A 288358-nucleotide genomic window follows, 5' to 3' on the forward strand; every position below is an offset into this window, starting at 1 on the left:
TCCCAAACGCTATAGGCGTTTTAGTTTCTTCTTCCCCCCACCTTTTTTTTCTGGGTACACTGATACTTTAGTGACCCACTTTCTACTTTTCTGCCTTTTCTTTCTGCTTTTTTCTACTTACCTTTTCCAACCCCCTCCCCCCCCCCCCTTTTTTCCCCTTTTTCCCCTTTTTTTCTTTTTTTTTTTTTTAATTTGTACCCCTTCCCTAAGCCTAGCCTGCATCATGGACTCCAGGGATACTCTCCGATTAATGTCTATCAACGTCAAGGGACTTAATACCCCTGAGAAAAGATCTATGGTCTTAGCTAATTTGAAACAAGCGAAGGCCCATATATGCTTTTTACAGGAAACTAATTTTCGAGCCGATGCAATGCCAAGACTTCAAGATCGCTTTTTCCCAACCGCATACCATGGGTGCTCGTCCGAATCTAAGTCAAAGGGGGTTAGCATTTTAATACGTGCCGCAACGCCGTGGACACTGAAAGACCAGTGGAATGACAATGAGGGACGGGCATTACTGGTGAAGGGAACCTTGGGCAGCTCCCTGGTAACTCTAGTGAATTTGTACCTCCCCAACACTGGTCAGATTAGATTCCTTGAGTCTATCCTGACGAAACTACAAGATTTTGCTGAGGGGGCGGTGGTGTTGGGGGGAGACCTCAACTTCACTATGGACCCATACCTAGACGCGTCGAAGCAAACTTCCCAAATTTCTTATGCAGCACTCAAGCGCTTAAAAAGGAATTTTCATGCCTTTCACTTGGTCGACGTGTGGAGGGTGCTGAACCCGACACAGAGGGACTACACCTTCTATTCTCACCCTCATGATTCCTATACGAGAATCGATCTTTTTATGCTACCCCAATCCATGCTATCTAGGGTAAGATCGGCATCTATAGGGTCCATCACTTTCTCAGACCACGCTCCAGTCTTTGTTGACATAGACCTCATACCACATGTGCCTAGACAATGGCAATGGAAGCTTAATGACTCATTACTTCAAGAGCCTGAGGTGGTGGAGGAGGTGGCGAGGGAACTTAGAAACTTTTTTTCAGATAATATAGGCCCGGATAGTACACCTCAGATGATCTGGGAGGCACACAAGTGCACTATCAGAGGAATTCTAATAAAAATTGGTACTCGCCTCAAGAAGGCGAGGTCTCAGCAAATCCTTGACCTCTTAGATAAAATTAGGGTACTGGAATCCATACACAAACAATCCCTTGCACCTCAAACGCTTTTGGAGCTTACAACTCTGAGAAATCAATTGAGATCCCTGGCGATGTTCAAAGCTAAGGCAGTGATCGCGAAATGCAAACGCACTTTCTACGAGCACAGCAACAAATGTGGTAAATTGCTAGCAAGGGCCTTGAGAGCCCAGAGGGCACAAACGTTCATACCTGAGCTCATGGGAGAACAGGGCCACAAAGTACATACTACGGAGGACATTGCGGAACAATTCCGCAAATATTATACCTCTTTATATAACCTTCCACAACAATTGTCGGCTAATGATAAAATAAGAGAAAGGGAGGCTATACGACAATATATCCAGAAGTTGGGTCTCCCTCGGCTGCCTGATGAGGCATTAGCAACTATGGAGGAACCAATATCGGAGGAGGAGGTAGCATTGGCCATCACCCGTATGCAAAAAGGTAAAGCCCCGGGCCCAGACGGATACTCGCTGACATACTATAAGACATTCGGGGGTATCCTGACACCACACTTTCTTGCGGCCTATAATGACACTGGGGAGGGGACGAGTCTACCTCAGGATTCATTACGGGCGTTCATTTCGGTGATTCCAAAGGAGGAGAAAGATCCATTGCATTGCCAGAATTATAGGCCTATATCCCTCCTTAATGTGGATCTAAAGATCTTTACCAAAATTCTATCCATGAGATTATCGGAATGGATCCCGTCAATTATCCATTCAGACCAGGTCGGATTTGTGCCCTCCAGAGAGGCGAGGGATAACACCACGAAAGCAATCAACCTTATTCACGCAGCACGAACGAAGGGAATCCCGATGCTACTTCTCTCTACCGATGCCGAAAAGGCGTTCGATAGGGTGAACTGGCCCTTCTTGACCGAGACAATATATCACATAGGATTGGGACAGAGGATGATGAACTGGATGTTAGCTATATATTCTAGACCATCGGCTCAGGTGAAAGTAAACGGACTGCTGTCCTCCCCTTTTGATATTGCCAACGGGACAAGGCAGGGGTGTCCCTTATCCCCTTTAATATTTATCTTAGCATTGGAGCCCTTTCTCCGTACGGTGAGAGACAATCCTAATATATCAGGGATACACTTGAAGGACTCCTTGTCTCCCAAAATAGCGGCCTTCGCGGACGACCTGCTCTTCTTTATATCTAATCCCCTAGTCTCCACACCTAACTTGATGTCAGAGCTCAGGGCATACGGTAAATTATCTAATTTTAAAGTTAACTTCCAAAAATCGGAAGCCCTAAACATATCCATGCCGAGTTCATTGGCTAAACTGTTGCAAGCAGACTTTCCCTTCAAGTGGGCGGATTCCTGTATCAAATACTTGGGCATCCGTCTACCAAAGAAGGTGGAAGACGTATTCACTTTTAATTCCCCCCCCCATGCTGAGAGACATTAAAAAAGATCTGCAGAAGTGGCAATCGGGTTTGTTCTCCTGGTTTGGAAGATGTAGCATAGTAAAAATGAATGTTATGCCCCACATTTTATACTATCTCCAGACTCTACCCGTTAGGATTCCAAAGGCTTTCCTAAGAGCAGCAAATAGGGAGTTGACCATGTTTATTTGGGCCAGAAAGCCCCCACGGCTCGCCCAATCAATCCTACGGTTACCAAAAATGCTCGGTGGAATTGCTCTTCCAGATGTGGCTCTCTATCATTCAGCTTGCCATTTGACAAGAATAATTGACTGGTGTCGCCATGGGACACTAAAACAATGGATTCAAATAGAAAAGTGCTTGACGGGTATGGAGCTAGAGGGACTGCCGTGGTGTCAGCAGAATCTACCAGTCCGCATAACGGACCATCCTACAGTGGGTGAGACGTGGCGAATGGCCCAAAAAATATTTAGAGAACACTCGATTATGCCCGCTCCCTCACCACTAACCCCAGTAACGGATAACCCTGCCTTTAGCCCAGGAGTGAACGAACCCAGATTCCAAGCTCTTAAGGGGTGTAACAGGTCGCAGCTCCGTCACTTCATTGGGAATGGGAAATGGATGACCAGGGAGGAACTAATGGATGATCCCCTCCTGGCGAGCCTTTCTTTTTGGCAAAAGGTCCAATTAGCGCATTTTCTTAGAGCACAGCCCTCACCGGCACCTTTCTTGCGAGCATTGACAGCATTCGAACTTCTTTGTTCGGAGCAGGAGCCGTTGCGCCATGCCATTTCAATAACTTACCAGCTCCTCATCTCACCCCCCGAGGGATTTAGACCTCCTTATCTAGCTAAGTGGGAACGAGTCTTGGGAATAAAGCTAAACGAGAGACAGGCAGAGAGAATATTTCTCTTTACCTATAAAACTTCGATCTGTGCGGCCCAACAGGAAGCGGGGTTCAAGGTCCTATCACATTGGTATTTCACACCAGACAGAGTGCATCGGATGTTTCCTCAGAGCACGGATATTTGCTGGAGGTGTGGGGAGGAAGAGGGCTCTCTTCTTCACATATTCTGGTCTTGTAGGCTTCTTGCACCTTTCTGGTCAGAAGTACACCGGATCACACAGAAGTTTACAGATAGGGAGCTGCCCAAGACCCCCGAATTCTTTTTATTACACCATCATGAAATACCAAGCAAGGCTTACAGGAAATCAATCCTGCCCTCATTGATTACGGCGGCGAAAAGTTGTATTCCCCTATTCTGGAAAAGGGCAGAGCCCCCGGGTATTGCGGTATGGTTGAAAAAGATAATTGATATTCACAAAATGGAGGACCTCGTGGCCATTGACCAGGGACGTAGAGAACAGTTCTCTAAGAAGTGGTATTATTGGCTCCAATTTTTCTACTCAGAAGAGTATGCAGGGCTGGCGGCCTAGATATTTAGTAAGTTGGAGAAATTGAATGTGGAGACACTGCAGGTGTGGCTGGAGAGGGGTGGTTCCCCCACTTCCCCCTCCCCCCCCCCCTTTTTTTTTTTTTTTCTCTCTCCCTCTCGCTCTCTCATCTCTCTTTCTCATCCCTCTTCCCCTCGCTCTCTATACTTTCCTTGTCTCCTCCTCCTTCCGTTCTTAGTTTATCTTTGTTCGCATACTACGGTATACAGATAAGGGAAAAGGAGGGAGAACACAGAAAATTAAGAAAAGAAAATACAACAAGAGGTAATACATAATAGTAAACCTGGCACAGCAGGCCTCCTTGAATTGTAAACCAGTTAACTAGGGTGAAACTGTATAGGAGTATACACGTTATCAGGTTGTATTGCCAGTCAGTAAGGATTAATCAGTAGAACTGTACGTAAAATGTGGAAAATTGATGTGCCCGTTCTATTGATGTTTGTATATTGCTGTTTGCGTGCCTCTTTGCAAATAAAGAATTAAAAAAAAAAAAATTTTTGTGTTATCTGACGTTGGAATTGATTCAGGCAGTCCTTTTATACGAATGTTTTGTCTTCTGTCCCTATTTTTGTACTCATCCAGCTGGTCCCTATAAGAATTTAGTACCTCCTCATACTTTTTAATGGTGTCCTGAACATCCGCCACTGCATGTACTATGGTCTCCTGTTCGTTTTCCACTTTCTCTACTCTATACCCCAAGTCCCTGATGTCCTCCTTTAAACTTTCCACAACTTGCAAGCATGACTGTTCCACCACGCTAATTAGTTGTTGAATGTCATTTTTGGTAGGGAGGGCCCTCAATAGTTCCCAGATGTCCCTCTCTGAGTCCGCCATCTGTCCATCCGGTCCCTGAAACCTTCTATCCCCATTTTGGGGGCACGTCTGGTCAAACATTAAAGTCTGGTTATATTCAAGCAAGCGCTGACCTGGGACCGTTTCTGTTGCTGTTTGGGAACTCTGTATAGGAACTTGATCTGTATTAGAAATTGGGGCTTCCCCTCCTATCGCCAACACAGTCTCTGCACCTTGTATAGCCTTTAATGTCCCCCCATTAGCCTCCAAATGGTTTGGTGCACCTTGGTCCTGTGCTATAGAACCCTGTTTGTCAATGTCCGCTAATGGGTATCCCACACCAGGGTTTAATTGCCCCTGTTCCTCGGCCCCCACTTCCTGCCCATTCTTCCTGGGGCTCCATCCACCACCTGGGGAGCTTTGTTCAGGGGTTTTCCTCCCCCTGCTGCCTGCTGTAGGTGATCTCTTACCGTGCACAGCAGGACCTTCTCCTATCGCCTGGGCGTCCGGTTTCTACGTTGGGACTCCCCGCTCCATTCTTTCTATGCCGCCAGTGGCGTTGGCTTCCTTGCGTCCTGTCTCCCCATTTGTCATCCCTCTCCATACTCGGCGGCACGGGGTGACAAGTAGGCTCGGATGCCATCCATTGAGCTCCGTCCCCTTCCCGCTGGCTGTAGAGCGGCTTGTCTGCGAGTTGTCATCTTCAGCTGGGCAGCTGCTCAGCTGGGTGCTTGTAGAGTCAGCTTGTGGAGTCCGCCCCAGAGATGGGGGGAAGGTGGAGTACTCGATTGAACACGCTAGTTCAACTAGTTGCTTGTCAAATCAGCTGTGAATTCAGCCTAGGAGCTGGGAGGGGGATAGAGCGTTCTCTCACACACACTAATCCGCAGCTCAGATGGTTGCTTGTGGGATCAGCCCAGGAACACGGAGAGGGGTGGAGCACTCACACACGCTCACTCATCTGCCATCACATTATAAGTGACATTTTTTTTACAAAAGGTTTTATTGATAACCATAGCAATTACACAGTTTAACAGTGTAGAGAATGCATCATGAATGAACATAACATAAAATTTAGCATCTTATAAATAAAATAAGTATGCTAGTAAATCAAAGAAAAACAAAAGAATAAAAATATAACAGAGGCTGAAAACAGTTGTACATTGGAAACATGAAAGTGGTTGGACACACTAAGGTTTCAGGAATGCCCATAGGACCGCGTCCGATGTTTAACAAATACTTGAAGAGTTTGTCTCAACAGGGACCTAACTGTAAATAGTCCTGAGTATCTATCCATGTAACCATCTCATCCAAGCCTATGCCCTGTGTCCAGATGGATTCTTAGGTGCAACTGAGGAGTAAGAGTATTGAGAGGGAGGTTAACCACTTGACGACCGCCTCACGCCGATTTACGTCGGCAAGGTGGCACGGACAGGCAAAATCACGTACATATACGTGATTTGCCTTCCGCGGGTGGGGGGTCCGATCGGACCCCCCCCCCGGTGCTCGAGGCGGTCGTCTTTTGTCCCACGGCGATCGGAGATGAGGGGGAGGCCATCCGTTCGTGGCCCCCCCCTCGCGATCGCCGCCGGCCAATGAGAACATTCCTTTGCTGCTGTATGCTAAACAGCAGCAAAGGAAATGATGTCATCTCTCCTCGGCTCGGTAATTTCCGTTCCGGCCTGAGGAGAGAAGACAGGTATGTGAGTGCACAACACACACACACACAGTAGAACATGCCAGGCACACAAAACACCCCGATCCCCCCCCCGATCGCCCCCCGATCCCCCCCCAATCACCCCCCCCCCGTCACAAACTGACACCAGCAGTTTTTTTTTTTTTTTTTCCTGATTACTGCATTGGTGTCAGTTTGTGACAGTTACAGTGTTGGGACAGTTAGTATTACCCCCCTGTAGGTCTAGGATACCCCCCTAACCCCCCCTAATAAAGTTTTAACCCCTTGATCACCCCCTGTCACCAGTGTCACTAAGCGATCATTTTTCTGATCGCTGTATTAGTGTCGCTGGTGACGCTAGTTAGTGAGGTAAATATTTAGGTTCGCCGTCAGCGTTTTATAGCGTCAGGGACCCCCATATACTATCTAATAAATGTTTTAACCCCTTGATTGCCCCCTAGTTAACCCTTTCACCACTGATCACCGTATAACTGTTACGGGTGACGCTGGTTAGTTTGTTTATTTTTTATAGTGTCAGGGCACCCGCCGTTTATTACCGAATAAAGGTTTAGCCCCCTGATCGCCCGGCGGTGATATGCGTCGCCCCAGGCAGCGTCAGATTAGCGCCAGTACCGCTAACACCCACGCACGCAGCATACGCCTCCCTTAGTGGTATAGTATCTGATCGGATCAATATCTGATCCGATCAGATCTATACTAGCGTCCCCAGCAGTTTAGGGTTCCCAAAAACACAGTGTTAGCGGGATCAGCCCAGATACCTGCTAGCACCTGCGTTTTTCCCCTCCGCCCGGCCCAGCCCAAGTGCAGTATCGATCGATCACTGTCACTTACAAAACACTAAACGCATAACTGCAGCGTTCGCAGAGTCAGGCCTGATCCCTGCGATCGCTAACAGTTTTTTTGGTAGCATTTTGGTGAACTGGCAAGCACCAGCCCCAGGCAGTGTCAGGTTAGCGCCAGTAGCGCTAACACCCACGCACGCACCGTACAGCTCCCTTAGTGGTATAGTATCTGATCGGATCAATATCTGATCCGATCAGATCTATACTAGCGTCCCCAGCAGTTTAGGGTTCCCAAAAACGCAGTGTTAGCGGGATCAGCCCAGATACCTGCTAGCACCTGCGTTTTGCCCCTCCGCCCGGCCCAGCCCAGCCCACCCAAGTGCAGTATCGATCGATCACTGACACTTACAAAACACTAAACGCATACCTGCAGCGTTCGCAGAGTCAGGCCTGATCCCTGCGATCGCTAACTGTTTTTTTGGTAGTATTTTGGTGAACTGGCAAGCACCAGCCCCAAGCAGCGTCAGATTAGCGCCAGTACCGCTAACACCCACGCACGCACCGTACACCTCCCTTAGTGGTATAGTATCTGAACAGATCAATATCTGATCCGATCAGATTTATACTGGCGTCCCTAGCAGTTTAGGGTTCCCAAAAACGCAGTGTTAGCGGGATCAGCCCAGATACCTGCTAGCACTTGCATTTTGCCCCTCCGCCCGGCCCAGCCCACCCAAGTGCAGTATCGATCGATCACTGTCACTTACAAAACACTTAACGCATAACTGCAGCGTTCGCAGAGTCAGGCCTGATCCCTGCGATCGCTAACAGTTTTTTTGGTAGCTTTTTATTGAACTGGCAAGCGCCAGCGGCCTAGTACACCCCGGTCGTAGTCAAACCAGCACTGCAGTAACACTTGGTGACGTGGCGAGTCCCATAACTGCAGTTCAAGCTGGTGAGGTGGCAAGCACAAGTAGTGTCCCGCTGCCACCAAGAAGACAAACACAGGCCCGTCGTGCCCATAGTGCCCTTCCTGCTGCATTCGCCAATCCTAATTGGGAACCCACCGCTTCTGCAGCGCCCGTACTTCCCCCATTCACATCCCCAACCAAATGCAGTCGGCTGCATGAGAGGCATTTTCTTTATGTCCTCCCGAGTACCCTACCTAACGAACCCCCAAAAAAGATGTCGTGTCTGCAGCAAGCGCGAATATAGGCGTGACACCCGCTATTATTGTCCCTCCTGTCCTGACAATCCTGGTCTTTGCATTGGTGAATGTTTTGAACGCTACCATACACAAGTTGAGTATTAGCGTAGGGTACAGCATTGCACAGACTAGGCACACTTTCACAGGGTCTCCCAAGATGCCATCGCATTTTGAGAGACCCGAACCTGGAACCGGTTACCGTTATAAAAGTTAGTTACAAAAAAAGTGTAAAAAAAAAAAAAAAATATATAAAATAAAAAAAAATAGTTGTCGTTTTATTGTTCTCTCTCTCTCTATTCTCTCTCTCTTGTTCTGCCTTTTTTTTTTTACTGTATTCTATTCTGCAATGTTTTATTGTTATTATGTTTTATCATGTTTGCTTTTCAGGTATGCAATTTTTTATACTTTACCGTTTACTGTGCTTTATTGTTAACCATTTTTTTGTCTTCAGGTACGCCATTCACGACTTTGAATGGTTATACCAGAATGATGCCTGCAGGTTTAGGTATCATCTTGGTATCATTCTTTTCAGCCAGCGGTCGGCTTTCATGTAAAAGCAATCCTAGTGGCTAATTAGCCTCTAGACTGCTTTTACAAGCCGTGGGAGAGAATGCCCCCCCCCCACCGTCTTCCGTGTTTTTCTCTGGCTCTCCTGTCTCAACAGGGAACCTGAGAATGCAGCCGGTGATTCAGCCAGCTGACCATAGAGCTGATAAGAGACCAGAGTGGCTCCAAACATCTCTATGGCCTAAGAAACCGGAAGCTACGAGCATTTTATGACTTAGATTTCGCCGGATGTAAATAGCGCCATTGGGAAATTGGGGAAGCATTTTATCACACCGATCTTGGTGTCATCAGATGCTTTGAGGGCAGAGGAGAGATCTAGGGTCTAATAGACCCCAATTTTTTCAAAAAAGAGTACCTGTCACTACCTATTGCTATCATAGGGGATATTTACATTCCCCGAGATAACAATAAAAATGATTGAAAAAAAAAAATGAAAGGAACAGTTTAAAAATAAGATAAAAAAGCAAAAAAATAATAAAGAAAAAAAAAAAAAAAAAAAAAAAAGCACCCCTGTCGCCCCCTGCTCTCGCGCTAAGGCGAACGCAAACGGCGGTCTGTCGTCAAACGTAAACAGCAATTGCACCATGCATGTGAGGTATCGCCGTGAAGGTCAGATCGAGGGCAGTAATTTTTGCAGTAGCACTTCTCTGTAAATCTAAAGTGGTAACCTGTAAAGGCTTTTAAAGGCTTTTAAAAATGCATTTATTTTGTTGCCACTGCACGTTTGTGCGCAATTTTAAAGCATGTCATGTTTGGTATCCATGTACTCGGCCTAAGATCATCTTTTTTATTTCATCAAACATTTGGGCAATATAGTGTGTTTTAGTGCATTCAAATTTAAAAAAGTGTGTTTTTTCCCCAAAAAATGCGTTTGAAAAATCGCTGCGCAAATACTGTGTGAAAAAAAAAAATGAAACACCCACCATTTTAATCTGTAGGGCATTTGCTTTAAAGAAATATATAATGCTTGGGGGTTCAAAGTAATTTTTTTGCAAAAAAAAAAAACTTTTTCATGTAAACAATGAGTGTCAGAAAGGGCTTTGTCTTCAAGTGGTTAGAAGAGTTGGTGATGTGTGACATAAGCTTCTAAATGTTGTGCATAAAATGCCAGGATAGTTCAAAACCCCCCCAAATGACCCCATTTTGGAAAGTAGACACCCCAAGCTATTTGCTGAGAGGCATGTCGAGTCCATGGAATATTTTATATTGCGACACAAGTTGTGGGTAAGAGACAAATTTTTTTTTTTTTTTTTTTTGCACAAAGTTGTCACTAAATGATATATTGCTCAAACATGCCATGGGAATATGTGAAATTACACCCCAAAATACATTCTGCTGCTTCTCCTGAGTACGGGGATACCACATGTGTGAGACTTTTTGGGAGCCTAGCCGCGTACGGGACCCCGAAAACCAAGCACCGCCTTCAGGCTTTCTAAGGGCGTGAATTTTTGATTTCACTCTTCACTGCCTATCACAGTTTCGGAGGCCATGGAAAGCCCAGGTGGCACAAAACCCCCCCAAATGACCCCATTTTGGAAAGTAGACACCCAAAGCTATTTGCTGAGAGGTATAGTGAGTATTTTGCAGACCTCACTTTTTGTCACAAAGTTTTGAAAATTGAAAAAAGAAAAAAAAAAAAGTTTTTTCTTGTCTTTCTTCATTTTCAAAAACAAATGAGAGCTGCAAAATACTCACCATGCCTCTCAGCAAATAGCTTGGGGTGTCTACTTTCCAAAATGGGGTCATTTGGGGGGGTTTTGTGCCACCTGGGCATTCCATGGCCTCCGAAACTGTGATAGGCAGTGAAGAGTGAAATCAAAAATTTACACCCTTAGAAATCCTGAAGGCAGTGCTTGGTTTTCGGGGGCCCCGTACGCGGCTAAGCTCCCAAAAAGTCCCACACATGTGGTATCCCCATACTCAGGAGAAGCAGCTGAATGTATTTTGGGGTGCAATTCCACATAGGCCCATGGCCTGTGTGAGCAATATATCCCCCCCCCCTCAATCACTTGGGACAAAAAAAATAAATATTCAATGGGTTCAACATGCCTCTCAGCAATTTCCTTGGGGTGTCTACTTTCCAAAATGGGGTCATTTGGGGGGGTTTTGTACTGCCCTGCCATTTTAGCACCTCAAGAAATGACATAGGCAGTCATAAACTAAAAGCTGTGTAAATTACAGAAAATGTACCCTAGTTTGTAGACGCTATAACTTTTGCGCAAACCAATAAATATATGCTTATTGACATTTTTTTTACCAAAGACATGTGGCCGAATACATTTTGGCCTAAATGTATGACTAAAATTTAGTTTATTGGATTTTTTTATAACAAAAAGTAGAAAATATCATTTTTTTTTTAAATTTTCGGTCTTTTTCCGTTTATATCGCAAAAAATAAAAACTGCAGAGGTGATCAAATACCATCAAAAGAAAGCTCTATTTGTGGGAAGAAAAGGACGCAAATTTCGTTTGGGTACAGCATTGCATGACCGCGCAATTAGCAGTTAAAGCGACGCAGTGCCAAATTGGAAAAAGACCTCTGGTCCTTAGGAAGCATAATGGTCCGGGGCTCAAGTGGTTAAAGAAGAAATAGGGGTTGAGATTAGCTAAAAAAGGGAAGAGTAAAGAAGAGGGTGGGAGGAAAGAAGAGGAAAAAAAGAGGGGGTGGGTCCTCGCAGTGGGGAGCAAGAGTGCATTAAATCTGAAGAAGGGTGGTTTCAAATCTGGTGGGTTTAATATATTCAACCCATGGCCTCCATACCTTCAGGAACTTATCATGAGTGTCCGAAAGGACAGCAGTCAGCTTTTCGTTAACCATTATATCGTCCATGCGGTTCTTAATCGCCTCAAAACTTAGTACCTGTGTCTTCCATGCCCTAGCTATCGTTAGTTTGGTTGCAGTAAAGAGATACAGAGCCAGTTGGCGCTCCAGGTGAAGCAGTTCTGCAATTGGGTTGCAGAGAATTGCTTCGTATGGATCTTTTTTGAGGTCGCCATGGAGTATGTTTCGAAGGAGGGAGTAAACTCTGATCCATAACCTGCGTACCCTCGGACAGGTCCACCAAATGTGCGTCATTGTGCCCTCCTGGTAGCACCCTCGGAAACACAGGGGGGAGTAGGCTGGAATGAAACGGGCCAGTCTAGTCGGTGTGTAGTACCACCTGCAAAGTACCTTATAGGCATTTTCTAAAAAGAGGACGTTCTTTGAGCATTTGGATATCGTTATGACCTGCCAGTCCTCTGGATCTTGCTATTTTGCTAGTTCCATTTCCCATTGAAGGTGATAGGGCCGTGTCGTTGGTTTTTTAGAGGTAATAATAGAGGAATAGATCAGTGATATTAAACCCGAAGTTTGGGGTCTAGCTCTGCAAAGTTCTCAAAGGGGGTCAAAGTATAAGGGGTCGAAATTTTATAAGCCCCTGGAGAAAATGGCGAATCTGTAGGTAGCTGTAGTGTTTGCGTAATGGGATATCGTGAGAGGAGCGTAGAGCCTCAAATGATAATATCCTAGTGGGGGTAAAAAAAGAGTGGATGTCCGTGAAACCGTTTGCCTTCCACCAGGAGAACTGCCGGGGATTTTCACAGTCTGGTGGGAGCAATGGGCACTGGAGAAGTTGAAGTAAGGGTAGATGAGGAGAAATCAGGCCGGCCGAGTACTTGACCGAGTCCCATATGCGAAGGGAATGGGCCAGACATAGAGTTGGGATAATGGGGCTATGTTTGCATATACTATATATATATAGTAGGTTTGTAGGTTAGGGACTGAGAGTCCTCCATTGATTCTGCGGGCATATAGTATTTGCTTATTGATCCTAGGATGGGTAGAACCCCAGACAAATTTCAGGATTTTACGCTGATGTATTCGTAGGATATGCGCCGGAATCGCAAGTGACCATTTTTAACAATAAACAAACGATACTACACTATATCTGCCTTCCCTGGCTCTTTTTGGTGGAGCTTGATTTTCAAATGTGAGAGATTGGAGCAGAGGATAGATAACAAAGATTTGATCTGGCTGTTCCCGGGCTCATTCGACCAAGTTCACCATATATGTGAACGATCGACTGGAAAAAGATCGTTAAATGGTTTCCAGTATTCGAAGAGGTACTTCATGTCTTATGGTCACTTGCTGGCCAGGGCCATCTGGTGAGCACAATTTGTTGTCACTTTGGGTGAAAAGTCACGAATATTATTTGGAACATGGATTTTATTTCTCACATAGTGTTGGAGTAGAACCATCTAGAAAGAATTTTGGAGCTGTTTTGAACTTTTCATGATATATTTGTTTGAGCAATCATAAATATATTAATTATTTTTTTCTGAGACATTTGTGCACATGTATAAAGTGAAGCCATTCACTAATACACGTTTATACACGGTTTTGAATGTATACATACTATTTGTAAAAATCACTTTTTGCATTCTAATGATTGCATTGTGAATACCCTTTACCACAGCATTCATTCGTAGAACTTAAGTTGTTAGAAAAGAGGTGTCATCAGTTTTAAGAACATCAGATAATGGCAATGGGGGAGATTTACTAAAGTTGGAGCACACAAAATTTGGCGCAGCAGTACATAGTAACTAATCAAATACTAGGTGTTATTGTCAAAGCTTCATTGAACAAGCTCAATTTAGAAGCTGATTGGTTACTATGAACAGCTGTACCAGATTCTCTCGGCTCCAGTTTTAGTAACTCTCCCCGAATGGCTGTTCTTTAGCAAGACAAAACAGACATGTCCAAAGGTATAGCAATGAATTTGCCAAATATCACAGCTAAAATAAGTAGTGACGGGTTAGAACCCCCATTTTTTTTGCCATCTATGTCCCTATGTCCCATAGTGTTCCAATGTCAACCCAAAACATTTTCTTTCCCTTTCACTCTCAATGACAAGGAGAAACAGCAGAAATAGAGAGAGAATCTCTCTAACAGATACACAGACAGCAATAAAAATCCGACAGGTGTTCTAATCCCTCTCCACTGTATCCATCCCAGTGGATATGATGTCATGAGCTAAAATACAAATTGGTTTAATGAGATATATACTGCAAAGTTTAATAAAATAATGCATGCCTTTTTTTTGAGTGTTTTTTTAGTGAATTGCTAAATTTTTGGGGAAAAACACTATGAGGTATTTTGCAGCTGATCTTAAATCGGTAGATACCGCTTTATGGTTAGTTTTATATACAAGCATGCAAGTCTGCTTCACAAAGTCATGTCTTAAGAGAGCACCCAGAGGGCAAAGATGAATAATCATACTTAGAAACGATTATAAACTTTGCTCCAGAGGATCATGACACAGAAGAACAATCTACTTTGCTCTTGTAATAATCGCAATCTTAAATAGCCTTTTATTGGGCTAATGAAACAACGCTTACACTGCATTTTTTGATTTGAGTTAGAGAAAATGTTAACCCTCGATACTTGTATTATTGTAAGCTTATTTTATAGTTGCCAACTATTTGAGCACTTTTACAGGTAGGTCACATTGCTATGTGATCACAAAACTAATGTGCTGCACAATTGCTTATCTGAAACTTTTCCGCATCAGTTAAAGCAGAACTTCACCAAAAAAGGGTGTTCCACATTTCCTTCTCATCCCTCCCCCCTACCACTTTTGGACTTTATTTCCCTGGAAGTGGGTATCTATTTCTGTCTGGTATCTGCTCCCACGTCTGCTAGCAAGCAGAGTAGAAGTTCTTCCCTCCACCCTCATCCTCCTGGGACACGTCACATGTCCCAGGAGGCTGCAGGTCTATTCATAAAGTGCAGTGTGACACAAAAACACGCAGTGGGGAGCCTGGCTTTGAAGCCGCAGGAAGTCACAGCTGGCTTCCCACAAGCAAGATGGCAGCACTGGGGACTCAAAGATCGGCGAAGAACTGGCCCAGGTGATGAGAGTACTGGATCTTCAGGCTGGTAAGTGTCTTTTTAATAAAAGCAGCTACAGTATTTGTAGCTGCTGACTTTTATTTTTTTTTTTACCGACCAGAGCTCCTCTCAAAGTTCATGAATATGTTGTCTGTGTGTCCATGAGTTTTTATTCGCCATGACCCATTATAACTTGGGGCACCGCTCTAAGTGCTGGACATTACTGCTTCGGAGATCCACTACTCAAAAGGGTGCTGGCATTCAGGATGCTCATCCAGAAAGCATACAGTCTATGTAGTGTGAGGACGTCTCACACCCACAGCTCAATGTGAAATAATAGTGAGAAATATCCTCACACTCGGTTTTTATTATGTAAAAACAAATTTTTACTCGAAGGATGGTTTATGGTTTATGAAGTAAAAACCTATGTTTAGTTCTCAGATGGAAGTTGACAAAAATGTAGGATGTTCTTGGTCAGGCAAGCTGCTTGCCTTGATATGAAATAATGCCAAAGGTTAATAGCACTTTGTTGTAAATTTTTTCTGATGGGTATTTTGCTTCTCCATGTGTTGGTCAGTAAATGACAAGTTATTCATTATTTTGATGTTAAAGAGGAATTCCAGTCAAAAAAAAAAAATTAAAAGTCAGCAGCTACAAATACTGCAGCTGCTGACTTTTAATTGGACACTTACCTGTCCTAGGGACCAGTGATGCGGGGGATCGAAGCCCCGCTCGTCTCCCCCTCCGTTCAGCAGCGCCAGCACTGCAACTGTGGGCGCCGGGCTGTGGCTTCACAGTCTGGCACCCACTGCGCATGCGCGAGCGGCACCACGCGCCGTGATTGGCCGCTCAGTCACCTGGGACCTGTAATGGGTCCCAGATGATTGACAGGAGGGAGGGAGCAGAGCCGAGCCCTTCCTGTGCCAAGGGGGAAGTGATGTCACCAGCCCAGGCACTGGAAGAGGCAGACTACGAGGGACCCCCTAGCAACAGGCATTTAGAGGTAAGTAAAGAAAAAAAAAATATCCAAATTTTTGTATTTTTATTTAGGATTTTTCATGTAGATTTGTTTTTTTGGGTGGAACCCCACTTTAAATACACATATAAGAAAAATTGACCAATAAGAGTATATTGAGTGAGTTGTGTGTTCTCACAAATGTTGTAAAACTTTTTGAAGAAGGAAAGAATTATCTTTGTCTTCTATTTCAACTTTCAATACGGAAAGTGTAACAAACTTTTTGGAACAAGGAACACAAACACTTTCACAAGATCTGAGAAAAAGGACAAAAAATGTTATAAACACATTGAGCCAGATTCATGTCAGTTGGTACAAAGGTGTTTTAACTGTGGGAATGTTAGAAGAAATGCAAGTCAGATTGGCACGATGTATAAATGTGTAGAAGGATACATTCATGTATAAATGTTTTTAGAGGGAGCAAGTGATTTTTCAAAGGAAATAGTAAAATTCCTACAAGGGCAGATGTATAAGTGGTGGATGTTCAGAAAGGAAGGGTAAATGTGGGAGAAAAAGGAGACAAGACGAGATTGGTAGTTATAGCAGGTATGCACGCTATGTAGGTACAGTATATACAGTATATTTAGTGGAAAGACCAACCATGGGTTGCAGGAAAGAAATTTGCATGATTCCCCCATCAACACATACAGTGACAGATTCCTGCTGAACCAGCCGAGATTTGAACCGTGCATGGCCAGCCTTACTCCCTTTTTTTTTCTCCTATCCATCTATCCATCACTTGATTTGTAGCTGTTAAAATAGAAAATAAAACTTTTTTTTTTTAAATACAGTGGGAAAGACTTAGAACAGTGGTGGTTAACCTAAGAAGACCGCACAATATCAGCACATTTTTGTATCTCAACACCCAAAAATATAAGTCCCACTGTATTTTTGCAACATATCGCAATGTCTGTTGTCTGTGATATCAAAATGTGCACTAAAGAAGATGGAATACAATAATCCTCAGCACTGGTGTCAGTGAAGTGAACAGTAACCAACATCATTGGTGTCAGGGGAAGCAATAGTAACCACCTATCTATGATGTCACTGGATGCAATAATAACCCTCAGCATTGTTGTCAGTGACTGCAATAATAACCCCCAATATTGGTGTCAGCGAATGCACTATTATCTACTAGCATTGGTTTCAGTAACTGCAAAAATAACCCCTAACAATGATGTGAGAGAAAGCAATAATAACCCTCAACATTGGTTTTAATTAATGCAATAATAGCCCCCAGCCCAGCATTGTTGCCAGTGACTGCAATAATACCCCCAACATTGGTGTCAGCAAATGCAATATTAGCCCCCAGCCCTTGTATCAGTAGCACCCTCACATTGGTGCTCAGTAACAGTGAAAGTAAACCCCCACCTCCCCTGCATTGGTGGTCATTGGCAGTGAAAGTTAATCTCCTCCCCATTGCAGAGCATGGCAATGAAAATGCAACTTCTCATAATGTAATGGATGTGAATAAGGTGTTACCGGGTGAGGTATATTAAAATGCATTAGATGTTTTGAATGTTAAAGAGCCTTAAGAATTTCCAGATATTTTGCTACTTCCTCTTTTTCAGTCTGAAGCCAAACCGCACTGTTATCAATAGACTGTAGCTTCCTGTTGCTTCCTCATCCATCTCCCAGAAGTTGCACCAAGACCAGACATGACGTCAACATATAATAATAGCTTTGATTAATTGTTAAATTTATTGAAATTATTGCTAAATTTGCTGAAACTGCTAAAAACTGCTGACACTGTTATGCCCCGTACACACGGTCGGATTTTCCGATGGAAAATGTCCGATCGGAGCGTGTTGTCGGAAATTCCGACCGTGTGTGGGTTCCATCTGACATTTTCCATCGGATTTTCCGACACACAAAGTTGGAGAGCAGAAGATAAAATTTTCCGACAACAAAATCCGATCGCGTCAATTCCGACTGTGTGTGGCTTGTTCCGACGCACAAAGTGCCACGCATGCTCAGAAGAAATTTCGACACGGAACAGCTCAGTCAGGTAAAATTAGCGTTCGCAATGGATACAGCACTTTCGTCACGCTGCAATGTTAAAAATGGTTTAATACAGCGCACTCTCTTCTTCTTTATAATGTGACAAGAATTAAGTAGTTTTGCTGCTCATATTCACACACACTTCTCACAAACTTATTTTTTTGTTTTTTTCTTGGGATTCCCTGAATATATTGTTATTTGTCACATCTGACAGAATTTTTTTTTTTTTTTTTTTTTTTTTTTTTATTTAAAGCCATTTTTGTTTTAGATTTTATGTTTGTATTTTTTCCAAGGCTGATCTTTGTTTAATGTTATTTTTAGTTTTACTCCAGACTATTTTTGTGTGTGTTTTGTGTGTCAAGTTACCACAACACCATTGATATCTTTTATTATTTAATCTCAAGGAGATTGCTTGGTGTTGGTGTCCCTTGTTAATTTCATATTGTATTTTTGAAATGTACCTGAATCCTCACAAACCAACTGTCCTTTTTGAAGTAAAACACACATAGGCAAGTATAATTCAAAACAAAATTCCTTTATTGAGGGCTCTGAACCAAACAAAGAGGGAGGCAATGCTGGATAAACAGGAGAAATTATCGAAGCCTGGGACCCCCAGGGCAGACATCAATTCTTGAACATCAAAATTGGTGGCCTGAGGAGTCCATATGTAAAGGAGGGCAGTCTGGTCCAGAAGTCCCAGAGATCCGGAAAGCAGCAGATGACATCTGTGTCCCCAGGCTGTGGTACCACAAGAGGCTGCATCTTTTGGCCGACCTGACTGGATCCAGGGTCCTCACTTTCTGGTCTTCCTTCCACGCTTAATTCCGGGCTGTGGCTGTGCTGTTGGAGATGTGGCAGGAGGAGGAGTAGGACCTGGAGAAGGAGGAGGACTGGGAGGACCTGGAGGAGAAGGAGGAGGAGGACCTGCAGGAGGAGGAGGAGGACCATCTGTGAGTTCGCAAATGTATGTCTGAGATGTAATTTGGGCCCTCATACCTTTATTAAGAGCCTCCAATATGAGCGACTCACACATGAGTTGTTGTCCCTCCTCCATCCTCTGCATTTTAGAGGCAATGATGGCAGCGAAGTCCTCCTCCACGGTGTGTGGTGCTCCCAGGGCCTCTGTAGCCCTCCAAAAGAGGCCTATGGCAGCCTCCTGTAGGGCACTCCTCCTCCTGCCACTTTCTCTTTCCAGGGGGAGTGGAGGGACCTGCAGATCAGGCAGCCGGCTCAGCCCGGCCACCTCCTGGCTGCGACTTCCCTGTGTATGAAAAAGGGACATGGTTTTATTTTTTGCATCATCAATCACAATCCTAAAGTAGTACTCCAAACTAACAGCTAGTTAACATCATTGATTGGACAAGCAGAAATATTGAGAGGAATGCTATACCTGGCTCAAGCTGGGCTCCTCCACATGTTGCTGCCTGGAAGGCCCAGGTTGGGCGTCAGAAGCCTCAGCTGGGGGGGGAAGGAAGCGTGGAAGGAAGACTGGAGAGGGATGACCTGGATTCAGTCTGGCCTGCCAGAAAATGCAGCCTGTCATAGTACCACATCCTGTGGACATAGATGTCATCTGCTGCTCCAGATCTCTGCGAAACCTGGACTTTCTGGTGCTCCCTTACATATGTGCTCCTCAGGCCACCAATTAAGATCTTCAAATATGTGATGTCTGCCGTGGGGATCACCGGCTTCACAATTTCCAACAATTCATCCAGCGCTGCCTTCCTCTTTGTTTGGTTCCTGTAATGTGGGTGGTTGATCTCCCACAAACAGGGCAGCTCCCTGAACATGTCAATGAATATTGACATGAAGTTATTATCTTGTAATAAGATATCCATGTTCACTGCAAGACACAACACAAGACAAAGCCTAATGTCAGACAAAACTCTCCTAATCTTGTTACAATATAGGCCTCAATCTAGAAGCAGTATAGGCACAAGTATGTCTCTTACCTTCGTTCTTGCGATCGGCACGTCCAATGCTCCTTCCTCCGCTCACAGATCGTACGTAATACGCACGTGTGTTACGCTTTATACACACTGCGCATGCGTGTAACTCCGCCTGCCCCTGACGTTCTTTCTAGTCTATTCCCCTCCCCTTTTTGTTCGGCGCAGTGGGTGAAGAGCACATGGCGGAGTCACAGCAGGTGCGTGCTAATTATAGCAATGAGGAGGAGGAGGAGGAAAGCCCGGAGACAGAAACGTCCCGATCCAGAAGGAGAAGATTTAAGGCCACAAATATGTCCTTTGGGGAGATGTTGGAGATGGTGGACATCCTGAAGAAGGCCGGCTATGATGGAAAGTATGGGCCTTACCCCAACCCCAATATCAGAAAGGCCAAGATCATGGCGAAAGTGGTCAAAAGTCTGCAACGGAATTTCGGGGTACGACGATCGAAAGATCAGCTCAGGAAGCGGTGGTCGGACCTGAAATTAAGAGAGCCCGAGCAGTATCGAAAGATCCGGAGAGTGCTGCAAAAAAGTAAGTAATTGTGCTGTGTTCCTATTCTTTTTGTCTTTATTACGTTCGTGCTGCTCCATATGCTTTTCTTAATTGTACAGTTTAAAATGTCAATTTTAATGTTCATGGGCCCATTATTCGTTCGTATCAAACATTTTTTTTTCGCCCTCTAAAACACCATTGTTTAGGCCATATGCATTTTCCTACATTTTTTAGGGCCTACTTGGATGCAAAATATTTGGTTGTGTAGATGGGTTTGTTACTAGAATGAAATGCAAACTAGATTCTGTGTAAGGAGAGGACACTCAGCAGCTGTTTTCACATCTGGACACTGGAGCACTAGTGTGGGACACCAGAACACCCTTTTTATTAGGAGGCCACACAGGTGCTCCAGTGTATACTATAGGGGGGTCTCCATCTGTGAAGCTTGGACAAAACAGGTAAAGTATTGCAGGTTGACAAAGGACAATAAAAAAGCGACATCTTGGAATTCTGCTAAAATTGACAATTGTACCCCACTTCCAAGCAATGTTTCCTATTTATAGTTCTGCCATCAAATATCTGTGTGCTAATTATACCATTTTTGTTTTACATAGGGGAGAAAAGACTTGGAGGACACCCCTCATCCGAGGAGACCAGAGACCCCACACCTCTGGAAGAAGGTGAAATACCCCCAACCCAAGCGGAGCAGGAGGAGGAAGAAGATGTGGTGGAAATTGGCACCACAACAGGTGAGTGTCTGCGACCACAGGCTCAGGTAAGAGATGGATGCTGGCAGATTTTTGATACCTGTTTTTGTTTGGTTTCTCTCTTTTTAGGTGATTGTGATGTTAGGGATCGAGATCCTTTCACATCAGAAAGTGCCCAGATCCTGATCGGGGAGATAATGGGGTGTAATTTATAATTGGAAAACATCAAGAAAAAAATCAATGATGTGATTCAAAAAAATAATAACATCATTGATGTTTTGGGGCGAATTTAAAACCCCACAAAATCACTTTTTTTTTGTGTGGTACAATGTTTTAAATTTTTTAGCAATGTTTCCAAAAGCCAAATTTGGATGATGCACACAGTGTGCCAACATGTGCTATCTGCCATCACGGGAGATCAATGGACGCGTTTTGGGGGTGCAACCCCTTCCTCAATAATAAAGTAGCTGTGAGGAAGGGGTTGCTCCCACAAAACACGTCCCTTGACCCCTCGTGATGGCAGCTAGCACATGTTGACATTCGTAAATTGGTGTGCATCTTCAAATTTGGCTTTTCAAGGGGTGACTTCACCCCATCTGAACGCAATATCAAACACAGTTCCTAAATACTCATGTCTGATATTGCCTTCAAGTTTTACCATATGTGAACTTTGTAAGTTCAAGTTTTTTGTCTTTCTTGTTGGTTTTACACAGGCCTGTTTTATCGTAAATGGACATTTCTATTTTTGATAATGCCACCCCAAAAATTGTCATACAACAAACATGTTGGTTTGTTTTAAAAACTGTTTCTAAATGCACATGTGATTGTGCATGTATTAAAAAGTTTGTTAATCAAGAATATGTGGATTATTGTCTCAACGCTACAACACTTTTGTGGTGATGTAATTGCTGTTTTCTGAGAAAATGGCGGTTATTTCCTAAGGGCACATGCTCTTTGCACTACAAGAGCATTTTCATTGCAGTTTCAAGAGCACTTGTAGTATAAAAAGTGTATACGCCTTTAGTAAGTAACAGTCAACAGTGCTTTGTATAAGGTTACACAATCACGCCATTTTCTGGACTCAACACATTTCTGTCAGGGTCAGCTAAAACAAACACAAGCAGTAAATGTCCACAAAAAATTTCTTTTTTTTTGCTTTTTTATTTGAAAAAGGCTTCACAAATTTGCAGGCATATTGATGGCCCCCCTACCCGCAAAGAGCTCCAGGTATCGTAACCGGACATCATGGGCACTCAGGTAGGCCAGGCCAGGACGGCCGCTTTCAAGCGCCGTCAGTGTTGTTTCAGGTATCACTCCGGCCTCAGGCCCAATTGAGCCAGCATAGTTGGCCGAATGTTTCCGTAAAAAGTTATGGAGAATACAGCACGCCATGATTATATGATTAAGTTTATACTCCGCCATATGGATAGGTGTCAGAAATAGGCGGAACCGGCTGGCCAGGATTCCAAATGTGTTCTCCACCACTCTTCGGGCTCTGGCCAGCCGGTAATTAAAAACCCTCTGTTCCGGGGTGAGGGTTCTCATAGGGAATGGCCGCATAAGATGGTCCCCCAGCGCAAACGCTTCATCAGCAACGAACACGAATGGGAGACCTTCCACATTGTCCTCTGGAGCTGGCAAGTCCAAGCTGCCATTCTGGAGACGCCTGTAGAACTCCGTCTGGGCGATGACTCCACCATCGGACATCCAGCCATTCTTCCCCCTGTCCACATACAAGAAGTCTTAATTAGCCGACACCACCGCCAACACCACAATACTATTAAACCCCTTATAGTTGAAATAGTACGACCCCGAGTTGGGTGGTGGGATGATGTGGATGTATTTCCCATCAATTGCCCCTCTGCACTTAGGAAAGTCCCACTGCTGGGCAAAGTGGGAGGCCACAGTCTGCCATTCCTGTGGCGTGGAAGGAAACTGTTGAGGAAAAAAAAAAAAAATTAATATTTTTGCTCAGAAACATGGCAAGCAGATTAGGCACAAACATTCTGGGGCAACCTCCAGATAGCATTTATTAAGGGGAATTTAACAACACCAAAGTATAAGGTACACCTATCATATTCCCCCTCCCCCCCTCTCATGGGCCATTTCTAACATTATGGGGGCTGTGGAAATCTTGGACAGGTAACCCTCTCCACTTCATTGAGAGATGAATGCCTGAATACAGGGTATTACTTGGAACAGCCCCTCCTTAGTTACACTATTGGCAGACCACTGGACAGGTAAGAAGTGTCATAATACAAAGATATAAATACACACTGTACACATTTGAGCACATTTGAACATTCTGCTATTACCTGTCTCAAGATAATAATAGGATCTAAAAACTTCAGACTGTACCATTTGAAAGTATACAGGCAGGTCCTTGCACTACATGCTTTGGGGAATTCATCCATACATCTGAGCACAAAAGAGATGGGTATAGTGTGTATGGGTTTGGCAAAGTCATCAGATAGATGATTGAGGATAGATAGAGAATTGGGATCAGCTGACTTAGCAGTTGGGGGAAGGGAAGGTTAAGAAAAATGATTTGGGGACACCACAAAAAAAGCCTCTGGCACTCTGCCTGAATTTAAAGCACAAATCACATTTCAAAACAGTTTAGGGGGTGTTTGGGGTAAAGCACTACTATGGAGATGATAAAATACATTGTTAAGTGAGTACATTAGGTGAATATAGGGCATGAGAACATGCTGGGGAGGTTATTGAAGGACAATCTATATGAAGGACTAAAAAATTAATTACATACAAATCATGCATGAGGACAAAGGGGACATTCACAGCATATTACAATCATGGTAATTAGGGAATGAGGAAAGAAATATAATATATTATCAATCATTCAATACAATAAAATGTGATATTAAAGGATAAATCTTACCTTCATATACTCCTTCTGCAGGACCTGTATGATGGCAGAACAGGTCTCTGGGATAATGATTCCCAGAGCCTGGGGGGGAGATGCCTGTCGAGAACTTCAAGTCCTGCAGACTTCTCCCTGTCGCCAAGTACCGCAGGGTAGTGATGAGCCTTTGCTCCGGAGTGATGCCTTGCCTCATGCAGGTATCCTGCCTGCTGATATAGGGGTCAGCGAAGCCAACAGATGGTGAAATACGGGGTCCGTCATCCTGAGAAAGTTCCTGAAATCATCAGGATTATTCTCACGGATCTCACGGAGCAAAGGCATATGAGAGAACTGGTCACGCTGAAGCAACCAATTCTTGGTCCATGAACTCCTCCCCACCCTGTTCATGGACTGGACTTGTGTCAAGGTCAGGACCCCAACACCAAGCCCCCTCACAGCACGAACTCTACGAGGAGTACGCATACGCAACATGGCTAGAAAACGGTCGGCTGCTCAGAACGAAGTAACAGAACGCACTGAAGAACAGCAAGGCCTGTGAAGAGCGACCTGAAAAACAGTAACGAACGCACAAGAACACAATGACTACTTAAAGTCACGCGGAACTTGCTTGTACGCACTGAAGAGCAGATACAAACCCACAAGCACAAACTGAACGGCAGAAAACGAGCTGAAAACCACGAGTCTGAAAAAGCACGAATCGTCTCTCACCAAACTTTTACTAACATGAGATTAGCAAAAGGAGCCCAAAGGGTGCCGCGCTTGGTTCTGAACTGGCCTTTTCTAGTCTCGTCGTACGTGGTGTACATGACCGCGTGGTTGGCGATCGGAAATTCCGACAACTTTGTGTGTACGCAAAATAAGTTTGAGCCAACATCCGTCGGAAAAAATCCTAGGATTTTGTTGTCGGAATGTCCGAACAAACTCCGTCCGTGTGTACGGGGCATTAGAATCTTATGAATTGTCATAACAACATGTTTTGCATATACTGTATTCTTCTGCAAGGGTATAAAACCAACTATAAAAGTGGAAATAAACTAGAAGTTTTTCATTCTGAACTAAGCGTCAGAGCGTGATCACTTCATCATGGCATGCTTGCTTTAATTTGATAAAGGGGTAGATATAATAATTTCAGAACTTTTATTCTGAATCCAAAACAATAATCTCCCCCACATTGCAGGGCATGGCAGTGAAAGTTAACCCCTCCATAATATTGCTCCACATTGCTGGGCATGGCAGTGAAAGTTTAACCCCTCCTTCCATCCACCCACATTGCTGGCCATGGATTTGAAAGTTTAAACCCTCCATTTGCCCACTTTGCTGGGTATGACAGTGAAAGTTCAACCTCCCTCCCCATCCTCCTTGCCTGATCACACTCTCCTGCACAGAAATTTCTGTATTACTTACTGGTAACCCCTTTACTTTGTGTGTTACTTACACTTGACTTATGTACTTGGTGCGTTACTTACGCTTGACCCCTGCTCATTGTACATTACTTATGCATGACCCCGTACTCTGTTCATTATGCACTCCTGGACCCTGTGCTCTGTTTGTTAATTACTGTTGACCCTGTGCTTTATATGCTACTTATTCCTGACCCCTGTGCTCTATTCACTCTGCATGCCTGGTCCCTATGCTTTGTTCATTACTTACTGTTAACCCCTGTGCTTTGAGCATTACCTACTCTTGACCCCTGCTCTTTTTGTCTTACTCTTGACCCCTGCGCTTTGCATGTTACTTACTCTTGACCCCTGTACTTTGTGTGCTTCTTATTTCTGGCCCCTGCTGTCTTCTGATTATACATTCCTGGCCCCTGCCCTCTGTGCATTATTTCCCCTTGACTTCTGCACTCTGTGCATTATTTATTTTTAACCCCTGTGCTTTGTGCATTACTTATGCCTGACCCATTTGCTTTGTATGTTACTTACATATTCTTTATAAATTGGGAACAATATAACAATACTGCTGCTTAAAAAGAAGAATAAGAACTCTAGGAAGATTCACTGTTTACAGAAAATCATCTCTGTCCCTTTTTGCTTTGCGGACAGCCATCACATCTATGAAATCTGTCCCTATGAATGGTTTTGTGATTGGGTCAAACAAATGATAACACAATTTGCATCTGCATTCGTGTACCCTGGGTAAATTGTAACGTGTTCTAATTTTTGACAATCAAAAAATAAAGCCTTCATTTTCAAACAGGCAGACTTGTTGCTTTGTAGGGATTTATATCATAATTATAAAACAAATTGCAGATGCTTCTATATAATTAGTGCCTTCTGTTTCATAAATGACTTACATGTAATGTCATCTCCACCAGTTCTTTTGGGTTGCTAGTGTGGTTAATAGAGATAAATAAATCTGCAGGGGCTCAGTTTTCAGCATCATTTGTGATATTGTGCCAATAGGACTACTTTTTGGCAAGTAATTTAATAAACCTTGTGCTATGCATCAGAAAAAAATGTTAAAAAGACATTTTACAGTTAGAACAAAGATGTATGCTTAATTCAAAGCTAAAAAGAGATGACTGTCATATTTGGGAATATCAATTATGTAGACATGCCAGTACCTTTAAAATCTACATTGATAAATTCTTGACATGTCACAATTATGCACAGTGACAGAAAAACTAAGAAAACTAAAGAAAACAAAAACAAAGCCACACCTTTTTATTGAAAATTAATTGTCCATTGTCAGTATGGATGAGGTTCAGGTTTGCCACTCCTATGGGTTTGAGGCTGGTTATGCCAGGAAAATATTTTAAATGCATCACATGGTCTTCTAATGATAGCCAGTAGTCTTAGAGGGGCCATTAATAGATAAATGTCACTATCCGTGTAATAAAGGGGGGGGGGGCACAGAGCAGCTACAGTGTCAGTGTATTGGAAGCTGCTGTAGAAAATTCTTATGGAAAACTGACAAAAAGCACAGGGAGAGATTAGGGTCAGCCAGGAATGTATACTTAATTCTGAGTGTAAGCTCTTGGGGAAATTGGGAAATGTTGGCTTTAATTTTGTTTTATAGTAGAATTGAGGTAAACCACACTTTAACTGCTGTCTCATACAGAGCAAGAATTTTTTCATTTTAAATTCTTTATTTGTATTGTATTGTAAATGACAACAGTTAGTTTACATTGTACATTTTGGTATAGTTAAATGTATCAGAAACTGCACATGAAATTCACGAGGAGATCTATGCAAGTATAGGCAATGGCATTGTTCACATATACAGTATGCATTTTCCTCCAATGTTTTAAAGGAAGTACATGAAAAACAATACTATTTATGAGCAACATTTTCAAAACAAACTTGACAAACTCACATGTTCAGTTCAAGATGCATTGAACACATTTCTGATGGTCACTTTTGGGCCTTTGGAGAGCAGCTAAATAAGCTTTTGACACTCAAATGACTTTGAGGAACCAATGCAAAAACAACAAAAAGGAGAAACAAACAAGCAAACAACAGATATGTACAATGGGAGGAGAAGCATTTTCATATAGCTTAGAGGGTGGCATAGGAAGTACACATATACATTAAATTATAGGTGTGAGTAGCTGTATGTGGTTAATATATATACAGTGGGGACGGAAAGTATTCAGATCCCCTTACATTTTTCACTCTTTATTATATTGCAGACATTTGCTAAAATTATTTAAGTTCATTTTTTTCCCTCATTAATGTACACACAGCACCCCATATTGACAGAAAAACACAGAATTGTTGACATTTTTGCAGATTTATTAAAAAAGAAAAACTGAAATATCACATGGTCCTAAGTATTCAGACCCTTTGCTGTGACCACTATATTTAACTCAGATGCTGTCCATTTCTTCTGATCATCCTTGAGGTTCTACACCTTCATTTGAGTCCAGCTGTGTTTGATTATACTGATTGGACTTGATTAGGAAAGCCACACACCTGCCTATATAAGACCTTACAGCTCACAGTGCATGTCAGAGCAAATGAGAATCATGAGGTCAAAGGAACTGCCTGAAGAGCTCAGAGACAAAATTGTGGCAAGGCACAGATCTGGCCAAGGTTACAAAAAAATTTATGCTGCACTTAAGGTTCCTAAGAGCACAGTGTCCTCCATAATCCTTAAATGGAAGATGTTTGGGATGACCAGAACCCTTCCTAGAGCTGGTCGTCCGGCCAAACTGAGCTATCGGGGGAGAAGAGCCTTGGTGAGAGAGGTAAAGAAGAACCCAAAGATCACTGTGGCTGAGCTCCAGAGATGCAGTCGGGAGATGGGAGAAAGTTGTAGAAAGTCAACCATCACTGCAGCCCTCCACCAGTCGGGGCTTTATGGCAGAATGGTCCGACGGAAGCCTCTCCTCAGTGCAAGACACATGAAAGCCTGCATGGAGTTTGCTAAAAAAAAAAACACCTGAAGGACTCCAAGATGGTGAGAAATAAGATTCTTTGGTCTGATGAGACCAAGATAGAACTTTTTGGCCTTAATTCTAAGCTGTATGTGTGGAGAAAACCAGGCACTGCTCATCACCCGTCCAATGCAGTCCCAACAGTGAAGCATGGTGGTGGCAGCATCATGCTGTGGGGAGTTTTTCAGCTGCAGGGACAGGATGACTGGTTGCAATCGAGGGAAAGATGAATGTGGCCAAGTACAGGGATATCCTGGACGAAAACCTTCTCCAGAGTGCTCAGGACCTCAGACTGGGCCGAAGGTTTACCTTCCAACAAGACAATGACCCTAAGCACACAGCTAAAATAATGAAGGAGTGGCTTCACAACAACTCCGTGGCTGTTCTTGAATGGCCCAGCCAGAGCCCTGATTTAAACCCAATTGAGCATCTCTGGAGGGACCTAAAAATGGCTGTCCACCAACGTTTACCTTCCAACCTGACAGAACTGGACAGGATCTGCAAGGAGGAATGGCAGAGGATCCCCAAATCCAGGTGTGAAAAACTTGTTGCATCTTTCCCAAAAAGACTCATGGCTGTATTAGCTCAAAAGGGTGCTTCTACTAAATACTGAATACTTAGGACCATGTGATATTTCAGTTTTTCTTTTTTAACAAATCTGCAAAAATGCCAACAATTCTGTGTTTTTTTGTTAATATGGGGCGCTGTGTGTACATTAATGAGGAAACAAAATGAACTTAAATGATTTTAGCAAATGGCTGCAATATAACAAAGAGTGAAAAATGTAAGGGGGTCTGAATACTTTCCGTCCCCACTGTATGCCTTACAGAACCACTATGATTTTCAGGGACAGCCTTGTGTGCCTTAGCAGTGCATATAAGGCTGTGGAGTTGACATTTTTTTTTTTACAATTAGTTTTACAGCAGCAAATTTACATTTTTTTTTTCCTAGTAGTTTCAGCACTGACGTATGTGATCTGTTTTCATCCGCAAAATAGTAGCCTCAAATTCTTTCACTTTTTTACTGTTAAAAAAATGCTCTTTTTACAAAGAAACATAGAAATGTGATGGTAGAAAAAAGACTGAGTAATCCATCTAGTCTGCCCATTTGTTGTTTTTTTTTATACATGTTTTGTATTTTTTGTTTTGTTTTTTGTGGGTTTTTTTTTTTCGTTAACTTTTTTGTCTGAGTATAGATCTAGGCTTTTGCGAGGGTAACTTCTCTTTCTGAAAATCATAAAATACACTTGAAAGTGTCAAAGGTTACCTATGCTTACACAGGTACATATGGCCTGAAAGACAAATTCTTTGTTGTGCACGGTTGCCAGTCCAAAAGAGACCACAGTTTTGTAATCACATTTTTTGTTCACATAAATTATTTTCTGGCAAAAGAGTATTGATGTGTAAAAATGTGTGAGAAAGGTATTACCTTTTTATTCTTTTTCTGTTTTTCTTCTCAAATACTGCTCAGGGATCATAATGTGTGCTTATACAAGCTGTACAAGTATTAGAGAACAACATTGTTAAGGACCACTACATTGTAAATTTCATTATTCTCCTGCCATGCTGTAAAATATCAAATAAGTTAGAAAGTTGGAGTGGTGTTTTTCTTAACGAACTCTTAGGAGCCTATTTATAAAGAATGGTAGACATGTACACATTTACCTTATGCTGTGCTTTCTGTTATGTTAAAGTCATTCTACACCTGCCGTGTTCCAAATATATAAAGTGGGAACAAGTGAATTGGTAATTTGAAAAAATGATGAATTGGGTTTCAAAATGCCAGTCTGAGGTACTGTAATTATTCTATAATAATTCTATAATTATTCTATAAGTGGTAAACAGAAATGGCAAACTATCTGAAAAAAGTGGTAAATCTAGCCCTAAAGGGCACACATAAAAGACAATAGCATTCAACATTTACCATATTTTCATTATGACTTTATTATTATATAACTGTGGACTGCAAAAGTGGCAAATCATTTATGTTACAAACAGAACACTGCTTAGAAAAAAGCAGTATTCTAAAGGTCTCATACATGTACAGTATGTCAATGAAGTATGTTGGAAAAAGTGGTGAAATAGCATCAAAATTAGCTATTTAATCTTTATAGAAAAAGTCCTTACATTGCTAATTTTCTAATATGGCTTCTTTATACTTACAGAAATAATACTGCCAAATACCTACCAGAGCAACACCTAATACTTCCCTTGCTGGTGTTTTTGCCTGCCTCCAAGCCAGTGGAGCTTATTGGAAACTAGGAACAAACTGAAATGGAAGCTTAATATGAGTGACATTATAGCAAGCTGGATATGACAGTGTGATAGTGTTAATGGTTTTACAGCACTGTGAACCAATTACTGTAAATAATCTATATTTTTCCCTAGCATTCTATTTCTGCTATCAAATCAATAAATAATCACAAGTATACTGCAATAAAAGCAACCATGTAATACTGAGAAGACAATAAAATCTTTTCCTGTGTCCACTCCATAAAACACAAAGGCTAAGCTTTTCTTACTTTCATTTAAATAAAGGTTGAGGCTGCTAAAGTACAGAACACTCTGCATTGTGACATCGCACAGGGAACATAGAGGGAGAGACACCTGGCTCATGTGAATTTTATGAGAGACGGAGAGGCATGTCACCTCTGTTGATGGATGGACATAAGAAGTAAAGGAATTTGATTTTTTACCATTTTTCACTTGGCAGTGCGTGGAACTTGGAAGCAGAAAAGTGAGGATAACAGCTTCTCTCCCAAATGTATTCTGAGTGTCTGCTGCTGTTATGTGAACATTAAGCTATGGAGATGACTGGCCTTGTTTATATCAAATGATCTACTAGAAAATACTCTTTTTATAAAACCTACATAAAGGTTTAGGGCTATTATTTTCCATACTTGCTTGATTTTCAGCTTATATTCTTACTTACCTTACAAAACCAATAGCACAGGCAATTACTGGGAAACGTCTTATCTACAGAAAGAAGGACTCATCTACTGTGTGATCTGTGAGTTGTGCATGTTGGAGAATCATGTGTTGATAAAGATGCTGTAGGAAATTTTTTAACTACATTCCCTATACCAGTGGGAAATGTGGTGCTATAGAAATGAATGATTAACTTTGTGTCACCCGGAGAAGTGCTAGCACACACTTATGTGACAGGATCATGAAACATACAATAGTAAAGTACCACTGAAATCAGTTTTTTTTTTTTTTTATTTAATTGTAATGCCGCGTACACACGGTCGGACTTTTCGTCTACAAAAGTCCAACGGACGCTGACGGACTAAAGCTGGCTGGTAATCCGATCGTGTGTGGGCTTCTCCGGACTTTCAACTGACTTTTTTAGCCTCAAATCCGACGGACTTTAGATTTGAAGCATGCTTCAAATCTTTACGTCGTAACTACGACGGACCCCGAAGTCCGCTCGTCTGTATGCTAGTCCGACGGACAAAAAAACGACGCATGCTCATAAGCAAAAACTAAACGGAAGCACTCGGTCTAGTAAAACTAGTGTTCGTATTGTAGGTAGCACATTCATCACGCTGCAAAATCTGTGATCGTTGAATGCAGCGCATTTTATTTCTTCTTTACGAAGGCTCTAAAGAACGAAGGTGTTTTGCTGTTCATAATCAGAGTTCTCCCAAACTGATTTCTGGATTCTTTTTCTCTTTGATCTCATGAATGATATAGTATGCATTTTAAAAACAATGTTTCCATACTAATAATACTTTTTCCCCTTTTTTTTTTTTTTTTTTTAGGTTTGTAAAGTTAACACAAAGAACCCATTATTATTTTTTTTTTTTATAGTGATTATTTTTTAGTTTTTAGATAAAGTTAACCCAAAGCACCGTTTTTGGTTACGTAAATTTTTGGATTTTCAAGACTTACCACTTGAACATTATTAACATTAGTAATGTATTTTTGGTGTGTTTTTTTTCAAACTCAATGAGATTGTTGTCCCTTGTTAATTTAACATTGTGTGTAAAATCAATGATTTCAAAGAAAACACATAAAGTCTTTTGCTAAACTCAAAAAAGATCCATTTATTCATGGTCAAAATAAAATAAAGAGGAAGTCAACGCTGGAAAAAGTCGGTGTACCAGAAAATTGGGATCTTGCGGAGTCCATATAAGAGGGAGCACAATCTGGTCCAAGAATCCCAGAGATCAACAGCACCAGCAGATGATCTAGATGTCCCCAGACTGTGGTCCTACAACAGCCTGCGTCTTCTGTCAGACCAGACTGAACCCAGGTCATCATTTTCTTCTCTTCCCTGCAGCCTTTCCTCCACGCTGCCCTGCAGCCTTCCCTGTAGCCTTCTTTTGAGGCTGTGGCTCTGGTGTTTCAGTTGTGGCAGGAGGAGGAGGAGGAGGAGGAGGAGGAGGAGGAGGGGGGGCTGCCTCATGTAGTTGGGTGTTTTGTGTTAGCGTGCCCTGCAGCCCCTTATGGATTGTTTCCCCAAATAGGCGCTCACAAATGAGGCGCTGCTCCCAATCCATCTGAAGAAGCCTGCTGGCTAAGTAGCAGCCATAGGATTCTTCCGCTTCGGGGGGGCTCGTTAAAAAACGGGTGGCCTCTTGCATGAGGCGCAGGGATGCGTCCTGTGTGACCATCCCCTTCCTGGCCCTTTTTTTGGGAAGGTGGAGGGGAGGCACTTGGGATTCGGTCAGGCTCCTACTGGGCCCAGCCACCTCACTTGGCCCAGCCACCTCACTTGGCCCAGCCACCTCACTGGGAGCAGCCACCTCACTGGGAGCAGCCACCTCCTGCCTGACACTGGGCCCAGCCTCCTCCAGGATGATGGTGAATCCGGCCTCCTCCAGGCTGTCCATGGGCCTGGTCTCCTCCTGCCTGCCACTTTCCCCACATTCCTCCTGGATGGACTCATCCTGTGTATAAAAAAAGGACAATAGTTTGAGTATATTTTTTTGGGTTCATCAATGACACACAGTTTGCTTCTCATGAATAGCAAATTCAATGTGAATACTTCTCTTTAATAAAAGAGTCTAATCAGACACCATAATTATTTCAAGCAGGTGCCAAACATATTTAGCCACTACTGTCAATTGATATGTATACACAATTTTGAGTGCCAAATTATTTTAGACAATTATAACATCCAGTTAACATCATTAATATTAGTACAGTAAATATTTGTTAAAATAATTTACCTGACTCCAGATGGTCATATCTGGTTCATCCAGGATGGAAGACCCAGCTTGCTCCTCATCAGCCTCTGCTGGGGGAAGGGTGGAGGGAAGGGTTGAAAGTGATGGCCTGGCTTCATTCTGGTCATCCAGAAAACGGAGTTGATTATAGTACCACAGCCTGGGTACATAAACATCATCTGCTGATGCTCCTGATCTCCTTGATTCCTGGATCTTCTTATGCTCCCTCTTATACATGTTCCTCAAGACCCCAATTTTCTTGAGCAATGTCTCCATTGTTGCTTCCGGGATGGTCGCCTGGACAAAGGCCAGAAGTCTCTCCAGCGTTGACTTCCTCACATGCTTAGCATAATACTGAGGGTGTTTCACCTCCCACAAATTCCTCATCTCTCGATATTTGGAAATAAAAGATGTAAGGAACTCTGGATCCTTAAATAGGGGATTCATTATATCTGGAAAAGATGAAGTCACAAGACAAAAAACACTTTTATTATAGGTTTCGGCTAACCCCTCATCATCTTCTCCCTATGTAGGCCTCATCAATCTATCAAGCCATATAGGCCGCTTGCTACAAAGTCATGACCATAAAAACCAAAAAAAAAAATATATATCTAAAATTACCTTCGTTTTGTAACGTCCAAGTCCACTATCACCTACCACAGAACGTACGTACGACACGTGCGCAAGGCTCTTTATACACTACGCATGTGTGAAACTCCGCCTGCGTCGCCCGCCCCTGACGTTCGAAATTAACTCATGTTCTCCGCCCCCTAATTCGACGCACAGAACGTACGTACAACACGTGCGCAAGGCCCCTCTTTATACACTACGCATGTGTGAAACTCCGCCTGCGTCGCCCGCCCCTGACGTTCGATTTTAACTCATGTTCTCCGCCCATTTTTTGTTACGGCGCGTAGTGGAGTTAAAGAATGGCGGAGACACCTGAAATGTTGACGACCTCAGGTAGTGGAGACAGCCCGGAGGCTGGAACGTCAGCGAAATCTATGAGGCCTAGATTTAAGGCCTCTAATATGAGTTTTAAAGAGATGGTGGAGATGGTGGCCATTCTTCACAAAGACGACTATGATGGCAATTATGGGCCGTACGCACGGCCAAATTTGCGCAAGGCCAAAATAATGGCGAAGGTCGTGGAGACTTTGCAGGCATCTTTTGGGGTCCAGCGCTCCAAAGATCAACTGAGAAAAAGATGGTCTGACCTGAAACTCAGGGAGCCGGATCAATACCGACGTATCCGGAAAGTTCTTAAAAAAAGTAAGTACTTGTCGTGTTTTTCTCTTGTGTTTATTACCTTGTATACTGCTCCATGTGCTTTTCCTTCCTATCCGATTTTTTGTTCATCGTTTTAAATGATCTTTTAATAAACCTCGTTACATATCTATAGATAGATCGATATATATATATCTAGAGATATATCTCTAGATATATATATATATATATATATATATATATATATATATATATATATATATATATACATATATATATATATATATATATATATATAACTATATATATATATAACTATATATATATATAACTATAGAGAGAGAGATATATATATATATATATATATATTGAGAGATATATATAGATATAGATATAGAGATATAGAGAGAGAGAGAGAGAGAAATATATATAGAGAGAGAAATATAGAGATAGGTAGATAGATAGATATAGAAATGTAAAACATTCTTTTTGAAGATTTGAAGTTATCTTAATTTTTTGGCTTTACATTTAGTTAGATATTTAGAGATTTTGTTCCAGATATAGAGAGAGATCAAAAGATTATTAACTATATTTTGAGATATTGATATCTATCTATCCGATATGTCTTTCTAATTTTAAATATTGAGGTAAAATAGGAACTCTACACAAACCACTTCATTACAAATGTTGGAAAATTACTATGTACTAAAATATCTGTGTGCTAATTAGATTAATAATTTTTTGTTTCACATAGGGGAAAAATCACTCAGCCAACAACCAGAAGACAGTCCACCCCAAGCAAAACATGATTGGGAAATAAGCCCAAGTCCCATTGAGGATGTGGAGGAAGGAGAGGTGGGCGACATGGGCACCCCACCAGGTGAGTGTCTGACACACCAGCTTACGTTAATCTATGCATGGCTGCCTTTTGTTTAATGTAATTTGTCTACTCTATTTTAGGGGATCTGGTTGTGCTTCATTCAAGCAATAGTGCCACCCCCGAGGATGTGGAGGAATTAGGCTACATGGGCACCCCACCAGGTCAGTGTCTGAGACAACAGCTTTATTTATGGTAAGGTAAACTATGTATGTGTGCATATTTCTAAAGACATTTTTTGGTTTCATTCCACTTTAGGTACAACAACAAGAAGTGACTATTTCACCTCTGAAAGTGCCCAACGGCTAATTGGTCAAATAATGGCCTGGAATAAGGACATCGATGAAATGCGGAATCGGCTGGATCGTATGCAGCAGGAAATGAAGGACATGATTGATGTTTTGGGTCGAATCTAAATGCCCTTTTTTAAACCCCAAAACATCAATCATGTCCTTCATTTCCTGTTTTGCTGACCCCATTCTGGGCCTTCTCTTTTTTTTTTTTGGCAGAACATAAATGGCTGTTTAACCTAATGTAAAAAAGGAGGGCTGTTTCTCGTAAATACCTCAAAAATCCACAAAAAAATAAAACTTGATTTTCAAAAAAACACAAAAAAAAAAAAAAAAAATTGATTTTAAAAAACCAAAAAAATCAAAAAATTGATTTTAAAAAACAAAAAAATTAAAAAACTTGATTTTAAAAAACCAAAAAAATTAAAAAACTTGATTTTAAAAAACCAAAAAAAATTAAAAAACTTGATGTTAAAAAACCAAAAAAATTAAAAAACTTGATTTTAAAAAACCAAAAAAAATTAAAAAACTTGATTTTAAAAAACCAAAAAAAATTAAAAAACTTGATTTTAAAAAACCAAAAAAAATTAAAAAACTTGATTTTAAAAAACCAAAAAAAATTAAAAAACTTGATTTAAAAAAACCAAAAAAAAATAAAAAACTTGATTTTAAAAAACCAAAAAAAATTAAAAAACTTGATGTTAAAAAACCAAAAAAATTAAAAAACTTGATTTTAAAAAACCAAAAAAAATTAAAAAACTTGATTTTAAAAAACCAAAAAAAATAATATACAAACTTTATTAAAAAAAAATAATAAAAACAAAAATAACTTGATAAAAAAAAAAACATAAACAAAAAAATTGCTTTAAAAAAAAAAAAAACAAAACAAAACTTGATTTTCCCAAAACAAAAAAATAAGCCTGTTTGTGAAAATCAAAAAGCCAAAAATATTTTTTTGTGGATTAGGTATAAATATTTAGATATAATTATATTTTGCTACATTATTAAGATATCATTCTATTTTTGTCTATGAACATTTTATACTAAATGCAGAACTGAATGCATAACAACCATTAATAAAAACATCTCCTTATAGGAATTAAATAAATGTGTGGTTTGTTATTTCAAGGCTCAGTATCATTTTAGTTATAATTGTAAAAAAGTTGTTTACAGTGGCAATGGAGCTTATTTAGACATTTAAAATTACAATACAGTTGGCACTACAACTGCTCGACCATAACCTAGGAGACAGCCCAAAAGAAAGGCAAGCAATAAATATAATGCAAGATTTCATCAATAATTTTTTTATTGTCAAAAATTATATATCCTGGCCCATTGCAATGGCCCCCCTACCCATAAAATAATTAACATATTGCTGTCTAACTTGACGGGCACTTTGGGGGGCCAAGCCAGTACGGACAGTATCCAGGCCTGTAAGGTTGGCTTCTATTTGTCCGGCCTCAGGCCCAACTGTGCCTATATAATTTGGAGAATGCTTATTTAAAAAGTTGTGCAGAATGCAGCACGATAAAATGATAAAATTAAGTTTGTATTCCGCCAAATTAATGGCTGTTTGAAACAGGCGGAACCGGCTGGCCAGAATTCCAAACGCATTCTCAACCACTCTTCTAGCTCTGGCCAGCCGGTAATTAAAAACCCTCCTCTCCGGGGTGAGGGTTCTTTGGGGGAATGGCCTCATGAGGTGCTTGCTGAGAGCAAAGGCTTCATCGGCAATGAAGACAAAGGGGAGTCCTTCCACGTTATCCTCATCAGGTGGCAATCCCAGGCCACCACTCTGGAGACGCTGGCAGAACTCCGTCTGGGCAAATACTCCTCCATCCGACATCCGGACATTCTTCCCCACGTCCACATATAAAAAATCATAGTGTGCCGACACCACCGCCATTAAAACAATACTGTGGAACCCCTTATAATTAAAATAATATGACCCCGAATGGGGTGGTGGCACAATGTGGACATGTTTCCCATCTATAGCCCCTCCACAATTGGGAAAGTCCCAACGGCTGGCAAAATGGGATGCCACAGTCTGCCATTCCTGTGGCGTTGAAGGAAACTGGGAAATCAAACAAGAAAACCAAAATCAATTAATTTGGAAGCTAACATTGCAAGAAAATTAGACAATTAAAAACATTATTCCCCAGCATCAGTATAACATTCAATAATTTAATTGTTCTGGAATAACTAATATGGAAAGGCACACTTATCAGATTGCTCACCCCCTCTGATGGAACATTGATTACATTTTAGGGGGTTGTGAAATCCCTAAAAAAAATTACTTTTAGGACACGCAGGAATTTAGGGACTAAAAAGGCTACAAGACTGCAGTTGTCACACTCTGCAGGTGCAGTTGCTAACCAGCTTACAGTAAATGAGGTAATGTAAAAAGGCATTCATGTTGCAAGGAGTACACAATCACATGCAAGGGCAATTAATGAAAACACTTTGAGGCTTGCATATGATTTGATGATGGAAATCAGCAGAGCTTCTGCTCATTTACTAAAGCACTGGAACAAATGCACTTGTAGAGTGCACATGCACAGAGTGATGGCTTGCCTCATGCAGGTATCCTGCCTGCTGATATAGGGGGTCAGCAAAGCCAACAAACGGTCAAAAACGGGGTCCGTCATCCGGAGAAAGTTCCTGAAATCCTCAGGATTATTCTCACGGATCTCACGGAGCAAAGGCATGTGACAGAACTGGTCACGCTGAAGCAACCAATTCTTGGTCCATGAACTCCTCCTCGCCCTGTTCATGGACTGGACTTGGGCTGAAGAATAAACTACAGCACCAAGCACATACAATGCACGAGCTCGACGACGAGTACGTACAGGTAACATGGCTTCAAAACGGTCGGCTGGTCAGAACGCACTAAACAGAACGCACTGAAGAACAGCAAGGCCTGTGAAAAACGACCTGAAAATCAGGAACGAGCGGGCAATAAAACAAAGATTTCTCAATGCCAACTGACCAAACGCACTGAAAAGCAGATACAAACCTCACAAGCACAGACTGAACAACAGTTAAAACGAACTGAAAAATACGAGTCTCACAAGCGCGAATCGTCTCTCACCAAACTTCTACTAACACGAGATAAACACGAGATTAGCAGAAGGAGCCCAAAGGGTGTCGTACGGGCTATTGAACTTCCGTTTTATAGTCTCGTCGGACTTGGTGTACGTCACCGCGTACTAGGCTGTCGTACTTTTGTGTGGTCGTGTGTGTGTAAGTCCGTTCGTAAGAAAGTCTGCCGCAAGTCCGCCGAAGGTACGTCGGAAGTATGTCGGACAGGCTGTCGGACTTTTGTAGAGGAAAAGTCCGACCGTGTGTACGCGGCATAAGGCATGGCACACAAAGTAAAGATTTGACATTTAACTAAATTATGGCTCTCCGCTACCGTGTCATTTAACCTATAAGTGCTTATTGTTTTCCTAATTATTAATCACAGAAGATTGCACAATCATCAATAAACCCAATCCCTTGTTTTATTAAGATCATAAAAGTCAGTTTTACAATAAAACCAGCCTTTTTAAATTCCTTAGACCAGCAGTTGGTCTTATATGCTCCTGCACCTAACTGGACTCGGATATCTTTGGGGTTTATCAGCCGATCCTTAGGTTTTTATCAAATTATCCATTTTTTTTTCAGTCATTTCTTATTTATTTCTATTTTGATACCAGCCTGTGTATGATTTAGAAAAAGTGGTGCCTAGCTGCTGTTGTCAGCACCTGCTGACTGCTGTTACTTTAACTGCTTCAGCTCCAGAAGGTTTAGCCCCTTTCATGACCAGGCCATTTTTTTGCTATACGGCACAGCGTTATTTTAACTGACAATTGCGCAGTTGTGCAACGCTGTTCCCAAATAAAATGTATGCCTTTTTTTCCCACAAATAGAGCTTTCTTGTGGTGGTATTTGATCCCATCTGCAATTTTTATCTTTTGCGCTATAAACAAAAAAAGACCAAACAATTTTGAAAAAAAAAAAAAACAATATTTCTTACTTTCTGACATAACACATACCCAATTAAAAAAATGTAAAATAAAAACTTATTTTCTTCATCAATTTGAGCCAATATGTATTCTGCTACATGTTTTTGGTAGAAAAAGCCCAATAAGCATATATTGATTGGTTAGCACAAAAGTTATAGCATCTACAAACTATGGGATATTTTTATGGAATAATTTTTTTTTTTTACTAGTAATGGTGGTGATCAGTGACTTATAGTGGGACTGCGACATCGCAGCGGACAAATCGGACACTAAGTGACATTTGTGATACTCTTTTGGGGACCAGTGACACTAATATAGGGATCAGTGCTAAATAAAATATGCACTGTCACTGTACTAATGACACTAGCAGGGAAGGGTTTAACATCAGGGCTATCAAAGGTTAAATGTGTCCCTAGGGGGTGCTTGCTAACACTGGGTGTCAGGGATGCCATATACAGGCATCCAGCGTGGGTGATCAGATCGGTAGGCTGCACCATACAGGAATCAGGAAACAGATGGATAAGTGAAATAAATGTATTTATTAGGGATAAAGACACACTAAACAATCAACACTAATAAATCATTAACAATAAGTGAAAAAGCACAAGACATCAGAAACCCTAAACACACCTCTCGGCTCACCTGCTGGTGGCCACTAGAACTACACCCCTTGGTGCAGAACTCAACAGTGCCACCAGCAGGTGAACCATGTAATGACACCTGATAGTCCCCCCCCTTAAGGAGTGGCCTCCGGACGCTCCATTCTGCCCTTGGCTTGACAGTCCAAGTGGGTGTTGAAAAGCCCTGAAAATTTTCCCCACTGAGTCTGCGGACTTCTTCGCACTTTTCAGGCCAAAGTCTTTAAATTCACTAGGAGGCATGCCACCCGAGTCTGAAAATAGGACATGCACCCCACCACCAGGGTCAGGAAGTTTGGATCCGGAAATGAAAATTAGCAGGGCAACGGGCATGAACCCATTGGAGGCAGACCACACAGGGGCATTACAGTCAGGCTGGGAATCAAGCAGGAGAGAAACAGCGGCAAGCTGGGCATCTGGCTGGGAAGCATCAGCCGCAGGCTGGGCATTAGGTGGAGAGAAAACAGCGGCAAGCTGGGCATCAGGAACTGGTTTAGCAGGCACTGTGTCAGCAGGCTGGGTAACAGCACCTTGTCAGAAAGCTGGGTAACGGGCACCATGTCAGCAGGCTGGGCAACGGGCACCGGCTGATCAAGCTGGGCAGTGGGCAGAGGCACATCAAGCTGGGCAGCAGGCAGAGGCAAATCAAGCTGGGCCGCGGACAGAGGCACATTAAGCTTGGCAGCGGGCAGAGGCGCATCAAGCTGGGTAGCGGGCAGAGGTGCATCAAGCTGGGCAGCGGGCAGAAGCACGTCAAACTGGGCAGTTTGCAGAGGCACATCAAACTAGGCAGCAGGCAGAGGCACATCAGGTTGGGCAGTGGGAATGGAACCACCAGGCAGGGCATCAGGAACAGGATCACCAGGAACTGGATCATCAAGCTGATCATCAGGCATCGGATCATCAAGCTGGACATCGGGCACCAGAACATCAGACTGGAAAGCGGGCACCCAAACATCAGACTGGAAGGCGGACACTAGATCATGAGACTGGACAGCGGGCACTGGAACATCAGGCTGGACAGCAGGCACGTAACATCAGACTGGAAAGCAGGCACCGTAACATCAGACTGGAAATGGGCACCCAAACATCAGACTGGAAGGCGGACACTAGATCATCAGACTGGACAGCGGGCACTGGAACATCAGGCTGGAAAATGGGCATTGGAACATCAGACTTGAAAGTGGGGACTGAAACATCAGGTTGGAAAGCGGGCACCAGATCAGGCTGGACAGCAGGCAGAGGTACCAGAACATCAGGCTGGAAAACAGGCACCAGAACATCAGACTGGGAGGCGGGCATTGGAACATCAGGCAGGTTAGCAGGCAGAGGCACTGAAACAAAAGGCTGGACAGCGGGCAATGGAACATCAGACTGGACAGCGGGCATGGGAACATCAGACTGGACAGTTGGCACCGGAACATCAGACTGGACAGCGGGCACCAAATCATCAGGCTGGACAGCAGGCACTGGAAAAGCAGGCTGGACAGGGGACAGAGGCACTGAAACAGCAGGCTGGGCAGCGGGCACTGGAACATTAGGCTGGACAGCAGGCACCAAAACATCGGACTGGACAGCGGGCACTGGAACATCAGACTGGACAGCGGGCACTGGAACATCAAGCTGGAAAATGGGCATTGGAGCATCAGACTGGACAGCGGGCACCAAATCATCAGGCTGGACAGCAGGCACTGGGACAGCAGGCTGGACAGGGGACAGAGGCACTGAAACGGCAGGCTGGGCAGCGGGCACTGGAACATTAGACTGGACAGCAGGCACTGGAACGTCGGACTGGACAGCGGGCACCAGAACATCAGACTGGACAGCGGGAACTGGAACATCAGACTGGACAGCGGGCACCGGAATATAAGACTGGACAGCAGGCACTGGAACAGCAGGCTGGACAGCGGGCAGAGGCACTGAAACAGCAGGCTGGAGCAGATCGACTGGTGTGATGGCAGGATTGGATAATGCCAGGATTGTATGGGTTGGGAAAACCATTTCTTTTTGGGTTTAGATACTAAAGTCTTGTATGTGGATACAGGGCTATAGGTAGTGGGTGCAGCTGATGGAAGCGAAGAGCGGAAGGGTGGTAAAACAGAGGGAACAGTTGTTGAGGAGAGATTTAGTGGAATTGTTGCAGGGAGCAGAGAAGTAGAAGTCTTAAAGGCAGGGTAGAAGCAGCAGGTGGAAACAGGGTACTGGTACTTAGTTGGTAGCAGGGTATAATGGGTGGCAACTGTGGTTACTGTGGGTGGAGAGGAAGACATCCAAGCAGGCTAGTATCTAGTCACAAAAATGGGTGGTTGGGAGCTGACAGAGGGTGAGTACAACAAACTTGACCAGGCCTGTAACAGTGGTTGCACAACATCTGATTTGCACACTGCTTGTCTGCCTTGAATCAATACATTCCACAAGCACCTGTTGAGGACAAGCTGAGTATTGCTCAAAGTAAAAGGTTGAGTCATCCTCCAATAACCAAACCAAAGACTCTACCTGAGCTTCACTTAAAGGGGGCGTATAATCATCACCTCCACTAGAGGCATTAGACAGGGCCAACTCTGCACAAATCGAAATAAGTGGCTGAACGTTCTCAAACAGAAAACTGCCCTGATCAATGGAAACGTGAGCCAGACGGATACATTTCAACAACTGCTCTGTATTGTGCTCTCTCAAAGTCTGATAGCAAAAATATCTGTCATCTGTTGCCAAGAATGAAAAATACAAAATCTCTTCCAGATGCATCTTGCAGTAACTGAGCCCTAATTCCCAGGTGCAGCCAATCTGATTGTATGGCTTCAGAATTCTGTCAGAGGTGCCATATACAGGCATCCAGCATGGGTGATCGGATCGGTAGGCTGCACCATAAAGGAATCAGGAAACAGATGGATAAGTGAAATGAATGTATTTATTAAGGATAAAGACACACTAAACAATCAACACTAATAAATCATCAACAATAAGTGAAAAAGCACAAGACAAAAGAAACCCTAAACACACCTCTTGGCTGGGAGACACCCCCTGGTGGCCACTAGAACTACACCCCTTGTAGTTCTAGTGGCCGCTGTCAAGTCTTATGTTTCGGTGCCCACTAATTGAGCAAGTGCTCAGACCTAATTCCCAGGTGCAGCCGATCTGATTGTATGGCTTCAGAATTCTGTCAGGGGTGCCATATATAGGCATCCAGCATGGATGATCAGATCGGTAGGCTGCACCATAAAGGAATCAGGAAACAGATGGATAAGTGAAATAAATGTATTTATTAAGGATAAAGACACACTAAACAACCAACACCAATAAACCATCAACAATAAGTGAAAAAGCACAAGAACCCGGAAACCCTAAACAAACCTAACCAAACAGCTAACTAAGTATACACAAATGCAAGGAACAAACAGGGATAACGGATAAAGGGGGACTGGAAACAGGTACCAGGGGACAGGTCTTAGGGTCAAGATTCGGGATACAGGGTGCAGGACAGAAGACAGGTACGGGTCAGGCTCAGGCAGAAATCAGGCTTGCAGGGGGAATTCTGATACAATGGGCCTTGGTGAAGGGCGGGCTTATATACTCCAGCAGTCCCACATAAGGTGTAGCTTGATTGTCAGTTAGTATTTCGGCTGGAAGACACCTACTAGTGGCCACCAGAACTACACCCTTTGGTGCTGAATGCAACACTGCCACCAGCAGGTGAACAAATTAATGACACCGTTCCTGACAGTGGGGGATGTGCTTTAACTGTGGAAAGACAGAAATCCGTGTTCCTGCTTAACAGAAACACAGGATCTCTGTCTTCCCTACTAAGAACGGCAATCTCCCTTGTTTACATAGGCAGACCGTCATTCTGTCTCTATCGGGAATGATTGTCGGGTCCCGACTGCAATCGCATCGGATCCGCTGATTGGCTCTTGCTGTGTTCAATCACAGTGGGAGTGGGTCACCAGTGACCTGTATGTGATTCTGCGGGGGGGGGGGGGGGGGCAGTCAGCAAGAGACTAAAGTGCATGACTGAAATAATTGAGTACTGGTGATCATACTTTTTTAATAGTACTAATATTCAGATTTTCAGGACAAGCTTTCAGGGTGTACCCCTTTTTCCAAGGTCCATGCAGTACTATTACACAAAGTTTTAGCAAAAAAAGAAAAAAAAAACGTACACATACACACAAGGAAAGGAGCAGGCTAGACAATGGTGAGGGGTGAGTTACAGAGGTGAGAGTGGACTTAAAACTTTTGGATAGTGGGGGCAGGAGGCGGAGCCTAGCGGAGCAGACATGCATTGTTAGAGCTCCACACCGCTGAGGAGAGAAGAGAAGGACAAAGCGGAGCCTGCAGGCTCAAAAGGTATCCATTTTAACCTTTTTGCCCCAGGGAACAAACTGTGAAAATTTGGGCAGGAAATATGGTACTGGGAGGAAACCGTGGCAGAAATAAAAATCACCTCACAAAGAGCTCACAGGCACTCACTGCAGCTGAAGCAGCTCCAGTCACCTCACAAGATACAGCATCAGGGCGCTCTCACAGACAAAAAATGTCACAGCAAGACTCTCCATTTGAGTCAGATACAGAACAAATCCTTTCACAAACTTCTCCACAAGCCTCCTCAGTATCCCCAGTAATATTATTACAATTTGAAAAGATGCTTCATAAGGCTTTAAAACAAACCTCAGACCAAATAACAAAAAGCCTAACCAAAGAAATAAGAGAGCTGGGAAACCGCACCGCAGCCTTAGAAATAAAAATGGATGAAATTGAAATTACAACCCAAGAAAATATAACAGAATTGGAACAATTAAAAAAATAGAATTTAATACTTCAAACTAAGCTCGAAGATTACGAAAATAGAGCCAGACGTTCAAACTTGCGCATAAGGGGAATACCTGGAGCTGTGACAGACCTGCAATCTACTATTACTGCTCTATTACAAGAACTAAATCCAGATATCCCTATTGAACGTTTAGAACTGGACAGAGTACACAGAGCCCTCACAGCCAAAAAGAAAGATGGACCCCCACGTGATATAATCACAAAATGTCATTATTACAGAATGAAAGAACAAATACTAATTGCTGCAAGAGAAAAAAAGGAACTTAATTTTCAAGGACACAATTATCAAATTTTTGCTGACCTATCCCAACTTACTATTACTAAAAGACGATCCATGAAACCCCAACTAATGGAACTGCAACGCCACAACATTAGGTATCAATGGGGCTTCCCCTTTTCAGTCAGATTTAACTACCAAGGTACAATTTACAGAAGCAGATCAGCAGATGAACTACAACAAACCCTTTTAAAATTAAATCTGACAGAACCCACAAGCAGCAACACTCCCACACGCAGAAGAATGGCATCATCTTCACCTTCAGGCAGCACCCAGAAATTTTCAGAACAAAATGGGAATCATCATTCTCACAAAAGAGGCCGTTATGCCACATCATCCATGGGCCAAGAAGATTCAATGGACTGACATCCTAATTCCTGATATCTCTTCATTTATTATACTAAGAGATGGTTCTCTATAAAAAACCTGTATTTATAACTGAATGTAACTGCATTCTGATAGTCACACACTGTGTGGGATCATGTTACATTCCAGTTATATTTCTTATTACTTCTGATTCATATAGCCTTAGAATATATAAGTGAAATAAGGAAATTCTTGTTCAGTTATATATTATCAGGTAATAACAATAGATTTATTACTTTTTAGGACAAATATGTTCAATAATCCAGAAGTAATGGAAGCTTTTTCTTTCTTTTCTTAAAACAAATATATTATTACCTAACTAGTTCCTAGAATTATGTTTTTGTTTATTCTAATCTGAAGCAATACAACCTCAATTTTATGAGTTAACATATCTAAACAGTTACATATGAATAAAATATGTAATTGTTTACTCTAAAAGGGTTAAAATCCCAAAATAATTCAAACTATCTTCATCAATACCAAAGTTATTAACAGTATCTTTCTAACTGAATTATTTAGCCTAGGGCAAGACTACAACCACCCTGGAATAAATAATTTCAACAAAAACTATATTCTGCACTCCAATTAATGAAACATCATTTTGATGTCTTTTGACATAGCACTTCTCTCCTGTAAGCGGAAGATCCGTGTACCCCCATTAGCCCTCCTCATTCTCCCAACCATATTATGTGGGAGTGTGACGAAGGCACTTATTCCCCTGAGAGAGATATTTATTCTCTTTCACGGGTAAATTGTGATTACTTGCAAAAAATAATTTATACAATGTATCATCTAATCTCATATGTTTTTTGTTTACTCTTTACTCCAGAATTCACTGGTTTCTTTTCTATCTATTCATCTCTTCAGTCCACACAGGTTGATCTGCGCAGTCAGCTCTGCATAACAAAAAGTAAGTCAAAACTATTTGATCTATTGCCATGGCACCACTGAATATACTTTCCCTGAATGTTCAGGGAATAAATGTCCCTCAAAAAAGGACCAAAGCCTTCCGTACTTTCCATAACAAGAAGGCTCACATAGTATGCCTCCAAGAAACACACTTCACCAAAGATTCTACTCCAAAATATATTTCTCCTTTTTATCAACAAATTTACACGGCTTCTGCCTGTACCAAGCAAAGGGGAACTCTAATTGCATTTCACCGATCCACACCATTCACCTTATCATCAGAAATTAAAGACCCAGAAGGTAGATACCTGATACTCATGGGTTATATAATGGATACAGCAATCACGGTGATTTCCTACTACGCTCCTAACAAACAACCTACACCATTCCTCTCTCTCTTCACCAGAATAGATCATATTTTTCTAACAATAGGAATGATACCAGAAATTATTGCATCAGATATAATTCCGATTCCGTGGTCTGACCATAATGCAGTATACACTACTATGGCCTCAGCCATACCAAAAGCGCATGACCCAACGTGGTACTTACCGGACATAATGCTCAAACACCCACTACATCAGATGGCCATTGAACAAGCTTTAAAGGAATACATATCAATTAATAATACAACAGACATCTCCCCAATAACACTGTGGGAAGCTCATAAGCCTGTCTTGCGTGGTACAATACAAAGACAAATGGCACTATTTAAACGGGAACGCAAAAATCTAGCAAAAAAACTAGAACTCAATTTTAATGCAGCCTACATATCATTTCAAGATAATCCATCTCAGAGTACAAAATCTCATCTGGAAAAATCTAGATTGGAATACGATCTATTTCTCACTGAGTCAGTTGATAAATCCCTCAAACGCTCCAAACACAATTTCTACATGAATACAAACAAACCAGGTACATATTTGGCTCGGGCATTAAATTCAACTAACAAATCTTTCAAACCAATACGTTTGAAATTATCAAAAAATGTTTACACTTGTAATCCAGTTAAAATAGTCCATAAATTTCACTCACATCTCGCAACTTTATACAAGACAAACAATGAATTTAATCCTACAGAGGCTGAATCCTTCTTCTCAAAAATAACCTTACCTGAGTTATCTCAGAATCAAAAAAGCAGTTTGGATGAGCCTATAACTATAGATGAAGTTGCTAACGCCATAAAAGACCTAAAACTTAACAAAAAACCAGGCCCAGACGGCTACTCGGCTTTATACTATAAAACATTCTCAGAAATACTCTCTCCCATTCTCACTGAAACTTTTAACAAACTTCTAGATGGACATTCTTTTCGGCAAGAAACATTAATGGCAATTGTTTGTATGATCCCAAAACCCCTTTCTGATGATACTTCCTGTGTGAATTATCGGCCTATCTCTCTGTTAAACCTCGATATTAAATTATTAGCAAAAATAATAGCAAAACGCCTCAATAGCATTATAGGAAAATTAATACATAGAGATCAAGTAGGCTTCATGCCAAATAGACAGGCAGGCGATAATATACGCAGAGCAGTGTTATTGGCACATATTGCTAAAAAACGGAAAATCCCTTTATGTTTTCTATCTCTCGATATTAAGAGGGCATTTGACACAGTATCCTGGCAATATATGCAATATTCATTACAAAAATGGGGTTTTGGACCCCACTTTTTAACATGGATCAAAGCATTATATAATAAACCCAAAGCCTATATAAAATATGCTGGATACAAATCTGAAGCCTTTAATATCGAAAGAGGTACCCGACAGGGTTGCCCATTATCTCCCTTATTATTTGCCCTTATACTCGAACCCATGGCCAAATACATCAGAACAACCCAAACTATAACTGGCATTGAAGTAGGAGGTATTACACACAAATTATGTATATTTGCAGACGATATATTACTTTTTCTATCATCACCACAGGTCTCTGGTCCTAACTTAATACCAGCTCTTGATGGATTTGCAGCCCTATCCGGCCCTATGATTAATCCTAAGAAATGCCTAGTGCTTAATATTTCACTCACAAACATGGAATTGATCCCGGCTAGGGCTGCACTCCCATTCACATGGGCAATAAAATCAATCCCATATCTTGGAATTCATTTAACAGCATCTCATTCTGACTTATTCTCAACCAATTATCCTCCTGTATTAAGACAGATCACAAATCTAATAAAACAATGGTCGCAACTTCCTTTATCCTGGATAGGGAAGATTAATGCAATCAAAATGACTATTCTACCCAAATTGCTTTATCTATTCAGAGTCCTCCCTATTCCAATTCCTTCCTATTTTTTGAGACTAGTACAAAAAAGAGCAACTTCGTTTATATGGGGCTCTTCTAAACCACGTATACCTATACACACACTACATCTTCCCAAAAATAAAGGAGGCCTGGGATACCCTAATTTTACTAACTACTACAGAGCAGCACATTTGGCCAGTCTGTCCAAATACCATGCAAAACAGGAAATCCCATTATGGGTATTTATAGAGGCTTCAGAAAATGACCCTCTATTAATATCAAATTTATTATGGCTTGATCCTAAAGACCGCTTTAAAATTCATAATCCCATAACTAACCACTTCTTATCTCTCTGGGATAAACTAAAAACCAAATATCAGTTACAATCTCCACACAATCCTCTCCTTTCTTTTATCAGAAATCCGGCCTTTTATCCGGCATGGATCTACCCAAATTCTTTTAAAGCTTGGACAACATCAGGCATTCAGACACTAAATGACTTCATAGCATCTAAATCATTCCTTTCATTCCCATCGCTTAGAGAAAAATATGATCTACCAAACTCTGAGATATTTAGATATCTCCAAATCAAAAATTTCTATACACCATTCCTAAAGGGGGATACACCATTATCCCAATTATCCATTTTTGAATCAATCTGTACAAAAGATCCATTTGCTAAAGGTACAATTTCATCACTTTATAATCAATTATATGGAGTAGCAAATCTTAATAGACCCTCTTATGTTCAGAGGTGGGAGGAGGACCTGGGACGAACTTTAGAAGACACGGACTGGTCTAACATATGGCTCACATCTAAGTCATCTTCACCCAACATCTTAGCACTGGAGACAAATTATAAAGTCCTAACTCGCTGGTACCTTGTACCCGCTAGAGTGGCAAAATATTCAGCTAATACCTCAGCTCTTTGTTTTCGAGGATGCCCAGAAATAGGCACATATTTACACATATGGTGGACGTGCCCAGTAATCCAAACCTTCTGGAAGGAAGTCTTCGTGATTGCATCTAAAATATTTAAAAAAATAATACAACCAGATCCATATTTAACTTTACTTAATCTAAAACCGGAATGGTTAACACTCTCTCAATTCAAACTTATGATCCAACTAATAACGGCTGCAAAACAAACAGTGGCCAAGGCATGGAAATCTCCTACATTGGTACTAGCAGAAACAATTCACAGAATGAATAATACAATGTCCCATGCTAAGATGGTAGCCATCGATCAAAATCAAATTCCAAAATTTGAAAAACTTTGGCATCCTTGGATAAAACAACAGTTCCTGTCAAACTTCAATGACTCTGTCCTGTTGCCATGGTAACAGATTAAATGACTTACAAAGAGACCCATTCTAATGCCGCGTACACACGGTCGGACTTTCTATCCTACTTGGTCCGGCACACTTTCCGACGGACTTTGTCCGCCAGGTGCGCCGGACTTTAAAACGGACGGACTTGCCCACACACGACCGGACTTTCCGGCGGGCTAAGTCCGCCCGTCTTTCCGACGGACTTTCGCCGGAGTTACGGCGGACTTTCAGAATGAACGGACTTGCCCACACACGGACAAGTCCGTTCATTTTGAACGTGACTCAGGTCGCGGGGCATACCAGGCCCTTAGGTCTGGTATGGATTATAAAGGGAACCCCCTACGCCGAAAAAACGGCGTGGGGTCCCCCCTAAAATCCATACCAGACCCCGATCCGAGCACGCAGCCTGGCCGGTCAGGAAAGTGGGTGGGGACGAGCGAGCGCCCCCCCCCCCCTCCTGAACCGTACCAGGCCGCATGCCCTCAACATGGGGGGTGGGTGCTTTGGGGGAGGGGGGCGCCCTGCGGGGCCCCCCACCCCAAAGCACCTTGTCCCCATGTTGATGAGGACAAGGGCCTCTTCCCGACAACCCTGGCCGTTGGTTGTCGGGGTCTGCGGGTGGGGGCTTATCGGAATCTGGGAGCCCCCCACCCTATGTGAATGAGGGGCCCCCCACCCTATGTGAATGAGTATGGGGTACATGGTACCCCTACCCATTCACCTAGGGAAAAAGTGTAAGTAATAAAACACACTACACAGGTTTTTAAAATATTTTATTAAACAGCTCCGGGGGGGGATCTTCCTCCGGCTTCGGGGGTCCCTCCGCTTCATCTTCTCCCGGCGTCCGGTTGGTTCTTCTCCCGGTGTTCCAGTTCTTCGGCCGGCTCCTCTGCTGTCTTCAGGTAGCTCTCTTGCCAGCAGAGGTCCGGACTCCTGGGCTTCTGGGCTTCTGGGCTTCTGGGCTTCTGGGCTTCTTCTCTTCTCTTCTCTTCTCCAGATGTTGACACGACGCTCTCTCCGGCTGGACTGCTCTCCGAGGGCTGCGTTGTGACTTATATAGGCGGAGACCCCGCCCCCTTTTGATGTCACAGTCCCTGGGCATGCTGGGACTGTGACGTTTTAGGGGGCGTGGTCACTGGGTGATGTTGACCACGCCCCCTAAAACGTCACAGTCCCAGCATGCCCAGGGACTGTGACATCAAAAGGGGGCGGGGTCTCCGCCTATATAAGTCACAACGCAGCCCTCGGAGAGCAGTCCAGCCGGAGAGAGCGTTGTGTCAACATCTGGAGAAGAGAAGAGAAGAAGCCCAGAAGCCCAGAAGCCCAGAAGCCCAGGAGTCCGGACCTCTGCTGGCAAGAGAGCTACCTGAAGACAGCAGAGGAGCCGGCCGAAGAACTGGAACACCGGGAGAAGAACCAACCGGACGCCGGGAGAAGATGAAGCGGAGGGACCCCCGAAGCCGGAGGAAGATCCCCCCCGGAGCTGTTTAATAAAATATTTTAAAAACCTGTGTAGTGTGTTTTATTACTTACACTTTTTCCCTAGGTGAATGGGTAGGGGTACCATGTACCCCATACTCATTCACATAGGGTGGGGGGCCGGGATCTGGGGGCCCCCTTATTAAAGGGGCTCCCAGATTCCGATAAGCCGATAAGCCCCCGCCCGCAGACCCCGACAACCAACGGCCAGGGTTGTCGGGAAGAGGCCCTTGTCCTCATCAACATGGGGACAAGGTGCTTTGGGGTGGGGGGCCCCGCAGGGCGCCCCCCTCCCCCAAAGCACCCACCCCCCATGTTGAGGGCATGCGGCCTGGTACGGTTCAGGAGGGGGGGGGCGCTCGCTCGTCCCCACCCCCTTTCCTGACCGGCCAGGCTGCGTGCTCGGATCGGGGTCTGGTATGGATGTTAGGGGGGACCCCACGCCGTTTTTTCGGCGTAGGGGGTTCCCTTTATAATCCAGACCTAAGGGCCTGGTATGCCCCGCGCTCGCCGCAATAGGAAAATGTGTTTTTCCTATTGCAGCGAGCGCGAGATGCAATACCCTGCCCTCGTGTCGTATCTGGTCCGTCGGACCAGCATACACACGAGCGGGCTTTCCGTCGGACCAGCACACACACGAGCGGACTTTCCGCCCGAAACTGAGTCCGGCGGAAAGATTTAAAACTTTCTTCAAATCTAGGTCCGGCGGGCTTTTGGGAAAAAGTCCGCCGGAAAAGTCCGCCGGCGCCTACACACAGGCGGATTGTCCGGCACACTCTGGTCCGCCGGACCAAGTATGCCGGAAAGTCCGACCGTGTGTACGCGGCATAAGGCTTCAAAGAGAACTAAAAAGAATAATAAACTGACGAGCGGGACAACCTTGTGGACCATACCTCTACCTTTCAACCCTTTTTCTTCTTTCTCTTTCCTTTTCTCCACCTTACGATTAAAGCTCATTATCAGAATTTATTTGACCTATATACACTCTACTTGTAAACAATATGTATAGTAGGTATAAATCATTTAAATACCTACAAAAGTAACTAAGGAAATGATATATATCTTTAATTTAGGTTTACGTGAACCCAATGTTTAATATTTGAAATTTCATGATATTTACCTATATAAACCCTACTGTAAAACAATGAGCTTACTTTATAGATCCTTGTAAACTTACTTTATGTATCTTTATAACATTGTATACTCAATAAACTTCTTTTGACAAGAAAAAAAAAAACTTTTGGATAGTGATTTAGAAAACTGGGGTACTCAAAAAGCTAACTTTTTGGAGCATTTTTTAGCTTAGTCAAAAAAATGTAAACTAAACCTTTTTCAACCTTGTCTCCAAGCCTGGTCAGAGATAATATCCCCATATTCAGCCAAATCGCACCAATTCAGTCCTGCCTCTAGAAACCAAGAATCTTCTCTGTCATTACCCTTACTAACCACAGCTGCCTCTAAGTACCCCACATTTCCAATTGTATATCAGTATCATGCTCCCACTCACTGCACCTTCCCTGCATTTAATCCCCTCTACCACTCCGTTGCCCCTAGTAACCCCTCAGAAATATTCCTCTGCTGCTGCTACCTTTTCTACTCCACTTCCCAGTACTGTCATTTCTCTTCCACCAGCACACAATCTGCTCAGAGACCTGCAATCACTTGCAGGATTCCAGAGTTCAAACTTAAAAAGAAACAAAAGTCTTTCCCAACCCATGCAATTCTGCCACTGTCTACTCCTGCCACAACTATTGTGCAGCCAGGTTCTGTGACAGTCCCTGGTTCTTTGTCTGCTTCCCCAGTCAAGCCAGATCTATTCTGATCCATTGCCTTCTACTCTGGTCTAGACTGATCCAGTGCCTGCTACTCTGGTCCAGACTGATCCAGTGCCTGCTACTCCGGTCGGTCTAGTCTGATCCAGTGCCTGCTACTCCGGTCAGTCTAGTCTGATCCAGTGCCTGCTGCTCCAGTCTTGCCTGTCTCTGTACCATCTCCCTCAGTTTGACTTGTCACTGTACCAACTATAGCAATACCATCTGCTCCAGCCTTTTTAATTAGCTCAATTTATCCTTGGGACAGACTGATACTCTGTTAAGTGGGGTCCTCAACCACTGCCTAAAGCCACTATGCACCATATCCATGATCAAAATAAGATTATTACTAAAAACCATGTGAAGCTCACTAGTGGCAATTCTTACCTTTATTTTAGAAGTTGTCATCACCCCACATGGAAAAGTAATATTCCTAGTGATCAATTTAATAGACTGAGACGAAACTGTTCGAGGGTGGAGGACTATATAGAACAAGGGGCCTTGGTGACGAAAAAGTTTAAAGATACAGAATATCCAAGTGAGTTAATGAAGCTTTTTTGTCTAATATGAGTCCTCTCCCCAGAAAGAAAGTCTCTATAGTGGAATCAAACAAAAACCATACGTTGAGGTTCGTTTCAACCTTTAATGATACATTTAATTCTGTTTTCAAAATAATAAAAAAAACTACAATATTTTGTTGTTAGATCAACGCCTAGCTCCGGAATTACCAGAGGTTCCTCAAGTTACCTTCGGGAGAGCTTGAACCTTAAAAAATTTACTGGCACCCAGTAAAATATTAAATAAGCCAACCAGATCTTCTTTGGATATCAGATATTGGATACCTATTTTAATGACAGGAAAGGCATTTTCCAGTGCAAAAAAAGAGGATGCCTGACCTGCCAATTCATTACCCACGGGACAAAGATAATTACCACCAATCTAGGGAAAAAATTATGAAATCAGGCAGTTCATAAAATGTTCTTCTGATTTTGTGATTTATGCCCTACGGTGCCCGTGTAGCCTTTCCTATGTGTATCGTACCATTCGTGCATTACGTGCAAGAATAGGCGACCACCGTAGATTATGTAAAAGGGAAGTGTTCTTGATATACATGTTTGACTCACTTGCCTCTAAAGGGTTAAACGAAGAAATAGAAACATGATTTTTACGATTTATTATATTATTGTATATAGATTAATTAAACATTTCTGTATATATATATATTTTTTTCCCGTAAATTATATATATATATATATATATATATATATATATATATATATATATAAAAAAAATTATACTTTTTAACTTTTTAGCAGGCATGGGATGAGTATGAGATTTGCATTGCTTATTTGTATATCCTCTGAGCAATGAGGGGTTAATGTTAGTGGCTAGTTTTATCCCGCCCCCTAGCCCGGCCAAATTTTCCCTGCCCATTTAGATTATTTATATTATTTAAACCCCCTTAGTTGCCTTTTTCCTTGACTATGACAAAGCGCTTGTGCGCGAAACGCGTCGTCAAGGCAATTTTAATTTCTGGAGTATTTTTTATTAGTCACCATTACCATCAATTTTGGGACTTCTACCTCCTGGCAATCTCTGACAGCTTTGTATAGCTTTGTGCAGCCTTTCCAGCCTGTCAGCACAGACTCTCCAGCAGGCTAGACATTTTCACAGTATATGTCACCATATCGGAATGCATTGCATCTGAAGGAGTGATCATCAGCTGTTTCACCAGCATGGGTGCAGCATCAGTTTGCACTGCATGAAGTTGCGTTCCTACAGCTGATCCATTCTAGCAACATCAGGCTTTTCCCCTCCCTTGAGTCAGTGTCTCAGCTGGTCTGACGTCACTGACCCTCATGAGACAGAGCTCCTCTCTAGCGTCCCGCAGTGTGCGGCTGCAGCGTCCATCCCTCTGCATGCTGGATTATTGTCTGTATACTGGTGAGCAGACTCCCCTGAGATTACATCTGAACCCAGCAGGAACAAAGATGGCTATTTTATATTCCATCTACTGATCTCTCCCTCCCTCCCTCCGTTGTGGGTGAATAGCTCTTGAGAGGATTCAGTACAGCTCCTCATTGCTCAGTGGACTGCCGGAGACTATGTAAGCCCCACCCCCCCTTTTGTTTTATTCTACTACAAATGAACAGGACTGTGGTTTTTATTATCAGCTGCTTTTTTGGAATAAACTTTTTCATTGTTTATATAATTTTTTATTCATTGCAGGACTGCTTTCTTAACCCTTTGAGCACTGGTGTCTTTTGTTTTTACTGTTGATCCATTTCTATCAGGGATGGTTTTTTCTAGCTGCACGGGCTACAGACCCTGATCTATTGATTTTTATTCCCTTACTTTTGACTGTTCCACAGGTCTCCACGATTTAGCGCTGGTATTCTGTTGTTTTTTCTGCCTTTGCCTTGGTCACATCTTTAGAGACGCTCTCCCGTGTTCCTGTTGAAGACTTGCTTGGCTGACATTCCTTCTGGATCCAGATCCTGCTTGCTGTTCTACTACGCTCATCTTTGACTCCCTGACATTTTGGCTTGTCTGACTATCCGTTCCTGTTCCTGAACTCTGACTATGTTTTGACTACATTTACTCTGTTTACCTTTTTTATTATTGTTAAACAAGTGAGATTTACCTGTACTGTCTTAGTCTGTTCATGGTTTCTGATAGTAGGCAAAGGCCATGATTTCAGAAGATGCAGTCAATCCACTTGTTGGCAATATTTTTTCCAGATTGGATGAGCAGGATCTCCACATGGATCAGTTTGCCATGGTGTTACAAACGCTCCTGAGTCACACAGTTCACCTGGAATCTCCCACTGTGGCTGCTTCAGTACAACCTGTGTTGCAGGCTGTCCCTGCTACTGCTCCAGTCTCTGTGCAAGGACCCGCTTTGAGTATTACTTCTATAAGGAGATATGTCTGGTTCCGCTCCGCTTCCCCAGCAATTTGGGGGCGATTCAGTCCAATGCAGAGGGTTTCTCAACCAGGTTGAGATGTACTTTGAGATGCTGCCCCAGGCATTTCCCACAGAAAGAAGCAACGTAGGTTTTGTGTTATCTTTGCTTTCTGAGAGAGCCTTGGCCTGGGCAAACCTTCTATGGGAGACTCAAAGACCTGTTGTCTTGAGTTACCCTGAGTTTGTGGCTTCCTTTAAAACGGTATTTGACCCTTCTGCTGCCAAGTGCCTCATGTCCATGAAACAGAGTACAAGAACCGTTGCCAATTACGCCATTGTGACTGCTTTTTCTCATGGTCTCTCAGCTACCATCAAGGATGAGATAGCAGACTGAGATATACCCACTAAGCTGGAGAAGTTTATCAGGTTTGCCATCCTCATTGACTCCAGACTCAGAGAAAGACTCTCTTTTAAGGAGCGCTTGTGGAAGCCTCCTGTATATTTGTCTCCGAGCTTTGCAGTCCCACCCTTGCCTCCCTCACCTCCCATGTCTCCTGGTACCGAGTCGGTCAATGAAGATGAACCCATGCACTTGGGCTTCACGCGTCTCTCTGCGGATGAGAGAACCCTTAGGAGGAGGGAGAGACTGTGCCTTTATTGTGGCCAGGCAGGTCACTTTTTGAAGTCTTGTCCTACCCATCCAAGGAATGCCTAAACCTTGAGGTCCTGTCACGGACAGACCTTAGGTAGAGTTGTTTCATCCCCAGTTATCCAGAACAATAAACCCCTGGTTTCAGTTACCCTTCCTTGGGCTGAGTCGTCCGTCGAGATACAGGCTCTAATCAACTCTGGGGCTGCAGGCCTGTTTTTGATGCTGCCTTTGTATCGAAGCACTTGATTCCGCTGCAGCTGCGTGACACTCCACTTGCCATTGAGGCGCTTGATGGGAGACCTCTACAGCCTGTCCATGGATGTAGGGGCTTTTCACATGAGATAATCCAATTCCAAGTTATTTCCTCACCTACGTTTCTGCTGGTTATTGGTTATCCTTGGTTACAGAGGCACAATCCCTCTTTTGATTGGCTCCATGCTGAGGTTCTCTCCTGGTCGCCACAATGCAGTAAGACATGCTTCCGGAAGGTAGCCAAGGTCCTCTGCACTTCTTTTCTCTCCTCCCTGCCGGAGAGTACTGCGATTTTAGCAATGTCTTTGACAAAGGTCAAGCCGGTAGTTTGCCGCCACACTGGTCCTATGATTGCACAATTGACCTTCAACCTGGTGCCATACCCCCTCATGGCCGGGTTAACCCTTTGTCGGTCTTGGAGGATAAGGCCATGGAGGAGTATGTTGCAGACGCACTTTCTCGAGGTTTCATCCGCAAATCCTCGTCTACTGCTAGTGATGGTTTGGTTTATTCTCACCATGAATCCACTGTATGGTATTATATTGATGTTTTCATTTATATGTTTATATCTACATCTACACCAATTTTTGGGACAACTGTACAGATCTTTTGTTTGTTGAATTGTCTCCAACATTCAGGTGTGTTTCATGGTTACGAATTTAACTTTAATCATGCAGCATGTGTGTCCATTTAAGTGTCTGCTGATGGGGATTGGGTGTTACACCCTGTCCCACCCTTCCTTTTCTTTTATATGCACTTTTGTTGTTTGATCAAGATGCTATGAGTAAGCATCTTTGAATGTGAAACGCGTTAGCTATTTTACACTTGCTGTGTCCACCTTTTGTTTTGTTTGCTATTTTGGATGTTATCGTATTTTTTCAATAAAGATGTTTTTGCATGGAGTGCGGCAGTCCAGGATTTTTCTCCTTCCACAGATCTGAGCGCAGCCAGCACCCAGCACTGTGTGGTAGAGCAGGAGCTCTTCAAGAAATTACAGAGGTTTATCAGAGCGACTTTTTCCTTTTGCATACTGCTGGTGATGGTTTATTCTTTGTGAAGAAGAAGAGTGGTGAACTGAGACCTTGTATTGATTATAGGGGTCTCAATCGTTTCACGATTAGGAATGCCTATCCGATTCCGTTGATTACAAAGTTATTTGACTGCCTCAAGGGAGCAGCGGTTTTCATGAAGCTTGATTTGAGAGGGGCATACAATCTCATGAGGATTAAGGAGGGTGACGAGTGGAAAACTGTGTTTAATACCAGAACAGGCCATTATAAGTACCTTGTAATGCCTTTTGGCATTTGTAACGTCCCGGCAGTTGTCCAGGAATTTATTAACCATGTCCTCCGAGATTTGTTGCAGTTATGTGTGGTGGTTTATCTGGACGATATCCTAATATTTTTCAAGTCCCTGGAGAGCCACCTCACAGATGTATGTCGTGTGCTTCAGAAATTAAGAGAGAACAATCTCTATTGTAAATTGAAGAAGTGTGAATTTCACACCTTCCATGTTGCCTGACTTATTTGTTCCACAGTGTATTCCTGCGTTAGGGGAGCATCTCTGTGGTCTTCGTTCCACTTGGGCACAAGTCCAGGAGGCTCTCCTGCTACTGAACTCTGGCCATGTTTTGATTATGTTTACCTTATTTTTATTATTATTAAACAAGTGAGATTTAACTGTAATACTGTCTTAGTCTGATTCATGGTTTCTGACACTCCCTCCCCTGTCCAAGCTGGGGAGTGCCGGATGGCTGATCCCCTGTGGGTGATGGTCAGAGTGGCAGCTGGTGGATCGGTGGGGTCCTCTCCTCCGGCCATGCTCTCCTCCCTCCTCCTCCTAGGCGTCCAATAGGATAGCCTGGCATTTTGGCCAATCGGGAAACAGGGCTCATGCCCCGATTCCTGATTGGCGGGGAGGCGATTCAGTGTGAAAATAGAGAATATTCATTTGCTATTGTCACACAACTGGGTGGGCTCGAAGCGCAGTGTTCTGTGCCCCGAGACCACCCTCTTTTGAAGCCCATTAGAGCCTCTAGCTCTAATCACGTGCTTTAAAAAAAAACACCTTCATTGGAATCCATGCATCAGGCACCATGTATGTAGGTTAGAGGGCAGGACACATGGATGGGGGGGCGGTGTCTGTGTGCCCCTAACCGACGGGCCGCCACTGCTCAGCATCCCTTACATATAGCATATTTTAGACCCAGTAATGTAATTACTCTGTAAGACATTGCAGCCATAAAGAGAATATTGTGTTAGACTGGGCATTCCAAAGTGGACAGCATTTATATGTGGAATGCCGTAGGTAAAAAACATGTCTGACTTCGGGCTACAATAACAGACACCACTGCTGTCCAAATAACTGAATGTGGCAGGCCTGCTGACAGGCAGGCTGTGGATGAAGGCGGTGGGATGTCGCTAAAGGCTATCCACCCTAGAAGTGCATGAGCTATTGGGGAATAGACTGGATTCTTATCAGGAGAAGAAGCTCTACATTAAAGTGGATGTAAACCTGATTCATGAAATTTGACCTAAACACATATATCTGTAGTGTTTTCTTATCTCTCTCCAAAGTCCCGTGTGTTTCTCTTGTTTCATTGCTCTGTTATCAGCATGATAACTTCTGACAAGACATACGTCAACCAAGATAAAACCAGCCTGAAATTTGTGTCGAGGGAGGTTGCTATAAATAGATTAGCAGAGAGCTTGACTTGTCACAGCACAGCTCTGCAAGTCTCTGCCTATGAGGAGAGGGGGTGTGTGCCTTTCCTTCAATCAGCTGTCTTGGCTGTATGCCAAGAATCCACTCCCAGTGCTGAACAGGAAGAGAAAATCTCTAACATGATGTGCACTTTCTAAAGAATATATAAAGATGAAGACAGCCGATATACATGTAAAACGTATGTAGGGAGATTTGTTTCATCTCTGTGTATCATCTGAGGCTGTTCACTCCACTGGGTGTATGGAGCGTTTACATCCACTTTAAGTAAGAATTATATGTGCAAGGTTGGAATTCAGCTTTAACTATTTGGGTAAAGGTGAAGATTTAAAGCCCAACTCCAGGAATTAGTAAAAATCTATCACAGAAGTATCCACTGCAAGATTCAAATGCTTGTTATGTTTAGGTGGTAGAAGAACATGCATGTACCCTGTCCCCCTGCCTTGTCCAGTTGTGGCACTGTCTTCTTTTCCCCAAAGCTCCAGTCTGTGGGTGGTTCCTCTGCATCATAAACCCTGCATTTTATGTGGTGGAGGTCAGTTTGCAACTGTGGCTGTGAGTGGGAGATGGGTTGCACTGCTGAAGGCCTCTGCTTGAGCGAGGAATTGTAAACATTCAGGCACCTCAAAGCATAACTAGTACTCAAACCTTGCAGTGCAGGGGGGGGTCAGAGGGACACTGCAAGGGTGGATTTTTTTTCTATTTCCTGGAGTTAGGCTTTAAGATTTAGATTAACCACTTGCCGACCAGCCGCCGCAGTTATACTGCAGCAGAATAGCACGGCTGGGCGAAACAACGTTATGTAACGTCACTTCGCCCTGTGGGCCCCCCAAGCCGATGCTAGTGCCCGGTGGTCATGATCACCACTGGGCTCCCGCGATCGCCACTGACACACGGAGAACTGGGATCTGTGTGTGTAAACACACAGTTTCCGGTTCTCTGAGGGGAGAACAAACAGATCGTCTGTTCATACAGAGTATGAACAGTGATCTGTCACCCCCCCGCACAGTCCCATCCCCCCTTCATCGCCCCTAGTGTTAACCCCTTCACTGCCAGTGACATTTTTACAGTAATCAATGCATTTTTATTGCATTGATCGCTGTATTAATGCCAATGGTCCCAAAAATGTCTAAAAATTGTCCGATGTGTCCGCCATAATGTTGCAGTCTCGATAAAAATTACAGATCGCTGCCATTACTAGTAAAAAAAAAAGAATAATAAAAATGTTATAAAACTATCCCCTATATTATAGACAGTATAACTTTTGCGCAAACCAATAAATATACGCTTATTGCGATTTTTTTTTTACCAAAAATATGTAGAAGAATACATATCAGCCTAAACTGAGGAAACAAAGATTTTTTTAACATATTTTTGTGGGATATTTATTATAGCAAAAAATAAAAAATAATGCATTTTTTTCAAAATTGTCGCTCTTTTTTTGTTTATAGCGCAAAAAATAAAAGCCACAGAGGTGATCAAATACCACCAAAAGAAAGCTCTATTTGTGGGAAAAAAAGGACGTCAATTTTGTTTGGGTGCAACGTGGCATGACTGCGCAATTGTCAGTTAAAGTGACGCAGTGCTGAATCACAAAAAGTGCTCTAGTCAGGAAGGGGGTAAAATCGTCCGGGGCTGAAGGGGTTAAAGAGGATCTGAACTCTGTGCCAAAAATGTCCGCAGAGGGCAACGGATCAGTGATCAGGCAAAGAAGGAGTGACTTCGTAAGAATCATTTCAAGGTCCTGGAGTGGCCTAGCCAGTCTCCAGATCTCAACCCCATAGAAAACCTTTGGAGGGAGTTGAAAGTCCGTGTTGCCCAGCGACAGCCCCAAAACATCACTGCTCTAGAGGAGATCTGCATGGAGGAATGGGCCAACATACCAGCAACAGTGTGTGACAACCTTGTGAAGACTTACAGAAAACGTTTGACCTCTGTCATTGCCAACAAAGGATATATAACAAAGTATTGAGATGAACTTGTGATATTGACAAAATACCTATTTTCCACCATAATTTGCAAATAAATTCTTTCCAAATCAGACAATGTGATTGTCTGGATTTGTTTCCACATTTTGTCTCTCATAGTTGAGGTATACCTATGATGACAATTACAGGCCTTTCTCATCTTTTTAAGTGGGAGAACTTGCACAATTGGTGGCTGACTAAATACTTTTTTGCCCCACTGTACCCACCACATGTAGTCCCATCTCATGTATTCTAGGCTGAAAATTTATCAATGTTTTCACCCAAGATTCACACAACATTCACTGAAGATTCACAGATTTTTCATTCAATAACAAAAATGTGTGAATCTTGATTGAACATTGTGGAAATCTTGGGTGAAAACTGTGATAAATAGACCCATTAAAATCAAATATTTGCTGCGCTACTCAAAGTGCAAATAAATACTTGCTTAGTGTTCCAAAGTAATCAATTTATAGAAAGTGCTATAAAATATATCCAATAGTGTTATAGATAAATAAATCAATTCATATAACATAAAGTGTTGAAGTGTCCATCCAAATTCATATAACATAAAGTGGTGAAGTATCCATCCAAATTAGTCCACATATACGTATCAAATTATGTAACCGAATCCCTTGTGCTTAAAAGTGCACTGTGCTGTTAAATTCAAATACATTCAGAGTTTTGTGTGCAGGTCACCACTCTGTGCTCCCCTCCTTTGCCTCCACACTCACCAGACCAAGATGTTATGCTTACTTTGTATATACCCACAGCCTCCAATCTGGTTGTCTCAACTGTTTTTTCTTTTTTTTATGCAGAGCTGTGCTGTGACAAGTCAAGTTCTCTGCTAATCTATTTATAGCAACCTCCCTATATTAATTGATTACTTTGGAACACTAAGCAAGTATTTATTTGCAGTTTGAGTTGCCTTGCACATATTTGATTTTGATATTTGGGTCACTCTTGTGATTGTGCAGGCAGCCACACCAAGAATTTAACCCCTAGAGCAGAGTATTTTGCATGTACTAAATAAACCCATTAGTGTCACTAGACTGGAGGGCTAGGCAAAAATTAATAGAGATAAGAGTAACCAGTTCTAATTAGAAAATGTATTTTAATAATATGCATTTTATTTTACATTTTATAAGAAACAGATTTATGCATTTAAATTGAGTTAGATTGCTAATATTGAAAAAGCAAATGTTTGAACATTTGGGGTTTTTTTACAGTAATTTTTTTCTCATAGTTAAAGACTTTTCATTTGATTGTATTGCATCTGCAAATTCTCGTCTCTTTTAAGCCTTCCAGCTTCTTCCGGGATGTTCCATATCCTTTCCCTCCTTTACTGAACAGAGGAGAGTTTAACATCTTATTTGGCTTTAAATATCATCTTCATAGAGATAAGAACCATTAAGAGGCTGCATAAAAAGTAACGCCACATATTCTTCATCCCCCAGTAGTCGTTATCAAAGCTGTATCAGCCTTACTGCTCTGCAGGGTTCCCAGCATTCTCCAGGGAATGGTTTTTATTCAAATCCACAAGTTCTTGCCTTTTGAAAATGGTTTTTAAAAGCTCACTACAATAATTTTAAATATTATTTGTAAAATAAATACCCACTAGCTGAATTAGAAATGAAAGGCTGAAGGTCAGTCTTGTAATAATCATTTAACCTGCCCTTACACATAATGCTTTATAGCCCAAGCCAAAGCCTTGGAAGGTTCAGAACCTTTATAAGCAATAAAGATATCCAATAAAATAGATTTGTTTCACTACAGCAAAGAAGTGCTAGAACCTATGTCTGGTTATTATTACTGGTCAAAACAATGTGAGCCAGCACTTTTTGTTGTCCAGATCAGGGAGCATGTAAACACTAACACAAAAGAATAGAATGTTCCCTGAAACAAATGGCAGCATGACTATAAAATAATTTTCAATACAAAACACCAATCGTATTTTGTCAATGGTACCCAGGCTTTCTGAGAGCTTGTTTATGTAACGCTTACCTCCGCCAGGGGCTGCTGGTGATGATAGGTATTCTGTTCTGCTACAGCTGCTGAATCCCCTCTGACATACTTGGTCGTAGACTAACTACCTTTTACTCCAATGTGACTTAAAGTGGAAGTCCATGCAAGATTTAAAATCCCTGCATCTATAGACACCAGGGATCTAACACTAACCTTTCTATTCCTGTAAAAAAAAAAAGAGTATACATACCTTTTTGGAAGCCGATCTGACCCACTCCCACACTGAGCTGTCAGACGCCGCTTCTCTATGTAGATGGGTGCAGAGGAGACGGAGGACAACGGAAGCCCCATAGTAACTTTATGGGTGACGTCACTTCCCATACATTTCACAGTCGTTGTCCTCCGTGTCCTCTGCAGAGCTTCCGGCTCTGGAGGTCGGGTCAGAGTGGGTCAGATCAGCTTCCAAAAAGGTATGTATACTGTAGCAGGACGTCCCAGAGAGAGCCAGGAAAAGTCCTGTTCGGGGTTTATGTGTCTCCCAGGCTCCTCTCATACATGTTCAGGGATCTCTGATCCACGATCCAGTTCGGATCTTGGTCCTCTCCCCCAGGCCAATTTAAACTCACCTGTGACAGACAGCCTTCGCTCTCTGCCTGGGAAACACAGACAACACTGGTCTGTGAGAGCAAAATGTTGTTAAGCTGTATTTGTGCAAGTTGACAAGTTGTAGGCTTGCTCAGCCTGGTAGTTAGGGCCTGTATACATTGTGTAGTTAGTGCTGAGACATGGCTAGGTTTTTGTTTGACTATTTTTGTTCTGTTTGTTTTCTGAAACACTGTACAATACCTGTATATAGACTTGTGTATATCACCAATAAACACCGCACTGTTTGTCACTACCGCACTGGATTTGGTATCTGTGCCTGAAAGACTGCTTATCCCAGAGAGCTTTGTACCACCTATTGGTCCCCCAGGTTACAATACTACTCTTTTCTTTACAGGTATAGAGAGCTTAGCATTAGATCCCTGGTGTCTATATATGCAGGGATTTTAGATTTTGCATTGACTTCTACTTTAAGAGTTAGTAAGCTACTACTCAATAATAATGTGAAGGAATTAAGCCACAACCACTTGGAGGTAAATTATTTAAATGTATCAAAGGAATGGTTAATTTAACAAACAGATACATGCATAGACATAAGAGCACTGTAATATAAAAGTGATCACTGTCTTGCAAAAGACTATGAAAGTCAAAGCAAACTATAATAGATACAGCTAGGGTTTCTGTAAAGGCATCAAACGAGTCCATGGTCTATGTGTGAACCCTTTGAATATATCCTCCACAGCAGGAGTGGTTATGTGTTCCTAATGTATGGGGTACCCCTTTAAGAGTGTAGATGGTGAATGTATATAAACAGCTGGGTAAGAGCGGTCTCTACAGAATTTAATGTGTATGGCAAGAGCTAAAGATGTGTAGTTCAGCTCACCATTCCTGGCAGGAAACTAGTTCGTCCCAATGGCTTGGTGATCAGCAGGTTCTAGACATCAGGTCCCAGATCCTCATGCAGGGCACAGTCTCTCGGCTCCAATCCTGGAGGCACAGTCATTTTCTGCCTCAAGGCCAGTTTAGGGACAGCTTGGCAGACTCGGAAGCAGGTTTGTCCGTTTCGAAACACGTTTTCCCCATAGACAGATCCTAAGGTCAGGAAAGACACTATCTTGGATGGTTAATCTTAATATATTTGTGATATTTTCAATAAAAATGTTATATTTTTATATATAACTAGTTTGTCTCTGCCTATATTATACCCAAAGAGGTACATTCAAAGTCCCACATAAATTCTTTTTATCTTGATATGCAGTAAGAGAGGAGAGAGAAGCTGGCTGCAGCACCAGCTACATTTCCAATTTTAACCATTTCCACACCGGGCCATTGTCATATGAAGTCCGCAGGAACACTTCGTCCCTCCGGGCGGGCATCATGTGACGTCCTTGGCTTCTCGCTGCTCCTGCAGGCCCGGGGATGAGGATGAGGTGTGTCCCTCGAGACACAGTCCAACCTAAATCAGTGTAAAGAGCCAATAAAAATCATCTCTTTACCACGTGACTGGCTGTGTCCAATCAGAGCCGGTCACATGCATTGTCCTTGTGCACAGCGCTCGTGCGTGCCCCTAGGGGTGCGCAGAGTGGCGATCAGGGACGAGGCTTGTCTCACTGACACAGCCCATCCCCGATTGTGGTATAGAGCCAATGAAATTGGCTCTTTGCCACGTGACCGGCTGTGTTTAATCACAGCAGGTCACAGAATGTCAACAAACCACGGTAACCAGCTGTTAACAAGCTCTCCTCCTCACACACTGATTGTGTGTGAGGAGGAGATTGCGATAACAGCTTGTTACCACCTACAGTATACACCAAACACACTGATTGCCCCCTAATAAAGATGACCTGTCACCACCCATCAAAGCACCTGTCACAGCCCAACAAAGTACCTGCCACAGCCCATCTGAGTACCCAAGTACCTGTCACCAGCCCATCAGAGTACCTGAGAACCTGTCACCAACCCATCAGAGTATATGAGTACCTGTCACCAGCCAATCAGATTACCTGAGTACCTGTCACCAGCCCATCAGAGTACCGGAGTACCTGTCACCAGCCCATTAGAGTACCCAAGTACCTATCTGCAGCCCATGCCTCGTTGAATATACAATGGGGTTTTTGCTTTCCAAAATTGGGTCATTTTGTCAGTAATTCCACTGTCCTTGTGCTCCAGGACCTTCAAAAGTTTGATAGGAAGGAATGAAATTATATGTGTAATTTATGCTTCTATAATGCCTGAAGGTACTACTTCAATGGTGGACCTCTCTATGTGGCTAGGCTGTGTAAAAGTCTCACACATGTGGTATTGCCATACTCAGGAGGAGTAGCAGAATGTATTTTGGGGTGTCATTTTTGCTATGTACATGCTATGTGTTAGAAATATAGCATAGGGGGGAGGGTTTGAATGTAATAATATTTCACACTGAACACATGGGAAGGTCACTTTAGTAGGCCCCAATATAAACCTAGAGAGGAGGAGAGTGAGATACAAGAGAGAATTGGATAGTATGATTGGTATGAAAGGTATTTGAAAGGGTGCATGAAGAATAAACACAATTTGATACAAGAATGACTTAGTCACAAAAATGTCACAGAAAAAGCACATTAAGAAAAATAGATATTGGTTAATAAATAAAGATTGCACAATGTTTATAGAAAGTACACAATCAGTTTTTGGGAGAGTGAATAATATATAAATATATTTGGAATACTAAATGGTTAACTGTACACAGAAAAAAAAGTTGGTTATATGCTCCTGGAACGCCCGGGATTTGGGAGACCCAGGAAAAAAAGCAGCAGTTCACTCTATGACAAAAATGTATGGGGTTGGGTTGCTCTGCCTGCAGGAGACATACCTTACTAATATCTCTATACCCCAACTGGGTTGGGTCGAATGCAGTATCATTCTGTTCATACCTTCTATTCTAGGGGGGTGAGCATTTTGATCAGATCTGGGATGATGTTCACCTGCATACAGACCAAGATTGATGAACTGTGGCGGTATATTTTTTGTTCTGTAAGATAGAGAACAGAACCTATGTGCTGGTTAACATATAAGTACCTCCCCTATTTAATACGCTGATTTAATGTAAATTAATGGAGCTTGTGCTGGAGAAGCCAGGTGTGCCGGTGTTAGTTATGAGGGACTTTTACAACTTCAATACAAGGCATTTATACACCTTTCCTGCCCAGACCAATTTTTAGCTTTCAGTGCTCTCACATTTTGAATGCCAATTACTCAGTCATACAACACTGTACCCAAACAAAATTTTTATAATTTTTTTCATACAAATAGAGCTTTCTGTTGGTGATATTTAATCACCACTGTTTTTTTTTTTTTTTTTTACAAAATTGCAAATAAGTCATTTTTGTTCATAAATTTGGGCCAACATTTATACTGCTACATCTCTTTGGTAAAAATAACCCAAGTTAGTGTATATTTTTTAGTCTCTATTATAGAGTCTACAAGCTATGGTGCAAATCATTGAAAATTGATCACACCTGATCACACCTGATGCACTGACTATCTATCTCATTTCTTGAGGCTCTGAAATGTCAGGAAACTACAAATCCCCCCCCCAAATGACCCCTTTTTGAAAAGTAGACAGTCAAAGGTATTTAGTAAGAGGCATGGTGAGTTTTTTAAAGTTGTATTTTTTTCCCACAATTCTTGGGAAAATGAAGAATTTTTTTCACAAAATTGTCATAACAAGTTATTTTTCACACACAGTATATGCATACTTCAAATTACACCCCAAAATACATTCTGCTACTCCTCCCGAGTATGGCGATACAACATGTGTGTGAATTTTACACAGCCTGGCCACACAGAGAGGTCCAACACGCAGGAAGCACCATCAGGGGTTCTAGGAGCATAAATTACACCTCTAATTTCCTAACAACACATTACATTTGTGAAGACACTGGAGCACAAGGACAATGGAATTACCCACAAAGTTACCCAATTTTGGAAAGCAAACACCCCAACGTTTATTCTATGAGGCATAATGAGTCTTTTGAACTATTCATTTTTTTCCACAAGTCTTCGGAAAACATGGAAAGAAAACTAAAATGTATTTTTTTTACATAAAGTGGTCAGTTTATAAGATATTTCTAACTCAAAGCATGTATATAGCAAAAATGACACCCCAAAATACATTCTGCTACTTCTCCTGAGTATGGCGATACCACATGTGTGTGACTTTTACACAGCCTGGCCACATACAGAGGCCCAACATACAGGGAGCACCGTCAGGCATTCTAGGAGCACAAATTACACCTCTAATTTCCTAACGACCTATTACACTTTTGAAGGCCCTGAAGCACCAGGATAATGGAATTACCCACAAAATTACCCCATTTTGGAAAACAAACACCCCAACATATGATTGGACACAGCTGGTCACGTGATAAAGAGACAATTTGATTGTCTCTTTACTGTGATCGGGGTTGGGTTGTGTCATGGTGACAAGCCTCGTCCCCGATCGCCACTCTGCACGCACTCTAGGGGCATGCACGTGGACAGTACATGTGACCGGCTGTGATTGGACACAGACGGTCAAATGGTAAAGAGCCATTTTTTATTGGCTCTTTACATTGATCTGGGATAGGCTGTGTCCGAGGGACACACCTCATCCCCGATCACCACGCTGAGGGCCCCCGGGGGCCCGCAGGAGCGGCGAGAAGTCGAGGACATCATATGACTATGGCCCGGTATTGAAGTGGTTAATATGGTCATGGACCGAAAAACTGATAGGTTCCCCCCCGAGGACACAATCAGGCACCGCTGTGGATGACTGTCTGTCCCAATTTATTGGGGAGGCTGGACTGAAGGATATATGGAGAGTACGGAATCCAGAATCCCGGAAATACTAGTGATTTTCCAGGACATACTCCACACTCTCCAGAATCGATCTGGTTTTGGGGAACGAGGAGGCATTATTTATGGTAAAGAATGTAAGCTACATGCCAAGAGGCCTTTCGGTTAACTCGCCGGTGACAGTATCAGTAGAACTAGGGGAGAATAAACACCCCAGGGAGTGGAAAATAAGCCCTTTCTGTGTGGAAATGATGGGTGAGCTGGATGAGGTATTACCGGCTTCAAGAGAATTTTTTGATTTACATAGAGGCACCACCTCAGAGGGGGGTATGGGATACATTGAAAGCTTTCCTCCGAGGTATAATGATACAAGTGTCAAATATCAAAAAAGGGACTAAGGACTGGGAAAAGGTGGCTGGGGAGAGGGCGGCAATAATGGAAGAACAATATGTTAATGATCCAACACCTGCTAGACTCAGGACCTGGTCAAATGAACAACGGTTAATGATGTTTAGGAGGGTGGAGAATAAACAACTTTTTCATAGGCAACTCACCTTTGGGGAGTAGGAAAGTGTAGGGAGAATGCTGGCCCATCTAGTTAAGACAAACTCACCCCTTCTGTGGTTCCCACGATCAGTATCATACGCCAGAAATAGTGGATACGTTTAGAAAATACTATGAGGATTTGTATAGCTCCTGGCAGGAGGAAATGAGGGAGGAAATGGATGTCTTTTTCAGGGGCCTAGCGATCCCTGTTTTCTCTGAGACAGACAGGGAGGAATTGGACCTACCCATAACAATAGAGGAATTATAACGGGCCACACGGGTGATGGCGGGCCAGAAATCCCCAGGACCTGATGGCCTCCCGGCCAAGATATATCGGTGCTATGGGAAGGTGCTGCCCCCTGAGCTGTTGTGGGTCTTGAACTGGTCGGTGATGGAGGGAGAGCTCCCCTCATCTATGATGGAAGCCACTATAGTAGTGATACACAAGGAGGGTAAAGACCCACTTAATACATCTTCATACAGACCTATCTCTTTATTGAGTACAGATATAACAATTCTCGCAAAAGTCTTGGCAGCTAGTTTGAATAAAATTATACAGTAACTTTTCCACCCCGATCAGTCGGGATTCATACCTGGTAGATCTACTAGTACAAACATAAGGCGGGTATATCTGAATCTTCAGGTCCCGACATATGGGGATGGAGACAGGGCTATTTTGTCCAAGGCCTTTGATAGTCTTGTATGGCAATATCTGTAGAGGGCCCTTGAAGGATTTCAATTTGGTCTGACTTTCATCAATTGGGTAAAAATGCTGTATAAAATGCCAGTAGCAAAAGCAAAGGTGAACAATGAATATTCAGATAAATTTTGATTGACGAGGGGGACGAGGCAGGGATGCCTCGAACCTCTGGCAATAGCCCTTTGGTCTTCCCCTGATGTAGGTGGATTCAGAAGGGGAGTAGTGGAAGAAAAAGTTGCATTATATGCAGACGATCTCCTACTATTCTTTGTCGATATGCAGACCCCCCTATCAAAGGCAATGGATATTATTAAAAATTTTGGTCATCTTTCCGGGCTAACTATAAACTGGGAAAACTCTGTATTGCTACCTATGGATCACAGAATGCCCTTTACCAAAGGAGGCTGCCCAGATCCACATAGTGAATAAAATGAAATATCTAGCAATAAATATTACAAAAGACCCCAAACATTATATTATGGATAACATTGTCCCGCTCCTTGCTAAATTTAGGGGAAAAATTTAAATATGGAAGAGGCTCCCACTATCTGTAGCAGAACGATATAATCTAATTAAAATGCTATGGATGCCGCAGCTTCTGTATGCATTGCATAACTCCCCAGTATGGGTGTATAAAAAGTGGTTCCAAAAGATAGATACTATTTTTAGAGAATTGATTTGGAAGAAAGGTCCGGCAAGAATCAGTCTGCGTACTTTACAATTGCAAAGACAGGAGGGAGGAGAAGCACTACCACATCCTTGGAGCTACTTTTTAGCGTCACAACTCCAGTATCCAAGATTATAGCTGCCCCGCCTCTCCAGTACCTTTTCAGTGTGTGTATGTGTATTCTGTGTGTATATACTCTGTGTGTATATTGTGTGTCTGTGTGTGTATACTGTATGCGTGTGTATACTGTGTGGTCCCATAATCTATTGCCTGGGGGCCCCATAATCTCCTATTGCCTGGGGGCCCCATAATCTCCTATTGCCCGGGGCCCCATAATCTCCTATTGCCCGGGGGCCCCATAATCTTCTATTGCTCGGGGGCCCCATAATCTCCTATTGCCCGGGGGCCCCATGAGTTGTCAGTCTGCCCTATATATATATATATATATATATATATATATATATATATATATATATATATATAGGGAGCCTGGGGGGACAGAATGCACACCATGTATTTTGGGGTGTAATTGAAAGTATGCATATGCTGTGTGTGAGAAATAACTTGTTATTATGATAATTTTGTGTAAAAAAAAAAAAAAAAAATTTCTTAATTTTCCCAAGAATCAATTACAACTTCAAAAAACTCACTGTGCCTCTTACTAAATACCTTGGACTGTCTACTTTCCAAAAAGCGGTAATTTGGGGGGTATTTGTGCTTTCCTGACATTCTAGGGCCTCAAGAGATCAGATAGGTCATCGGTGCATCAGGTGTGATCAGTTTTCAATAATTTGCACCATAGCTTGTAGACTCTATAACTTTCACACAGACCAAATAATATACACGTATCTGGGTTATCTTTTACCAAAGATATTTAGCAGTATACATTTTGGTCCAAATTATTAAACACAAATAACCTATTTGCAAAATGTTATAGAAACTAAAAAAAAGTGTTTTTTTTTAATTTTCGCACTTTTTTCACTTATGTCGCAAAAAAATTAAAAACCCAATGGTGATTAAATACCACCAAAAGTAAGCTCTATTTGTATGAAAAAAATGTTTTTGTTTGGGTACAGTGTTGCATGACTGAGTAATTGGCATTCAAAGTGCGAGAGCACTGAAAGCTGAAAATTGGTCTGGCCAGGAAGGGTGCCCTGTATTGAAGTGGTTAAAAAAAAGCTGGTGGTTGGGTGTCAGGAAAAGGGTGTCATTTAGTTGTTATAGTTATATTGCTACTAAATTATTGACTCCTGGTTGCAGCAGCCTGAGGTTTGGGAAGGCGAATGAACTGGGAAAATCTGGAAATTAGTTTGCCCATTCAGCAAACTACCATCAGCTGAGGTTTGGGTTAAACTGATGCTCAACCTAAATCTGGGAAAGATTTTATCTCTCAATTTCCAATGTTTTTTTGGAACTGAAAATCTCCCCAATGGGACACCCCGACAGACAAAGGTTTTACCTATCCCCTAATCAAACACTGAGTAAAAAACTTTAGGTTTCAGCTACACACTATGACTTTAATATACGTTATTAATAAGCTTACAAACCTGGTTTCTGTAGTTGCTTTGGCTTTTATCCTAAAATGTTCTTTGTTGAAAACATACATTTGCAATCACATGGAAGAGTTACTTAGTTACACAAAAATATACCGTACAAGGTTAAAAAAAGGTGGTCTCTTGCCTGCCTAGTCCTTTATAGTCAACTATTTAACTTCTGACATAAGCTAAAGTGGCAAAGTAGTAGTAAATCACAGCTTGATTTGAGCATTTAATCAAAAATCCTATTGTGTACAGCATCCCTGGCTGGTAATAATAAGTTTGCCTGACCTTTGTAAAAGCTATCTTTGGATTTGTTCTGCGACAGATGCTCATTGCTCCCTTTTACATGGAGTAAAGGGAATGACATGTTAGCACATCTGCCAAAACATACAGAAGGATCATGGTGAGTCCCAGCAGGTTCGAAGACAGACACTGCTGGGTGTATACAGTTAGACATCTGCCAGTTTATGGACTGCCTTATGAGTGCATTATCAAACTTTGTTTTGTAAAGAACATGAATCTGATGCTAATGTAGCAGTGATCTCTACTGATTTAAATTAATAATAAACCTTTTCTGAAGAAATATCAATGATAGCATTGCTGGCTTTCTTTCAGAAAATGCTGCCTGGTTGTCATACTGAGCATTTTTCTTACAAACAATAAGTCACAAACCCAGAACAAGTATGAAGGTAAAGACTTTCTGCACTCTTTCTGGGTCAGTGACTCAAAGGATTTTTTTTTATTAAAGGCATATGGGCTGTTCACTTTGCAGGACTGAAGTTGCACTTTGCAAGGGAATTCGCCCCAGAGCTTAGTGAAGCTCTGCTGACTTTCATCTGCCATTATCCAATCATGGGCAAGGTAAAATGCTGTTTTTTTTTTTTCCCTGCTCATGATTGGATATTCTTTGCTAAGTGAAACTTCAATAGGTTCACTAAGCTCTGGGACAATTTCCCTTGAAAATTACAACTTCCCTTGCAAAGTGAACAGCCCATATGCCTTCAAAAATAGTTTTTCTTTAATTTTTTAATTTTTTTTATTAATGGACCTGTAAGCTAGAAACTGTGTTAAAAAGGCAGGGAGATACAAAGGATCAGTCACTTGGAGGCCATCTTGATAGAGGAGTAGGGATTTGCTTAATCATATCAGAGCTTCTCCACCCTGATTACCTGATGGCTGGTGGGGGAATATTTTTAAGAAGTAGGAGAGGTGCATAAAATATGAGGTGCATAAAAACATAATGAATGAAGCAGAGGCAGGAAGATCCTTGCACTGCAGTTGTCCGTGTTCAGCTTCCTTTCCTCACTCCAGCAAGGAGAACAGTGATCAAAACAGAAGTGACATTACCAAATTACACAAGACTAGCTTTCAGAGGTAGCAGTACCTTACATGATCTAACAAGACAGTGATTAGGCATAGTGCGAGTACTACTATTTTCCAGCATACTGTTTAGGCATAATTACTCTTGCTATATGTTCTTCATATAATGTATGTATAAATGAATCTGCACTTGGAATAATTGACATCCAGAGCTGCTGACACTCTACTTCGATATCAAGTATTAATAAATGTAGGGCTAATGCAGACAAATAAACAGTGCAAAAATGGTCACAGTGATAATCTTTAGAATAAACATATATAAATAAATTGTAATATTCTCACAATATACAAATAAATATTGTGAAAAACATGTGTACACCAACCACCCAAACAATATTAGGTTAAATATTATGGTTCAAATAAGTGCAAACATTCAAATTTCCAGGAGAAGAATCCAGCAAAGGTATAATAGGATTTCATGAGAGAAAAAAGTTTTCCAGATAGTATTTATGCAGCACGAAAGAGCGTTTGACTACAAACAGGAAAATGCCATCCAGTGCTGTACACCCACTTTAAAAAACTATGCAGCTTACCAGAGCATGTTGACTCGCACGCTATGAGTGGTCAATTGTGCTTGATAGATAAGGAAAACATCCACCCAGGTCAAGCCAAACAATCAGCCCAGTTCTCCAAATGAGATATCCTCCACTTTCCAGGGACAGTGTGCCAGGTGTATGGATATAAAACACAGAAACAAACGCCTTCAAACAGTGTAGTAAAATATTGTCAGTTTTACTCAAAAAGGTTTGAAAACACTTACGTAATAATATGAATAAAAGAGTGCTCTGTATAACAAAAAAGAATCATGTTCCATACAACTCTTTTGCCCCTGATGATGTCATGTATGATGAAACATGTGGGGAGGAGCACAGGAGCCATCTTGGTTACTTGCCGGTACTAAGAATTTTTTTTTGGAGCAGGAAGTATTAGCTTTAGAAACTGCAGCTTGGCATGGCATGCTATTATTAAGTCTATGATCTACCAAAACACCCAGATCCTTCTCCTCTATTGATTCCCCCGACTCCTTCTAGAATGTATCATACATGCATGTTTTTAGCCCCCCAGTGTATAGCCTTACATTTATCAACATTAAACCTAATTTTCCACATAGTTTCTCAATTCAATAGTACATTGAGGTCGGCTTGTAAATTTAATGTCGCATACACACGATCAGATTTTCCAACGGGAAATGTTGGATGTGAGCTTGTTGGCTGAAAGTCCAACTGTGTGTATGCTCCATCGAACATTTGCTGTCGAACTTTCCGCCAACAAAGGTTGGCTAGCAGGTTCTCAAGTTTTCCACCAACAAAACTTTGCTGTTGGAAAGTCTGATCGTGAGTACACAAGTCCGCGCACAAAAGTTCACGCATGCTCAGAATCAAGTATGAGCCGGAAGCGCTCGGTCTCGCAAAACTAGCATTCGTAATGGAGATATCACAGCGCAATCTCTTCTTCTTTATAATGCTATAATAATGGAGTTGCTTTGCTGCTGATATTCACAGAGTTCTGACAAACTGTTTTTTTTATTCTTTATAGTGATCTCCTGAATAATATTTGTTTTTGTTGTTTTTTTCTCATGATCTCCAGAATGATCTTTTTTACTTTTTCTCATGATTTTCAGAATAATCTTTTTTTTTCTCATGATCTCCAAAATAATCTTTTTTTTTTTTTTTTCTCGTGATCTCCATAATAATCATTTTTTTTCTTTTTTTTTTTCTAGTGATCTCCATATTTTTTTTTTTTCGTCTTGGGGTCAAGTTATCACAACACTATTATTATCTTGTATTTTTTAACCTCAAACTATGTTGGTGTCCCTTGTTAATTTGACATTGTATTTTTGAAATGTACCTGCCTACTCACAAACAAACTGTCCTTTTGAAATAAAATACAAGTATTTGTCAAAAACTAAATTTAAAATTTAATAGGGAGCACAAGGTCAGAACGAAATAAAGAGGAAGGTAACGCTGGAGAAAAAGTTGGAATTGGTGAAGTCTTTGTACCCCAGGGCAGACATCAATTATTTGACTGTCAAAATTGGTAACCTGAGGAGTCCATTTAATAGGGAGCACAATACTGTCTGGGACTCCGAGAGATCGGGAGCAGCAGCAGACGACATATATGTCCCGAGGCTGTGGTCTTACAACAGCCTGTATTTTTTGCCAGACCACACCAAACACAGGCCATCACTCACAACACTTCCTTCCACACTTCCTTCCATGCTGCTGTGGTGGGTTGGGTGGCTGTGGTGTTGGTGGTGTTGCTGAAGGTGGTGGAGGAGTATGGTCTAACTCACACGGGTGGGTTTGAGTTGTTAGTTTGCCCCTGGTCCCCTTGTTTAGGGCTTTCCAAATTAGTTCTTCACAGATTGTGCGTTGGGCCTCCTCCATGTTTTCTAGTTTGCTTGCAGTGACAAGTCCAAATGCCTCGTGTACACCAGGGGTCATGTTAAGTGCTGCAGTAGCCTGTTTGAGGAAAACAGCCGCGGACTCCTCAAGATTCCTTGCCTTCCTAGTCCTTTTGGTTGGAGGGCAGAGGGCAGGAACCTGGGATTCCATCAGGCTGCTTGCCACAGCCTCCTCCTGGCTGAGACTTTCCTGTGTATGAAAATGGTATATAGTTTTTGGTTTATGGTCATCAATCACACGCAATTTTGAGCTCATGACTGTTGCAAATTGAATGTTAACAAATAGAAAAGACTATCATTCTGACCCCAGCATTTTTCATTCTTGTCCCAATCATTTTTTGGCTACTACTGTCTATTGATATGTAAACCACTTTGTTAAATCAGAAGTTAGTGATCAATAAGATCTAGTTAACATCATTCAATTTTTGACAATAAATATGTTCAACAATGCTATACCTGGGCCAAGATGGGCTCCTCTGCATCTTTTTCCTGGGTGGAAAGCCCAGATTGCACTTCAGGAGCCTCACCTGATGTGGAAGGAAGTGTTGAAGGAAGTGTTGATAGTGATGGCCTGGGTTCTGTCTGGTCGGACAAAAAACTTAGTCTGTCGTAGTACCACAGCCTGGGGACATATACGTCATCTGCTGCTGCTCCGGATTTCTGGGAATCCTGGACCTTCTTGCACTCCCTATTATATGTGCTCCTCAGGCTACCAATTTTGGTCTTCAAATAGTTGATGTCTGCCGTGGGATACACAGACTTCACCAATTCCAACAGTTTATCCAACGCTGCCTTCCTCTTTTGCTTGTTTTAATAGTTCCTGCATTGGACTTGCCAGAGATATGGCAGCTCCCTGTATTTATCAATGAAGTTGGGCAGGAAGTCAGAGTCTGTGAATTTATCCACCATTTTGTTTGCAAGACACAACACAAGACAAACCCTAATGTCAGGCTAAACTCTCCTAATCTTGTCGCAATATAGGCCTCAATCTCTAAGCAGTATAGGCCACTAACCACTGATGCCCCGAGTTACAATTTTACCTTAGTTTGAACAATCGGCGCTTACGATCCTTCGTCCTCCACTCACAGATCGTATGTACATCGCACGCGTGTTATGCTTTATATACACTGCGCATGCACCAAACTTTGCTCCTGTCCTTTTTTCTAGTGTATTCCCCGCCTCTTCTCTTTCGGGGCAGAGGGAGAGCACATGGTGGAGACAAATAAATATATCAATCAATAAAGTGAATAAATGCAAATAAATGCATCAAAAAACATATAAGGGAACACACATCCCTAGATATATGTAGATAAAAAAAAACAAAACAATAAATAGTGTCTGTGTTAATCCAGCTGAGGTCTAAATGTCCGATCAATTGCCTTTGATGAACTTGCTTGTATTTCAATTATCACAGATCACAGTTTCATGATGAATTACATTTGCAAGGTGATGATTCACATAAAGATAAAAGAAAAACCATCATTGCGCAGTGTTTTTAAATGCTACAAAACTGGGCAATCAATGTAATCCACTCAAACATTTGCAGTAGCTGAATCGCTTTTGTTATAATAGTCAGACAGCTTCACCGCTCATACAGCTATCGCTGTGTTTGCCGAACACTATGCGAAGACGCATCTGGGAGAAGGAGTCAGTGAAGTCTTCGCATAGTGTCAGTCCTGCCTACTTAAAGCCATCCAGCTCACTTGATCTCTGCCTTCGCCTTGGTCACATCACAAGAAACCATCTCCTGTGTTCCTGTTTAAAGACTGGCTTTGCTGACATTCCTTCTGGCTCTTTATCCTGCTTGTTGTTGCTCTACTTGGATCCCTGACTTCTGGCCTGGCTGATTACCCGATCTGGTTACTGAACTCTGGATTGGCTGATTACTCGATCTGGTTACTGAACTCTGGCTTGGCTCACTACCTGATCTGGTTACTGGACTCTGGCTATGCTTTGACTACGCTTACTCTATTTACGTTTTTGTTTTTATTATTAAACAAGTGTAATTTTACTGTACTTCTGTCTCAGTCTGGTTCATGATTTCTGACAGTTTCACATCCAGGAGGAGATATAAGGCCTCAAATATGTTCTTTGAAGAGATGGTGGGGATGGTGAACATATTGAAGAAGACCGACTATGATGGGAATCATGGACTGTACAGAAACCCAAATGTGAGAAAGGCCAAGATCATGAGTAAAGTTGTGAGAAGTCTGCACAAGAGTTTAGGAGTACGACGATCCAAGGAGCAATTGAGGAAATGCTGGTCAGACCTGAAATTGAGGGAGCAGGATCAGTATAGAAGGATCAAAAAAGCACTGCAAAAAAGTATTTGTCGCATGCTCCTATTATTATTAGTACTTTTGTGCTGGTACATGTGCTTTTCTTTACTGATGTACAGTTTAAAATGCCAAGTTTGAGGTTCGTGGGCATAGTATAATTGTTCGTATTAAACATAATTAGTTCGACCAAGAATACAATGTTTTTGGCAGATGCAGGTCAACTACATTTGTTCATGCCTATTTTGATTAAAAGAAGTTTATTACATTGTTGTCTAGATGTTTTTGAAACTAGAATGAAATAACAACTTGATTCAGTGTAAGGAGAGGACACTCAGCAGCTGTTTACACATCTGGACGCAGGAGCACTAGTGTGGGACACCATAACAACCTTTTTATGGTGTTCCACGCAGGTGCTCCAGTGGATACTAGGGGTCTCTCCAATGACGGCCAGTTTCAAGTGCCGTCATTGTTTCTGTGGGTAAAAAGTCGGCCCCAGTCGCAACTGAGGCCAGATAGTTGGCTGCATTCTTCTGCAGGAAATTGTGAAGAATGCAGCAGCTCAGGATGATGTGATTTAGTTTGTATTTGGCCATGTTTATGACCATTTGGAAAAGCCAGAACTGGATGGCCATTATGCCAAAGGCACTCTCGACCACTCTTCTCGCTCTGACCAGTCGGTAGTTAAAAACCCTCTGCTCCAGGGTCAGGGTCCTCATGGGGAACGGCCTCATCAAATGCTCCCCCAGCTCAAAGGCCTCATCCACAGCAAAAACAAACGGGAGGCCCACTACGTTATCCGCTAGAGGTGGCAACCCCAAGCTGCCATTCCGGAGATGCCTGTAAAATTCTGTCTGTGCGATGACTCCTCTATCAGCCATTCTTCCCCACGCCCAGATAGAGGAACTCATACGTTGCCGACACCACCGCCAACATCACAATACTACTGTACCCCTTATAGTTGTATAGTATGACCCTGAGTTGGGGGGGTGGGATGATCCGGACTTGCTTCCCATCTATCGCACCACTGCAGTTGGGAAAGTCCCACTGCTGGTCGAATTGGGAGGCCACAGTCTGCCATTCCTGTGGATTGGAAGGAAACTGTGGAGTCAAAAAAGAAAAAAACGATTTGCACATAACATTGCAAGCAGATTAGATACAAACATTCTTGGCCAACATAAGTATAACATTTATTGAAATGAGTGTTTAAAGACAAAAGTATAAGGTCCACTTATCAGATTCTTCACCCCCTCTGATGGCCCACTGTAAAAATTTTGGGGTGGGGGGGTGTTTTGGACAGGTAACCGTCTCCACTTCATTGAGAGCTGAATGCATAAATAAAAGTTTTACTTTGGCCAGACCCTCCTTACTTACACTATTGGCAGCCCACTGGACAGGTAAGAAGTGTCATAATCCAAAAATAGGAATACACACTGCCCAAATTGAAGCACATTTTTACATTCTGCAATTACCTATCAAGATAATAGGAGAACAAAACTTTAAACAGTACTGTTTGAAAGTATTCAGGCAGGCACTTGCACTACATGCTTTGGTGAATTCATCCATAAATATATTTGTAAAAATACAAAAGAGGTAGGTATAATGTGTATGGGTTTGGCAAAGTCAGCAGATAGAGTATTGGTATCGGTTGGGTTCAAAATGAGTTTTGGCCCCCCCAAAAAAGCCTCTTGCATTCTGCCTGAATTTAAGGACAACAATAACATTTGGACACTTTTTATGGGGTCTTTAGGGTAAGCACTACAATGGAGCTGACAAAATCCCAGTCGTCAACTTGATATCCTGGAGACTTCTCCCCGTCGCCAAGTACCACAAGGTGGCGACGAGCCTTTGCTTGGGAGTGATGGCTTGCCGTATGCAGGTGTCCAGCTTGGTAATATAGGGGGACAGCAAAGCCAACAGATGGTGAAAGACGGGGCCCGTCATCCAGAGATAATTCCTGAAATCATCAGGATTATTCTCCTGGAGCTCCCGCAACAAAGGCATATGAGAGAATTGGTCACGATTAAGTAACCAATTCTTGGTCCATGAACTCCTCCTCCCCCTGTTCATGGACTGAACTTGGGTAATATCAATAACTCTAACACCAAGCCCAACAACAAAACAAACTCTACGACGAGTACATAACCGCAACATGGCTAGAAAACAGTCGGCTGCTCAGAACGAACTGACAGAACGCACTGAAAATCAGAAAGGACCTGAGAAAAACGAGCTGAAAATCAGAAATGAGCGGACAAGAACGCACTGAAAAACAGAAGCGAACTATAAATAGAACGCACTGAAAGAAAGGAACGAACTGACAACACGCACTGAAGAACAGATATGAACCGACAAGCACAAACTGAAAAGCAGAAACAAACTGAAAAGCTTGAGGCTGAAAAGTGCAAATTTTCTCTCACCAAACTTCTACTAACATGAGATAAACACGAGATTAGCAGAAGAAGCCCAGAGGGTGGCGCACTGGCTATTGAACTTCCTTTTTATTGGCTCGTCATACGCGTTGTACGTCACCAGATTTGTGTGACTGTGTGTATGCAAGACAAGTTTGAGCCAACAACCCTCGCACAAAAATCCATGGTTTTGTTGTTGGAAAAGTCTGATCAAGTGTACACGGCATAAGACTTCCTGTAAGGACATAATTCCACTGCATAGCTTAGTGTCATCTGCAAACACTACAATGATACTTTAAAAGACCTCAATACAGGGCACTTTCAACCCCTTCCTGCCCAGGCCATTTTTCAGCTTTCAGCGCTGTCGCACTTTGAACTGCACGGTCATGCAACACTGTACCCAAATTACATTTTTAATCATTGTCTTCACACAAATAGTTCTTATGGTGGTACTTAATTACTGCTGGGATTTTTCTTTTTTTTTAAATTGTGAAAAAAGTTTTTCTTAGTTTCTGTCAGTAAATTTTGTAAATAAGTAATTTTTCTCCTTCATTGATGTGCGCTGATGAGGCGGCACTGATAGGCACTAATAGGCTGCTCTGATGGGCACTGATGAGGTGGCACTTATGGGCACTGATGAGGTGGCACTTATGGGCACTGATGAGGCGTCAGTAAAGGGCACTGATTAGGCGGCATGATGAGGAGGCACTATTATGCCGCACTGATGGGCACTGATAGGTGACATTGGTGGGCATTGATAGGCGGCACTGGAGGGCACTGATAGGCAGCATGGATAGTCAGCACTGATGGGCTTTGATGGGCGGCACTGATGGGCACTGATGTGTGGCACTAATGGGCACTGATGGGTGGCACTGATGGGCAGCACTGATAGGAATTGATGGGCAGCATTGATGAGCAGGCACTGATGAGCACTAAAAGGCAGCACAGAGTGGCACCAGTAATGGGCATTGATTTGTGTCACTGATGGGCACTGATTTGTGTCACTGATAGGCACTCATGGGCACTGATTGGTGGCACTCATTGGCACTGATTGGTGGCACTGCTGCAGCTTTTCTGTAATCAGGGCACTGATGATCAGTGCCCTGATTACCTTCCCTTTTCTCCCCTGCAAGGAGATGCTGATCGTCTCTCCTTGCCACACACTCTGTCAGTGTGAAGTGAGGAGAGATGATTTACGACACTTCCGCATTTACATGTGACCGGCTGTGATTGGTCACAGTCGATCACATGGTTAAAGAGCCATTTCAGTGGCAGTTACAGAGATCGGGGATGTGTCCTAGCAAGAGCAGGCGTTCTGATGCGCCGTCATATAATGTCCACCCAGAACAAGAGCCGCATCGCCCCTCCGTCATTTGACTCAGAGCGAGCGGCAAGAGGTTAATCCAAGACCCAATATCATTTATAAATATATTAAAAAGTAAGGGTGCCAACACTGAACTTTGGGGTACATGACTTATAACCTTAGACCATTAAAAGTAGGAATCTAAGCCAGTTTTCTATCCATTTACAAACTGAGTTTTCCTAGCCTGTAGACTTAATTTACACATTAGCCACATGTAGTGACAAAATCCAAGTATACTACGACCACAGCCACTCCTTTGTCTATGTTTTTGCTTACATTCTCATAAAAAGAAATTAGATTTGTTTCACAATTCGGTCTTTCATGAATCCATGCTGTCTATTGCTTAAGGTATTTCTTTCTAGTAAAAATGCTTCTATTTGCTCTTTTTTTTTTAAACTCTCCAGTATCTTCCTGACTATAGAGGTTAAATTAACCGGTCTGTATTAACTTGGTAAAGACTCTGATCCCTTTTGAACTGCTTCCTGCCCACCCTATTGTAAAATGAAGGCTGAGTGGGAGCTCTCCCATCCTTGTTCCTCGCTCTATCACCCACTGTGTCCTGTGGATAGATCAGTATACTGGGCCGCTGCCAGTACCTTGTGATCGCTGTGACCAATCACAGCAGATCACATGACAATTGTACACAATGGATGGCTTCCATTCATAGCCATTCATTGTGTACTATTGTGCTGATCTCTGTGATTGGTCACAGTGATCACATGGTGCAGACAGGGCTAATCACAGCCTATCTGTACCATGTAATTAGCTGTGGCCAATCACAGCCAATCACAATAGCACACACTGAATGAACAGATTTCATTCAGAAATGATGGTTGCTTTTAACAGTGTGTAATTAAAAAAAAAATCATGATCGCCTCTCCAGAGTAGTACAATGTTATTATGGTAACACTTTACTTCTCCGGTCACAGGATGTAAAAAGAAATGTGAAAAGATAAAAACAGTAATAAAAAATAAAAATAAATAAAAAAATCTAACTATATATTTTTACTTTTTACATACTGTCACCAGTCAGTGTCCCTGATCACCACCACCTCAGTTATATGTTAATGCTGTACTGCCCTGGTGACAGTATGTAAAAAAATGTGAAAAAAAACATTTTTTTTAAATGTCTTCATTTTCCAAAAAAATTGTGCAACTTCAAAAAACTTGCCATGCCTCCTACTAAATACCTTGGACTGTCTACTTTGCAAAAAGGGGTCATTTGGGGGATTTTTGTACTGTCCTGGTATTTTCGGGCCTTAAGAAATAAGATGTGTCAATACATCAGGACTGATCAATTTTCACAAATAAACCATAGTTTGTGGATTCTATAACTTTCCTACAGACTAAATAATATACACTGATTTAGGTTATTTTCACAGAAATGTAACATTATACATTTTTGTCTAAATTTATGAAGAAAGATTATTTATTTGCAAAGTTTTATAACAGAAACAAAAAAATTTTTTTCGTTTATCTAACAAAAAAAACAGTGGTGATTAAATGCCATCAAAAGAAAGCTCTATTTGTGTGGAAACAATGCAATTGTCATTCAAAGTGGGACAGTGCTGAAAGCTTAAAATTGGCCTGGGCAAGAAGGGGTGAAAGTGCTCGGTATTGAAGTAGCTAAATATAAGCACCATGTTGGTCTTGTGGCAATCCAGTGGTACCATGCCAGTCATTAAAGAGTCTCTAAAAATGAGAAAAAATGGCTTAGGTAATGGTTCAGCTCTTTGATGACCCTTGGCTGTAAGTTTTCTGGTCTAGGTGTTCTATTCACCTTTATTTTGTCTAAATTTTTATGGACCATGTACATTTTAAGCCATTGTGGATCACTTGGGGCTATGTCAGTACTATCCCCATTAAGTTCTTGAACTTCCCCATTTTATTTTGTATACATAGAGCCAAAGAAGGTATTTAATAAATGTGCTTTCTCTATATCCCAAGTAACCAACTCAAAATTATGGTAAAGGGCCCATATGCTCAGACCTTACCTTTTTGCTGTTAATATTTGAACAATTTTCATACTCTCTTTTGTAACCTGACATCAATTTACAGTTTTTTCAGCCTTAGTTACCTTTTTACATATTCTTTTTAACTTTTAAATAATGATAGTGTTCCTTTGTTTTTATATTTTTTGTTCTTTATTTATTACTTATAGCTAGTTTAACCTCAAATGTGAGACACATAGGTTTTACTGTATTTTTAGCCTTTTTACACTTTTGCTGCCCGGTATGTACAGTATACTGACCTACAGCACTGCTTCCAGCTGGCCAGGTCTGTTGAATTTATAGCAAAACTGCGTAGCAGACTCTACTGAACAAACCAATAGCTCTGATTAGTGGCTAACAAGTTGTTGATCAGGGCTATTTACCTAAAATATGACCCCCCACCTGCCACCACTTCTCTGCCCTCTCTCCCACTGCTTCCTGCTGCCCCTCCACATACCTGCTGCACTGGGTGCTAAAAAGCCCCCCCTTTACTATCCCCCTCCTCCAATGCACTTAATGCCCCAGCACTGATTCCACCCCCCCCCCCCAGCACTGACACCCCCCACCAATGCCGATCACCTGGGGCTCCCATGCAATTGCCAGCCAGCTCTGCCTCTCCCCTCCTCTCCTTGCAGCCTTTTCTATTTGTGCAAAGACTGAGTCTCCCCCTCCTCATTAACACTGGGTGGCCTATAACAAACCCCAATAATTAACTTTGAAATACGCACACCCAGGGCTTTTTTTCTGGCGGAACGCACCGGAACTGCGTTCCGCCACCTATTGTCAGGCATTCTGTCTCTAAACAAACTTCCTAATCTCTGTATAGCCTGCACTCCGCCTCCTGACGAGGAAACACAGATAAACCTCTGTACAGCTGAGCTGTGTTGTGCCGTCTCCTCCGTCCCTCCGCCCCTCCCTGCAGATGATCCATGCTCTTTGCTTCCCTGCTGAGACAAGTGTGACAGTGGTGATAGGTTAGTAATGTGATCTCAGGGAGGGGGTGTGGCCAGCCTCGTCAGTGCTGTGCATGCCATGCAGACCTGGTAAGTCACTAAAGTCGATGTGTGTGCTGCATTGTGCTGCTGTAGATAGATTTAGAATCTAGATTGGTTTGTGGAGTGACTGTATTTAATATCCCAGATGGGACATCATACACCTGACCCTGTCAAGCTAACATAATGGAGTTACATTATGGAGAGGGAGGAGGATGTTTTTGGGTGAAGATGAGATACATTGTGGAGAGCCTCTTCACAATGTAACTGTCATCTCTACCCAGAATCATCCTTATCCCTCATCCTCATCCCCACCCCAGATCATCCATCCCTCTCCATCATCCTCATCCTCACCCCAGATCATCCATCCATCCCTCTCCCTCATCCCCACCCCGGATCATCCATCCCTCTCCCTCATCCCCACCCCGGATCATCCATCCATCCCTCTCCATCATCCCCACCTCGGATCATCCATCCATCCATCCCTCTCCCTCATCCCCACCCCAGATCATCCATCCATCCCTCTCCATCATCCCCACCCCGGATCATCCATCCATCCCTCTCCCTCATCCCCACCCCCGATCATCCATCCATCCCTCTCCCTCATCCCCACCCCGGATCATCCATCCATCCCTCTCCCTCATCCCCACCCCGGATCATCCATCCATCCCTCTCCCTCATCCCCACCCCGGATCATCCATCCATCCCTCTCCATCATCCCGACCCCGGATCGTCCATCCCTCTCCATCATCCTCATCCCCACCCTGGATCGTCCATCCCTCTCCATCATCCCCACCCCGGATTGTCCATCCCTGTCCATCATCCCCACCCCGGATCGTCCATCCCTCTCCATCATCCCCACCCCGGATCGTCCATCCCTCTCCATCATCCCCACCCCGGATTGTCCATCCCTCTCCATCATCCTCATCCCCACCCCGGATGATCCATCCCTCTCCATCATCCCCACCCCGGATCATCCATCCCTCTCCCTCATCCCCACCACGGATGATTCATCCCTCTCCCTCATCCCCACCCCGGATGATCCATCCCTCTCCATCATCCTCATCCCCACCCCGGATCATCCATTCCTCTCCATCATCCCCACCCTGGATCATCCATCCCTCTCCATCATCCTCATCCCCACCCCGGATCATCCATCCCTCTCCATCATCCCCACCCCGGATCGTCCATCCCTCTCCATCATCCTCATCCCCACCCCGTATTGTCCATCCCTCTCCATCATCCTCATCCCCACACCGGATCATCCATCCCTCTCCCTCATCCCCACCCCGGATCATCCATCCCTCTCCCTCATCCCCACACCGGATCATCCATCCCTCTCCATCATCCTCATCCCCAACCTGGATCATCCATCCCTCTCCATCATCCCCACCCCGAATCATCCATCCCTCTCCCTCATCCCCACCCCGGATCATCCATCCCATCTGTTTGCTGGGCAGTCTCTTTCCTGGGCACTCTTTACTGGGCAGTCTTTTTGCTGGACTAATCTAGGCGGTCTCTTTGCTGGATTAATCTAGGCGGTCTCTTTGCTGGACTAATCTGGGCAGTCTCTTTGCTGGACTAATCTGGACGGTCTTTTTGCTGACAGTCTCTTTCCTGGGCTGAGCGGTCTCTTTGCTGGACTATTCTGGGTGGCCTTTTTGCTGGTGGTCTCTTTGCTGGGAATGTCTCTCTGCTGCACATTTGGGAATGTCTCTTTGCTCAATATATGGGGATGCATGCTTTGGTCCATGTGAGTCGTAGGCCTAAGCTGGGCAGTCTTTTTGCTGGACTAAGTTGGGCGGTCTCTTTGCTAGACAGTCTCTTTGCTGGACTGGATGGTCTCTTTGCTGGGTAGTCTCTTTGCTGGACTGGGCAGTCTCTTTGCTGGACTAAGCTGGGTGGTCTCTTTGCTGGGCTGGACGGTCTCTTTGCTGGATAGTCTCTTTGCTGGACTGGATGGTCTCTTTGCTGGGTAGTCTCTTTGCTGGACTGGGCAGTCTCTTTGCTGGACTAAGCTGGGTGATCTCTTTGCTGGGCTGGATGATCTCTTTGCTGGACTATGGCTGTCTCTAATGCACTAGGAATGTCTCTGTGCCGCACATTTGGGAATGTCTCTGTGCCGCACACTTGGGAATGTCTCTGTGCTGCACATTTGTGAATGTCTATTTGCTTCACATTTGGGAATGTCTCTTTGCTTCACGCTTGGGAATGTCTCTGTGCTGCACATTTTACTTGCATCACTGTTCTCTAAAGGGGCGGTTCTAGGGGGCGGTCCTAGGGGTGGGTAGGGGCGTGAGTTCCACCACCTTTTCTCTGAGAAAAAAAGCCCTGCGCACACCCATGTGCAGATCCACACATAATGCTTCAGCAACATCACACTCTTCATCAACAAGGTCCTCTTTCACCTTTCCTTTTTACCGTGTCCCCCTGAAAGAGAGCATAGCCAGAAATATTAATAGGCCACTCATGTGAATAATGAAGCCAAGATTTAGCAATACCAGTTGAATCATCGTTCTCTTCAGAGCTTCTTACTCTCCTGTTTTGCTTGGCAAATTCATTAATTGTTTCATTGTCACATTTTGCACTTGTGTTTTGCATATCTTTTTAGTAGTACAAACAATACTATAATAGCCAATGGTTCTGTGTAACATGCTTATCATCTGCAATATCGTCCCTCATTCCACCCTCCCTTAACGTCTGAACCCTGACTGACTTGTCTGCCCCATTATATTCTAATCCTTCCTCCCCCCTCAATCCTAGTTTAAATACTCCTCCAGGTTTCCCATAAACCCTCCCCCAGCATAGCAGACCCCCTTCCATTCATGTGCAAACCATATTTAGCATATAAATTGCACCCCAATAAAATGTCAGCCCAGTATTCTAGAAACTCAGATCCTTCCCTCCTACACCAGGTTTTTAACCATGCATTCAGTTCTCTAATCTCCACCTGTCTTTCCTGTGTTGCGCACGGCACAGCCCATATTCCGGAAAATATAACCTTGGGGGTCCTTCCCCTCAACTTGCTGCCTGGTTCTTTAAATTGATTCTTAAGGATCCTCCATCTTCCATATGTTCTGTCATTGGTTCCAACATGGACCAAGACAGCCCCTCCCAGTAATTTATCAACTTTATCCACAACATACTGAACCCTGGCAACAGGGAGACAGCAAACCAGTTGAGGCGATCCTGGTGACAAATTTACAGTTCTTCTGATTACAGTATCCCATAATACCACCAACTATCTAGGCCTACCCTCACCACCCCTACTAGATTGGCTACTGTCCCGGCTATTAGGGGTAGCAATGACTTCTAGGGCTGTCACCTCTGAGCTTCCCATCTCCACATCTCCTCCTAACTTGACAAATTTGTTTTGGCGCTCAAACACAGGAGTGGCCTTGCTTTTCTGTGAGCCCTCTAACTACATTAACCCATCTTTCTATCTGAACATCCAGACTTACCCCTCCACCCTCCATATCAACCCCATTAACTACCTGCTCAGTGAGCAGAACACTCATAATTTGCTCCACAACAACCTTTAATGTCAAGTTCCAGAAAGGCAATGTGTTCACATCTGTGACAGGAATATTCATTCTCTCATTATCCCAGTATTTAATGTTCTATTGTCTGGGTGGTTGGTGCCCATATGTTTTTCACGTTATTACTTTGCATATTGTGAGAATATTTCGATGTATGTTTATGTTGCAGATTATCACTACATTAAATGTATTACAATTTTTTGCACTGTTTAATTGTCTGCATTACGCTACACTTTTGTACACAGAGATTGATTTACTAAAATTGAAGAGTGCAAAATATGGTGCAGCTGTGCATGGTAGCCAATCAGCTTCTAAATTCAGCGCTTTGACAAAAAAAGCCTGGAAACTGATTGGCTTCTTTGCAGAGCTGCACCAGGTTTTGCACTCTCCACTTTTTGTAAATCAACCCCCATACTGTATATGTTCTCCATAATATAGCAAACCTTCACTTTTCAAGTTCAGGTCCAGTTTAAGCAAAGGTTTTCTATATGTACATGCACAAGAACAATTTTTGTGGCATAATATATGTTTTTAATAAGTACTTTACCAAACAATATTATTTATGCTTTTGTAAAGTAGTGCAAAGTTATTATTAATAATTATTACTTTTCATTTTAAAAGTACAAGATTAAGATAGGTTAATGAAAATTACAGTGCTCGTTTTCACTCATGGTAATTATACATTCTAAGCCTAATTAATGTACAGTAATTTAAGATCAAATTATCCATCCTTTCAACCACAATAAAACATAAAAAAACAATGAATACATTTAAAACCCTGTGCCTGCCCGCATCTGTAAGTTTAGATGTGCTCACAGAAACTGTCTGCTATGTAGGGATGAGCCGAACACCCCCCTGTTCGGCTCGCCCCAGAACATGCGAACAGGCAAAAAATTTGTTTGAACGCGCGAACACCGTTAAAGTCTATGGGACGCGAACATGAATAATCAAAAGTGCTAATTATAAAGGCTTATATGCAAGCTATTGTCATAAAAAGTGTTTGGGGACCTAGGTCCTTCCCCAGGGGACATGGATCAATGCAAAAAAAAGTTTTTAAAACGGCCCTTTTTTCAGGAGCAGTGATTTCTATAGTATGCCTGTAAAGGGGCGCATGTTTCCCGCATTTAGAACAGTCTGACAGCAAAATGACATTTCAAAGGAAAAAAAAGTCATTTAAAACTACTCGTGGCTATTAATGAATTGTCGGTCCGACAATACACATAAAAGTTCATTGATAAAAACGGCATGGGATTTCCCCATAGGGGAACCCTGAACCAAAATTTAAAAAAAAAAAATGACATGGGGGTCCCCCTAAATTCGATACCAGGCCCTTCAGGTCTGGTATGAATATTAAGGTGAGCCCCGCGCCAAATTTTTTTTTAAAAATGCCGTAGGGTCCCCCCAAAAATCCATACCAGACCCTTATCCGAGCACGCAACCTGGCAGGCCGCAGGAAAAGAGGGGGAACGAGAGAGCGCCCCCCCGAACCGTACCAGGCCACATGCCCTCAACATTGGGAGGGTGCTTTGGGGTCCCCTCCAAAGCACCTTGTCCCCATGTTGATGGGGGCAAGGGCCTCATCCCCACAACCTTTACACGGTGTTTGTGGGGGTTTGCGAACGGGGGGGCTTATCAGAATCTGGAAGCCCCCTTTAACAAGGGGACCCCCAGATCCCACCCCCCCTGTGTGAAATGGTCCTACCATTTCACAAAAAAGTGTCAAAGATGTTAAAAATGACAAGAAACAGTTTTTGAAAAATTCTTTTTTTAAAGTCTTCTTCTTTCCATCTTCTTTCGTCTATCTTCTTTCTTCTATTTTCCTTCGGTTTCTTCCTCTATCTTCTTCTTCCTCTGGTTCTTCCTCCAATCCTCTGCTTCTTGCTTCGGTGTTCTCGTCCAGCATCTTCCACCGCAGCGTCTTCTTCCCTTCTTCATTCTCGGGCTGCTCCGCATCCATGATGGGAGGCTCCCACTGTGTGACGATTCTCGTCTTCTGACACTTCTCCAATAACGGAGGGCGGGGCCACCCGGTGACCCCGCCCCCTCTGACGCACGGGGACTTCCCTATGGGTTTCCCCGTGATGTCAGAGGGGGCGGGGTCACCTGGTTACCTTTACAGGCATACTATAGACACCCCCCAGGTACGAAATTTAAAGGAATGTTCCACTTTTATTGTTTCATTTTAAGCATTATTAAAATCACTGCTCCCAAAAAAAGCCCATTTTTAAAACTTTTTTTTGCATTGATCCATGTCCCCTGGGGCAGGACCCAGGTCCCCAAAGACTTTTTATGACAATACTATGCATATAAGCCTTTAAAATTAGCACTTTTGATTTCTCCCATAGACTTTTAAAGGGTGTTGCGCGGCTTTCGAATTTGCCGCGAACACCCCAAATTGTTCGCTGTTCGGCGAACTGCCGAACAGTCGATGTTTGAGTCGAACATGAGTTCGACTCGAACTCAAAGCTCATCCCTACTGCTATGTCAATTTAAAAGTGTGCTTCACTTTCAAGAATTATGGTTACACTTGCAATTAAATCTTTCTGCTAGCACGTAGTTATATACAGTATCTCACAAAAGTGAGTACACCCCTCACATTTTTGTAGTATTTTATTATATCTTTTCATGTGACAACACTGAAGAAATGACACTTTGCTACAATGTAAAGTAGTGAGTGTACAGCTTGTATAACAGTGTACATTTGCTGTCCCCTCAAAATAACTCAACACACAGTCATTAATGTCTAAACCGCTGGCAACAAAAGTGAGTACACCCCTAAGTGAAAATATCCAAAGTGGGCCCAATTAGCCATTTTTCCTCCCCGGTGTCATGTGACTCGTTAGTGTTACAAGTTCTCAGGTGTGAATGGGGAGCAGGTGCGTTCAATTTGGTGTTATCGCTCACTCTCTCATACTGGTCACTGGAAGTTCAACATGGCACATCATGGCAAAGAACTCTCTGAGGATCTGAAAAAAAATATTGTTGCTCTACATAAAGATGGCCTAGGCTATAAGAAAATTGCCAAGACCCTGAAACTGAGCTGCAGCACAGTGGCCAAGACCATACAGTGGTTTAATAGGACAGGTTCCACTCAGAACAGGCCTCACCATGGTCGACCAAAGAAGTTGAGTGCATGTGCTCAGAGTCATATCCAGAGGTTGTCTTTGGGAAATAGACGTATGAGTGAAAATGTCCAAACTGGGCCCAATTAGCCATTTTCCCACCCCGGTGTCATGTGACTCGTTAGTGTTACAAGGTTTCAGGTGTGAATGGGGAGCACGTGTGTTAAATTTGGTGTTATCGCTTTCACGCTCTCATCCTGGTCACTGGAAGTTCAACATGGCACCCATTAATGTCTAAACTGCTGGCAACAAAAGTGAGTACACCCCTTAGTGAAAATGTCTCAATTGGGCCCAAAGTGTCAATATTTTGTGTGGCCACCATTATTTTCCAACACTGCCTTAACCCTCTTGGGCATGGAGTTCACCAGAGTTTCACAAGCTGCCACTGGAGTCCTCTTCCACTCCTCCATGATGACATCACGGAGCTGATGGAGGTTAGTGACCTTGAGCTCCTCCACCTTCCATTTGAGGATTCCCCACAGATGCTCAATAGGGATTAGGTCTGGAGACATGCTTGGCCAGTCCATCACCTTTACCCTCAACTTCTTTAGCAAGGCAGTGGTTGTCTTGGAGGTGTGTTTGGGGTCCTTATAATGTTGGAACACTGTCCTATGGCCCAGTCTCTGAAGGGAAGGGATCATGTTCTGCTTCAGAATGTCACAGTACATGTTGGCATTCATGGTTCCCTCAATGAACTATAGCTCCCCAGTGCCGCACTCATGCAGCCCCAGATCATGACACTCCCACCACCTTGCTTGACTGTAGGCAAGACACACTTGTCTTTGTACTCCTCACTAGGGATGAGCCAAACACCCCCCTGTTCGGTTCGCACCAGAACTTGCAAACAGGCAAAAAATTTGTTCGAACACGCGAACACCGTTAAAGTCTATGGGACAGGAACATGAATAATCAAAAGTGCTAATTTTAAAGGCTTATATGCAAGTTATTGTCATAAAAAGTGTTTGGGGACCTGGGTCCTGCCCCAGAGGACATGGATCAATGCAAAAAAAAAGGTTTAAAACCGTCCGTTTTTTCGGGAGCAGTGATTTTAATAATGCTTAAAGTGAAACAATAAAAGTGTAATATCCCTTTAAATTTTGTACCTGGGGGGTGTCTATATTATGCCTGTAAAGGGGCGCATGTTTCCCATATTTAGAACAGTCTGACAGCAAAATGACAAAAATCCCCCCAAAAATCCATACCAGACCGTTATCCAAGCACACAACCTGGCAGGCCGCAGGAAAAGAGGCCCTCAACATTGGGAGGGTGCTTTGGGATAGCCCCCCAAAACACCTTGTCCCCATGTTGATGGGGACAAGGGCCTCATCCCCACAACCCTTGCCCGGTGGTTGTGGGGGTCTGCGGGCGGGGGGCTTATCAGAATCTGGAAGCCCCCTTTAACAAGGGGACCCCCAGATCCCGGCCCTCCCCCTGTGTGAAATGGTAAGGGGGTACAAAAGTACCCCTACCATTTCGCAAAAAAACTGTCAAAAATGTTAAAAATGACAAGAGACAGTTTTTGACAATTCCTTTATTTAAATGCTTCTTCTTTCTTCTATCCTCTTTCTTCTATCTTCTATCTTCCTTCGGTTTCTTCCTCCATTTTCTTCTTCTTCTGGTTTTTCTGGTTCTTCCTCCGGTGTTCTCGTCCGGCATCTTCCTCTGCGGCGTCTTCTTATCATCTTCTCCTCGGGCCGCCCTGCATTCATGATGGCATGGAGGGAGGCTCCTGCTGTGTGATGCTTCTCTTCTTCTGACGATTCTTAAATAACTGGAGGGCGGGGCCACCCGGTGACCCCGCCCCCCTCTGGTGCACAGGGACTTGATGGGGACTTTCCTGTGGCATTCCCCGTGACGTCAGAAGGGGGCGGGGTTACATAACGGGTGACCCCGCCCCCTCTGACATCACAGGGAATGCCACAGGGAAGTTCCTGTCAAGTCCCCGTGCGTCAGAGGGGGGCGGGGTCACCGGGTGGCCCCACCCCCCGTTATTTAAGAACCGTCAGAAGAGGAGAAGCGTCACACAGCGGGACCCTCCCTCCATGTCATCATGGATGCGGAGCGGCCCGATGAGAAGAAGATAAGAAGATGCTGCGGAGGAAGATGCCGGACGAGAACACCGGAGGAAGAACCAGAAGAAGAAGAAGATGGAGGAAGAAACCGAAGGAAGATAGAAGATAGAAGAAAGAAGAAGCATTTAAATAAAGGAATTGTCAAAAACTGTCTCTTGTCATTTTTAACGTTTGTGACAGTTTTTTTTCACACAGGGGGGAGGGCCGGGATCTGGGGTCCCCTTGTTAAAGGGGGCTTCCAGATTCCGATAAGCCGCCTGCCCGCATACCCCCACAACCACCGGGCAAGGGTTGTGAGGATGAGGCCCTTGTCCCCATCAACATGGGGACAAGGTGTTTTGGGGGGCTACCCCAAAGAGGGCATATGGCCTGGTACGGTTCAGGAGGGGGGTGCTCTCTCGTCCCCCCGCTTTTCCTGCGGCCTGCCAAGTTGCGTGCTCGGATAAGGGTCTGGTATGGATTTTTGGGGGGACCCCATGCCGTTTTTTTTAAAATTTTGGCGCAGGGTTCCCCTTAAAATCCATACCAGACCTGAAGGGTCTGGTATAGATTTTGAGGGGGACCCCACGCCATTTTTTTTTTTTAAATTTTGGCCAGGGTTCCCCTTAATATCCATACCAGACCTGAAGGGCCTGGTATGGAATTTAGGGGGACCCCCACGTCATTTTTTTTTTAAATTTTGGTTCGGGGTTTCCCTGTGGGGAATTCCCATGCCGATTTTATCAATGAACTTTTATGTGTATTGTCGGACCGGCAATTCATTAATAGCCGAGAGTAGTTTTAAATGACTTTTTTTTCTTTGAAATGTCATTTTGTTGTCAGACTGTTCTAAACACGGGAAACATGTGCCCCTTTACAGCCATACTATAGACACCCCCCAGGTACAAAATTTAAAGGGATATTACACTTTTACTTTCAATAGTTTTTTATTGAAGTTTCAACAAAATATATCAATATTGTGGTACAGCGAGAAAAAATTATTATTATTATTTTTTTTTCCCAAACAGGTACACTATAAATAGTGTATTGTAATATATAAGGACAACAGAGTCATAGCATATATGTTTCTGGATACATAGTAGCAGCCACTAGACATCATTATCTTTGTCTGGAGGGGGAAAAACCGCTCAGCCCCAACACCCCAATGGGAACTATCTGTGTTGGGGACCGAGGGGAGACCCGCCCCCACAGAGGCAGATTACTCGTACACTGCGTGGTTACTGGCAGTCTAAAATCGGTCGCTCGTTTGGGGAGAGCCCGTTTCATGAGATCCAAAACATAGTTTCGGGTTAATCCCCCGAGGTTCGTCTACTGCTCTGTTGCCTTATGCAACTTCCGATACATCTAGAACTATATTGTACCAAATTGGCACTCAAATACCATGAAGGGATAGAGAGAACAGACAAGAAAATAGGGAGGAAATAGAAAGAGAGAGAGAGAGAAAGAGAGAGAAAGAGGCGTTGCTGCTGTGACTTTTGACGGTTTGGTACTCGCTCCTCCGTGCGTTAATCAGATGGGGGGCATGGGCCGGAGCTCCGGAAATGTATTTGACCCAGGGTTCCCATACGGCATCATTTCTGTTTACTGTGTCCATGAGGATGCTGACTATTTTTTCCTGCGCCATAATCCAGGATATCTTTCTTTTAACTGCCAGAAATGAGACCGTGGGATGTTTCCAAGCTCGGGCTATTGTTAATTTAGTTCCGATGAGGATGAACCTAATAAGGTTTTGGGCTAATTTCGGTACCCCCGGGAAGGAGAAGTTCAATAAAGCGTACTGTGGGGTTTTAGGGACAGGTGCGTTCGTAATCTTCCTAATAATATGGAATATTTTGTTCCATAAGTCTCGGATTTTGGGGCAGTCCCACCAGATATGGAGCATGGAACCAATATGTCCACAGTTTCGGTAGCATAATGGGATGCATTCGGCTAGCTATCCGCAAGGGAACCATATACCATCTCATTAAAATTTTTAAGTTAGCTTCAACTAACGCTATATTGAGGATGCCCTTTGAGGCATCGACAGAAGCTCTGTGCCACTCAGCGGTGGTCCACTGTTGTTGGAGATCATTCTCCCATTCTCGCATAAAAAGCGTCTTAGAGTCAGCCCTAGCAAGTGCCCGGTAAATCACCGAAATCCCCCCCCTCTGCTCCATGGCCTGACCGCACCACAGTTCATATTCCGTGAGAGATAGAGGTTTGTGTAGTGAGGGCCCTAGGGATCTGATAAAGTGGAATATTTGTTGAAGTCTAAACCTCTCCGACCCTGGCATATCTAGTTTGTTAGTACAGTGGGCAAAGGAAAGAGGCCCCATTGGGTTTACAAAGTGACCGATCCTATACATACCCTTATCTAACCACCATCGAAAGGCCTTAATGTCCTGTCCAGGTGGGAACAAGGGATTTCTGAAAATGTGGGCCAGAGGGCGCCAGTGGGAGACCAAGTGTGGATTGTTTTAAAGGGAGTCCCAATGTGTTAAGGAGTGAGAGAGGGTGGGTGCAAGAATGGCTGGTCTGGTCTTGGTTGGGCACCATAGCAAAAAGTCAAGCGTGTAGTGGGGGATGGCCTGTCTTTCCATATGCACCCAGTCCGGGTGAGCTAGTTTAGAGTATATAGTGGATAATTGAGATAGTTGTGCTGCGTGGTAATACCAAAGTATGTTTGGTACTCCCAACCCGCCCTGATCCCTGCTGCGGTAGAGAGTCCCCTTAGCTTTTCTATGCCCTTTGGCTCCCCAGATAAATTTTATGATTTTCGACTGGAAAGTCCGGATACGGTCCTTCGGGATGGGGATCGGTAATGATCTGAAGAGATAAAGGATGCAAGGCAGTAGGGTCATTTTCACAGAGGACACCCTGCCTAGCCAGGAGAGGCCCAATTTGTCCCAAGTTAAGAGATCTTCCTCCAGTTTGCGAAAGATTACCGGGTAATTAGCTGAGTAGAGTTTGTCTATAGTGGCGGTCAAGTTGATCCCTAGGTAGGGGAGTGCTGTCTCGGTCCACCCGAATTTAAAATTGTTTTGAAGTTGAGCAACCTGGTGAGCTGGCAGGTTAATATTGAGAGCTAAGGATTTCGAATAATTCACGCGAGACCCGAGAATTTGCCAAAATCATCCAGCGCCCTGCATATAATAGGAAAAGGGAGATGGTAGGGGACGTTATAAAGAGCAAGACGTCATCAGCGAACAAGGCACATTTGTGGATTTGTGATCCGCATTGTATTCCATGTATGTCCGGATTATCCCTGATGGAGATGGCTAGGGTCTCGATAATCATGGCAAAGATTAATGGGGAAAGGGGACACCCCTGTCTAGTGCCTCAGCGAATTGGGAAAGAGTTTGAATGATATCCTTGCATCTTAATTGTAGCCTCCGGAGTAGAATAGAGAGCTCTTAATATGTTCATAAAGGATGCACCAAAACCCAATTTTTGAAGGGTAGGGACCAGAAAAGACCAGGAGACGGAATCAAACGCCTTCATAAGGTCTAACGAAAGCAGGAAACCCGTTTGTTGGGGTCCTCCATCCCATCCAGAGCCTAAGAGCGAAATTACGTCGATTGCCCTCCTGATCTGGTCCGGCCCCTGACGCCCGGGAATGAAGCCCACTTGGTCCCTATGAATATAAAGGCCTATGAAGTTGGAAATCCTATCGGCCAAAATTTTTGTTAGAATCTTAAGATCATTGTTAATCAAGGATATGGGCCTATAATTGGAAATGCAACTGGGGTCTTTACCCGGCTTGGGGATTACTGTAATAAACGCCGTATTTGCTACCTTATCGAGGGGCTCTACGGACCTGAGATGATTAAAAAATCGGGCTAGATATGGGGAGAGTGTCGAGATGAAATGCTTATAATATGGGACGGAGAAGCCGTCAGGGCCAGGGGCGGAGTTGTTTTTGAGGTTCTTGATGGTCTGTGCTACGTCTGCCGCTGAAATCGGGGCTTCTAACTCGTCCCTGTGTTGTCCACTAATATTCGGGATGTTTACTGATCCCAGAAAGGCATCTATGATGTCTGGAGAGGGTTTTATTCCCACCTTGTTATATAGCGAGCAATAGAAGTCATGAAAGGCTTCCATAATTTTTTGGGGATTCTGTGTGAGGGACCCGTCACTTAATTTAATTTTGGGTAGTGCATGGGATCTTAATTTAGGGGTTAGTCGTTTCGCCAGCAAAGAGCCTTGTTTATCTCTTTGGTGGTAATACCGTCCCCCTTCCCATCTGATATCCTTTTCCGCTATCGCAGTGAGCGCTAGGTTCAGAGCAGTGCGTGCTGAGTCCAGCCTCTTAGCAGAGTCTGAAGTAGGTTTAGACTTGTGTAGTTTGCTGAGGGAGGAGAACTCCAACTCCAATCTGTCAATGTCCAGCTTGCGAGCTTTGCGCAATCTAGAGGAAATTTGAATCAGGATACCCCTAATAGCGGCCTTGTGAGCTGCCCATAGAGTGCACGGGGAGATGTCATCAATGTCATTCAGACGAAAGTATTCCTTAATGTGTTGTTCTATTTCGCATACATGAGTTGGGTTGCTAAGAATGGAGGCGTTCAGTCTCCAGTGAAAACCCGGATGGTGGGTCAGTCCCCTGTTCAATGTCAGAAGTAGAAGGGAATGGTCCGACCAGGCAGAGTCTCTAATATCCGACTTATTCACCAGTGGGACATGTTGTTGTAGAAGAAAGAAATGGTCTATTCTAGAAAAGGATTGATGCGGATTTGAGAAGTGCGTGTAGTCCCTTGCCCTCGGGTTCATTTCCATCCAGACGTCCACCAAACCTTGGTGGAATATCTGTCTGGCCACATTAAGACTCTGCCTGGTAGGACGGACCCTGTTTTTGCCCGGAAGACGAGTTTTATCTATGCCCGCGTCAAAGGCTAGGTTGGAGTCCCCTCCGTAAATGACTAGACCCTCAGTCAAAGGTGCCAAGGTGTGGAAAAGGGATCTAAAGAACTTCGCTTGTCCCTTGTTAGGTGCGTAATAAGAAATGAGGGAGTAGAGTTGTTCTTCTATGAGAACCTTAACTAGCAAAGATCTGCCCTCCGGGTCCTTAAATTCAGAAACCAGGGAGAACTGAGTGTTGCGGGAAAAAAACAAACCCACACCTTTGGTCTTATTGTCAGAGTTTGCTAAATAGAATTTGGGGAATTTGGCGTGAATGAATGAAGGGGTATATGATTTAGGAAAATGTGTTTCCTGTAAAAACAGTATATCTATTTTTTGGGCATGATAATGTTGAAAGATTTTTCTTCTTTTCACCGGGGAATTGAGTCCCTGAACGTTGTGGGTGGCAATGCGTAGGGCCGGTCTGTGTGTGGGTCAGCCATGGAGCAGTAAAGAGGAGAAAGCGGGCGATCCCCGACCACCTACCTTCGTCGCAGAGGCTGGTTCCATTGCAGATGCTGTGGGAAGGTGCACCCTGTCCTCCGTCGGGATCCTGACAGGAAGCGAGACCTCGTCCATCACTGAAAGGAGAATTAGAGACATGAGAGATAGGAGAGAGAAAGAAGAGACAGTATGAAGAAGTAGTGGAGGTGAGCTCCGGGGTAGCGACGGTAGCAAGACCGCCTTACCCGAAGATATACTCATGTTATCCCCCAACTAGTGAGGGAGTTCCCGACCGGGAGCAGCAAAACAGCTACGTTTGGCAACTCCGAGTACGAGAGTAGGCGCATTGGACCGTCCTCCGCACCACTAAGTATCAGATTGTAACAAAAATTTAATACATTTTTTTTTTTTTTTTTAAACTTTAACACAGGTAATATGTTCCCTATAAGCTGCAAAAACAGAAGTAACCAGGACCGGGGATGTGGTAGAATCTGGGTAGAAGGAGAGGGGAGTACAAAAAGAGGACGTGGGACCGTATATGGTCTATCCTATGCATACATCGCTTCGGGGAAGCAGTTTTGAGGAGGAAATTGCTTGCTAAGGGTGGGGAGAAGGGAGAGGGGAGTGGGGGGAGATGAGCCTAATGGGTCTGAGCCAGCTTCGGTCTTGTGTTGGGGAAAGGATCCAGGACAGTTCCCTCTGTGAGTTCAAAAGCAACTCCAACAGACCTCAGGCCAGAGAGTCAATATCCATAAATTGAGAGAAGGGGCCTCTAGGCCAGGCTCCGGCTGCGGTGTAGAAAGAAGGCATCCGAGTGATCAGTTCCATCCGGGAGATCAGTTCTGTGAGTTGTGCCGGAAGTCTGTGGAGACCTGCCGGTGATCCTGGCAAAAAAAAAAAGGGGGGAAGGAATAGCTACAAACGCAAACGGAGGTCATAGCAAAAACTAACTGGGTCATGGGAGTCCCGTAACAATAGACACATTGGTGATAGGTCTCGGTTGGGCATAAGTGCCAGGGGTCTAGGAGGTTTCCGACCCAGAAAATAAAATTCTGCCTAAAGAGGGCGAGGGGTCCCTGCAACTCAGGGGGGGAGTCCTTCTTTAGCTTTCTTGTTTCTGGGTGTTAGCCAGAGGGAAGTGATGGGGCTAGAGGGAGGTGGGCGTTTGGTCATGCCGGAGTTGGAGGACTGCATGGGGGATGGTGGATCTTTAGGTAGTAGGCCCAGTTTTTGCATCAGTCGTTCTCCTTCCTGGAGCGAGGAGAATCGAAAGGATTTGCCATGGAGATCAAATTTCAGACTGAAAGGGAAAAGCCACCAGTACTTGACATTTTTTTGTTGCAGAACCGTCAGAAGGGGCTTCATCTCCCGCCTTTTCTGAATAGTGAAGGGCGAGATGTCCGCGTAAATTTGAATTTGATGTCCCAGTAGCTGGAGCTGTGAGATGTTGCGTGCTTTCCTCATGACCTCTTCCTTGACACTATAGTAGTGTGGTTTAACTACAATGTCACGTGGCAGGCCGTCCTGGCGGGGGGGTCCCAGTGCTCTATGGGCACGGTCAAGCTCCAGTTTATGGGCCCGGATGTCTGGGATGAGGTTTTTGATCAGAGACTGTACTGCGTCTGTGACATCTGTTACTGACTCAGGCAGGCCCCTAATTCTGAAATTAAGCCTTCTGGACCTGTTCTCGAGGTCATCGATTTTTGCTATAGCCCCCTCTAGTTGGTCATGCATTTCCTGAAAGCGATCAGTGTTTTGATTAACGCGGTCGATCATTGCATCAACTTTGTGTTCAATGCTTTCAATGCGGGATCCTAGGATCTGGAGATCCGCTTTAATATCAGATGTGATCCGGGATGCAGTCTGAGCTAAGCCTCTGTCCAGCATTTCTGCAAATTTTGCAAACATAAGTGTAATGTCCTGGGGCTGATGTGTGTGCTGGGATGTCTCCTGGTACGCTATATTAGGCTTAGGAGTGCGGGCTCCTGAGGGGGCATTAAGCATTTCTTCCAGAGTCTGATCCAGAAGGGATACAGTGGTAGCTGGTGAGAGTGGGCCTCCGCTTGTAGTGGGTGATGGGACCCCTCCACATACCTCCTCCTGCAGTGAGTCCCTCCATGGAGACGTGCCTGGGACCCCTGTATGAGCCTCGTGGGGCTGCCGTTCCGCCGCCATCTTGAAAAATGCCGTTGTCCGAGTCGAACATGAGTTCGACTCAAACTCGAAGCTCATCCCTACTCCTCACCTGGTTGCTGCCACACACGCTTGACACCATCTGAACCAAATAAGTTTATTTTAGTCTCATCAGACCACAGGACATGGTTCCAGTAATCCATGTCCTTAGTCTGCTTGTCTTCAGCAAACTGTTTGTGGGCTTTCTTGTGTATCATCTTTAGAAGAGTCTTCCTTCTGGGATGACAGCCATGCAGACCATTTGATGCAGTGTGTGGCGTATGGTCTGAGCACTGACAGGCTGACCCCCCACCCCTTCCACCTCTGCAGCAATGCTGGCAGCACTCATATGTCTATTTCCCAAAGACAACCTCTGGATATGACTCTGAGCACATGCACTTAACCTCTTTGGTCGACCATGGTGAGGCCTGTTCTGAGTGGAACCTGTCCTATTAAACCGCTGTATGGTCTTGGCCACTGTGCTGCAGCTCAGTTTCAGGGTCTTGGCAATTTTCTTATAGCCTAGGCCATCTTTATGTAGAGCAACAATATTTTTTTTTTCAGATCCTCAGAGAGTTCTTTGCCATGAGGTGCCATGTTGAACTTCCAGTGACCAGTATGAGAGAGTGAGCGATAACACCAAATTGAACACACCTGCTCCCCATTCACACCTGAGAACTTGTAACACTAATGAGACACATGACACCAGGGAGGAAAAATGGCTAATTGGGCCTACTTTGGACATTTTCACTTAGGGGTGTACTCACTTTTGTTGCCAGCGGTTTGGACATTAATGACTGTGTGTTGAGTTATTTTGAGGGGAAAGAAAATGTACACTGTTATACAAGCTGTACACTTACTACTTTATAGTGTAGCAAAGTGTCATTTCTTCAGTGTTGTCACATGAAAAGATATAATAAAATATTTATATAAAATGTGAGGGGTGTACTCACTTTTGTGAGATACTGTCGTTTAAAGGGTTAAAAAAAGACACAGGGGGGCGTGGCCTAATACCAGAGCTTGATGGCAGCATAGAGAGAGAGCTCCGTCATCCAGATCTCCAGAAAGCCCTATCTTAAGCAAGTAAGCCTCTACAGAAAGCTGGGAAGATGGCTGGGAGAAGTCAGTCCGCATCATGGTCCCAGCAGGAGCCTTCCACCCAGCTCAGTAGAAACATCCCGGCGATGTTTCGCACACAACATGCTGAGTCACAGGCCGCATCTCGAGTCGCGGACCAGAGTGGGAGTATTACTGCATGCACAGGGCACTCAGACAGCGCAAACACCTCTCCACAAGGTATGAGTCACACATACTCCTCTCCTCTCCTGTGTTTGGCCAACCTACAGCAAGTCACCGCTGATATTAAAAGCTCCTTATTTGCGGCAGTGTCGGATCTAAAAACTGAGATATGGACAACAGGGGCCGCAGGCGCAATCTGTGTGTCAGGGGGATTCCAGAGACAGTGGAGGGCCCACAGCTACAAGCAGCAGTCTGGGCAATCTTCAATACACTGCTGGGCAGACCACCAGATGCCCTAGTTGAAATGGAGAGATGCCACAGAGCGCTCAGACCCAGAGGCTGCTTGGTTAATTATATCCAGAAGGAGGAAATATTGCGACTTGCACGCAACCATGCTAATATGGAACATGAAGGAGTGCGTATACAGATCTTTCAAGATCTCTCCTCTATCACCCTTCAACACAGGAGAGATTTACGTCCGCTCCTTCAGGTTCTTAGAGAACGCCATATTCCGTACCATTGGAAATATCCCTTTTTCCTCCAAGGGACATCCGGAAATTGCATGGCCTCACTAAGAACGCCAGCAGATCTCCAACAATTCTATGACACCCTCAACATTCCAGCAACTAAGGTGCCTGACTAGTATGGTGCTTTTTTACAGCCAGATCCCTGGATCTCTACCCAACCTGATGACACCCCCAGAGCTCAAAGAAGCAGACGAAGGCGCCGTAGAACCTCAGCAGCTACTTCACCGAGAAGAAGAGGAGACATGGAGACAGACAAAGGCCCCTGAGTCTCGCCATCTTCAGTACGCCGTAGAACCGACCATCCTTAACGTGGAACTAGGTGCGGTAAGCAGGTCCCTGGACTGTTTCACATGAACCATTTCTTTTTTCTCTTGAAGTTATCCCGGTTTTGTTCACTTGAAGTTCTTGATCAGGGGTACACAAGGAGCCCAGTTTTTGGCCTATACTGATATTGAGTAGTGGTCTCCCTGTCTATGTTTGTCTTATCCTGCCCCAAACCCCTACGGATCATTTTACCTGGTTCAAGGCAACCACAAGGGCAAGCTCGAAACTCTAACTATACATATGGACAGAAGGGGCCTATTCGTATGACCCTCCTTATATAGGGGTTGGAAATAAGCTTGTATTTCTCAGGATTTCACACTTTACAGGCCGCAGGTTCGATACTCAAATCCTCTCAAATCTCTTACGCAGGGACATAAAACCATAAAGTTGGGGAGAGCTTTTCTCCCTGCCCCATTATCGCAGGGTCGCCCCATATCACTGGATAGTGATGGAGTATGCATAGAACAATGGTTTTGCTCCCCTCCCTTGAATCCAAGAAGTAAAGACTTCACGTTCTATTCATCCCCACATGGCCGATATTCACTGCTAGACTATCTGTTTATACCCCAGAAAGACTTGGCTTACCTTCATAACGCAACGATAGAAAACATGGTGCTTTGGACCATCATCCGATCACCATGACTTTACGATTCCCCCAGAGGGAGACATTCACCAAGATCTGGAGATTGGATTCAGCCCTCCTCACAGATCTTGGTGACTTGGCCACCATTAAACAGACTATTAGTGAATATTTTCGCCACAATGACACGCCTGACGTATCCCCCATGGTACAGTGGGAAGCCCACAAGTGTGTGGTACGGGGACACCTGATGGCTATAGCTTCGAAGAAAAAGAAACAACACCAGAATTTGATTCGGGAACTGACAGCCAAAATTTCTAAACTGGAAGCGCTACATAAATGCTCATTAGCCGTTAGAGTGGCAGACACACGAACACTACTACTAGCGGAATTGTTCAAAAGAGCCCGGAAACGACTGTTACTTTTGCAGAAATTATTCTATGAAAAAGGTAATAAACCTGGGAGACTTCTGGCTAAATTTACACAAAATCGCACCCTCGCAAATACTGTACATCACATAGTAGACAGTTCAGGGGTGAGGCATTCTAAGAATGAAGAGATAGCACGTCAATTCCATAATTACTACAAGGGCCTGTACAATATCCAGTCGACTGAACACAACCCAACCTCAGCAGAGGAAAGGTCAAATATGATAAGTAATTTTCTCCGCAAGTACAGCTCTAGCCCTCTAACGGCTGAAGACCAACAAGCTCTTGATGCTCTTTTGTCATAAGAGGAATGGAAAGTAGCCTTAAAGGCCACAAAACCAGGCAAGAGTCCAGAGCCGGACGGCCTTACGGCACAGTATTATAAGAGCTTCGCAGAACTCCTAGGCCCGGGCTTTCTAAAAGCTTTCAACTCTTTGGCATCTACCCCTGGCACCCCCAGTAGTCTGCTAGAGGCATATATCACGGTGATACCAAAAGAGAATAAGGATCCAACTAGCGTAGCGAACTATCGCCCGATATCACTTCTAAATGTGGACGTAAAACTTTTCTCCAAGATTCTAGTGACAAGGCTCTCCTATCATGTGCCTGCCTGGGTGGGTCTTGATCAGGCTGGTTTTGTCCCTGGCAAAGAAGCCAGGGACAATACCGTCAAAGCTCTAAACCTACACCACTGTCTGACTTCCACTCATCGTAAAGGCTTTTTCTTATCCATGGACGCTGAGAAGGCCTTTGACCGAGTTGCCTGGAACTATATCGACGCAGTGCTGGAGAAACTGGACTTGGGAGGCCGTCTCCGAGCATTTATTAAAGCACTATATGTTAACCCAAGCGCTAGGGTCCGGGTCAATGGCCACTTGTCAGAGGCCTTCTCCATCCATAATGGGACCAGACAGGGCTATCCACTTTCCCCCCTATTATATATTTTTACTCTGGAACCACTCTTACGCTGTATTCGCATGAACTCGAACATAAAGGGCATCGAGGTCCATGGGAGAGAATATAAAATTGCAGCTTTCGCGGACGATGTCCTGCTTTTTCTCTCATCTCCCTTGACGTCCTTACCAAATTTGTTGCAGATATTAGAACAATTTCACCTTATTTCCAATCTGAAAATCAACTTTTCAAAATCATTCGCATTGAATATCACTCTAGCTCCCCAAATAGTGCAACAACGCCAGATGAACTTCCTTTTTCATGGAAAACAGAGGCCATCACTTATCTGGGCATTCAACTACCCAGTAGGCTTTCAGACCTATATGATAAAAATTTTAAGTCAGAACTGAGAAATCTACAACTAGACCTAAATAGGTGGAACATGCCCACTATCTCCTGGTTTGGTCGTGCATCCATTATAAAAATGACAGTACTCCCTCAAATTTTATATAAAATGCGGACGATCCCAATCTGTTTGCCACCCTCTTTCTTTACGGCTTACAAAAAGATTTGTAGGACCTTCCTTTGGGGTACCAGGGGGGCGAGAATTAAGTGGTCGAAACTGGTTCTACCAAAATCGGGAGGGGGTATAGGCCTTCCTGACCTGCAGAGATATTATTGGGCTACCCATTTATCCCAGATAGTGGACTGGAAGGTCCACTCTCGGTGTAAGGGATGGGTACTACTAGAGCAGTTAATTGCTGGAGCCGAGCTTGGTTCAGTACCTTGGTTGGCTACAAAATATATACCATCTAACATACGCTCCCACCCTCTCATTAGCACAACGTTGTACGCCTTTGATAGAGCCTGTAAGGTACATGCGATATCTGCCAAAGAGTGTGCTCTTACTTAAAGGGTAATCCGGACTTTGTCCCAGGGCTGACCAAGACCTTCTTGTCGGCGGAATGGCCATATGTAGAAATGCAAGCCAAACATTTTTTTGCCAGGGGTAGGTTCCGCAGTCAGAAAGAGCTTGCAGCCATTTCCCTGATCAAGTCTTTCCCGTTCTGGGCATATCTGCAGCTCAAACACTATCTAGATAACTCAACGTCGAGGGAAAAATTTACAAAAACTTCTACTGCTTTCGAGTCGCTGTGTTCAGGTCCTACGGCACGTGATCTCTATAATTTATGCCTCCATGTTTCAGGATTCAAGTACTGCCCTACAAACAGAACACAATTTCTGGGAGACACACTTAAATATCGAAATTCCGTAAGCCAGTTGGGAGCGCATTAATCTATATATTCACAAGGGTTCGCTAAATGCCCATACCCAGGAAAATGGCTATAAGATCAAAACACGGTGGTATAAAACACCGGACCTTTTCGATAAGTTCATACTCTCGGTCTCCGACCGATATTGGAGATGTGGTCAAGAGAGGGGTACCTTCATGCATATATGGTGGGAGTGCCCTCAGATTCAGGCATACTGGCGAAAGCTACACGATGCAACGACTGTGGTCTCTTGACTCCCCCTGGATTTTACACCAACACAATACCTCCTTCACCACTCCAAAATATCCAAAAAAAGATACTATAAGTCGGTGGCTCTGCATATGATAAACGCGGCTAGGCTATGCCTACCGGTTCACTGGAAATCCTCCTTGATTGCATCTATGAAAGAATGGGCAACATGCATTAATCACATTGCTGAGATAGAGGAGCTGATATATATCACCCAACACAGGATCAACAGATACACAGCGATCTGGGAATCGTGGTTTACATTTTGTAAATCTCAGGAATATCAAAATCTAGTGAGCAATATAGGATAAGACCCTAACTATGATCAAGTTATATCATAAATATACGTAGATGATATTAGAGATGTAGACATACTATAAGCGTGCTGAGAAGAGTAGATGGAGAGGGTAGTTGGTGGACTCCCCACCCACTCTCCTTACTCTCTTTCATCCTTTATTTCACCCCTCTGTCTGTATCTCTCTCCCCCTTTCTCTTCTTTACCTCCTCCCTTTTATACTCACCTTCCCCTTCCCCCCTCCCCTTTACCTTCCCCTTCCCATCATATGGGGGGTTTGGAGTGGAGGACCGATTGTAAAGGGGGTAGGCTATGATTAGAATATAAAGACTCCAACTTGTTACGCTATAGAGGAGTGGACAGGTAACAACCTTCTTGTAATAAGAATTATAATCAGGAATGTGTTCAGGTGATCCATACACTGGGTATTATTATTATTATTATACGAGATTTATATAGCGCCAACAGTTTACGCAGCGCTTTACAATGTATAAATGAGAATGTAGACAATACGTGAATGCATGCTTTGTGTAAACATCCTTGTTGGAGTTTTATTCCATGTATCATTAACTCTGTTATGTATTGCATTATTCTTAATAAAAAAAAAAAAGTTTAATGGAAAAAAAAAGACACAGGTCAATCTTGTTCAACCTATGTGTGAGAGAAAACTTGGTGCTGCTAGTTTGGGGAGTTTACAACAATATTTACTCTCCTGAACTGGGAAAAATGTAAAGCTGAATAGGGATGGGCGAACGGTTGTTCTGCAGAACACTGAACAATATGCGGTGTTCGGGTGAAAATTCGAAAGCCACCAGAACACCGTTAAAGTCTATGGGACATTAACATGAAAAATCAAAAGTGTTAATTTTAAAGGCTTATATGCAAGTTATTGTCATAAAAAGTGTTTGGGGACCCGAGTCCTGCCCCATGAGACATGTATCAATGCAAAAAAAGTTTTAAAAAGGCTGTTTTTTCGGGAACAGTGATTTTAGTGAAGTGAAATATTCATTTAAATTGCGTACCTGGGGGGTGTCTATAGTATGACTGTAAAGTGGCGCATTTTTCCCATGTTTAGAACAGTCCCTGCACAAAATTACATTTCTAAAGGAAAAAAGTCATTTAAAAGTACTTGCGTCTATAATGGATTGTCGGTCCGGCAATACAGATAAAAGAAGTCATTGAAAAAAATGGCATGGGATCCCCCCAGTCCATTACAGGCCCTTTGGGTCTGGTATGAATATTAAGGGGAACCCCAAACTAAAATTAAAAAAAAAAATTGAGTGGGGTCCCCCCAAATTCCATACCAGGCCCTTCAGGTCTGGTATGAATATTAAGGGAAACCCCACGCCAAAATTTTTAAAAAAATGGCGTGGGGGTCCCCCTCAAAATCCATACCAGACCCTTATCTGAGCACGCCTTTTTTTTCTTTTTTAATTTAGGCGCGGGGTTCCCCTTAAAAACCATACCAGACCCTTTTGAGGGGGACCCCCACGCCATTTTTTTTTAAATTTTGGTGCGGGGTTCCCCTTAATATCCATACCAGACCTAAAGGGCCTGGTATGAAATTTGGGGGGACCCCCATGCAATTTTAAAAAAAAATTGGTGACTTTTTTTCGTTTAGAAATGTCATTTTGTGCAGGGACTGTTCTAAACGTGGGGAAAATGCGCCACTTTACAGGCATACTATAGACACCCCCCAGGTACGAAATTTAAAGGAATATTTCACTTTTATTGTTTCACTTTAAGCATTATTAAAATCACTGCTCCCAAAAATATGGCCGTTTTTGAAACTTTTTTTTGGATTGATACATGTCCAGGTCCCCAAACAATTGTTATGACAATAACTTGCATATAAGCCTTTAAAATGAACCAAATTTTTTGCCTGTTCGGTATGTTCTGGTGCGAACCGAATTGGGAGGGTGTTCAGCCCATCCCTAAAGTTGAACCCCATCCTTACCTTTATTTCCTTCATTTGCAAAACTTCATATTCTTTCTGAATGTCTTCAGTCATTCATCAATTACCTCTCTTACCCCCCTAGCATGCAGATCTAAATGAATCCCGGTGTTCCTTGAGATATAATGATAATGAGAAAAGGTCCAAGGCAAAATGCTGTGATATTTAGGAGGACATAAGGAGTCTATTGGCTCATCCCAAAAACATAGAGAGGTATTTCTTGAAAAACAAAATGATTTGTGTGATAGACTCACCAGGGACAGAGGCCTTTGGAGGGGACTGAATGCTAGCCTCTTGCCTGCTGACTATGGGCCTTGGCATTTGAGGGAGCTACAGGCATTTAGGAAGATGTCCTGTTATGTAATGCAAAAGGACATTATTACGGAGGCCATGATGGTCTCTGCCAGCTTGGGACTCAGTGATCAGATGTATGTGAAAATAAAGCTAGTTAATGAGATCTGGAAATCCCAGGGTTTCCTGTTGTCTACTAGACAGCTCTGTCTTGGAATTAGATCTCTGAGTGTCCAGGTGGCTAGTTTAATTAACTTAATGTTTATAGTGTTAAGTATATTTCTGTAGACAGTTGTGTTTACATATGATAATGTGATCAGCCTCACCTGAGTGTGTAGTGTATAAAAAGCCTGTTTTCTTGTTCAATAAAGAGTTCCAGTTTTGCAGCTAAACTAGTCCTGCCTAGTTCTTGGTTGCAATATGCAGCTATAATATCAGATTGGAGGAAGCGGTATACTGACGGTAGCACTCAAGAGGAGTGTGGGATGGTTCCGTCACATTGGTGGCAAGCAATGGGATGCTTCCTGAAGTCTGGGACAACCAAACCTGTACTGGGATCCAAGTTTGGGATAGCAGACTTCGGTCACCCCCAGCGGAGATATGGACCTGGCATCAGAGTTCCCAGGGCTGCTGCAGATCTTCCCTTCAGCATACTCCAGGACTGTATCTGCGGATGAATATCTGGAGCTCAGGTATTCATATTCGGGTAGGGCTCTGGATTGGAGACCTCGAGGTTGCTGGTATGCACCAGGACAAGTGCTTTCCAACCCCAGAGCAACGGGCCAGTGACCAACGAGAGTAGTGGATGGCATTCCTGGGAGAGTGGCCCCGGGGAGCAATGGATGACTGAGTTGGACAGGCTGGTCCAGCAGGAGATAGAGCTTCACAATTGATATTGGGCTCTGCAATGGCACGCAGAGCAGGAATATTTAGGGGAGAGAGCAGAATGCTCGCCGGAGGGATATGACTTTTGCGGCCCTAGATTGCTGTGGGAGAACCTAACAAATTTTTTTGTGTTTGACGATGAAGGGGAACCTACCCTTGAGGACCTGTAAGAATACATAAAGGCTATGCTCGGTCTTGTAGGGGTCTCAGAGCTTAAACCTTATCTGGAATACTTGCTAAGGAAACATCAGCACCTGGAAAGGGACATTATTAAGGAGGACATGATGGTTCCTGCCAGCTTGGGACTCACCTGACAGATGTATGTAAAAATAAAGCTGGTTAATGAGATCTGGAAAGCCCTTGGTCTCCTGTTGTCTACTAGTCTGGGGGGGGGGGAGATCACTGTTTGTATTGTTAATTGTGCTAATTAACTCACCTATTGTCTGCTAGCAAACCATTGGGGGATGTGTTTATACTTGTAACAATGTGTATTGTACATTGTGAGCTTGATTATTTTATTATATTATTATACAGGATTTATATAGCGCCAACAGTTTACGAGCGCTTTACAACATTATTGCAGACAGTACAAGTACAATACAATTCAATACAGGAGGAATCAGGAGGGCCCTGCTCATTAGAGCTTACAATCTAGGAGGGAGGGTCACGTTATACAAATAGGTAATAGCTGTGGGGGATGAGCTAGTGGAGAAAATAGTGCAGTTGTTAGATGGAGGCAGGATAGGCTTCTCTGAAGAGGAAAGTTTTCAGGGATCGCCTAAAAGTGGATAAATTTGGAGACAGTCTGACAGATTGGGGTAAGGAATTCCAGAGGATGGGCGAGGCTCGGGAGAAGTCCTGGAGGCAGATATGGGAGGAGGTGATGAGAGAGCTAGAGAGCAGGAGGTCTTGGGAGGAACGGAGAGGGTGATTAGGTTGCTATTTTGAGACTAGGCTAGTGATGTAGCTGGGGGCAGTGTTGTGGATGGCTTTGTAACTAATTGTTAGTATTTTGAATTGAATTTGTTGGGCGAATGGCAACCAATGGAGGGATTGGCAGAGAGGGGTAGCAGACACTGAGTGGTTTGTAAGGTGGATGAGTCTGGCAGCAGCATTCATGATGGACTGAAGGGGGGATAGTCTATTTAAAGGTAAACCAATGAGGAGGGAGTTGCAGTAGTCGAGGCGAGAGATAAACAGGGAGTGAATCAGGAGCTTTGTGGTTTCATTGGTTAGAAAGGGACGTCGTTTAGAGATGTTGTGGAGGTTGAGGCGGCAAGCTTTGGAAAGTGATTGGATGTGGGGCCGAAAGGAGAGTTCAGAGTTCAGACAAGTCAGGGGAAGAGGCACGTGGGGGAGGAAATATTACAAGCTCGGTTTTGGACAAGTTGAGTTTGAGGAAGTGGTGTGACATCCATACAGATATGTCGGTTAGTAAGTTAGTGATGCGTGAGGAGACTGATAGAGTGAGTTGAGGGGTGGAGAGATAGATTTGTGTGTCATCAGCGTAGAAATGAAATTGAAAGCCGTGAGAGGCTATCAGCTGACCCAGGGAAGAGGTGTAGATTGAAAATAAAAGAGGTCCAAGAACAGAACCTTGGGGGACCCCAACAGAGAAGGTAAGTGACACTGAAGGTGTGTTGGGATAGGTAGGATGAGAGCCACTGAAGAGCACAGTCATGGAGACCGAGGGAGTTTTTTGAGGAGGAGGGGGTGGTTAACCGTGTCAAAGGCAGCTGAAAGATCCAGAAGTAGGAGTACAGAATAGTGTCCGTTGGTTTTTGCAGCTAGTAGGTCATTTGTGAGTTTTAAAAGAGCAGTTTCTGTGGAGTGTTGAGGGCGAAATCCAGATTGAAGGGGATCAAGAAGTTTGTTTTTAATGAGGTGGTCACTCAGTTGGTTGTAAACCAGGTGTTCAAGGAGTTTAGAGGAAAAAGGGAGCAAGGAGATAGGGCGTAGGTTGTTAAGATTAGTAGGGTCCAAGGAGGGCTTTTTAAGTATGGGGGTTACCAGTGCATGTTTTAGAGCACTGGGAAAGATGCCAGAGGTGAGGGAGAGATTGAAGACGTGGGTTAGAGAGTGTAGAATGGAGTCAGAGGGCGACCGTAGCATATTAGAGGGAATAGGGTCCAGGGGACAGGTGGTTAGGTGGGCGATAGAAAGGAGTTTAGCAACTTCGTCTGTAGTAGCAGATTTGAATAAGGGGAGTGTCAGTTGAACCTGTTGACATGGGGTCTTAGCTGGGGGAGATACCTGTAGAGTGGAGATTTCATCACGGATTGTATCAATCTTGTTTTTGAAGTGATTAGCAATCTCCTGGGCAGTGAGTGAGTCAGTGGGTGGAGGCGGTGGAGGACAAAGTAGAGAGTTGAAGGTAGAGAAGAGTTTACGGGGACTGGATGAAAAGGTGTTATTAAGAGCTGTAAAATAGGTTTGCTTGGCAGTGTGGAGGAAAGAATAATATTTTGGAGGGCAGATTTGTATTGGTTGAAGTCTTTGAGAGACTTAGTCTTGTGCCACAGATGCTCAAGAGCTCGACTACGTTTTTTGAGAATTTTAGTGTCATCTGTTTGCCAGGGTTGTAGGAGTCGAGGCCTGATTCTGCGTGTAGTGAGGGAAGCGAGATTGTCCAGGGTGGAGGACAGGGATTTATTGTAGATGGACGTGGCTTGGTTGGGGCAGGACAGGGGAGAGATTTTGTCATAGAGGTGGTCAGTAGCAGAATAGAGGAGAGAGGAGTTGAAGTTGTGAAAATTTCTACAGGTAATGGTTAGGCAATTGGAGGGAAAGGTGGTAGAAGACAGGGGGAGAGAGAAACTAATAAGGTGATGGTCGGAGAGAGAGGAAAAGGATTGTTTGAGAAGTTGCATGGAGTGCATAGGTAGGAGAATACAAGGTCAAGGGTGTTGCCATCAGAGTAAGTAGAAGCCTGTACCCATTGCTTCAGGTTAAATGAAGAGGTTAGACTAAGAAGTTTAGAAGTAGCAGGAGTGTTTGTATTAGCAGGGTTGTTGAAATCACCAAGAAGGATTGTGGGAATTTCCGAAAAGAGAAAGTAGGGTAGCCAGGCAGAAAACTCGTCAAGGAAAGTCAAAAATGGTCCAGGGGGCAGGTAGATCACAGCAATTCTTAGGGAAGTAGGAGAGAATAGACGTATACAGTGGGCTTCGAATGATGAGAGGGAAGAAGAGGGAGGAGAGTGAATAACCTGGAAGGTGCTCTGGGGGGATAGGAGGAATCCCACTCCACCTCCCTTGCGTCCATTAGGCCTAGGGGAGTGAGTCCAGTGAAGGCCACCTTGGGATAGGGAAGCAGGAGAAGGGGTGTCATATTCGTGGAGCCAGGTTTTGGTGAGAGCAAGTAGATTAAAGGAATTAGTGACAAAGAGGTCATGAACAGCAGTGAGCTTGTTGTAGACAGAGCGGGCGTTCCAGAGGGCGCAGGAGAGAGGGAGACTGGCGTTGGGAAGAAGGGGAATGGAGACTAAATTGCGTAGATTGCGACTACAGCCAGAGGGTGTAGGGTGATGATGATGGGTGTGTTGGGCACAGTTAAATAAGGGAGGCCCAGGGTTTGGGGAAATATCTCCAACGGTTAGGAGAAGCAGAAGAGTAAGGGAGGTAATATGAGAATATGATTTGTATGAGGGGACATGCTTCAGTATCCTGGGGGGTTTGTTAGCAAGTGGGCATAGAGTTAGAAAGAGGTGATAGGTGCAGTAATAGGGTGAGGGGAGAAGTGAGGGTGATATGTACAGATTGTGGGGTGGAGCAGAGGGGTGAAGAAGAGACAGTTTGAGGAGAGAGGCTGCAATTGTGAAGAGGAGGAGAGGTAAAGAGTGCATGTTTCAGAGAGGAAGGTGAGCTAATTTGGAATTGAGGTCATCTGCAGTCTGTTGTAGTTTGCTTTGTGCAAATCGCTGAAGTGCAAGAGCAGAAGTGCCACTTATTTAAAGAACCCCACTTCTTTGCAAGAACCCCTGTAAGTGCACCCCCTGTATGTGTTCCCCCGTAAAGAAGGCCTTGTATTTATATTGGGTTGGGTGTGGATAGAATCTGGCAATTAATCAATTAGGAGGGGATATTAAGAACACAGCTAGCAAAGTAAAACTTTCACACCACAATCAAACTGCAAGGGGACTAAAAGGCCAAAATTGTAAAGATAAGGGAACCCATAATTTAGGTAAGACTTAATAGCTAAATAAACATTGAAATAATGTGAGCATGGCTACAGATGGAGTTGAAACAGTGGTGACAAACAGATTTACCAAATAAGCATGTGAGCAGTCAGTCAATATTCAGTTTATGCTGGCAAGTCTGACCTGGAATGAGATTGCATTGATGAGTGTCCAGGTGGCTAGTTTAATTAACTTAATATTTATAGTGTTAATTGTATTTCTGTATACAGTTGCGTTTGCATATGATAATGTGATCAGCCTCACCTGAGTGTGTAGTGTATATAAAGCCTGCATTCTCATTCAATAAAGAGTTCTAGTTTTGCAGCTAAATTAGTCCTGCCTAGTTCTTGTTTGCAATATGCGACTATAATATCTGATATCTATGTTCAGACTGGAGGAAGCGGTATACTGACGGAAGCACTCAAGCGGAGTTGATTGTAAGCTTTTGATGGCATCTTGATCAATTTATATAGGAAAGATATATGCATACACTACACTGCATGCTGACAGTTACCTAGACCAGGGATCTCCAAACTACGGCCCTCCAGCTGTTGTGGAACTACATATCCCATGAGGCATTGTAAAACTCTGCCATTCACAGACATGACTAGGCATGATGGGAATTATAGTTCCTGAACAACTGGAGGGCCAAAGTTTGAAGACCCCTGATCTAGACCTTCAGTCTAGTGAAATGACTGCCAACAAACAGTTCATTTCTTGGTAGCAAGGAGATGCTTAGTGTACAGATAGACCAAAGCCGGGTTAGGTGTGTTGATATATGTTGTATTTTTCCACATCACCCAGGCAGTGACACAGGAACTGGGACCTTACCACTCTATAGTTGAGAAGAAGGAAGGCTTGAACCTGACATGTGACCACAGATTTAGAAAAGTAAAAGAGGTATTTATTTTATTTTTTATCATTGATGCAGCAACAATTAGTTGTAGGTGAAGGTATTATTTGTGATTTTGGTGGTGGTGGTGGGAATCCCTGGCTGGACTGCAAAATTTACTTAGTAGTAAAAAGGTTAAAGTGGATCCTCACAGCTCTCTCTTTTCTGTACAGTTTACATGTGTCACTTCTGACACCAGACAATCCATGATGACAGCTATACCCCTCCACCCCTAGCACACAGCAGGTGATTAACAGCTTCAGATGTGCATGCGAGATTGTATAGGGAGGGTGTACATTCTCTCCACTCAGATGTCATATTGCACTAAGCTCTCTGCTGTGCAGTTTTTGACATCAAATCCCCACCCCTGCCTCCTGGAAGCTGGGAAATGCCATCTGATATGTGTACTTTGGAGGGCTTTAGAGGAGAGAGGGCTGTAGAAAAAGAGGTACAGCTTACGTTGGAAGATTTGTTCCATTATGGTTTATCAGCTGAGGCTAGTCATTTAAGTCGGCTTATGTAAAGGTTTATTACCACATTAAACCATCAGTTTAGCCCATTCCTAAATAAAAGTTACGGTGTACTTGCTGGATTGCCTGAGCACACCTGTTTCTGATACAACCTTTGTAAATTAGGACCTCTATGAAGTACATATTTATAGAAGTCCAGTGATTGCAGAATGTGATTGCTTTCTTCATTTTTTCAATTAACATAATATTGTTTATTTTTTTATAATATAGTTTACATTTTTAATCTTGCATCCTAATAAGTCTACTAATATGTTTTTTTAAATGTACAAAAACCACACAAATTATGCTTTTATTAGACGTGCGAAGTACAATTTATGTAAAGGGAAACACAATCAAATTACTCCTCTTGATGTGTGAATCGACCAACAATGAATAAATGATTATAACATGACCCCAGAGCAGGGATATTGAACTGACACAATTCCACAGACACATCTCATTAGCTAATCTCATTAAACAAGCATCTCTCACTCTAACAGAAAGAACTTTGACTTCAGTGACTGAATAAGTCCAAATAATGCAAGCACTATAAGAAAAATATCGGGATTAAACTCCATGTCCTGCATTTGTCATGCTTGAAAAAAAAACATCTCATTGCCGACCTAGTGTCAATTTATCAAATCTTATAAACCATCTTTTGATCACTTCCATCCTAGTATTGTGCATTTAAAAAAATGATACACGTATATATTTAAAGAGGAACACCAGCCAACACTGTTTTGTATATTTGGATAGAGTATAGAGTTGAAAGACAACTAAAATGTTTAGTTTTTTGTTTTTTTTTTGCTTTCTGTGTCATTTGGAAGCAGCATTCCCACACTCGCTGCATGCTTAAAGGCTAAGTTCACCTTTTTTTTCTAAAATCCAGCTCCCCTATGTACCATTATACCATTAATGTGCTTCAGTTGCAAAAAAAATACAAGCTTTCTTTGATTTTAAGAACAAGGTCTTGCCTTAGTAATAAAAGGTAGTGCTGCACAGCACCTGACTTTTTATTACTAATTGCTTTCTACCATTGGCTACAGATTTAGCTTATCGGTGATTGCGACTGTTATTGTTGTACTGGTACACAGTGATAGCACGAGAGCATCCCTTTTACACTTTTTTAAGGTCTTGCCTTAGCCCTTGGTATATTTCTTAGAAAGCCTCAGAGACTCCCTCGTATAGATTTGAGACAGAGAAACCAGTAAGACACAGGAAAGAGTTTACCAGCTGACCTCATAAGCACACACCCTTCACCCATCCACTATATTTTCACAGCATCCCCAGCATTTCTCCACGCATGCCTTTGCTTGGCTTCCTCAGTGTCCCTTCAGATGGGTTCCTGCTGCATGCTAAACTCCCTGGGGCCACGTGCAGCCCACAGGACACCCCTGATGTAGTGCAGGAGCCTGCCTGATTGGATACAAAATGATTGGATAGATGGTGTGTCTCCTATTATATAGTTAGTTGGTAAATCTAAAGGAGATCTTACAGAGATTGTACAATCAGGTTGTATAGTGTATGGTCATTAATTGTTAATGGCATACCAAACATAGAAGCAAGCCCACATTTTTTCACATGAAAAAATGGGTGACAAACGCAGCAGTAAAAAAACGTGCAACTCGCACCACACCGAAAAGAAAACATGCACTCCCACTACTCTAGGCTTAAATGGGGCCTGAAAGTGAAATTGATGCATGTACACAAGAACAGTCAGGCTCCATTCACATCTGTGTGTTTCCAAACGCATGGCAAACTGCACAGAAAATGTGCGCTTTGCTAATGTGCATCGTGTTTGTGTTGTCATTACATGTTAAAGGCATCCCAAGTGAGGCAAACTCACCAAAAGCTCTAGAAACGCACCATGCTCTGCTCCAAAAAAATTTGGAGCTTCTTTGGGGCAATTGTTGCGTGTAGGGCAGCCCACTCAAGTGAATGGGCTGCCCTATGCGTGACGAGTGAAAACTCTCCAAAACACCCAAAACAAACGCATGCAGGAATGTGAGTTTTTGCAACGTGGCAATGTAAACAGGGCCTGACAACTGAGTGTCTCAGTCCACTCCCACCTATGTACTATGGCCATACACTATGCAATCTGATTGTATATTCTCTGTGCAGTCTCCTTCAGATTTACCACAACTATGGAACAGAGGAGACACCTGAACAATTCATTCAATTTGCATGAAGTTAGACAGGTCCTTGTACTACATAGCTGATAGGAGATCTAAAGGAGATTGTACAATCAGATAGTATAGAAAGTGGATGGAAGGTAGTATTGTAATGAGGGAGGTGTGGTCCAGAGTGATGAACACACCCTATTACACCCTCTTCTGTGATGCAACAAGGAAGTGAAGGCTTCTGGGAGATGACCTACAGGAAGTGAATGCTCAGCAACAATCTACAGGAAGTGACGAAATCTGAAAAAATTCACATAAACTGACAAGATTTTAAACTGCCTGTGGATAAGATAGTGAAAGAATAGCACATTGGGATGGCTGGGCCATAAATGGCATTGGAAAAGGCTTCTATTTACTATGAAATGTGAAATTCTGCCCGAAAAGGTGAACTTATCCTTTAATGGGATAAACTAAAAGGGTTTAAAGGGAAGTAAAGGGGTTTGCCATGAAAAGTAAAAAGTGGTCTCCTGCCTTTATTTTCTAGGTGTAGCAACATGAATGTTTGCTGCCCCCTTCATTTCCATTGCTGAACACTGGTAAAGCAAAGAAGAAATTTCCAACGATAGCAGAGCATTTCTTAAACTGCAGAGGTAAAACCTATCATCACAAAAATGTTGGGCCTGTCATTGCTAGCCTTCTTAGAAAAATTCTAGTTTACTGGATGTTATGACCCTCTAGTCACTAAGGAGGAACAGTTTTGCAGATCAGGAAAGTCAGAAAAATTAAAGAAATCCTTACCTTCCTATCTGTTCTTGATTAATGATTCAGAATTTTGATGGAGGAGTGTCAGTATGGTATTCAGGCAAGTAGCATTTTCATAAAGGTGAGCTTATCATTGGAGACCTCCATGTTGCTCTCTTAACAGGTTTCCATTTAAGTGTCATCACACGTCCCAATTATTGTGTAGAGTTGTTAATAGACCAAAAGATATCCAATTTGTTTGATGTAGTCATTTGAAGGCAGTGCCATTCTGTGTTAGATTCCTATATGACTTCTGATATGGCTTGAATCAGTCATATTCTCACTCTGTGCCAGCGTTCATATACCAAGTATATGGAAATATGGGAAACCTCCCCCCGCTTGCATCAACCAAGCATAGCCCTCTTTTGAGGGTTTATGAGAAATCGCCCTCGGGAGACAGGATATTGTCCTAAAGCTTAAAACAGAAGCAGTGAGGCAAATCCAGGTTGGTTACTTCACAAAAAAGTCCACACAATAATAATGTCCACAAAATGTTCTGTTCTGTCAAACCACAGGTGAAACTTTAATATCCTCTTTTCTCATTACATATCACCCATGCATAGGGTTGCCACCTCATCCCTTTAAACCCAAACACATATGAATTACACAGGTTCTGAGGCTAATTTAATTTAATGCAGATAAGACATCAAGTGAGTTCAATTACCACCCTAATCAGCCACAGAACCTGTGTAATTAATATGTGTTTGGTTTAAAGGGATGAGTCAGAGACTCTTTACCTAGATCGGTGTTGTGGTGTGTCAGACTGACACACCGCAACAACAATTGCCGTGATGCACGCCCCGTTCAGGATGACATCCGGTCAGGATATTGAAGCCCCTTTGTTACCGTCATTTTGCTATATGGCGGGCAGCAAGTGGTTAATGGGACACAGACAGCAATAAACACTGACAGGTGTTCTAATCCCTCTTCACTCTATCCAAAGCTAAAAAAAAATGTCTTGCCTTTAGTTCAGCTTTAAGTCATGTACTGATTTTATGTTGTTTTGATATGATAACTAACTAGCACAATGACTGTGTGATGGGGATTTTGTTACACATATTCATAGTTCATATTTACAGTATGTGCTTTGGGGTTATTTTGTGATTATTGGCACAAGTTTATAGTGGGTAGTGCTGCACTATAGGGTTATTGTTATATTTTCAGCATTATTTAATTTTTAAAAATGTAAGTTAAATCTTGTCAGGCTGCTAGTGCTTTGTGGGTGGTGTGACCTCGATCCAAGTCCCCTTTTGAAATTTACCCGTTTAACTATTTAGCAGAAAACAATGTATATATAGGGCAATGTAATCGGTTCTCTTTATAATCCCTCCTCTACTATAATGTGTCTTATCTCACCACCAATAGAACTAGTATCGTATACAGTGTGGAGGTACCATCATCTAAATGACAGTAATAGAATGTATGTAAAAGGACTATTCCTCCATGAGTTTCCAAAGAAAGGAGGGGGATGGACTAACTCGGTACCTAGATTTGCCTAGATTATGCATTCATTGTAGGACAAGAGGGATTTTACATTGTACACTGTTGAGTTGTGACTTCAGTAACTGATATTTTGACACTCCACTTCATATGTAGCAATATATATCTACACATGACTTATGGATGTTTCCTGCGCCTCCTTTTTTCCCTTTCTCAGTGAGCATGTGATCCTCCTGGCTGGGGAGATTCATTTGACACCTTCCCCTGCCTGCACTTGTTTGCGGCTTGGGCCCTTTGATCTTTTAAGTGTGAACTGTGCGCACATGCGCGATTTTCATGCATGCGCAATGTGGGGGATCAGACCCAGGCGACCTCACGCTGATGGCGTTTGGCGTTTGCTACGGTCACCAGGTTGGGGACTATTTAAGCAGGCTGATGCCTGCCTATCTTTGTGGTGGATATTGATAGAGGGGAGACGGTAACCAGTCTGCACCCAGGTGAGTTGAGGCATGTTCACAGGACCTTGTGTGTTACTCACTACAGGGCCCTTTTTGCTACTATCTGCTACCTGCTGCTCTTGGATAGTGATTTTTGAGTAGTCATTCCCCATTATTGCAACAGGTTCAACTTTCCCTACTTTAGCTTAACTGAGGCCTATCTGTTCCAGGTCTTTAGGCTGCTTGTAGAATACCGTCAGGAACTGTCAAGGCTGGGATCTCAGCCCTTCTTTCTCTGTGCTCAAGTTGCTCAGCTGTCGGTTAATTGCCAGTGCTCATCGTTCCACAGTGGCTCACCTGTTGATCATCTCCTGCTTGTCAGTCAAGCCCACAGCCAGCCCCTTCTGGCTATTTAAACTGCCTGGTTCATTTCTTCAATGCCTTTGCCTTGGTCAATATATATAGAGACTCTCTGCTGTGTTCCTGTTGAAGACTTGCCTGGCTGACGTCTCTTCTGGTTCCTGATCTTGTCTGCTGCCTCTGACTATGCTTATCTCTGGATTCTTGATTTCCTGGCTTGTTCTGACTACCTGATATGGCTACCGAACCCTGGCTATGTTTTGACTATGTTTACAAGTTGTACCATTTTTACCATTTTATTAAAAGGTGTGATTTTTACTGCATTTTCTGTCTCCGTATGTTTCATGGTTCTTGACAGGAACAAGTGTACTGTGCACTATCATCTGCTCAAGTTTTACCTGCTGTATCCAGCTTTGGCCACTATCTTTTTATTCTGAAGTGCACGTGGGGGAACTGTACCCCATTTTGTGTCTTTTATCCCCCCCCCCTGCACTACACAGACTTTTCTTGTCATCTCAGGTTAGAGATTTAAATAGTTTTAGGTCTTATTTGCATTTTCCCTTTGTCTATGTTTTTTTCCCATTATTCCCTTTTTTCTCCTCTCCCACCTCCCCTCCCCTCTCCTTTTTCCCCTTTTCTCTTCCTTTTCCCCTCTTTTTCCTCCACCTCCCCCCTTTCTTTTGCTTCTCAGCCCCCACCAGTTCCCTCGTTACCTCTTTTTCCCCTCTTCCCCCTTTCTTTTTTCCCCAACCTTTTTCCTCCCCCTCCTGTCTCCCCCTCCCCCCCGCCTTGTGATTTATTTCCTTTTAACTGTAAGCAAGTAAAGGCGCAAAGAACTGGATATCTCTATATTACCATCTAGTTAATGACAAAGGGTAATTATGACTATTAAAGTCCATAATAAGTCTATCTGAGCAAAGCAAGTTCAATAAAGAGTTAAAAGTCCACACAGATGGCTGCCTTCCAAAAAGAGCTGAAACCAAGCCCCAAAGATCTGCAGAAAAAAACGAGGAAGAGAGTGCAGTATGTAAACTGAATTTAATAAAAACACTGTACAAAAACACTCACATTTGGTGGATTAAAATAAAACATATCATGTGATTGAATTCCTGGAGGAGGGGAGTCCGTCAGATCAGTCACTGCATCGCTGTCTCCTGCTGTGCGTACGGCTGTGCTTGAGCCACCGCTGAAGCCGGCCGCGGTGATGAGATACTCCAAAGCGAGGCCTGGAACGCTGATGGAAAGCAGGCGCGGGGCTGTGACGTCACCGGGATGCGACGCGTTTCACGAGCGTACGGGCTACGATGTCACGGTAGCCGCGCTCCTTCATCAAGCTGCCTGTGAATCGTGGGGATGGTTTAAAAAGAGCATGGGGGCGGGAACAAGTGGACAAGAAGGAGGAAGGGGGATGGGGGAGGGGGGGAAGGACGGAATGGGAAACGAAAAAGATAGAGAAAGGGAGGGGAGGGACGAAGAAAAAGGAGGGGAGGGGTGGCCATGTGTATAAATTACAAATTGCAAACAAACTCTTAGCAGGTGATAAGGTGCATATCAAAAATTAGTCTCAGTAAATAATGGGAAGAATTTGATAATGATAATAATAAATGTATGTTATTAAAAAAGAAAAAGAAAAGAAAATTAATAATGATAATAAAATAAGTAAAATGGATAATTAAATGAATAAAAAGTAATAATAAATGATAATTAAATAATAATAAATGAATAATGAAAAATAAATAAATAATAAATAAATGGATAAATAACAATTGATCGTATGAATATAGGTGTATACATACATAAGAATTATGCCTAATTAAGAGGGCGAAATAAGAGGGGTATAGGTGAGGACACGTCAGGATGCTTATAAAAGTACGATTGAAATAATGATAATAAGAACTTGGAGAAATTGGTTGTTGATGATCAATCATAAGATAATACATACGGGGAAAAAAAGGGAGGGGGGGTTGAGACCAGCGACTACTCACGGTCATTGAAAACTAATAGGTGACCCGAAAAAATGGTAATTAAATAGAATGATTAGGTTGAAGAGTAGTTAGATGGTGTAAAGATTGAACCTTACTAGAGTGATCGAAACTATTGATACATCTACTTACATTACCTATATGTGCACAAATATGCATCTGGTCATGAGCATACGCACACATGGGAAAATAGAAAAACCTCTACTACATGGCCCCTGTGCATGTATATGACTCATAAAGTTAAAATAAGTAAAATTAAAAATAAAAATAAATATAAAAATAAAGATAATAGAAATAATGAATAATAAATAGTAACAGTCAAGGAAAATTAGATATGTTATATGTTTTTTTAAAAACAAAACATATAGGGCCATAAACTCATTATACCTTTGAAGGTCAATATGTATCATTAGGACAGCTCATTTATTTGATTATAAAAGAGGGGGAAATGATGGTAAACAGATATGAAAGGGTATATAGAAATGTATACAATGTGTTTTACAGGATAGTTGCAATCTCGATACTTTCATTGATTCCACCTGGCGAGAGTACGTCTAGAGTATAGATCCAAAAGGTCTCACGTGCACAGAGCCTCTTGAATCTTTCGGCCGCTGGGACGGACCTTGGGATCTGTTCTATAACCCACACCTTTAGGCCCTCCGTAGAACCTTGATGGACTGAGGCAAAATGTCTTGGAACACTATGGGGATCTGTTCCGCCCTCTATAAGCCTTCTGTGTTCCCCAAATCTTCGTCTTAATGCTCTAATTGTCCGGCCCACGTACATTAGGCCACATGGACACCTTAGGCCATAGATGACGAAGTCGGACGAACAATTAAAGAATTCTTTTAGCACATAGGTCTTGCCTTTGGTGGTGAAGGATTTTTGTCCATGCTGGACAAAGTTGCAGGTTTTGCATAAGGCCTTACGGCATTGGTACATGCCTACCAGGGGAATCAATGTGGGTACAGGTGGTATTGTTGAGGTGGATTTGAACTTACTGGGTGCAATCTTATTTTTTAGATTGGGGGCCCTGCGATAGATGACTTTAGGATGAGATGGAAGTATTGTTTTTAAGTGGGGATCTTGGTGTAATATACTCCAATGTTTTTCCAAAATCTTCTCCATCCCTTTGTATTTATTATGAAAAGTAGTTATAAACTTACTAGAACCATCATAAGTATGTGGATTGGTTTTTGGTTTTGATGGTTTACCATGCAGGTAATATTTGAAGGCGTCTTCCACCAGGGGTTCGGGATATTTTTTGTCGTAGAACTTTCTTTTACGGGTTTCACTTAGTTCGACATAGTCCGAATCCTTAGTGCAGTTTTGCCGAAGACGGCAGAACTGTCCTTTTGGAATATTTGTAATCCATTTGGGAAGATGACAGCTTTCAAAATGTAAGTACGAATTACCTGCTGTAGGCTTAGTGTAGTTTCTTGAAGTGATGGTGGAACCATCATGTCCTAGTTCTAGATCAAGAAAAGCAATGGTAACTGAGTCAGTGGCTGACGTGAACGACAGCCCATAGGGGTTGGTATTGCAGTGTTGGACAAAGGAGGTTATTAAGTCAGTATCACCGTCCCAGATGATGATAAGGTCATCAATATACCTCCCGAAGAATATGATATTGGCCGCAAAGGGGTTATTTTTGTAAATAAAATTATTTTCCCATAGGCCCATTGCAAGATTAGCATAAGATGGTGCAAAGTTTGCCCCCATTGCTGTGCCTTGTATCTGCTGGTAATATTCTTCATTAAAGGAGAAGTAATTGTGCGTCAAGCAAAACCTTGCTGCCTTCACAACAAACTCTGCTTGGCGCATATTGATCAACGGATCTGTGGATAGGAAATGTTCCAATGCCATTAGTTCCGAAGTCATGTGGGATGGAGGTATACAAAGAACATACGTCCAGTGAGAGCCAGGTGTAGGTAGGCTCCCACTTGTATGGAGATAGCATTTCCATGAGATGGGTGCCATCCCGAATATATGATTGTAATTGAGCAACTATGGGTTGTAACAGTTGATCAATATATAGACTAAAGCCCGTGGTGACACTGTCCATGGCTGCCACGATGGGTCTACCTGGGGGATCCTCTAAGTTTTATGTATCTTAGGCAGGTGGTAGAAGTAAGGTACTTGGTAAAAAGTCTTTTGCAAGAAAGACTTCTCGATTTTTGTACTGATACCTTCTTGAAGGGCAGTGGAGATCAACAGGTCAGCTTCTATAGCATATTCGGTTGTAGGGTCCTTGGGAAGTTTAACGTATGTCCTATTGTCCGAGAGTAGCCTATGTGATTCTTTAAGATAATCAGTTTTATTTTGTAAAACAATACCTCCTCCTTTGTCAGCAGATTTTATTACCAAATCATCTCTATGAATGATTCGGTCAAGTGCTCTAATTTCTGAAGGTGATAGGTTATTGAGTTTGGAGGCCGAAGAGGATTCACATAGTTTCTTTAAATCTGAAAAGACAACTCTATAGAATGCTTCTATGTATGGGCCCTTGTAATCCACGATCTCTGACTTCATCCGCTCCCCCTGTTTCCAGTGCTTCAGTTGCTCCGACTGAGGTCTCGAATACACCTACCGTTTCCCCCCCTATCCTCAATTTAATCAATTTATCTATCCCTACCAAGGTGTCTCCTGCCCTGAATAATCTGGTTTCCTGTGATCCCCTATCTGCATCCTCTTCTGGAGCCATACCATCTTCCCCTGTCTCTTTTTTAGTGCTCAGTCCTCCTCTTGCACAAACTTCCCGAAAAAGAAAGCTCACAGAAGAGGATGCAGAGGGGGACGAAACAGGAGATCGGACAAACATGTTAAAATACCCCAAACTATAAAAATATTTAATCTATCTTCACATATACTATCTCATGCAGATCTATCTCTACTTGGCCGTGGACTCAATTTCGCACCAACTAATAAACCGAATCCTTTTGTTCTTTTTAAAGACCTCAATGGTTATGTACGTAACCTTACCCTCAAAAGGCACTTCCATATCCAATCAGAGAAATCTATCAACACCCTACATAATCCCGATTCCCAGACTAGTTCCACTACAGTGCCACAGGAACTTAGCTATGAATCCTCTTTAGATATTGTTGATTCTAATGCATCTGATAGTGATGACATATTGCTTCACAGGTTAACCCAGCATCTTGCAACATCCCCCCCAATTGTTCATACCACACTAAAACCCAAATCAATATTTTTTCCCACACAATCCAAGGGCCCATACATAGAAGCATTCTATAGAGTTGTCTTTTCAGATTTAAAGAAACTATGTGAATCCTCTTCGGCCTCCAAACTCAATAACCTATCACCTTCAGAAATTAGAGCACTTGACCGAATCATTCATAGAGATGATTTGGTAATAAAATCTGCTGACAAAGGAGGAGGTATTGTTTTACAAAATAAAACTGATTATCTTAAAGAATCACATAGGCTACTCTCGGACAATAGGACATACGTTAAACTTCCCAAGGACCCTACAACCGAATATGCTATAGAAGCTGACCTGTTGATCTCCACTGCCCTTCAAGAAGGTATCATTACAAAAATCGAGAAGTCTTTCTTGCAAAAGACTTTTTACCAAGTACCTTACTTCTACCACCTGCCTAAGATACATAAAAGCTTAGAGGATCCCCCAGGTAGACCCATCGTGGCAGCCATGGACAGTGTCACCACGGGCTTTAGTCTATATATTGATCAACTGTTACAACCCATAGTTGCTCAATTACAATCATATATTCGGGATGGCACCCATCTCATGGAAATGCTATCTCCATACAAGTGGGAGCCTACCTACACCTGGCTCTCACTGGACGTATGTTCTTTGTATACCTCCATCCCACATGACTTCGGACTAATGGCATTGGAACATTTCCTATCCACAGATCCGTTGATCAATATGCGCCAAGCAGAGTTTGTTGTGAAGGCAGCAAGGTTTTGCTTGACGCACAATTACTTCTCCTTTAATGAAGAATATTACCAGCAGATACAAGGCACAGCAATGGGGGCAAACTTTGCACCATCTTATGCTAATCTTGCAATGGGCCTATGGGAAAATAATTTTATTTACAAAAATAACCCCTTTGCGGCCAATATCATATTCTTCGGGAGGTATATTGATGACCTTATCATCATCTGGGACGGTGATACTGACTTAATAACCTCCTTTGTCCAACACTGCAATACCAACCCCTATGGGCTGTCGTTCACATCAGCCACTGACTCAGTTACCATTGCTTTTCTTGATCTAGAACTAGGACATGATGGTTCCACCATCACTTCAAGAAACTACACTAAGCCTACAGCAGGTAATTCGTACTTACATTTTGAAAGCTGTCATCTTCCCAAATGGATTACAAATATTCCAAAAGGACAGTTCTGCCGTCTTCGGCAAAACTGCACTAAGGATTCGGACTATGTCGAACTAAGTGAAACCCTTAAAAGAAAGTTCTACGACAAAAAATATCCCGAACCCCTGGTGGAAGACGCCTTCAAATATTACCTGCATGGTAAACCATCAAAACCAAAAACCAATCCACATACTTATGATGGTTCTAGTAAGTTTATAACTACTTTTCATAATAAATACAAAGGGATGGAGAAGATTTTGGAAAAACATTGGAGTATATTACACCAAGATCCCCACTTAAAAACAATACTTCCATCTCGTCCTAAAGTCATCTATCGCAGGGCCCCCAATCTAAAAAATAAGATTGCACCCAGTAAGTTCAAATCCATCTCAACAATACCACCTGTACCCACATTGATTCCCCTGGTAGGCATGTACCAATGCCGTAAGGCCTTATGCAAAACCTGCAACTTTGTCCAGCATGGACAAAAATCCTTCACCACCAAAGGCAAGACCTATGTGCTAAAAGAATTCTTTAATTGTTCGTCCGACTTCGTCATCTATGGCCTAAGGTGTCCATGTGGCCTAATGTACGTGGGCCGGACAATTAGAGCATTAAGACGAAGATTTGGGGAACACAGAAGGCTTATAGAGGGCGGAACAGATCCCCATAGTGTTCCAAGACATTTTGCCTCAGTCCATCAAGGTTCTACGGAGGGCCTAAAGGTGTGGGTTATAGAACAGATCCCAAGGTCCGTCCCAGCGGCCGAAAGATTCAAGAGGCTCTGTGCACGTGAGACCTTTTGGATCTATACTCTAGACGTACTCTCGCCAGGTGGAATCAATGAAAGTATCGAGATTGCAACTATCCTGTAAAACACATTGTATACATTTCTATATACCCTTTCATATCTGTTTACCATCATTTCCCCCTCTTTTATAATCAAATAAATGAGCTGTCCTAATGATACATATTGACCTTCAAAGGTATAATGAGTTTATGGCCCTATATGTTTTGTTTTTAAAAAACATATAACATATCTAATTTTCCTTGACTGTTACTGTTTATTATTGATTATTTCTATTATCTTTATTTTTATATTTATTTTTATTTTTAATTTGACTTATTTTAACCTTATGAGTCATATACATGCACAGGGGCCATGTAGTAGAGGTTTTTCTATTTTCCCATGTGTGCGTATGCTCATGACCAGATGCATATTTGTGCACATATAGGTAATGTAAGTAGATGTATCAATAGTTTCGATCACTCTAGTAAGGTTCAATCTTTACACCATCTAACTACTCTTCAACCTAATCATTCTATTTAATTACCATTTTTTCGGGTCACCTATTAGTTTTCAATGACCGTGAGTAGTCGCTGGTCTCAACCCCCCCCCCCTTTTTTTCCCCGTATGTATTATCTTATGATTGATCATCAACAACCAATTTCTCCAAGTTCTTATTATCATTATTTCAATCGTACTTCTATAAGCATCCTGACGTGTCCTCACCTATACCCCTCTTATTTCGCCCTCTTAATTAGGCATAATTCTTATGTATGTATACACCTATATTCATACGATCAATTGTTATTTATCCATTTATTTATTATTTATTTATTTTTCATTATTCATTTATTATTATTTAATTATCATTTATTATTACTTTTTATTCATTTAATTATCCATTTTACTTATTTTATTATCATTATTAATTTTCTTTTCTTTTTCTTTTTTACTAACATACATTTATTATTATCATTATCAAATTCTTCCCATTATTTACTGAGACTAATTTTTGATATGCACCTTATCACCTGCTAAGAGTTTGTTTGCAATTTGTAATTTATACACATGGCCACCCCTCCCCTCCTTTTTCTTCGTCCCTCCCCTCCCTTTCTCTATCTTTTTCGTTTCCCATTCCGTCCTTCCCCCCCTCCCCCATCCCCCTTCCTCCTTCTTGTCCACTTGTTCCCGCCCCCATGCTCTTTTTAAACCATCCCCACGATTCACAGGCAGCTTGATGAAGGAGCGCGGCTACCGTGACATCGTAGCCCGTACGCTCGTGAAACGCGTCGCATCCCGGTGACGTCACAGCCCCGCGCCTGCTTTCCATCAGCGTTCCAGGCCTCGCTTTGGAGTATCTCATCACCGCGGCCGGCTTCAGCGGTGGCTCAAGCACAGCCGTACGCACAGCAGGAGACAGCGATGCAGTGACTGATCTGACGGACTCCCCTCCTCCAGGAATTCAATCACATGATATGTTTTATTTTAATCCACCAAATGTGAGTGTTTTTGTACAGTGTTTTTATTAAATTCAGTTTACATACTGCACTTAGAGGCGCCTCTCTTCCTCGTTTTTTTCTGCTGATTTATTTCCTTTCCCTCCCCCTTTCCTTTTCTTTTGTCTGTTTTCCTCTGTATTTCTACCCATTTTCTGCACTCTTTCCTCCCCCCTTTTTCCCTCTTTTGTCTCTTTATTCCCCCCCACCACCTTTTTCTCCCCCCTCCATTTTGATTTTGTTCCCTTTATCATGAGTGCTTTTCTCTATATATTTTTGCAATTATATATATATTGTAAGATTGGGATAATCAGACTCTAGCGGTCGGTGCGTTTTCAATGAGTGCATCAGTCCAAAACTATATTTTTTAAGGGCATGGTAGCCCACTTTTATTTAAAAGCATGGAAAAGTTCACAAAGACATCAGTAGCCCACGCAGGGGGTTCCACCATTACTGTATCCTACACAATCAGGATATTTCAGCCTTATGGCCTACTCTTTACCACACGGCTGCTTCAGGCCCCCAGCTTAGACTGTCTGGTCTGTGGCAGAGACCGTTTAGACCGTTTAAATCATCCACAATTTGTTCACCCAGAATCGTAAGGTCTGTGGCAGAGACCGTGTTTGAGCATTGCATCGGCTGCTAGGTCAGTGAGAGGGGCCTATCCGGTGATTGGACACTGGAAGTAAGGTAACGGTAGGCCTGAAAGAAAATAATTAGCAATTGTTTTCGGGTGAAGGGATTAAAGTAATAATCTGATACTTTGATATGCACCGGAGAAAGCGAGGAAAGGAGTAAAATGCCTTTTTGCTATATATATATATATATATATATATATATATATATATATATATATATATATATATTTATCTTCACTTAGGGAAGAACTTGGGTTTGGTCTGGACAAAGACATTGAACTAACAAGGTTATGTTCCCATATTAGGTCAATGATTTAACAAGTATCCTCATTTCTTTATATGTAGCGGCTGCAGGGTGGGGAATCTCTGCTCCACATTTTATTGGCCCAGCAATGACAGATTGTACGAACTTGAGTGCAGATCAAACCCAAGCTTATCATTAATCCTTCTGTATGTCGAGTGTAACTCTTAGTATCTATTCTTTTTCTGTATGTACAGATGTTGCACAGTATTACTTCTCATAATCTGTATGCTGTGTAGTTCTCTTAGAAGCCGCACTTCTGACAAAATTTAGACATATTTTTTTCTTTAGCACTTGCCATTTCCCTATCTCTCTATGAATGGTTGTCCCAGGTTGACATTTCTACTTTACCCCTGCCCCATATAATAGTATTTGGGCCTGGCAATTGGCTTCTCGGGCATTGTTGACCGCATAATGGCAGAAGGAGAATGTCACATGTACCAAGTATTTTTGAAGGCTCTATATGACAAATGGGGTATTGTAGGAGGTAAATATTACCAGCAATGGGGATGAGCTGTTAATTCGGGTGCTAAAGGCTTGGCTCCATTACTTTGGAACCATACATTATGAACAAGCAACACTTAACAAAGAAGATCAGTGCACATATACATTACTTTTTCCTAGCATAGCCATTGATAGCATTGCTTTGGTTCAATCCCCTATTCTTTTTCAATTGATTAGCTGCATGAAAGGGGCTACCCAGAAAAGCTGTTAATGCATTTGTGTTCAAAAAAATTACAGTTATTGTGCATTTGACCTTGGTATGTAGTCTGTATTTGCCATTATTCCCACAGAGCCATCTATAGCTTTGAGATCTTTATTTTATATATAAAAAACAGGTAATTTAACTGACATAGCACCAGGCTGCATTCAGTTGCTGTGTCTTTTTTTCTGATTATGAGCTAAAGCAGTTTCTTCACATTGAAGGTTACTCCTAGCAAATTAGTTCCCATCAGCTGAAAGCAAGCATCTGTTAATGTGGATATTTCACTGCCAGGTAAAACTGCAGTGTCTATAATGGCTAGCATTTGTCTGGAACATTGTCTGAGACAGGTTTTATTTTCTGCTGCTCCATGTGCCATCCTCATACACCAAAAAAATATGGAACATAATATTTTTCTGCCAAACTGTGCCATAAACAGAAAAATTGGACATGGGTGAATAATGGTTCACATTGTATATTTGATACTGAATTTCATGTTTTGTTTCAAGTTCTTGTAATTTGGTCCCACTGGATGACCTTGGTCATGAAGCACAGGTTTTCTGTTTGCGGAGCCCACTGATGTGCTCCACACAGTAAACTAACTTGTAAGCATTCATTTGGACATTCTTTTTAGATCATTGAGTAACTCAGGTTTACTATCTGTTAGGAATATTCTTCTTCTGTGATCAGTCAAACTCCAGATGTATTGAAAAGCAGACAATTTATTTCAGATGTGTCGACACAAAAGGGTGAGCTCTTACAGCAAGCATTTCAAATGCAGAGTCACACAGAATACAGGATGTGTGACTTCCTTATATATGTTCATAAACTAATACTTCTATTGGCTAAAACCCACCGGTGGCTTATTGTGTGACAATGACTTTATTGCCAATCAAAGCGGGTTTTTATAAACTTTACCAAATAAGGGCATGGCACTAAGCTGTTCCTAGTTTTGATACTTTAAGCAAGTTTTCTGCATACCTAGATAAGCAAATAGCATATACAGGTCACCAGCGCGTGGTTGTTCCTCCCAGCGCCATTTTTTTCAACAGTCTAACACATTAGTAAATATGGATAACAACACATTTGTGTATAGATAATAAAAAAAATATATAAATACCATTTTTTCCCTTTTATATAAGTGATTGCATTTCCTCTGTTCTCAGCTGCATAAGAGCTAGATGTGGGGAAACTGCAACACACTGAACTTCCCAGTGAAAGGCTGTGTAGGAGGGACGTGTCAGGCCAAGTTTGATTATTGATGGACAAGAGACTTATGCTGGCCATACACTATACGAAAAATCGGCCGAAAAATCGTTCGTATAGACACTTCGTTCGTTTTTCGGCAAGTTAGTGGGTACAAATCGATAATCGTTTGTGACGTTTTTGTGGAAAAAAAACGAACGGCATGTTTGGAAAATTTCTGCCGAACGTACGATAAATTGCAAGGTTAATGTGTTTCCCGTCCGAACTGCCTGCACTAGGTATATGTAAAAAAACGAACACAAAATTATTTATTCATGTCCACTGAACAGATTATCGGTCATTATATGATGGCACGATCGTTTGCGGTCACGGTCGAATGTTCGTTTTTCGAAAATGGGTTCGGCCGATTTTCTGTATAGTGTATGGCCAGCATAAGCATAGCTTGAGAACTGACCACGGTGTGTTCTCCTGCTTAGTGTGATCAGTTTTCATTAGGAAAGCAGAGGGACTGGCAAGAACACCAGGGATTTCACACAATTGAAGCAAAACAAAGAGAAGCGGATATTTTTTCATATAAGTACATGGTACAGCAGGCACATAACAGGAATATGAAATGCTGGGTTTACAAATGCTTTAATGGCTGCTTCCCTGGGGAGAAGGCCCTGGATTTGTTGCACATCCTGACTAGATATTTTGCTTTTCCCCAATTGTAACACACCAATTCCCCAGGTCACTTTAAGAGCTCCTTACACATAAATGTATGCATACCCCTTACCCACCATTACCCTCAATGCTCAGGCCTGTCAATTGCTATTCAGACACCATGTTCTAACTTTTAGGAAGAAGTGTATCAGTTTTACTTTTGTAAACCAAGCTTCTAATAGGGAATTCTCCCAAAGATAAAGGCAAACTAAAATCATACGACCACTTTATGGGTGTTGACATTTGGACTGTAATGCCCTTATGACTGAAAATGGACTCAACTTTGGAAATAAGGACTTAGAGCTGTACCATTTAATGCCCTTTGATTATTCAAATTCCCTTCTATGGACCTATCTACTGCCTGAACTATGGGATGAGTGCTAAGGCAACATTTTAGCAGTTAACATTTACTGAACTGATAAAAAAAGATCAGATCTTGTCAGTAGAATTCACCTTTACTGGATAAAGAACACATTATATATTCCCATCAGCAATGCAGGAGCTTATAGTCTATTGGAAGAATCAGGAAGATTCAGATTCGCAGCAGTGATAAGGAAGCCAATATCTGGGGGACTGAAAGACCAATAAGACACTGAGCAAACTGTAAAGGAGAAACTCACAGGCTCAGTTAACACAAAATGTGCAGATGAAAATGCTTATTACTGACTCTAGGCCATAGAACAACATCATGCCATTATCAGGACATATGGTCTAATTGCTGTCACTGCAAATAAAGTGATCTCTGGTTGTTTTGTTATTCAGCTGGCTGAAAGAAAGTTTCTTGTTCTGGTGCTGGATGTGGCTTCTGTCTTACACAAGGAAGCTATTTTTTCCATAAGTAATTGAAAATGTTTTTGTTTCCGGCTTTATATGGAAAACAGCTGCCATCAAGTCACGCATGCAGATATATGAATGCAATGTTAAAAAGACATATTCTTGGCTCCCAAAAATACAGATTTTGAAAACAATTAAGCATAATTTCAAAGCAATAATTCAGTCAATGAACAGAAACAATAAAAAAAAAGCACAGTGCAAAAGAATACTTTTTGTAATGCGCAATTGCTTTTGCACGCTCTATGACAAGTTTTGTGGCACCTTACACAGATCAGTTTTGCATTTTGACCCATTTTGCAAGGAAGACTTCTTTTGTCTTGGCTGACAGGCAGGAGGGTCAATAAGAACATGCTTTATCGTTTATAATTTACTCACAATTTAGCTTCTGTCAAGTTGTCAAAACAGCTAACGTGTGACTTTGCTCACTGCAAAAAATGTAAAGGACAAGGCTGCAAAGGAAGTATTTTGTAAAAGGTACATTTTAATGACTCACAACATAAACTGAGACCAGAGCTGTATTGCAATAGTACTTATTTTTCTTCCAGTTAGGCGGTGTAACCTTTCAATAACTTCATGATGTTTAAAGAGGAGTTCCACCCAGGGGGGCCGTCAAAAAAAAAAAAAATTAAAAGTCAGCAGCTACAAATACTGCAGCTGCTGACTTTTAATTGGACACTTACCTGTCCCTGGGTCCAGCGATGCGGGGGATCGAAGCCCCGCTCGTCCCCCCCTCCGCTCGTCGGCGCCGGCATTTCAACTGTGGGCACCGGGCTGTGGCTTCACAGCCTGGCACCCACTGCGCATGCGCGAGCGGCGCCGCGTGCCGTGATTGGCCGCTCAATCACCTGGGACCTGTATTGGGTCCCAGATGATTGACAGGAGGGAGGGAGCAGAGCGGAGCCCTTCCTGTGCCTGGGGGGAAGTGATGTCACCAGCCCAGGCAAAGGAACAGGCAGACTACGAGGGACCACCTAGCAACAGGCATTTAGAGGTAAGTGAAAAAAAAAAAATATCCAAATGTTTTTTTGTTTTTTGTTTTTAGAATTTTTACAGGTATTTTTGTTTTTTGGGTGGAACCCCACTTTAAAGAGAACTTAAAATATTTGCATAGGGATAGGATTGTTTCTTCAACTTGACAAATTGCTACTCTTTGGAACAATTATTCCTAACTACAAGGCTGAGATTTTCCAGTATGCCTGCAGATTGACAAACATTTCAGGTTTTTTTTTTTTCTGTTAACTGCAAATCTATCTTAATACAACAGAGGGGATGCCAGCTATTTGTAAATCTTACTTTACAGCCGTAGGAAATAGTGGCAGGAGGAGATCGGCTGTCACACACAGAAATGACTGTCAGGGAGGGAGGGGGAGAGACTCTGAGTACACAGCAGCATTACGGAGGTACGTAAACTGACCACGGTATCATGGATCAGCAGCCATGATTACCGTGGTCAGTACACCTAGGGGGACACAGGAACAGGCAGGATCAACCAGGTATTTTACAACATAGAATGGGACAAATGACATTGCAGAAGCACTGTGGTATTTATCATGCTTTAAAGGAACAGAATTTTTTTTTTTCTTTTTTTTTTCATTTTAGGGTTACAACCGTTTTAAGCAAACCTGAATGGAAGTGAAAGACAACACTACATGTTAAAAACAGATACCTCAAGGTGCCTGAACATACCTATATTTTTTCCAAAATGTTCTTCTACTGAGCATCATGGGAGCAACAAACCCATGTACACACGGTACCATCCAGCTCCAAGGTTGAAGCTATGGAACAACCAAAGCATTTCTCAATGCAGTGTGCCTTTGGAGTGTTTCTTTTGTTCTTTTTATACTTATATTAGCTTACTTTGAATATGTCCTCCTATATTCCTTTCCTCTCCCCCCCCCCCAGTCTTCTAAAAAGATATGTAAATACAAACCTTACTACTGCTAAATGCCCTGGGCCTGCCCAAGGTCTAGCAGAGCATCAAAAGATATTTTTATAAATGTCCTTCCATTGTGCCAACCATTAAATGTATTTAAATCCAGACCTGGTTTTATTGTCTTGTTGCATTGGTTTTACAGTAGCTCTGAAAATGACATGCCTCTGGTGGAACCACAATGAAAGGACACACCTAAGTGATTAGAAAGGTAATGGCAAGTTAATGGAACCTCACTACATGTACTCTGTATGTACTGAGCGTGGCCTCTTCCTAAAAATGTTGCTTCACTATTATTATTATACAGGATTTATATAGCGCCAACAGTTTGCGCCGTACTTTACAATGTAGAGGGGGACTGTCACATACCTTACAGTGGAGCCCGAGATGATGAGGGTGGCCTCTTGAACAATTCCTGTCCAAGCACCCCTGGTAGTGAAGACAGGGACTGCTAGGGCAGTGGAAGGGTGCAGGCGCCTGGCAGCTGTGGGAGCAAGCTGAAGCTTGGAGACACTGGAGCCCTTGCAGTGGTAGCATGGAAGCTGGTCACAAGTCTTGTTCAGCGGTAGCCAGGCAGATAAGTGCAGAATCAGGATCAGTTGCAAGGTCGGGAACAGGCAGGAGTAGGTAAAGTGCTGGCGGTAGGATATTAAATCAAAAGACAGAGCCATAGTCATAAGTCCAAGCCGGGGTCAGTAATATATGCAAGAGGCAGATAAACAGGCAGGGATGATTCAAGAGAGTAGTCAGAGGAAGCCGGGTTCAAGAACAAGGTCAGCAGATATGAATCATAGTCAGGAACATAGGAACCAAGCTGAAGACAATCCAGCACTGAAGCCAGGCAGACTCTCAGTTTAAATAGGCCGCTGTGCGACAGAATCCGTGGATGCATGCTTGCATGCGCACACTATCGCGTGTGTGCACGTGCTCGTATGGATGCGCCATTGCACATGCCAATTCCAATCCTTGCCCATCTTGGTCCCTGGCTCTACATATGCACATTAGCATTTGCTGAAAGGGGATTGGCAGCTGCTGCATAGGGACGAGCACTTGCTGCACAAGTTCTCTGACAGGGACAGTACAATTACAATACAGAAGGAATATGAGGGCCCTGCTCATGGAGCTTACAGTCTAAATGTAGAGGGAGGTGGTGCAAAAGGTAATAGCTGCAGAGGGGATTATCTGATGGAGGTGACTTGGGTACAGTTCTTAAGTGGAGGTGGGTAGAGTTCCCTAAATAAGTGTGTTTTCAGGGATCACCTAAAGGCGGAGAGGATAGGGGCTGACCGGACATACTGGGACAGGGAGTTCCAGAGGATGGTAAAAGCTCTGGAGAAGTCCTGGAGGCGAGCACGGGAGGAGGTAACAAGGGGGCCCCGCTATCTGCTTCCCACACTGCTTTTATCATTGTGATCACTTTTTATGTATTGTTGGTTTTAATAAACCTACTCTTTTGACCTGCACCATTGGAGCCCCCCTCTCTTCTTTTATATACATTCATTTTGAGGAGAGTTGCTGTGGCGTGGTTTTTGGACACATCGTGTCTCCGGTCCTGCAGAGTTCCATAAGGTCGTCTGGTGATATCCGTGGAGACCCCAGACTTCTACTTCCATCAGAGAGAGTCACTGATTTGATCATTCAAGCCTTTTTGTTCCGGTGTCGCTGACATCCGGGTCCACCTGTTCTGGTAAGAGTACCTCATCTCATTGTATCCATTTGATCCACCACTGTTGAAGTGTCATATGGTCGTTTGCACGATAGAAGATTGACACTTCATTGTTATGCTCTTCCTTTGGACTTTCTTTGATATAATTCATTTCATTTGGGACTTTTTGTTTTATGAATGACTGCCACATTTAGGTTCATTTTTACATACATTGAGTTTGATTTGTCACATTTTTCCTCCCTGCACTGTATCACAGAGCATACATTTTGTTAGTGCTACATTTTTTCTACACTCTTTGTTTAAATTTTGTCACATTTTGTGTAGCAGCTGCCATATTTAGTTTTATATTTGCACAGTATTATTCCACCTCCCAGCTAGAGAACAGGAGGTCATATATGTTGTGGTTAGTATTTTGAATTTTAGACGGTGGGATAAGGGAAGCCAGTGAAGGGATTCACAGAGAGGAGCAGCAGTCACAGATCAGTTATAAGGTGTATTAGTCTAGCAGCAGAATTCATAATAGACTGAAGGGGGGGATAGCCTGCGTGCAGTAGTCAAGGCGGGAAATAACCAAAGAGTGAATAAGTTGTTTTGTGGTGTAATTAGTCAGGAAAGAACGAATTCTGGAAATGTTGCGGAGGTTAAGGCAGCAAGATTTAGCCAGTGATTGGATGTGGGGGCTGAAGGAGAGCTCAGAGTCCATGATTACACCCATCACCTTGGAGTGTGGAAGGACTAATGGTTATGCCGTTGATCTCAATAGTAAAGTATTGGGGAGGGGATCGGGGAGGAGAAAATATTACAAGCTATTACAATATTACAAACACTATATATCATGTTGATCCAGAAACATTTAATACTTTCTGAATTACTGCCCCAGAAGAACTATGTCCACAAAGTACTGAATCCCAAGACAGCCAACTAACTAATATAGTAACAAATATTGGGAACAGACCTTAAGGCTCACACCCTGAAAGGTTAAATAGAGAAAAATTGAGTAACACATCCAGAGCCAGTAGCAGAAAGCTTCTAGAGACTGTAAATTATCTATTTTACAGGGCTATCAAAGAAGTTCAAGTCTAACACAAAAAAATATACAGACATAGCTCTTATGCAACCAGCTTTTTAACAAAGATTTTATTACATATAGAAAAATAATAAAGACACATATGCATATACATATCCTACACTACTGAAAACAGATACTCCCCCAAAATGACCCCGTTGGTAAAGAAAATGTAAAAATATGTAAACTATATCTAAACTATCAAAGTAACAACAGTTCCCTGAATGCTTATATAAATAAAGGAATTGATTCTGGAGTGGATAAAAATGATGTGAAATAATAAATTATTTTTATAGTATCAATAAATCATACATAAAATATCCTCAACTTCATCCATAAAGATATAATTTGTGATACTTGATCCTCTATATTACATGAAAGGAAGACTCATCGATGGTTTCATATACAGTTTGGGAAGATAAAACTATTCTCAGAAGTGAAACACAGGAAAAGTTCTTAACTGATACGATCTTCAATGCATAGTAGTTCTATACACTAAAGCTAGCCTGTTGAGGTGATATGTAGACATTATTCAAGAACTTTAGGCACTCCAGATGTGGAGAAAGTTTCAAGGTGGATTCAGTCTGTAAATTATAAAAGGTGGGAATATCCACACATGGACTTCTACAGGAGCCCATAAAGCAGATGGTCAAAAAAATGATATAAAGACCACTCACTCTCATGGTACTTCAAGTTGAAGGAACTTCATTCCAGGGGTAAAAACAAAAGTCCATCCACCATGGCGAGATATAGGGAGCACCACCACAGGATCAAATGGGCTTTATGGATCCTAGCAATATGGGTGACATCCAAGCCATGCATAGATGGTCTCAGAGGTCCCTGTAGAAACCCGTGTTTGGACATTTATGTACCATTAATTATAAGGTACAGTAAATCCACTTGGAGACCTGAGGATACTACAAGTTATATAAGCGGTTCGTGTAGTGGATGACCTGGTATATTTATGATTTATTATTTCACAGCTTTTTATACACTCCATGATTAATTCCTTTTTTTTATATAAGCATTCAAGGAACTGTTGTAACTATGATATAGGACCACCACTATTCACATGTTATCATTACATCCCTGTTCAATTTACATCCCTGTTCAAATGAAACAGAGCATGATCCCCTACCTTCGGAGACTGGGCCGCAGGGCAGTATTCTAACATGATAATGACCCCAAACACACCTCCAAGATGACCACTGCCTTGCTAAAGAAGCTGAGAATAAAGGTGATGGATTGGCCAAGCATGTCTTGAGACCTAAACCATATTGAGCATCTGTGGGGCATCCTGAAATGGAAGATGGAGAAGCGCAAGGTCCCTAACATCCACCAGCTCTTTGATGTCATCATGGAGGAGTGGAAGAGGACTCAAGTGGCAACCTGTGAAGCTCTGGTGAACTCCATGCCCAAGAGTGTTAAGGCAGTGCTGGAAAATAATGGTGGTCACACAATATTGACACTTTGGATCCAATTTGGACATTTTCACTTGGGGGTGTACGCACTTTTGTTGCCATCGGTTTAGACATTCGTGGCTGTGTGTTGAGTTATTTTGAGGGGATAGCAAATTTACATTGTTATACAAGCTGTACACACACTACTACATTGTAGCATAAAGATGGTCTAGGCTATAAGAAGATTGCCAAGACCCTGAAACTGAGCTGCAGCACGGTGGCCAAGACCATACAGAGGTTTAACAGGACAGGTTCCACTCAGAATGGGCCTCTCCATGGTCAACCAAAGAAGTTGCACATGCATGTGCTCAGCCTCATATCCAGAGGTTGTCTTTGGGAAATATACGTATGAGTGCTGCCAGCATTGCTGCAGAGGTTGAAGGGGTGGGGGGGTCAGCCTGTCAGTGCTCAGACCATACGCCGCACACTGCATCAAATTGGTCTGCATGGTTGTCGTCCCAGAAGGAAGCCTCTTCTAAAATGTACAAGAAAACCTGCAAACAGTTTGCTGAAAACAAGCAGACTAAGGACATGGATTACTGGAACTGTCCTGTGGTTTGAGACCAAGATAAACTTATTTGTTTCAGATGGTGTCAAGCGTGTGTGGCAGCAACCAGGTGAGGAGTACAAAGACAAGTGTGTCTTGCCTACAGTCAAGCATGGTGGTGGGAATGTCATGGTCTGGGGCTGCATGAGTGCTGCCGGCACAGGGGAGTTACAGTTCATTGAGGGAGCCATGAATACCAACATGTACTGTGATATACTAAAGCAGAGCATGATCCCCTGCCTTTGGAGACTAGGCCGCAGGGTAATATTCCAGAATACACAAAAAACAGGAAAGGTTCCCAAAGATATTCTATCCTAAATGGAGCTAACGAACTCTCAATATAAATAAGTTGTGTATATGCAGGCCAAACTTTTACTGAACCAATATAGCACATTTATATTTTTTTCCGGTTAAATGAAGCCTTTAATTACCAAACATAACAATGGATATTAAATAAAGATTATTAGTCCCTAAACCGGTGTGTCCTCTTTGAAGAATATCTTTGGGAATCTTTCCTGTTTTTTGTGTATGTACCTATATATTTAGAGGATCAATATCCTGGAGTCTTATGCTATATTATTTCCAGGTGACGGTGTTTGCAGACGATGATATAGGTTTTTAGGGATGCGTTTGTATAATCACACACATCTCTGAAATTTTTCTTTATGTAATAAAATACCTTTGTTAAACAGTTGGTTGCATAAGAGCTATATTTATATATTTTCCCTTTATTTTTTTTGTGTGTCAGCTAACTAATATCTTCACAATCAGCCCAGCAAAGGTAGCTAGCTGTGTATATATATATATATATATATATATATATATATCACTAAACATGGATTGTGTTTATAAAAGTGACAGGCAAATCAAAAAAGCAACTTTAATGGTAGTGTTGTATTTTTGTGTGTTTTTTTTCTTTGTGATAGTGTTCCTTAAAATCTTTATGCAACTGTGGACTGTGCATTTTCTGTTCTCATTTGGCCATTATAATTATTTTGTAATGCTTTTCAAATTCTGTCAATTACTGTATTTACTGTTTATGCCAAGAATTCAGTAAACCAGTGGGATATCCTCTGAATGCCCCAAACTGTGTCTCAAATTTCCATACAAAACAGTAAATTAGCATCCTATAAATATACAGCTATCCTCGAGAGAGAAGTTTCCTTGGATCAGAACTGTCTTGTGTCTCTTTTCAGTGTGTTTGATTCTATAAACACGACTCCATGAGCTTAGTTATCACACTGCTAATGCTGAGTGATCAGAGGTTAAGGAGAAAAGCTCTATAATGTTGGGATAACAAGTGAGTGATGCAGAATGAATCAAATCATGTACAGCTGAACAATCATTTAACATCAGCCGATGGCAAAGTGCTGACGCTTCTCATGTTATGGAAATTACTGGGATTTTGTTAGGCTGATCCAGGGTAGGGGATGCAAGGCAAACATACACCTGGGGCAGAAAAGCAGATTTTGTAAAAATGACAGTTGTAATGACTTTGAAAAAAATACTGAAATTGCCAATATTCATGGTAAATGTCATGCAAGTTTAATTACATACATCATCAATGCCCTTGTGTACATGGTGAGTAAGAACTCTACCTACTCTTCAACAATCAATTAGCTTTAATGGTGTATAGATGAAATGTGTCAATTTAACAGGACACAATTTTGTTAATGTGAAATGAATAAACCTAGCATAATGAACCAGATATACATATTATGTAAATTCTCTGACACTTACAGTAAAAAGGTTTATACTTAATAATAACCATTTAAAAGCTGTCTACATGTTTTACCATTTCTACTGAGGGTTAGGTAGAATGTAGTTAAAATATTTGTTTACCAATGTATACTTTTACAAAAAAATGCCCTGAAAGTGGGCCTAACATCATATATAGCATTACCTGTCAGAGAGAGCATTGCTTTACCTAACAAGTTTTTCATATGCTTTTTTTCTAGAAGGATTGAGCCATCTTCATTAACCTCCCTGGCGGTATTCCTGAGTGTGGCTCGGGGTTTAATTTCAGTACTATTAGCGGTAACCCCGAGCCACACTCGGGATTGCACCTCAGGATCCTGGTCCAGGTTACTTACCTTCTCCCCAGGATCCTGCGATGCCCCCCCCCCCGCTGTGTGTGCGGGCTGTGTCCTCCACCCGATGCCTCTGTTTGCCAGGCTCCGTTCCCTGCGAGTGTTGTGACGCATGGGGGTGGAGCCTGGCGGCCAATTCAAAAAGTACAAAATTCATAACACATACAGTTCACTGTAATCTTACAGATTACATTACTGTATGAAATCATTTCAAATCCCGTTTGTCCCTAGTGCTTTGTCCAATGCCCTGAATGCAGTTTTATATTATATATACTGTTCTTTCTGCCTGGAAACTTGAGATGCCATGTCCATGGCAACAAAAAAGTGTCCCTTTACGTCAAAAGTAGTTTTTGACCAGCTAGAAAACAGCGATAGTAAATTAGAACACTTGCAGAATTGAGCGATAGTGAATCGTGGGGAAATTAATTTTATTATTATTATATTTTTTTTTCTAATTATTTATAGTTATTTATTATATTATAATTTATAATTTTGTGTTCTACTAGACTCTTGTTTGGACAGATTTAAATGTGTTATTACTAAGAATTAGAGGCCTACAATATAAAACGCCAAATTTCTATGCAAAACAATTGTACCGCTTTGAGACAATTTCTGACATAATCATACCGCCTGAACTGAAGAGTATAGCCTCAAATAAAAAACTGGTATATAACAAATAGAGGTGCCATCATCCAGGTTTAGAATGAAGGAATTGAGGAGTGAAGGTGCGGAGGCAATTGCCGCCACTTGCCTGTTCGCATGTACATGCCTGAGAATTGGGGGTTGGACTATTTCGGCACTTTGTATTTGATCACAATTGATAAGTCATAAAAAATATAAATTTTAATGAGTATAATACAAAAATACACAAACAATATTAAAAACAATAATGTGTATACACCACAGTTAACAAATTACTAACGGGTGTCCCCGTAGCGTTTCTGTTGGGGGGGGTTATACATGAAATTCCTTAACCGGTTTCGCGGTGAAGACCGCTTCTTCAGGAGGGGTTGGTCTATAAAACAATTCATATTTTAATGCAATGTACACAATACAGCAAAGCAGTTTTTAGAACAACATGATACATTACATAATTTCAAAGGAGAAAACTAGCTCACCCACTCAGACAGGGTCAGTAAAACGACAGGACCCAAACAATTCCCCCCAAGCGGACATGGGGGGATTGTAGAGACAGAATCTGGTTGATGGATAATACAAAGTAAGTATATGGAACTTATGGAAGTTTTGAAGTGCACACCCGGGTGTGATAGGAAGTGAATGGAGTGAAGGGGTGAAAAGAACGTGAGAATAAGTGCAGGAGGGAGGAGTGAGGGGAGAGAGGAGGAAGGAGGGGAGGAGAAGAGAGAAGAAGAGAAAGAGGGGGGGAAGAGAAGGGAAGGGGGGGAGGGGGAGGAGGAAAATAAGAGGGGAAGGAAAAGGAGGGGGGACGGGAAAGGGGGGGTGTGGGAGGGAAGGGGAACGAAGGACTGGGAAAGGGAGGGGATAGGGGAGGGAAGAAGGGAGGAAGGGGGAAGGAGAGGAAGGGGGGGAAAGGGAAGCGAGCGGATGGGGGAAGGAGAGGGGGGAGGGGGGGAGTGGGTAGTAGGATATGTGTTTCTACAATCCCCCGTGTCTGCTGTGGGGGGAATTGTTTGGGTCCTGTCATTTTACTGACCCCGTCTGAGTGGGTGAGCTAGTCTTCTCCTTTGAAATTATGTAATGTATCATGTTGTTCTAAAAACTGCTTTGCTGTATTGTGTACATTGCATTAAAATATGAATTGTTTTATAGACCAACCCCTCCTGAAGAAGCGGTCTGAAATGACAAAATTATGTAAAGTCTGGTGTTTGTATTGTTGTGTTTCAAATGCTGCTTTGTGCATTGACATGCCTCCCTATACCCAGTCTGTCCAGACAGTATGGTCACCTACTGACATAGGCGTGCGCACAGGGTGTGCCGGGTGTGCCCAGGCACACCCTAATCACCCCATGCGCATTAGTGCTATCGCTCTGTGTAGCAGCAGGAACATGGTAAAGATCTCCCTCTTACCTGCTCTGCCATAAGAAAAGTGTTTATGCTCTTCTCTTTCACTGTGTTGGCAGGGAGATCAATGTGCCGGGTTCATATATATGTAGACACATACACATGAATGTGTGTTTGAGCTTAAGGGTGCACACCCTAATGCAATAGGCTGCGCACACCTATGCCTACTGACTTGTCACCATCCACAGTCAGCTTAACTCTTCAATAAGATACAAATGTTAACTCAAATGCAATTTTACATCAGCTAATTGCAGTACAGAGGATGTTTTTCCAGCCTTCTGAAGTGTAAGAATACAATGACTTTCCTAAGCCCTGTCTCTGTGAATAACTAACACTGTCTCAGGGAACATGGAAGAAGTGGGGAGGAAGAAAGGAAGATACCAAAATCACATTAGTAATCAAGTTGTAGTGGCCCAAAATTTATGCTAGATGTCAACATACTACAAAACAATAACAACCTAATTGTCAGAAACCATGAAACAGACGGAAACAGGAAATGCAGTAAAAATTACACATTTTAATAAAGTGGTAAAAATGGTACAACTGGTAAATGTAGTCAAAACATGAGTCAGGGTTCAGTAGCCAAATCGGGTAGTCAGAACAAGCCAGGAAATCAGGAAGCCAGAGATTAGCATAGTCAGAGGCAGCAGACAGGATCAGGAACCAGAAGGGACGTCAGCCAGGCAAGTCTTCAACAGGAACACAGCAGAGAGTCTCTAGATATTGTGACCAAGGTGAAGGCATTGAAGAAATGAACCAGGCAGTTTAAATAGCCAGAAGGGGCTGGCTGTGGGCTTGATTAAGGAGCGGGAGATAATCAACAGGTGAGCCACTGTGGAACGATGAGTACTGAAATTTACCTGACAGCTGAGCACAGAGAAGGAAGGACCACCAGGTTTGAGGGGAAAACGTCTATGGAAAGTATGGAGGACAGGAGTATGTACGTCTGAGGAGGAGACCCAAGAGCGTTCCTCCCTTTCCAATGAACCAGATACTGTATGCGCCCACAGAACCTACGGGAGTCAATGATCGATTGTATCTCATACTCCTCATGGTTCTCGAACCTGCACTGGGCGAGAATGTAGTACCGAGGTGGTGAAGCGGTTGCACACCAAATGTTTTAATAGGGAGACATGGAAAACATTTGAAATACACATGTTAGAAGGAAGGTCTAATGCGTAAGCCACTGGGTTGATCCTACGGAGAATACGGAAAGGCTCAATAAATCGTGGTGCCATTTTCAGTGAGGGAATATGGAGTCGGAGGTTTCGAGATGACAGCCAGACCCTCTTCCCAACCTGGTAGGAAGGTGCTGGTAGGTATTGGCAGTCAGCATGGAGTCTGTACCTCTCACTGGCATGTTGCAAGGACTCTTGGACCTGCACCCAAGTGGAACGAAGATTGTAGACATCCTCCTCTAACGCAGGAATTCTTTGAGGAACAAATGAGTCGGACAACATGGATGGTTGGAAACCATAATTCACCATAAATGGAGACAATCGGGAAGCGGTATTGATGGCACTATTATAAGCAAACTCCACCCAAGGTAGGAGGTCTGACCAGTTGCTATGGTGGTCAGAAATATAGCAGCATGAAAACTTCTCCAAGGCTTGGTTGGCTTGTTCTGCAGCCCCATTGGACTGCAGGGGATATGCAGAGGAGAAGGAAAGCTGAATTCCTAACTGTGCACAAAAAAAGCTCGCCAAAACCTGGAGGCAAACTGGGTACCCCTGTCAGAGATGATAACCTTAGGTAGCCCATGTAACCAAAAGATCTCCAGAGCAAAAATGGATGCCAGTTCTTTGGATGTGGGCAACTTCTTCAGTGGAATACAATGTAACATTTTCGAGAACCAGTCAACCACCATAAGAATAACCGTGTTGGCCTGGGAGTTGGGTAACTCCACAATAAAATCCATAGACCAGTGGGTCCAAGGCCTCTCTCCATTGGGTATGGGTTGTAGGAGGCCCACTGGTAGGTGTCGTGGTGTCTTACTCTGTGCACACATGGAACAAGTGGCTACAAAGGCGGTTACATTAGCGCGGAGTCTAGGCCACCAGAATTTTTGAGAAATAGCCAAAATGAGTTTAGTCTTCCTTGGGTGGCCAGCTGCCTTGGGAGAATGGTAAGTCTGGAGCAAAGCAGTACAGAGATTCTAATGCCCCGTACACACGATCGGACATTGATCGGACATTCCAACGCATGTTGGCTCAAACTTGTTTTGCATACACATGGTCGCACAAAGTTGTCGGAATTTCCGATCGCCAAGAACGCGGTCACGTACACCACGTACGATGAGACTAGAAAAGGGCAGGCGCGGCACCCTTTAGGCTCCTTTTGCTAATCTCGTGTTAGTAAAAGTTTGGTGAGAGACGATTCGTGCTTTTTCAGACTTGTGGTTTTCAGATCATTTTCTGCTGTTCAGTTTGTGCTTGTGGGTTTGTATCTGCTCTTCAGTGCGTGCAGCGAGTTACGCGTGACTCTGTCATTGTGTTCTTGTTGGTTCGTTACTGTTTTTCAGTTCGCTCTTCACAGGCCTTGCTGTTCTTCAGTGCGTTCTGTTACTTCGTTCTGAGCAGCCGACCGTTTTCTAGCCATGTTGCATATACGTACTCCTCGTAGAGTTCGGGGCTTGGTGTTGGGTCCTTACCTTGACACAAGCCCAGTCCATGAACAGGGTGGGGAGGAGTTCATGGACCAAGAATTGGTTGCTCCAGTGTGACCAGTTCTGTCACATGCCTTTGCTCCGTGAGATCCGTGAGAATAATCCTGATGATTTCAGGAACTTTCTCCGGATGACGGACCCCGTATTTCACCGTTTGTTGGCTTTGCTGACCCCTTATATTAGCAGGCAGGATACCTGCATGAGGCAAGCCATCACTCTGGAGCAGAGGCTAGTCGCCACCCTGCGGTACTTGGCGATGGGGAGAAGCCTGCAGGACCTCAAGTTCTCGACAGGCACCTCCCCCCCAGGCTCTGGGGATCATTATCCCGGAGACCTGTTCTGCCATCATCCAGGTCCTGCAGAAGGAGTATATTAAGGTAAGATTTATCCTTTAACATCACATTTTATTGTATATAATGTTTGTTAATATATTATATTTCTTTCCTCATTCCCTATTGACCATGATTGTAATATGCTGTGAATGTCCCCTTTGTCCTCATGCATGCTGGATTTTTATCTAATTTTTTTTGTCCTTCATACATATTTGCCTTCACTTACCTCCCCAGCATGCTCTCCTGGCCGTATATTCACCTCATGTAGTCACTTAACAATGTATTTTATCAGCTACATAGTAAGGCTTTACCCTAAATACTCCCAAAAATGTTTTAAAATGTGATTGGTGCTTAAACTTCATGCAGAGTGCCAGAGGCTTTTTTGGGGGGGGTCCCTAAATCATTTGGAACCCTCCCTCCCCCCAATTGCTAAGTCAGCTGATACCAATTTTCTATCTATCCTCAATCATCTATCTGCTGACTTTGCCAAACCCATACACACTATACCCACCTCTTTTGTGGTCAGATTTATGGATGAATTCCCCAAAGCATGTAGTGCAAGGGCCTGCCTGTATACTTTCAAATGGTACTGTTTCAAGTTTTTGTATCCTATTATTATCTTGATAGGTAATAGCAGAATTTCCAAATGTGCTCAAATGTGTACAGTGTGTATTTATCTCTTTGTATTATGACACTTCTTACCTGTCCAGTGGGCTGTCAATAGTGTAACTAAGGAGGGGCTGGCCAAAGTAACACGCATTATTTAGGCATTCATCTCTCAATGAAGTGGAGAGGGTTACCTGTCCAAGAGCCCCCCCTATAATGTTATAAATGACCCATGGGGGGGGGATCTGATAGGTGTCCGTTATACTTTGGTCTTTAAAAACTCCCTCAAATAAATGTTATCTTGATTTTGGCCAAGAATGTTTGTGTCTAATCTGCTTTCCCTGTTTATGTGCAGAATTACTAATTTTTTTTCTTGTTTGACTCCACAGTTTCCTTCCAACCCACAGGAATGGCAGACTGTGACCTCCCACTTTGCCCAGTGGTGGGACTTTCCTAACTGAGGAGGGGCAATTGATGGGAAACACGTCCATGTCGAGCCAACTCGGGGTCATACTATTTCAACTATAAGGGGTTCAATAGTATTGTGAGGTTGGCGGTGGTGTCGGTTACTTACGAGTTCCTGTATGTGGACGTGGGGAAGAATGGCCGGATGTCCGATGGTGGAGTCATCGCCCAGACGGAGTTCTACAGGCGTCTCCAGAATGGCAGCTTGGACTTGCCACCTCCAGAAGACAATGTGGTAGGACTCCCATTCGTCTTCATTGTGGATGAAGCGTTTGCGCTGGGGGACCATCTTATGCGGTCATTCCTGATGAGGACCCTCACCCCGGACCAGAGGATTTTTAATTACCGGCTGGCCAGAGCCAGAAGAGTGGTGGAGAACACATTTGGAATCATGGCCAGCTGGTTCCGCCTATTTCTTACACCCATACACATGGCGGAGTACAAACTGAATCATATTATCCTGGCGTGCTGTGTTCTACACAACTTTTTACGGCAACATTCTGCCAACTATGCTGGCTCAGTTGGGCCTGAGGCCTGAAATCCAAATGAACCAACCCTGATGGCGCTTGAAAGTGGCCGTCCTGGCTTGCCCCCCCTGAGTGCCCGTGAGGTCCGTCTAAGATACATTGAATACTTTGCGGGTAGGGGGGGCATCAATATGCCAGACAATGTCTGAAACCTTTTTCAAATAAACAAAACATTTTAACTACTAAAATCTTTGGTGACATTTACTGCTTGTGTTTCTTTTAGCTGACCCTGACAGAAATGTGGTGAGTCCTGAAAATGGCGTGACTGTGTAACATTACAAAGCATTGTTGGGTGTTATTTACTAAAGGCAAAGACACTTTGCACTACAAGTGTAGCACTTGTAGTGCAAAGTGGCTTTTCCCTTAGGAAATAACGCCCAGTGTCACAGAAAACACCAATTAGAGCACAACCAAAGTTTTGGAGCGTTGAAACAATAATCCACACATTCTTGATTATCAATCTTTTTAATACCAGCACAATCACATGTGCATTTGTAAAAGGTTTTTAAAACAAACCAACATGTTTGTTGTATAAAAATTGTTGGGGTCACATTAGAAAAAGTAGAAATGTCCATTTAAGATAAAACAGGCATGTTTAAAACCAGCAAGAAAGACACAAATCTTGAACTTACAAAGTTCACATTTGGTAGAACTTGAAGGCAATATCAGACATGAGTATTTACAAACTGTGTTTGATATTGCGTTCAGATGGGTTGAAGTCACCCCAGGAAAAGCCAAATTTTGAAGATGCACACAAATTGCCGAATGTCAACATGCACGGGGGATCAAGGGACGTGTTTTGTGAGGGCAACCCCTTCCTCACAGCTACTTTATTATTGAAGAAGGGGTTGCACCCCCAAAACGCCTACATTGATCTCCCGTGATGGCAGATAGCACATGTTGACACACTGTGTGCATCTTCAAAATTTGACTTTTCACAAATATGTCAAAAAATGTTAGAAATTTTTAGATCACAAAAAGCACAAAAAAACAAAGGGATTTTGAGGGGTTTTAAACTCTCCCTAAAACATCAATGATGTTCTTCATTTTTTTTTGAACATCATTGATGTTTTTCTAGATGTTTTCCAAGTCCCAATCCCCCCCTATGATCTCCCCGATCAGGATCTGTGCACTTTCAGAGGTGAAATGTCCTGCATCCACAACATCATGATCACCTAAAAAGATAGAAACAAAAACACACCATGTATTATAAATATGCCAGCATCCATCTCTTACCTAAGACTGTGGTCGCAGACACTCACCTGTTGTGGTGACTAGTTCCACCATGTCTCCTTCCTCCTCCTCCTCCTGTTGTCTTTGTGGGATTTCCCCTTCTTCCAGAGGTGGGGGGGTCTGTGGTCTCCTCAGATGAGGGGTGTCCTCCGAGTCTTTTATCCCTTATGTTAAAAAAATAGGTATACTTAGCACACAGATATTTCATGGCAGAAATAGAAATATGAAACATTGCTTGGAAGTTGGGTACAATTGTCTCTTTTGACAGAGTTCCAAGATGAAGAAATATTTTTGTCCTTTGTCAAGCTTGAATACTTACCTGTTTTGTAAAAGCTTCACAGATGGAGACACCCCTATAGTATACACTGGAGCACCTGTGTGGGCCCCCAATAAAAAGGGTGTTCTTGTGTCCCACACTAGTGCTCCAGCGTCCAGATGTGAAAACTGCTGCTGTGTGTCCTCTCCTTACACAGAATCTAGTTTGCATTACATTCTAGTTAAAACCCATCTACACAACCAAATTATTTTAAGACAAGTAGGCCATAAAATATGTATTCAAATGCATATGGCCAAAACAATGGTGTTTTCTAGACCGAACGAACAATGTTTCATACGAACGAATAATGTGCCCATGAACATGAAAGTTGCCATTTTAAACTGGACAACAGTTAAGAAAAGCACATGGAGCAGCACGAACGTAATAAACATAAAGAATAGGAACACAGGACAACTACTTATTTTTTTGCAGCACTCTCTGGATCCTTTTGTACTGCTCGTGCTCCCTTAATTTCAGGTCCGACCACCACTTCCTGAGCTGATCTTTCGATCATCGTACCCCGAAATTCCGGCAGACTTTTGACCACTTTCGCCATGATCTTGGCCTTTTGGACATTGGGGTTGGGGTAAGGTTCATACTTCCCATCATAGTGGGCCTTCTCCAGGATGTCGACCATCTCCACCATCTCCACAAAGGACATATTTGATGCCTTAAATCGGCTCCTTCTGGATCGGGACGTTTCAGGCTCTGGGCTTTTCTCCTCCTCGTTGCTGTAATTAACAAGCACCTGCTCTGTCTCCGCCACGTGCTCTTCCCCCACTGTGCCGAACGAGAAGGGTCGGGGAATAGACTAGAAAGAACATCAGGGGCAGGCGGAGTTTAATGCACGCGCAGTGTCTGTAAAGCGTAACATGCGTGCATAGTACGTACGATCTGTGAGTGGAAGAAGGAGTAACGGAGGCGCCGTTCGTGATAGCGAAGGTAAGATTTAACATTGGGCCTATACTGCTTCTAGATTGAGGCCTGTATTTGCACAAGTTTAGAAGACTTTAGGCTGACATTAGGGTTTGTCTTGTGTTGTGTCTTGCAGTTAAAATGGATATCTTGAAGGATCATGACTTTATGCCAATCTTCATAGATGTGTTCAGGGAGCTGCCTTGTCTGTGGCAGATAATCCACCCTGATTATAATAACCAAACAAAGAGGAAGGCAGCGCTGGATAAGTTGATGCAATTTGTGAAGTCGGTGATCCCCACGGCAGACATCACCTATTTGAAGATCCTAATTGGTGGCCTGAGGAGCACTTATCTAAGGGAGCACAAGAAGGTCCATGATACCCAGAGATCAGGAGCTGCAGATGACATTTATCTCCCCAGGTTGTGGTACTATGACAGGCTGCATTGTCTGGCAGGTCAGACTGAACCCAGGCCAGCACTCTCCACTCTTCCTTCTACACTTCCTTCCCCCCCAGCTGAGGCTTCTGTCGGCCAACCTGGGCCTTCCAGGCAGCAACATGTGGAGGAGCCCAGCTTGCGCCAGGTATAGCATTCTTCTAAATATTTCTGGTTTTCAAATTAATGATGTTAAATCTATGTTAGTTTGGAGTACTCATTTATGATTGTGATTGATGAAGCAAAAACTAAAACCATGTCCCTTTTTCATACACGATAAAGTCTCAGCCAGGAGGTGACCGGGCCAAGCAGACTGCCCGATACACAGGTACCTCCCCTCTGCCTTCAAAGAAAAAGTGGCAGGAAGAGGAATAACCTGGAGGAGGCTGCCATAGGCCTATTTTGGAAGGCTACTGAGGCCCTCAGAACACCCCACAGTGTGGAGGAGGATTTTGCTGGCATAACTGCATGCAAAATGATGCAGATGGAGGAGGACCAACGACTCCTAATGTGAGTTTTTAATTTTGGAAGCTCTAAATAAGGGGTTGAGGGGCCAACGCACATGTGCAACCCACATTTGTCATCTCACCCATAGTCCTCCTCCTCCTCCAGGTCCTTCTCCTCCTCCTGCCACATCTCCAACACCAGAGCCACAGCCGGGAAGGAAGCATGGAAGGAAGACCAGAGAGTGATGACCTGGGTTCAGTCTGGTCTGGCAAAATATTCAGCCTCTTGTAGTACCACAGGGTGGGGACACAGATGTCATCTGCTGCTTTCATGATCTCTGGGACTTCTGGACCAGACTGCACTCCCTTATATATGGATTCCTCAGGCCACCAATTTTGCAGGAAATTAATTGATGTCTGCCCTGGGGGTCAAAGGTTTTGACAATTTATGATGTTTATCCAGCGTTGTCTCCCTCTTTGTTTGGTTCTGAGCCCTTAATAAAGGAATTTTTGGTTAAATTATGCTCGCCTATGTGTGTTTTCCTTCAAAAAGGACAGTTTGTGAGGAGGCAGGTACATTTGTAAACTACAATGTGAAATTAACAAGAGACACCAACACCAAGCAACCTCCTTGAGATTAAATAATACAAGATAATAATGGTGTTGTGGTAACTTGACACACAAAACACACACAAAAATATTCTGGAGTAAAAAAAAAATAAATAAATAAAAAAAACATCAGCCTTGAAAAAAATACAAAACCAAAAAAAAAAAAGATTTTTGGTCAGATGTGGCAAATCAAAATATATTGAGGGAATCATGATAAATAATAAAGAAATAAGTTTGTGAGAAGTCTGTGTGAATATGAGCAGCAAAACTACTTCATTCTTCTAGCATTAGAAAGAAGAAGAGAGTGCGCTGTATTAAACATTGCAGCCTGACGAAAGCGCTCTATCCATTCCAAACGCTAATTTTACCAGACCGAGCTGTTCCGTCTTGGAATTTCTTCTGAGCATGCGTGGCACTTTGTGCGTCGGAATAGTCCACACACGGTCGGAATTGACGGGATTGGATTTTGTTGTCGGAAAATTTTATAGCCTGCTCTCAAACTTTGTATGTCGGAAAATCCGATGGAAAAAGTCCGATGGAGCCCACACATGGTTGGAATTTTCAACAACACGCTCTGATCGCACATTTTCCGTCGGAAAATCCGACCGTGTGTACGGGGCATTAGAAATAAAGCAGCGGTTACCAGGTTTCTCGGGTGGAGACTGGATTTGAGCTGCACAGATTCTGTCACCCAAAGGTGAGGTGAGACTGGTGCATACAGTAGCCAGAATGCGATTGGGAGGTATTACAGGAACAGGCACCAACTCAATCTTGGAAGCGGAGGAAAACTGTGATGACAATGCGTCAGCCCTTACATTCCTAGTACCAGGTAAGAATGAGACTATGTAATTGAAGATTGACAGAAAAAGAGCCCACCATGCTCTTCTTGGAGATAAGCGTTTAGCCTCAGTCAAGAATGTTAGATTCTTATGGTCAGTCAAAATGAGGACCGGCACAGTGATACCTTTTGGGAGATGCCTCCATTCTTTAATAGCTAACATGATAGCTAACAATTCTCTGTCCCCAATCTCGTAATTGCATTCTGCAGGAGACAGTTTCACAGAAAAGCAGCCACAAGGATCCATAGCGCTCTTAGAGGTAGGATGTTGAGACAGGAGGGCGCCCACTCCAGTCTCAGATGCATCAGCCTTAAGAATGAAGGGTAGCATAGGATCAGGATGTGCCAGCACAGGAGCTGAAACAAAGGCTGCCTTGAGAGACTCAAAGGCTTTAATGGAATCTGGAGACCAATTCTGTGGGTTCCCGTCCTTTCTGGTCATATCAGTCAGGCTTTTGACCAGAGAAGAGAAGTTCCGAATAAATTTCAGATAATAATTGGAAAATTCAAGAAAACACTATATCGGAGGTAGACCTATGGGTCGAGGCCACTAGAGAACTGTAAATAATTTCTCTCGAAAAAACGGCAGTAGAAATGTCATAACCCAGAAATTTAACCTGTTCACGATGGAACTTGCACTTCTCCAACTTACACCACAGGTTATTATCTCTCGGCCTTTGTAGAACATGGGAGACATCTGTGTGGTGGCTCTCTAGGGATTTAGAATATATGAAAATATCGTTGAGATAAACGACCACACCTTGCTGCAACATATCTTGGAGGACATCGTTGATGAACTCCTGAAACACTGCAGGAGCGTTGCAATGACCAAACGGCATTAAAAGGTATTCGTAATGGCCGTTCCTGGTGTTAAACGCAGTTTTCCATTCGTCGCCCTTCTTGATCCTCACAAGATTGTATGCCCCCTCAGATCGGGCTTCATGAAAACCGTTGCTCCATTACACAATCATATGACCTGTGTGGAGGCAAACTACCGGCTTGACCTTTGTCAAAGACATCGCTAAATTTGCGGTACTCCTCTGGCAAGGAGGAGAGGGAAAAGGTGCACAAGACCTTAGCCACTTTCCAGAAACATGTCTTACTGCATTGTGGCGACCAGGAAAGAACCTCAGGATGAAGCCAATCAAAAGAGGGGTTGTGCCTCTGTAGCCAAGGATAACCAATCATTTCTGGATAATGAGGAAAGGAAATGACTTGAAATTGGATTATCTCATGGTGAAGACCCCCTATGGCCATGGTCAATGGAGCAGTCTCAAGAGTCACATGGGCAGGCTGTAGAGGTCTCCCATCAATAGCCTCAATTGCAAATGATGTGGTACAAAGCTGCAGCGGAATCGAATTGCTTAGACACAAAGGCACTGTCAGGCACTGAACAGGCCTGCAGCCCCAGAGTCGATTAGAGCCTGTGTATTGATGGACTACTCAGACCACGAAAGGGTAACCAAAACTAGGGGCTTATCCTTCAAGGAAGCTGGGCCGTAACAACACCATCTAAGGTCTGTCCACTACAGAACCTCAGGTGCAAGCGTTTCCCCTGGGAATGTCAAATACCCTTTTAAAGGAAGCCACAAACTCTGGGAAACTCAGGACAATGGGTTTTTGTATCTCCCATAGAGGGTTTGCCCAGGCCAAGGCACTATCAAAAAGCAAAGAGATAATGAAGCCTACTTTGCTTCTGTCCAGGAGGAACGCCTGGGGCAGCATCTTAAAGTATATCCCAACCTGGTTGAGAAACCCTCTGCATTGAACTGGATTGCCCCCAAATCACTGGGGAAGCGGAACCAGACATACCTCTTACAGAGGTAATGTTTGAGATGGGTCCCTGCACAGTGATAGGAGCAGCAGCAGGGATAGCCTGCAACACAGGTTGTACCGGAACAGCCACAGTGTGAGGATCCAGGTGAGCAATGTAAATCTGGAGCGTCTGTAACGCTATGGCAAACTGATCCATGCGGTGGTCCTGCTCATTCAACCTTGAAAAAATAGTTGAATTACCTGCATCTTCTGAATTCATGGCTTTCGCCTACTGTCAGGAACCATGAAAAAGACAGAGACAGAAAATGCAGTAAAAATCACACCTCTTAATAAAATGGTAAAAATGGTACAACTTGTAAACATAGTCAAAACATAGCCAGGGTTCAGTAGTCAAATCGGGTAGTCAGAACAAGCCAAGAAATCAGGAAGCAGAGATCAGCATAGTCAGAGGCAGAAGATAGGATCAGGAACCAGAAGGGACGTCAGCCAGGAAAGTCTTCAACAGGAACACAGCAGAGAGTCTCTAGATATTGTGACCAAGGTGAACACATTGAAGAAATGACTCAGGCAGTTTAAATAGCCAGAAGGGGCTGACTGTGGGCTTGACTGACGAGCAGGAGATAATCAACAGGTGAGCCACTGTGGAACGATGAGTATTGGCAATTAACTGACAGCTGAGCACAGAGAAGGAAGGGCTGAGAGCCCAGCCCTGACACTAATGCAGTTCAATACAACACAGAAAACATTAAAGAGGGCAGTTCTTGGCTCTGCTCACACATCTGCAAACATCACCTTGTGATTTGCCACAACATTACAAATGTGCAGTCTGGTCACTGGTGAGGGAGACTGAGGAAAAGCTTCCTCCTTCCTGCAGCAGACTTATGACATACAGTAATCTCAGCCTAGGTAGTTTTACTGGACTGGAACTCTATTACTACTTTTTATGAAAAAAAGAAATACAATTTTGAAATGTCAGGAGCTAGTGAGAATCTGTATTAGGCATAATACGGTGCAGTGTTTGCTCTGTTCAGCACAGATGCCAGTCTTAATCTAGAAATAATATAAAAGAAGAGCATATTATGATGCAGACTGACACCCTTCTAGCAGTCCACGGACCCAAAATACTATCACAGTGACTAAGCATGATGTCTGATTAACATCAACTATTCTTTTCCTGTGTATTTGTACAGTGCATGGTTCAGTAAACAAACTATGTATGCAAAACCCCAGCCATCCTTAATTGATGGCCCTAGGGGTTTACAGCTCAGACACCATAGGGCCCAGATGCAAATGTGGCACTACAGTCCTATAATTCTGCCCAATGTCAGTTGCAAAAAGCACACATTTCAGTTATTAGGCCGTCACATATTATCACCTGTTATATGTTAACATTATGCAAATAGGTTATTATACGGTATTCGCTCTGCTCCTGAGTTGAAAAAACACTTCAGTACTCAAGTCAGACAGCGCAATCAGTGTCTTGTAGTTTCAAATAATGCAGAATATGCAGATAAACCCTAAGAGGCAGTCTAATTTAAAACTCTGCTAAATTAGGACATTTAATATCATCAGTGTGTGTTCTATCCAATGCACCAAATGCCATCACGGCCCTGTCCTCTATTACACTATAAGAGCAGGAAAAGCACTTTGTGTGTATTCAGATTAACTTGTTTGATCTAGGTGCTGTTATTCAAGCAAAGTGGATGCTTTCTCTTCTGCAAGTACACTGTGTTCAGTTTGATCATATTTGTCTTTTCGTCTGTCTAACTCAAGTGCAAGAGAAAGGTAAAATAGTGCAATTCTATCATTTTTACTATTTAAATACCTTGGCTAGTGAATGGTTCTGTGTTATAGGAAAACTACTGGTATGTTGTTACCTGTATCCTTTTATTTTTTTAAACATATTGCCTGGCTGTCATGCTGAACCTTAACTCAAACTGAACCTGTGGCTATGCTGTGGACATTCAAATATTTATAAAATCTTAAAGCCTATGTTTACCTAAAAAAATACAAAATAAGCACAAGGGACATTCAGTTCAGTTTGATGTGTCCCTTGTCCTTCTGTCTTCTAGTTCAGTAGTCATTTTCCTCTTCTAATTCCCCCTCTAACTGTAACCCCTACTGCCATAATCTACCGGTGCAGTGGGTATTAAAGCGGGGTTCCACTCAAATTTTGAACTTAATCTTACCCCTTCAGTTAATTGCATAGATGTTCAAATGCCACACGAAAATTTTTTTTATCGCTGTAATTATATTTATATTGTACTTTATTGTGGCACTTCCTGTCTCTCCTCCCATGGAAGTAGGCGTTTTTATTGTCTTTCCCCGGCGCCGCACTGTCTCCTGGGAGCTTATTGTCAGGCTTCCCAAGATTCAGTGCGGAAACAATGATCATGCGCGTGAACAAGCTGTGAATGAACAGCATTCACCGCATCCCGGAAATCAATGCTTGTGGGCTTCACATGCCCAAAAGCAAGATGGAAACAGCCAGCATCACATTCTTTAAGTTATTCTTCAGTACGAAAACAGACAGAGGCGGAAATATTACACCCAAACTGTGAGTATTATTTTGGGATTAGCAAAGTGTCTCAATGACCTATAAAAAAAAAAAAAAAAAAGGTCGCCAGACTCCCGCTTTAATATAACTGAGGAGCTATCATAGGCACTCATAAAGAGTGCCTGACTATGCCAGTCTTTTTCTCGCAGCTCCTCCATTTATAGAGGTCATACTATAGCTTCTATGAATGAAACACAATCTTTGAATGGAGGACGAGCAGGTGATTGAAAGGTCCATCCCCTCCATTCATAGATCTGCAATGACAGCTTCCATATTTCTGTTAACACATATTTCCTTTAAGAAATGGATGTACAGTATCCCTCCAATTAAACACAGAGGTAAGAACTATCCATTCCTAATAAAAGTGTCAAAATGTGTATTTCATGCTTCATCAGAGGTTTTGTATTCACAAAGATTAAAAAAAAGTTAATATCCTCATAGCCCAAAGTTAACATTAATCAATATTAATTGTATAGCACAAGGCAAGGCACGGATGTTACTGTTTATCATACAGTAAAATGTGTAGAGGCATTCAGACCATCCATGGGTGTTTGCCCAGTCATCCAGTCATTCTGCCCATTTAAGTAACAAGTTATCGATAAAACATTAGTACAATTTAATGTATCTAGAGAAATGTGGAAAAACTTGCTGGTGGACAAAAGTTGAGCAAAACATGTAGACATAGTTCAATCTTTTCATCTAAAGAGTTTGAAAAAACAAATATGTTTTCAAAACAAAAAATACTTCAGCGAAAGTGTTAATGTGAGGAATTCAATTTTCACTTAAATGTTGGCAGATACTTCTGTACACTTCTTGGAAAGAGTACTCAACCTCAAGAAGCCAGATGATCAGAGAAATCTAAAGCTGGTAATGATGATAGTATTCTTAAAAGTTCCTTTGAGTCCTTCAGAAACGAATGCATATTTTGAACAAGTAGCTGAAAAATTACATTCGCATAGATCAGCAAGGCTTGTAATAATGAATCAGTAGCCAAGATTATTTACTTTCCATAGAGATTTGTTGATATTTTGGGAATGTTCTATAATATATACTAACTTTATGAATTATAGATAGGTTGTTGGTAAGTGTTTAAAAGTAAAAGTACAAACACTTACACCCGTTAAAACACTTTGGTCTCAGACACCCAACAATGATGTCCCATACAGTGCAAAAAACACGGCCATGCAGGTCTTGACTAGAACCATCCAATACAAGACAAGATCTAAAACATAAAACATTGTGTACTATAGCACATTGTGTACTGTATGTGCATTGGCGTTCAATTAAGAATCAATATCCTGAGTTGGGTGACATATAGGTAAAAGCTACTTGATCTAATGTGCTGGAAGGTGGAGAAGGAACATTTTCTAGAAGATAAGAATGGGCATGTTAGGATTTGAGAAGGATCCATGGTTTGAAATTGTTAAAGGAGACTGAAGAATATTATTAATATCTAATATTCTTGGATCTCAGAGGCGTTTCTGGATGAATAGCATTGATAGTCAAATTGACTTAAAACAAAGTGTGAGTTTATTGTCACACAGTTGGCATCATAAATACAATGTAAAAAGTATAATAGTTCAGTTCAGCATGGGTAAAAATATTATGAAATAGAGTAAAAAGTTATAAAGCTGTAATAAGCTCATGAAAGCATGTGTGCTTCATGGCTGCTGCCTTCTGTCCATGCTGTCTCGTGTGTCATCCAAGAAGAAGCAGGAAATGACGTGATTAGACTTCTGGCAGAATTCAGCTGTCCCAACTTATCAGTCTCTTTGTGTGAATATGTCAGTGTCATCTCCTAGAGGGTGTGTGTGTCTGTCCTTCAGTATGGCAACGTTGGCTTTATATGTTACATGTGAACGTCATAACCTCACAAAAACTTAGAACCTTGTATGGCACACATTCATTTCTGCTAACTTCAGCATTATGTTATACAAAAGTAGATACTAACTCAGAGAGTCATATGGAGTTTGATTGACAAGCCCACATGTAACTCTCCATACTTGAAGTAATGTGGTGATCATGTAATGTCATATAACCAAACATCTACATAATATGGACACATATTGACAACTTTACATTAAGTAACTATATACTAATTCTTATTAATATGACTGAGACTACGCTAAACTAACTTAACAGACTATAATCCACAATGTATTATTCCTTTAGCTATGTAGACATGTGTCTATTTTTGTCTTCTCATGACATTCTATACCAATATACCTTATATGTCATCTTCATACACCAGAAACGTATTACTTACTTAGCTTCAGATGAGGATATTTTTCACTGAACATTTGCTCAAGGTCATTCACACATACTATTTATTATGACTAATCATAAAACCAAATATGTTTTGCAAGCTTGCCATGAATATAATATAACACCTATAAGTGCTGAATTATGAATTTGGAATAATATTCTAACAATCCCCCTGAATTATGATTAATCATATTTCATTCAAAAAATCATTCATGTATCAAATGATCGGACACAATATTCCTCAGAGCTGAAGGAGCTAGAAATAACTCTTTCTCTGATTGCTTTTCTCTTTATTTTTAACTCCTCTTAGATCTATCTATTCAAAATCCTAAAATAATGGTATAGATTTTAAAAATGTATACAATAATGATGACTAATATCAATAAATAATAATAATTATTACAGTATTTATTATTAAAATAAGTAAAGAATGCAATAATATATTTCCATATTTGTGCTCAAATAATATTCTAGCTCTTTGGAAATATACTTTACACTCTAAAACTTGTCATAACTTTCCATAGTTCTATTAAGAGTGATATGTTTCTTAAATTATGAACAAAATATGTTCTATTAACTAGAATGATTGTGCAGTTGTTACCTAAAAATATTCAATATATTAATAAGGAAAAATAAATAAAAATAATAATGATAATCCTAACTTAATATGAACATTTAATATCACAATAATTGGATTATCAAAAAATGTATATGTGGACAAATGTTTGAGTCCTAAATTATTTATCTATAGTAGATAAAGTTTCTTCTGATTCATTTTTTTCTTCATGAAATGTCTTTTAAAATTTCTTCAAGTTCTGTTAGGTTAGAAAAACCTTGTTGAATAAGATAAAATAGTCATAAATATGAAGTATAAATCTTTTGTCCAATATTCTTCCTGAAAGGATCTCTTCTTTAACTTTGAATTTCCTGATATTCTCTTTGCTCTTCATAGGAGCTTTTTATCCTCCACATTTATTTGATTTTAGATGTCATATCTGTAAAAGAGATGCAGTATCATTAACTATAAAACATATGTACTGTGAAGTTTAGGTGTGACAGGACGCAACACCTCCTTTTGGTCATGATACAAATCCCTGTTTTCAAAAACAAAGAAAGGTTTTGTATCACCCAGAGATGACAATGGACTATGCCTTTGTTCTCATCTCTAAAAGATTAGAAATGTGCGTAACTGTATTCTGTGTTGAAGCTCTTATTCTAGTGTTAGACTGTTCTGCAGTAACAAGTACTGGTTCAATATCTTTCTCACTTCTTATGCTGGAAACCTGAGATAAAGACTTCTCAGATACAGCTGTATAAACATATACTGGTGTACATTCCTGAAGATGTCTTCCTTTTACATCTATCTGAATGTGTTTGGATGATAAAGCTCTGAACCATAGAGGATATGTTTTACAACATTCTTTAAAACTATCTTCCTCAAAAATACCTTTTAGTGAGCAGTCAGGTGTTTGTACAATGATTTTGTTTGATTTCACTAAGCTCTCTGTAGCTTTAATTGCATAGTAAACACTTATGCAACGTACACACGGGCGGACTTTCCGATCGTACTGGTCTGATGGACTTTCCGAAGGACTTTTGACAGACTTCAGACGGACGTTTGTTACGAACAGACTTGCCTACACATGACCGGACTATGGACGGACTTGCCTACACATGACCGGACTTTCCGGCGGACTATGTCCCCCGGTCTTCCCGATGGAGTTACAACGGATTTTCCGAATGAACGGACTTGCCCACACATGAACAAGTTCGTTAATTTTGAACGCGACTCGGGTATGAAGGGACTAGGAAAGGAAGTCAATCTTGCCGCTTTTATCAGAGAGATTGACACCTTGCGAGCCCCGTCGCGGGGCATACCAGGCCCTTAGGTCTGGTATGGATTTTAAGGGGAACCCCTACACTGAAAAAAGGCGTGGGGTCCCCCCAAAATCTATACCAGACCCCTATCCGAGCACGCAGCCCAGCCGGTCAGGAAAGGGGGTGGGGATGAGCGAGCGCCCTCCCTCCTGAACATTGTTGATGAGGACAAGGGCCTCTTCCCAACAACCCTGGCTGTTGGTTGTCGGGGTCTGCGGGCAGGGGGCTTATCGGAATCCGGGAGCCCCCTTTAATATGGGGGCCCCCAGATCCCAGCCCCCCACCCTATGTGAATGAGTACCCATTCACCTAGGGAAAAAGTGTCAATAAAAAAACACTACACAGGTTTTTAAAGTAATTTATTAGACAGCTCCGGGGGTCTTCTTCCGACTTCAGGGGTCTTCTTCCAACTTCGCCGCTCTCTTTCCGGCCTCTTCTCCCGGTGTCCGGTTCTTCTCCCGCTCTCTGGCCTCTTCTCCCGGTGTTCGACCTCTTCTCCCGGTGTCCGGTTCTTCTGCCGGTTCCTCCGCTATCTTCTGCCGCTCTTTTGCTAGCGGTGGCCCGGACTTCTGCATCGTCTTCTTCCCTCATCTCTTCTTCCGATGTTGACACACAGCTCTCTCCCGCTGTAATGATGTGTGAGCGCTCCGCAATGACTTATGTAGGTGGTGACCCCACCCCCTTATGATGTCACAGTCCAGAGGGCACGCTGGGACTGTGACGTCATAAGGGGGCATGGTCAACATCACCCGGGGGTGACCCTTAAAATCCATACCAGACCCAAGGGACATCGTCGCCTCGCGCTCGCCGCAATAGGGAAGTTTGTTTTTCCTATTGCAGCGAGCGCGAGATGTAGTACCCTGCCCCTAAGTCGTATCTGGTCCGTGAGACCAGCATACAGACGAATGGGCTTTCCAAGTCCGGCGGAGTTACGACGTAAAGATTTGAAGCAGGTTTCGTCGGAAGTCAGATGCAGCCCACACATGGTCTGATTGTCCGCCGGAATCGGTCCTTTGGACCAGTCCGGTTGGAAAAAGTCCGCCCGTGTGTACACGGCATTAGCAGTTGCTTTACAGCTGACTGAAAAGTTTTTTTCCAAACATGATAAAACTCTGGAGAAATAGGCAATTATTTTCTCCTTACCTTTTAGTAATTGAGACAACGTTACTGAGATGGCATTCTCAGATACATGAGTTTTCAAAACAAAAGATGTTTCAGGACAAACCTCTATTGTACTTAATGCTGGAGCATTTTGTAAATCTTTTTTTAACATTTCAAAGGCATTTTTCTCATTTGGACCCCATTGGTCAACTATATTACCTTTATTCCTCAAAATATTATAAGGTGGATTAACTTTTTCTGCGAAACAGTGTATAAATTCTTTGCAATGATTTATTTTATGCAAAAATTGATGCAATGCTTTATGAGTTGTTGGAGTTGGGATTGCAGAATCTAACTGTTTCTTGCAACAATTGTCTTTTTCCTTGACTAATTTGCATGTGAAGGTATTTCACTTGACTTTTCATCAGCTGAACTTTCGTTGTGTTTAATTTTAGACCTACAGCTTGTAACATCATAAACAACTCGGACAAAAGAGCCATTTGTTAATCGATATTCTGAGTACTCAGCAGAATCGTATCTACATGCTGACAAATGCAGTCTGGCCTAGAAAATTTTGAAAGTATTTTTGCTATAGTTTCATGAACTATACCATCACCAATACCTAGGCCAGGTATTAATCGAGTGAATGTTTAAGTCTCTTTTCTGAATGTGAATGTGAGTTTGTACTGACAGCTATTCGTTAAAGGAACGGAAAAATGGCTATTGGCTATTTCCAGTACAGAGAACACTTTATCCTCAGCATTCAAATTTAACTCAATGTTAGATTTATCAGGAAGAACTGGGTTATTTGTGATATGTTTATTCAATGTCCTTAAGTCAACTGATAAAGAATATGAATTATCAGCTTTTTTTATAGGCCAAATACAGTTATTTACCACTGATTTAGCTTTCTTTACAATTCCAAGTTGTACAAACTCTTGAATAATGGCAGTAAGTTGATCAATTGATTCTAGTGGTAACTCATACTGACTAAGGGGTTCTGAATCTTTTCCCTCAATATTCAATTCGGTATTTTTCAAAGTTCCAAAGTCATTTTTAAACTTTGACCACAATCTTGGAAAACGTTGTACCGCTTCCTTTAAAGCACAATTACCATTAATATCAGGCCACGTTTGTTCTGTAGACATATTGGTAATGGAACCAACATTACTGTATACAGAGGGATCAATAAGCACTGATTTTGGCCTAGATGGATCTTTCCAAATACTTTTATTAGCCAAATCAATCACCCACTTTTGTTTATTGATTACATCAATGCAGAGTATATTCTTTGCGTTGCAACAAACCCAAATGTTAATATTAGTTTTCACGAATCCAGGTACTTCAAATGTTACATTAGATACCTGTCTAGCAATGGAATTACTTGTATTATTAAAGCCCACTATATTACACAGGTGAATTAGGTTTCACAGGTATGTTTTCTCTGGTAAGGCTAATCTCAGATCCACTGTCAATGAGACAATTAATATTTTTACCATTCAGCAAACTTTGTATATATGGTCTACCATTCTCATCCACTATAATTGGTGCTACATACTGTAATGGCAGAGAAACTGAACCTTGATGCGATTCTATTTTTGGCAATGGTAATAAACCTTCTCTTTCAGTGACAGTGTTATCTGAACTGCTGTTAACAGTCAAATTACTAATCTGCTTGATTTCATTGGCATAAGGCAATTCAGTCAAAATTTTATCTTGACATGAAAAAACAGGTTGTACAAAAGCTGATTTTTCATTCTCCATATCTTTAGTTTTTATTTGTGAGTCTCTCTTAAATTTACAGCAATGTTTTCTCATATGACCAGATCTATGACAGCAAAGACACGTGATATGGTCTCCTTGCCTCACTTCCCTGCACCTATCCTTGTCATTCCTGCTAAGATCTGTAGTTTCTGACATGTCTGCAGCCTGACTATTTTTGTCACATTGAATTATAGCTACCTCATGTGTGAGATTGCTTTGATTCAATTGTCTCCTAATTTTATCAATAAAGTTTACTATATCATTTAAATTTTGACGTTCCTGAGCTATGGCTACTGAAGTTGGGTCAAGGTATTTATGAAAAGCTGTTTTTAAACCTGGGTCATTGTCATTATCTACTCCAAATATAATTTCATAAACCTTGCAAAATCTTATTTTAAACCCAAATGGATCTTCTTCTACGGTAGTCTGTAATAGATCTAACATTTCTATGGTAGGTATTTGCTCACCAGTCATACATAGCAATAATTGTCGCAATCTATCTGTCGCGTCATTTTGTCTTTCCTGACCTTCGTCATCAATAACATGTGAATTCATTTGTTTAGCAAAATTAACAGGAACCGAAATATGTAATTGCGTTGATCATTTGACAGATTAAATGATCCGCAAATATTTCAAATAAATCCCAATTGGAAATACAGTTGCCTCAATGTCTGCTCATGTGACACACAGCCATTAATGTCTAAACCCCTGGCAACAAGAGTAAGTACACCCTACGTGAAAATGTCCAAATTGGGCCCAATTAGCCATTTTCCCTCCCTGGTGTCATGTGACTAGTTAGTGTTACAAGGTCTCAGGTGTGAATGGGTAGCAGGTGTGTTAAATTTGGTGTTATCACTGTCAATCTCTCATACTGATCACTGGAAGTTCAGCATGGCACCTCATGACAAAGAACTCTCTGATGATCTCTACATAAAGATGGCCTAGGCTATAAGAATATTGCCAAGACCCTGAAACTGAGCTGCAGCATGGGGGCAAGACCATACAGCAGTTTAACAGGACAGGTTCCACTCAGAACAGGTCTCGCCATGGTCGACCAAAGGAGGTTAGGGGGCATGTGCTCAGCATCTTATTCATAGGTTGTCTTTGGGAAATACACGTATGAGTGCTGCCAGCATTGCTGCAGAGGTTAAAGGGGTGGGGGGTCAGAATGTCAGTGCTCAGACCATACACCGCACACTGCATCAGTAAATAATCCATCTGACAATAAGGGCCAATATGATCACAGTGATCCTAAGGCGCTTTAACCCATAGCAACTGGTAGAATAATATCACAATAAAAGTGAAGGGTACATTAGCAAATAAAGCTATAATATATTGCAAAACTGATTTGTAAGTTATAAATGATTGGGAGAACATAACCACTTAGCTGTGGTCACCTGTAAATGAGTAGAAATAAGGGGAGTTGAGGAGGAAATAGACCCACCAGTCCAGCAGAGGAAGCCTACAATAATCAATCAAGAAAAAAAAAAGGAATAGAAAAAAATAGAGGGGGAATAGAGGGGGAAATAGGAATAAAAGTCCAGAGGCCTGTGCTAGCTGTTGCATAAAGCATATAATCAAAGCTCCAAAAAGCATGCAGTCAATTGTAAGTGTAGGAAATGATCGAGCCAAGGCTGCTAGGTACATAGAAATTTAGTGTGGGTATCGTTGAGAATCACCGTAAGCCTTTTCATTAATCATTGTACTTTTTCTGCAGTGTTTTACCTCGTGGAATCTGAGAATCTGTGATTTCCACACCTTTGCTAACATCTGTTTCGTCGGCATGAAAATATGGATGATTAAGGCACGTTCTCAGTGAATAACATGTTCGATCAGTTGGTGCAGAAGTGCTACCCAGGGATTCTTTCGTAATTTTGGTATGGAGTATCGTATTGACCATAGCATATACCCATATCCAAAATCTCCAATATTTAGGACACGCCCACCAGATGTGTTTCATGTCTCCCGATTCCTGACAGCCTTGGAAGAGATAAGTGGGAAGGCAACACTGTATCCTGGCAGGAGTGTAATGCCATCAGGACATAAGAATTCTCCAAAAACAGAATGTTGGGTGAGAATTAAAATAGGGCATCCCACATTTTATTACAGGTTTCAGGAGGCAATGTTGTCTCAAAGTTGCGCTCCTATCGTGTACAATATATTGGGGGCCTGGACATCAATATTACCCTGAATAGAGGAATAAAGAAATTACGCCTCAAGCTGTAGGGTTTGACCGACACCTTGAATCTAAACTTGTCAAAGGTCAGGTCCTATCGTCATTTTTCAGTGAGGATTCAACAAAATGATGAATCTGAAGATAGCAGAATCTTTCAGAATCTGGCAAGTCATAAGACTCTCGAAGTTGTTGGAAGGAGTAGGCACCCCTCATAATTATTGTTGTAAAACCGTGGTTGGTCCACTAATAATAGCTCTGAGGATTTTCCATCCCATTGGGAAAGAGAGGACAGTTGAATAGCTGCAGTAGTAGTAAATGGGGGGGGGAGCAAACAGGCTGAATATTTTACAGAGTCCCATATTGCAAGGTGTGTGTTAACGCCGGGCTAAGAGGTTTCAGTAGTAATGGTGGGGGATCCATGGTATTGAAGAGAGCGGGATCGGATCAGAGTCCAATATATCTATGAAAGTCAATTGGGGCGCCAAATGCTCCCAAAGCTCAGTTAGTCTACTGTAGGTATAATATTCTTCTACTCAATCGTGGTCTAGTGGAGCCCCAAATAAATTTAGGATGAGTCGTTGAAGAGAATGAAGTATACCTGGAGGAACAAGGATTGGAAGGACTCTAAATGGGTAGAGAAGTTTTGGCAGGAATGACATCTTAATGGCATGTATACGGCCCAGCCAAGAAATAATTAAACCCATATAAAGTGTGATAGAAAGGAGATAGATTGATTCCTAGATACAGGAGCGGATTAGACCATTTAAATGAGTATTATATTATATTTTCTAAAAAAAAATTGTAACGTGTTCTTGCAGATTGATTGTTGTCACACCTGCGGTGGATGCTTGACAGTGCAAGAATGAAAACTAGATCATTTTTTACCTTTTGTAATGTGTTGAATAGCATAATAGACACATTGGTATGTAATCACAACGTTAAAATATTAATAATCTTTTGGCGAGTTAAGTCCATTTATTTGGAGTGAAATGATCATTACAGAGTTCAACTGCTTACTTGCAGCATTTTCATTTCAATAAATTATTTTTTATTCAGTTGAGATGTATTTTGAACTTTCTAGAAAAATTGACCAGTCAAATTTCTAGCACAGCCCCGTCTCCCTGCTTGTCATAGCCTTCCCCTTCTCTAATTGATGGCTGTGTTTGCAGCTCCTCTGCCCCTTCCTTTACCTATATAGCACCTCCCTTTCATGTAGCTGCTTGGAGAGGAGGGAATTGGAATACTTTAGAGCAGTGGTTCTCAACTCCTGTCCTCAGGACCCACTAATGCCATGTACACACGAGCGGAATTTCTGTCAGAAAAAACTTGGATGGTTTTTCCGATGGAATTCCGCTCAAGCTTGCCTTGCATACACACGGTCACACAAAAGTTCTCTGAACTTTCGACCATCAAGAATGTGGTGACATACAACACTACGATGAACCAAGAAAATTAAGTTCATTGCTTCCGAGCATGCGTCAAATTGTTTCCGAGCATGCGTGATTTTTTGCACGTCCGAATTGCATACAGACGAACGCATTTTCGGATAGGAACTTTTTCTGACCGAAAAATAGAGAACCTGCTCTCAATCTTTTGCTGATTGGAATTCTGCCAGCAAAAGTCCAATGGAGCATACACACGGTCGGAATTTCTGACCAAAAGCTCACATCCGACTTTTGCTGGCAGAATTTGTGATCGTGTGTATGGGGCATAACAGGCCATATTTGAAGTATTACCTTGGGGAGATGCAGACTAGAATACTGCAATCACTGAGCACCAAATGATATCACCTGTGATGTATTTCAGTTATCTTGAAAACCTGGCCTGTTTGTGGGTCCTGAGGACAGGGGTTGAGAACAACTGCTATAGAGTATCACTTGAGTAACAACTCCAAGTCTGCTAAGGCTGCTGATATCCATTTGATGATGATGTCATCTAGCAGCAATCTCAAGGGTTTTTTAAACTCTTTTATGGGTAAATGATATGCATAAAATATGTAATGAATGCTGTGTGTTGAAATGCATTGTGATAATGTGTTAAAATGCAGCTTTTAGTGTATGTTATTGTATGTAGCATGTGCTATGGTGTGAATGAGCCCATAGTCTTGGTATTGTTTTACTGCATATATAGTGATAGTTTCCAATGCCAAAATGTATGCAGAAAACATCATGGAAGTTTAAAAAAAAAAATCTTATTAATAGAAATATGGAGCCTGCTAATGCTGATCTGGAAAGACTAGTAGCTTGCCTCTCATGGCTCAATTAAAGCCTGAGTCACTAATGACCAGGAGCATGCATGTAGTTTAAAAAGTCAGAGTAAAACCTGATTTGCATCTACCTTTGGGGTCAGTGAATCAGATAGTATTGACACCATTGCATCACTCTGAGAGCCAAGCAGCTTGCATATTTACAAGCAGAGGTTAGCAGTGAAAGCCTACACATTTCTCTCAGTACAGGTTTCTTTTAATATTTGAATCAGTTCATTAGTGTGCCTCTGATAATTAGGATGTGCTTGAAAACAGAATGCTTTAAGTTTCCTTTGTATTAACAAAATAGATTTAAGATATAATGATAGATAGATGGTGGAGCTAGAATAATTCCATCAGCAAGCAGTTCCAGACTTTAAACTTAAATGGCATACTCACCATCTGGGATAGTCCCTCTTTATTAATCAGTTATATCATGACTGCTTCCTTGACTAATGTGTCACGCTGTTCCAGAATCACAGCGTGACCTCCCAACAGTGTGAGACTATTCTTAATGTCCACTTTAATCCTAGGGTACATCCATTGATCTTGATCTTTAACCACTTGTTTACTGGGCACATATGCCCTCTACACACAGTTGGACTTATCAACGGAATATGTGCGATCGGAGCTTGTTGTCGGAAATTCCGACCGTGTGTGGGCTCCATCGGACTTTTTCCATCTGAATTTCTGACACACAAAGTTTGAGAGCAGGCTATAAAATTTTCCGACAACAAAATCCGTTTGCGTAAATTCACACCGTGTGTGGAGAATTCCGATGCACAAAGTGCCACGCATGCTCAGAATAAATTAAGAGAGGAAAGCTATTGGCTACTACCCCGTTTATAGTCCCGACGTACTGTGTTTTACGTCACCGCATTCAGAATGATCGGATTTTCCGACAACTTTGTGCGAACGTGTGTATGCAAGACAAGTTTGAGCCAACATCCATCGGAAAAAATCCATGGATTTTGTTGTCGGAATGTCCAATCAATGTCCGATCGTGTGTACGGGGCATTATACCCCTTTCCTGACCAGGCAAATTTTTAGCTTTCAGCACTCTCACACTTTGAGTGACAGTTGCGCGGTCATGCAACACTGTACCCAAATTAAATTAGTATCCTTTTTTTTCATACAAATAGAGCTTTCTTTAGGGTTTTTTATTTTTTGCTAAACAAACAAAAAAAGACCAAAAAACTTGGGCACTGATGAGGTGGCACTATTGGGCACTGAAAGGCTGCACTGATGGGCACTGATAGGTGGCACTGATGGGCCCTGATCAGGAGGCACTGATGAGGCTGCACTGATGGGTGGCCCTGGGCACTGACAGGGGGCACTGATGGGCACTGATAAGATGTGGCACTGATATGTGGCATCGATGGGCACTGATAGGAGGCACTGATTGGCAGAACTGATGGGTGGCACTGGTGGGCACTGATAGGTGGCCCATGCTAAGGTGAGAGGTGAGAAAATGTAGGTGGGAAGCTAAATTGTGAATAGGTCTGCTTTGCTGGCTTCCTAATCCCTGTCTGTGTAAAGAGAAAAATAAACATCTGCAGCCAGGTATTGAGTTTTCCACTATGTACTAATGCCTCCTCCCCCTCTATGAACACCAGTGTGCCACATTGCCCCTACTGAGCACCAGTGCCCCCTTCCCCACTGGGCATCAGCACTCCCTTTGTCCCCTCACTGTGTACCAATTATGTGCTTACATAGAGCACCAATGTCCCCTGTCCCCTGTGCCACTGCTACTCTGCCCCTTTGTCTGCATCTGTAAATGCAGACAGTAAGGTTCAGGAGTGAGCCTGCACAAGCTTCCCATAGGAAGCTGCTTTCTAAATGGTCACTCACCAGAGAGGAGGAGCCAGAAGCGCTGGTGGGGAATCAGAGAAGAGGAGATTGGGGGCCACTCTGTGCAATTCTATTTGACTCATCCATGTCTTTATGGACGCGGCTTTGTGCACTGGTTCAAATCATTTGGTGGAGGGGGGATTATGGTGTGGGTTTTTTTTTCAGGGTAATGAATAAGTGCACCTGTTAGTGTGTGAAACGCGTCTACCATTTGAACTGTTTGTAACACTTGGGATGTTTGTTTATTAAACAAGAATTTTGATGGATCTTGGAGTGCAGCCATTTCTTCAGTATTGGTTGTTTTTAAGGGGTTGGGCTTGGCCCCTTAGTTTCGGGTAAAGTGAAGGGAACATTTAAGGCGTCAGCATACCAGGACATTTTGGACAATTTTTTGCTCCCAACTTTGTGGGAACAGTTTGGGGATGGCCCCTTCCTGTTCCAACATGAATGCACACCAGTGCACAAAACAAGGTCCATAAAGACATGGATGAGCGAGTTTGGGGTGGAGGAACTTGTCTGGCCTGACCTCAACCGATAGAACACCTTTGGGATGAATTAAGGCAGAGACTGTAAGCCAGGTCTTCTCGTCCACATCAGTGCCTGACCTCACAAATGCGCTTCTGGAAGAATGGTCAAACATTCCCATAGACACACTACTAAACGTTGTGGACAGCCTTCCCAGAAGAGTTGAAGCTGTTATAGCTGCAAAGGGTGGGCCAACTCAATATTGAACCCTATAGACTAAGACTGGGTTGCCCTTAAAGTTCATGAGCGTGTAAAGGCAGGCGCCCCGATAATTTTGGTAATATAGTGTATATACAGTGTAATATGTATATACACAGTATATAGATTGTTCATTTTTAGGTTTAATACCACTTTAAAAAGTTTAAACAATAAGTGGTTTTATAAATGTTTCCACTCAAGATTCACACAACATTCACCCAAGATTTAAATATCTTTCATTGTAGTTAATTGAAAAATGCATGAATCCTGGGTAAAATTTTGTGTGAATCTTGTATGAAAACATTTACAATTAGACCCCTAAATATCATAAAAAACAATAGTTTTATTTTGCTAGGTAAAGGGTATAAAAACTAAGACCAGAGTTATAGAGGTATGTCATATTTTATTCAGAAAACACTGTATTTTATAATAAAGGCTTTAAGACATATTATGAACATAAGCACAGCTATCCTATCAGGTCATCTGTGTGACAGCATTATAGATCATATAAGATAATGAATAATTAAACAATCATACCTGCACTACAGTGTAGTCTAGCCTGAATGGATGAAAAATGAATGAAGACTGGAAAATATATTACACGGTTGCATGTGAGCTATAAATAGCAGCCTAAAGCATTGCAGTCCTTAATCATGGATCTATCTTGTTTGGAATCTCACAATCCTCCTTCCTCTCTATCTATATGACCTCATTGCTCCACACTATGCCCTACCTACCACTATGTAACTCACTCACATAAACTTTGTTTGAATTAATGCAACATTTATGTTACAGTTTTCATACTTTACAGTGCTCCCTTTGAATATGTATCGCTATGAATAATTATGTATCTAATGTTCTTGATTTAAATGTATTTTTAGTTTATTGGACCTCAATGGGTCGTTTGCTGCAGTTGCCTAGTTAAAGTTCATTTCTTTTGGTGTCATTTATTGGTTTATGATTTACAAAAGGTACTGATAACTATTAACATGCATGTGAAACACTCTTCGGTTGGAAGTCCTATAAGTGTAAATTTTCTATTATATCAATATTTGCACAGATGTTGCTTTCTTCCATTGGGTTAAACTCAAAGGCAGAACATTTCACTCTAGTGAACACATGTATATACAGTATATACCCTTTTGGATGAACAGCATCACAGGCAAAGGGCTTCACCATAGATAGATACTCAAAATAAGGAAAGTAAATTTGGGACTTTAAATGAGGCTAGCACCAAAGGGATGCCCGCCTCCATCCCTGTCAATAGTTTAAAAAGGAAAAGAGAACGAAGTAAGACTTTAAATGAAGCACACAGCAGTAAGGGAGTAAGTCAAGTGACTAAAAAATATTAATTTATTTCGTATAGTCCATGATATGTTAAAAACACTATGGGCATCAAGCCTCTAAAAATGCTTTGGGCATCAGGCCACTAAACAATAAACCATGGATTAATTGTACACAAGTTACACAATGAATCACAATCCAATAGACATTCATATAAAATACAAATGACAATAAATGCGTGTATACACATTACAAGCTGTAGTTGAACCCAAATTAGCCAAAATAACCTTGATAAATAAATGAAAAATAATTTTAAAAAATGCAGCAATAAAAAATTATAAGTATGGGTAGGATCATATAAATATTGATATTCCATGTATGAGGTAGAAAGGTAATAATTAAAGGCTCTACGTGTTTCGTGGTATTACAACCGCTCATCAGGAGCATACGTCATGGAATAATTCTAAAAAATGAGAAAAGGGGAAAACTTAAATACATGAATGAGAGTAAAAGAAATATATAGGAATGATTTTGTTATATAGAATTAATTTAAGGTTGTGCGTCCAACTCACGTCTACATCCGCGAACCAGTAGAACAGCATCAAGGATCGTGAAAGAGCCACAGAGCGACGCCGCCGGGTGCCAGGGCGACCTGCGGGAACGATAATAACTGCCACGGGCACATCCAGAGTGGTTAAATGCAGTATGTGTGAAGTGGATGCAAACATCCATGTGGAGAACCTGAATGAAACAAAACATATATGGATATATGCACATATGTGTATAATGTGTGTGAAAAAATGTGTGAAAGGGTTAGCGCCAGGCCAGCCAACACAACACCGGAGAGCGGAGTGCTTTCACCTGGGTGGCTCAGCCGTCCGTCGATTATTGCCGATCCATCTCCCCTGTGTGCTCACTATGTGGTGACACACTGCCGGCAGCGAATACATTACCCGGGATGGAAGCACACAGCAGTAGTCATTATAGTACTTTTGAATGCATGTATAGACTGCTGATATCAGTGGCCCTACTATCAATCCCCTATATTGATGACGAGGTTGGTGTGTCCTGCTGAGTCTGCATCCGCGAGCCCTTGACAGTGGCTTGGGTCTCGCTGATCTGTCCGTCATTGCTGGCTGCGGTGAGCCACGTGGGTCTCCTCCCCTTTCCTTGCATCCGGGTGATGCAGAGGGGGTGGATCCATGGTCCCCTTTTTTACCAGTGTCACACCACATGTGCTGGACACGAGGTGTCCTCGTGGTGCAGCGCTCCCGGTGGTGTGTCACCTCATAGCAAGCACACTGGGGAGATGGATCAGCACTAATCGCCGGACGGCTGAGCCGCCCAGGTGAAAGTGCTCCTCTCTCCGGTGTTGTGTTTGCTGGCCTGGCGCTGGGAGTGGGACCATGATGGTGCACCGATATAGACATCTCCACAGGTTGGGTCACACACACCACTTCTCCATTTTTGGATCACATTCACATGTATGGAATACGTCTACTCACCGCTCACATTAGGTAACATATTTTTTTTTTTTGGTTTTTGCTTTTCTGATAGTTTCACTACTTCACTATCTCCACCTCACCTTTTTATTTTTCAATTTTATATTTGTTTTATTTATTTCATGCTCATCACTCAGCCACCCATTCACACATTTTTTTACACACATTAATTATACACATATGTGCATATATCCATATATGTTTTGTTTCATTCAGGTTCCCTACATGGATGTTCGCATCCACTTCACACATACTGCATTTACCCACTCTGGATGTGCCCGTGGTGGTTGTTATCATTCCCGCGGGTCGCCCTGGCACCCGGTGGCGTCGCTCTGTGGCTCTTTCGTGATCCTTGATGCTGTTCTACTGGTTTGCGGATGTAGACATGAGTTGGATGCACAACCTTAAATTAATTCTATATAACAAAATCATTCCTATATATTTCTTTTACTCTCATTCATGTATTTATTTTCCCCTTTTCTAATTTTTTAGAATTATTCCATGACGTATGCTCCTGATGAGCAGTTGTAATACCGCGAAACGTGTAGAGCCTTTAATTATTACCTTTCTACCTCTTACATGGAATATCAAGATTTATATGATCCTACTAGGGATGAGCTTCGTGTTCGAGTCGAACCCATGTTCGACTCGAACATCGGCTGTTCGATCGTTCGCCGAATTGCGAACGTTATGGGCCGTTCGCGCTAAATTCGTGTGGCGCGTCACGGCCCATAATTCACTGCGGCATCGCAGTGCATTGCTGGCTGATGATTGGCCAAGCATGCACTATGACCCGCATGCTTGGCCAATCACAGCGCCGTCAGTAGAGAGAGCTGTAATTGGCCAAAGCCAGGGTGGCTTTGGCCAATTATGGCTCAGGGGATTTAGTACACACCCCACACTATATAAGGCCGCCTGCACGGCGGCCCTGTGTAGTGTGTGTTCCGGTGTGCTGAGAGATAGAGAGAGAGAGAGACAGTGTCATTTGATTTGAGTTAGATAGATTAGGCAGAACAGTCAGTCAGTTAGCTGCACTTACAGTGTATTGTGTATATATATGCATCCCAGGTGTTGCATATATATATATACACTGTATTCAGTTTAGCTAGATCCGTTCCTGTTATCTTCTATCTAGACTATTTACATTTAATGCAGTGCGTCCTGCTCACAGTGTTCAGCTAGATCCGTTCCTGCTATTTACATTTAGTGCAGTGCGTCCTGCTCACAGTGTTCAGCTAGATCCGTTCCTGTTATCTTCTAGACTATTTACATTTAGTGCAGTGCGTCCTGCTCACAGTGTTCAGCTAGATCCGTTCCTGCAATTTACATTTAGTGCAGTGCGTCCTGCTCACAGTGTTCAGCTAGATCCGTTCCTGCTATTTACATTTAGTGCAGTGCGTCCTGCTCACAGTGTTCAGCTAGATCCGTTCCTGCTATTTACATTTAGTGCAGTGCGTCCTGCTCACAGTGTTCAGCTAGATCCGTTCCTGCTATTTACATTTAGTGCAGTGCGTCCTGCTCACAGTGTTCAGCTAGATCCGTTCCTGTTATCTTCTAGACTATTTACATTTAGTGCAGTGCGTCCTGCTCACAGTGTTCAGCTAGATCCGTTCCTGCAATTTACATTTAGTGCAGTGCGTCCTGCTCACAGTGTTCAGCTAGATCCGTTCCTGCTATTTACATTTAGTGCAGTGCGTCCTGCTCACAGTGTTCAGCTAGATCCGTTCCTGCTATTTACATTTAGTGCAGTGCGTCCTGCTCACAGTGTTCAGCTAGATCCGTTCCTGCTATTTACATTTAGTGCAGTGCGTCCTGCTCACAGTGTTCAGCTAGATCCGTTCCTGCTATTTACATTTAGTGCAGTGCGTCCTGCTCACAGTGTTCAGCTAGATCCGTTCCTGTTAAATTCCTACTGACCGGCAGGCTTGTCTGGTTACAGTATATAAAGCTACCTGAAGAAAATTACAGGTGTTCTATTTGATCCTATTAGTACCACGGTCAGGCAGCTAGACTATTTACATTTAGTACAGTGCGTCCTGCTCACAGTGTTCAGCTAGATCCGTTCCTGTTATCTTCCTACTGACAGGCAGGCTTGTCTGGTTACAGTATATAAAGCTACCTGAAGAAAATTACAGGTGTTCTATTTGATCCTATTAGTACCACGGTCAGGCAGCTAGACTATTTACATTTAGTACAGTGCGTCCTGCTCACAGTGTACAGCTAGATCCGTTCCTGTTATCTTCCTACTGACAGGCAGGCTTGTCTGGTTACAGTATATAAAGCTACCTGAAGAAAATTACAGGTGTTCTATTTGATCCTATTAGTACCACGGTCAGGCAGCTAGACTATTTACATTTAGTACAGTGCGTCCTGCTCACAGTGTTCAGCTAGATCCGTTCCTGTTATCTTCCTACTGACAGGCAGGCTTGTCTGGTTACAGTATATAAAGCTACTTGAAGAAAATTACAGGTGTTCTATCCCAGCTTAGTGCAGCTACAGGCCATTAGTATGTCTGGAAGGCCAAGAAGGAGAGGCAGACAGTCACAAGCCAATAAGAGAGGGCAAGCAGGCTCTGTGTCTAGTGCTGGTCGTGGAGACGGTGCATCCTCATCAGCACGTGGCCATGGGACACGCTTGGCCTTTTTTTCGGCAGCTGGCCATGTTGAGCCGCAACATGCGGAAGACTTGGTCGAGTGGATGACCAAGCCGTCCTCATCCTCCTCATCCTCTCTCACCCATGCCCAGGGTGCTTTGTCTGGCAAAGCAGCGGCCTCTTCCCTCAGCTCAATGTCATCAGTGACTCCTTCCCTAGCTCCACCATGTCCTCATGAGGATTCCCTCGAACTGTTTGACCACAGTGTTGGGTACATGCTCCAGGAGGATGCCCAGCGTTTGGAAGGCTCTGATGACGATACTGAGCTCGATGAAGGCAGTAACATGAGCGCGGACAGAGGGGGTGCCCAAGAAGGACAGCAATCTGGCAGTCATGCTCCCCCTGCTGCAGCATACTGCCAGGTTTGCTCCAGTGATGAGGAGGGAGGGGATGATGAGGTCACTGACTCAACGTGGGTGCCTGATAGGAGAGAGGAGGAGGAGGAGGAGGAGGAGGAGGAGGAGGAGGCGGCAGCACATCACCAACGAGGCAGGATGCCCTCCAGGGGCCAGCCTAAGGGCAGCACATTGACTGCATCACACCCCAAAGCTCCACATGTGCAGGGCGCTGCAGTCTCTGCGCGTTATTCAAAAAGTTCTTTGGTGTGGGCCTTTTTTGAGACGAGTGCATCAGATCGCACCGCTGCTATTTGCAACATATGTCTCAAGCGTATCTCGCGTGGCCAAAATATCTCCCGCTTGGGTACCACATGCTTGACCAGACATATGTTGACCTGCCATGCAGTTCGTTGGCAAGCGTATCTAAAAGACCCACACCAAAGAACAAAGAGGATCTCTCCTTGCTCCTCATCAGCTGAGATTTCCAACCCCACTAGACCTTCAGTCCTCTCTGAGACCTGCAGTGAGAGGAATGAAGGTGTAGAATTAGGTGTGTCACAGCCAAGTACTTGTGGGCAATCTGCTTTTGGTACACCGACGTCAGATTGTACCAGGCAAATTTCCCTGCCCCAGCTGCTGCACCGCCGAAAGAAGTTTGCTCCCAGCCATCCACATGCCCAGCGGTTGAATGCTAGCTTGGCAAAATTGCTAGCACTTCAACTGCTGCCTTTTCAGTTGGTAGACTCTGCCCCCTTCCGTGAGTTTGTGGAATGTGCGGTTCCTCAGTGGCAGGTACCCAAACGCCACTTTTTCTCACGGAAGGCGATTCCGGCTCTCTACCGGCATGTGGAAGGCAATGTCCATGCCTCGCTGGACAGGGCGGTCAGCGGTAAGGTGCATATTACCGCTGACTCATGGTCCAGCAGGCATGGACAGGGACGTTACCTGAGTTTCACGGCGCATTGGGTGACTCTGCTGGCAGCTGGGAAGGATGCAGGACAAGGTGCAGTAGTGTTGGAGGTTGTTCCGCCACCACGCCTCCAAAATGCTGATTGTGACACACCTCTCTCCTCCACCCCCTCCTCTTCTTCTTCCTCCATGGCCTCTTCCTCGGAACCAGCGGTGCTCCGTAGGCGTTCAAGGGGCTACGCAAGTACGCAGGCCAAAAGATGCCATGCGGTGCTTGAGCTGGTGTGCTTGGGGGACAGGAGCCACACTGGGGCAGAGGTTCTGTCAGCTCTGCAGGGGCAGGTTCAGAGGTGGTTGACGCCACGCCAACTTAAGGCAGGAATGGTGGTTTGCGACAATGGCACCAACCTCCTCTCTGCCCTCCGACAGGGACAAATGACCCATGTGCCCTGTTTGGCTCACGTCCTTAACTTGGTGGTGCAGCGGTTCTTGGGCAGGTACCCGGGCTTACAGGATGTCCTGAGGCAGGCCAGGAAAGTCTGTGTGCATTTCCGCCGGTCATATAATGCCAGTGCTCGGCTGACGGACCTCCAAAAGGAGTTTAACCTGCCCAAGAACCGCCTAATCTGTGACATGCCCACCAGGTGGAACTCAACGTTGGCCATGCTGCAGCGGCTGCACACGCAGCAGAGGGCCATCAATGAGTACCTGTGCGACTATGGCACCAGGACAGGGTCAGGGGAGCTTGGTTTTTTTTCCCCACGCCAGTGGGCCATGATCAGGGATGCATGCACTGTCCTGTCACCATTCGAGGAGGCCACGAGGATGGTGAGCAGTGACAGTGCATGCATCAGTGACACTGTCCCCCTTGTCCACCTGTTGGAGCACACGCTGCGTGGAATAATGGACAGGGCACTTGAGGCAGAACAGAGGCAGGAAGAGGAGGACTTCCTTAGCTCTCAAGGCCCCCTTTATCCAGACAGTGTTCCTGCGTGCCCGCCGATCACACAGGAAGAGGACGAGGAGGAAGAGGAGGAGGAGGAAGATTGTGTCAGTATGGAGGTGGAGCCTGGCACTCAGCATCAGCAGCAGTCTTTAAGGGATCAGTCCCAAGAAACACATGGACTTGTACGTGGCTGGGAGGAGGTGGCTGCGGACCATGTCGTTCTTAGTGACCCAGAGGACTCCGGACCGAATGCCTCAGCAAACCTACGCTGCATGGCCTCCCTGATCCTGCAAAGCCTGCGTAAGGATCCTCGTATTCGTGGTATCAAGGAGAAGGACCAATACTGGCTGGCAACCCTCCTTGATCCACGTTACAAGGGTAAGGTTGCGGACCTTATCTTGCCATCGCAGAGGGAGCAGAGGATGAAACATCTTCGGGAGGCCTTGCAGAAAGGTCTGTGCAACGCGTTCCCAGAGACTGGGAGGTTACAAACTCCTGTTTCTGGACAACGTGTTGCTGAGGCTTCGGTCAGTCAAAGAAGGAGCGGTGGAGAAGGTGGCCGTCTGACCGATGCGTTCAGACAATTTTTTGGTCCGCAGCCCCAAGGTATGATCGGTTCCAGCAACCATCGCCAGCGTCTGTTTTACATGGTGCAGGAATACCTAGGGGCAAGATCAGACTTGGACACCTTTCCCACCGAAAATCCTCTGGGTTACTGGGTCTTGAGGATGGATCACTGGCCAGAGCTTGCACAGTATGCAATTGAGCTACTGGCCTGTCCTGCATCCAGCGTTCTTTCGGAACGCACATTCAGTGCTGCTGGAGGCGTGGTAACCGATCACAGGGTGCGTCTGTCCACCGACTCGGTCGATCGGCTGACCTTCATAAAAATGAATGAGTCTTGGATCACCACCAGCTACCAAGCACCTGATGCTGATGTAACCGAATAATTTTTTTTGAAATCTCAGATCCCTTCAAAGACTGCCTATGCTGATGCTGAGTGACTATCCCTGAGTAATTATCCTCTTCCTCCTCAATCATCACGCTGATAGCTTGTAAGAACATTTTTGGTTCTGGGCGCCACCACCAGTGCCTAAGGCACAATTTTTCAGCCCCTGTTTAACAGGGGCGTGTAATTACAATTTTTGATGTAATACTTTGCAGCAGGGCTCGTTCCTGCATTCCAACTAGAGTGTCTGTGAGGGGTTGCAGTGTTGTGGCACCAGCACCAGTGCCTAGGGCCCAATTTTTCTGCCCCTGTCTAACAGGGGCGTGTAATTACAATTTTTGATGCAATACTTTGCAGCAGGGCTCGTTCCTGCGTTCCAACTAGAGTGTCTGTGAGGGGTTGCAGTGTTGTGGCACCAGCACCAGTGCCTAAGGCCCAATTTTTCTGCCCCTGTCTAACAGGGGCGTGTAATTACAATTTTTGAAGCAATAATTTGCAGCAGGGCTCGTTCCTGCGTTCCAACTAGAGTGTCTGTGAGGGGTTGCAGTGTTGTGGCACCAGCACCAGTGCCTAAGGCCTAATTTTTCAGCTCCTGTTCAACAGGGGCATGTAATTACAATTCTTGATCTAATATTTCACAGCAGGGCCCTGTGAGGGCTTACAGTGTTGTGGCCACAGCAACACCTAAGGCCCAAATTTCTGCTGAGTATATAGGGCAGGACCCTACTTTCAAACATCTAACTTACAAACGACTCCTACTTGCAAACGGAAGGAGACAACAGGAAGTGAGATGAAATCTACCCCTAGGAAGGGAAATTCTCTCCTGTAAGAGTTAATATGGGAAAACAATTTCTCCTTTCCACTGATGCTTTCCAATCCTTGTTCCACAAAAAAACCCAAATTTTCAAAAAACATTTTTCATTGGGACAAAAAAGTGAGGTGAAATCTTCTGAAGAGGAGGAAAGACAGCAAAACAAATGTCACAGGGGTGATAACCCTTCCCTATGTTTTCCAAAAAGCTTAGAAAAGATTTTTTGGCTGGAGCTAAACACGTTAAAAATGTTCAAAATTACAAACAGATTCTACTTAACAACAAACCTACAGTCCCTGTCTTGTTTGCACCGCCTGTATACTGCTGTTCAGAGTATATAGGGCCTGGTGGCCCCACACCTTTCCTTATTTTAATTTGGGTGCGGGGTTCCCCTTAATATCCATACAAGACCCAAAGGGCCTGGTAATGGACTGGGGGGTACCCATGCCGTTTGTCTCACTGATTTTCATCCATATTGCCATGACCCGACATGACATTAAACCCGCAAGCAGTTTTAAATGAGATTTTTTCCTTTAAAAATGACATTTGGTGCAGGGACTGTTCTAAACATGGGAAACACGCGTCACTTTACAGGCATACTATAGACACCCCCCAGGTACGATATTTAAAGGAATATTTCACTTTTTTTTTTTTACTTTAAGCATCATTAAAATCACTGCTCCCGAAAAAACGGCCGTTTTTAAAAGTTTTTTTTGCATTGATACATGTCCCCTGGGGTAGGACCCGGGTCCCCAAACCCTTTTTAGGACAATACCATGCAAATTAGCCTTTAAAATGAGCACTTTTGATTTCGAACGTTCGAGTCCCATAGACGTCAATGGGGTTCTAACGTTCGTGCGAACTTTCGGTCCGTTCGCGGGTTCTGGTGCGAACCGAACCGGGGGGTGTTCGGCTCATCCCTAGATCCTACCCATACTTATCATTTTTTATTACGGCATTTTTAAAAAAAAAAAATTTTTCATTTATTTATCAAGGTTATTTTGGCTAATTTGAGTTCAACTACAGCTTGTAATGTATATACACGCATTTATTGTCATTTGTACTTTATATGAATGTCTTTTGGATTATGATTCATTGTGTAACTTGTGTACAATTAATCCATGGTTAATTGTATAGATAGATACTCCTGTATGTAAATATGTATCATACTGTATCAAGGAGTGCATAATGTTGAAGGTAGTAGAAGCAGCTACTAGAAGTTACTAAGTTTTGATAGACCAACACTGTACCAATCTATGTAGTTTTATTTTTTTTGAGTTTTTATGGAACATGTTACAATTAAATGTAATGGTTTTATTTTGATTCATGAGCGTATTTATATACGGCTGCCCTTACAGCCCTTTCACACGCACAGCGCGGCCGCGTCAGCTATAAAGCACCGCTAGTTTTAGCGGTGCCTTACTGTCTTTTTGGCTGCCAGTGGGGCGCTTTCAACTCCCGCCAGCGGCCGAAGAAAGGGTTAAATGAGCCTAGAAAAGTGCCGCTGCCGAAGCACTTTACAGGTGCTTCGGCAGCGGTACCCATTCATTTCAATGGGCAACGGACAGTGGAGGAGCAGTGTATACAACGTTCCTAAACCACTCCAAAGATGCTGCTTGCAGGACTTTTTCTAACGTCCTGCAAGCGCACTGCTCCAGTGTAAAAGCACTCAGGCTCTTACACTGGGGCTGCAGGGGAGGCATTTTTCAGGCGCTTTACAGGCACTATTTTTAGCCCTTTAGTGCCTGAAAAATGCCTCCAGTGTGAAAGGGGTCTTAAAATCCTGTTTCTTTACTTTGTAATTCCACAATGTTGAAGGTATATGGCACAACATTTTAAAGCTGTTTACTTAGTTCATTAACATTATTATGTGGTAAAATGTAGCCCCAGGAAGTGCAATTCAACAATTCCACATTTCCAGAGATTACATATGAAGCCAGTCTATGAAAGATTAGACTTTACATGTTAATCAACAATCTACTGAGCAACCTATGACAATAAGCACAAAGGGGAACATCATTATTTATAAAAGAAACATTTTGCATTGCACATAACAATTTTCAGTGTCACATTTAAAATGGCTTCATATGAACATTTCAATATTAATGTATTCTACATGTGAAAGTCTTTATTAAGTCAACATGGGCTTGCACATCCCAATATCAGGATTACAATGGTTATGCAAATAACGTCAATTGTCTTGGGGCTATTTTATTAATTAATGTATGCAATGTATAAAAAAAGAAGCAATACAATAGATGCATATTCTGATTTGCATACAACATAGAAGAAAGACATATCACCAGAAAGACATATCACCTATTGTCTTGCCATTTATTACTGTTTTACTTTTTGTCCTTGTAAAGAAAATGTATCATTTAAATCATTAACTGTATAAAAGCAGCAAAGAGATTACTTAAAAATATAGGTTTAAAAGGTTTTACCCACTTCCTGACCAGGCAATTTTTTGCGGTACGGCACTAAATCCTGACCGACAATTTTGACAATATTTTTTACTTTTGCTATAAAACATTCCCAATAAAAAAAATGTAAAAAAATCAAATTTCTTCATCAATTTAGGTCAATATGTATTCTGCTACATACTTTTGGTAAAAAAAAATCCCAATAAGCGTATATTGATTGGTTTGCGCAAAAGGTATAACGTCTACAACTACCGGAAAGATTTAAGGACTTTTTATTTTTTTAACTAGTAATGGCGGTGATCAGCGATTTTTAGCGGGACTGCGCCATTGCGGCAGACAAATTGGACACCTAAATGACACTTTTTCGGGACCAGTGACACCAATAGTGTTATCAGTGCTAAAAAAATGCACTGTCACACTTAAATGACAATGGCAGGGAAGGGGTTAACACCAGGGGTGATCAAGGGGTTAAGTGTGTCCCTGGGAGGTGCTTACTAACTGTGTGGGGGACGGATACACTGCAGAAAAAGAGAGATCCGTGTTTCAGCTTGGTTGAAACACAAGATCTCTCTTTTGCTCCTTGACAGATCAGCGGTTTGCCTTGTTTACATAGGCACACCGCTGCTCCATCTCTCCACTAGATGATCAGTGGGTCGCGGCATCCATTAGACCCCTTTCACACTGGGGTGTTTTTCAGGCATTTTAAAGGCGCTTTAGCATTAAAAAAAAGCGCCTGTAAAGCGTCTGAAAGAAGGCTCATCTGCAATCTCAATGTGAAAGCCCGAGTGCTTTCACACTGAGACCCCTTTCACACTGGGGCATTTTTCAGGCGCTTTCGCGTTAAAAAAAAGCGCCTGAAAGAAGCCTCATCTGCAATCCTAATGTGAAAGCCCGAGTGCTTTCACACTGGGGCGCTGCGCTGGCAGGGCGTCAAAAAAAGTCCTGCAAGCAGCTTCTTTGCAGCTCTTTCGTGTATTTGCCACCAGGTGGGGTGCGCCCATGGCCCAAGCCCTTTCACACTGCCAGCGCTCTAAAAATGCCTGAAAAACGCCCCAGTGTGAAAAGGGTCTTAAGCAGCGCTTTACCAGTGTTTTTCGGGACATGGCAGGTTGAAAGGGCTCGGGCTTTCACATTGGGATTGCAGATGAGGCTTCTTTCAGGCGCTTTACAGTCGCTTTTTTTAACGTTAAAGTGCCTGAAAAACACCTGAAAAACGCCCCAGTGTGAAAGGGGTCTTACAGTGGCCAGACCCACTGATTTGCTCCCGCTGTGTCCAATCACAGTGGGATCAGTGCTCCAGCGGTGCGTGCGCCCTCTACACTGCGTGCACAAAATCATGTACAGATACATGATTTTGCACAGCCGGGCCACCCTGCCACAGTATAAATGCAATAGGCGGTCCCGAAGCAGTTAAAGCCAGGTATTCTTGTACAGATAAATGGCTGGGAACCTGAGACTTACAAAGTATTTCCAGGAATATGTTCATTGTTATTCTTAAAGCCATATTGTTGGCCAACTACCTTTGCTTTCCTCTAAAAACACATTTTTTTTCCATGAATTCAGTGCTAGTTCCATGGCCCTTTCAAAAAAATGAATGTTTAGGTTGTAGCCCCTCTATATTGAAAGCAGTGGAGGAGATTTACTAAAAGTGGTGCAGACAGAATCTGCTGCATCTGTGCACACATACAATATACACGTAGTAAAAAAAACTAAAATGTAAGATGTCGAAAAAAAAATTAAAAGAAAATTCTTTACAAAACTGTTTACATTTTACCATGTTTTTATTTCAAATGCAAAGTGACATCCCAGTAGTGATTTAGGCCAAGGAAAATCCTGGAGTGCCCAAAATCCAATACCCTGCCCGCTCCATGAGCATTTTCTTGACATTATGTTTATAGGGGATGCTGTCACAGGTTTGTTGTCTACAGCCACAGCTGTCTGTAGATTAATAAACATTTGCAAGGTCTACCTGTGGTGTTCTACTACTTTTCTACATGACTCTATGGTTCCTGGACAGACAGGATCCTTGACTGAGCACTGGTGTTTCTGAGTGGCCTTGTAGTAGGATGAGGGGGTGAACTTGTTTTACTTTACTTTACGTGCTACCTATGCTGGCTGCCTGTAAAGTAAGAAAAAATTTGGTGTTTGAAAATTTTTAGAAACCTTCTATTCCAATATACAAATTATTTTCTATCTTCCAAAACAGCAGCATAGCACAGTCTATATCGAATTATGCTACTACCTAATGGGAAGTATTTAAAACTAGCCAGATTGCTGCATATTTACCAGGAGTTATGAGTACAATTCTGCATTTATTGTTCTCCATGATTAGCGGTAAACCAGTCTTCATTATACAGATTTCTGCATATTTTCAGCTCTGAATTCTGGGAAGAAATGTTTTATAGGTTTTATTACTATTACAATTTTAAATGCAAAATATGTCTAAATCAGTATTGTCACTCCACAGCACAGTCATTATGTGTGTCTGTATATGTGCGTGTGTGTATACAGTATATATATTTGCAAAAATGTTTTTCAGCAAATATTAATAAATAAATTATTAAACCTCTTATTAGTTATATTATTATAGCTGAATGGCTAGCTTTGAGCTATTGGTCTCATAAGAATGAAATTCCTGCAAATTGATATATTGGTGCTATGTAGACCTAGCTGCCAAAAAAAGGTTGCTGAAATAATTCTTTCACAGCCATGGAGAAAAGGAAAGGGAGATGAAGCAAAATACATGGCTGTCATTTTCCAAATTAATTACCAGCGAGTTAGTAATGCCGAAAGAAAAAAACCCACCTATCCAGACTTGGGAAATAAATGAGCATAAGTGAACAAACACATAAACATGCAGGCCCCCTGCCACCACTCCAAGTATATGGGCTTGTGCAAACCCATACTCCTCACTTTTTGAGTCATCAAACTATACTCTTGAAAACAACAGATCAGTACATAGATATTCACAAAACACACACCACTTTTTCTAGCACCTTAGCCAAACCAGTTACTTTCATCTAAAGGGTTAGTACAAACATAAACTAAGCTCAGTCTCATTCAGATTTTTGACTACTTTAGAGCAAAGGTAAATAATGGCTTATTAATAATTGATTTGATATAAAAAGATAAGCAGTACATATATACAAAAATTACAAAATGTAAACAAATACGAAAGCAAAACTTTTTTTTTTAATAAGATGGCTTTAAACAAGGTTATTCTTATTCTCCAGGGGCTGGGGGAAAATTCTGGATGAAGCCAGTAACATCCCAGCAACAACTGAGCCCAAAGCACGACTCATTTCAAGACTTGCTCTTCCTCAGGGAGAAATGTCTTGGACCTTTTTAAAAGAACAAAACAAAATAAGCAAAGTGATATTAAGACTTCACACCTACTGGAAGGCAATGTAAAAATTACATACTACATTTACATTGCTTACATTACACCAAAGTCATATACTGTAAGCACCAGTGGCCTGTGTAAAAGAGGCTAAAACCACATGGTATTTGCACGGCGAGGCCCAGTTCAGTAGGTAGGCAAACAAGAGAGCCCTGCAGCCACAGGGATCCCATAGGAGCACTGCATGAATACAGAAAAACAAATTTAAAAGAAGTAACTATTAAAAGGCACAAAGTGCCAAAATATAAAAAAAGGGGGAAACTAAACTTAACAGATTATCAGTAGGTTCCACAGCACGGGCGGCTACAAACACCAAAACAGGGAAGCCACAGACACAGCCATGCCACTACTCAGGGGGACCTATATGTATAGATCAAACATATAGATCAAAAGAGGATGTTCCAGCCTCCTTCACCTGACCATGTACTGGGCTGGAATGATAGTCTCCCTTCAAGTGCTTATATTACAGGAGGCAAACAAACTCCCTCCAGTTGATCCCCGTCACACATGCTCCCTGAAGTCCACCTTGGTCAAAAATGGCTAAGGTGACCTCATGCAGTGGCCATCTTTGGAGCCATATGCGCTCCAATTTCTGGAAGTGGAAGAACCCACTCCCAAGGGGGAGGAAAAAAAGGGGTCTCAGGGGCTACTGACTGCCACCCAAGACAGCCCCCCACAAAAAAGGGCATCTTCCACCTATCACCCCACAATCCCCAAAAGAAAAATTGAAGGCCATGGGCTGCGCATATCGAGTGGAGCGGGATCGTCCCCCCTAGCACATGGGCAAAGAGGGAACAAAAACCCCTCTCACACCAATGAAATGGACCATGATTACCAAGGTTTTTTGGGCTGGAGGAAAATTTTGAATGATACACCAGTCAGTAAATGTACCCCAAAAGTATGAACAATTTTCTAAATTTTAAACCTCAATTTAAACTCAATTTAACGATTTAAAGCAAAGTTACTGGTTCCCAGTCCATCAAACTAGGGGCTGGAGGTTGCACCCTAAAATAATAATTAGACTTTTGCAAAGCTTTGAACCCTCATAACTGGGCCTGATTATGAGATACCGATCTGGAATTGTGATTAGTGATCTCAGTACTCTTTTATCCACAAACCTAAATAAAAAAATCAACATCAGAGCAAAGGAACCCTAATGTATTGACAGCTAATACATCTTAAGAGACTGTCACTAATGTTGATCAGGTTTAAGCATGATGGATCAGAGTTCACTGAAAAGGGATGCTCATGGATAAAGTGTAATTTGAGTTACCACTATTTCTGCCATTTTGCTATCATGTGGGAAGTTGTTGTAACATTGGCAGGATTCCCATGCAGGTGGAGGCTGCTATTTCATGTGTTCTGTAGAGAGATAGAGTCTGGTAGTGGCTACTGTTAGGTTTTTCACAGGTAGAGTTCAGGAGAGTAGACAGCCCACTATACTGCTATAAGGATATTAAAAACTAAGTATATATTCAATAGCTTACATGCAAATATCCATCTTCCAGCTCCTAGAAAGAACCTCAATTCACACATAAACCTCAAGACAAAAGGATAATTTTTAGAAAGTGTAACTCTTACTTTATGCTTTTCTGGTCATAGCATTTAGACATGGAGCAAAATGGGGGGCGTGGCCGGATGGTGAAGAGAGCAGTCGCATAGACACACAGCTCCGGCTCTCAACGGCCATCCTACAGCTATCCTTGGTCCTAGATCCTCGTGGAAGGCATTATCCTGTTCCCCATGGCTGTGGGCACCCACCAGACTGGCTGACATGGTGAAATACGGGCCGCCGCGGCCCTCACATACAGCGGAACAACTGGCACGGTTCCGGAGGCAAAATGGCGCCGAGACACATGCAGGGCACTCAGACACGCTGCAGCCCTCCTCCTCAGCCATCCAGGACTCTGTAACAGGGGTGAGTGCATCAATTCCTGCTATATTCCGCACACCTACAGAACCCCTGCAGACACTAGAATCACAGCAGTCTGCTGAATTTAGTCAGACTGTGGATTCTTCCCCTGCTGAACCTACACTATCTACTATTATGCTGGCTATTCAGGATTGCAAGGCCTCCCTCTCCACTCAAATAGCTTCTATCCGTATGGACTTTTCACTATTGAAACAAGATGTCCAGAATCTCAGAGACCGCACAGGGGATGCTGAGGAACGGATTAGTACATTAGAAGATACTGTGCATCCCATGTCTGTTACTATATGTGATACTACAAGCGAGATGGCGGCACTACGCGCTAAAATCGACGATTTGGAAAATCGCTCTCGCAGGAACAATCTTAGATTTGTGGGATTTCCAGAACGCGCGGAAGGTTCCCATCCTGAAAAGTTTCTTTATTCATGGCTGCGGGACATTTTTGGTAAAGACGCGCCCTCATTCTCACATGTTATAGAGCGCGCACATCGCACTCCTCCTCGTCCACCTCCAGTGGGAGCCCCACCACGCTCCATCATAGCACGTATCCTCAACTTTCAAGATAAAGTGGCCATCCTACGCCTGGCACGTGAAAAGGGCCCGCTCACATTTAATGGCAATAATATTTCTGTTTATCCGGACTTTTCTGCTGAAGTTCAGCGCCAGCGGATCTCCTTCTCAGCAGTGAAGTCTAGATTGCGCACAGAAGGCCTCTCCTACGCCATGCTCTTCCCTGCTAAATTGCGCATTATCCATGATGGTAGGGCTCTTTTCTATACCAACCCCAAGGAGGCCATGAAATGGCTGAACGATCAATATGGTGCAGCACATAGAAGCAGAAGAGACTGAGGGCACTCTTAACCTGTAAGGAAAGATCTACACCCTGCTATGCAAGCCACAGCGTCAACAGTCTGCATGTCTCTCCTTTGTAATGTTTTTTCCCTTTTTTTTTTTTTTGTTGTTCCTGATCTTCTACTTTACAATCCAACCTGCACTGCTACGATTTACATCGTATGGTAACTTGCGTACCGGAACAATCATACCAGAACAATCACCCGATCAAAGAAGGGAGAGAAGGAAAGGGAAAAGAGAAGAAGAGAATTTTTCAACTCATCTATCCTTCAACAGGACATGTCTACTAGAGGGGAAGGAACAGAATTTTTTTATTTCTCTTCCATCTCTCCTCGGTCAATAGTTGGGAGCCCCACCAGATCCCATGTTACCCCCCTACCAGCTTGTGGCGAGGCCACGGTACAATTTTTTTTGACTTCCGCAGTTGCTAGTTAGGAAGGACTTCTAGTTTAGGGATCCAAAGCTTGCTATGTTTGGGATAGCTGAGCGGGGTGGGGGGCACAAACGTTTAAAGAAAAAGGTGGTTGGGGTTTTTTTTCAGGTTTTTTGTTTTTTGTTTTTTCCTTCCTTTTCTACTTTTTATGTTCTTTCTAACACACCTATACCATTTGCTAATGGAAAGTCATCAAAGGCATACTGGGTCATTGCATATAGGGGTTTATTAATACCTCTGTGGTCAGTTATATGCCTAATGTTTTTTTCTAAGGCAAAGAAGGGAAAATTTTCCTGGTCCATGTTACCTTATCGGCAGACCCACGCACTTTTTTGTCATGTGCTTGTGTGTGCTTCAGGGGGCACGGCCTATCTACTCATATTGATATCAATTCAGAGGTTTACTTATGCATCTTTATTACTTCATGTTTTATTATGGCACAGCCCCTCAGGATAGTCTCCTGGAACACTAGAGGCCTGAATGCACCTCAGAAAAGATCCTTGGTTTTATCTGTGTTAAAAAAATATCACCCTCACATTATTTGCCTCCAGGAGACTCACCTGACAGGTTCTAAAATAAGGGCTCTAAAACGCCCCTGGTTATCTAAGCTATATCATGCCACCCACACTAACTACTCAAGAGGTGTATCTATACTCCTGGCTAAATCCCTTCCAGCTGAGTTGATTAGCGTTAAAACAGACCCAGAGGGGAGGTATATTGTTCTTATATTACGAATTTCTACTATAATTTTTACATTGGTGAACATCTATGTTCCCCCTCCATTCTCAGTAGAAGTACTCTCTAAATTATCTCTGCAATTACTGAATAGGCCTTCGGGCCCCCTACTTTATATAGGGGATTTTAATGCAGTCCTGGACCCAACGGTGGATCGCCTGGGTGGGGGAGGCAGATCTTTTCCCTCATTTGTAGACTGGGCTCAGGTTCATGGTCTGACCGAGGTGTGGCGATGGAAACATCAGGATGAACGCCAATTTTCCTGCCATTCGGATTCCTTCCATACTATGTCTAGGCTAGATATGGCTTTTGCGTCGACGGAGACCCTTCCAGTTGTCTCCGCCGTCTCATACTTGCCCAGGGGGGTTTCCGATCATGCCCCCTTGTCTGTGTCCCTTCTCATCCTTCCAGGTTCGGGACCTGCTTTGTGGCGCCTGAACTCATACTGGCTGGAAGACGAGATAGTACAGGGTGAGTGCAGGATGAGTATTTCTAATTACTGGAAGCAAAATTTAAACAAAGTAGACCCCCCCACGGAGTGGGATGCATTTAAGTCCACGTTAAGAGGTACCTTTATGTCTATTACAGGTATTTTACGTAAAAATAATAAGATGCGCACTGAGGAATTAGAAAATGCTATGATAAGTGCGGAATCTGCTTATACCTCTAACCCTGTCTCTGACACTAGGGAGACATGGTTACAGTGCCGTAGGGAATATGAAATTCGTTTGCTAGATCTCACACAAAAACGCATGTTATATGTTTCACAAAAGTCGTTTGAATATGGTAATAAAGCAGGACGTCTCTTGGCATATTTGACCAAACCTGACCATACCCCCATTTCTATACCACGAATCCTGACTACTCAAGGTACGATCAGTGACAACCCAAGAGACATCCTAGACTCCTTTCTAAACTTTTACAGAAAATTGTACACTTCCAGGGTTGACTATGATGATTCCCAGTTGTCTGAATATCTGGCTGACATATCCCTTCCCTCCCTGTCAGATGAGGGACGGGACATGTTGGAGGAGCCTATCACGGTAGAGGAGATTGCAGCAGCTATCTCCCAAATGCCTGCACACAAAACCCCTGGACCTGATGGTTTCCCGACTGAATGGTATGCTAAGTTCAAGGACCTCCTATCCCCCTTCCTTCTCCGAACCTATAACAAAGCCCTAGAGGTTGGGATCCTTCCTCCATCAATGCGGGAAGCTTTGATAGTTCTTCTGCTAAAGCCCCGAAAGGACCCACTTCACTGTGAATCGTATCGTCCAATCTCGCTTATAAACGTAGACGTTAAGATTCTGGCCAAAATATTAGCAAATCGTTTAAATACTGTGGTCACATCCTTGGTTAACAGCGACCAGGGTGGATTTATCCCTGGCAGGTCTACCAGAATGAACATACGCAGACTGTTCCATAACTTGCAATATCCACATGACTGCCCTCCTACACGCGTCATCGTGTCCCTAGACACCTGTAAAGCATTTGACAGTGTGGAATGGCCGTACCTTTTTCAGGTGTTGCAGAAATATGGTTTTGGTCCCTGAGTGATAGAATGGATAAAAATTCTGTACACCTCCCCAACGGCTAGGATAAGGGTTAATTCATTTATTACTGACTCCTTCCCAATTACTAGGGGCACTCGACAGGGGTGCCCATTGTCGCCCCTGTTGTTTGCCCTGGCTATGGAGCCGCTTGCAGTTCGCATTCGCTCCTCCCTATAATTAAAGGCCTCCCAATTGCAAATATAGAGGAGCGCATTTCTCTTTATGCAGATGATACACTGGTATACCTGGCAGATGCTGATGAGTCTCTGGGGGCGTTACTGGAGGAGGTCAACACCTTTGGGGACTACTCTGGATTCTGAGTTAACTGGGATAAGTTCAGTCTTTTCCCTTTGGATGTAAATGACCCCCCTCGGATGCACCTGGACTCTAAGCTTCAGGTGGTGTCTTCTTTTAGATATCTTGGGGTGTTGGTTCAGGTTCCCTTATCTTTATATGCTACTAATAATCTTGACCCTTTGCTGACCCGCCTCCAGGAACAAACTAAACAATGGATGGATTTGCCGTTAGACCTCATGGGGAGGGCCAATATACTTAAAATGATTTATTTACCTAGACTGCTCTATATTCTCTCTAACTCCCCATGTAAAATATCCAAAGCTACTTTCAAACGTATAGATGTGATGTGTACTTCTTTCCTGTGGAGGGGCGGATCCCCCAAAGTGGCACTGGAGACCTTGAGATTGCCAGCTCATCTGGCAGGTCTAGCATTCCCTAACTTTTTCCTTTACTACATGGCATCTCAACTGGTGCATATACATGACTGGATGAACCCGGATCCAACTAATGCCTGTACAGCCACAGAGGGGGCTATCGCATCCTCCCATGAAACCTTACATAATATAATATATAGAGGCCAGGTCCCAGACCGTCCTGGAACCTCTCTACTCTCTATCTCCCTTTCACTGTTTAAATACATTATCACAAAAATATCGAAACATTCTTGGTTGAAATCCCCTAATAACCCCTTGTGGTTTAATCCCAATCTGCAAGAACTATACTCTTTTCCAGATGCCAATCGCTGGTATTCAAAGGGAGTTAAATATCTATGTCACTTATATACTACGCAGGGCTTTAAAACTTTCTCTCAGTTGAGTACAGACTTTGATCTACCAAAATCTCATTTATTTTATTATTATCAACTTAGACATGCCATACATACCCAATTTGGAACCCTAGATGATATTACTGATCTACCTCCACTGGAAAAACTACTTAGGCAACCAGAACCCTCTAAATTAGTTTCCACCTACTACGCAGCCTTAGTGACAGACTCTAACCCTAGGTTCCACAGAGCACAGGAGAGGTGGGAGACATTGGATATTGAGATGGTAAAAGACGATTGGACAGAATTTAGTGACACATATAAAACCTCTGTCATTTCCTCCCAAGACTGTATCATACAAGTTAAAATTTTTCATCAAACCCACCTCACTCCGGCCAGACTGCATAAAATGGGTCTCTTGCCATCAGCTGTCTGTTTCCGAGGCTGTGGCCAGGAGGCAGACTTTTTACATTGCTTCTGGTCGTGCCCGATAGTCAGTGACTTCTGGAAAGAAGTGGGCGCCTTTATTTCGACTGTACTGGATCTTCCTAATATAATTCACCCGAAGAACTGCTTGTTGGGAGTATTTGGAGATTTACATATACCATCACATGCCAAGAGACTGCTCCGTATTCTTTATTTTTATGTTAAAAAATCCATTCTACTGTCCTGGAAAGGTGCACAAACCTCTCTGAAGTCCCTCTGGTTAAAACTCATCAATGACTCTATTCCACTATACAAATTAACCTTTGAAATTCGTAAAAGAAATAAAACCTTTCAAAAAATTTGGGGGAAATGGTTGGATAGTCCACTAACTCTTTCCAAAAATTGAATACAATTGATCATTGATGGGCCGTGCCGCAGGGACCCCCAATACCAGGTCCATTAATATAGTTATGCTGTGTAAAAATGCATATATCTGACTGTTACGATTACTAATTTCTCAACTCTCTTGAAACGAAATGACATGCCTACTACGACTTGTGTGATCTATCTACTAATTGAATATGGCTTGTGTATACTGAATGGATCAGATATCCAGGTGTATTTTGTTTTTGTTTTTGTTTTTATTTTATTTTATTTGTGACTGTTTTGTGTTTGTTGGTTTGTGTTGAACCTAAAATCAATAAAAATATCTTTAAAAAAAAAGACATGGAGCAAAATCTTTGTCTGAGGCTGGGTTCACACTAGTGTGAATTGAATGCGAGTTTCCCCCCATCCAATTCGCACAGTGGGAGATTGTGACCGGCTCTCTATGGAGCCAATGCACATATCTCCGCAGCGGCTCCGGTGCGATTTGCACGGGAGTCATGTGCGTCTTTTGGTCCGTTCAGGTCCGAATTCAGCCAAAAATTCAGGCTGAAATTGGACCTGAAATGGTGAACGAGGACGCACCGGACTCCTGCTGTGAGTCGCTGCATGCTCATATTTGAACACAGCCTAAGCCTTACTCAAAAAGGGACTTCATTAAAATAATTAATGACTACTACAAGTAGCAATTGTTGAGAAAATGATCACTTTGACTTTTTCAGGAGTGTAATGTTTAGTACAGCAACCAGGGCTGTATAATTCAGTTTACAGAATGCACAGGGTGAGATTTACTAAAGCTGGTGCACTTAGAATCCAGTGCAGCTGTGTATGATAGACAATCAATTGATCAATTCAGCTTTGACAATAAATCCTGGAAGCTGATTTCTATGGAGAGTTGCACCAAATTTTGCACTCTCCAGTTTTAGTAAATAACCCCCACGGTGTCTTACTTCCATTTTCTTGAAACAGTACATGTGCAGAGTGTCCCATTAGGACAGTGTCGACCACCAGGCAACAGAGTTAAAGTAATTGTAAAGTCTCGTTTTTTTTTTTTTAAATAAAAATAACAAACATGTTATACTTACCTCCTCTGTGCAGTGGTTTTGCACAGAGCAGCCCGATCCTCCTCTTCTCGTGTTCCTCTTCTGTGCTCCTGGCCCCTCCCTCCTGTCAAGTGCCCCCGCAGCAAGCAGCTTGCTATGGGGGCACCTGAGACAACTCACAGCTCCCTCTGTCCATTCAGACACGGAGCTGCAGCATCAGCCCCCCCATCTCTATTGACTGACTGACTGACTTTGATTGACAGCAGCGGGAGCCAATGGCACCCAAACAGGAGGGAGAGTCTCGGATGGCTGAGACATTTGTGGACATCGCTGGACAGAGAGGGGGTTTATGTAAGTATTAGGGGGGCTGAGGGGGGCTGCTGCACACAGAAGGTTTTTTATCTTAATGCATAAAATGCATTAAGATAAAAAATATTCTGCCTTTACAACCCCTTTAAACCCAGTACTTTTATTATTTGGCTTTTGTCAGCATAGAGTACTGGAATGTGAAAACCCCTGTCAGATTTTTTTTTCGCTATCTGTGTCCTATTTCAGAGAGTTGATCACCTTCTCTTCCTGTCCCATAGCCAAACAGGAAGTGAGAGAAAATCCCTGCAAATTAAAGGAATCCCTTGAGGACCGCCAGCTTACCAGAACTAGTGTCCCTATAGGAAGATCTCCCATCTATATCCCAAATTTGGGATTTTTCTTATTTTCACTTTCAATGATGGTTGTAAACAGGGCCTTTTCTCTGCCGGAACTCGGCGGAACGCCGTTCCGCCACCTTTGACAGCCCTCTCTGCTCCAAATAGTCATGACACACTAGCACTGCACAGCCCTCGCATTGTTCGGGTCCCAGCACGGCAACGTACCGCTGCCTGTGTTGATTTAGGAGGCAGCTTCTGTCCCCGCCTCTACTCACAATGTAGCACAGAGGAGCCCTGAAACTCTGCCCCAGCTAGAAGGTCTGGGAAAGTGGGGGTGATTTGTGCAGAGAGAAGGGCTTGGAAAGTGGGGGTGATTTGTGCAGAGAGAAGGGCTTGGAAAGTGGGAGTGATTTGTGTGGAGAGGAGGGCTGGGAAAGTGGGGGCAATTTGTGCAGAGAGAAGGGCTGGGAAAGTGGGGGTGATTTGTGCAGAGAGAAGGGCTGGGAAAGTGGGGGTGATTTGTGCGGAGAGGAGGGCTGGGAAAGGGGGGGGAGATTTGTGCAGAGAGAAGGTCTGGGAAAGTGGGGGGATTTGTGCAGAGAGAAGGTCTGGAATAGTGGGGGGGATTCGTGTAGAGAGAAGGTCTGGGAAAGTGGGGGGGATTTGTGTGGAGAGGAGGGCTGGGAAAGTGGGGGTGATTTGTGCAAAGAGAAGGGCTGGAAAAGTGGGGGTGAATTGTTCAGAAAGAAGGTCTGGGAAAGTGGGGGGGATTTGTGCAGAGAGAAGGGCTGGGAAAGTGGTGGGGATTTGTTCAGAGAAGAGAGCTGGGAAAGTGGGGGGATTTGTGCAGAGAGAAGGGCTGGGAAAGTGGAGGAGATTTGTGTGGTGTGGAGGGCTGGAAAAGTGGGGGGGATTTGTGTGGAGAGGAGGGCTGGGAAAGTGGGGGTTATTTGTGTGGAGAGGAAGGCTGAGAAAGTGAGGAGGGGGTTGTGCAAAGAGGAGGGCTAGGAAAGTGGGGGTGATTCGTGCGGAGAGGAGGGCTGGCAAAGTGGGGGGGATTTGTGCAGAGAGGAGGGCTGGGAAAGTGGGGGGGTTGTGTGGAGCAGAGGCCTGTTAAAATGGTGGGGGGATTTGTGTGGAGAGGAGGCCTGGAAAAGTGGTGGGGGGATTTATTCAGAGAGGAGAGTGGGGGGATTTGTGCAGAGTGGGAGCTGGTAAAGTGCAGGGAGTGGAAATTTGTCCAGCGAGAAGAACTGGGAAGGAGGGAGCTTTGTACAGAGCTAAGAGCTGCAGAGGACAGAAGGCAGGTTGTGCAAAATGAGAGCTTTGGAGAATGGGGCAGGCTGTACAGTGGTGAGAGCTGTAGGGGAAGCTGGAGGTGCAGAGGTGAAACATGAGAGGTGGCAAAGGTCAAAGCTGTGGATTGGGGTAAGCTTTAGATGGGTGTGCAGAAGGGGAGCAGAGATAATATGGATGGGAGTGCAGAGTGGAACTGTGGACTGGGAAAGAAGAGGTGAGCTGTGTATGAGGTTTGCAGAGGTTAGGTGTGGATGGGGGACACAGAAGTAAGCAAAGAGATAAGCAGAAGTGAGTATTTGATGGTTACTTTTGGGGGGATACTTGAGAGGGAAGACCAGGGATATTTGCTGGGGGACAGTAAAGCATACAGAGTTAATGACTCGTTGGAAAAAGCTATGATGATTTTTTCAGACAGAATTACGCTCAAGCTTGTCTTGCATACACACGTTCACACCAAAGTCCGACTGTCCAGAATGCGGTGATGTACAACACGTACGACGGGACTAGAAAAGGGAAGTTCAATAGCCAGCTTTGGGCTCCTTCTGCTAATCTCGTGTTTATCTCGTGTTAGTAGAAGCTTGGTGAGAGACGATTCACGCTTCTCAGACTCCTGCTTTTTCAGATCATTTTACTGCTGTTCAGTTTGTGCTTGTGGGTTTATATCTGGTTTTCAGTGCGTGAAGTCAGTTCGTATCTATTTCTCAGTGCGTTCTTGTCCGCTTGTTACTGATTTTCAGCTCACACTTCACAGGCCTTCTTGTTCTTCAGTGTGTTCTGTTTAGTTCATTCTGACCAGCTGACCGTTTTTAAGCCATGTTGCCCCCCCAAAGCTCCCGTGAAGTGCGAGAAAAATATGTAGAATAATTTACGTGTAGGGGGGCCATTACTATGCCAGCACATTTTGAATAAATTTTCTCTTTTATCAGATCAAATCTTGATTTTCATTTACTGCTTGGGTTTATTTTTGCTGTCTCCTAGGTTCTCCTAGTGCACTTGTAGTGCCAAGTGTTTTTTTCATTATTAAATAACACCCATTGTCACTGTAAACACCAACTTAACACAAAAAATGGTATTGATCATTGAAAGAAGCCACACATTGTTGAGTATAAAACCTTTTACTCCGTGCACATTCACGTGTGCGTTTTATAAAACATTTGGCGGTAAAAAAAACACTTTAATTTTTTTCAAAGTTGTACCTTGAAATTTCTGAAAAAATACAGAAACAGGCATGTTTACAAACATAACATACACAACTCTGAAACTTATAAAGTTCAAAATTGCAAAAAAGAATGCAATATCAGACATTTTATAGTGTGAAAAAGATCTTCATCTTGCCTTCATCAGATGGGGTGAAGTCACCCCTGTTAAAGCCAAATTGTGCACACAAATTGTGAGTCAAAATTAGGTATGATTCCATATCTAATGTCAACATGTGCTATCTCCCATCATGGGGGATCAATGGACATGTTTTGGGGGTGCAACCACTTCCTCTCACCTACTAGAGTTGGGAGGAAGGGGTTGCAACCACAAAACGCGTACATTGAAATCCCCTGATGGCAGATAGCACATGTTGATACACTGTGTGCATCTTCCAAATGTGGCTTTTAAACTGTATTAAAAATTTAGATAAAATTATTGTACAAAAAAAAAAAATTCCAGGAATCTTTTAGGATTTAAATTCTCCCTAGTACATCAATCATGTTCTTCAGTCTTTATTCAATCTCCTTGGTTTTTTCTTTGATAGTGTCCAAATCACAACTACAAAACATGATTTCCTGGATCATCCGTTGTGCACTGTCACTGGTGAAATTACTGGATTTTGGTACCACAACCTGAACATCACCTAAAATAAAAATACACACCGTGTATTAACCACTTGACGACCGCCTCACGCTGATTTACGTCGGCAAGGTGGCATGGACAGGCAAAATCACGTATATATATACGTAATTTGCCTTCCGTGGGTGTGGGGTCCGATCGGTCCCCCCCCCGGTGCCCGAGGCGGTCGCCATTTCTTCCCGGGCGATGAGAGGTGAGGTGGAGGCCATCCATTGTTGGCCACCCCCTCCCGATCGCTCCCGGCGAATGAGAATGCTTCCTTTCCCTCTGTAAGGTAAACAGAGGGAAAGGAAGTGATGTCATCCCTCCTCGAGTCGGTCTTTTTGATCCGGCGCCGAGGAGAGAAGACATCAAGTAAGTCTGCACAACACTACACTAACAGTAGAACAGGCCAGGCACACTTGTCACCCCCCATCACCCCCCGATCACCCCCCGATCACCCCCCTGTACCCCCTGTCACTCTGACACCAATAGCATTTTTTTTTTTTTTTTTTGCATTGGTGTCAGTTTGTGTCAGTTACAAGTGTTAGGGCAGTTAGGTTAGCCCCCTTTAGGTCTAGGGTACCCCCCCTTAGGTCCAGAGTACCCCCCTAACCCCCCCTAATAAAAGTTAACCCCTTGATTACCCCCCGTCACCAGTGTCGCTAAGCGATCGTTTTTCTGATCGCTGTATTAGTGACACAGGTGACGCTAGTTAGGGAGGTAAGTATAAAGGTTCGCTGTCAGTGTTTTATAGCGACAGGGACCCCCATATACTACCTGCTAAAGGTTTTAACCCCCTGATTGCCCCCTAGTTAACCCTTTCACCAGCGATCACCGTATAAGTGTTACGGGTGACACTGGTTAGCTAGTTTGTTTTTTGTAGTTTATTACAGTTTATTACCGTTTATTATAGTTTTAGGGCACCCGCCGTTTATTACCCTATAAAGGTTTAACCCCCTAATTGCCCGGCGGTGATATAAATTACATTTTTAGGGTCAGCTAAGGTCTGCGTCGCCCCAGGCAGCGTCAGGTTAGCGCCAGTACCGCTAAAACCCACGCACGCAGCATACACCTCCCTTAGTGCTATAGTATCTGAGCGGATCGATATCTGATCCGATCAGATCTATACTCCCCAGCAGTTTAGGGTTCCCTGAAACGCAGTGTTAGCGGGATCAGCCCAGATACCTGCTAGCACCTGCGTTTTGCTCCTTGACCCAGCCCTGCCCAGCCCACCCAAGTGCAGTATCGATCGATAACTGACACTTACAAAACACTAAGCACACATAACTGCAGCGTTCGCAGAGTCAGGCCTGATCCCTGCGATCGCTAACAGTTTTTTAGTAGCATTTTGATACAGTCGCTGACAGTCAGGAGCTTTTTTGCCTGTGAGTCTCACTAGTGTACCCCTAAATTTAGAGCCCAAAATGGCAAATCGAAGGTACACTAGTGAAGAGGCCTACACATTTCTGAGTATGACAGATAGTGAAGAGGAAGTCACTCATCTGTCAAGTTCAGGCTCAGAATACGAACCTGTAGAGGACAGCGGCTCCATGACAGATAGCTCTGACGACAGAGTTGTGGTCCCTGCTAAGGTCAGGCGTACCAGACCCTAATCTTCTTCTGTCCTTGAAGTGCAAGAACCGCAGGGCTCTCGTATGGAGCAGAGAAGTACTAGCGCCGCTATTCCTTCTGGTGAACTGGCAAGCACCAGCGGCCTAGTACACCCTGGTCGTACATCCAGCACTGCAGTATCACGTGGTGACGTGGCGAGTCCCATAAGTGCAGTTCAAGCTGGCGAGGTGGCAAGCACTAGTAGTGTCCCGCTGCCACCAAGAAGACAAAGACAGGCCCGTCGTGCCCATAGTGCCCTTCCTGCTGCATTGGCCAATCCGAATTGGGAACCCTCCACTTCTGCAGCACCCGTACTTCCCCCTTTCACTGGCCAACCCAGAATTCAGGTGGAAACAGTTGACTTTACGCCACTGGATTTTTATTCACTGTTTTTCACCGAAGATCTCTATAGATCTATTGTGGACCAAAGCAATTTATACGCTGGTCAACACATCGCCGCTAATCCCCAGTCCTCCCTTGCGAGAGATTGGAGACCAATTACGGTCTCCGAATTTAAGACCTTTCTGGGCCTTTCCCTCCTCATGGGGTTGAATAAAAAGAGTAAGTTGCGGTCATATTGGTCCACTGACCCAATTTACCATTCACCCTTGTTCTCTGCTTCCATGGCCAGGGCACGATACGAGCAGATTTTGCGGTTCATGCACTTCAACGACAATGAACTCTGTCGTCCTCGTGGAGACCCTGCATACGATCGGCTCTACAAAATTCGGCCCCTCGTAAACCACTTCAACCAACGTTTTGCAGACTTGTTTACCCCCCATCAAGTTGTCTGCATTGATGAGTCCCTGATTAAATTTTCTGGCCGCTTGTCATTCAAACAGTACCTTCCCAGCAAGCGTGCCAGATACGGGGTCAAGATGTATAAGCTCTGTGACAGGGCCACAGGCTATACATATAGTTTTATGGTTTACGAGGGCAAAGATAGTCACGTAGAGCCGACAAACTGCCCTGACTACATAGGAAGCGCTGGCAAGATAGTGTGGGACTTGGTGTCACCCTTATTCGGAAAGGGGTACCACTTGTACGTGGACAATTATTATACGAGCGTGCCACTTTTTAGTCACTTGTTTGATCAGCAGATTGGAGCATGTGCGACCTAATCGCCGAGGGTTTTCCCCAGCGGCTTGTAGATTCCCGTCTTAGGCTGGGGGAGAGAGCCTGCTTGAAGTATAATAATTTGCTCGCTATGAAGTGGAGGGATAAGAAGAAAGTTTTCGTTCTCACCTCCCTTCATGCAGACACGACGACCCAAATTCCTACGGCGACTGGTGTTGTGGAGAAACCCCTCTGTGTCCACGAATACAACCTTAATATGGGAGGGGTGGACCTCAACGACCAGTTGTTGGCGCCGTACCTAGTTGCCCGTAAGGCCAGACGCTGGTACAAAAAAGTGTCTGTATACTTATTTCAATTGGCTTTGCTGAACGCTCATGTGCTATACAGAGCTTCAGGACAGACTGGATCCTTCCTTAAATTCCAGGAAGAGATCGTCAGAGCCCTTCTGTTTCCAGACGGTGCTCTACCTCACCTTCCCCAACCAAATGCAGTAAGCCGGCTGCATGAGCGGCATTTTCTTTATGCCATCCCGAGTACCCCTACCCAAAAAGCCCCCCAAAAAAGATGTCGTGTCTGCAGCAAGCGCGGATTTAGGCGTGACACCCGGTCTTATTGTCCCTCCTGTCCTGGCAATCCTGGTCTTTGCATGGGTGAATGCTTTGAACGCTACCATACATTAGTTGAGTATTAGCGTAGGGTTCAGCACTGCACAGACTAGGCACACTAACACAGGGTCTCCCAAGATGCCATTGCATTTTGAGAGACCCAAACCTGGAACGAGTTACAAAAGTTAAAAGTTACTAAAAAAAAGTGTAAAAAAAAAAATAAAAAAAAAAAATTAAAAAAAAATAAAAACACAAAAAAAAATATAAAATAAAAAAAACAAAAATAGTTGTTGTTTTATTGTTCTCTCTCTCTCTATTCTCTCTCTATTGTTCTGCTCTTTTTTACTCTATTCTATTCTGCAATGTTTTATTGTTATTATGTTTTACCATGTTTGCTTTTCAGATTTTTTATACTTTACCGTTTACTGTGTTTTGTTGGTAACCATTTTATTGTTTTCAGGTACGCCATTCAGTTGCAGCGCGGATTTATTTATCTTGACAGCAACAGCGTTTGCTCCCACGATATATAAAGCCGTGACTCCAGCGCTGTCGGAGGTGATTTCACCACCACAGTTACATACTTCAGCATATATGCCGAAGCGTGGGGGCAGCAGTGGGTGGAGGAGCAATTTGCTCCTGCCTTTTGCGGGAGGATGCCCCCTTGCTTCGGCATATATATATTTTAGGCACAGGTTGCGTTAAATGTTTTATTTTTTACTATGTTTTTTTTTTTGTATTTGCTTTGCAGGTATGGTAAGTCTTACTGTTATACTGTAATGTTACTTTGTTTTATTGTTAACCATCATTTGCTTAGCAGGTACGCCATTCAGTTGCAGCGCGGATTTATTTATCTTGACAGCAACAGCGTTTGCTCCCACGATATATAAAGCCGTGACTCCAGCGCTGTCGGAGGTGATTTCACCACCACAGTTACATACTTCAGCATATATGCCGAAGCGTGGGGGCAGCAGTGGGTGGAGGAGCAATTTGCTCCTGCCTTTTGCGGGAGGATGCCCCCATGCTTCGGCATATATAAATGGTGCATGTATGCCCATCATTAGAAGTGGGTGGATGAAGGGAGGTATTCTAATGGTGGGCATACCCACCGATCAATATCTTTTTTTCGTTCAGCCCACAGGCTGCATGAAAAAATAGTTTACAATATATGCCTAGCAAGGACCAGCAACGTACTGGTATGTTGCTGGACTTTGAGTGGTTATACCAGAATGATGCCTGCAGGTTTAGGTATCATCTTGGTATCATTCTTTTCAGCCAGCGGTCGGCTTTCAATTAAAAGCAATCCTAGCGGCTAATTAGCCTCTAGACTGCTTTTGCAAGCAGTGGGAGGGAATGCCCCCCCCCTACCGTCTTCCATGTTTTTCTCTGGCTTTCCTGTCCCAACAGGGAACCTGAAAATGCAGCCGGTGATTCAGCCAGCTGACCATAGAGCTGATCAGAGACCAGAATGGCTCCAAACATCTCTATGGCCTAAGAAACCGGAAGCTACGAGCATTTCATGACTTAGATTTCGCCAAATGTAAACAGCGCCATTGGGAAATTGGGAAAGCATTTTATCACACCGATCTTGGTGTGGTCAGATGCTTTGAGGGCAGAGGAGAGATCTAGGGTCTAATAGAGCCCAATTTTTTAAAAAAAAGAGTACCTGTCACTACCTATTGCTATCATAGGGGATATTTACATTCCCTGAGATAACAATAAAATTAATTTAAAAAAAATAAAAATGAAAGGAACAGTTTAAAAATAAGATAAAAAAGCAAAAAAATAATAAAGAAAAAAAAAAAAAAAAAAAAAGCACCCCTGTCCCCCCCTGCTCTCGCGCAAAGGCGAACGCAATCGTCGGTCTGGCGTCAAATGTAAACAGCAATTGCACCATGCATGTGAGGTATCACCGCGAAGGACAGAGCGAGGGCAGTCATTTTAGCAGTAGACCTCCTCTGTAAATCTAAAGTGGTAACCTGTAAAGGCTTTATTTCATCAAACATTTGGGCAATATAGTGTGTTTTAGTGCATTAAAATTTAAAAAAGTGTGTTTTTTCCCCAAAAAATGCGTTTGAAAAATCACTGCGCAAATACTGTGTGAAAAAAAAATATGAAACACCCACCATTTCAATCTGTAGGGCATTTGCTTTAAAAAAATATATAATGTTTGGGGGTTTAAAGTAATTTTCTTGCAAAAAAAAATTATTTTTTCATGTAATCAAAAAGTGTCAGAAAGGGCTTTGTCTTCAAGTGGTTAGAAGAGTGGGTGATGTGTGACATAAGCTTCTAAATGTTGTGCATAAAATGCCAGGACAGTTCAAAACCCCCCCAAATGACCCCATTTTGGAAAGTAGACACCCCAAGCTATTTGCTGAGAGGCATGTCGAGTCCATGGAATATTTTATATTGTGACACAAGTTGCGGGTAAGAGACAAATCTTTTTTTTTTTTTTTTTTTTTTTTTTTGCACAAAGTTGTCACTAAATGATATATTGCTCAAACATGCCATGGGAATATGTGAAATTACACCCCAAAATACATTCTGTTGCTTCTCCTAAGTATGGGGATACCACATGTGTGGGACTTTTTGGGAGCCTAGCCGCACACGGGACCCCGAAAACCAAGCACCGCCTTCAGGCTTTCTAAGGGCGTAAATTTTTGATTTCACTCTTCACTGCCTAGCACAGTTTCGGAGGCCATGGAATGCCCAGATGGCACAACCCCCCCCCCAAATGACCCCATTTTGGAAAATAGACACCCCAAGCTATTTGCTGAGAGGTATAGTGAGTATTTTGCAGACCTCACTTTTTGTCACAAACTTTCGAAAATTGAAAAAAGAAAAAAAAAATACATTTTTCTTGTCTTTCTTCATTTTCAAAAACAAATGAGAGCTGCAAAATACTCACCATGCCTCTCAGCAAATAGCTTGGGGTGTCTACTTTCCAAAATGGGGTCATTTGGGGGGGGTTTGTGCCATCTTGGCATTTTATGGCCTTCAAAACTGTGATAGGAAGTGAGGAGTGAAATCAAAAATTTATGCCCTTAGAAATCCTGAAGGCGGTGCTTGGTTTTCGGGGCCCCGTACGCGGCTAGGCTCCCAAAAAGTCCTAAACATGTGGTATCCCCATGCTCAGGAGAAGCAGCAGAATGTATTTTGGGGTGTAATTCCACATATGCCCATGGCATGTTTGAGCAATATATCATTTAGTGACAACTTTTTGCAAAAAAAAAAAAAAAAAAGTGTTACTTTCCCGCAACTTGTGTCAAAATATAAAATATTCCATGGACTCAACATGCCTCTCAGCAAATAGTTTGGGGTGTCTACTTTCCAAAATGGGGTCATTTGGGGGGGGTTTGTGCCATCTTGGCATTTTATGGCCTTCAAAACTGTGATAGGTAGTGAGGAGTGAAATCACAACATTACGCCCTTAGAAATCCTGAACGTGGTGCTTGGTTTTCGGGGCCCCGTATGCGGCTAGGCTCCCAAAAAGTCCCACACATGTGGTATCCCCATACTCAGGAGAAGCAGCTAAATGTATTTTGGGGTGCAATTCCACATATTCCCATGGCCTGTGTGAGAAATATATCATTTAGTGACAACTTTGTGCAAAAAAAAAAAAAAATTGTCACTTTCCCGCAACTTGTGTCAAAAAAGAAAGTATTCCATGGACTCAACTTGCCTCTCAGCAAATAGCTTGGGGTGTCTACTTTCCAAAATGGGGTCATTTGGGGGGGTTTTGTGCCATCTTGGCATTTTATGGCCTTCAAAACTGTGATAGGTAGTGAGGAGTGGAATCACAACTTAACGCCCTTAGAAATCCTGAAGCCGGTGCTTGGTTTTCGGGGCCCCGTACGCGGCTAGGCTCCCAAAAAGTCCCACACATGTGGTACCCATACTCAGGAGAAGCAGCTGAATGTATTTTGGGGTGCAATTCCACATAGGCCCATGGCCTGTGTGAGCAATATATCATTTAGTGACAACTTTTTGTAAATATTTTTTTTTTTTTTTTTTTTTGTCATTATTCAATCACTTGGGACAAAAAAAAAAAAATATTCAATGGGTTCAACATGCCTCTCAGCAATTTCCTTGGGGTGTCTACTTTCCAAAATGGGGTCATTTGGGGGGGTTTTGTACTGCCCTGCCATTTTAGCACCTCAAGAAATGACATAGGCAGTCATAAACTAAAAGCTGTGTAAATTCCAGAAAATGTACCCTAGTTTGTAGACGCTATAACTTTTGCGCAAACCAATAAATATACGCTTATTGACATTTTTTTTACCAAAGACATGTGGCCGAATAAATTTTGGCCTAAATGTATGACTAAAATTGAGTTTATTGGATTTTTTTTATAACAAAAAGTAGAAAATATCATTTTTTTAAAAAATTTTCGGTCTTTTTCCGTTTATAGCGCAAAAAATAAAAACCGCAGAGGTGATCAAATGCCATCAAAAGAAAGCTCTATTTGTGGGAAGAAAAGGACGCAAATTTCGTTTGGGTACAGCATTGCATGATCGCGCAATTAAAAGTTAAAGTGACGCAGTGCCAAATTGGAAAAAGACCTCTGGTCCTTAGGCAGCATAATGGTCCGGGGCTCAAGTGGTTAAAAATATGCAGGCATACATCTATTACCTGAATCTGTGGTGTCTGACACTGACCTGTTGTGGTGACAATCTCCACCACATCTCCTTCCTCCACATCCTCAGGTTGTGACCTTTGTTTCCCTTCTTCAGGAGGTGGGGGGGGGTCCCTGGTGTCCTCATATTTTCCGAGTCTTTGCTCCCCTATGAGAATGAAACAAAAGGTATACTTAGCACATAGATATTTGAGTCCAGAAATAGGAATATGAAACATTGCTTGGAAGTGGAGTACAATTGTCTGTTTTGACAGAGTTCAAAGCTGAAGATATGATTTTTTCCCTTACCAAAGCTGGAATACTTCCCTTTTTTGGCCAATTTTCACACATGTAGACACCCAAAGTATCCACTGGAGCACCTGTGTGGGACACCCTAAAAAGTTTGTTTTTGTGTCCCACACTAGTGCTCCAGGGTCCAGATGTGTAAACAGCTGCTGAGTGTCCTCTCCCTACATTACACTGAATCAAGTTTGCAATTCATTCTAGTTTGAAACACATCTAGACAACAATGTCCTAAACTTCTTTGAATACAAATTATCATGACCAAATGTAATTAACCCTGTATCTGGCAAAAACATTTGCAAACGAACAATGTTTACTACGACCGGTTACTGTGCCCACAAACATGAAAGTAGCCATTTTAAACTGTCCAACTTAAAAGCACATGGCGCAACATGCAAGTAATAATAAGAATAGGAACACACGACAACTACTTATTTTTTTGAAGCGCTTTCTTGATCCGTCTGTACTGATCCTGCTCCCTTAATTTGAGGTCCGACCAGTATTTCCTCAGTTGCTCCTTGGATCGTCATACCCCAAAATTCTGGTGCAGACTCTTCACAACTTTAGTCATGATCTTGGCCTTTCTCACATTTGGGTTTAGGTATGGTCCATACTTCCCGTCATAGTTGGCCCTCTTCAATATGTCCACCATCTCCACCATCTCTTCAAAGGACATGTTTGAGGCTTTAAATCTTCTCCTCCTGTATCGGGACGTTTCTTGCTTCGAGCTTTCCTCCTTCTTACTGCTATTAAGCACTTGCTGTGTCTCCGCCATGTTCCTCTCCCACTGCGGCGAAAGAGACGGGATGGGGTAGTTTCACGCATGTGCAGTGTATCTAAAGCACAACACGCGTGCGTTGTACGTACGATCTGTGAGTGGAGGAAGGTGTAGCGGAAGCGCGGATCGTTATAACGAAGGTACAATTTTAAGTTGGTGCATCAGTGCCCTATACTGCTTATAGATTAAGACCTATATTGGGTCAAGATTAGGAGAGTTTGCCTGACATTAGGGTTTGTCTTGTGTTGTGTATTGCAGAGAAAATGGATCTATTCAATGACGAGGACTTTATGCCCATATTCATTGATATGTACAGGGTGCTGCCCCGTCTGTGGCAGGTAAACCACCCCTATTATAACAATCAAACAAAGAGAAAGGCAGCACTGGATCAATTGGTGGAATTTGTGAAGTCGGTGATCCCCACGGCAGACATCCCCTATTTATAGGCCCTAATTGGTGGCATGAGGAGCACTTATAATAGGGAGCTCAAGAAGGTCCAGGATTCCCTGAGATCAGGTGCTGCAGCAGATGACATTTATGTACCAAGGCTGTGGTACTATGACAGACTACATTTTCTGGCAGGCCAGAATGAACCCAGGCCAGCTCTCTCCAGTCTTCCTTCCACACTTCCTTCCCCCCCAGCTGAGGCTTCTGATGTCCAACCTGGGCCTTCCAGGCAGCAACATGTGGAGGAGCCCAGCTTGAGCCAGGTATAGCATTCTTCAAAATATTTCTGGTTGTCAAATTAATGATGTTAAATGTATGCTAATATTGATCACTCATTTCTGATTTCACAAAGTGTTTTACATATCAATAGACAGTAGTGGCCACAAATGATTGGGACAAGAATGAAAAATGCTGGGGTCAGAATGATAGTCTTTTCTATTTATTAACATTAAATTTGCAACAGTCATGAGATGAAAATTGTCTGTGATTGATGAACTAAAACGATGTCCCTTTTTCATACACAGGAAAGCCTTAGCCAGGCCGTGGAAAGTGGCAGCCAGGAGGTGTCCGGGTCCAGTAGCCTGTCAGAATCGCAGGTCCCTCCCCTCCGCCTTCCACCAAAAAGTGTCAGGAAGAGGAGTAACCTTAAGGAGGCAGCAATTGGCCTATTTATGAAGGTTACTGCGGCCCCCAGAACCCCCCACAGAGTTCAAGAGGACTTTGCATACATTACAGCCTGCAAAATTCTGGAAATGGAGGAGGGCCAACGCCTCTTATGTGAGGAAGTGATGTTACAAGCCCTAAACAAGGGCTTGAGGGGCCAACTCAAAAGTCAAAGCCACATTTGTGAGTTGAACCATGGTCCTCCTCCTCCTCCTCCTCCTCCAGGTCCTCCTCCTCCACCTCCTGCTACTCCTCCAACACCACAGCCATAGCCTGGAAGGAAGCATCTAAGGAAGACCAGAGATTGATGGCCCGGGTTCAGTCTTGTCTGGCAAAAGATGCGGACTGTGGTATGACCACAGCCTGGGGACAGATATGTCATCCGCTGCTGTTCTTGATCTCTTGCAGTCCTGGACCGGATTGTGCTCACTATTATAAGGACTCCTCAGGCCAACAATTTTGACTGTAAAATTATTGATGTCTGCCCTGGGGTACAAAGGCTTTGCAAATTTCACCAGTTTCTCCAGCGTTGCCTTCCTCTTTATTTTGTTATGACCCAGAATAAACAGATATTTTGTTTTCAGAAATACTTGCCTATGTGTTTTACTTCAAAAAGGACAGTTTTTTTTAAGTAGGCAGGTACATTTAAAAAATACAATGTCAAATTAACAAGGGACACCAACCAACCTCATTGAGATTTACAAAGACAAGATAATAATGGTGGTGGAAACTTGACATACAAAAAAAAATGAAGATCACTATAAAATAATAAAAAAAAAAACTAATGGAGAGCACTATAAAATAATAAAAAAAAAACAACAGGAGATCTTGATTTCAAAAAAATAAAAAATGACTATAAAAATTAATTATAAACATTATTAGGGAGATCTGGCTTTAAAAACCAAAAAGATTATTCAGGAGATTACGAGAAATAATAAAGAAATAAGTTTATGAGAAGTCTGTGTGAATATGAGCAGCAAAACAACTTAATTCTTCTAGCATTAGAAGAAGAGAATGCGCTGCATTGAAAGATTTAAAAATTTGCAGTGTGACGAATGTGCCATCTCCATTACGAATGGTCGTTTTACCAGACTGAGCAGCTCCGTCTCGTACTTGATTCTGAGCATGGGTGTTTTTTTGCACGTCGGAATTGCATACACACGAACAGAATTTCCGATAGAAACTTTTTCCGTCTGGAAAATTGAGAACGTGCTCTTATGCCGCGTACACATGGTCAAACTTTTCGGCTACAAAAGTCCGACAGCCCGTCCGACAGACTTTTGATGGACTTTTGGCGGACTTGCGGCAGACTTTCTAACGAACGGACTTGGCTACATACAATCACACAAAAGTCCGATGGATTCGTACGTGATGACTTACACCGGACTAAAATAAGGAAGTTGATAGCCAGTAGCCAATAGCTGCCCTAGCGTGGGTTTTTGTCCGTTGGACTAGCATACAGACTGGGTCCGGCGTAGTTACAACGTAAAGATTTGAAGCATGTTTCAAATCTAAAGTCCGTCAAATTTGCGGCTGGAAAAGTCCACTGAAAGTCCGGGGAAGCCCACACATGATCGGATTGTCAGCCAGCTTTGGTCCGTCGGACTTTTGTAGACGAAAGTCCGACCGTGTGTACGCGGCATTAATCTTTTGCTGGTGGAAATTCGGCCAGCAAAAGTCCGATGGAGCATACACACGGTCGCATTTTCCAAACAAAAGCTCCCATCGGTCTTTTGCTGGCCGAATTTCCGATCGTGTGTACGCGGCATAAGAGTATGTATTGTATGGTACTTCTTATTAATGCTATACTCTGTACAATGGGTTTTGCATTACATACTCCTGCACTTTGTATGCTGGACTGCATATGACATATGCTTTACCACTGCTCTCTTTGTGCTGGGCTACATGTTATATATTGCTGACCCCTTCCCTCCGTACACTGGTCTATATGCGCCATATTTCTGAGAACAAGGGACGCTTCGCATTGAATGCAAGTACTATCTTGTTGGCTGATTTTTCCCTCCCCGTCTTTCAGGACAGCCACATTGAGAGACCTTGGCTCCTCCTCTTCCTTGGAAACACTGCACCAGCCCCCATAAATTTTCACCTCCCCCTGCCAGCCTCAGTTATTTGTGTTTCCCCCAGTGGGGAGACACTGCGCTTGGAACCAGGCCTTTACAGTCAGGGAGACTGGGGGCTGTAATCCCTAATTAAGAGACAGGGGTTCTCTAGGGCAGCGGCAGTGTACTTACCAGCCGCATCTTGTCTGCCTCCCTCGCTTCACCGAGCGCTTGTGGAAGTCAGGGGGGTCCTCTTTCACAACCACAGGGCTGTTTGCAGGAGGCATCTCAGTCCCTCCTGCACAGCACACAGGCCGCAGATGGAACCAGGCGGGCCGGACAGCGGGTGATGTCATTTCTGGCGGGGGGGCGGATGTGCTTCCTTTGACCCGCGACTTCCGATTCCAGGTCGGCGGTGCTGATAGAGGGCCAGGCACAAGATGGAGAGGAGTTGATACACAGCACAGGCGGTGAGAAGACTCAACAGGCTGCTCCACCAGCATGTCGGAAGCCGATGCTCAGACAGCGCTCAGCGATGCCAGCTCCAGCCATCCTAAGGTAAGGGCACCCTGGGGAAGGATTCTCCCTCTACCTAGGATTACCCTCCCCCACCATGGTTCCTATAGGGGGGGACCCCTCTAGGTGGGCGGGGGGGGAGACCAAGTCCCTTATTCTATAGGAGGGGCTAGGTACTCCCCATGGTTGTATCTCTATGTGATGTCTTGTGGGGATATTGATTGGTGTTTGTTTTTACATGTATTTCAGAAATCTTCTGAGAAAAACCCCCCACATAGCTCTAAAAGAAAGTGCACCTCCTGTAGGGATACCCTAGGGGAGGCTTGGAAAAAGGTCTTATGTAAGCACTGTATTGATGCACTGGTTAACGAAAGAGCATCTGAGCAGGAGTCAGGGTTAGTGGCATCAGTTATGGAGTCGTCCTCAACCTTTCAATCATTTAAAACCCTGTTTGAGGGTTTGCAGGTTCCCCTTAAACACTCCCCTGCATCATAGAGTAAAACCCCGCTGTTAGCACAGGGCTTTGCATCTTCCCAACCTGGGGCCACTACTTCAGCAGAGGAAGTGGCGGGGGCTTCCAGAGAGGAAGCTAGGAAGGAACCAGACCGTGCTACCTCCGGTTCTCAGGACGAGTCGGAGGGAGAGAATAGGGACGGGGAGTCCAGAAAACCCTCAAGGTACAAGCTGTCCCTTGATGAGGTAGAGGACCTCTTGGGGGCTGTCTACACCACCCTGGGTGTTCAGGAAGACAAAAAACCATATCAGTCCAGGACCAGATATATAAGGGCTTGAAGGAACAGAAAAAAAGTTTTTCCTGTTCATGAGGTCCTAATAGAAACGGTCAAAAAGGAATGGCAGGATCCTGAGTGGAAACCCTTCTTTTTCAGGTCCCTGAAAAGAAGATTCCCATATTCGGATGACCCTGCCTCAATCTGGAGCAAGAACCCCAGACTGGACGCAGCATTCTCGCAAGTTTCCAGACACACAGATCTGGCCTTCGAGGATCTAGGGGCTCTGACAGATATCAGGGACAAGAGAATTGGTTCCCTGCTAAAAAAGATCTGGGGATCAACTCTAGATAATCTGAAACTAGAGATGGCGGTCACTGTGGTGGCCCGTAACCTCGAACACTGGCTTACACAAATTCAAGCTCACATCGAGGCAGGTACGGCAAAAGAGACTATTTTGTCATCCTTTACGACTATTCTGCGAGGGGTAGCATAGCGGACGCTTCGGCTGAGTCGGTTCGCATGTCAGCCAGGACCACTGCACTAGCCAACTCAGCCAGAAGTGCCCTCTGGCTCAAAACATGGCCAGGTGACAATGCCTCAAAAATCAAACCGTGTGGCATTCCGCTGACCGGTGATCTTCTCTTTGTCCCAGGTCTAGAGACAGTATTAGACCATACCGCCGATAAAAAAAGGCGTTCCCAGTGAAATGTAAACCCCCGACTCAGCCCAAGAAGGGGTTTCGTCCACTGAAAAGAAAGCCTTTTTTTTTTTACTGAAGGTGGCTTCGGAATACCATAGAAGCCAGGAGGTAATTTTGCCAACTTTTTGCCCTAATCCCTCAAACGAAAGGGAATTTAGGTTCCATACTTTGGATGTTAGGAGATGTATCCTACGATATTTAGAGCTGACAAAGAGTTTTAGGAAGTCAGACTCTCTCTTTATTTCATTTTGTGGAGCAAGAAAGGAACAGACGGCGTCTAGACGCACCATTTCCAGATGGCTCAGGGTAGCCATTAGCCAGGCCTGCAACCTGGCGGGTAGAGTGGCTCCCATGGGAATTAAAGCACACTCTACCAGAGCTATGGCAGCTTCTCAGGCGGAAAGAGCTGGAGCAATGCGAGAGCAGATTTGCAAGGCAGCAGTATGGTTCAGTTTGACCACATTTGTGAAACACTACAGAATGGATCTGGTATCAGCAAGTGAGCAGGCCTTTGGCGAAAGGTTTTGCAAGCCGTTGTCCCGCCCTAAGTGGTAAGTGCTCATCTATCCTCTGAATGTGGCTGTCCTGAAAGACGGGGAGGGAAAATTAGAGTTACACTTACCAGTTACCAGTCTTTTCCAGTAGTCTTTCAGGACAGCCCTAGTTACTCACCCAAATTTTTGGGGGGGTCTTTAGGAAGACCTAAATGCAGGCACAATAGTAATATGTGATATGTTATTAACATGTTCTTGTATCTCACCTGCTGGCCAGAGGTGCTCTAGAAAAAACTGAGGCTGGCAGGGGGAGGTGAAAATTTATGGGGGCTGGCGCAGTGTTTCCAAGGAAGAGGAGGAGCCAAGGTCTCTCAATGTGGCTGTCCTGAAAGACTACTGGAAAAGACGTTACCGGTAAGCTTAATTCTAATTTTTTTCTGCCTTGTGTGATATGCTGCTGCTCACAACTGCACAATACACACTCCATAACACACAGCCCTATGTGTTATGAAGTCCTGAGTCCTGTACTTTGCGTGTTACACATTCCTGAACCATGCGGCTTGTGTGATACGCAGTTCTAAGCCTTTACTTATTACAATTATTTGGCACTGCTGAACTTCTCTCCTCTAAGGAAGGTGTGCCTGGGGGTGGGGTTTGGGCGTGGTTGGGGGCAGGAATTTGGGCAGGGAGGGTGAGTTCCTGCACCTATTTTCTGAGAAAAAAAGCCCTGATTGTAAACAGGACAATTAAAGAGGATTAATCTCCTTAACAGGGACACAGACTGCAGTAACAACGGACAGGGTTTAATCCTTCTCCACTCTATTCAAAACTAAAAAAAATCTTGCCTTTAGTTATACAGTAAAACCTTGGATTGCGAGCATAATTTGTTCCGGAAGCATGCTTGTAATCCAAAGCACTTGTATATCAAAGCGAATTTCCCCATAAGAAATCATGCAAACTGAAATGATCCGTTCCACAACCATTTATTCGTAAGTCCTTCAGTTTATAGTCTATATAAAAAGATTATAGCAATCTGATAAAAATAAAATGTCCATCCACAAATGGAAGCCTCCACAAGTGGATTTGAAGCAAAATCCAGCAGGAGCTACAGTGTATAAAGGAGAAGAGAGGCGCCTCTAAGCGTAGCAATATGGTTACATTTAATGAAGGTACAACATTTAGCAACTCACATGGTTGATGATTAAAAGAGGCACATCTAAGTATGCAGGCATCAGGGGTAAAGCTGTCTGCAATCATGACCGGGAAGACTACCCTTCAGTACAGCAATCCGAAAGTGAGGCTTGAACCGCTTGTGGAGCGCAGTGTGTAATGGACGACGTCGATAGCGGTGAGGAGGATGGTCTATGTGGACAGCTTTACCCCAGATGCCTGCATTCTTAGATGTGCCTGTTTTAATTATCAACCATGTGAGTTTCTAAATGTTGTACCTTCATTAAATGTAACTGTATTGCTACACTTAGAGGCGCCTCTCTTCTCTTTTATACTCAGTTGTGACTTGACGCTACTTGTATGTCAAGACATCACTTGTATATCAAGACAAAATTTATGAAAAAAATGTTGCTTGTCTTGCAAAACGCTCTCAAACCAAGTTCCTCTCAAACCAAGGTTTTACTGTACTTTAGTAGATAGTAAGGGCAAACCAACAAAACCGATTTTTAACATATAAACAGCAACAAATGGGCACACACAGATACTAACAGCTCACACATTACAACCACAAAACAAAAAGCTCTCAGTACATTAAAGTTCTATTGTCACAGCATACACTTGAATTTTCTAACATCCACAATAAAACAACAATATGGATAATCGTTATATTTGACAATACAATATAAGCTTGCTTTAAAAATCTCCTTTTCTGGTGTGAGTTCTGCCTGTCTGCTGGTCATCTCTTTTCACAACTTCCTGGATTTTCTGCATGTTTCTTCTCTGCTGTTTGCTTTCAATTTCTAAGGACTACATATCCCATGGTACCTTGCTGCCTGTAGGCAGTGATTCCTGTATTGACTCCGCCTCCTAAAACGCCTCCTCTCAGCAGTTCTATAGTTCAGAAGGCAGGCTCTGTGAAATGTGTGACACAGCAATGCCTGCTCACGGGGCATAGTGAATACGTGTCACAGAATTCTGGAAGTAAATGTGCGGGGATCTTCACAAAGTAAATATACAAACTTAAAGAACATTCAGATTAATAGGAGTAGTCTAAAAAATAATAACAAATTCAATGTGGGAATAAATATATGATTTTACATTTTGACTATAGATACACTTTAAATCCCTTTAAAATACACCAAACAAATAAATGTATACAGTATATAATATTGTCCTTATACAGAAAACCAGCTCAGATACTAAGTGCTTTCTTATAATACAGTCTTGGCAGCGAGAGGGTTGCAATTTTGATCATCGCTGAAGATGCTAGTTTTTGTTCTGTGTTTAAAAACATGTTTTTGATGACTGGCGTCTTGTTATTTTAATGAAACTTTGCTTTGCTATATACAGCACAACCCTGCTGAACACTCATCAAAAGAGTATGAGCTGCATCCAAGCAATTTCTACACACCAAAGCAAAAGCTAGGGACGCCTTTTGATCTGAGCCTTATCTTCCATGGTTGTGCTCACAAGTCTTTTCTCATTGAAGCTGGAACAGTGACATGCACTGCTATTGCTTATTATGTCCGTGGCCCTGAAAAGATGCAGACGTCTATATTTCGCCTTTGTATTGTAAAAACGATGATCTTTCATCTATCCCTCTCCAGTTAAGTAAATATTATACATTTCACCTTGCAATTTACACAAAACAGTGTGCTAAGACTATCAGGTACTGAGACCATTTTAACAGCATTAATTTCAATGCTTTCCATTCCCTTTTATAAAATGTCTAGAATGTAATATGGTCTGTAGATATGTAACTAACAAAGACAAGTTAGTCACACACTCAAACATTTCTTAGCCTTGATATGTTTTGTACAGTGTTTACCAATAAGGACTTCATGAGTAAGTGCCTAGAGTGCAAAACGTTTCAAGGCTTTTCACCTTGATGTCTTATTGACTTGTGTTTCTGATCTGTATAATAAACCTTTGGTCCAGCAGAGAACACTGTTAACTTGTGTTTTTTGGACTTTTTTGCTAATCTTAGATTTCTCCTAAACCCAATAGCGAAAAAGAGAAGTGCTTCCTGTCCCCCTAATTGTCCCCCAAAGTTGACACAGTGACAGAATGATACCGCAATGCTCTTCATTTCCGTGACTAGTATGCAGTGTAAGAGCTGTACCAATTACTGTCACGGGCACATCAGAAGAAAATAAACTTGAAAAGCCAAGTAAACCTTTTCAAACTGTAATGTCACTTGGGAAACTGAAGCCAGAACTATTGCAACTATTGCAACAGAGTTGATGATTTAAAAAAAAAAAAACTCTTGCGACCTTTCAATGTTTCCCCAACCATTTGCAGGCGACCAAATAAATGAAAATTGAAAAATTAAATGTTTGAATGATTTTATGTGAAGCTACTGCAATCTGGGTGTTCATAAATTGAGACTAATGCACAAGGCTGACTGCAAAGCAAGACAAAACGTTGTATTTGTTCATGTATTTCCTTTTGCTTTGTAAAAAGCTTTAAAGTCAACCAGTGATGAAGTTATGAACATAAAACCATTATATCACATTTATATGTGTTGTGCAATATACCTTGCAGATATATTGACACTTCTTCTAAGCCGGGGGCTCAGCACCAGTATGTATTAGCCAGGGAAGTAAGTTTTTAGTACAGAGGAAAGTTGAGTAGGCAATGAAGGGGTTAGGCTTACTTAGGGGTTGGTTTACTAAAACTGGAGAGTGCAAAATCTGGTGAAGGTCTGCATGGAAACCAATCAGCTTCCAGGTTTTATTGTGAAAACTTAATTGAAGGAGCTGATTGGCTACTGGCTGCACCAGATTTTGCACTTTTCAGTTTTAGTAATATTAAATAAGGGCATTAGCCAATGTATCCCATTGGGTAATAAATTTAAAAGAGCGAACAAAAATCCTGGATGGCTTAACTCCAATGTAAAAATGCATATAAAAGCAAAGGAGAAGGCCTTCAAAAAATACAAGGTTGAGGGATCATCCTCAGCATTCAGACTTTATAAAGAATGCAATAAGAAATGTAAGGGTGCAATTAGGACGGCTAAGATAGAACATGAAAGACACATAGCGGAGGAGAGCAAAAAAAATCCCAAGAAATTCTTTAAGTATGTAAACAGTAAAAAAGGGAGGACAGACCATATTGGCCCCATAAATAACGAGGAAGGACATCTGGTTACAAAGGATGGGGAGATGGCAAAGGTATTGAATTTATTCTTCTCCTCAGTCTTCACGAGTGAATCGGGGGGCTTCAGTAACCAAAACTGCAGTGTTTATCCTCATGACACAACACAGGAAGCACCTCCATGGTTAACAGAGGACGGAATTAAAATTAGACTTGAGAAACTTAACATTAATAAATCACCGGGACCAGATGGCTTGCATCTGAGGGTACTTAGGGAACTCAGTCAGGTGATTGCCAGACCGTTGTTCCTAATTTTTACAGTCTATTGACTGGAATGGTACCAGCTGATTGGAGAAAATCCAATGTAGCACCAATATTTAAAAAGGGCCCAAAAAACATCCCTGGGAATTACAGACCAGTTAGCCTAACATCAATAGTATGTAAAATCTTGGAGGGGATGATAAGGGACTATATACAAGATTTTAGTAATAAGAACGATATCATTAGCAGTAATCAGCATGGATTCATGAAGAATCGTTCTTGCCAAACCAATCTATTAACCTTCTATGAGGAGGTGAGTTGCCATCTAGATAAAGGAAGGCCCATAGGTGTGGTGTATCTGGATTTTGCAAAAGCATTTGACACAGTTCCCCATAAACGTTTACTGTACAAAATAGGGTCCGTTTGCATGGACCATAGGGTGAGTACCTGGATTGAAAACTGGCTACAAGGGCATGTTCAGAGGGTGGTGATAAATGGGGAGTACTCAGAATGGTCAGGGGTGGGTAGTGGGGTTCCCCAGGGTTCTGTGCTGGGACCAATCCTATTTAATTTGTTTATAAACGATCTGGAGGATGGGATAAACAGTTCAATCTCTGTATTTGCAGACGATACTAAGCTAAGCAGACAATAACTTCTCCGCAGGATGTGGAAACCTTGCAAAAAGACCTGAACAAATTAATGGGGTGGGCGACTACATGGCAAATGAGGTTCAATGTAGAAAAATGTAAAATAATGCATTTGGGTGGCAAAAATATGAATGCAATCTATACACTGGGGGGAGAACCTCTGGGGGAATCTAGGACGGAAAAGGACCTGGGGGTCCTAGTAGATGATAAGCTCAGCAATGGCATGCAATGCCAAGCTGCTGCTAATAAGGCAAACAGAATATTGGCATGTATTAAAAGGGGGATCAACTCCAGAGATAAAATGATAATTCTCCCGCTCTACAAGACTCTGGTCCGGCCGCACCTGGAGTATGCTGTCCAGGTCTGGGCACTAGTCCTCAGGAAGGATGTACTGGAAATGGAGCGAGTACAAAGAAGGGCAACAAAGCTAATAAAGGGTCTGGAGGATCTTAGTTATGAGGAAAGGTTGCGAGCGTTGAACTTATTCTCTCTGGAGAAGAGACGCTTGAGAGGGGATATGATTTCAATTTACAAATACTGTACTGGTGACCCCACAATAGGGATAAAACTTTTCGCAGAAGAGAGTTTAATAAGACTCGGGGCCACTCATTACAATTAGAAGAAAAGAGGTTTAACCTTAAACTACGTAGAGGGTTCTTTACTGTAAGAGCGGTAAGGATGTGGAATTCCCTTCCACAGGCGGTGGTCTCAGCGGGGAGCATTGATAGCTTCAAGAAACTATTAGATAATCACCTGAATGACCGCAACATACAGGGATATGTAAGGTAATACTGACACATAATCACACACATAGGTTGGACTTGATGGACGTGTGTCTTTTTTCAACCTCACCTACTATGTAACTATGTAACTATGTAACCCCTTAGCGTTAGGGTTACAGGGAAGGTTAGTGTGAAGTATAGTGGTATTATTCAGGATTTATATAGCATTAACAGTTTGTGTAGTACTTTACATAATAAAGGGAGACAACACAGTTACAATCCAATACAAAAGCTTTGTATACTCAATCTCCTGTGCTCAAGTGTGGTGCTGGGGATCTGATAGACTCTCTGCTCTTCAAGTTGGTGGTTTCAGTTCTCACATGCCTTGCAGCCCTCCTGGGACTATGGGTATCCCTTTATATACAGCACTAGAAAACAGCAAAGGAAGGGCACACCAACCTAATGCATTACCAAAATACACTTTTATATTTATTTATTGATAAATGTATTTGTTTATTGATAAATTAAAGCAAATAGTATACTCACAAACAATAAAGGTTGATAAGTATATCAAGGACTATGATTGACTGTCTCCAGACCAGTCGTACATGTCCTATCACGCCAAAAGACTACTTTTGCATTTGGTAAGGCTTACCTGTTTCGAGAGGCGACCCCTCTTCCTCAGAGCCTAATTTGTCAGCAACCCCACATTCCCCAGTTTATCTATAAAATGAATCCACACCCTCTTGAGAGCAGCCCAGTGGTAATAGCTTCTAACTGGCCTACACCCTTGATAACATTTGAAAAGATAGTTCATAAAATGGATTCCTTGATGCTTATGGAGAGAATCTTCAACAATTCTGTGTATCATATATACATTCGAACACTATGTTTTGGCCATTCCAGACAAGTTACTGTTTTTCTATACTAACAGTATTAGTTAGTATACTGTCATGGTCATGGTCTGAGAATCACCTGTCACAAGCATCACCCATGTACACTATTGTTCTTACAAATATATAATAGGAGAAAGTAAATGAAATAAACAGGAATTTGCTTTTCACATGAATGAAACGTTTATATGAATATTCTGATGTTTACAGAAATGGATGCAGAAAACATCATTTTATTATATTTTTGTATTTTGCAAAAGGGACAAAGAGTTAGGACCTCTGTTATATTTGTCCAATGGCCTGTTTGTAGGCCAAATGATCTATTTTTAATAAGTTTTATGAAATGGTGCCTAACAGCATTTCATTTTATGACACAAATAGAAAACATCAGAGATAATGATGACAAGGGAATACAAAGTATCGTATATAAAAGGTTGTGAAGGACAGATCATTATCATGAGCTGTCAGAATGAGGTAGGAGAAGGTCCTATTTAAATGTGAATGACTTCATGGAAGACAAGACGTTTGGACAGTAAACTGGGGAAATATGTTCCTCTGTTCCCATCAGTGTTCTCTGCTTACTGCCAAAGGTGAATGTTATGCAGAATGGCTACATGTTTTCCTTTACTAAAGGAGTTATATATATTAGCATATATGACATTTCTGTGTACTCTTTTTAGATAGATCAGAAGTTTACAGTTTCTGCAAAGTATCCTTCTTTGTGAAACACAAACAGCTATTTGTGTCAACGGGTGATTTATACATGCATAATTCCTCATTATCTTTCTGCATCACCTTAATTTCTGACTTTCATTGCTATATCTCATTATCGCGCGGCACCTGTGCACTTGTTAAAGAGATATGGGAAAATTATAAATAAAAACAATGGGAATTATGCATAATATTCAAGAAGTGTTGCTTAGCTGGGTTGTTTCCAAGAGATTCAGATGCAATTATTCTGAGATTTTGACACTGTGGCCAGAAAACAACAGAAATGTGTACACATTATGTAATTTATATCTGAAGAAAAATACATATAGATTGCAATAAAGCACACAAAAAATGAAAATGAGGGCTCGTGAAATTAAAAAGGAAAGCAAAGGGCAAAAATCCAAATGATTTAACAATCTAGTGATTAAATAGCTACATTTCTCAGAATTTCGAGCGAACTTCTGCATAATCTATGAATTTTAGTTTAGCAGTATTGTGCTCAATTATGTTCTATAGTGTAATCCCTTTCAGTTTTAGGGAACACAGCAGTGTCAACGCTAACAAGAGCAGGAAGAAATCAGGTTCACATGAGCTGCACAGATGTTCACGTACCCAGTAAATGCAATCTCTTGACTTACCTGCTAAAACATACACTTGTATTCAATACATACATTACTGTCCACATTTTCAGTGTGCATTGAATGTAAAAAAAAAAAAAAATACTACTTGCCATGCATTGTTAGATTCTATATTAGGCAACAAAACTTTAATATGACAACAAACCCTGATTGTTAATAACACAAGAAAAGGGTTGCACCTAAAGAAAAAACTGTAAGCTATGCTCTTGGTGCAACTAAGGCAACATATTGGGTATTTATCATAATTTATATATTATATTTATTATACTCACCTGAGTCTCCCTATCCAGATTCCTCGCTGATGCCATTTCCCCCTTCAAGAGCTGTTAATTCAGCCCTGCAGATTAACGCCATCCTTTCCTCTTCACTCTCCTCAGGCCAATGTCAGTAGTCTTCTAAATCCTAATAGAACCCCTCCGGTTGACAGCCACTGGGAACTGCAAACAGTGATATAGACACATGGAAGAATGACCCTAGCAGGAAGTAAATAGAGAGGAGACGCATACAGAGCTGTATGATCCCATGACCTCAACTTATGATGAGTGAAAAAGAGGATTTAGAAAGTTTTTTTTCCATCCTAGTAATCAGGGAGATAGGGGTAGAAGACAGGGAAAGAAAGGGGTTTCTTTCTATTGCAAATCAGGTCTATAATTCTCACCAACGCAACATTGTACATTTTCTAAATCTGCATTTTTTCCTGTCTGACGAAAACACTCCCTGCCAATAAAGAGTCTGTCCACAGGTATTCAGGTATTTTCTTCCCATCAGTTCATTTTCTTTTTAATCTCTAAATAAAGAGGTTACCAACACTGTCCCCATCTGTCAGTGCTCTTGTATGGAACAACTTGTCAGCGAAGTGCCAGAAAATGCCTAACACTGGAAAAGTGAATTATGAAATGAAAAGTTTTGAACATTTATTAAAGCAACAAGGGGCAGTAATGCATTAAGTTAGATCAGCTAGGAAAGTCTCTGAATATGTTCACAATAGGACAATATGGGGTTTATTTACTAAAGCTGGAGAATGCAAAATCAGGCAATTTTTTTCATTAAAGTTTCCAGTTTTTGTTTTTTTTTTGCCAACACTTAATTGAACAAGCAGAGGTTAGACACTGATTGGTTACCATGCACAGCTTCACCAGATTCTGGGTACACCAGTTTTAGTAAACCTACCCCTTAATGACTTGTGCAATAGCTTAAGGGAGAAAAGGGTTAGAAAAAAAGTTACCTAATAAGTCAACTATAGATGGGAAGACATGTATCCATCAACGACCAGCCAGGGATGATTTTTATAGATAAAATAAGGACATAAAATTTGGTTGATAAAACGTTGTACCTCTTAAAGTGATTATCCACTGGCTCTATTGCTATGACCATGAGATAGCGTTGACTGATACCTCCTAGATGGGAAGGCGAGGTTGTGTTATAAGGCTCCACATGAAGCTAACTAAACAGCTTTTGAAGTTGAAAAAGAGCTTATATTATTTTAATTATTGTATTAGGATTCATTTTTAGTATTATTGTACCTTGGTCTATAAATCATTGAAAACTTTGCCTGGGTTTACAAAGAAGAGAAGCCAAAAGACAACAGTCCACTTCTCAATTGGAAAAGGATTTCTGACAGTTTTATACATATTCCTTCCAGCATTCCTGGGCGGCCAACTACTATAGTGTTGCAAGATTTATAATAGATTTGCCTATACACATACACACTTAAAACACATGCAGAAATGGGGGGGGGGGGGGTGTCTTATATTTTTTTATTTCAGTTACTTATTTATTTCACTTACTTATATAGCGCCATCAATTTACGCAGCGCTTTACATATACATTGACCATTCACATCAGTCCCTACCCTCAAGGAGCTTACAATCTAAAGTCCCTAACTCACATTCATACATACTAGGGACAATTTAGACAGGATCCAATTAACCTACCAGCATGTCTTTGGAGTGTGGGAGGAAACCGGAGTACCCGGAGGAAACCCACGCAGGCACAGGGAGAACATGCAAACTCCAGGCAGGTAGTGCCGTGGTTGGCATTCGAACCAGCGACCCTTACTGCTAGGCGAAAGTGCTATCCACTACACCACTGTGCCGCCCCTATATTATATTAATACTGTGCTACTTTTGAGCAGCAAAGAGAAGACAAATTAATAAATCGAGAAGCAGTCTTTCAGGATCAGTAGTGATAATCTCTGCTCCTGTCTTGCACTTCCTTACTGTATGACAACATAGGGTAAAACCTCCTCCAGAAACTGTGAGATAGGATTAACAGAGCATCAAAGGTGAAGATCCATCATATATATGGCATCTATGATGAGGCTATTTGGCTGATTTACTAAAAGGAGTTCAGAATCTCCACACAATAAATTTATCAATCACACAATAAATCACAGTTATTTAAATGCATTATAAACCTTCCTACTTGCACCTTGTTATTTTCACCTGCATAAGATGTGCATTCATCATGTAGTTTAATTGTTTCATTTCTTGGCTTACACACACAGCTTATAGCAGAGTAAATCTTCATATTTTTGTGTCAGAAGTTTATGTTTGTATTCAAACATGAGGCATGCCGTGTGGCACTGCACGGGTTATTGCATGACCTCTGTCTGTAGTCTAAGAACTGAGGCTACCTGTGAAGAAACCACATATCTCAAAATCCCTGGGTCTCTAAGTTTAGCACTGGTGAGAGTGCAATAATTATATCTGACTCAGATACAAACAGGCAGGGTATCCACAGTGAGTTTTTATCACATTAGCACTCCCCTTTCACAGTTCCATTACATTACCACTCCAAGATGTGTGGTGCAAGACTCCAAGATGTGTGATCACAAGATGTGTGATGCAAGGCCTCTTGCACACAGACATAATAATTTACTGATGTTTATACTCAGAATCTTGTTGACAGATCCAGAGTAAAATGTTTTGGAAAGATGCATTAAGGTACTTAAATTTGAGTAAGGCCGGGTTCACACTGGTATGACATGACAGTCGTACCACTCTTTGGATCTGATTTTGCCCTGGAACTTGAAGTCCGACATGCGTCCGACTTCAATGAACAGGGACCTGACTTTGATCTCCCACAATAACAAGCACTGTGTCTGGTATAAATCTTTAAGAGGAACTCCACGCACAATGTAAAAAAAAAAAAAAGCATGGGTTCCCCCTCCAAGAGCTTACCAGGCCATTCAGTCTGGTATGGATTTTCAGGGGAACCCCCATGCCGAAAAAATTGCTTTGGGGTCCCCCCAAAATCCATACCAGACCCTTATCCGAGCACGCAGCCCGGCAGGTCAGAAAAGGTGGTTAGGACGAGCGAGCGAGAGCCCCCTCCCATCCTGAACCGTACAGGTCCACATGCCCTCAACATGGGGGCGGGTGCTTTGGGGCAGGGGGGCCCCCACTTCAAAGCACCTTGTCCCCATGTTGATGAGGACAAGGTCCTCTTCCTGACAACCCTGACGTTGGTTGTCGGGGTCTGCAGGCGGATGGGCTTATCGGAATCTGAAAGCTGCCTTAATAAATTACTCTAAAAACCTGTGTAATATGTTTTATTTTTTACTTTTTTTTAGATGAATGGGTAGGGGTCCAATGTACCCCATACTCATTCACATAGGGTGGGGGGCCGGGACCAATGGCTAGGGTTGTCGGGAAGAGGCCCTTGTCCTCATCAACATGGGGGACAAGGTGCTTTGTTGGTGGGGGGTGCAGGGCCCCCCGCCCCAAAGCACCCACCCCCCATGTTGAGGGCATGTGGCCTGGTACGGTTCAGGAGGGGGGCGCTCATCCCCACCCCCTTTCCTGACCTGCCGGGCTGTGTGCTCGGATAAGGGTTTTGAAAAAATGACGTGGAGGTTTCCCCTTAAGATCCATACCAGACCGAAGGGCCTGGTATGCTCTTGGAGGGGGAACCCATGCTGTTTTTTTTTTTTTTATTTGGCGTGGAGTTCCCCTTCAAGATGATCAGAGCACAAGTCGCGTGCCAAAGTCGGATCAGTTAAGACTTTATCAGTGATCCGACTTTGATCCGACTTCGGTGATATTCAATGGGCTGAAGTAGGATCAAAGTCGGGCCAAAGTAGTGCAGGGAGCATTTTCAAAGTCGGACCGACTTGTGTCAGATCAGTTAAGAGGGCTCTCATAGGGAAACATTGATTTTCACATGTCATGTGACATGAGCTCCCAATGTCAGAGTGTTTGTCGTACCAGTGTGAACCCGGCCTAAACATATATGTGCGTGAAATTCTTCTTTCTCCTCTTCTAATTGCCACTGTTGCAATATGCACAAGTATATGCATGTATACATACGTATGTGCATACATTTCTGCACTCAAATGTAAATTTTTTTAAATTTATTTTACACCTCTGCACTCAATAATGCACCTGTGATCAGATCAGTAAAAAAAAAAAAAGTGGCTGTTTTTTACTCCCGTGTCCAAGAGGTCTAATACCTAGTTAAAACAACAAAAACATTTGAAAATGTACAATGCCTTTAATTGTATTTGCTATTAATTGTATTTTATGTTTACTTTGAAGACCCAATAATGTGCAGATGAAATAAGTCAACTGGATTTTGTTTTTCAAAAACAAATATTAACCGCTTCCCGACCGCTGCAAGCCAATGTACTTTGGCAGAATGGCACAGGTGCGCAAAAGGGCGCACCCATATGTCCCTTCGTAATCCCAGGCTAATGATGTCTGCCAGTGGCGCGCGATCACAATGAGGAGAGGCTGAACGGTAAAATGCAATGTAAATGTAAACAAGGCATTTCCCTGTTCTGTCTAGTTACATGATAGGGATCTACTGCTCACTGTCACCGGGAGCAGTGATCTCTGTCATGTCCTAGGTAGCCCATCCCCCTACAGTTAGAACACGCTAAGGGAACACATTTAACCCCTTGACCGCCCCCTAGTGTTTAGCCCCTTCCCTGCCAGTGACATTTACACAGTAATCAGTGGGTATTTTTAGCTCTGATCGCTGTATAAATGTAATTGGTCCCAAAATAGTGTCAAAAGTGTCTGATCTGTCCGTTGCAATGTTGAAGTCCCAATAAAAATCGCAGATGATCGTCATTACTAATTAAAAAAAAAATAATAAAAAAAAATTACATAAATCTATCCCCTATTTTGTAAAAGCTATAACATTTGCACAAACCAATCAATATACACTTATTGCGATTTTTTTAACCAAAAATATGTAGAAGAATACATATCGGCCTGAACTGAGAAATAATTTTTTTATATATATTTTTTGGAGATATTTATGATAGCAAAAAGTAAAAAATATTGCCTTTTTTCAAAATGATCAGTCTTTTTTTGTTTATAGTGCAAAAATAAAAACCATAGGTGACCAAAAGAAAGCTGTATTTATGGGGAAAAAAAGGACATCCATTTTGTTTGGGTTCAACATCGCACGACTGCGCAATTGTCAGTTAAAGCAACGCAGTGCCGAATCGCAAAAAATGCTCTGGTCATTTAGGGGGTAAAATTTTCCGGGGCTAAAGTGGTTAAAACTAATTATTGTGTAAGATTCTCAGCTTCTATAGGTATGGCATCCCTGCCTTTTTGGATTATGTCCATCAGACCGTGGACTTATTAATGTGACTGTATACCCCAAACATTTTTTCCAGTTTTGTACAGAATGGTTAAAGGTTAGAACACCTGTCAGGATTTTATATATCAGCTCTAGGGAGCTTTAGCCTTAATATTTTTCCCTGTGACCATTTTCACATTTTCAGTGTGATGAATAATTCAAAATTTTAGTTTTTACCAGTACAGAATGTTAGGGAAAACATTTCATTTGGGACACCTGTTCTGGTGACAACTACCTAAGAAGGAAAGTATGACACTACCTGCCTGGAGTTTGCATGTTCTCCCTGTGCCTGCGTGGGTTTCCTCTGGGTACTCCGGTTTCCTCCCACACTCCAAAGACATGCTGGTAGGTTAATTGGATCCTGTCTAAATTGTCCCTAGTATGTATGAATGTGAGTTAGGGACCCTAGATTGTAAGCTCCTTGAGGGTAGGGACTGATGTGAATGTACAATGTATATGTAAAGCGCTGCGCAAATTGACGGCGCTATATAAGTACCTGAAATAAATAAAAAAAAGGAAAGTGAAGAGAAATCACCCCAATGGGACACAGACTGAAAAAGATAATTAACTGACAGAGTTTTAACCCTTCCCTACTCTATCCAAAACAAATATAACCATTCCTTACTCCTGGGATTTATATTCTTAAAAATCTATAGTTTCACAGCAGCTGGAAGGCACACTTTAGCTTGATCTTTTGTAGATTAAACAGCTGCCATTTCTCTATTTCTCTGTAAGAAAAGCATTTAATGAAAAGCTGCAATGTGCAGAGTTTTGTTAAACTGGCAAATATCGCCATAGTATTTATTTATGCTATTCTACCTAAGCTCTTTTTTTCCCTTTGTTTATAATTCATCAAAGCACATGGAGCAAATATGACAGGCTTCAAGGTGCCATGTTATATAACATCAGGCAGTGGGGTTTTTGCCAAAGAAAGCAGCTGGTGCCACCAGCCGTGACATATGCCATCTCGCTGTGCCAAGTAAATACTGAACCCCCCCAACTTGTCAGTGTTGATCACTTAGAAACACAGAGGGTGGACGTGGGCACCATGACAGCAAGCAACAAAGCAGTGCAAGTCTTCAACACTCAGACGTTGTATACAGAACAAGTCTTCAACACTCAGACGTTGTATACAGAACGCAACTCTGCAGAATGTGCTCAATATTATTTAAGCATTATAAGCAAGCATACACTTAGCTATTTTCTTAAATATAATAATATTCTAACTCATGCATTTGTTAATACGTAATGTGATAAATGCCTGGTTTCAATCACTTTATAAAGCTTAATACGGCTACTGTGGTTTTATTGTAGAATAGTATTATGCATTACAAAAATATATAACATTTATACTGAATGCTCTATACATTCTAAAATCTAGACTACAGTGTGGAGCTGCTTACAGAATCTTTCTTTTATTGAAAATGTCAGCTGTAAAACTCTGCTTCATCTGTAGACCTATGACTCTGAACTTTATGCAACCAATCAGCTACCTCATTGCATCATGGGAAATTACTGTTTAATCACATAGAGTGAGTCTTCTTGGCAAGTTCTCATGAATATTTACTAAGCATGTAGCTACAAGAGGTGTATGTCTTATCAGTATTCTGGGTCAGGGGGCCTAACCATTGCTTTTACTTTCAGCTGATATTAAAAATTTTATATAATGAGGCGGAATTTCTCTCTCTTTCACACACATTTCCTGTTCTATTATCAGTTTGTTGAGCATGTATTAGTCTTAATGTGTATCCAAACCCACGAAAAAAATATATTGCAGCTAACTGGTTGCATTTCTTTTCTTTTTTTCTTGTCTTTGTTATTTAATTTTTATCCGGTGGTCCTGCCAATAACATACTTCCTGTCCTAGGTTGGAATAATAGGCTGCTCTTTCCTGATTTGGATTACAGAATACCCCCCCCTCTTTTTATCTCCATAATATAAGAGACATTGTGTTCTGCAGATCTCAAAGGTAACCTCGGCAGACTGACAAGATTCTTTGGGGTTTCAGTGCAGAAGAGGCATCATGTTATCAGCTTACTACAGCTTACTACAGGAGGACATGGAGAGCTCATTGGATTTCAGGATCGACAAGTATCCTTTTGCACTTATCGAACAGGTATAACAAAAAAAAAAAAACAAAATAAGATGTTTAACAATCCAAAAAGGAGCAAATAAGAATAAAAACTCTATACCATGTTATTAAAAAAACTAGCACATTGGCACAGAATGAGATTGTGCTCTATTGTTTTATAACTTTAAATTTTAGGCAGCATTAGTCTGCAATGGAGACTTGGGGGAGTATGTAGTTCTGATCACCTTAGCACTAAACCCACGATACATCCTACCTTCCCTAACTCCCAAGCTTCTCTACCTTGCCAACTTTCTCTGTTCATACCCTCTTCACTTCTCCCTGAATCTTGTTTAAAAAATCTACTTCCACCTTCTAACCATTTGTGCCCTCAATAACGTACAGTGAACCGCACTATAGAGCCAATACCTAGCTTGAAAGTTGCCCCAGTTCCTCAAAGACTCAACAAATTCCTGTGTTCATTGAGCCATTTATATACAGTGGGGACGGAAAGTATTCAGACCCCCTTACATTTTTCACTCTTTGTTATATTGCAGCCATTTGCTAAAATCATTTAAGTTCTTTTTTTTTCCTCATTAATGTACACACAGCACCCCATATTGACAGAAAAACACAGAATTGTTGACATTTTTGCAGACTTATTAAAAAAGAAAAACTGAAATATCACATGGTCCTAAGTAGGGATGAGCCGAACACCCCCCGGTTCGGTTCGCACCAGAACCCGCGAACGGACCGAAAGTTCGCACGAACGTTAGAACCCCATTGACGTCTATGGGACTCGAACGTTCGAAATCAAAAGTGCTCATTTTAAAGGCTAATTTGCATGGTATTGTCCTAAAAAGGGTTTGGGGACCCGGGTCCTACCCCAGGGGACATGTATCAATGCAAAAAAAACTTTTAAAAACGGCCGTTTTTTCGGGAGCAGTGATTTTAATGATGCTTAAAGTAAAAAAAAAAAAGTGAAATATTCCTTTAAATATCGTACCTGGGGGGTGTCTATAGTATGCCTGTAAAGTGACGCGTGTTTCCCATGTTTAGAACAGTCCCTGCACCAAATGTCATTTTTAAAGGAAAAAATCTCATTTAAAACTGCTTGCGGGTTTAATGTCATGTCGGGTCATGGCAATATGGATGAAAATCAGTGAGACAAACGGCATGGGTACCCCCCAGTCCATTACCAGGCCCTTTGGGTCTTGTATGGATATTAAGGGGAACCCCGCACCCAAATTAAAATAAGGAAAGGTGTGGGGCCACCAGGCCCTATATACTCTGAACAGCAGTATACAGGCGGTGCAAACAAGACAGGGACTGTAGGTTTGTTGTTAAGTAGAATCTGTTTGTAATTTTGAACATTTTTAACGTGTTTAGCTCCAGCCAAAAAATCTTTTCTAAGCTTTTTGGAAAACATAGGGAAGGGTTATCACCCCTGTGACATTTGTTTTGCTGTCTTTCCTCCTCTTCAGAAGATTTCACCTCACTTTTTTGTCCCAATGAAAAATGTTTTTTGAAAATTTGGGTTTTTTTGTGGAACAAGGATTGGAAAGCATCAGTGGAAAGGAGAAATTGTTTTCCCATATTAACTCTTACAGGAGAGAATTTCCCTTCCTAGGGGTAGATTTCATCTCACTTCCTGTTGTCTCCTTCCGTTTGCAAGTAGGAGTTGTTTGTAAGTTAGATGTTTGAAAGTAGGGTCCTGCCCTATATACTCAGCAGAAATTTGGGCCTTAGGTGTCCCATGGCCACGTGCTGATGAGGATGCACCGTCTCCACGACCAGCACTAGACACAGAGCCTGCTTGCCCTCTCTTATTGGCTTGTGACTGTCTGCCTCTCCTTCTTGGCCTTCCAGACATACTAATGGCCTGTAGCTGCACTAAGCTGGGATAGAACACCTGTAATTTTCTTCAAGTAGCTTTATATACTGTAACCAGACAAGCCTGCCTGTCAGTAGGAAGATAACAGGAACGGATCTAGCTGAACACTGTGAGCAGGACGCACTGTACTAAATGTAAATAGTCTAGCTGCCTGACCGTGGTACTAATAGGATCAAATAGAACACCTGTAATTTTCTTCAGGTAGCTTTATATACTGTAACCAGACAAGCCTGCCTGTCAGTAGGAAGATAACAGGAACGGATCTAGCTGTACACTGTGAGCAGGACGCACTGTACTAAATGTAAATAGTCTAGCTGCCTGACCGTGGTACTAATAGGATCAAATAGAACACCTGTAATTTTCTTCAGGTAGCTTTATATACTGTAACCAGACAAGCCTGCCGGTCAGTAGGAATTTAACAGGAACGGATCTAGCTGAACACTGTGAGCAGGACGCACTGCATTAAATGTAAATAGTCTAGATAGAAGATAACAGGAACGGATCTAGCTAAACTGAATACAGTGTATATATATATATGCAACACCTGGGATGCATATATATACACAATACACTGTAAGTGCAGCTAACTGACTGACTGTTCTGCCTAATCTATCTAACTCAAATCAAATGACACTGTCTCTCTCTCTCTCTATCTCTCAGCACACCGGAACACACACTACACAGGGCCGCCGTGCAGGCGGCCTTATATAGTGTGGGGTGTGTACTAAATGCCCTGAGCCGTAATTGGCCAAAGCCACCCTGGCTTTGGCCAATTACAGCTCTCTCTACTGACAGCGCTGTGATTGGCCAAGCATGCGGGTCATAGTGCATGCTTGGCCAATCATCAGCCAGCAATGCACTGCGATGCCGCAGTGAATTATGGGCCGTGACGCGCCACACGAATTTAGCGCGAACGGCCCATAACGTTCGCAATTCGGCGAACGATCGAACAGCCGATGTTCGAGTCGAACATGGGTTCGACTCGAACACGAAGCTCATCCCTAGTCCTAAGTAATCAGACCCTTTGCTCAGTATTTGGTAGAAGCACCCTTTTGATCTAATAAAGCCATTAGTCTTTTTGGGAAAGATGCAACAAGTTTTTCACACCTGGATTTGGGGATCCTGTGCCATTCCTCCTTGCAGATCCTCTCCAGTTCTGTCAGGTTGGATGGTAAACGTTGGTGGACAGCCATTTCTAGGTCCAGAGATGCTCAATTGGGTTTAAGTCAGGGCTCTGGCTGGGCCATTCAAGAACAGTCACGGAGTTGTTGTGAAGCCACTCCTTCCTTATTTTAGCTGTGTGCTTAGGGCCATTAGGGTCATAGGATCCCCTTAGTCTACCTGTAAAGTGGCAGATCTGTACCATGTCTAGAATCTGCTGCAGCAATAATTGCATTTATAAAGCCAAAAAAGACATTTTCCCTGAAAGCTGCCTTTATTTTGCTCACCAACAGCTGGGGAGTCAGTGTGAAGGATGAGGCCACAATGTAGTGCACTGGGAACAAAATTAGAGATTTTTTGGATACATTCTGGTGTCATTTTGACTTTGGATAGAAGTAACTGGTGCGTAAAAATTGGTCTTTGGGTGTTGGCAGCACCTTCCCACCGTAACCCTATAGAGGTAATCTTGATGAAAGCAAGAATTGGCCCTGCTGTAAAAAATTGCAATGATATGCACCTGTCAAACAGGTGCAGAAAAATTGGTCTTTGGGTGTTGGTGGTGCCTTCCCACCATAACCCTATAGAGGTACCCTTGATGAAAGCAAGAATTGGCCTTGCTGTAAAAAATTGCAATGATATGCACCTGTCAAACAGGTGCAGAAAAATTGGTCTTTGGGTGTTGGTGGTGCCTTCCCACCGTAACCCTATAGAGGTACTCTTGATGAAAGCAAGAATTGGCCTTGCTGTAAAAAATTGCATTGATATGCACCTGTCAAACAGGTGCAGAAAAATTGGTCTTTGGGTATTAATTGTGCCCATGAAACCTATGCCAAAAACATTCTTCCAGGTGAAATGATTGAACACCCTCAAAGCTAGGCAGCCTCTAAAGTCCTGCAGAGATTCCACATCCCAAAAAGACTTAATCAGTGCAATCGGCATTAGGGGCTTCATAGCTGGTAATCCAGGATGGATTAATTTTTATAAAAGTCAAATGGTCCACGGAGTCTGTGGACAGACGTGTTCTATGATCAGTAACTAAACCTCTTGCAACACTGAATGCCTGTTCTGAAAGCATGCTGGATGCAGGGCAGCCCAACAACTCAATAGCATACTGGGCAAGTTCTGGCCAATGGTCTATTCTCATGACCCAGTAAGTCAGTGGATAGTCAGCTGGAAAGCTCTCCATCTCTGTTTTGGCCCCGAGGTAATCATCCACCATGTGATGCAGACGCTGCCGATGGGATGTGAAAGCTGACAGCCCTGAGCGGCAAGGACTAAAAAAATTCCAAAATGCCTCACTTAGATGGACACCTTCTCCAGCGCTCCTCTCTTGACCAACAGAAGACTCAAAACTACATTTTCCACCACACTGTAACCTACTGGAGTCAGGAAAAATGTTCAATAAAATCCTCTTTAATGTGTCCTCAAAAGATTTTATCTTCTGCACTCTCTGTGGGGACGGGATGAGTTCTGAGACCTTCCCCTTATAACGGTGGTCAAGGAGGGTTGCCAACCAGTAATCATCCTTCTCCTTAATGCACGTATTCTTGGGTCCTTTCGCAGGCTTTGAAGCATGAGGATGCCCATGCGCCTCAAATTTGCTGAGGCTTGAGAAGCAGACTCCTTGGGGTCGCTCAGGATGACAGCATCTGGAACTTCCTCCTCCCAGCCACGTACTACTCCCAAGGGTCCTGAGGTTGGAAAGCCATTGCTTAGAGATTGAAGCATGTCTTCCTCTTCTACGAAGCCTATGAAAGTGCCAGAATCCTCCTCCTCATCCTCCTCCTCCCCTCTCTCCTCCTGTGTATTCTGTGACATAGGAATGATGGTGTCTGGATAAAGCGGGCCTTGAGAGGAAAGGAAGTCCTCATCTTCCTCCTGCTGCTCTGCCTCCAGTGCCCTGTCCATAATGCCATGCAGAGTCTGCTCCAGCAGGAACACAACAGCGATTGTGTCACTGATGCATGCGCTGTCACTACTCACCATCCTTGTGGCCTCCTCAAATGGTGACAATACAGTGCATGCACCCTAATGATCAGCCATTGCCGTGGTGAAAAAAAGCTGAGGCGGCCTGAGTGCCATACTGGCACATGTACTCGTTGAAGGCCCTCTGCTGCATGTATAGCTGCTACAGCATTGCCAAAGTCGAGTTCCACCTGGTGGGCATGTCACAAATCAGGCAGTTTATGGGCAGGTGGAATTCCCGCTGAATTTCAGCCAAGCGGACACTGGCTGTGTATGACCGCCTGAAATGGCTACAGACTATATGGCATTAAACTGGCAGTAACGCTGGCAAAACAATATGGCGTTAAACTGGTAGTAACACACACAAAAGTAAATGGCGTTAAACTAGCAGTAACACAATCAAATAGATGTGTTGAACTACACTGACGCTATCTGAACTGTCCCTACTCTAGCTATACACTAATGTCAATATTACTGACACGGTCTCACTACACTACACTGAAACTATATGAGCTGTCCCTACTCCACTCTAATGTATGTATGAATGACACGTTCTCACTACATCATAGTGAAACTATCTGAGCTGTCCCTATTCTAGCTGCACACTATGCAAAGCTGAATGATGGTCCTCCTCACTACACATACACTATCTCTAGACTGACAGTAAACTAATATTCTACACTGACAATTGAAGCAAAATAGCACAGTATAGCACACTAACTAACTGATAGAACTGAACAGAGCCCTGTTCTATCTCTCTCTCCACGCCAAAATCATGCTGAAAATGGCTGCCATTGAAAGAATACTTTTATACTGTGGGAGGGGAATGAGCCATGATTGGATAAAGTCATGATGACAGTGTCCAATCATGACTCTGACAGTGCTCTGCACTGTTCAACACCACAATGCATTGTGGTTCGGTTCCGGGGGGCAACTACCCATTTGTTCGGCTGTTCGTCGAACGTCCGAACAGCTAAAGTTCGGCACAAACTTATGCTCGGGTCGAACCGTTCGCCCATCCATATTGGTAGTAAGCCAAAATTATCAGCCGGGTTATCCTACTTGCTTTGTCCACTGGGGATATTTAATCTTTTTTGATATAAAAACCTTAAATCTGTAATTTTTATAAAATAGCTATCGATATAAAATTGTTCTGTATTTAACATAATATATAGAATAAGTAATAGATGGAGATAATTGTTTAAAGTTTAGATAATGGATGGGATGATTTGCATATAAAGTAACTTCAAAATGTATTTTAATATAATTGCTTTTATTTATATATTATGCTTTCTATTTATTAAAATTTTATATGAGATATGATTTAGTTTTCATTGTGATAACATTTATTTTATTATCCCTCTTTTTGGATAGATGAATTAATTTTATTTTTTGTTTGTTGATTGCATACATTTTAGACTGTTATTTATTGACCATCCACGTATTCACTTGCTTATAGATTTATAGATTTATTCATTGATTTTTGTTTTGTTTCAGTCATTAATTTTTTTCCAGCATGTTTTGAGCTAATTGACTGTAAACTATTTCTGGTTGGTGCACATTTATATTGTAATTGTTTGTAATACTTGATGCTGATTTTTAACTTTATTCCTAATACTACGCTCCAAAACAAGTTAAAAAAAGTATACTGGCCAAGGTTATCCCATTAGAAAAGAAAGAACTCGGCGCTATAGTGAATGTGCAAATAACTTAAAAATAGAAGAGGTATATTGAATATAAAATATTAGAAGCTGCTCCCCTCAAAGTACTTGGTAAGCTAGCTTTGAACTGGTGAGGGATGTATGTTTAATAAGGGGGCGCTAGTGATATAAATATAACCATAAAGTGCATGTGCTCAATAAGTCATAATGAATGTGAATATACTATAAAAATAGCATCATCATTTTCAAAGAAATTAAATATTATGAAAAAGGATGTGCATCAGTAAACAGCCAGCAAATAAATGGTGCAATTGATGATTTTTTGATAGAACAGCACCCGGTGAGTATAGGTAAGTATCCTTCTTACCAAACCACCAAAAAGGAAGGCCAGGTGGGACTTGTTAATGTGGTCTTACTGGTAGCAGGTGGATAATCCAGAAAGGGCTCCGCCAGAATGTTGATTCAGAAAAAAGATGGAAAGAACCATACCATCGTATAATTCCATTTTATTAAAAAAGCATATAAAAACAATAGGCCAAATGGCCGCTTACTTGGTAAGTGCCTTTCCTCAGCACTGAAGGTGACAAGCTTAGCAATGTTAGATGGAGTGTGAGACAGCCGTTTTGCTTGCTCCCTCTTGTGGTGAGCGGCGTGCGTTCCACCACCTAATCTGCCGAAACCAGAAGTGGCCGAAAGATTGCGTGACCAGATATGGGTCATCCCATTATCTTATGTGCTTACTTTGGATTCGCCAACTCCCCCCACCTACACCAGCAGGAACACTTGACGAGAAACCTACACATGAGCCACTTATTGGCTATTCGAGTTCTGTGGCCACTGTGAGCACAGTTTCCCTGGTGTACAGACCATGGAAGAGATCTGCATTGATGATTTGGACTTACTACCCTTATTGACAGCTTTTTCTACATGGATAACTACACCACTTCAGCTATACAAGCTGTTTCATACACTGCATTACAACAACTTTTGAATAGGTGAGAAGAATACTTTCTTATCCTTCTACTTGTTTCAGCAGCTACTCTTATGGGATCACTCGTTTGTTTTAAGTTTGGATTCTAAAACCATTTTGAGGATTTATAACCCTTTCCTGATTGTGTCACTGGTGCCAAAGTGTACCTCAACAGTTAGGGCAACCCCAGTCCCACTCAACATTTTGTCTATCGACATCACAATGTGCTAACCCTAAGCACCTTCATGATCTCACTACAGCACTCATTCCCCTGGTTGCCCGAGGACATCTGTTTCCTGAGGACATTACTAGCCTTAAACTCACCTCATCCAATCAAATATATTTATTAGGGTGTGCCATATTACAAGTAATAGCTCCAACACCCTTCCCACTAACCATTTTTCTGACTGTGACCTAATCTTCTGTCGGGGTATATTGAGGACGCCCTTCTCCACCCTCATGTTCAAGCCGTGCCTGTCCAATGAACAAGCTGCCATTGATTCTTGGTGTTGAAAGTTGCCAGTATAGAGCCACAATTTGAGCTTCAAGTTGTGAAACCTCCTCACACCTATCGCAGCAAAGCTCACCCTCAAACAGATGTTCTAGATTTGTATACAATGCGCTAAACAGTATATCATGGAACACATATTGCTTGACTATATTGCAATGCTTACACAAGTAAATTATCCAAACTAATAAAATGCATAAAGAATCATCTTGGTTCCCTGTGTCCTTCAGTTAAACTATGGTTTTGTGTTCAATGATACATTTCATTTTAAAACTGAAATCTCACTTTACAGACAAATGGAAAAATTCACTATGTTCCCTTTCCTGCAAAGTCATTCATTTGTATCTTCTTAATAAGCACAAATTATGATATACTTTGGTTATTGATAATTGCTCTCTTATTCTTTTTATTCATGCATTTGAAAAGTTATTTCCCTTGTTCACTGTATAATCATATACTGGCCTGAATGTCACTACTTTGTCCTGACAACTTTATTCGCATTGTTATGTGCTTACCATGTAATAGTTAAGCTTATTTTTTCATCACCCGTTTTCTCTCATGCAGAGAATTCACCACACGCACAGTTAAGGTATCAATGAGCTTTCACCTTGGCAAATTAATCCCTTTCTCTTCCTAAAGATCACATTCTCCAGCACAGCTGCCTGTCAACGTTGAGAGAAATGTCAGTGAGAGGAATGCAAGTACCCATGACAGAAGCACAGCTGATGGGATAACCGCCCTTGCTTTTGTCATCAAAGACTCTTTATGAAGCAGAACTGGACAGATACAGGACACAGGCAGACGGATGGCATTGTCAGTTAGGCCAGACACCACAGAAGACCTGCATACAAAAAAGGCCAGGAAAGGCCAAGCTTTCCCTATACCTTACATGACTACTAAGAACAGCTCAATATCTCTCTTTTTCATTAACTGTTCATCCCATTAAATGATATAAAGCTTCCTGTAGTATATTGCTATCACAAATGAAAAGCCCACATTAAATTGACTGACAAATCTCAACTTCAATAAAAAATGAAAAATGAATAAATAAATACACATATATATATATATATATAGATATATATATATATATATATATAGATGTATATATCTATATATAGATAGATAGATAGATAGATAGATAGATAGATAGATAGATAGATAGATAGATAGATAGATAGATAGATAGATAGATAGATAGATAGATCACATCACAGCATAAAATCAGCAACACAAAAAGCAATGACGTCAGAGAACATCTAAAATCTTTCTTTACAGACGAGTATACAGTTATTTCAAAATGCTGGTTTCTAAAGGTTCCACATTTGTGAATCATGCAGCACTTTTCATCCTTACAAAATTACCATTTTTTTAAATTTCTCTTTAATTAAAATCGTATCTGCTAGTAAAAGTTTGTTAATACTTACAAATTTTCTTCATACTGTAAATACAAGGCTCACAAAACAAACCTGTGCTTTACCCATGCAGAGCAACATAATAGTTTTATTTTAATACCAGCCCCACCAGCCGCACATACTCACCCTGTTAAAGCTCCACACAAAAAGAGGAAAGCCTTGAGTAAACTCAAGTCAAGATTTAATAAGAAAAAGTCAAACAGATTTGGTTGCCTACTCTGCACACCAGAAATCACTTGAACAGCAATAAAGCCTGATAAAAAGAGTTTTCAGAGGACCCAGGAAAAAGTGCTGTTGAAGTCCATAATACTGGAAAGGGTTATAAAAAACGGAAAATTGTATCATACTTACCATAATTTTCCTTTCCTGGTGCCTATCCATGGCAGCATACTAGTGATAGAGCTCCGCCTCGACTCCTCCCTCAGGACCAGTGAATAGCATAAATTAAAGATGTAGTCCCTCCCCCAACATTCTCCGTTAAATAGAATACCAAGGGTGGGAGCGTATGCTGCCATGGATAGGCACCAGGAAAGGAAAATTACGGTAAGTATGATACAATTTTCCGTTTTCCTGGTGCCTCCATGGCAGCATACTAGTGATAAATAACTAGCTGACACGGGTGGGATAATGCTTAACAATAAATGTTTTAATTGGAATGGGACATTGCAGCCTGAACTGGCCTTCTCCCGAACTCAACCGTTGTGAGAGCTCCTGGGTCGATATGGTAGTGTCTGAGGAAAGTATTGCGAGAAGACCAGGTGGCGGCCCTGCACACCGTCTCTAATGACACGTTAGCCCTTGCTGCCCAGGAGGTTGAGACTGCCCTTGTAGAATGAGCATTCACTCGGGATGGAGGTTCCATATTCTTCATCCTGTAGACCTTCTGGATTAGTTTTACCACCCAAGATGCCAGGGTTCTGATGGAAGCTTCCTTGCCCCTGTATTTACCGAATGGAACAATAAAGAGTCTTTCCGAGCACCTGAAGGATCTGGTGGCCTCTAGGTAGGCTCTGAGCACTCTGGATATGTCCAGCTCGTGACAAGATTCCGAATCTGCTTCAGTAAATACTGGTAGTGCCCAGGGCTCCAAAAGGTGGCTTGGAGTAGTGACCTTAGGTGTGAACCCCCGAAGGGGACGAAGCTCCACTCTATCGTGAAAGAAAGAGATGTGGTCATCACCTATCCCTAATGAGTGGAGTTCTGAGATCCTTCTACCAGATGTAATGGCTAGCAGGAAAACCATTTTTAGTGTTATGTTCCATGTTGTCAGTTGCTCCACTGGGGCAAATGGATGGTCAGAGAGGACTTCAAGGACTAGGGATAAATCCCACTTGGGAAAAGAACGTCTGACAGGTGGACGAATCTTTAACACTCCTCTGAGGAAAGTGACTACTAAGGGCTCTTCTGCCCATCTTTTATTTGTTGCGGCAGAAATTGCTGCTACTTGGACTTTGAGGGAACTTAGGCCAAGACCCAGATCAAGTCCTGACTGGAGGAAACCGAGAACACCTGATGTAGAAGGAGAGATTGGAATTAAACTCATTTGAGGCAGCAAATGACAAGAACTTGTCCCATATTCTTGAATATATAGCATTGGTTGCTGGCTCCCAGGAGGGTTGTTGTGACCCCTGGGGAGCATCCTAGGGACTCAAACCTTCGCCTCTCAACCTCCAGATTCGAAGGTTCAGCTTCTGAGGGTCTGGATGAACTAAACTAACCTGCGTCAGAAGTTGAGGGAAAGGATGGATCCTGATTGGAGAGCTCACACTGAGGTGCATAGCTAGAGGAAACCAGGGTCTCTTCGGCCAATATGGGAGTACTGCCAGTACCTGGACTGTTTCTCTGAGAAGTCTCAGGAGGAATTTGAATATTAATGGCCGGGGGGGAAAGGCATATGCGGTGGTGAACCTCCAGGGGCATGACAGGGCATCTACTTCCTCCGCTTGTGTATACGGAAGGCGAGAGACGAATCTGGTCAGTTTGGCATTCCCCAGAGTGGCAAATAGGTCTACTTGAGGAGGATCCCAGAGGTTGGCAATCTGATGGAAGACCTGGGGATGAAGAGCCCACTCGTTGTTGTCCAAGAATTTCCTCGACAACGTGTCTGCTTCCGTGTTCAACCTTCCCGGGAGATACATCGCCCTGAGGTCTAGGATGTTCTTTTCTGCCCAGAGCATAATTGGCTCTACTTCCCTGAGGAGTGATGTGCTGCGAGTGCCCCCCTGCCTCTGTAGGTACGCAACAGCCGCCCTGTTGTCCAGGCGTAAAAGTACTCTCTGGCCCCTGATCTGAGAAGCCAATGAAGTTAGTGCCAAGAACGCTGCTCTCATCTCCAGTATGTTGGATACTACTCCCTGGGTGGAACAGGACCATCTCCCCTGTATCCTGGTTTCCACGCAATGGGCTCCCCAGCCCTGTCCACTTGCATCGGATGTAACTGTGATCCAGAAGAGGGAACCCAGATGACGGGGTTTGGAGAGGTTTTCCGGAAGAGTCCACCAATGAAGGCTCCTGCGCATTGCTCCCGTCAGCAGAATTGTCTGAGAGAGTCGCTGTCTCTTCCACTGCGCCAAGAAACCCATCTGAAAATATCTCAAATGCCAATGGGTCCAAGGAATCATCGGTATACAAGCAGACATTGTGCCAATGAGGCTCAGGCATTGCGATGCCATTAGATACCGGCTCGCGATGGTTTTGACCATCTTCTGGATAATAGTCCTCATCTTCAGGGATGGTAATGACACTGTCCCCTCCCGGGTGTCTAACATCGCACCTAGATAGATCATCCGCTGTGTAGGTGCAAGCTGACATTTCTCTGAGTTTATCAGCCATCCTAGTTCTCTCAGGGACTGGAGAAGAATGTCTCAGTGATACACCAACTGACCCGGACTGCTTGCTAGGAGGAGGATGTCGTCCAAATAGTGGTATATCCTCAAACCCCTCTCCCGCAGGGGAACCAGAGCGGATATTAGAATCTTGGTGAACACCCTGGGGGAGGTGCACAGACCGAAGGGCAGGGCTTGAAACTGCAGGTGGATCCGACCTACTGCAAATCTGAGATATTTCTGAAAAGCAGGTAGAATTGGCACGTGTAAGTACGCATCCTGCAGATCGATTGAGATCATCCAATATGCTGGCTGTACTGCCTGAATAATTGTTTGTAGAGACTCCATCTTGAAGCTTTCTGGGTGTATGTGCCTGTTGAGTCTTTTTAGATCGATCACAGGCCTCCATCCACCCGTTCTCTTTGGGACCAGAAATAGAGTGGAATAGAAGCCTGCGAAGCGCTTCGCCAAAGGAACCGGCACAGCTGCTCCCTGAAGTTGGAGTGACGATACGAATTGTCTTAGGGCTTGAGCCTTCAGCGGAGAGGATGGAATTTCTGTTCTTGTGAACGAATTTTGAGGTGGAGGATGAGAGAAACTCCAAAAGTGTCCCCATTGGATTGTTGAGAGAACCCAGGGATCCTGGCATTTGCTGGCCCAGACTGGAAGAAAGAATTTTAGTCTGGCTCCCACCGGGAGTGTCTGGGCTAATCTGGCGTCAAAAGGATTGCTTCTGCTCATGTGGAGTCGGAGGGGCCTTCGACTTTCTGCCCAAGAAGGATGCCTGAGTGCCCCTCCAGGGTCTTCTGCCGTCTCTGAACTGCCTTGATTGTCTGAAATCTCTAGGGTTTGACTGGCGGAACCTGGAAGAACCCCCTCTGGATCTTCGCATCCTTCTGTCTTGGGGAAGCATACCTGACTTTCCTCCTGACAGCCTAGATATGGCTTTATCCATCTTGTCTCCAAATAATGCCTTCCCGTCGAACGGGATTTTGCACCAATTTTGCTTGGAAGCCAAATCCGCCGTCCAGGGTTTTAACCACAGGGCCCTTTTCGCCATTACTGAGTGCAGCATAGATCTTGCTGAACACCTAATTGTGTCTATAGCTGCTACTCCAACGAAGTCTGCTGACAATCTAATTTCTTCCAAGGCTTTAATTATGTCTTCCTTGGGGACATCCTGGCGTGGAGCTGTTTCAATGTTATCCGTCCAAGCTCTAATGGCATTAGATACGGAGGTGAGGGCGATCGCTGGCTTACATGCCGCTCCTGCAACTAAATAGCTCCTCTTGAGATCCAGATCGATTCTTCTGTCAAGAGGATCCTTGAAAGAAGCGGAATCTTCCATAGGCAGGGTAATATTCTTTGCTAGTCGCACCACTGATGCGTCTACCACCGGCATGGAGTTCAGTGACTGTGTTCCCGACTCCGGTAGGGGATACAATTTATTGAAACGGCCCAATGACAGTTTTTTATCAGTTCTTGACCATTCGTTTTGAATGACTTGACTAATTTCTCCCTTCAAAGGGAAGAAAGCCTGTTTCCTTTTAAGGAATGGGAAGTAGCTTTTTGCTTCCTGGGGAGGTTCTTCAGTATCCTCCCAAGCTATTGAGGCTCTTACTGCCTGGATGAATGGCTTTACCAATGAATGGCTGAAGCCGGAAGGATCTGACTCATCTGACGAATCGCCCGAGAGGTCTTCAGGTGGGGAATCTCTGGCCAGTCGGCCTGATGGAGGTAGAGGTGTACTGGCTGCTGAAGGACCAGGAAGAACAAGTTCAACCTCCTGCGTCTGGGACGTCTGCGGGACTGGCTGGGCAGGAACCAAAGCCGCAAGCTCAGAGAAGGAGTCCTTCATAGTCCTTTTGAGCAGGTCCACCACCTGTTGGTTTTCTAACTCGCGGCTGGACGCATGGTCCGCGAAACAGTCCTTGCAGACTACTTTATTCGGCAGCGGACTAGCCCCACAGGTCCAGCACTTCTTCTTCTTATAGGATCTAGGAGAGGGGGACCGGTCCCGTCTTCTGGATCTTGATCTATGTGGCGAAGAATGGGACTCACGTCTTGACGAGCGGGACCGGTGGCGTGAAGACCGAGATCTGCGACTTGGGCTGTCGTCATCGTGGTACCTTGAGGATTTTTCGGTCCTCTTGGAGTGGGCAGGGCTATGATTTTAAGAAAAATCATGTCAGGCCAGCGAGCGCACTTTTTTTTTTTTTTTTATATATACGTATAGGTGGTCCCATACCTAACGGAGGTGTGAGGATCTTTGTTGCGAGATGAATGGCTCATTTCGGAGTTGGGCATAAGGAACAGCTGCGGAAGAAAATAGCAAGAAGGATAAGGAAAGAAAAGAATGTTATTTATTTTTTTTTTAATTCACTTTGTTCCTTTTTTTTTTTTTTTTTCTTTTTTTAGAATGCTTACCACAGAGCAGCTTAGAGAGACCTTAGCAGGGCACAGCTGAGGAAACTCTGACCACCAGCCCCCAAGGCCGATCCTAAATAGCCTAAGGGTGGGTGGGGTAGAACCCATGAACCCCCAGTCACTCTGCCCCCTTTTTTTTTTTTTTCATTTTTAGAGAAAAAAGGGCAAAAATTGGCCCTTTTTCCAGAAACAAAGATGTCCGCCGCGGCTTCGAGAGACCGAGCATGCGCCCGCGCATGCGCAGTAGAGCCGACGCCGGGAAGCCGAGAAAACACTCTTCAAGCGACGGCTGTTAGCTTCCCAGATCGCGCATGCGCAGTAGGTCGAAGGGGACGCCGAGCCACGCTACCTACAAGGGAAGGGAAAGAAAACAACAACACAGCTCCCACAGTAACAGGGCGATGGATGTCTCTCCTGATACAGCAGCCTGTAAACCTACAGGTATTTAACAAATGTCTTACAGCCTCTTATATTTATACTTTCTTTGAAAGGGAGGAAAAAGGAATGAAGCAGAAGGGAAAGAGGGGGGGGGGGGGGGGGGGAATACAAATGCAACTTTCTTCTCTTTTTTCTTTTTTTTTTTTTAAAAATGGAAACAAAAAATGTAAAATCACAAGCCTGGCAGAATGAAGCTGATCCTTTTGCGACTCCTTTGCCTTCATCATAGGATATGGTGGCAGACTGCGTTCCAGTGAGGAAACTCTGCAAGAAGACCACAACAGATCCACAGAGGGGTTCCCAGTCTTATCAGCGCTGTGAGCGGCCCAAGAACAGGGACTGCGCACGGGAAAGGCTAAACCCGGCGGACGCTGCCGAATGCAGAGGTATGGACATACTGCTACTCTTCATCAGCACAAGAGGTATGAGGAAAAAAAGGAGAATGTTGGGGGAGGGACTACGTCTTTAATTTATGCTATTCACTGGTCCTGAGGGAGGAGTCGAGGCGGAGCTCTATCACTAGTATGCTGCCATGGAGGCACCAGGAAAGATTTTTATAGACCTGTTTATTTATCAGGCCACAATTATGCAGGAAGTTAAAAAACAAAAAAAAACAAAAAAAAAAAAACAAGTGTAGCACTACAGCCAGAGATTGGTTGGTTCCTTTTTGCCTTGGTGATGATCTCCCTAGAACCCAATCTCACCAAAATACCTTTGATTACATGGGAAATACTCTATAGGGCTGTAAATCCATGAAAGGATAATAAATAAATGCAGCAGCAAGCAACAATTACTGTATATTATAACATAATAAGGGAGAATACATGCACTGCTATTACAAAAATGCACTGTTATTACCAAATGGAAAATGACAATTAGTTATGGAAATGGTACTTATCAAACAGCCTAGTTAAGCATACAGGTAACACTGCCTACACCACTGGCTAGTACATTAATAAGTCTGTCTTCATTGGAGCACTCACTCTCCTTGTCATGTGAGAGCACTTGTAATCCCAAGGTTCAAAAGTCAAAATTGCATGGCCAAGTCTCCACAAGTAACAAATTTAACTGCAGTAAATAGCAACAAAGTCCACTACATGTAAATAGCTGACAGGTCTCTTACCAATCCAAAGGATTCCAATACATCCTTTTTAGGGCCAGTAAAAGGCCCTCTTTGAAGCTGGTGTCCGATGAATCTGCAACTTTCTCAAATTCTGGATTCCTTAATGACAATAACACAGCTGAAACAACAGAACTGTACTGGTAGGTCTCTGGAACAGCAGCTCTCTGGTGGGCAGCTTAAGCCCGGGTTCACACCATAATTTGCTGCGGACCGCACAGGAGCGCTGTGCGTCCCTGTTCACCGTTTCAGGGATGAATCAGGGCCAATTCTATGCCTGAATTCGGCCCTGAAACGCAGCCAAAGACGCACAGCGTTTTTGTGCAGTGCGCACCGCAGCCGCCCCGGAGATATGTGAACCGGCTCCATAGGGAGCCAGTCACATTCTCCTGCTATGCGAATTAGATGTGCGGAAACGCACATCTAATTCGCATAGGTGTGAACCCGGGCTTACTCACAGTTCACAGCAGCCCCTCTGCATACAGGTCCTGACTCTGTCCAGCAGCACAGCAAAGCCCACTTGGCAGCTTGGCCAAATGTACCTCTAGGCTCCTGACACACTATCCAGTGGCTCAGCAGTGAGGCATTGTTCATAGCAGCACCATATTTGCAGCCTGTTCTGCACTCACACTCTAATGCCCTGTACACACAATAGGATTTTCCGATGAAAAATGTGTGATAGGACCTTGTTGTCAGAAATTCCGACCGTGTGTAGGCTCCATCACACATTTTCCATAGGAATTTACATAGTTACATACATAGTTTGTAAGGTTGAATAAAGACACCAGTCTATCCAGTTCAACCTGAGTGAGTGTGGGTGCATGTCTACAATTGTCCCTAACCCTGTACATCGCACACTCACATCAGTCCCTACCCTCAATTCAAGGTCCCTATTCATATACTAGGGCCAATTTTGGACAGAAGCCAATTAACCTACCAGCATGTCTTTGGAGTGTGGGAGGAAACCAGAGTACCCGGAGGAAACCCACGCAGGCACAGGGAGAACATGCATACTCCAGGCAGGTAGTGTCGTGGTTGGGATTTGAACCAGCGACCCTTTTTACTGCTAGGCGAGAGTGCTACCCACTACACCACTGTGCCGCCCTTTTCCGACACACAAAGTTTGAGAGCAGGCTATAAAATTTTCTGACGACAAAATCCAATCAGTTAAATTCCAATCGTGTGTACACAAATCCAACGCACAAAGTGCCACGCATGCTCAGAGTAAATTAAGAGATGAAAGCTATTGGCTACTGCCCCGTTTATAGTCCCGATGTACGTGTTTTACGTCACCGCGCTCAGAACGATTGCATTTTCCGACAACTTTGTGTGACCGTGTGTATGCAAGACAAGTTTGAGCCAACATCCGTCGGAAAAAATCCATGGATTTTGTTGTCAGAATGTCCAATCAATGTCCGACCGGGGGTACAGGACATAAAGCTCACTGCCCCTGCGTACCATACTCCAGCAGCAGCCCTCTACAGTTCAGTCCAGCTCCTCGTGTGGCTCTCCACACTCGGACACTAGATCCCAGTTCTGTCCATCCGATACATGGGGCAAGTCTAACACTGCAGGTGCAGCCAATAGGAGCCCCCCTTAGCACTTGGTCTAGCCCAAGATGATTGCTGCTTCCTCTATACTGGGGCCAATTTTCCTGTCCAGCACTGTCCACCAATGCCAGGGAGTAATAAATAAGCTGCAACAGGGAAGAACATTTTGCAGACCAGCTTAAAGGGGTCACCAGCCAGGCTACACACTGCCCCTACCAAAAATATTTGGTCCCTAATTAACACAAATGTAGAATACAACTAAATAACCTTTTTAATGGTCAAACTTATTTTTTTGTCTTTTTTTTGTAAAAGAAACAGGCCAGGGGAGATTCTACCATGCTGTGTAGCGAGCTGGATTGGGAGCATTATCCACTGGTGCCAGGATGAGAGTTACCTGCACACCAGGGGGTGTGATCGGTGACAATGACCTCTTTTGAAAATTCTTTTTTTTAGGGTTTTAGGGAGGAAAATTAGTCTCTTGACCCTCTGTTCTTTAAGCTCAGGTGTGTCTTGGGTAGAAGTCTCCCCTTCAGGTTCAAGGGGAATGATGGGAGTACTTCCACCTCTCCAGTTGGCTCAACAGAGGTCCCCTCCTATCCATCTTCCACTCTAACCCAGGTGCAAACTCTGGGGCATCAGGTGTGAGGGTTTTCTCTAGGGAAAATGTGGATGAGGTGATTTTAGTAGACTCAGATTGCCACAGCCATTCCATATCAAAATCTTGTCCCAGTCATCTTCCTCCATCCAAGAGGGATGGCTGTGATCAGGTGATCCAGTAGAGGAACTAGTTGAAGGTAACTGAGTCTGTGCTGGCACTTGAACAGCTTCACTCAGTGAAAGAGGTGGGCCGAACACTCCCCTGTTCGGTTTGCACTGGAACTCCCGAACAGAGAAAAAGCTCTGACCCGAACGACAAACCCTATTAAAGTCTATGGGACCCGAACTTGAAAAAACAAAAGTCCCCATTTTGAAAGATTATATGCAAGTTATTGGCCATAAAAGGGTATGGGGGTCCAGGTACTGCCCTGGGGGATATGTATCACTGCAAAAAATGTTTTTAACCACTTCAGCCTGCGCTGCTTTAACTGGTAATTGCGCGGTCATGCAATGCTGTACCTAAATGAAATTTGTGTCCTTTTTTCCCCACAAATAGAGCTTTCTTTTGATGGTATTTGATTGCCTCTGCAATTTTTATTTTTTGCAATATAAACGGAAAAAGAATGAAAATTTTGAAAAAAAATTATATTTTCTACTTTTTGTTATACAAAAATCAAATAGACTTAATTGTAGTCATACATTTAGGCCAAAATTTATTCAGCCACATTCCTTTGGTAAAAAAAATGTCAATAAGCATATATTTATTGGTTTGCGCAAAAGTTATAGAGTCTACAAACTAGGGTACATTTCCTGGAATTAGCTTTTAGTTTATGACTGCCTATCTCATTTCTTGAGGTGCTAAAATGGCAGGGCGGCACAACCCCCCCCCCCCCCCCCCCAAAGAACCCATCTTGGAAAGTAGACACCCCAAGGAAATTGCTGAGAGGCATGTTGAGCCCAATGAATTTTTGATTTCACTCCTCACTACCTATCACAGTTTCAGAGGCCATGAAATGTCAAGATAGCACTAAATTACCTCATTTTGGAAAGAAGACACTTCAAGCTATTTGCTGAGAGGCATGTTGAGTCCATGGAATATTTTATATTTTGCCACAAGTTTCAGGAAAATTACATTTTTTTTTTTTACACAAAGTTGTCACTAAATGATATATTGTACAAACATGGCATGGTTATATGTGGAATTACACCCCAAAATACATTCTGCTGCTTCTCCTGAGTATGGGGAAACCAATCACCACCTTCAGGCTTTCTAAGGGCGTAAATTTATTGATTTCACTCCTCACTGCCTATCACAGTTTAGGAGGCCATGAAATACCCAGATAGCACAACCCCCCCCCCCAAATGACCCCATTTTGGAAAGTAGACACCCCAAGCTATTTTCTGAGAAGCATGTTGAATATTTTGCAGATCTTGCTTTTTGTCACAAAGTTTTGAAAATTGAAAAAAGAAAAAAAAATGTTTCTTTTCTTTCGTCATTTACAAAAACTTGCGTCACGAGAGCTACAAAATACTCACCATGTCTCTTAGCAAATACCTTGGGGTGTCTACTTTCCAAAATGGGGTCATTTGGGAGGGGGGGGGGGGTTTCTGCTATCTGGACATTTCAGGGCCCCCGTAACTGTGATAGGTAGTAAGGAGTAAAATCACAATTTTACGCCTTTAGAAAGCCTGAAGGCGGTGCTTGGTTTTGGGGTCCTGTACGTGGCTAGGCTCCCAAAAAGTCTCACACCTGTGGTATCCCCATACTCAGAAGAAGGAGCAGAGTGTATTTTGGGGTGTAATTCCACATATAACCATGCCATAATTGAACAATATATCATTTAGTGACAACTTTGTGTAAAAAAAAAAAGAAAAATAATAAAATTTAAATTTTTATGAAACTTGTGGCAAAATATAAAATATTCTATGGCATCAACGTGCCTATCAGCAAATAGCTTGGGGTGTCTACTTTCCAAAAAGGGGTAATTTGGTGGTGGGGGGGGTGAACTGTCCTGGCATTTTTATGCACAATATTAGAAGCTTATGTCACACATCACCCACTCTTCTAACCACTAGAAGACAAAGCCCTTTCTGACACTTTTTGTTTACATGAAAAAATATATTTTTTTGCTAGAAAATTACTTTGACCCCCCCCCAAACATTCTATATTTTTTAAAGCAAAGGACATACAGATTAAAATGGTGGGTGTTGCAATTTTTTTTCACACAATATTTGCACAGCGATTTTTCAAACGCATATTTCTTTAAAAAAAACTGTTTTTTTTAATTATTTTAATGCACTAAAACACACTATATTGCCCACATGTTTGATGAAATAAAAAAGATGATCTTATGCCGAGTGCATGGATACCAAACATGACATACTTTAAAATTGTGCACAAACATGCAGCGGCAACAAACTACATACATTTTTAAAAGCCTTTAAAATCATTTACAGGTTACCACTTTATAGTTTTAGAGAGGAGGTCTACTGCTAAAATTACTGCCCTCGATCTGACCTTCGCAGTGATACCTCACATGCGTGGTGCAATTGCTGTTTACATATGACACCAGACCGACGCTTGCGTTCACCTTTGCGTGTGAGCACGGGGGGGACAGGGGTGCTTTTTTTTTTTATTATTTATTTTGCTTTTTTATTTTATTTTTAAACTGTTCCTTTCATTTTTTTTAAATCATTTTTATTGTTATCTCAGGGAATGTAAATATCCTCTATGATAGCAATAGGTAGTGACAGGTACTCATTTTTGAAAAAAATGGGGTCTATTAGACCCCAAAGCATCTGACCACACCAAAACTGGTGTGATAAAATGCTTTCCCAATTTCTCAAGTCATGAAATGCTTGTAGCTTTCTTAGGCCATAGAGATGATTGGAGCCATTCTGGTCTCCGATCAGCTCTATGGTCAGCTGACGGAACCACCGGCTGCATTCTTGTGTTCCCTGTTGGGACAGGAGAGCCAGAGAAGACCATGGAAGATGGTGGGAGGAGGGATGTTCCCTCCCACTGCTTGTAAAAGCAGTGTCAGGGCTGGGCCATGCCCTTCCTTCTCTGAGCTGGCCGCTCAGCTGTCGGCTAATTGCCAGCTCCTATCTATCCACAGTGACTCACCTGTTGATGATGCTGCTCGTCAGTCCTGCCTACTTAAGCCATTCAGTCCAGATGATCTCTGCCTTTTGCCAGGGCTGGGCTCAGCCCTTCTCTGAGCTGGCCGCTCAGTTGTCGGCTAATTGCCAACTCCCATCTCTCTTCACAGTTACCCAGCTGTTGTTGATTCTGCTCGTCAGTCCTGCCTACTTAAAGTCGTCCAGCTCACTTGATCTCTGCCTTCACCTTTGTCAACATCGCAGAGACTTTCTCCTGCATTCCTGTTGAAGACTTGGTCGGCTGACGTTCCTTCTGGCTCCTGATCCTGCTTGCTGTACTGTAATAAGAATATTCCTGCGCTACCCAATTGGAAAAAGAAAACAAGAACTCAGAAAAATAGTAAAAACGCACGTATGCGACTGGACAGCTGCATGCACCGAAGCAAGGGTCAGACATAAGCCCAAAATCAAACTGAGGTATAGGGGGGAGGTGCTGCGCTAACCAGAAGAAAACTGTAAATCTCTGTCTGTGGTCATCCCCTGAAGAAGTCACGTGATCGGTGATGACACGCGTAGGGACGGAATAGGCTGTTTCACATTGCTAGACACAGAACGAGTTCGCTGCTCGTAGGAGAGAGGTTTGCTCTGCATTGTTTGTATGTGAGTACATCTACTTAAAGTTTTTTAACCGCTAAGCCACCGCCCACCGTCATATGACGGCTGGACGAGGCTTCTGTTGTTCTGGGAGGACCTCATATGACGTCCTCGCCGTCCCGAGCCACTAGGGGGCCCGCTGCGTCACTCGGGACCCGGTGCGCGTGCCCGGCGGCCGCGATGTCCGCCGGGCACCCGCGATTGCCGGGTAACAGAGCAGGAGCGTGGATCTGTGCATGTAAACACAGATCCACGTCCTGTCAGAGAGGAGAGGAGACCGATGGCGTGTCCCTTGTACATAGGGACAGCGATCGGTCACCTCCCCCAGTCAGTCCCCTCCCCCCACAGTTAGAATCACCTCCTTAGGTCATACATTAACCCCTCGAGCGCCCCCTAGTGTTAACCCCTTCCCTGCCAGTCACATTTACACAGTAATCAATGCAATTTTATAGCATTGATCGCTGTATAAATGTGAATGGTCCCAAAAATGTGTCAAAAGTGTCCGATGTGTCCACCGCAATATCGTAGTCACAATAAAAATTGCAGATCGCCGCCATTACTAGTAAAAAATAAATAAATAATAAAAATGCTATAAATCTATCCCCTATTTTGTAGACGCTATAACTTTTGCGCAAACCAATCAATATACGCTTATCGCAATTTTTTTTTACCAAAAATATGTAGAAGAATACGTATCGGACTAAACTGAGGAAAAAATTTGTTAAAAAAAAAAAAAAATTGGATATTTATTATAGCAAAAAGTAAAAAATATTGTGTTTTTTCAAAATTGTCCCTCTTCTTTTGTTTATAGCGCAATAAATAAAAACCGCAGAGGTGATCAAATACCACCAAAAGAAAGCTCTATTTGTGGGGAAAAAATGATAAAAATTTAATTAAGGTGCAGTGTAACATGACCGCGCAATTGTCATTCAAAGTGCGACAGTGCTGAAAACTGAAAAATGGTTTGGGCAGGAAGGGGGTGTAAGTGCCCTGTATTGAGGTGGTTAATAAAGCATTACCTGGTTAAGACATACTTCACTATCAAGTACCTTTGTCCTGCATATTCCTGTACACACATACCTGAGATGTGGAGGCTGAGCTAGGATCCGCGCTGGTCCAGGACCCCTGATAGGACCATAGCCACTTGTAATCAGCTGCCATTAGGATAACCCAACACCGGCAAGCGTGGATATAGGGACGCGATGGAGGCTCAGAACCTGGCGTTTTAGCTACAATTCATACGGTTGACCTAGCACCGCTAGGTAAGGGGCCACTGCTTACATTGGTGTTTTATGCACGAAGAGGACACTGAGTGAATTGCATCCCAGACACCCCACTGTTGTTTTGTTGAATACACCAGAACTTGCTTTTGCACCTTCAATGACTTTTACACTGGCACTTTAAGTTTGCTGCACTTACTGGCATGTCATTGGTCATTTGTTTCGCAGGCCAGCACAATATATTTTATATCATTATTATTGGGACATTTATTTATATTATTTATTATCCATATTGCGTTGGATTGATGTGTTTTATTTGCGATATCTAGATCACCTTTAAGCACTGGCACTTTGTACGTTTTGCACCATTTATAAGGATATGTTTTTGATGGTTATTTCTGATTTATTCTATGTATTTTTATTTAGAATTATTCACATGAAGTAGTGTTTATGTCCCTTTGTGCACCTACACATGATTATCTAGATTTATATGTTTTTAGTGTCAACACTTATTTATGCGATTTTACATGCGATTTTTTTTTTGTCATTTAGTATATACCAACTGAAAAGGATTTTTTATGCACTTTTTTCACATACACATGATGCTGATTATTAAGACTTGAATGTTTTTAGTGTCAACACTTATTTATGCGATTTATGCGATTTATTATGCGATTTTATGTCATTTTATTAATTGACCACAGACAGAGATTTACAGCTTTCTTCTGGTTAGCGCAGCACCTCCCCCCTATACCTCTGTTTGCTGTACTACTACGTTTATCTCTGGCTCTCTGACATTTGCTTGGCTGACTACCCGATCCGGTCACTGAACTCTGGCTTGTTTTGACTACGCTTACTTTGTTTACCTTATTATTATTATTATTATTATTATTATTATTATTAAACAAGCGAAGCGAAGGCCATGAATTCAGAAGATACAGTCAACCGACTTTGACTTTATTTTTTCCAGATTGGATGAGCAAGATCACCGCATGGATCAGTTTGCCATAGCAATACAAACGCTCCTGAGTCACACTGCTCACCTGGAAACTCCCACTGTGGCTGCTCTGGTACAACCTGAGTTGCAGGCCATCCCTGCTGCTGCTCCAGTCTCTGTGCAGGCACCCACCTCGAGTATTACCTCTATAAGAGGTATGTCTGGTTCTGCTCCGCTTCCCCAGCAATTTGGGGGTGATCCAGTTCAATGCAGAGGGTTTCTCAACCAGGTTGAGATTTACTTTGAGATGCTTCCCCAGGCGTTTCCCACAGACAAAAGCAAAGTAGGTTTGTTGTTTTGAGTTACCCTGACTTTGTGGCCTCCTTTAAAAGGGTATTTGACGTTCCCGCATGCTCCGCTTCTGCTGCCAAGTGCCTCATGTCCATCAAACAGAGTACGAGAACTGTTGCCGACTACGCCATTGAATTGCGTACTCTGGCAACAGAGGTTGCTTGGAACAATGAGGCCCTCGTGGCTGCTTTTTCTCATGGTCTCTCAGATTCCATCAAGGATGAGATAACAGCCCAAGATATACCCACTGAGCTGGAGAGGTTGATCACGTTTGCCATCCTCATTTACTCCAGACTCAGAGGAAGACTCTCTTTTAAGGAGAGCTTGCGGAAGCCTCCTGTATGTTTGCCTCCGAGCTTTGCAGTCCCACCCGTGCCTCCCTCACCTCCCATGTCTCCCGGTACCGAGTCGGTCAGTGAAGATGAACCCATGCACTTGGGTTTCACGCGTCTCTCTGCGGATGAGAGAGCCTTTAGGAGGAGGGAGAGATTGTGCCTTTATTGTGACCAGGCAGATTACTTTTTGAAGTCTTGTCCTACCCATCCAGGGAACATCCGAACTTTGAGGTCCTGTCATGGACAGACCTTAGGTGGCGTTGTTTCGTCCCCAGTTATCCAAAAGGATAAGCCCCTGGTTTCAGTCACCCTTTCTTCGGCTGAATCGTCCATCGAGATACAGGCTCTAATTGACTCTGGGGCTGCAGGCCTGTTCATTGATGCTGCTTTTGTATCGCAGCACTCAATTCCACTGCAGCTGCGTGACACCCCCCCAATGCAAACCCCCTTCCATTAGTACAGACCCCCCAGGACAAACCCCCTCCATTAGTACAACCCCCCAGGACAAACCTCCCCTCCATTAGTATAGACCCCCCCAGGACAAACCCCCCTCCATTAGTACAGACCCCCAGGACAAACCCCCCCTTCATTAGTACAGACCCGCCCAGGACACTTGCCATTGAGGCTCTTGACGGGACATCTCTACAGCCTGCCCATGTGACTCATGAGATGGTTCCGTTGACCATGGCCGTAGGGGCTCTTCACCATGAGATAACCCAATTCCAAGTTATTTCCTCACCTAGGTTTCCGCTGGTTATTGGTTATCTTTGGTTACAGAGGCACAACCCCTCTTTTGATTGGCTCCGTGCTGAGGTTCTCTCCCGCTTACCACAATGCAGTGAGACATGCTTCCAGAAGGTAGCCAAGGTCCTGTGCACCTCTTCACATTCCTGGCGGAGGAGTACTGCGATTTTAGCGATGTCATTGACAAAGATCAAGCCGGTAGTTTGCCTCCACACCGGTCATATGATTGCGCAATTGACCTTCAACATGGTGCCATACCCCCTTGTGGCTGGGTTTACCCTTTGTTGGTCTTAGAGGATAAGGCCATGGAGAAGTATGTTGCAGACGCACTTTCTCGAGGTTTCATCCGCAAATCCTTATCTCCTTCTGGTGCTGGTTTCTTTTTTGTGAAGAAGAACAGCGGTGAACTGAGACCTTGTATTAATTATAGGGGTCTTAATCATTTCACGATTAAGAATGCCTACCCGATTCCGTTGATTACAGAGTTATTTGACCGCCTCAAGGGAGCAGCGGTTTTCACAAAGCTTGATTTGAGAGGGGCATACAATCTTGTGCGGATTAAGGAGGACGACGAGTGGAAAACTGCATTTAATACCAGAACAGGCCATTATGAGTACCTTGTAATGCCTTTTGGCCTTTGCAATGCCCCGGCAGTTTTCCAGGAATTTATTAACAATGTCCACCGAGATTTGTTGCTGTTATGTGTGGCGGTTTATCTTGATGATATCCTCATATTTTCCAAGTCTTTGGAGAGCCACCACACACATGTCTGTCGTGTGCTTCAGAAACTAAGAGAAAACAATCTCTATTGTAAACTGGAGAAGTGCGAGTTCCATCGTGAACAGGTTAAATTCCTGGGTTAGGTCATTTCTACTGCTGTTTTTTTATGGACCCAGATAAACTTTCGGCAGTCCTACAGTGGCCCCGACCCGTGGGTTTACGTCCTCTGCAACGTTTCCTGGGCTTTGCCAACTATTATCGGAAGTTTATTCGTAACTTCTCGTCTCTGGTCAAGCCCCCGACTGATATGACCAGAAAGCACGGTAACCCACGTAGTTGGTCTCTGGAGTCCATTAAGGCCTTTGAGAGTCTCAAGCTTGCCTTTGTTTCTGCCCCTGTTGGCACATCCTGATCCTACGTTGTTTATTATCCTAGAAATTGATGCTTCTGAGACTGGAGTTGGCACCCTTCTGTCTCAACGTCCTAACTATGAGAGCGCTATGCATCCGTGTGGCTACTTTTCCAAGAAATTTTCACCTGCAGAGTGCAATTATGAGATTGGTGACAGAGAGCTGTTGGCGATCATTTTAGCCCTGAAAGAATGGAGACATCTCCTTGAAGGTACCACTGTGCCGGTTCTCATTCTTACTGACCATAAGAATCTCACATTATTGTCTGAGGTTAAGTGCTTCTCTCCCAGAGGGGTGTGATGGGCTCTTTTCTTGTTGAGTTTTAATTATATTGTGACATTCTTACCCGGTACTAAGAATGTAAGGGCTGACGCCTTGTCACGACAATTTTCCTCCACTTCCAAGTTGGAGTCGGTTCTGGTTCCTGTGATTCCTTCTGATTGTATTCGCACCAGTTTTACTTCTGCTTTGGGTAACAAAATCCTTGCTGCTCAGGTCCATGCTCCTCCTGAGAAACCTTGTGACCGCTGCTTTGTCCCAGAGAGTCTCCATACTGCTGTGCTCCAGACTTACCATTCTCCCAAGGCAGCTGGCCACCCTGGGAAGAATCAACTTGTTTGGGCCATTTCCCAACAATTCTGGTGGTCTAGTCTATGGGCTGATATAACTGCCTTCATAGCTGCCTGTTCCATGTGTGCTCAGAGTAAGACTCCACAACACCTTCCAGTGGACCTCCTACAACCCATACCCAATGGAGAGAGGCCCTGGACCCACCTGTCTATGGATTTCATTGTGGAGTTACCCAACTACCAAGACAACACTGTTTTCCTTATGGTGGTTGACCGGTTCTCAAAGATGTGTCATTGTATTCCACTTAAGAAATTGCCCACTTCTAAGGAACTGGCCTCCATTTTTGCTCGGGAGATATTTCGCTTACATGGGCTACCCAAGGTGATTGTCTCGGACAAGGGTAGTCAGTTTGTCTCCCGTTCTGGTGAGCCTTTTGTGCATAGTTGGGAATTCAGCTTGCTTTCTCCTCTGCGTATCACCCTCAGTCTGATGGGGCCACAGAACGAGCCAATCAGTCCTTGGAGCAATTCTTACGTTGCTATATTTCTGACCATCATAACAACTGGTCAGACCTATTACCATGGGTAGAGTTTGCACAACAGTGAATTATGCTTCCCGATTGTCCCCGTTTATGGCAAATTATGGTTTCCAACCCTCCATGTTGCCTGACTCGTTTGTTCCGCAGAGTATTCCTGCATTAGAGGAGCATCCCCGTGGTCTTCATTCCACTTGGGCACAAGTTCAGGAGGCTTTGCAACATGCTAATGATAGGTACAGACTCCATGCTGACCGCAGATGCCTGCCTGCACCTTCCTACCAGGTTGGGGACAGAGTCTGGCTGTCATCTCGCAATCTCCAACTTCGTGTTCCTTCTTTGAAGTTCGCACCTCGGTTTATTGGGCCTTTCCATATCCTCCACAGGATTAACCCAGTGGCTTACTCCTTGGACCTTCCTCCTAGCGCATCTCAAATGTGTTTCATGTCTCCTTATTGAAACCTTTGGTCTGCAATCGCTTTACCACCTCAGTGCCACGTCCTCACCCTATACAGGTTGAGAACCATGAGAAGTATGAAGTACAATCCATTGTTGACTCCCGTAGGTTCTGTGGGCGCATACAGTACCTGGTGCATTGGAAGGGGTACGGTCCAGAGGAACGCTCTTGGGTCTCATCCTCGGACGTACATGCCCCCGTCCTCCTCCGTGATTTCTGGCTTGTCTTGACTACGCTTACTCTGTTTACCTTATTATTAAACAAATGTGATTTAACTATACTTCTGTCTCAGTCTGATTCATGGTTCTTGATACCTTCGCCTTGGTCACATCTGTGGAGACGCTCTCCTGTGTTCCTGTTAAAGATTTGCTTGGCTGACATCCCTTCTGGCTCCCTGATGTTTTGACTTGTCTGACTATTCGTTTCCGGTTCCTGGACTCTGGCTATGTTTTGACTATGTTTACTGTGTTTACCTTTTTTTAAATTATTATTAAACAAGTGTGATTTAACTGTACTTCTGTCTCAGTCTTATTCATGGTTTCTGACAAGCAGTCTAGAGGTTAATTAGCAGCTAGGATTGCTTTTACATGAAAGCCGTCCGCTGGCTGAAACAAATGACACCAAGATGATACCGAAACCTGCAGGCATCATTCTGGTATAACCACTCAAAATCCAGCAACATACCAGTATGTTGCCGGTCGGGCATATATTGTAATGTTCGTATTTTCATGCAGCCTGAGGGCTGAACGGAAAAAAGAGATTGATCGATGGGTATGCCCACCATTAGAATACTGCCCTTCATCCACCCACTTCTAATGATGGGCATAAATGCACCATTTTTTTTTAACCCGTGGTGGTGAAATCACCCCCTACAGAGCTGGAGTCGCTGATTTTCATATCGTGAGAGCAAACGCTGTTGCTGTCAAGATAAATAAATCAGTGCTGCAGCTGAATGGCGTACCTAAAAAGCAAACAATGGTAACGATAAAACATTAACTCAATAAAACAACGCAATCTGTGCCTTAAAATATATGCTGAAGCATAGGGGGAATCCGCCTCTAATGTTAGAAGCAAATTGCTCCTCCACCCCTGCCCCCATGCTTCGGCATATATGCTCTTTTTTTAACTGTGGTGGTGAAATCACCTCCTACAGTGCTGGAGTCACGGCTTTACATATCGTGGGAGCAAGCGCTGTTGCTGTCAGAATAAATAAACCCGTGCTGCAGTTGAATGGCGTACCTGCTAAGCAAATGATGGTTAACAATAAAACAAAGTAACATTACAGTATAACAGTAAGATATACCATACCTGCAAAGCAAATACAATAAAACATAGTAAAAATAAAACATTACAGTTCTAAAATACAGTAACAATAGAGAGAGAAAAATAGATATAGAACAATAGAGACGAAAAATAGAGTGGACAATAGAGAGCGAACATAAGAGAGAGAACAATAGGAAATTTTAGAAAAATGGGGATGGGTGGCGCTGTCTGTAAGCTACAGAATGATCTAATGAGTTCCCCTCTGCAGGTGAGAGTGCACTCTAATGACAAACCACAACTTAGCTGTAAGGGTTTTTTTTTTTTAAACTTCACTTGGTGAGAATAATAAAACTTATTATAACTTGTGTGCAAAGACAAAAATGTATTTGTAGACTACCCACTACATATGCTACTAATAGGTTACCAACGTCTGTTATAAACACATATATCCTTGGAGTGTCCACTCATAACTGAGAGTTATCAGATGTAATTATACTCAGGTTACAATTAGCACCAAAAAATATAGTACTGGTGTCTTGATGCTTCACTATCCACTAATGTGGAACATTCAACATAAACCCACATTCAAATTAGTATAAGTGTCCTTAGTGCTTCAACAAACATAGTGCAATGTCCAAAAAAAGTATATAATTAATAAAAAATTTGTGTGTAGGCAAGCAGTCCAATTTAAAAGTTAATGACGCAATAATTCCATTGTTGTGCAGTATACAGGTAACTTGCATTAGCTCTTGCTTCCAATCCTTGTGCCAAGTAATAAAAAAGTGTCTGTTGTACTCCAGGTAATAAAGTGAGTGTTGTGCTCCCCCTCCAGATCCCTACTCACCAGATCCTGGCACCCCTACAGGGGTAGGTCACATGTGGTGAGTGTGTGGCATCTGCCGAGATGGTCATTCACCCTTCCAGCCCAACCTGGGAAAAAACAGAGCCTCCAGCCCCTCAAGGAACAATCTCAGATGCGCTGTCAAACTTTGGGTCAAATTGTAGTGGTTCCCTTGTTCTGTGCCCCCGATATTGTATCTCTTGCTTTCCGCCTCCTCCTGGTACAATGGCTTCCTCTCAGATGGCCTCTCTTTTCTGTGGGCTCCCCGTCCTCTGGTGCTTCTTCTATGCCATTCTCCTCCTCAGGACTCTCACTGATAAAGCCCGATTACCCATTATTCCCTGTGTGCGCACGTAACTCCCGGTGGGCAGATAAGAGAGAGAACAATAGAGAAAGAAGAAAAATAAAACCACAACTATTTTTGGCTTTTTTATATATTTTTTTTGTGTTTTTTGGGTGTTTTTCTTTTTTGCACTTTTATATAAACTGTAAACTGTAAACGTTCCAGATTAGGGTCTCTCAAAATGTGATGACATCTCATCTTTTGAGACCCTGTGTAAGTGTGCCCTAGGACTGTGCAATGCTGTACCCTACGCTAATACTCCACTAGTGTGTGGTAGTGTTCAAAACATTCACCAATGCAAAGACCAGGTTGGTCAGGACAGGAGGGACAATGAAAGCAGGTGTCACGCCTATATCCAGCAGACAGAGACATCTTCTTTGGGGATTTCTTTGGGTAGGGGTACCAGAGAGGACATACGAAAAATGCTTCTCATGCAGCCGGCTCACTGCATTTGGATTGGGAAGTTGGGCCACAGCACCATCTGGAAACAAAAGGGCTGTGATGATCGCTTCCTGGAATTTAAGGAAGGATCCAGTTCATCCTGGAGCTTTGTACAGCAGATAAGCATTCAGCAGAGCCAATTGGAATAAATATAAAGACACTTTTTTATACCAGCGTCTGCCTTATGGGCAATTAGGTACGGCGCCAACAACTGGTCGTTGAGGTCCACCCCTCCCATGTTAAGGTTGTATTCGTAGACACAGAGGGGTTTCTCCACAAGACCAGTCACCATTTGAATTTGGACTGTCGTGTCTGCGTGAAGGGAGGATAGAATGAAAACATTCTTATTATCCCTCCACTTCACAGCAAGCAAATTATTGCATCTCAAGCAGGCTCTCTCCCCCAGCCTAAGACGGGAATCTACAAGCTGCTGGGGTAAGCCCCGGCGATTAGATCGCACGGTGCCACATGCGCCAATTCCATGATCAAACAAGTGACTAAACAGTGGCACGCTCTTGTAATAATTGTCCACATACAAGTGGTACCCCTTTCTGAATAAGGGTGACACCAAGTCCCACACAATCTTACCAGCGCTCCCTATGTAGTCTGAGCAGTTCTCCAGCCCTACGTAACTATCTCTTCCCTCATAAACCATAAAACTATATGCATAGCCTGTTGTCCTGTCACAGAGTTTATACATCTTAACCCCATATCTGGCACGCTTGCTGGGAAGATACTTTTTAAATGGCAAGTGGCCAGAAAACTTAATCAGGGACTCATTAACGCATACAACTTGATCTGGAGTAAACAAGGCTGCAAACTGCTGGTTGAAGTGGTTTACGAGGGGCCTAATTTTGTAGAGCCGATCGTATTCAGGGTCACCCCGAGGACAACAGAGTTCATTGTCATTAAATTGCATGAACCGTAAGATCTGCTCGTATCATGTCCTGGTCATGGAGGCAGAGAACAAGGGCATATGGTGAATTGGGTTAGTGGACCAATATGACCGTAACTCACTTTTTTTTAGCTTGAGCTGCACTTATTGGACTCGCCACATCACCAAGTGTTACTGCAGTGCTGTATGTACGAATAGGATGTACTAGGCCGCTGGTGCTTGCCAGTTTACCAGAAAGATGAGTGGCACTAGTACTGGCATTCTGCTCCATACGAGAGCCCTGCAGTTCTTGCACCTCATCAACAGCAGAAGAATGGAATCGGGTACGCCTGACCTTGGCAGGGACCACTACTCCGTCGTCAGAGCTATCTGTCAGGGTGCCGCTGCTGTCTACAGGTTCATATTCTGAGCCTGAATCTGACAGATGGGTGAGTTTATCTTTACTCTCATCTGTCATGCTCAGAAACATGCAGGCCCCTTCACTAGTATACCTTCGATTGGACATTTTGGCCTCTAAATTTACTCGTACAACTAGTGAGACTCACAAGAAAAAGGAGCAATTGACTGTCAGCGACTGCTTCAAACGTTACCAAAAGAACTGTTATCGTTTGCAGGGATCAGGCCTGACTCTGTGAATGCTGCAGTTATGTGTTTAATGTTTTGTAAGTGACAGTGATCGATTGATACTGCACTTGGGTGGGCTGGGCTGGGCTCGGTGGAGGAGCTAAACGCAGGTGCTAGCAGGTATCTGGGCTGATCCTGCTAACGCTGCGTTTTTGGGAACCTTAAACTATTGGGGACGCTAATATAGTTCTGATCAGATTAAAGACATTGATCCGTTCATACACTATACTACCTTAGTATGGTGTGTTCGTGGGTGTTAGCGCTACTGGTACTAATCTGACACTGCCTGGGGCGACGCTAACCCTAACTGACGCCGGGTGATCAGGGGGTTAAACCTTTTATTAGGTAATGTACGGCTGGTGCCCTGACGCTATAAAAAAATAACGAACTAACCATAAATAAATTTATGTTTCAGTTGACATTATTAATGGATACTGGGAGATCTTTAGTGACATATTCCTCCATTCCGGCCATGTCTGCCCCCTGTTTGTGCTCTGTTGGGTTGGTTTTTCCTCTGCCTCCTCAGCTCCCGAGCCGGACGTTCATTACTGCAGCCTCTGGGTATCAAGCAATTGGTAGAATGATGCAGCCTTTGGTGAGTTTAGGGCCATGTGTTTTTGGACCCTCTTGACTAATAGTCATGATACCATGTCTGTGTTGATACTTATTTGGTTCATTACACCCCCTACATATGTACTACACACGCATCTACCCTTGATGAAGCGAGCATGGTCTTGCTAAACGCGTTGGGATACTTTTTATGCATGTGTACTCTGCAATTTACATTTTATACCTTGATACGTGTAATGACATTTTCTACTGTATGTATCATTTCAGTGGCTTGGCTATGATTCATGTTTATGGTTGCATGACTATTTTAATAAATTTTGAGACTGCATTTAATCTGTCAATTGTTGGCTAAACGCATTCACCTCATTTAAAGTCCCGGAGCGATTTCCTGTTTTTTGTTTTAGAGAAAAGTTCACACCATTTCATAAGCTGGGCTTGGAATCTATCTTTCCATCTAGAAGAGATCAGGGTTTTCAATGAGTAGACGTGTTCAGCAGGGATCTCGTTTTTGTCTCCCAACACCAAACCAGATAGTGAGATGGGAGTAACTGAGTTCACATGCCCAAGTAGCTTTCAGGCCCATAACATCACAGGGGAGTCAGTGGTGTTGCTAATACTGACTTGTACTCTTCTTCTGGCCTTTTTCTGTGCTCTCATTAAGATTATTTCAGTGATTAATGCTATCCTGTTATCTTTTTCACCATTCAGATCAGTTTCTAGTACAACATTCACAACATGGACCAATTGCCTGTAAGCTGGCCAGGGTACATATCCTATGGTGTAGAGTCACTTTATGAAGCTTTTGGGGCTAGGAGTCATCTGTTTAGATTGGTATTGTTCCCCATGATCAAAGATCTCTTTATAGACTCTGGGGGCTGAGAACACACAATGGCTAGTGTGTCAAAGGGGCCTGGTTTCCCAAAGCTACAGGTTTAAATGATGATTTACATAGTTACATAGTTACATAGTTACATAGTAGGTGAGGTTGAAAAAAGACACAAGTCCATCAAGTCCAACCTATGTGTGTGATTATGTGTCAGTATTACATTGTATATCCCTGTATGTTGCGGTCATTCAGGTGATTATCTAATAGTTTCTTGAAGCTATCAATGCTCCCCGCTGAGACCACCATCTGTGGAAGGGAATTCCACATCCTTGCCGCTCTTACAGTAAAGAACCCTCTACGTAGTTTAAGGTTAAACCTCTTTTCTTCTAATTGTAATGATTGGCCACGAGTCTTATTAAACTCTCTTCTGCAAAAAAGTTTTATCCCTATTGTGGGGTCACCAGTACAGTATTTGTAAATTGAGAAGAGACGCTTGAGAGGGGATATGATTTCAATTTACAAATACTGTACTGGTGACCCCACAATAGGGATAAAACTTTTTCGCAGAAGAGAGTTTAATAAGACTCGTGGCCACTCATTACAATTAGAAGAAAAGAGGTTTAACCTTAAACTACGTAGAGGGTTCATTTACTGTAAGAGCGGCAAGGATGTGGAATTCCCTTCCACAGGCGGTGGTCTCAGCGGGGAGCATTGAAAGCTTCAAGAAACTATTAGATAATCACCTGAATGACCGCAACATACAGGGATATGTAATGAAATACTGACACATAATCACACACATAGGTTGGACTTGATGGACTTGTGTCTTTTTTCAACCTCACCTACTATGTAACTATGTAATATGTAAATCATATCCCCTCTCAAGCGTCTCTTCTCCAGAGAGAATAAGTTCAGTGCTCACAACCTTTCCTCATAACTAAGATCCTCCAGACCCTTTATTAGCTTTGCTGCCCTTCTTTGTACTCACTCCATTTCCAGTACATCCTTCCTGAGGACTGGTGCCCAGAACTGGACAGCATACTCCAGGTGCGGCCGGACCAGAGCCTTGTAGAGTGGGAGAATTATTGTTTCATCTCTGGAGTTGATCCCCCTTTTAATGCATGCCAATAATCTGTTTGCTTTGTTAGCAGCAGCTTGGCATTACATGCCATTGCTGAGCCTATCATCTACTAGGACCCCCAGGTCCTTTTCCATCCTAGATTCCCCCAGAGGTTCTCCCCCCAGTGTATAGATTGCATTCATATTTTTGCCACCCAAATGCATTATTTTACATTTTTCTACATTGAACCTCATTTGCCATGTAGTCGCCCACCCCATTAATTAGTTCAGGTCTTTTTGTAAGGTTTCCACATCCTGCGGAGAAGTATTGCCCTGCTTAGCTTAGTATCGTCTGCAAATACAGAGATTGAACTGTTTATCCCATCCTCCAGGTCGTTTATGAACAAATTAAATAGGATTGGTCCCAGCACAGAACCCTGGGGAACCCCACTACCCACCCCTGACCATTCTGAGTACTCCCCATTTATCACCACCCTCTGAACTCGCCCTTGTAGCCAGTTTTCAATCCATGTACTCACCCTATGGTCCATGCCAACGGACCTTATTTTGTACAGTAAACGTTTATGGGGAACTGTGTCAAATGCTTTTGCAAAATCCAGATACACCACGTCTACGGGCCTTCCTTTATCCAGATGGCAACTCACCTCCTCATAGAAGGTTAATAGATTGGTTTGGCAAGAACGATTCTTCATGAATCCATGCTGATTACTGCTAATGATACCATTCTTATTACTAAAATCTTGTATATAGTCCCTTATCATCCCCTCCAAGAGTTTACATACTATTGATGTTAGGCTAACTGGTCTGTAATTCCCAGGGATGTATTTTGGGCCCTTTTTAAATATTGGTGCTACGTTGGCTTTTCTCCAATCAGCTGGTACCATTCCAGTCAGTAGACTATCTGTAAAAATTAGGAACAACGGTCTGGCAATCACTTGCCTGAGTTCCCTAAGTACCCTCGGATGCAAGCCATCTGGTCCCGGTGATTTATTAATGTTAAGTTTCTCAAGTCTAATTTTAATTCTGTCCTCTGTTAACCATGGAGGTGCTTCCTGCGTTGTGTCATGAGGATAAACACTGCAGTTTTGGTTACTGAAGCCCCCCGATTCACTCATGAAGTCTGAGGAGAAGAATAAATTCAATACCTCCGCCATCTCCCCATCCTTTGTAACCAGATGTCCTTCCTCATTCTTTATGGGGCCAATATGGTCTGTCCTCCCTTTTTTACTGTTTACATACTTAAAGAATTTCTTGGGATTTTTTTTGCTCTCCTCCGCTATGTGTCTTTCATGTTCTATCTTAGCCGTCCTAATTGCACCCTTACATTTCTTGTTGCATTCTTTATAAAGTCTGAATGCTGAGGATGATCCCTCAACCTTGTATTTTTTGAAGGCCTTCTCTTTTGCTTTTATATGCATTTTTACATTGGAGTTAAGCCATCCAGGATTTTTGTTCGCTCTTTTAAATTTATTACCCAATGGGATACATTGGCTAATGCCCTTATTTAATATGCTCTTAAAGCAAACCCATCTCTCCTCCGTATTCTTTGTTCCTAATATTTTATCCCAATTTATGCCTTTTAGCAAGGTTTGTAGTTTAGGGAAGTTGGCTCTTTTGAAATTCAGTGTCTTTGTATTCCCTTTATGTTTCCTATTTGTGTGATTTATACTGAAACTAATTGACCTGTGATCGCTGTTACCTAAATTGCCCCGTATTTCCACATCCGTGATCAGGTCTGTATTGTTGGTAATCAGTAGATCCAGTAATGTTTTATTTCTAGCTGGTGCGTCTACCATCTGACCCATAAAATTGTCCTTAAATGAATGCGCGGTTGCCTCCGCCCAGTCTATGTCTGGATAATTAAAATCCCCCATTATGATAACACTTCCCATCCTTGCTTTGTGATAGGAAATCCGTCTCCACCTCCTCCCTCAGGTTAGGGGGCCTATAGCATACTCCCAGTATTATTTTTATTATTTTCCCCTTAGCTTCATTCCTTTGGAGCTCTACCCATAAGGATTCCACCTCCTCTCTAGCTCCCTCAGTGATGTCATCTCTCACATTCACTTGTACATTATTCTTGATATGTAGGCATACCCCTCCCCCTTTTTTACCCTCTCTATCCTATGGGTACTTCTCTGTTCCAACTCTTGTGGAGGCAGATGTTTAGGTGCTTGTTATAAAAGTCTCTGTACAGCAGGATTACTTGAGTTGAGGTGAGTCCCCAAGGTGAATACCAATGCTTTCCACTTGAATGGCCAGTATCAGAGGTGGGCCAACTAATTTATATGGGAGTTTGTTAAAGCAGCTGGGGTCACAGATCTAATGGTCCAAGCCTGGACTTCTATCTTTCTCGGAGGATGCTTTGAGAAATGTTCTGCTTCCTGCTTGGGTGGCTAGTGTGCATTGCTCATTGTCTCCTGTCACGTGACAACGATGACACAACAAACTCCTGAAGAATGGCATTAGCTACAAGGCAATAAAAGTGACAATTAGCTGAAAGCTGTTATGTCTGTGGTCTTTAAATGTCTCTCAAAGAGAAGGAAGCTACTTTTTGTAATTCTGAAATATGTGCAATGTATAAGCATATCTTTTCTATTAAATTATATAGTTTGATAATTCTTTTAAATTAAACCACCCATATAAGCTTTAGTTTTCATCACAGATCTCAATGATCTTCTTTGCTTTACCAGCACATTACTGCTATTTTATCAGGCTAGCATACACAGTGGGGTTGATAAATCTGTACTTGCACGCAGTGGTGTGGCGTGGTGCAGTGTGGGGGGGGGGGGGGTGGAGGGGGCAGGGGGACCGTTGCCCCGGGTGCAACATTTAGAGGGGCGCAGGTGGCGCTGCAGCAGGTTACCGGCAGCTCTCTTTTCTCCTACGCTGTGCAGTGTAGAAGAACGTGAGCTCTTTCTTCCCGGCTTAGGCTCCAGCGGTGACACCGCAGTGGATGACTGAACAGTGAAGACTATCCATCCATGATGATCCCCAAGATTTGTGACCGTGCGGCATGCGGATGGGGCGGAGGAGGGCAGGCAAGGCATCCTCTCTATTACACTCTAAACACACCAGGTCCAAGATCCCCACTCACTCTGTCCATCCTCCTAGCCCACCCCACAGCCTGGTCTTCCACCGCCGCTTCTCCTGAGTCCTGTCTGTCACTGAGTGTACTGCTACGCAGCCATGGTACTCTGACCCTGCACCGACCACCCCAAGACTGGAGGAAACCCAGGCCAGGAGGCAGAGGATGAGGTGTCCACACAGACAGAAGCCCCTCCTCACCGGCAGCCTGCACAGACATAACATTGTGAGTACATCTCTACAGAGGAAAGCTCTAGTTCTGTACTGGATGGTGGGGGGGCTGAGGTCTCTGAACTGGAATCTGTGGGGAAGAGAGCTTTGTGTTTGGGGGGGAGAAGAGATGTACACAGATGTAACCTTTCAACCCTGAACTCTGTACACAGTGCACCCCCTCAACCCTGCACTCTGTACACAGCGTACCCCCTCAACCCTGCACTATGTACACAGTGCACCCCCTCAACCCTGCACTCCATACACAGTGCACCCCTCAACCCTGCACGCCATACACAGCACACCCCCTCAACCCTATATGCTGTACACAGCAACACCCCCTCAACCTTGCATGCCGTACACAGTGCACCCCCTCAACCCTATATGCTATACACAGCGCACTCCCTCAACCCTGCATGCCATACACAGTGCACCCTCTCAACCCTGCACTCCATACACAGTGCACCCCTCAACCCTGCACGCGATACACAGCACACCCCCTCAACCCTATATGCTGTACACAGCGCACCCCCTCAACCCTGCACGGCGTACACAGTGCACCCCCTCAACCCTGTATGCTGTACACAGTGGACCCCCTCAACTCTGCACACCATACACAGCGCACCCCCTCAACCCTGCACTCCATACACAGCACACCCCCTCAACCCTGCACGCCATACACAGTGCACCTGCTCAACCCTGCACGCCATACACAGTGCACCCCCTCAACCCTGCACTCCTTACACAGTGCAACCCTCAACCCTGCATGCCATACACAGCGCACCCCCCAACCCTGTGTGCTGTACACAGCGGACCCCCTCAACCCTGCACACTGCGCACCCCCTCAACCCTGCACACTGTACACAGTGCACCCCTCCACCCTGCATGCTGTGCACAATCCACCCCCTCAACCCTACATGCCGTACACAGCACACCTCTGAACCCTGCATTACGTACAAAGTGCACACCCAACCTTGCACTCCATACACAGTGCACCCCTCAACCCTCATTGCTAATAATTAGTTCTAGAATTTTTTGTCTATTGGTGGGTCTTGTCATCTCTGCAGTCTGTGGTGTGCAGGCAGTGAGATGATGTGCTGTAACCTTAAGCAACCAATCGGTGGGTTGTAATGATGTGCTGCAACCTCTAGCAACCAATCCAGGAGCTGTAATGATGTGCTGTAACCTCTAGCAACCAATCAGTGAGCTGTAATGATGTGTTGTAACCTCTAACAACCAATTAGGGAGCATTAATAATGTGCTGTAACCTCTATCGACCAGTGAGTGGTAATGATGTAAGAAGTGAGAAAATGCTGCGCTAAACCCAAAAAGTAAAAACCCTTGCCCCTGTTGAAGACTGTTCAGTCGAAATGCGTAGGGCTAGCATTTTCAGCTTCCCACATTGCCATTTTTTATCTGCTTGTGATCACTTTTAACCGTGTATGGTGTTTATACAATAAATCCCATTTTTGACCTGCACCATGTGGAGCTTCCTTTTTTCTTTTCCCATGGCTCCATAATAAATCGCCACCTTTGGATCATTCCACTCCGGAATCCGAAAACATAAGTGACAGTTGTCCAACTTCTGTCTGGGACTACCATGTTCCATTGGTGCTCGTGGCCTACAAGACACAGTCCGGCTGGACATCACGGGAGATTCTCCCCATGCCTATTTGACGCACTGCTATAAGGTATGTGCGTCCTACGGATCCGGTAAGGGTATCCATTTACTCCTATTGAACATCTGTATGCCTTTGGTGTCTACTGTCGCCCTTTTATTCAAGTATCCACACGCCGTCCGGTGTCTACTGCTACCCTCCTATTGGAGAAGATACCCCCTCACTTTTTACCATATGGACTCCTATTATTTTTTGCTGTTCCATATTTCACTATGGACACTTTGATCATCTATTGCTGTTTTTTCATTTCACATTTCAATGTTGATATATTTTTTCTTTTCACATGTTTATTTAGTACATGTTAGACATGGTGATGTGTATTTATTTTTCTTTTCACATGTTTATTCAGTATATGTCAGATATCTCTAGCACCGCACTTTATGTATTTTGAATTTCTAGTTGTAATGATGTGCAGTAACCTTCAGCAACCGATCAGTGAACAGTAATGATCTGCTGTAATCTCTAGCAAGCAATCAGTGAGCAATAATAATTTGCAGTAACCTCTAGCAACCAATCAGTTAGTAGTAGGGATGAGCTTCGAGTTTGAGTCAAACCCATGTTCGCCTTGAACATCGCATGATCGACCGTTCCTCGAATTGCGACGTAATGGGCCATTCGCGCCAAATTCGAGTGGTGCGTCACGGCCCATAATTCACTGCAGCAGTGCGTTGCTGGCTGATGATTGGCCAAGCATGCACTATGACCCGCATGCTTGGCCAATCACAGCGCCGTCTGTACAGAGAGCCGTAATTGGCCAAAGCCAGGGTGGCTTTGGCCAATTATGGCTCAGGGGGTTTAGTACACGCCTCACACTATATAAGGCCGCCTGCGTGGTGGCCTTGTGTAGTGTGTTGCGGCAGAGAGATAGAAAGAGAGACAGTGTCATTTGATTTAAGTTAGATAGAGTAGGCAGGCGAGTCAGTTAGCTGCACTTACAGTGTATTGTGTGTATATATATATATATATATATATATATATATATATATATGCATCCTAGGTGTTATATATATATATATATATATATATATATACACTGTGTTCAGTTTAGCTAGATCCGTTCCTGTTATTCTCTTCCTACTGACAGGCAGGTGTTTTTACAGTATTTACAGCTACCTGAAGAAAATTGGTGGTGTTCTTCTGATCCTATTAGTACCACAGGCAGACAGCTACAGTATTTACAGTTAGTGTAGTGCGTCCTCTGCACAGTGTGCACCTAAAGCCACCTGAAGAAAATTGGTGGTGTTCTGATCCTATTAGTACCGCAGGCAGATACAGTATTTACAGTTAGTGTAGTGCATCCTCTGTACAGTGTGCACCTAAAGCTACCTGAAGAAAATTGGTGGTGTTCTTCTGATCCTATTAGTACCGCAGGCAGCTGCAGTATTTACAGTTAGTGTTGTGCGTCCTCTGCACAGTGTGCACCTAAAGCTACCTGAAGAAAATTGGTGGTGTTCTTCTGATCCTATTAGTACCGCAGGCAGCTGCAGTATTTACAGTTAGTGTAGGGCGTCCTCTGCACAGTGTGCACCTAAAGCTACCTGAAGAAAATTGGTGGTGTTCTTCTAATCCTATTAGTACCGCAGGCAGCTGCAGTATTTACAGTTAGTGTAGTGCGTCCTCTGCACAGTGTGCACCTAAAGCTACCTGAAGAAAATTGGCGGTGTTCTTCTGATCCTATTAGTACCGCAGGCAGCTACAGTATTTACAGTTAGTGTAGTGCGTCCTCTGCATAGTGTGCACCTAAAGCTACCTGAAGAAAATTGGTGGTGTTCTTCTGATCCTTTTAGTACCGCAGGCAGCTGCAGTATTTACAGTTAGTGTAGTGTGTCCTCTGCACAGTGTGCACCTAAAGCTACCTGAAGAAAATTGGTGGTGTTCTTCTGATCCTATTAGTACCGCAGGCAGCTGCAGTATTTACAGTTAGTGTAGTGTGTCCTCTGCACAGTGTGCACCGAAAGCTACCTGAAGAAAATTGGTGGTGTTCTTCTGAACCTATTAGTACCGCAGGTAGCTGCAGTATTTACAGTTAGTGTAGTGCGTCCTCTGCACAGTGTGCACTTAAAGCTACCTGAAGAAAATTGGTGGTGTTCTTCTGATCCTATTAGAACCACAGGCAGCTGCAGTATTTATAGTTAGTGTAGTGCGTCCTCTGCACAGTGTGCACCTAAAGCTACCTGAAGAAAATTGGTGGTGTTCTTCTGATCCTATTAGTACCGCAGGCACCTGCAGTATTTACAGTTAGTAAACTGTGTCCTCTGCACAGTGTGCACCTAAAGCTAACTGAAGACAATTGCTGTTGTTCTTCTGATCCTATTAGTACCACAGGCAGGCAGCTGCAGTATTTACAGTTAGTGTAGTGCGTCCTCTGCACAGTGTGCACCTAAAGCTACCTGAAGACAATTGCTGTTGTTTTGATCCTATTAATACCACAGGTAGGCAGCTACAGTATTTACAGTTAGTGTATTGTGTCCTCTGCACAGTGTGAACCTAAAGCTACCTGAAGAAAATTGGTGGTGTTCTTCTGATCCTATTAGTACCACAGGCAGGCAGCTACAGTATTTACAGTTAGTGTACTGTGTCCACTGCACAGTGTGTACCTAAAGATACCTGAAGAAAATTGGTGGTGTTCTTCTGATCCTATTAGTACCACAGGCAGGCAGCTGCAGTATTTACAGTTAGTGTACTGCGTCCTCTGCACAGTGTGCACCTAAAGCTACCTGAAGACAATTGCTGTTGTTCTGATCCTATTAATACCACAGGCAGGCAGCTGCAGTATTCTGTGCCCACCAAGAGTAACTGTAAGGGCTTACAGTGTTGTGGCAACACCACCACCACCACCAAAGGCCCAATTTTTCTGCCCCTGTTCAACAGGTGCATGTAATTACAATTCTTGATATAATATTTCACAGCAGGGCCCGTTCCTGTGCCCACCAAGAGTAACTGTGAGGGCTTACAGTGTTGTGGCAACACCAACAGCTAAGGCCCCAATTTCTGCAGAGTATATAGGGCAGGCCCCTATTTTCAAACATCCAACTTACAAACGACTCCTACTTGCAAACGGAAGGAGACAACAGGAAGTGAGATGAAATCTACCCCTAGGAAGGGAAATTCTTTCCTGTAAGAGTTAATATGGGAAAAACGTGTCTCCTCTTCACTGATGCTTTATCACCAATCCTTGTTTCACTAAAAACCCCAAATTTTCAAAAAGCATTTGTCATTGGTTCAGAAAGTGAGGTGAAATCTTCTGAAGAGGTGCACAGACAGCAAAACAAATGTTGCAGGGGTGATAACCCTTCCCTATGTTTTCCAAAAAGCTTAAAAATAGATTTTTTGGCTGGAGCTACACTTTAAAAATGTACCAGTTCAAAATTACAAACAGATTCTACTTAACAACAAACCTACAGTCCCTGTCTTGTTTGCACCGCCTCTATACTGCTGTTCAGAGTATATAGGGCCTGGGGGCCCCACGCCTTTCCTTTTTTTAATTTGGGTGCGGGGTTACCCTTAATATCCATACAAGACCCAAAGGGCCTGGTAATGGACTGGGGGGGTACCCATGCCGTTTGTCTCACTGATTTTCATCCATATTGCCAGAACCCGACATTACATTAAAGCCGCAAGCAGTTTTAATCGACTTTTATTCCTTTAAAAATTTCATTTTGTGCAGGGACTGTTCTAAGCATGGGAAACATGCGCAGGTATACTATAGACATCCCCCAGGTACGATATTTAAAGGAATATATCACTTTTATTTTTTCACTTTAAGCATCATTAAAATCACTGCTCCCGACAAAACGGCCATTTTTTAAACTTCTTTTTGCGTTGATACATTTCCCTGGAGCAGGACCCGGGTCCCCAAACCCTTTTTAGGACAATACCATGCATATTAGCCTTTAAAATTAGCACTTTTGATTTCGAACGTCCCATAGACTTTAATGGGGTTCTAAAATTAGTGCAAACTTTCGATCCGTTCGCAGGTTCTGGTGCGAACCGAACCGGGGGGTGTTCGGCTCATGCCTAGTTAGTAGCAATGATGTGCAGTAACCTCTAGCAACCAATGGGTATGCAGTAATTATGTGCAGTTTTGTCTAGCAACCAATCAGTGAGCAATAATAATGTGTTTAGTGGACAGTGTAGGAATCAGGTAGTGTAGTGGTCAGTAAAGGAATCAGGTGGGTCAGTGTAGTGGTCAGGTAGGTCAGTGTAGTGGACAGTGGAGAAATCAGGTAGGTTAATATAGGAATCAAGTAGATTAGTGTAGTGGTCAGTATAGGAATCAGGTAGGTTAGTGTAGTGGTCAGTGTAGGAATCAGATTGGGCAGCACTACTGTTCTAGTGGAAGGGACTCAGGGAGTGCTAAAAGTCCGCAGGTTATGGGGAGCAAATTTCTTGCCTTGCCCGTGACAAACCACGCTATGCCACTGCTTAGACGGAATACCCAAACATGTCCAGGGAAAAAAAAAACAGGATTTCTTTGTATGATTGAAGCAAATACTCCTTCACCTTAATCGCTAAGCTCAGTGAACATTCACTTTGCAAAAAAGATATCCACTTCAATAAGTAAAAAGTCTCCTCAGTATCAACCTCAACATGTAAACTCATTGTGCCAAGACCTTTATCATCAGTAAATTGATTCCAATATTTGGGGCAGAATTTGATAACTAAAAATATAATTTGTTGGTGCAAAGCTTGAGAATTTCTTAAAGAGTTAGTCAGCTTTTAATTCTTCCATCCCTGTCCCAGTCCACCTGGGGATTTTAAATGCTCCCAACCTCCTCAAAACATTCCAGCACCTCCTGATGCATTCTTCATAATATAAATTTATTAAAAATTAGCCAGGTCCTTGTCTTCCCCCTAATTATGTTAAAAACACATTTATCAATTATCGTGTCTTTTCTACTAAAAATAAAGATTTTGTAGTTCCATATCTTTGACACTCTTTTATCTTAAAGTGGTTGTCAACCCACTTTCACACATTTACATAATCCATTGTGTCTCTTTTTACAGTGCCCCCTGTCTCTGTGTTTTATTAAAAAAAATCCTTTAACGTATCTCACAGCGGCTCATGTAACTGACCGTGTCTCCATGTCTCCTGACCGTGTCTCCTCTCTGCCCGTCTGACAGAAGCAGCGGGCAGGGCAGAAATTTTCCCGCTGAGGTCAGTGGGAAGCGAGGATGAGAGGAAAGAGAAACACGGCGGTCACGTGAACAACCGGGAGCCCCGTGAGATATGGTAAAGGAGGAATTTTTTTAAATAAAACACAGAGACAGGGGCACTATATTAGGAGACAAAACGGATAGTATAAAAATATATTGGATATTCCTGCAGCAGGAGGGGAATGGGGCGGCACTGTCACTAGGTGACACGCAGAGAGGGGAGGGGGGTACAGAGGGGACAGACACAGAAAAGCAGGCTGCGGATGACAGAGGCACCTAAACTGACCACAGTGTCAGGGCTCCTCAGCAGCCATGATTATCGTGGTCAGTTTACATAGGGGAAGGGAGAAACTGGCAGGATCAGCAAGGTTTTTTAGGTGTTACAGGGGTCCAAATTACACAGCACAAGCACTGTGCTGTATAAAATGCTTTAAAGGAGCAGGATCCATATTTTTTGGGGGATAACAAACGCTTTAAGGTCCATATACACGATCAGAAAATCGGAAGTAAAATTTTGTCCGATGAACGATTTGCTGATTTTCTGATCATTAGTATAGTGCTTTCGACAGTCGATTTCGAATTTTTGGACAACAAAAACTGGATGTGCAGGCTCTAAAATTTTTGTCATATGTGAACACCACGTCCGATTTTCATTTAATTAGAAATATTTTCGTCAGAAAAAATCGTAAGAGCAAGACAACAATTCAACACGTTACATCACTTCTGAAGTTGAATTCTGTCAAACGAGAATTTTGATATGTTGAGTAGCCTCTTCACTTTTGATATGAGACTAGCATGCAACAAAAATGGTCGAAAATTCATCCAAAAATCTGATGGTTTGTATCTGGCTTTAGGCCTCTTGCACACTGCAGAAAAAGCTCAGTACAGCTTCTTTTTTTTTTTTTTTACTGAGATAAAATACAGCTATGTAATGTGCCTTTGCACACAGGTGTGTAAACAAGTGCTGTACATTGTTCAGTAAAGAAAATATAGAAAAATCAGCATTTTTGGTTAGTAATTTACACCTAATGCGTTCGAATTCGTAAAAATACACACAAGCATGCACAAATGCGTGCAAATGTCCATTTGCATATTGTGCAGAACGAGAACAAACTTGTGCGACAACGCATGAATGCATATATGCGAAAATTAGTGTAAATACGCGCAAAAAGTCTGAAAAAGTAGATGCTCAAATATATCATGTGCAAGAGGCCTTAATGTTTTCAATTTACCACATTTTCATGGAGATTTCTTCTCTCCTCTCCTCTCCTTATTTCTTTCTACACTCCTTTGGAAGTAAACAATCCTCTAAGCTTTTTTTGGAGCGCTGGCTATTCACCTTTTGTCTATAGTCCCAGTATCATTGCTAGCTGTGTTCCCATCTACAGTTTTGGCTTTAGAGATACAGTATGTGTGTGGGATAGACCCTTTTTATATATAGCTAGTTCCAACCCCTGTCATCTTCAGTTTTGGACAGATAGCTCTGCAATATAGAAAGATCCTTATATTGAATATTAACTCACATTCATACATACTAGGGACAATTTAGACAGGATCCAATTAACCTACCATCATGTCTTTGGAGCGTGGGAGGAAACCGGAGTACCCGGAGGAAACCCACGCAGACACAGGGAGAACATGCAAACTCCAGGCAGGTAGTGTCGTGGTCAGGATTCAAACCAGCGACCCTTCTTACTGCTAGGCGAGAGTGCTATCCACTACACCACTGTGCCGCCCTACTTAGACTATTGAACTACAGAGACTGGGACAATTTGCTTGCGGCAGCCAGAGAAAAGCAGGATCTGCGCTTTAACAATGCCAGGATTATGCTCTTCCCCGACTATTCTTCAGAGATACAGCAGAGACGCCGCTCCTTTACAGAATCAAGACGCCGCCTCCGAGAAAAAGGCCTAAAATTCAGTCTGTTGTACCCAAGCAAGCTCCGTGTAATTGATGGTGAACGGGCACATTTCTTCATGGATCCTGAGTCTGCTTTATCATGGCTAGATGGACGTGGCTGACTCCACAGCAAGGTGAACACTGTTACATGGATATAATCTACCTTATTAAAGGTTTGAAACTTTCATTGTTGCCGTTGAGCCATTACTGTTGGATGATATACAGATCCTGAAGTCCAACTACCTTTATACATGCCATGGAGTCAAGACATAATGTTATTTTATGCTGACCTCCCCCTTTCATTTGTTTTTCTCCCCCCCCCCCCCTTTTTTTTTTGAGTTTTTCTTTACCCACTACATCAGACCCCTATTCTTTCTTTAATGTGAAGATTTGAGCGCTATATTGAGAGCTGGACTGCTCACCTTTTGCGGAATACACAGCACGCCTATCCTCAAAAGAAGCACTACAAGACTGAACACTATACGTCCCCCCCCACCACCACCTTGTTTCCTTACTTTGAATTATCTGGATTCACCTCCAGCTGGTAGGCTCCTATTAGTTCTGGGCCCAGAACCCTACCTACACGAAGAAACGGTCATTGACCAGTCGTTAGATGACTGGAGTGTAGTACACTAATCTAATCTGTGACTACACATCTAAGTTTTGTTGTTTAGGGGTAAAGCTATTCCCAGCCTCTCCTGCTTGTTTTTTATTGGAGGGAAGATGGGTTATAGTAAGAAAGGCACATCGTGCTTGGGTTGTTTGAGGAACATATGTAAGTTTTGTTTTGGTTCCTCTTATTCTTTATTTGGTTTATTTTTTTATTTTAGGTGTTTTAGCCTGGTTAAGTGCTATTGATACATGGTGCGATCTAACAGAGATTTTGCTGTTTATGGGATGGTTCTTGGTGAGCCCCCTCATTCATCCGATTTGGTCATCCGTTTATATCCCAAATGGCTAACCCCTCAGCTGATTCCTTCACAGTCCTCTCGTGGAATGTGAGGGGTCCAGGTTCGAAATTCAAACGGGCTTTAATGTTTCAGTATTTAAAGTCTCATGCCCCTCAAATTATTATTCTCCAAGAGACCCATCTAACGGGCAGCAAAATCTTGACGTTAAAAAAAACGTGGCTACAGAGGGCTATCCATTCTACATTCTCCACTTACGCAAGAGGAGTGTCGGTACTAATTCACAAAAATTTTTCTTGTGTGATTAATGAAGTGTGCACAGACCAACAGGGTAAATTTGTCATTGTAGTATTTACATTGTGGTCCCAAAGATATATTGTGGTTGGACTATACATACCTCCACCTTTCTCACCTGATGTATTATATAGGGTAATGGAAAAGGTTGCATCCTTTGGCACAGGCAAACTACTGATAATGGGAGATTTTAATGCCACCTTGTCCTCTGACTTAGATAGACCCATTCCTACCAAACACCATAATAAAGATTTATTAGTATGGGCTCAGACTATGGGTCTAGAGGAGATCTGGCGATGGAAATATCCTACTACCAGACTCTATTCATGCTTCTCCACATCATATAAAACTGCATCACGTATAGATCAGAGCAGATGTGCTGGAGGCATCCTATCTGCCGATTGGGCTATCGGACCATAGCCCTTTGGCAGTGAAGCTTCGCTCGCCAGCATCGAGAAGTGCTGCACTTTGGAGACTGGGGGCACACTGGGTTACACATCCAGAGCTGACTGACTCCTTACCCCCCTTGCTTGCTGAGTTCTGGGAACGAAATGCCGAGTCCTCATCTACTGGCATGGTCTGGGATTCATTCAAGGCCTACACTAGGGGGCAGTACATTTCGTCCATTGCACAAGTTAAGAAACAGCAATCACTTGAGACTCACTCATTACAACAAGCAGTAACGACTGCTAAATACAGCTCAGATCCCGATCCTGATCAATTTGACTCTTTAATGGTAGCGCAGAGGGAACTACACTTGCACTTATCTGAAGTCACATGACTAGAGACATTTAGTGATAAACAAAGGTTTTTCGAGCAGGGCGATAAAAATGGCCGTCTCCTGGCCATGTTGGCACAAAATGACCAACCATCCACACTGGTCTCTGAATTGCAGACCTCCGAGGGTGAGAAGGTGACGGGCCCTTCGGAAATCCTGCAAACATTTAGCGCCTTTTACAAAACCCTATACACGTCTACCTTATCTCCTGATTTTCAGCCTGAGAAATTGCAGGATTTGTTGGATCCCCTGGCACTCTGTTGGCTCTCCGATCAGGAAAGAGAGACATTGGTTCAACCATTCACGGCCCTAGAGGTCCTGAATGCCATACATTCCTTTCCTCCTGGGAAGGCACCTGGGCCGGATGGTCTGCCCATTGACTTTTATAGGGCTCATGGAGAATTATTAGCGCCACTACTGGCCCAAATGTACACAGCATGTTTATCTGATGGTAAATTACCAGATTCCATGTACCATGCATACCTAACCTTAATATACAAGTCTCCTAAAGACCCAAAATCTTGTGCCTCCTACCGCCCAATTGCGCTACTAAATAATGACTTTAAAATTCTAACTAAATTGCTAGCCCTTCGCCTATATCCTCTCCTCCCCTCCTTAATAGATTCTGACCAAACTGGTTTTATGCCACATAGATCCACTGATGTAAATCTAAGAAGGTTATTTACTAACATTCATGCACACCACCACAACACGGGAACAAGAGTGATAGCCTCACTCGACATAGAAAAGGCTTTCGATACCATAGAATGGCCCTTTTTATGGGAAACATTACGAAGGATGGGATTTCCTTTAGTGTTTATTAGATGGCTTCAGGTGATATATAAATGCCCCACCTCGTCGGTAAGATTAGGAGGAAGATTATCCGCCCCCTTTGAGCTGCACAGAGGAACTCGGCAGGGCTGCCCTCTCTCCCCGGCTCTATTTGCTTTAGCCATTGCACCAGTGGCGGAAGCGCTGCGCACCTCTCCATACATAAGAGGTCTACGTATTGGCCAACTGGACGAGAGGGTAGCCCTGTACGCAGATGACATGCTGCTATTCCTCAATGATGCTGGCCCATCCCTGCAGGGCGCGCTGACGGTACTAAACAATTTTACGGAAGTAACTGGACTCAAGATGAATTGGTCCAAATCCTTACAATTCCTGATAGATCCGGCGGCTAGGTCTACATCCCCCCCGGACTGTCCCCTACAGTGGGTAGACACCTTTAAGTACTTGGGGGTACATGTATCTACACAAGCTTCAGATTTTATTTCCTTAAATCTAACCCCACTGCTTCTAGACACTAAGACAAAACTTAATTAATGGCGTAAATTACCTATATCCGTTTGGGGGCGAGTGAATCTTATTAAAATGAAAATCATCCCCAAATACATTTATCTTCTCCGTCACTCCCCACAATGGATACCCAGGTCCTTTTTTACAAAACTTAACCAATTATTCACATCTTTTCTATGGGGTTCTTCACCATCTAGATACAGACTGACAACTTTGATGAGGCCAACAACCCAAGGTGGTATGGCATTTCCTGACTGTTAGGCCCCTTTCACACTGGGGCAGTTTGCAGGCGTTATTGCGCTAAAAATACCGCCTGCAAACCGCCCCAAAACAGCCTCCGCTGTTTGTTCAGTGTGAAAGCCCGAGGGCTTTCACACTGAAGCGGTGCGCTGGCAGGAGAAGAAAAAATCTCCTGTCAGCCGCATCTTTGGAGCGGTGAAGGAGCGGTGTATTCACCGCTCCTAAACCGCTCCTGCCCATTGAAATCAATGGGACAGCGCGGCTATACCGCGGCAATACCGTGGCTATAGCCAGGCTATACGAGTGGATTTAACCCTTTTTCGGCCGCCAGCGGGGGGTTAAACCCGCACCGCTAGCAGCCGAATACCGCGGTAAAACAGCGCTAAAAATAGCGTTGTTTTACTGCCGACGCCCCCTACCGCCCCAGTGTGAAAGGGGCCTTACAGATATTTCCTAGCTACACAACTGGTAACGGTGGCCTGGTGGCTAAACCCTGACAAAACAAATTCATCCACAGCCCTTGAGGCCACAGTAGTGGGCTCCTTGGAGGCCCTTCAGTTTCTGTTTTTTAGAGGCCCTCGTGCCCCCTATCCTCTAACACCCTCTATGTGCACCACCCTGAGAGTATGGTGAGCAGGCCTAGCAATGGAAAAATATAAAATGACAGAAAATTCCCCTAATGCTCCGTTATGGCTAAACCCCAATTTGTCACATTTCTATACACTCTCAGATCCCTATGCATGGACCAAATACAACATAAAAACTCTTTCACAACTAGTATCACAAATGTCCCTATTATCATTATCACAGTTGTCCTCCCTATATAATATTCCCCAATACTACCAATTTCGTTACTTACGTACCAATTGGCACATGCCTTTGATGCACAATTTCCAAATTCCACATGTACCATAGCCCAGTCCGGGCTGGAGAGAACTCTCATGCCGCATACACACGGTCGGACTTTTCGTCTACAAAAGTCAGACGGACGCCGACGGACTAAAGCTGGCTGACAATCCGATCGTGTGTGGGCTTCCCCGGACTTTCAGCGGACTTTCAGCGGACTTTTCCAGCCTCAAATTTGACGGACTTTAGATTTGAAACATGCTTCAAATCTTTACGTCGTAACTACGCCGGACTCAGAAATCCGCTCGTCTGTGTGCTAGTCCGACGGACAAAAACCCACGCTAGGGCAGCTATTGGCTACTGGCTATCAACTTCCTTATTTTAGTCCGGTGTACGTCATCACGTACGAATCCGTCGGACTTTTGTGTGATCGTATGTAGGCAAGTCCGTTCGTTAGAAAGTCTGCCGCAAGTCCGCCGCAAGTCCGCCAAAAGTCCGCCGAAAGTCTGTCAGACGAGCTGTCGGACTTTTGTAGACGAAAAGTCCTACCGTGTGTACGTGGCATTAGAACTAACTGTGATGAGAAACCAGCCTCACATTTATATGCTCATTTGGTCCTAATATCCTTGCCTCCCCTAGATAAACTCTGGGCTCGCTGGCAACGTGATATACCCACCCTAGATAATGATGATTGGGATGATGTATGGGATTTTCCTTTTCGCTCTTTAGTCTCCATAAGGGATAGATTAGTACAATTTAAAATAGTACACAGAGCTTATTACACTCCACATAGGCTTCACACTATGAACCCTGCCTGCTCTGCTGAATGTTGGAGGTGTGGAATCTCAACAGGTGATTTCACACATATTTTTTGTCATTGCCCTAGAATTCAGAACTATTGGAGGGAAGTACTCGACATGATAAACAGAGTCGCATCAATGACATTACCACAAGTAATGGAGGTTTGTCTTCTTGGACTGATTGAAACTCTGATACCGACTATAGCAAAAAGCACACTGGTGGGGTTACCTCTTTTTTACGCCCGAAAGCAAATAGCCATGCATTGGAAGAAACCTAATCCTCCCTCCCTGACACAATGGAAACGTTTGGTTAATGGCAACCTTCCCCTTTATAAGGACACATACATGAATAGGGGATGTCCAATGAAATATGAAAAGGTCTGGAAAAAGTGGTTAGCCGAACCAAATACGGCATAGCTGGGGCTGAGAAATATAGTGATGTTGTGATTTGAGTTAGTAGTTTGAACAGGAGAGGGCATCCAATCATATGAGACTGTGAATTGGGAATGGGGCGCCGCACCACTTTGATGATTACTGATGCTTTACCCATCGAATACCCATGGATATGTACTATTACTGTATGTTTGAAATGTAATACGATTGTATCATAGCACTTGTGTTGTTTGTGTTTGTTTGTATTGAAACGCAATAAACATAATTTAAAAAAAAACCTATGTAGGAGGATTTGCTTCCTTTCTGTGTATCATCTGAGGCTATTCACTTCACTGGGTATATGTGAGGGTCTACAACCACTTTAACCTCTTCAGATCCGCGCTATTGCCAAATGACGGCAACAGCGCGGACCTACATCGCTGGGACTATGTCTATTGACGTCGTCCCGTGCATGAGCGGCCTGCACGCCCCCTGCAGGGCGCGTGCGGCGCGCTCGGTGATCAGCGAGTCTATAAGACTCGCCGGATCACAGATCAGAGTAAGGGGTCGGTCAGCCAATGACAGCTGATCATGTGGTGTAAACAGAGCCGGTAATCGGCTATTTTTTCTCCTCGCGCTGACAGCGTGAAGAGGAAAAAAAAAGCCGATCACTGGCGGCCGTGAGAGGAACATCAGTCCCGATCACGGCGATCATCTGTGCCTCCTGCCAGTGACACAGCAATAGGCAGCAGTGCCGCCTACCAGTGCCCACCAGCATCACCCATCAGTGCCCACAGTGCCATCCATCAGTTCCCACAGTGCCATCCATCAGTGCCCACAGTGCCACCCATCAGCGCCCACATCAGTGCCACAAGAACAGTGCTGCACATCAGTGCCACCTATCAGTGCCCATCAGTGTAACCTACCAGTGCCCATCAGTGCCACCCATCACTGCCCATCAGTGCCACCCATCAGTGCCGCCCATCAGTGCCGCCCATCAGTGCCCCCCATCAGTGGTACCTATCAGTGCCCATCAGCGCCACCTATCCGTGCCACCCATCTGTGCCACCCATCCGTGCCACCCATCAGTGCCACCCATCAGCGCCCATCAGTGGCCATCAGTGCCGCCTTATCTGTGCCCATCAGTACCACCTTATCTGTCCCCATCAGTGCTGCCTTAACTGTGCCTGTCAGTGCCGCCTTAACTGTGCCTATCCGTGCCCATCAGTGCAGCCTATCAGTGCCCACCAGTGCCGCCTCATCAGCGCATATCAATGAAGGAGAAAAATTACCTGTTTGCAAAATTTTATAACAAATTATGAAATATGATTTTTTTTTTTTTTCAACATTTTCCATCTTTTTTTGTTTGTTTAGCAAAAAATAAAAATCCCAGCTGTGATTAAATACCACCAAAAGAAAGCTCTATTTGTGGGAAAAAAATGATAAAAATTTCATACACAGTTGTATGACCGCGCAATTGTCATTCAAAGTGCGACAGCGCTGAAAGCTGAAAATTGGTCTGGGCAGGAGGGGGGTTTAAGTGCCCAGTAAGCAAGTGGTTAAGTAACTTAATTAATTAAAACTATAGTTGATTTCTTATTTAACAATGGATTAGACTCAGCACAGGCTGCCACATTTGTAAAAAAAAAAAAAATCTTGTACCATTTCCTTATATTCACTAATATAAAAAAAAAACAACATAAATATTTTTCTCCCTGCATAGCACAGTTTAAATTTGTAGCAGAATTCCACCCAAGAGTGGAAGCTCAGCTTATCTACTTCCTCCCCCCCTCTGGTGCCACATTTGGCACCTTTCAAGGGGGAGTGGATACCTGTCAAAAACAGGTACTCGCTCCCACTAATGTGTAAGGGCACCGCGGCAACCTACGTCATTTACAGCCCCTTCTCCTCCCTCCCATGCCTTCTGTGGGACACACACAGGTCCCAGAAGACAGTGGGACCATTCATAAAGCACAGTGCGACTCACGCATGTGCAGTAGGAAACAGACTGTGAAGCTGCGAGGCTACACTTCCTGTTTCTCTTAGTAAGGATGCTGGCGCCTGCACCTGAAGCCAATGGATGGGTTGGCTTTGGGTGTCGACATCACTGGCTCCATGGACAGGTAAGTGTCTTTATAATAAAAGTCAGCAGCTACAGTATTTGTAGCTTCTGACTTTTCTTTATCAGTTTTGGCCAATATGTATTCTTCTACATTTTTTTGGTAAAAAAATTGCAATAAGTGTATATTGCTTGGTGTGCACAAAAGTTATAGCGTCTACAAAATAGGGGATATATTTATTGCATTTTATCTATTATTTTTTTCCAATTTTTAGTGGGACTGCAACATTGCAGCGGACAGATCGGACACTTTTGACACTTTTTTGGGACCAATGACATTTATACAGCGATCAGAGCTAAAAATAACCACTGATTACTGTATAAAGATCACTGGCAGGGAAGGGGTTAACACTAAGGGGCAATCAAGGGGTTAAGTGTTCCCTAGGGAGGTGTTTCTAACTGTGGTGGCAGTGTACTGACAGGGAGTAGGGGGATCGCTGTTCCTGATTACTAGGAACAGCAGATCTCACTCTACTTCCCTGTCAGAATGGAGATCTGTCTGTTTACATTGATAGATCCCTGTTTTGGCTCTCTGAGGAGCGATCACGGGCCGCTGGCAGTCATCGCGGCCGCCGGCAACACATATCGGCTCCGGCATCGTGTTGCGGACGCATGCCCTTTAGAGCCCTTAAAGCGGCCGCCATACAGCTATGGTGATTCATGCAGGGGAGCCAACCTGCCGCCGTATAATGATGGCGGCTGGTCAGCAACTAGTTAAAAAGCCTAAAGCCTAGCCTAGTCCCTTGCTCTCTTATTCCAGGTTCAAGATCTTTGGCCATTTTGATTGGCTGGACTGGGATGACATAACTCACTGTCATAGGCACAGGAGTGAATTCATCCCGGCACCAGAATGGGGATTGTCCAATGAGCTGCCCATGAACAGCTCAGTGTACAATGTAAGCAGTTTGAGAATAGAAAAGTAAGAGTCCTTTATTGCAGAAGATACTTTTTGGAGGAAATTACCAAAGAGTGGTACAAGAATAATGTTTCCACCAAGCTTCTAAACTTAATTAGTATTGATCAGCTACCTTTTCTATGCCGTATCTTTAACAGAAACAGCACAGAACAATAAAGCTGGAACTACCAGCCTTCCCAGATTCCTATGCCCGATTCTTCCTCCATGCCCCTCCTTCCTCAGCAGGTGGGATGGAGGAGACAGGGCTGTGTAGGCTATGCTCGTATGAGCAGAGAGAGGAATGTGAGATGTCTGCTGAAAAATTAGTTGCAGAACTCAGGCCAGTTCTTTTTTGCTCTGATAGAGAATCTGGAGAACTCGGCTCGGATAGACTCTAAAGAGGTCTGTTTTCTGGTGCTGGAAGTTTAGGTAATTGCAGATGCAAGTATAGTGCAAATATAGACCTCAAATTAAACATTTGCTGCATAAAGTGGACATTTCAATACTTTTGCAAGTCTGCATAAATTCCTAATATGTCAATGTATAACAAAAGTATGATTATTTCTGAAAAGTTTCATGTTTTATCATAAAAAAAAAAAAACAAATCTTGAGCTCCAGTCCAATGATTTTGCCTAGGCTGACATGATGTCATCAGACTGCTGCAGGAAGGAAGAAGTGTTTCCTTTGTCTCTTCCCTTCCCCAGTGATAAGAATTCAACTTTGTAGCTTTTTAGTCAGTCAGAAGGTGAAAGGCTAAAGGAAGTGCACAGTCGCCAGGATTTACATGACTATGTAATCTCTGATGGAGCATCTCAGTGTAGGTAGTAGATGGTGACCCTGACTGATGGTGAATGAAGATGACACTATCCTTCTGCAGAGGAAAATATATAATGGCATTGCTAGAGGGAAATCTACTCAAAAGAGGAAACTACTGGAATGTAGCTGACATAGTTCAGTCATGTTCCTGTTTTTATTGACACCTGTTATGGAATGTTTCTTTATTTTTCTCATAAACCAGTTCACTAGAAGATATTGAAGTAGTTGTATCTGGCACCTTAACAAAGTGC

At 43.0% G+C, this 288358-nt stretch overlaps 1 long non-coding RNA gene across 1 annotated transcript; it reads left to right on the forward strand.

The window, feature by feature from the left end:
• Positions 1–85914: 85914 nt before the first annotated feature.
• LOC141127154 (uncharacterized) lies at positions 85915–231482 on the forward strand. Its single transcript, XR_012241495.1, has 4 exons — positions 85915–86068; positions 116166–116261; positions 119427–119532; positions 231152–231482. It is a non-coding gene; the product is annotated as an uncharacterized lncRNA (long non-coding RNA).
• The last annotated feature ends 56876 nt before the right edge of the window (positions 231483–288358 follow it).

Source organism: Aquarana catesbeiana, linkage group LG01 (assembly GCF_042186555.1).
Source record: "Aquarana catesbeiana isolate 2022-GZ linkage group LG01, ASM4218655v1, whole genome shotgun sequence".
Classification (NCBI taxonomy): domain Eukaryota; kingdom Metazoa; phylum Chordata; class Amphibia; order Anura; family Ranidae; genus Aquarana; species Aquarana catesbeiana.